The sequence below is a fragment of the Ptychodera flava genome, chromosome 15, assembly GCF_041260155.1.
Source record: "Ptychodera flava strain L36383 chromosome 15, AS_Pfla_20210202, whole genome shotgun sequence".
In the NCBI taxonomy this organism is placed as follows: domain Eukaryota; kingdom Metazoa; phylum Hemichordata; class Enteropneusta; family Ptychoderidae; genus Ptychodera; species Ptychodera flava.
This window is the reverse complement of record NC_091942.1, coordinates 4,829,880-5,118,237: the sequence shown is the minus strand read 5'-3', so window position 1 is coordinate 5,118,237 and position 288,358 is coordinate 4,829,880. Positions and strand designations below refer to the sequence as shown.

At 37.0% G+C, this 288,358-nt stretch overlaps 8 protein-coding genes and 1 long non-coding RNA gene across 16 annotated transcripts; 2 read left to right on the top strand and 7 right to left on the bottom strand.

Annotated features, from left to right (window-relative positions):
* Window positions 1-5,867: 5,867 nt before the first annotated feature.
* On the bottom strand, window positions 5,868-61,725 carry LOC139150977 (polycystin-1-like protein 2). Its single transcript, XM_070723467.1, has 22 exons — window positions 60,176-61,725; window positions 59,461-59,618; window positions 58,600-58,764; window positions 57,762-58,024; window positions 50,826-50,966; window positions 49,743-49,805; window positions 48,775-48,906; window positions 36,182-36,278; window positions 35,479-35,543; window positions 34,660-34,896; window positions 23,048-23,537; window positions 22,724-22,830; window positions 18,523-18,747; window positions 16,349-16,522; window positions 15,744-15,904; window positions 14,793-15,555; window positions 14,122-14,296; window positions 13,567-13,790; window positions 12,250-12,424; window positions 10,364-11,059; window positions 9,489-10,028; window positions 5,868-7,931 (listed from the first exon to the last, which is right to left on the bottom strand). The coding sequence occupies exons 1-22, from the start codon at window positions 61,672-61,674 to the stop codon at window positions 7,636-7,638; spliced, it is 6,846 nt and encodes a 2,281-aa protein (XP_070579568.1). The 5' UTR covers window positions 61,675-61,725; the 3' UTR covers window positions 5,868-7,635.
* Window positions 61,726-61,818: 93 nt separating this feature from the next.
* LOC139152326 (uncharacterized) lies at window positions 61,819-64,716 on the bottom strand. The gene is made up of 3 exons (XR_011556597.1): window positions 64,553-64,716; window positions 63,010-63,204; window positions 61,819-62,324 (listed from the first exon to the last, which is right to left on the bottom strand). It is a non-coding gene; the product is annotated as an uncharacterized lncRNA (long non-coding RNA).
* Window positions 64,717-85,850: 21,134 nt separating this feature from the next.
* Window positions 85,851-133,200, bottom strand: LOC139150976 (polycystin family receptor for egg jelly-like). Of its 2 annotated transcripts, none has more exons than XM_070723465.1 (32): window positions 132,830-133,200; window positions 132,483-132,593; window positions 128,958-129,077; window positions 127,972-128,082; window positions 127,646-127,765; window positions 124,926-125,066; window positions 122,231-122,350; window positions 119,590-120,201; window positions 118,610-118,816; window positions 117,060-117,254; window positions 114,211-116,374; window positions 113,695-113,852; window positions 113,133-113,297; window positions 112,299-112,561; window positions 106,337-106,477; window positions 105,604-105,666; window positions 104,221-104,352; window positions 103,866-103,962; window positions 103,207-103,271; window positions 101,842-102,078; window positions 100,813-101,302; window positions 100,479-100,588; window positions 97,423-97,647; window positions 96,743-96,916; window positions 96,254-96,414; window positions 95,280-96,042; window positions 94,442-94,616; window positions 92,992-93,215; window positions 90,606-90,780; window positions 89,382-90,077; window positions 88,334-88,873; window positions 85,851-87,297 (listed from the first exon to the last, which is right to left on the bottom strand). In XM_070723465.1, the coding sequence occupies exons 1-32, from the start codon at window positions 132,903-132,905 to the stop codon at window positions 87,002-87,004; spliced, it is 9,327 nt and encodes a 3,108-aa protein (XP_070579566.1). In that variant the 5' UTR covers window positions 132,906-133,200; the 3' UTR covers window positions 85,851-87,001. The 2 variants fall into 2 exon arrangements, with proteins under 2 accessions (XP_070579566.1, XP_070579567.1); XM_070723466.1 differs by having other exon boundaries at window positions 100,479-100,585.
* Window positions 133,201-137,758: 4,558 nt separating this feature from the next.
* LOC139150970 (uncharacterized) lies at window positions 137,759-162,394 on the bottom strand. 2 transcript variants are annotated; one of them, XM_070723457.1, is made up of 16 exons: window positions 162,214-162,394; window positions 161,302-161,378; window positions 160,596-160,706; window positions 158,994-159,098; window positions 157,827-157,955; window positions 149,910-150,027; window positions 148,900-149,024; window positions 147,974-148,163; window positions 146,024-146,152; window positions 145,251-145,437; window positions 144,744-144,856; window positions 142,614-142,745; window positions 141,674-141,916; window positions 141,033-141,176; window positions 139,190-139,324; window positions 137,759-138,547 (listed from the first exon to the last, which is right to left on the bottom strand). In XM_070723457.1, the coding sequence occupies exons 1-16, from the start codon at window positions 162,377-162,379 to the stop codon at window positions 138,132-138,134; spliced, it is 2,520 nt and encodes an 839-aa protein (XP_070579558.1). In that variant the 5' UTR covers window positions 162,380-162,394; the 3' UTR covers window positions 137,759-138,131. The 2 variants fall into 2 exon arrangements, with proteins under 2 accessions (XP_070579558.1, XP_070579559.1); XM_070723458.1 differs by lacking the exons at window positions 148,900-149,024; window positions 149,910-150,027 and having other exon boundaries at window positions 162,214-162,392.
* Window positions 162,395-163,658: 1,264 nt separating this feature from the next.
* LOC139150971 (uncharacterized) lies at window positions 163,659-193,558 on the bottom strand. Of its 2 annotated transcripts, XM_070723459.1 has the most exons (16): window positions 193,350-193,558; window positions 192,518-192,594; window positions 192,025-192,135; window positions 191,167-191,277; window positions 187,665-187,793; window positions 186,689-186,806; window positions 186,255-186,376; window positions 177,445-177,634; window positions 175,630-175,758; window positions 174,231-174,420; window positions 172,249-172,361; window positions 170,441-170,572; window positions 167,995-168,237; window positions 166,578-166,724; window positions 165,713-165,847; window positions 163,659-164,894 (listed from the first exon to the last, which is right to left on the bottom strand). In XM_070723459.1, exons 1-16 carry the CDS (start codon window positions 193,435-193,437, stop codon window positions 164,479-164,481), a joined length of 2,451 nt encoding a protein of 816 aa, XP_070579560.1. In that variant the 5' UTR covers window positions 193,438-193,558; the 3' UTR covers window positions 163,659-164,478. The 2 variants fall into 2 exon arrangements, with proteins under 2 accessions (XP_070579560.1, XP_070579561.1); XM_070723460.1 differs by lacking the exon at window positions 192,025-192,135.
* A 4,857-nt stretch (window positions 193,559-198,415) lies between these two features.
* On the top strand, window positions 198,416-215,531 carry LOC139150973 (uncharacterized). 2 transcript variants are annotated; one of them, XM_070723463.1, is made up of 10 exons: window positions 198,416-198,628; window positions 201,969-202,116; window positions 203,724-203,782; window positions 204,959-205,063; window positions 206,579-206,697; window positions 208,907-208,978; window positions 209,406-209,528; window positions 210,482-210,556; window positions 211,018-211,245; window positions 213,781-215,531. In XM_070723463.1, the coding sequence occupies exons 1-10, from the start codon at window positions 198,595-198,597 to the stop codon at window positions 214,042-214,044; spliced, it is 1,227 nt and encodes a 408-aa protein (XP_070579564.1). In that variant the 5' UTR covers window positions 198,416-198,594; the 3' UTR covers window positions 214,045-215,531. The 2 variants fall into 2 exon arrangements, with proteins under 2 accessions (XP_070579564.1, XP_070579563.1); XM_070723462.1 differs by having other exon boundaries at window positions 198,436-198,668.
* On the bottom strand, window positions 215,288-249,136 carry LOC139150969 (uncharacterized). 3 transcript variants are annotated; one of them, XM_070723456.1, is made up of 21 exons: window positions 248,472-249,136; window positions 247,969-248,047; window positions 247,429-247,601; window positions 246,873-246,930; window positions 246,032-246,208; window positions 245,507-245,664; window positions 244,654-244,705; window positions 239,326-239,502; window positions 238,239-238,427; window positions 237,340-237,501; window positions 236,834-237,010; window positions 236,238-236,408; window positions 232,059-232,306; window positions 230,691-230,877; window positions 229,409-229,531; window positions 228,164-228,414; window positions 227,290-227,590; window positions 226,516-226,673; window positions 218,958-219,099; window positions 218,309-218,426; window positions 215,288-216,469 (listed from the first exon to the last, which is right to left on the bottom strand). In XM_070723456.1, exons 2-21 carry the CDS (start codon window positions 248,042-248,044, stop codon window positions 215,734-215,736), a joined length of 3,834 nt encoding a protein of 1,277 aa, XP_070579557.1. In that variant the 5' UTR covers window positions 248,045-248,047; window positions 248,472-249,136; the 3' UTR covers window positions 215,288-215,733. The 3 variants fall into 3 exon arrangements, with proteins under 3 accessions (XP_070579557.1, XP_070579556.1, XP_070579555.1); XM_070723455.1 differs by having other exon boundaries at window positions 248,482-249,136; XM_070723454.1 differs by lacking the exon at window positions 248,472-249,136 and adding an exon at window positions 248,192-248,336.
* A 1,793-nt stretch (window positions 249,137-250,929) lies between these two features.
* Window positions 250,930-269,160, bottom strand: LOC139150974 (uncharacterized). Its single transcript, XM_070723464.1, has 6 exons — window positions 268,478-269,160; window positions 267,394-267,531; window positions 266,037-266,204; window positions 259,939-259,989; window positions 256,377-256,554; window positions 250,930-255,864 (listed from the first exon to the last, which is right to left on the bottom strand). Exons 1-6 carry the CDS (start codon window positions 268,910-268,912, stop codon window positions 255,704-255,706), a joined length of 1,131 nt encoding a protein of 376 aa, XP_070579565.1. The 5' UTR covers window positions 268,913-269,160; the 3' UTR covers window positions 250,930-255,703.
* Window positions 269,161-269,456: 296 nt separating this feature from the next.
* LOC139150972 (intraflagellar transport protein 56-like) lies at window positions 269,457-286,499 on the top strand. Of its 2 annotated transcripts, XR_011556315.1 has the most exons (17): window positions 269,500-269,709; window positions 270,420-270,557; window positions 272,730-272,937; window positions 275,740-275,789; window positions 276,220-276,365; window positions 276,976-277,147; window positions 277,658-277,732; window positions 278,893-278,995; window positions 279,453-279,562; window positions 279,872-279,935; window positions 280,310-280,398; window positions 281,302-281,385; window positions 283,346-283,415; window positions 283,882-283,988; window positions 284,499-284,632; window positions 285,018-286,156; window positions 286,187-286,499. XR_011556315.1 is itself a non-coding variant. In XM_070723461.1 (16 exons), exons 1-16 carry the CDS (start codon window positions 269,707-269,709, stop codon window positions 285,130-285,132), a joined length of 1,668 nt encoding a protein of 555 aa, XP_070579562.1. In that variant the 5' UTR covers window positions 269,457-269,706; the 3' UTR covers window positions 285,133-286,499. The 2 variants fall into 2 exon arrangements, 1 of the variants encoding a protein (XP_070579562.1); XM_070723461.1 differs by having other exon boundaries at window positions 269,457-269,709; window positions 285,018-286,499.
* Window positions 286,500-288,358: the final 1,859 nt, after the last annotated feature.

The window sequence follows — 288,358 nt, the reverse complement described above, 5'->3', positions numbered from 1 at the left end:
GTTTCACTGCGTATCTTAATTATTGCATTGATATTCTGACGATTAAAACAACAACAATGGCAATAATGATAATAATAATTGAATCTGTAGCACTATTCGGCCGATGTAGAGTATGGTTTTACTCGAAATCGGATTGTAAACTGAGAGTAAACCTATGCACGTTACAAAACTAGTGACGAAGGGAAAAGGGTGACGAGCTCACCAGAAGCGAATGTATTGGATGAGAGAAATATCCAATTATTTGATGCCACATTGCAAATGAGACACCCATGACCACCTCCACTTGTTTTTCAACTCTCCAATCAGTCTTTGGTAACTTTCCGATGATAAATTAAGCACAAGCAAAGTAGGTACTAGTATTCGAATGTTCTCAGAGACAGCTAACATGCACGATGTCTTTATAAGTATATTAATAAGAAATGAAATTTCCCGCGATTCGCAGTAAAGCGGGAAATTATTGTGTTGCCAACCACCTTAAGATGTCACGTGCCAGTGCGGGGTCCAATCAAGTGATTGGAATGCGGTTCAGTACATGTGTTGTATTGTTGTTGTGGTTTATTTATAACGTTTTGAGAGCTATGTGATTTCAGTCTAGCAGTGCTTCTCTCCGTGCATGTTTAGTGCAGTTATGAACGACATTGACATTGTAAGGTTTATTTTTTTTCCTACTGTAGTTATGAATTTTCTTATTTTTTTTCGATTTTTTTTCTGCCATGTCAATATTGCCATTAGGATCTTGGTCCGAATTTTCAAGATGATACCCGACATCTGTTGCGAGCATATGTAGCATAGTATTAGGGTACAGGTTTCCAGAGTTTTTCCTAATTTTGTTTAGTATTTTAGGTTTTATCTCTGGTTTTTCCTGGACGGCTATATGCTCTTTTTGTAGTTCAGCGAGTGTTTTTTCGGCATCGTAGTTTGTTATTTAGCGATTTGCATAGTTTCCTTGTTTGGTCTTCTCTTCCTTGTTAGTTCCAGAGACCAGCTCCGGAACTGTTAGTTTTTGCTCACTCTCCTTCTTTCTTTCCTACTCTACTTCCGGTATCACTACCATAGAACGTTCTATACACAAATTTTACCTTCATTACCCAGAATGCATTGCGACACGTTTATGACGTCATCGCTCAGCTCGGATGGGTTTCACGGGCATTTCTTGTTTGTTTATCTATTTATTTTTTATTTTGCATTGCACAACTATCATATTGCGTTGAGCTATTAATAACTCTAGCTTTCTTTCGCTTTGTTTTATGTTGCTTTTTGATTTTTATTGTTCTCTAAATACTTGCCGTACGTGGCGCTATACTGTTACGTCATACGCCTTCCATATGGTTCAGCTCACGCTTCTGGTTTTCGCCCGAGTGCTCATGGGTTGAATGAGATTAACAATTGCGGCGGATACGAACGCTTCCCTCGCATAGAGAGAGAAAAGTAGGCTTTGTGTAAGTTTACAAGCGCGGCTGGGCACATCGTGTACCTAGGCGAGGTGGGTGTGCTAGAAAACGAAGATCAATGCAAGTTTTGCATTCAAAATCGGTTGTTTTCGGCGGAGAAACTGCCTGCCGTATTTCTGAAGAGCCACCAGCGGTTTTTTCTATATCAGTCTGCAGGGCTGTGGTGGGAGGCCGTTTAACGCCGGTAACACACAGCCCTGCCATGCATAGCTAGGCATAGCATAGTGAACTGTCTGTCACCGCACCAGCATGCGTTGGCTGCACGTAAAAGCAACTCAACTTTCCAAGATCAAACGGTCAATATCTTGTGAAAACAGCGACATAGCAATGAAAGTTGTTTTAGTCAGTGGTAAAAACTCTTATCAAATGAAAATGCATGTGGCCTCGGTTTTCAAGTTCAACGGCCTAGGTCCGATGTCTGCTCTCGTTTGATATACATTTCCGTGCGTTGTCGTCCCCGTATGTATCTGTTGCGTTTTTACCGTACATGCAGGCATTTGTAATCTGTGTACTGTAATTCCCTGGACTGCCTTGCTTTTAGTTGTATTCTGTTGTAACCGCTATCAGCTCTCACTATAGGTACGTTCTTGCATATTAAAATCCCAAGCACTCTTTCATTCTGCACCAATCTTCGTCATCTTTTCTTCCGTTGCTCTGGTCTCTGGAAGTTTGCTTTAACTTGCAAATGCTTTCTAGTTTAAGTCCTGTTTTTTCAATAAACGCAGGAGCTTGCAGTCAGTAAGGAAGCACCGCATCACCCATAGTATGTGTGTAGTTTGGTGTTTCTTCTTATTTGCATAAGAGTCGGGATAAGACTAGTGGTTCTTCTATAGCGCACATATTTACAAGTACATGTGATCAAGGTGCTTGACAATTATTATGACCCATGGTCACTGGACCTAATAATGATACCACTCAACTCCATGGGGGAGCAAACAACAGCTCACATGTGCGGCCAATCAGCGCAGCAGAGCTAATCGCACACTTTACAACCACTGTCCTACCAGGTACTATCCACTCCGTGTCGGGGAAGCAATGAGGAAAAAAAGTGCCTTGCTAAAGGACACAAGACCATGGCCATGCCGGGGCTCGAACTCACACATCACTGCGATCGTGCGCCCACTGCTCTAGCCACTGGCCCATGATGCCTCTAGTACACAGTGCCCTCAGAATCCTTTTAGTTTGTCAACAAACCAAAATGACCAATATTCACACAGTTATCTTGTTGTATGGATACAAACCACTCATTTTGCCTCGAGTTGGTTTGCCTTCACATAACCTTAACTTACCTGGATTGGATACAAACCAGTATTTCATGCTCGAAGACACATGTTTGTCCGCAAACCGAATTGGAATGGATACAAGACATGTTCTGAAATTTCAAGCCAGAGGCATGTGCAGTGTATTCATCATTCATGTACTGCGTACACAAGACTGCAACCATCAGACTCTGAAAAGCGCCCCAGGGCAAGCTTAGACGCATCCCTTGCCTGAGGTCCGTGTCCTTCCTGCATTATTGGGGTGGAGATTCTATATTGCACTGATCATACGGGTTTGTACGTCGAGTTAGCATGGCAAACATTTTCTCCATTTGGCCTGGCCACTCTAAGATCTGGAGAATATCTTGGTTCTCAATGTGGTACGGACATCAGATCGAGGCTTGTTTCAGCGCCAGCAAGTGGCGAGTTTTAAAAATCACGGCAAGGATCGAACTTGAGGGCTACTGATTAAATAGCCACCAGAACGTGCATGACAAGAGAAACTCGTTGCGTAAAGGAAGGGGTAGTTAATGAGGTCTATTTTGATCATCATGCGCCATGTAAATCAAGTACATGCATAAGAGTAATAAACAATGGCCACTCAAAAATCGTTTCGCAAGGTTTATTGTTCAAAAAATTGTCAGCAGTTTAACCTCTGGAAGCAATGTATCGCGTTTTCGTAGGGAATGGTAGTAGTCTCGTCGTGAAGTCTTTGCTCTTATAAACTTTCGTGTCCGGAAGGAGGGGAAGAGGGCAGGTCGCACCACAGAGCCGACTTGTGAAGCGTCAATGAAATAAGTGCGGATGCTATGGGAGATATAAACTTCACCTTTGTGTGTCAACGTCAATTCATTGCAGCGAAAACGAAGTTGATTTTGTGGAGGTAGTAAATTAGGTGAGCAATGGGTTGATTTGAATTTTGGCAGCGGCTGTACGTCTACGGGCGCTAAGGGAGCCTGTACTGCAGAATGTGATCTTTCCCTATCCTTGTGTCTAAAATATGACCCTCCCCCTTGTCTGACATTCTAAAACTCACCCCAATCACTGCAGTATCTCCCCAGGAATAACTGAAACAGTATAGGCTAATTTACATAACACTTAGATTAATTGATATGTAAGTTACGGACAGAAAATTACGGGGGACGGAGGGTTACAATTTATCACGCAAGCATTTTTAAGGGTCTTGCATTTGCGAGAGGGTCACCATATTTTGTCCAACTATAAGACGGCATGATGTGGCTGATATAGTGTTTCACAATAAAAATATCAAATTATAATACATGAGAGTCTGTTAGGCAAACTATTGACAATTTTCCGCCACACAACGAGCTACATATGTACATTTATATATGTTTGATAATATATGTAAATGTACTTTGCTTGACGTTGGTGCGTGTGTGTACAAGAAATTGGATTTTTGGATTTCATTGAAAATGTTAATTTACTATACATGGTAGTCTATGATGGGGAAACTATGAATATTTTTTTCCAATACAAAAATAGGTAAATCTGTGTATTTATGTTTGCTTGATTATTGATATTAATTTATTTGATTAGGCAACACTCCAAAAACCATCAAGCCACATTAAATGAATGTTTATTAGCAGACCAAAAAAAGTTAAAAAGTCGAGAAATGGTTTAATAGCCATTTTGACGAATTGAAAATGTTTCAAATTACATTAATTATTGCGTGGGTTTGGTTTACGTCTTTCGATCAGCCATACCATACTGACGGCAATTTCTATCTAGTCTTGCCCAATATATCGAATGCCTGATTGTAGCTAGGGAGCCAGCTCAGAGGAAAAGTTGAATAATTCAGAATTGTTATGAAGATTACAGTGTCTTGATATCCATACATCGAAAACATATGTTACTTGATTTCGTACAATTGAAAAAGTAGGACTTCGCGTTGAAGTCATAAGAAATAATTCATCGAAGCTGAGAATCATTGATAGAAATCACTGTCATAATACTGTAGCGGTATTATAACACGTATTACTTTTTCTAGCACGAATCTTAAAAACTGGGAGGCTGAGCCGTTCAATTATATATATCAAGTTAGGATGTCAAAAGAGGGGTGTCACCGCCTATAGGTACCGTAGAAATGTTACAATGTTTATACTGCTGCTACATTTGTACAACCTCGATGTCTCTGCTCTCTTGTATTTTTTCACAAAAGAGAATGACCTCTCATGCCTCTGACATGTAATACATGAATTGAAAGACCAATTCACGAAGACACAATCACGAGCGATCATTTGAAAACGATCGGCGCTTGAGACAAATGCCACATCGCGCCAAAGGCTGGTGCGGCCGAAGATAAACATCGCAATCTTCGTGAATCCAGAGAAGTAAGTCTAGTTCCGGGCAATGTGCAGTATCAAAAACCGCAATACCTGACATAATGATATAGTAACAATCAAAATAAAGATGACTGAATAACCAGTCAAGGCTGAGGTAGTGCGCCAAAGAGGACGGTGATGCCGAGAAGAAACAACCACCGGTACCACCGTTTCATGGTACATGTATCATTTTGATAAATGCTATTGTTTACCATCCCAATCGAGTTTTTTGGCGAAGAAAGCAATTTCATTATGGATCGTTTGAAACTCTTTTCTGGTCAAGATGTTTTTAATACCCTAAAACTGTAAGGAGAAGAAGACAAGACAATTACTGGAACCGTATATTTAAACATTCTATCGATTACACAGATTAAATTAACTGATTAAATTTTTTTTTACCAACTAATAAATTAGAGATAGCATATGTGACCTCTGAATGTCTCTCTCCCACATCGACCAAAAGTCGTTTTTAAAGTTATCTACATGCTCTGACTTCTATATTGCAGTGCCTCCACCTACGTGGCTCATACCTGAAAGATTTTACTGCTGGCTAGTGTCAAAGAGGTCTCTGGTTGTTTCAAAGCGAATATGCGCAAGTATCATCACAAGGGTAGATAGATGACTTTCACATTTTTAAAACCTTGGAAAGTTGACATATAATCAAGGTACCAATTTGAATAGGGTTGTTATAGGTATGACTACTAGAATGCGACTTCTGAGAATGATAAAATGACTCTCGCCATACAGTTATCAAGAATAGAGAGGTTTGATATCCAAATGTTGGCACCCTTTCCCCAAAAAGACAATGAAGAATGTTTGACAAGGTGTAATGATAATAGTTTAATTAGTTATATAGCTTCTTGATCCATATGAATGATATGATCAGAGATTCTAAACTACATGCCTAAAACAAAAAAAAACATCTTTGTAAAATTTACAAGTGTTAAAACAGTTGAACGAACACAAAATCGCATGATGTGATCAGCTGATGCACGACCCTTTCAACACCATGGTTTCACACCAAATCACTGTTATCAACGGCGAGTGTGGACCGGTTTACATGAAACTAGGCTGAACAGGTTTATCACACTGCGGTATGAACGATAATGCCACACAATTTCTTTATAGCCGTGTTATCTCTTTAGGTCTTAATAAAACTCAATTTGTACTGCAATGTTCATGGATACACACAATAACAACGCGTTGTGCAGTTTTATCCGTCTCTATTGAATTCATTCATGATAAGACAGAATACATTAGAAATTCTGCTAAATATGTGTTACAAAATTGATCATAAGAATGTGCCAATTCGAAACCATTTGAATCTAGTTTTATTGACTAGAAGCTGGTTTTGATATTTTCTTGTTATTAAAATGAGATCTAAACAATGATAAAAACTCTCTATAACTACGCTTTCTCATTGTGATTAGTTCGATTATGCTGGGGAAAGTCTTTCATATTCGCTTATGAACGTAAAACTTACGACACATTACGAAGATAAGTCTTTCTGATAAAATAGAGGAACGGAATGCTTACTGAAAAGATTAATCGACAAGACCGTTATTTAATCTACAAACTAGATTGTTATTATACAACGTTTTAGACACGTTTTACAAACTGAACAACACACGTTTTTGATTCTAAATACTATGAAAATGTATTTACCAGTGAACAGCAATTTGTACTTTATGAATTCTTTGAAAACGGATAAACGTAGAGAATTTATTTTATATGTTGTTTTACGCTATCTAGCTAGCTAGCTATCTATCTATGAAACGCAATATATTACACATGTATTTGATAGGAATTCAGACAAATGATACTGCATACATATACAGAATCCCAATACAAAGCTTCGATACGAATCATTTCTATAAAAAGTGTCTATGTGCATTTCTGCATGCTTTATTGTAGAGGGAAGGTGATCGACAAAAGTTGTTTGGTGATTAAAAATGATTTTGCTTCATCTTTTGGGTCAAAACGATGTTTGTGGCCTAAGTTCAGTCTAATTTCAAAGCATAGAATTTTTCACCTACTGATTGTCTTCGTACAGTGTCATCTCTTCCCATTTACCGTGAAACACTTTACTTATTCTATCAACCCCTTCATCACTATGGTTAAGCCCAAACCCATTGCTAGACGATCGTTGACCTTTTCACGGGCAATTGCAGCTCACCAGGTTACCAACTTGGGAATGCAATTTACACTAACTGGTTGCCAAAAGTATATTATCCTAATTTTCGCTGAAGAAAGTAGGTAATCTAGGATGCATATTACATGGTAACGCCCTACACTACAAGCCGTACTGCGTATTAGATTATGAAATTAATATGTATAAAAATCGCAGGAACGTTGTGACATTATGGTCACATTATGGTCATATACCCATGTAAGGCAAGATGAAGTCTTCTAGTTGGATTTACTGGTACCTAAGCAGGGGAATAAACACACATGTATGTTCTAAATGTAATCAAGATGTCATTGGTGAAATCTATGAACAAAAAGCACACATTTTAAATTTCAATATTGCCAAAAAAGTTAACATTACAGTATGACTCTATGGCATTTTTTTTCAACAAGAACTTAATTAAAGTATATTCCGGAATCTTTACGTTCATTCTCGAAATTCATCATGAATGGTTCACCACCATCTAACGCATCATTTATATCAACGTCATCACCAGGCTGCCAAGAAATCTTGACGGGAAAAACCGTTCGACCCTTTCGTCGTTTCTCCGCAATAATGCGCTTGGTCATCTCGTCTGTAGAAGCGAAAATTTCCAATTGTATCTTTGCTAGTCGTCTAGTTTGGTCTGTAAGTTTCTTTATTGTCTCATCGAGTCGGTCAAGGACATCGAGTTGTTCTGAAGTATCGGAATCTGGATGAGAGAGAAGTCGTTTTACCTTACTTTCTATATTTTAAAAGCAAATTACAACAGTAACCAAAATGTACGCTCACAAATTCGTGTAAACCAGCAGATTTTTTCACAGTTTGTTTCGAAAGATTCGAAATCATTAGCCTCGCAAAGCTAGTCTAATATAAGAGTTAATGTGACTTCGACGCGAAGTTCAATGCCAAATGAACACGTAACATCAACTGACACACACGTTAGAATGTTTACTAAAAGGAGCAACGCACACAATATTAACAGAATACGCAAAAACAAAACAAAACATACCATAACCGACCTCATGAAATAAGGAGATACGACATGCAAAATGCAAAGGACACTGTCTCGGGCATTTTTCTGAAAAAAAAAAATTACCCACAAGCATCATAATCTATTTGATTTCAGTAAAATGCAGTGTGGAAGTATGTACTTCAAAAGCAGATGACAAAGTCGCCCCTCGGCTTTCGCATAAGTTTTTTGTATATTTATAGTATTTCTCATCGTTTGACATCCGCAAAGGCAAGTTGTTTTAATCTAAAAAATGGAATTTGGTTTAGATGATGAGAGGAGTGAGAATGTATATTTGTAATTTTCCCTTTGATATGTGTATAATTTACACATCTTCAATTTCATATGATAAAACGCCCCCCCCCCCCAGTATTGCCAATGGAGCTATATTTTCAGTCTGCTTGCAGATGTCAGATATCATTGCTCCAATGATATTTTTAATCGACCAGAAATTCCTTCCCTTGCGAATTCTCATACTGCACTTGTAAGCAAGACCAATGTTCAGGTAGATAACTAACCAATCACCATACTTAAAGTAGACAAAAGACATTGAACTACCCACGCGCTTCGAAACTGAAAGAGTTCAATCCTTTGGGTAAGAAAAAAATTACTGTCTTAGTTTTTCGAAAATACAAATTTCACGTTTCCATATAATTAACACAGGGATTGCGGGGATTTTAATTTCAAAATATCTTTAAATGCAGGGTAATTTGTTTCTCTCGTATCAATCTTTGCACTGTGATAAGTGAGATTGCTGGGATTTGTGAGAGAATAGTGGAAAGTTTGAGCAAATTTACAGTTTGTCTTTCACTTTCGAGATGCATACTACCTTTAACTTTTTCTCAAATTTTCATAAGGAAAGTTTAAACCATACTCTACCAATATGGAAAATTTGGCACTGGAGAAATAAATTACCAAACATTCACCGATATTTGAAATTCAATGTTTAACTCAATCACGGTCCCTCAACATGACTCAATCGGGGAAAATGGTTTGCCCACAGCTAAAATGGTGAAAACTGTACGTAATCCGAGTACTTCAAAATGAGCCCAAGAAGCCTTTGACTAGAAAAGTATTGTAAAAAAAATGAATCTGTGAATATCTGTCCCAAAAGAAGCAGATAATGTCGATAATTGTGCTGAATGAGAAACATTTTCATCCAGTTACAACCACCTTTCATGATTTCATTTCAGTTTTTTACAATTGGATCCACCGAGTCACTAGAGAGCGAATATATCTCACTTTTTATATACCCACCTTTTGTCTTGAATTTTTGTTTAGTGAGTCTATGGAAGAGATCAATGACGTAATCCACAAAGTCAAATTCATTAGCCATGCTGTCCGTCTCGTCTTTTGCACCAGCAAACGCGTCTGTGACAGCGGCAGTCAATTGGTTACTCAAGCAAACACACATAGAAAACCAACTTGCGAACAATACGACCATTCCAAAAGGGTCGGCGCTTGAAACGAATTCCATATCGTAGCTTCGAAGCCTGATGCTGCCGAGAATAAACAGCGCCATCTTCCTGAAAACTGAAGAGAATGTCCTCGTTCCGGACAGCTCGTAGTATCTAAGATACAGCAGCTGAGAGAACGCCATAGTGAGAATTAAGAAGACGAATGGGAAACCAGTCAGGGCCGAGGCTGTGCGATTAAGGGTTATGCCGAGGATAAACATCCGACGGTTGAACTGCAGCACATGTATGATTTCGATAAATGCCATGAAGGTAACAATCCCGATCAAGTACAGATACATCTCACACCATCGAGTAATCAAGTCGAAATCAGTGAAGTCATCTGTTGATAAGAACAGAAAGGAAGTGTATCAGCTTATATCACAAACAATCAAAACATTTTAAAAGGCAATTTATCTTTCTTCTTTCTGTATATCTTAAGCTCATGCATATGTTCGACAAGTTATGATAACATGTTCATGGCCTGAAAATGGTATGTGTCGCACCATATGCATGTATGTTATATGCTACACAGTATTTCCAAAATGGTTTACTCTATTTTGCCAGGCGCATCTGCCAAGAAGAGGTTCAAATAGGAGCTTGTTAACGAAATAGGCAAAGGAATACCAATACCGTGACTCTATACAGTTCCTGCATATGGAAGATTAGATTAAGTACCTTTACTTTCTCTCATGTCCGGAATAATCATTAGGGTCATGACAAATCTACCGATGTACATAATTATTCCTACGACTGATGCGAGCAACATGGTAAAGTGCCAAGTGTTCCAAAATGACCGGAAGTATTCTCTTTTCAAACGACGTAACTTCCTGTATTCCCATCTAATTCTCCATATAGTGGCTGCAAGGAATATAAGATGGAAGATAACCCCGACAGTTTCCGTGTATTTGTCCTGGCCTTGCCCGTAAAGACTCACTACTGTTACCGCGGCATCCGGTATCACCATCCCCGTGTTAGGAAACTCGGCCAGATATTTTCCGATTGAAAACAGGTGGACGTTTGGAGTAAAGGTATGGAAATCGAGAAATACAGCCCTGGTGTTCTCGTCAATCCACCCAGATCTCAGCTCTTCTACTACTTGACGTGCTTCTCCAGCCGATGATCCAAGATCTTTGACATATCCCCCACCAGCATAGTGTGTACCTGACATTGCCCACGTTGTCAAGCCGCCAATTTCGCTCCACGATCTGTAAACCCAAGCGGAGTCTGCGGTAGAATCTTTTTGCTGTGTATTGGTTGATCTTGTAGACCAACTCCCGTTGTAGGTCCATGTGTCTTCATTTGCAAAGGAATACTTCACTTCACAATCTGCTGTCTTGCCAGCAGCGATTTGTTTTGGTGGTGTACATTGCCCTGAAAAAAAAACCGACAGTTTGAAACTTGGCTGAAAATACTTGGCTGCTGTTTACTTCTTAACGGGATACGATCGTTCTTATCCTGCTTTCAATGTAATTCCACTAGTCTGACAGGAATGCATAATTTTATTAAGCTCATATTTTCATCTTCTTAAATGAATAAGCGACCGATTACAATTACAAGAGATTCTGGGAAAGAGGTTGATGTGTGTCACTGGGGCGTGTGATATTCTGAATGGTTGTGTTATGCCTTACAAACTGAAGAATTTGGAAACGACTGTACGATGGGAATTACACTTAGTCTCTGAAATATGTTTTGAAAGACATATGGTAATATAAATATATTTATTAATCATGAACATGAACCTGTAAAGAAGAGGAAATAGAAAATACCCGTTGTGACTATAAGATAGTTCAGAAGTGAGTATTCATATTTATAGCACCAAATAAGTCGAATATGAAGACTTCGCGCCCCTTTAATGCGTTTCAGACAAACGGAGCAGCATAACTTCGCCTGTAATTATTATAATGCTATGAGCAGACAACACCATAATCAATGGAAAAAAGCAGTTTCATCTCTAGTATTGCCCTTGTACTTTTGGTAGTACGAGTTGAGTTACAAGTCTTTACCAATAATTAATCAAAGGTGTGATGCTATCTCCTATCTCCCCTCATGATCTTAAACCAACCTTCACCTTGGCTACGCGAGGGGCGCTCCGAGATAAAATCTTTACAAGGGGAGCCTTACCAAGCATGAAGTGGTGCTCCTTTGAGACATGCGGACAGTGTGGACATAAAATATATACAATTATAGTCTAACGTGGTTAGCAAAGATATACGTTACGTATACTCCTGTTCTGCTTAGGTATACTACATTATATCAAGACATTGATATGTTCCTCATACGTCCGTATCTGTAAACATACTGAACATATATCAATAATGTTGTCTACATAGTGACCATTAATGAAAACTATTATTTCATAAATTGTGCAGTACATAGCAGTGTGATCTCTTATTTGAATCACTTTATTTTTTCTATTGTGTTTGCTAAAACCTGTATGTTCATCATTGTCTTCTCTATCTTTGTTACTCTTCAGCGGGTTTCGTTGATAATAATTCATGGCAAAATAGCGATTGCTGTGGATAGGGACACTACAAAGTCTACTTTGTGAAAGACCACCCTACCTGCTTGAACGCGTAACTGTCGAAGCCTTGCTGGTCCAAGCCGGTATGACACAACATTGCCAGCGTATCGTTGCTGCATCGTAGAAAGTGATTTTCCACGATAATCTACGTCTGGGAAGTAACCCGGGATAAAGTCTTGGTCTAACCAGTTCCAATAATCTTCTTTTGTTTTTATCTGTCATTTATTCATAAGTAACCAATATTTCATGATATATGCACATCATCGAACCACACCGCACATCAGAAAATTACTATTATGATTCATGCTAACCTTCTATGCATATCTTAAAACTCCAGGTATGCGACCTAAAGATAGTGAACTAATAAATTAAGTATTAATTGTGTGTTGCAGTGGTTGAAATTTGCAGGGCTAGAATGTCACATGTCAAGTACAAATTTACATGATGCGGTTGGTTTGGAATTGCACAAGGGACATCTGCTTATTAATTGATTAATTAATTAATTTATTTATTTATTCATTTACTTTTTCATTCATCCACTCCATTTCTGACTGACTCAGTTACATTATTTATTGCTTGCCTGAGTGCTAAACTTACTAAAGAATGTACGAACGAATCAGCTGTGTCGAAAGTGCGAGTAATGGGCTTGCATACAAAACAAACTTGCTGTTACTAGGTTAGTAAATGGTTATAAATATGACATCAGAACTTCCCTAATGACAATATCCATTACAGATAAAACATACTAGGTGTGTGTGGCTTTGAGACTTTTTTCATAACAATAAGTTGGACCATCCTGAACCACTATTTGTATATTATGGTACTTGGTGTCTGGAATGGGTAAGCGTACGCTGCTACCATGCCACACCAAAGAGAGAAATGGTCGTGAAATTGACACATTTGTGAGTGATGCAATTTAATAATTAGCCTAATGACTCCATTTAGTCATAGTTAGACATGCTGTCAATAAACATTTGAGTCACTGATCATGAAATCTTATATTTACCCGCAATATCTCAATATTTGCCATAGAAAGTTTTGAAAGATATCATCAGTAGATTTCCTGAATATTCCTGTCTCACTGGTGTAGATGCTAATGCACTGTGTCTTATTCGAAAATCCCTACATATATAATATCTGAGAAGCTGGAAGATATACCATAAGGTGACGCTAACCGGTTTTTACCCGACAAGTAAGAATAATTTATGATTTCAAATCAAAATCATCCTCTTGTTATACAGCACAGACTGTTAGTATGAATACCATTGGTATCAATATGGAGCAATAGATCTAGATATGAAGCAGAGTTCATAACTTACTCCATAACAAGACAGACGTCGCGATTAATGTGACTTACCTCGGCAAACTGATCGGCAGCCGATGCACCTCGAATGCTCCTGTACATGTAATAGGATGTCGTGTTAGCTTCAATGCTGCAGATGACGCAAACAGACGTAAGTACAACCAAGTACCCGATAAGTTCGCGCGTCACCCGTTTCATTTTCTGATGTTTGACGAGAACCGTCCGAGAGCGCTGCAGAATGTCTTCGCTTGGCGGCTGGAGGACATCCTCAGGGGAAACTAATACAGCAGAATTTTGAGGAAAATCACTTTCACCAAAGTGGTACATAGTGTGAAAATTGCTGCTGATTAACGAATATTTTGGCAGTATCATTAATGCTTTTATATTTTGAAAAAAAAAAACTATTCTAAAAATATGTTTTAATCCACAAGAATGTATCCATTTAATTACATGTCCACATTGAGGAACAAAGTTGTTTTGCATGCGATTTACCAGAAACGAATATTAGGGAAAAGCACCATAAGCAGCAAGGGGGTTTGGCGAGGGGAGTTCGGAAGAGAAAATATTTGGTAGATATTTTTTCGGATGCAAAATTTTACAATGAATTACCAATGTCTCTGATATCCTTTGTTTCGTCACTCTGACAATGTTGCCTGGTTTGCGCATCATGCAGCACGCAGAGATCATCACATTTGCCTTCTTGGACTTCACCAGTTTCCGTCATGTTGGCTCCCCGTTTTCGAAGTGCCAGCAGATACGAGATTAGAGCAGCGATTAAAAATAACTGATATAAAAAACAATAACAATCGTACATTTATAAAAAATGGTACGTAATGCTTAGCTCCACATGTTACTATGAATTCATCAAAATCTCAACAAATTTGAGTGGTCCGTTGTCTGACTCTTATTCGATCAAACTACAGCTGTATTTGAAATTAATAGATATACGCAGCTGCAAATATAATTCATGGGCCAGACAAAAGGCATACCTGGGCGAAGATGCTTTTAGAGACAATGATTTTTAAAGCCACCATTTATCATCGCATCAATACAGCAAGAGTGCAATCTTTCCCTGGGGCATTGATAAGTTATTGGCTTTTGGCGTACGATGCATTAGTTATGCAGTGATACTGCATTGTCGTCTTTCAGTTGACATTAGAGGTAACTTGATCTTGTAAATTACCTATTTACACATAAACATACACACAAAATGACAGCAATGACATATGCCCTCACATGATCAAATGGACCTACAAAGGATAGCATTCGAGTGTGATTACCTGAAGAGGTTCTAGAACGAACACTGACTCGGCGAATGATGACAGATCAGCTGTAAGCCACTCTGATGATTGCTTTGGTCCCCAGTACAAACTGAACGAAATAATGAAGAAACATGATAGGAAAATCATCGCAAATGTTAAAAACCATCCAATGTAGATGAACCACCATGGTAATCTGTATTCCTCTTTCTTCTCAGATAAAATAATTTTATAGTTCTTATTCCTTTGTCTGCGCCTTTCTGCCTCTTCGAATATCCGGAAGTCAATATAGGCCCAAGTACTCGTTTTCTTCAGTTTCATTCGTCTGTACCGCTTCAGCAAACTATCTACATCGAAGACGCCATCCATACTCCTGGTCTTTCGGAATATTTGAATTATGATAGTTATGACAGGATAGGTCATCAACGCACTCGCAATGCTGACTGAAATCTGATACGATGTGAAAGTCAAAAGACCTATTTCTATCCTTGTGGCGTTGCCCTCGACGTCTCTCGGATTCTTGTAGAACATGGCGTTCACCAACATTGAAAAGAAGAGGTATGCTGCAGCAGATGACAGACGCTGGACTCTTGTGAAGCTACTGTAAGTGGGACGCAAGAATATCGATGACCACATATTTTTGTCTGTCACGTTTACGCTCACTTTTGTGTCGAAATGGAGCTGAAAGGCCTGCAAGGATCTCTCCTTAGCTGGACACAGATGACGAAACACTTTGCCATTGCCTCTCTCTACAGCAAGCCAATTGTTGCACAAAAAAGTGGTACTGGAAAAAGAAAGAGTAGGCTACTTTGCTAAACGGTTTAACTATTTTTCATAAGCATCAGATGTGTAAAGATCTGGATGTTGACTTTGAATTCAAGTATATCTTTTGTCGAATACTTTTCGGTTGTCATCCACCTAATCACAAAGAAAAAGCAGGCAACAAATAGAGCTGGCGAGTTAGAAGCATACCTTTCGTCGCTTTGCATGTCTGTTACTACAACGCATTGGAGATACCATGATGCTTTGAAATCCTGGCCTGAATTGTCATGCCATATATCCAAGTAGATCAGAGGGCCCAGTCCTTTCTTCACAGCCATCAAGAAGGACACCTCAGTGCCTCTTTCAAATTCCTAATCACGGAAACAGGAAGGACACAAGTATATTGACACATTTGCAAGACAAAAGCTACCGCTGTAAATGGTTTAAAATACTTCAAACTTAATTTGGCTGTCACGAACTGCATTCTGTAACACGGTACATGACAGGCACAGTAACCTTTCATTACTTTCACCAAAAAATATCCTGAAACATCCATAAATACAATTTCTAGATGGTAATTGAAAGTGCCATTTGAATCTCAATCTCTCTCTCCCTGTCTGTCTGTCTGTCTGTTTGTCTGTCTGTCTGTCTATGTGTGTGTGTTCTCTCTCTCTCTCTCTTCATTCTCTCTCTCTCTCTCTCTCTCTCTCTCTCTCTCTCTCTCTCTCTCTCTCTCTCTCTCTCTCCATGGACAGGTATTGTATCTGTCGAATATACAGGATACAAGTCATTAAGATGTCAACATAAATTCTTACCCAGGCTTGTTCTGGAGGCTCTAATCGGCGAATGGTAGTTGCCCCAAATTCTCCACCTAGGATGAATCTGACCTTTGACCTAGTTCCGGCCTCCGGGTGCATTCCAGTGAATATGCTAATCTTGTAAATGTAGGTATGATAAACGTCGTTGTCGGTCATTACATGAAGCTTCCACTATAAACAGAGAGTGTGAATGACATGACATCTTCAAGCGTACGGCGTTGGCAAATGCCTGTATAGCAAAACTGAGGCATAATTTATCTAAATCCTAATTTAAGGTAGATCACGCCTTGGGGACAGATATTCCGACAGTCAAAATTTTACAATTCTTTTCTGATCTATATATTATGGGGGTTCATTTTAAAGCTTTTGGTGTAAGATCATAGGGACATGTCACATAAGGTGTACCCCAAGGGTTTATTTCGGGTCCGCTCCTTTTTGTACTTTATATCAATGACATGTCTGAATGCCTGAAGCACGCAAACTTATCTTTGTATACTGACGATTCCAATTTATTTATTGCCATTACTGATATGTCCGATTGCATCAAACTGCAACAAGATATCAACCAGGTTGTGAAGTAGACGAGCAAATAGAAGTTGTCATTAAATGTTTAAAAATGTTCATGTATTTCATTCACTTTGAAAAAAGGTCAAAATATTTCCTTACACATGTGCTAAGCAAACTATCTGGACTCGCACCAACTTTGTACAAGACCTTGATGTATTTTTAACGAGAAAACTTAACTGGAGTATGCACATTAACCATGTTGTTTCAAAGGCTTTTAAATTGCTTGGATTCATCAAGCATTCTTGTAAATATTTTAATAGTATCAAAGTTTTAAAAACATTGTATGTCTCCTACGTCACAAGCCACGTTGAATACTGCTCACTCATCTGGTCCCCTCATCAATTATATTTAATAAAGAATTAGAAAGAGTCCAAATAAAATTTATCAAGTATCTTTGTTTCCGTTCATCGATGGCTTACTCAAAGGCTCTGTATAGTAACCTATGTTATGAATTTCGCCTTCCCACATGGGAGAACAGGCGAAAATTTTTAGACACTCTTTTTCTTTATAAAATCCTTCACTCAGTTTATATTGTACCAGATGTTCTTGCACAGATTTATTTTAACGTTTCTGCTTTTACCTTGCGTCGTGCTGTTCTTTTTAGACCAGTGTCAGCACGTATAAATATCTTATAACACTCATTTTATCACGATCTCAGATATATTTTAATTCTATCTGTAACAAGCAAAATTTAGATATTTTAAATAACTTCAGTAATTTTCGTCATGGATTATGTAAGATCCTTTTTTCTGAATAATTACTTCTATCTTGTTGTATTTCTGTGTATCTTTTGCTGTGTTGCTGTTTTTATGTGAATTCTCCTGTCTGTTTGTTTACGTTGTAACCGTTATATATCTTTCGTTTTTGTATTATGTTTTATTTTCAAACGAACCAGTTATTGGGGCAACCTGTTGGTTCGAGATTATAAAATAAAATAAAAAATAAAAAATAAAAAAAGTAAGATTACTTTTGACCGTCTTAATTTTTCGAAAATCCCTATTTTTAATATTCTCCATACAATTAACATAGGCTCGGCGGCTATTTTGAATTTAAAATATCGGTAAATCTTGAGAAATTTGTTTCTCTAGTACCAAATTTGCACTGTGATATTATTTTTTTATTCATGACTTTGAAATATAATAGTTCAGCTATTCCTTGAGAAAAGTTTAAGGCTTTCGCTTTCTAGGCACATTCTACCTTAATTGAGACAATCATCGTCAATAATGATGTACAAAGGAATGCTCTGTCAAGATGATATAATATTACATCCCATAGAAAGAAAAAGTGTCAGTTTCTCTGATACTAGATAGCTTGTAAAGTTAAAAGATGCTCTTAAAGCCGAATCATTTCTTGTTTGAAGAGTTTTGGCAATGTTTCCCGGTATTTCACTCTTATGTTGACATGAACGATACATTGACCATCTACTTTGCATTACCGAAATATGTAATACCAGACCAATATGTAATATAGCTTAAATAAGTTTGTAACACTTACAACCTAATTCTGTCAGACCAAATGTATATTAAACCGCATGTGTGATGAGTTTAACATGTAATGCTACCAAATATGTAATGTATTATTTGCGTATCCCAGAACAGTCATACCTTAAGCGAGTCTTCTTTGTCCTTCCGTCTCATCCATATCGCCAATGACACGTAAAGCACCAACATCAGGATGATAACGATGAGAACCAAGTGACTCTCCTTGACGTCACTGATACTAATGCTGCTGAAATCGATTGTGTTTATTGGAACGATGAAACTCGATGCAAATGACGTCAAATGGTTGCACAGGCAGCGAGTGAAGTGTGAGTTGGAATCTGGACCAACCTGGCGGTGGAGTGAAGAAATATGATTGTGGACAATTTTACTTAGACATAATTTAATATGATTGTGGACAATTTAACTTAGACATAATTTTATCTAATAACAAGTCATCGTTGATGACACAGTCCCCGCTTGTCCATTTTGTTATAATCGTTGGTGTCTAGGTAGCTGTGGTCTAGGTAGCTGTGGAATGACATAATTGCAACGGGTGCATCAGGCCTGTGACTTGCATAATAAAGTAATCTGAGGAACGTTCAATAAAATTGACCCATCTCTGCCGGTAATGACCATTGAAGGAACTTTTGATTACATCACAAATAACGATGCCCTCACTGCCTCTAGTGTCATGATGGCACATACTATACACATGGTTTGGTGGAATTTTAGAAATGGTATGGGATCGGGTATATTGTTGTAATCAGCCTTTCGGATCATATAATGAAACAAATTAATGTGCACAAGAATGCAGCCATATCACGTTAAAACAAAATCAGTCCATCGAAGGACAGTGACCTATGTTTATGTTTCAAAGACATAAAAAATCACACCAAAATTGAAATCAAATGGCTGTCTATTAACCATATGGATCATAGCACAAAATTAGTAGATATGCATATGTATGCCATAGTACTTTATCTTTGTACCAAGTCTCAAAAATTACCATCTGGCATCGATATTGGGGGAAAATGACAATCTGGCAACCATATTGGAACATGTCACGAAGTACATTGACATGTATATGTATGCCATAGTGCATGATCTTTGTGCCAAGTTTGGACAAAATTGGTGTAATGACCTTTGAATTAAGCGTCAAAGACATGCAAAATTCCAACAAAATGGCAGTTCTGCAGCCATATTGGCTCCTATCGCAAGGTTAATTGATACATGCATATGTATGCCATAGTGCTTTGCCTTTGTGTCATGTTTGAAAAAAATCGATTCAAGGATGTTTGAGTTATGGTTAAAAGACATGAAAAATCGCAAACAAATTGGCCGCCTAACGCCCATATTGGATCGTATCGCAATATAATTTGACATGCATATGTAGGCCATAGTGTTATGCCTTTGTGCTAAGTTTGAACAGAATCGGTTCTAGGATGTTTGTGTTATGGTTCAAAGACATGAAAAATCGCAAAAATATGGCCACCTTGCGGCCATATTAGATCGTATCGCAAAATAAATCAATGTACATCTGTTGGTCATAGTGCTTTGCCTTTGTGACAAGTTTGAACAGAATCGGTTCAAGAATATTTGAGTTATGGTTAAAAGACACGAAAAATCGCAAACAAAATGGCCGCCTCACGCCCATATTGGATTGTATCGCAATATAATGTGACATGCATATGTAGGCCATAGTGTTATGCCTTTGTGCCAAGTTTGAACAGAATCGGTTATAGGATGTTTGAGTTAAAGGTTCAAAGACATGAAGAATCGCAAACAAAATGGCCACCTTGCGGCCATATTGAATCTTATCGCAAAATATATCGATGTGCATCTGTAGGTCATAGTGCTATGCCTTAGTGCCAAGTTTGAACAAAATTGGTTCAGCAGTGTCTGAGAAACGGCTCTGGACGGACGCAGGCACGGACGCACGGACAGACGGACGGACGGACGCACGCACGCACGCACGCACGCACGCACGCATACACGCACGGAACCCAATCTATAAGTCCCCGCCGTATTTCGTCCGCGGGGACTAAAAATGCTGATTTGTCAACTTTAGTATCAGGCGTTAAAGCTCTTTTCTAAAGACGAGTGATAACAGTATAACAACTGATTTAGAAAATTATCTTTCCGCAATCAGTAGTGTATCGCATTACAGAATCATGAGGACAGGCTTTGCTACTTATGTTAAACCCTAAATGTTTAAACACCTTAGTGAAATTCAGAAGTACATGTCTCTGATAGATACAAGATAATAATTTTATTGCTTAAATTGCACAAATATACATCCTGCGAAGACTCTCACGTACTGAAAACTCTCTGGGTTCCAAACTCATCCTTATGGGTCATCGTTTGGGAATCAGAACTCTGATCAACAGAAGAGTCGCATTATACCTTCGGATCCGTACTCTGCTATTAGATTATAGACCGGTCGCCTTGGGCAGTGATGAACAAGTTTCTGAAAATAATCCCCAAAGTTTCGACACTTTTGAACATTGACCCCATTCCCTGACTGGAAACATTTCCGCAGATGACACCCCTTCCCATGCATCAAAAAAGACACTATTTCAGATTGGTCAAGTTTGACAAATTAATAGCACGGTTCGCTATATGAATACATACATGCAATCAGAGTCATCATTAAACTGTCGATATGTAGGTATTGAAGTCATAAAGGACTATCACTCTCCTATGCAACTTGCCCTTCTTAGGAAGCCAAAACAAATTTGTTCCTAAAAGGATGCTTCAATTCCAAAATTGCACAATTCTGCTATAAATGATGTGTGTTGACAATACCGAATCAGTAATCAGAACTACCTGGTGGTTTCAGGATTTCAGTGAACCTGTGAGATTAAACAGGAATGTAACAGGTCACCAGTTTTATTGAACGTATTCCGTGAGAGTATAATGACCATCCACTGACATAGCTGCAGAAATATGGATGTACCACTAATGTTTTTGTGATATACTCAACATTGCGTTTAGTCTACAAAGAATCAAGATTCTGTCTCATGGCTTACAAAACTATTTGTTACAAAGCCATCATTACCGGACCAATTTTTTTCTAGGGAGCCGAAAATTTGGATGACCTCGTATGACGTTTTATCTACTTATGCGTATCTTTGAACCTACAAGAGATATAGATGAATTTCAATGGACATTGACCAGCACTTGACCTTACTTTTTCTCAAACATTTGGGATGATTTTGAAATAGTTTTGACTTACTATCATGTATCTCAACATCTACAAAGGGTAGAACATTTGTTGACCAGTTTGGGACCACATTTAAAATCTTGGATGTCCTTTGACCTGCTTTCATATACCTCAGCATCTACAAGCATAATGGTTCTGTTTTTTGTCGGCTATTGTCCAGGATAACACCGAATTATTTTCTACAAAACTAAGGATGACCGATGATGACCCTTGACCTTCTTTTATGCATCTGAGCAACTGCTAAAGCTTGAAGTTTGGTTTTGTTGGATACTGGCCGTATAGAAACAAGTCAAATTTCCTTCAAATACACTTGAGATTACCTTGGACCTATTTTCATGTATTTTGACAACTATGAGGGATACTACAAAATTAAATTTACCAGTGTACGACGTTTTTTCTGTTTTTTAATGACATCTATGACCCTTGACCTACTTTTAATTTTCTCGGCAATTACAAGCGCTTGAGATTTGGTTTTTGCTGCATACCAACCTCTATGAAACCAATAGGTTTCATGAAAATTTCGGATTACCTCGGATTACTTTCGACCTAATACCCTGTATCCCTAGCTGACCCTAGCAACCACTGCAACTCATTCGACCCCGACAAAGATCCTTGCAGCGGAATTTGTACTTATGTTACCATACTGTACCCATGGATTATCTAAGTATCTGTGTGAGTAATCAGTACTAAAACAGAATGTTTTTAGTGAAGTTTACATCCTATTCCCATTCGTGTTTCTTGTATGTGTACAAACAGTCACTAGAGCTGAATGGCAAAGAAAACCCTTTCCAGTTTTCAAAATTAATTAAATGCATTTATATTGTATACTCGATGCCTTTAAAGACGTTGTTTTAATAGAGGAAAAAGTTGCCATAACAGTGTTTTTAAGATGAACCACCACTTGCAATAATAATTTTTATATTGACCATTTGACTTGCGGTCGAAGGTGGCAAATGATAATACCCAACGCGTGCAGATCTGCAATCACATCCACCGAAAGTTCTTACATATTTTATCTGCTTTCGTTCCTTGCTTTGTAAAGGACTATCAGTAGACAAATGTTGATTGATAACAGTGTCAATCGATGTATTTCGTTATTACCTTACATCCTGTCGAATGCCATTGCTTCAAAGCTTCATCCCAAAATCGGCATGAGGAAGTAAACATCATAATCGAAAAGGTATATGTGGATTCTTGGTTTCCAAACACTGTTGAGACGAAGAGCGACACAAGGAAAATTATGTGTCGTGGGAGGTTTTATTTAATAGATTGTAATTTAATCGATACACTGAAGATGTGCATGTATAAAATGACGGTATATGGTAGTTCCTGATTGAATTTGCGTGTTCTCGGAATTAATAAAAGTATTATAGTTTCTCCCTGAATGCTCAAAATTGATCGTATTAACAAAGGAAGATGCAATACCTGTTTTGCCAGTAGGTTTGACTCCGACGTGGAAAATTCCCATTTCGATTGGGCTTTCTGTGGAGTAGGTATGGCGTAATTCTTGCACTACTTCATTATCAACATTGTCGAATTCAAACGGCAAATCTCTCGGCACTCTCCCGCTGAAATTATGATGTAGTCCGGTAGGACGGTCACCAAATTTACTGTACAGAGTGTACTCGACGCTGTCTTGCTCGGGGATGATAACGACATTGACTCTGCTATCAGGTTCCGTAACTTCGATACTGAAATACATGAGTTCAGTGTCCTTTTCTGCGATGAATGTATGCTCTTTCGGTGAAGGTTTCATGTCACGCGAGATCTCGATGGCAAGTGAGAATGGTTCTTCGTTGTTTCCCACTTTGATTACCTCATTGACGTTGTTCAGTAAGTCCACAGAGATGATCGGACTTGCCAGGTTTTGGGCACCACTTTCCCATACATGGACATTTCTGGTCGCGGAGACTAACTAAAATGCGATTTCGGAGTAAAGTAAATATTAGTGCGACCTACATCGGACAATTCGGAAATGCTGATGGTTATTCGTTTGAACAGACATTGTAGAGGGACAATGTTCACACTGCTGCTCTACCTTTTTTCTTGATATTATTATAAAAAGTGGATCAATATAGATGCAGGAAATCATGACTTTAAGATGCACGGCAAGGCCAGCTGCATCACAGAGTGATTTTATGACAATAGCTCACGTGCATGAACAACTTCGCTAATACGCATTGTGCTATTGTGCATTGTCCTATTGCAGTAGGCAGCATGCAAGTTTACTGAAGACTTTCATACAGATACCAATTCACATTCGACTGAGCTTCCTTCACTAACTACACATGAAAACATGAATCTTATAGTTTTATCTGTTTTCTGATCGTTAAATTTCAATGAGAGTTAACATCATGTTTTTTACCTATCATCTCGAGAGGGCTCTGCCAGAGGAAGGGTATATAGTCGGATCGGTAGGTAGGGTTCCCATGCACCCCATGGATGCATTTTTTTAACGTACATTTTTTGTAATCCTTAGGGTCTATATTTAATGAATTTTGATGTTCCCAAAATCAAATAGTGTCCCATGGGGTTTATTTGGCGCCATCTTGGCCGCCATCTTGGATTTCAACAATGAGGTAGGGGTGACGTATTTACCGCTCGACGGAAACAAAAACAATAAAATAATATAAACGTTACATTTTTAGAAAGCCAAGATCATGGCCTTTTCATTGATATATAACTTGATAGGGATAAATTAATATTCGAACGTCGATTAGACTTTACATCGGCCATTGACCGTAAATCGTAAAATTTGCTAAATTTAACACCCAATAATTAAGTTCCCGTTCCTCCAAACAATTTTTCATAAGGTATTTATATATTTTTTGGAAGAACTCAGTGCAATAAACAAGAAAAACAACATTAAAAGTATGTGTCTTGAGATTTAGTTGGTGCATGAGCTTGTTTTCATATTACGAGGTATGCCATATATCCGTTTGTAACATAAGGGGTAGGGGTAATGTTTTCCTTTCTGTTTCGAATCATGAATGATGAAACCATAAAAATGTTACATTTTTTGAAAGTGCTGCATCAGAACTTTCTCAAAAATATGTAGATTTATTGGGAAAAGTTGCATATTTAAAAGTTACAAAGCTTAAACCTTTCAGTTTGTGTCGATTTTAAGTGATTTTTTAAGAACGAAATTACAACATATTGGGTAGGGGTAATGTTTCCCTTTCTGCCTCGAACCATGAATTATGAAACCATATAAATATTATACTGTTTGAAAGCTCTGAAATAGGCCTTTCCAAACATGTATAGTTTTATTTGGAAAAGTTGCACATTTTAAAGTTACAAAGCTTATGCCTCTCAGTTTGTGTCAATTTTAAGTGATTTTAAACAAAATTATAATATAAGGGGTAGGGGTAATGTTTCCCGTTCTGCCTTGAACCATGACTCATGAAACCATATAAATGTTATACTGTTTGAAAGCTCTGAAATAGGCCTTTCTAAACATGTATAGTTTTATTGGGAAAAGTCGCATATACGAAAGTTACAAAGCTTATGCCTTTCAGTTTGTGTCAATTTTAAGTGATTCTTTTAAACAAAATTATAATATAAGGGGTAGGGGTAATGTTTCCCGTTCTGCCTCGAACCATGAAGTATGAAACCATATAAATGTTATACTTTTTGAAAGCTCTGAAATAGGCCTTTCTAAATATGTATAGTTTTATTGGGAAAAGTCGCATATACGAAAGTTACAAAGCTTAAGCCTTTCAGTTTGTGTCAATTTTAAGTGATTTTTTTTAACATTTATCCACAAAACAGTTAGTCCGTTGGCCAGGTATCGAAATCATCCCCTCTAAGACATTTATCCACTATGATTTTCTGTTAGCTAGTTTTCTCAGCTATCATAATTTGCTTATTTTCCATTTAACTGATGGTGTTTTGTAGGGGGCTGTCAGGCCTTTAGTAGTAAAATAGGAATGGGTTAGGGGTAACATATTTACCCCTAGTCGGAAACAAAAACAACAAAGTACTATAAACAATACATTCTTAGAAAGCCCGGATAATTCCCTTAACATTGGTTTCCAACTTAATGGGGATAAATCAATATTCAAACATCGATTAGGTTGTATATCGTCAATGAAATGTGAATTGTAAAATTTGCTTAATTTCAAACCCAATAATTAAGTTCTTGTTCCTCTAAACAATTTTACAAGGTACTTATGTATTTGGTATGTTGTAATATTGTGTTTGAGATATTTTGTTTGTCATTTTGTGCACTTATTTTTGCTTTTTTAGTTTTATAACTCTTTCTGTTTCTGAGTTTTTAACACAATTTCGTGTGTGATCATGTTTTGCCATTGTGTTTCGGAAGTTCTATTTAAACCGGTGTGTGGGGTATAAAAGGCCCCCAAACTCATTGAAAATTCATAATGACGCTTGAGTGACAACTTGCAATAGCTAGGTAGACCGCTTCAATAAAATCAGTCTTAACGATTCTCAAACAAAAATCATTAGCAAACACCTAGACCATACAGGTATCCGCAAAGTTTCACAAAGTTTTTTAAAACTACGTCGACTTGGAGAGAAGTCGCTTCTGAACAAAGGGAATGGCTCTCAAAAGGCAGTTGTTCCATGATTCAAACAATTGTCAATCATTCGGTGACGCGCAGAGGTGTAAACTGGTCAAACATTTGCTGAGCACGGCATACGAGAACAATTACGATGTAAACAAACCATAAGTATGCTTAGAGTTATATTAGCGGGCAAAAAGGATGAAAACTTTGTGTAAATTGTCATAAACTCTTTTGCTAGCATTTATGGTGCAATGACATCACGAAAGTGAACCATTTTCAGACGTAACTTAGCAAGAGGACTATGCTGGTAGTACGATGCATTCTTGCGAAAAGCGTGTAAACTTTTTAAAACAAAACTGTAGGCAGAGTCAGTTTGCACCGAGAATGACATCAAAAACAACCTTCAAATCATGATGATAGCCTCCATGATCAATTTAATTATAGTCAATCGAAGAGATCCACGTATTTAACAACTTCCAAATCTACAGTCGAACTTGACGGAACCGAACAGTTAGTTTGGATGTATATGCTGGCCACGAAAACGGTCGTTTTTACACGTGGAAGTGACATGTCGTGTTCAAAAAGCTGGTAAGGTTTTGACATACTGATTGCTACGAAAATAAACATAACTCGTGATGAGTTGTCGATGTCACCCGCCAAGCAACCGAGCAGCCGACTGTTATCGCTATAACAGGTATCGTGGTACACGAGATTCAAGGAAGTATCGACCCGTACGTAAAGTTGTGAACTTCCTTTATTTTCTGATTTTAATAGCGATCGGTCATGACGTCGCCGTTTACTTATTTCCTACCATTTTCCTGACATGTTCCTCCTTCCATGCTCAGGTGGATACAGTTTAGTCAACATTCATCGGTAATTCACCATACGAAATTGCCAATTTCGGGTTATTTGTAATTTTTCTATAAGTTTTTTTTACTTTTTTGATAATTATTCGACTTTAGACGGCGACAATATTCCGTATGAACATGACGGTCAGTAGCCGAATCATTCACATAATGAACGTTGATATGGCCTGAAACTTCAGTAAATTCATTCAAGCAAACTCTTGTTTGATTAAGTTGATAGTTTTCCTTTCTTTCTTATTTCGAGTATTTGCCATGGCATAATTGGAACGAACCACGAAATAAAAGCTTTACGTATCTATATATTAGGCCCAGCCTGAGCGTGATCTGAGAGCAAACAGATCCGCAGATAATGCGAATGATCGCAACCGTTACCAACAGACTCATTATGCAGAGCCATGCCCCAAAACGCCCAACCAAACTTGGCACTAATCATGATCCCAGTCCATTTCGAGCCGGGCTTTAAGGGAAGTGCGGTGGCCTTTGAAAGACCCTTTGGTTTGGTTTTGTACAGTAGTATAGGAAGAAAACTCGACCTATCGTCGTTGCTGTGAATGTTTGTGTTGTTTTTAGCCTCTTTTTTGCCTATTTGAAGATTCGTCTTTGCAGCCTTCCACCCTGCGTTCTGTGTAGCGAGTGTCTTCGATCGCTCTTTTAAGTTTGTGATGTACAACTGTCTTGAGTCCCGGTGCCTTATTGGGTGTAGAGGTAAATAGTTAGAGATCAGGGTGATAAATTGGTTGCTGCAGTGTCTTTCCAGGTGTTGCCACTTTTGAAGGAATTCAACACTCGGTATTTTGGCTGGGTGGTAAGTATTCTTTAAGGTGTACCTGTAGGCTACGTGATACTGAATAGGGGCAACTTCGGTTTCAACACATTCGATGCTCTTGGCTTTCGCTTATACCCCGTTGTATGAGTAACTGGGATCGGAAATGGGAAAGGCTCAATTAATATTCATCTTTGCTAATATTAATTGTCGTTTGGCTTACAGATGGCCCCTCTACTTGTTTCGGTTAAAATTTGACTTTCAATCGGACAAAACATTGAGTATGACTTTCTTCTGTGTATTATTTAGGCCTATGAAAAATATGAAAATTGCATACATGTAGTTGTCAAATATCTCAAATCTTAGATTGTAAGAGATAGGCTTAGGCTTCCCTGTAATCATACAAATGAGTTAAGTGGGAATTTATTGGAGTAGATTAAAGTAATCAAAAAGAACGGTTGACACTATAGAAAGTCTTTTCTCGGACTGCGGGGACCTAACTATGAAAGAACAGCACAGAATACTTGCCAAATGTATGAACTGTTCATGTATAGTACAGGCAGTACTGTACAACGTGGAATGTAAAACATACAAGTCAAAGAAGTGGCAAATTTGCTCAACTTTTCACAAAGTTTGTGTAAGAATGTCCTCTCTGTGGAGTATAATGTGTGAAGCCGTTGTCTAGCTCGCTTGACTCTGATAATTATGTTGACTTCTTTTTTCTCAGCTGCTGGTGGCTGATCTAACTCGAAAGTTAGATCAATCAAGTCGCTCTGATTCTATCATGCTATCTAACATTGGTTAAATGTCCTCTATGCTAAGAAACTAATGATATATTCACTCACAAGGCATTTTAAACATTGAGGTGTCAATGGGAATATAAGCCTTTTTAGTCATTTTCTGAGGTTTGTCTCGCCTTCTTATTGCTTGGTGTAGAGAGTGTTTGTTCGCCTTCTGTTTACTATTTAGTTGCGTAATTTGAATGCGTTCTGTGACATTTGGCTTTTCGGGTTTCAGTTCCAGAATTATTTTGCTATTGAATTTTAGTATCTAGTAAAAATGTAATCCTCATTGGGAGTATATAGTGTTCTGCGTTGTAAAATAATTTCGAAAAATTGGTTATGATCTCTTTTATCGGGTAAGGAAGGTAAAGTGTTGTCGATCCATCTTATCTTAGTATAAAGAAGCTATATTGTGGATTAATGGTAATTGGTTTTGGGCGATAAAAGATTCTCTAGTATTCCCGTGTGGTATTAAAAGTAACACTATTAAAAGTGAGCTCTGATTTGCCCGGACGGTCACGTGACTTTGCATATATTTACGATATACTGTAAAGTTGGCCATTCCTATCTCCAAAGTGGGTTTCTTTCACATTGTTTTTATTTTCATCACAAGTTTCAATATACTGATATAATATAGCGATAAACAACCCCTATAAGTTGGGTACACCACTCGAGCTCGGTTTTGACCATTTCACTCCTTATACACACGAGTAAAGTTCGTGCGTATATGTTGTTTACCGGTCGAAACCGTGTGGTATCCTTTCCAAGTGGTGCTTTATTGCTTATATATCTCTCGCGATACAATTAAAGAAAAGGGATTGATTGTTGCTGCTGTCATATCAACTTAGCATGACGACTATGACATCCAATTTAGTGTTTGTGGGTTTGAAATATATAATTTTTGACATACTATAGCTGTTAACTTTCTTTCCCTAATTTGAGTTATTGAAATGAGTAAAACGTCTTTTATTTACCACCATTTTAACTTTTTAGTGCTATTTGATGCCCCATAGAGTATTTTTCTATGTTCCTTTTAACAAGTAAATGTCAGTAAAGTAACACAAACTTTTGAGTTCAGGCATTGTCACTGCATAATTTTTGAGTTTACCCCATATTGCCATATCTTGTTGGAAAAACAACTGCGTTAGTGTTTCAGAGATATGATATTTATGTGGCTTCCTTATTCGCTGCGTTTGGTAGGAGAGGAAACATTACCCATACCCCTATCCCTTAAATGTATATTATAGAGGGATGTACGGCATACCATATATTAGGAAAAGAATAGACGCACCCCATAAATCTCAAGATACACACTTTTACAATATACACTCTTTTGCATTAAATTCTGTCAAATAATATATTACATACCTTGTAAAAATTGTTTTTAGGAACAAGAACTTAATTATTGGGTTTGAAATTAAGCAAATTTTACCATTTTCATGTCCGATATAAAATCTAATCGATGTTTGAATATAGATTTATTCCCATTTAGTTGTATACCAAAGGTAAGGGAATTATCTGGGCTTTCTAAGAATGTATTGTTTATGGTACTTTTTTGTTTTTGTTTCCGACTGGCGGTAAATATGTTACCCCTAACCCATTCCTATTTTACTACTAAGGGCGTGACAGCCCTTCACAAACAAGTCGTTACACTCTTACACACCATCAGTTAAATGGGAAAATAAGCAGATTATGACAGCTGAGAATATTAGCTAACAGAAAATCATAGTGGGTAAAATGCCTTAGAGGGGATGATTTCGATACCTGGCCAACGGACTAACTGTTTTGTGCATATTGTTCAAAAAAATCACTTAAAATTGACACAAACTGAAAGGCTTAAGCTTTGTAACTTTCGTATATGCAACTTTTCCCAATAAAACTATACATATTTAGAAAGGCCTATTTCAGAGCTTTCAAAAAGTATAACATTTATATGGTTTCATAATTCATGGTTCGAGGCAGAACGGGAAACATTACCCCTACCCAATATGTTGTAATTTCGTTCTTAAAAAATCACTTAAAATCGACACAAACTGAAATGTTTAAGCTTTGTAACTTTTAAATATGCAACTTTTCCCCATAAATCTATATATTTTTAGAAAGTTCTGATGCAACACTTTCAAAAAATGTAACATTTTTATTGTTTTATCATTCATGGTTCGAAACAGAAAGGGAAACATTACCCCTACCCCTTATGTTACATACGGATATATGGCATACCACTTAATAAGAAAACAAGCTCATGCACCAACTAAATCTCAAGACATATACTTTTAATGTTGTTTTTCTTGTTTATTGCACTGAGCTCTTCCAAAAAATATATAAATATCTTATGAAAAATTGTTTGGAGGAACGGGAACTTAATTATTGGGTGTGAAATTTAGCAAATTTTACGATTTACGGTCAGTGGCCGATATAAAGTGTGATCGACGTTCGCATATTAATTTATCCCTATCAAGTTATATATCAATGAAAAGGCCATGATCTTGGCTTTCTAAAAATGTAACGTTTATAGTATTTTATTGCTTTTGTTTCCGTCAAGCGGTAAATACGTCACCCCTACCTCATTGTTGAAATCCAAGATGGCGGCCAAGATGGCGGCAAAGATGGTGCCAAATAAACCCCATGGGACACTATTTGATTTTGGGAACATCAAAATTCATTAAATATAGACCCTAAGGATTACAAAAATGTAGGTTAAAAAAATACATCCATGGGGTGCATGGGAACCCTACCTTCAGACTAGACTAATACACATCGTAACACAGTTTCATTTTTCGCTTCGTGTACATTTTAATAAGCATATTACTAGGACATATACATTATATATTTATATATAGATTATATATAGATATAGATTATATACTTTTGACCTTAGTTGCTTACACAAGCTCAACTAGGCACAAATAAGCTCACCTGACCTATTTTTTTGCAGAAAAGGGAGAGTTTTACCAAAGCATTTTGCCAAAAGTGTAGACCTTGACGAACTCCTCTTGCACTTAAACGAAAACTTGTACAGTTTGTTCTGTGCCATTAAATTGTCCGGGGTTCATGCAAACTCTGTTCTCTCATGAGTGGCTTTTGTATCAAGTCTTTAATCTGCGAAAAAGGACCTCTACATTCTACCTGTGCTTCAAACACGAGTCTCAATGTACACAAAGCCTACTGATGAATTAGTGCACGCAACACAATTGGAACTATTTTGTGATTATAAGATGAACAGTAAAAGTCACAGAATGTGCTCTCTAAGAGAGGGTTTACTCAAAGCATTTAGTAATTATCAATTTTTCTAGTGAAAACATCAAAACTGTAATTATTGAATTAAATGTTAAAGTAGTATTAAAAAAATTGTAGTATTTAAAGCCATCTGCTTTTCAAAAATTGTAAATTTATCCTTTTTGACAATTTCTTAAGGATAATTCATCTCATTGATACACATTCTTGAAAATGTCAAGATTAGAGGTCAAAACTTGATGATTGCTATATTGTTTAGAGGACCTGGATGTATTTGAAGGTTTCGGGATCATATCTGATTGGTTCTTTACTATTTCAAAGTGCCTCTCTAGGCCAGTCCTTAAAAATGTTTAGGGGTCATATCTAAATGGTCCCTTGAAAAGATTAAGGGACACATCAGGGTGGTCCCTGAAAGTTTCAAGGACTCATCTGGGTGGTCCCTGAAAGTTTCCAGGTCACATTAGGATAGTCCTTGAAAAATTCAGGGGCACCTCAGGTTGGTCCCTGAAAGTTTCAAGGACTCATGCGGGTGGTCCCTGGAAGTTTCAAGGTCACATCAGAGTGGTCTCTAAAAGATCCAGGGACTCATCTGGGTGGTCCCTGAAAGTTTCAAGGACTCATCCGGGTGGTCCCTGGAAGTTTCAAGATCACATCAGAATGGTCTCTAAAAGATCCAGGGACACATCAGGGTGGTCCCTGAATGTTTCAAGGACTCATAGTCTTAGTCATGTTCACGCTACAATCACAGTTGCTGACATCATTGTCGAGATCGGGAACAGCACTGTCAGTGTCACTCCACAAAGGACCATGGTAACAGACATCAAATTCGTCGGAGATATCCAGTATTCCGTTGCTTTCCATGTAGTCCTGTCATTAAATAATTGGGGTACTGGACGTCCTACATTCAGAATCGGCAACCTTTCCCGACGAAGGAATTAGTGCAGTAGTCAAAATCCATTCGAACATCACGCTGTTTACACACTCGACTTGAAACAATGCAGAGCCTCACAACAATGTGACCCGTGACCTTTACTATGTAAATTAGCAAGGACCATATTAGCTGGTGTACGATTCAGTGTCTCGCTTAATGAGAAAAGTATCACCGACTACATCTCCAAATTAATCATGAAGACTGTAACATACAACCATAGTATTTTAAATGGTGGGAAAACTTTACAGCATAAAAGAGCAACATGTACCTTACCCGGGACCTTACACAATCGCACAATCCTTGATGCCCTGTAGGTTAAAATGGAATGTGCCATCATGAACTGATTGTTTGCGAATAATTAATTGTTTATTGTTCAGACCAGCGGCGCGTCGGCTAGTGGCAGCATACTTCAACCAGCCAGTAAATTACCATTAATCGTCAAGGACTGCTCGTTTAAGTCGACTGAAGGTTCAGCCACTGCCCAGTTTATCACATTTATGCCGGGAAGAACATGCCTTGTAGATCTCGTCGCGTGATAAATATGCAAAGACGTGTTTTGGAGCCGGCCGACAAGTCACACATGGGAGCGATGAGGACGCTGTGTTAAGCCATTACATAATCTTAACTTCGACCGTCATGAATATTGACGCTGTATGTGCAGGAAGTTGGACCAAATCTTTTCAGTGATTCGTCTGCCTGTCAGCTTTACCAAGTAATGCTTGTGAATGCACAAGCTGACGAGCGAAGGTCACATCAGGATAGTCCTTGAAAGGTTCAGGGTCTCATCTGGGTGGTCCCTGAAAGTTTCAAGGACTCATCCGGGTGGTCCCTGAAAGTTTCGAGGTCACACCAGGATAGTCCTTGAACGATTCAGGGTCACATCTGGGTGGTCCCTGAAAGTTTCAAGGACTCATCTGGGTGGTCCCTGAAAGTTTTAAGGACTCATCTGGGTGGCCCCTGAAAGTTTCAATGTCACATCAGGATAGTCCTTGAAAGATTCAGGGTCACATCTGGGTGGTCCCTAAAAGTTTCAAGGACTCATCTGGGTGGTCCCTGAAATTTTCCAGGTCATGTCAGTGTGGTCTCTGAAAGATTTAGGGTCTTCTCGGAGTGGTCCCTGAAAGCTGCAAAGACATCTCTGCACAGTCCCTAAAAATTCCAGACAAATACTGTTGGTTTTTGCCGTTAATATTTTAAGGTTTCAACAGACAGATGATATTGATTACATTTCTTTGCATCTACCAAAAAGAGTTCATTTTTAATAGAAGGGCTGAAATATTTAAGTGATTTTTAAAAATTTTCCAGCATTAATCAGCACACGCACAAGAAAAGGGTAGTTTTATCAAATTTACCAGGTCTCATTTCCTTGTATATGAAATAAATAAATGTACAAGTCATTTTCTTAACATCTACCAAATCATTTGAAAGAGAGATCACCAAAAAAACATACACTACAGCAGGACTGATTTGGGTAGAGGTAGAAGGCCATTTTACCATCGAAAATTTACAATTTTATCATGCATCGTTCGGTGAGAAAAGCAAATGCCTACAAATCAACCTTGGAAAGGGAATTTGTATTTTCACTTAAACCTAAACAAAATTGACAAATCAGTTACATTTACTGGGTTCTCCTTTCCTGAGAGTGCGAAAAGCTAGACAAAAATGTAAAATTTGTTAGAGATGTATTTGATGATTGTGCAATTATCAACAATTTATAGAATTTGCCCTCGTCTTCACACAAAAACACTGTTAGATTGATGATTTTTAAATAGATTACAACAAAATGCTCAAGATCTTATAATCACAAAATAGTTCCAATTGTGAATTAGTGCACGCTATATCTCAGGGAATTTGAATATCATCAGTGATGTTTTTTTGCTCATTAATCCCATTGCAATTAATTTGTAAATGCTTGTCTGAATTACGTTTACTTACGCGAAGAGACAGAAGGTCTGACTGCTTACTGGCTTCCCCTACAATAGGCATGGACACATTTGCTGCTCGAATGTTGAAATCTCTTCCAGCAAGTTTGGCTGCTCTGTATTTTGCCAGCTTTACATCAGTTACTGCATTTGTGTAATTCAGAGATGGTCTGTCCGGCACTGTACATGAAAGTATAGACAGTGTGGTATTTTCAAGAGTTTTCACGGCGTAACTTGAGACTTTTTTAGTCTGTAAATGTGATAAAATTTTTCATTAGTTCTAATCGAAAAGCATTAATGTGATTTCACAACTATCACGTTTGATCTGTGATTTAATGTAGAATGCGGTTTTGGACACATATTCGGTTTCACAAATGTTGAAAATTTAAAGCTACTTAAAAATACATATTTCAAGTTGCCGATGTACATAGTTTTATAATTACGCTTTAAAAGTATAATTGACTGAGGCAGTAATCAAGATTTTTTTCAGATTGTTGATATTGCTCATTAATAAAATCTGGCAACGTTTTGCATTGATTTTTACATACGTATTTTCAATCGGATGACTAACAAAAATTAAATAAACAAATTACAACGACAAATCGACATATATAGACGAACAACCTATTTGCAGCTGTTAATTTGTGATTGTAGCTTTTGAAAATTATTAATATTGTGTATCTCTTCTCTCAAGTGGCCGACAATTGATATATAGCTAACAGCACTACCCATATCGTGCATGAATAGGAATATTACGAGCTGAAAATGGGGTCGCTCCGATCAGGCTTACTGAGCAATTTACTGGCAAACGATTCAAATTATTACTACTCACGTGTTCTGAACCATTACGTCTTGGATTTGCTGACAGAAGAACACTGTTGATACTGCTAAATATATCTGCAGAATAAATTAATGGTATCATGTCTGTCATTTATTGATAGCGACAACTCATTGGCCAAGTTCAGAAAACAAATATTTTGACGTGCAGCGAATTAAGAAGAAAAAATCCATTTCATTAGAACAGTTTTAAGTTTTTTTTGCCATACCTCGGAGTTTCATTGACAAACTTTCAAGGGGGATCCCCAGAAAGTGCATCTTTGCTATACTGTGCGAAAACGTAGCAAATAAGATAGCGTGAATATGTATATCATGGTTACTCATCCGTACTAATATTGCCTATGCAGTCACCTGTTAACCATTATCTAACAGGCAAATGGCATTGCGATCTATACATGATCTTGTATGATGCTGACATGCAAAATGCAGTTTAGCTGTTGCAATAGCGTTTCAGATGAAGTCATATTTTACAACATGTGAGAGTATTACAACATGATTGTACTCATAAAAATACTTTGCTTACCTCAGTAAGTACGCACAAATATCTGGCAAAGTTAGACGTGTTGTTTGTAATTGAACAGAGGAGCAATCGACGATGTCATCAATTCAAAACGAAAATTTTGAGTGAGTACAAACCTACAGATACATGAAAGTTGAGGCTAAGAGGACGAAAGTAACGAAACATGATTTCAACTTACTTTCTGAGACGTTGTAGAGCTCCTGCGGTGGGAAGGAGTTCACACATTTGGAGGGCAATTCATTTACAATCTTGTTAATAACTAGAGCAGCAGACATCTGTTCAACATGGGAATAAAATATAGTATGGATATAGACAGAATGTAACAAACTTCCTAAATGATAAAAACTATGAACGAAAGTTATTCTCAAAAGATGTGTAACTTCAAGGGAAGAGTTATAATTCCAACATCAAGTTCAACATTGTTACTACTACTACTACTACTACTACTACTACTACTACTACTACTACTACTACTACTACTACTACAGTGAAGACGTGTGTATGAGGTGCTCCGTATCAACGCAAGATTTTGGTTGACTGAGAAGACATCCCTCGCCAATCTTCACTGATTTGTGTTGTCATCGAGTTATACTTTCGGTTAGTTGTCATTTTTGTTGTTTTGGGTCGGATTTGTGGTCGATTTTGTTGGATTCTATCTTTGCTGAGGCCGGGCGAGGCCCAGTGAGGCAAGATGGCGTCCGCAAGCCAGGTGTTCAGAGGTCTCACTCGAAAGCATGATTTGAAATGTTCATCTGTTGAGGGTGTGAGAGTTGAGACATATGTAGAAGAAATTGCGAAAATCACGGGACCTGGAAATATTATCGCTGCGTCTCGTGTTAACGGTGCAGTAATTGTGTTTTTAAGTTCAACTAGTTGGGTCGAGACTGTTTGTTTAGACGGATTTGAACTAGATGGCTGTTGGGTTTCGACAGAACCATTAGTGAAGCCCGCAACAAAGGTCATACTTTCGGGAGTACCGCCCTTCATTCCAAATCAAGTTCTCATAAATGAACTAAACAAGTGTGGTAGAGTTGTTGGTGGGGTCAAGACCATTCCTTTAGGTTGCAAGTCGGAAAGATTGAAACATGTCAAATCTTTCCGACGTCAAATGTGTATTCTGCCAACAGTTAGTGACGATGAATATTGGGATGTTACCACTTTACGTTTGAGGACAAAACATATCGTATTTATTTGTCATTTGATGAACTGAGATGTTTTAACTGTCATAAGATTGGTCACATAAAAAGCAATTGTCCTGGGTCTGAGACAATCGTTGAAAAGGAAAATGCTAAAGATAACCAGGAAAAACCGAGCCAGAAAGATGATTACAATATCGAAAACGCCACTGACATGGTTGACGAAAATGAATATGCAATGATGGAAAATATTCAACGCTATGGTACACCTGTTATTGACAATGAAGTAGCCAATAATGACAAAAGCGATGACATAAGAGATAACGTGCACGATGAGAGCTCGGTCACCACCACTGATAAAAATACCGATGGCAAACGAAACAATAAGACACAAAGTGACACAGGTGATAAAGACGTTTCAATATTACCGACCAATGACAGTAGCAAGTCTATTTCAAAAGAAAGTGACACATTACCGAAAATTAACAATGGCGACACTTCAATAGAAAATGCTGATGAGATGGAAACCGACAACAAAGAAAACCCTCGTGCAAACGATAAAAAATCTACTAATGAAAAAGCGCTCCCATCAGAGACTTTGCCTGTCGATAAAGAAAACTTTAGTGTCGAAGAGAGGGTACTAACCCCTCCTTCACCTTTCCCACCATCTCCCACCTTTTCGCCAGCCTCAGATTACACGACTTCGTCTGATTCTCAACAACCAATTTCTGTTCAGCTTTCTGATTCGTCTCTTCCCGGTCCATCAACTCTCTTTAGTGAAGAGGCCAGTTTCTCTCAAGATCTTTTTGCTACTCCTCGTCAAGAAGATGATCACGATGAAACGACGTCCATGACATCAGAACTCTCCGATATTTCCCAGACCTTTGAAAATAACCGTCAGTTGCCGTCCTCTCAATCAATTGAAGAGTTCCTTGAGGATACTCTTCACTCAAAGAAAATAATTACCAGATGTATCGAGTTTTGTCCGGATCTCAAACTTTTAATCACTGCTTTCAATAAATATCGTAAATCCCAACCTTTAACTGGAGCTCAAAAAGCACGTGTTCAAACAATTAGCTCTAAAGTAAAGCAGCACATTAAAACCACTGGTAACGTCCATTATCTTTCTCCGTTATGTTTAGTCTCTTTTTCATTTACTAGCTGCTATGGCAACCATTTCTGGGTTGACATTAAATTTCCGAGGCTGCCGAGATGAACTCAAAAGATATCAAGCTCTCGAATATCTCAAAAATGAGGCTTCTACTGATTTTCAGCTTCTCCAAGAAACACATACGTTGGAAAGTGACGAAAGAATCTGGCAAGTTATTTGGAAAGGAAAAGTCCTTTTTTCTCATAAGAGTACAAATCAAGGAGGAGTGGCGATTCTTTTCTCACCGAAGCAGAAAATTGACATTCTTGACACGAAAGAATTAATGAACGGTCATCTCCTTCACGCACACGTGCTTATCAATGATAAACCAGTGCATATAATCAATGTTTATGCCCCTCGAATTCTACGGATCGTTTCCAGTGTTTTAAAATTCTTAAAACGCATCTTGATTCCCTTAACAGTGACCCGATTTTCTTGGGTGGTGATTTCAATTGCACTATCGATTCTGAGATTGATCGTTCTGGTAGAGAGCCCGACCCTCGTACTTCATAACTCCTCAACAAAATTATTCATCGTTTTGAATTAGTTGATGCGTGGCGTAATCAAAACATTTCCCTTCATATTTTCACTTGGTCCCGCGATCACAGTTATGCAGGCTTGACAGAATTTATATTAAAGAGCATTCTGCAAACCGTATAAACTGCTGCAATATTATTAATTCTTCTCTCTGTTTTACTGATCACTCTGCCGTGAAAATAGTTCTTTCTCAGAAATGCACTAATCACCATAATCCAGTGTGGCATATGAACACAGATATTTTAAATGACAATGATTATGTTGACCTTATTTCCCTGTTTTGGGGAAATTGGCGCCAAAAGAAATCAAATTATCATAAAATTCAACATTGGTGGGATATTGGAAAAAAACAAAGTCAAGCAGCTAACTCAGCAATATTGTTATCACAAAAATACAGAAAGAAATATTTTGAAACGCGACCTTGAAAAAGAAATTCGCCTGCAAGAAAACTCCCTTTTGCAAGACCCGTCCGTCCATGCTATTTATAAAGCTAAGAAAGACCTTCTTAAGGAAATTCTTGACCATGACACTAAAGGGGCGGCCATTCGCGCCAAACATAGACATATCAGTACAAATGATACTCCCAATAATTTTTTTCCGTGAAATCGAAATCAATAATGGGAAAAGAAAGCCTATTATCCATCTACAGAGGGACGAAGGTTCACTTACTGAAGATCAAAAGGAAATAAGAAACATTCTTATGCGTTTCATCAAGATCTGTATTCCCCGGACCCGATTGATAAGAATTCTGAAAAATTCCTTCACGATAGTTTGCCACAACTTAATGAGACAGACAAAGATATTTTAGATAGTCCAATCACTTATGACGAACTCACAAATACAGTTAAAAACCTCTCTCATGGTCGCTCTCCTGGGATTGATGGCTTACCAAACGAATTTTACAAGACTTTCTGGTCAGTAATTGGCAGAGACGTTCATGAAGTTTCCTTAAATCTGTCAGCGATGGGGAACTGCCAATGTCTTGTAGAAGAGCAGTCATAAGTCTTTTGCCGAAATCGGAGACAATGCAAAACTTAAAAACTGGCGGCCAGTTAGTCTTCTTTGCAGCGACTACAAAATTCTCACCAAGACCCTCTCCCTCCGGCTTCGTAATGTTCTCAGTACCATTATTCATAATGATCAAAGCTGCAGTGTCCCTGGTCGACAAATTCACAATAATATTGCTATGCTCAGAGACTGCCTTCAATTTGCTAATGCTGAAAATATTCCCCTTGCAATAATTACACTTGATCAAGAAAAGGCATTCGACAGAGTGCATCATGATTACCTTTTTCACACTTTAGAGGCTTTTGGCTTCGGCCAAAATTTCATCAACTACATCAAACTTTTATACACCAATGCACAGAGTTTAGTCCGGGTCAATAACAACCTCACTGCCCCTATTTCTTTTAACCGAGGGATCCGCCAGGGCTGTTCCCTTTCTGCTCAACTTTACATTATCGCCATAGAACCCTTGCTCAATAAAATCCGGACTAAAAGTGATATCAAAGGTCTTACCATTCCAGAGTCTCATACAACTTGTACTCTCTCAGCGTATGCAGATGATGTTGATTTTATTATAACTCGTAACGATGATTTTAGTAAACTTAACCGCTGGCTTAATACTTACAATAAAGCGTCAAACTCTAAGACAAATTTTGGTAAGACGGGGGGTCTTTGGGTTGGAAGTTGGAGGGGAAGGAAGGATAGCCCTCTCAACATCACCTGGAATAGCAACGGTCTTAAATGCCTCGGGGTATATCTTGGTAACGACCAGCAGTTTGAAAGCAGAAATTGGACTGAGCTGGTTGATAAACTTTCAAACGATATTGAATACTGGAATCAACACGCTCCAAACATATCGTATCGTGGGAGAGTTTTGATTATCAATAACTTACTAGCTAGCAAATTTGTGTACCGTTGTTCCTCACTTTGCCCTCCTGCTTGCACGGTGGCCTACGTTCAGTCTCGCCTCCTTGACTTCTTTTGGCAAGGAAAACATTGGATCCCTGCAGAAAAATTATACCTTCCTATCAATGAAGGAGGACAAGGTCTCGTTCATTTACCATCTCGAATCAAGTCCTTTCGTCTCCAGTTTTTCAAAGATATCTCTATTCCGACTATGACCATCCTATTTTCCGTTTTGTTGATCATTATTTCAGTCAAGTTCAAAGCCTCTGTTACTCTAAAAACCTTCTTGCAGTTGAAATTGATTCCCCTTTCATTTGCATTCCAAACTTTCACAATGACCTGCTGACATGCTGGTATTCACTATCAAAAATTCGTAAAACAAACTTTAAAAACATTGACGAGGTCCTTCAAGAGCCCCTGTTTTACAATAAGGAAATTCTTCACCCAGACACGAGAGAGACGTTAAAAATAGATTATTTTATCAACTCTGGCATCACAAAGATTGGAAATTTAATTGATCACCAGCTAAAAACATGGTTGACTGATACAGACATCTATTCAAAAATTGATATCCATTCTCGTCGCATCGCTAAACTCATTTACAATGACATTTTGAAGGCAATTCCACCACAATGTAAAAATACGATCATCTCCTATCTCAGGGGAGAAAATTCGATAACTGGGACGCCAATACATTACTGTTATGAACTTCACCATTCTAATGAAATCAACTACCCGCTTTACAAAATCCAGAAAGGTGCAATTTACAAATACCTCATCAAGGTTCTCCAAATAGAACGTCTTCCTAATGCGTCCGACACGTGTTGGCGAAGTATTTTACAACTCCCTGACTCTGTGAATCCAAATTTCAAGGCTTGCTATTCTCCTCCACTTTCATCAAAAGAAGGAGACTATTTGTGGAGATTAATTCATGGTGCATACGCAACAGGCATGCTGCTTTTCAAAATGAGCTATTGTCCGACTCCAAATTGTGGCGAGAGCGACACCTTGCTACACACTTTCTTTCAATGCAACTATAATAATGATCTCTTCAACAATCTTACATGTTTATCAAAGCAGCTTTTAAGTGATGAGAATACTACTATCCCACGCCACTGGCTTATTTTAAATCCTCCACATAAATCCGGTAAATTTCTCTCGAAACAAGCAAACCGTCTCTTCGTTTTCATCAATGCTGTCGCAAAAACGTCCATCTACATAAGCCGTAGGAACAAAAGAAACGAAAATGATCTGCCCACTGAACCTCTAGATATCTTCAAAACTCGCGTTAAATCTCGTCTTCAAATTGAATTTTCGTATTTTAAATTTAGTCATCAACTTGAAATCTTCAAAAATACCTGGACAATCAATAATGCCCTTGTTCAGTGAATGCAGATGATACTCTTAACGTTTCGCATCTACTTAAGTAGTGGGTTGTTTCATTCAAGTGATTTATTGTACCGTTGTTCACATACTGACAGTTCCGTGTTTCCTGGTCGTTGTCGTCTTCGAACCCTGGGCACCGTACTCCTCACGGGATCTTCGGATCGGTCGAAGTTCGATGGAGGGTCATACCTACACTTAACGTTTCAAGCCTATTTTTCATTTACAGATCGTGACCTTTGTCAGTCCGTCTGACCATTCAAGAAACTTCAACATGGGATGTTTTCGACGGATACACTATGTCCCTCGTCCAGTTTTCTACCGTGCATACAGCTTCTGGATTCATTGATATTTCACCGTTCATTTTGTAGAAGTCCTGGCTTTTCTATTTTGATTTTCATTGATTTTAAAAGTTTGATGCATCTATGTATATATTTTGATGCAATTTTGTAAATAGCCAATTTTCATATTGAATAAATGATTTGTTTGAAAACTACTACTACTACTACTACTACTACGCATGTGTACACAGCGTGGTAGTGTGCTCTGAGTTTTCTTACAGTTTTTGAGTCCTTCAGTGATTTCCGGACTTAGATCGTTGTCTGATCTGTTTTTGCTCCGGTTGTGGACTGCTGCTGTCAAGTTTTTTGTGTGTTTGAACTTTCGATTGAAGACATTTTTGCGGATTCCCTCATCTACAAGCTATTTCAATGATTACTGGTCCACAGAATATCATCGCTGCTTCCAGAGTTTACGGTTCAGTTATCATTTATTTCAATTCCGTTACTTGGGTGGAAAACGTGTGTGTGAATGGTTTCGAACTGAACGGTTACTCAATTCAAGTTGAACCTGTTGTAAAACCAGCGACAAAAGTCATAGTGTCTGGCGTTCCACCGTTTATTCCGAATCATGTGATTGAAACTGAACTTCTTACATTTGGTAAACTTGTCAGCAAAATCAAAACGATTCCTCTCGGATGCAAGAGTGAACAGTTAAAGCATGTAAGATCTTTCGAAGACAAGCTCTAGTACTGATTGATGCTGACTTTCACGGTACATGGGAAGGACCTTTGACTGTAGAGTACGAAGGTAAAAGGTACAGAATTTATCTTTCAACCAAAGAAATGAAATGTTTCAAGTGCGGTCAAGAGGGACACGTTCAGTGTGATTGTCAACAATAACCCTAAAACAAACCAACTGCTGCATTGCAAAAAAAGGACAATACCACTGTAATTAACGATGGTCAAATTGAAAGAGGTATCAAATTCCGACCAACAACAATGATTCTGCTCAACGTCCGATGGAACCAATCTGTGGTGATTAGTCGACTGTCTCCAATCAGGACAAAGTTGTTCAACAACGTGAAAATGAAAACACAACGATGGATGATAATGTTGATGGTCATAACGTCGCGGACATTTCTGGTGTAAACGTTATCGTACTCACAATAGCTCGCAACAGCACAGTGATGGCCATGGTAATAAAGAACAAGAAAGTATGGTTTAACGAAAGTGACATTGTTCGACGTGAACCGTCTTCAAAAGTTGATCCAGAAACTATCTTGAACACTGACGGAACGAACGACAATGGAATTTCAAAGGTAGATGATGTTGTTACTGATGATGAGAGGGTACGAACCCCTCCATCGCCTTTCCCCCTTCTCCGGACCTTTGTTTTAGGCAAGTTTCGGAATCCTCGGTGTCTTCTCCGGCTTGCACTCCGTCGCTTGTTCTCTCCGGACTTTCTGATTTTGTTCCGGATTCTCAAGACATTGCAGACAAGACCAATGCATCGATGGACATGGATATGTCTGCAGTTGTTTCTCAGAGCATATCATTCTCACCGCTTTCTATTCAACGCATTGCAAGCCAGTCAACAGAAGACAGTTTGAAAGGTTCATCGCAAAGAGAGACTGATGGCAATGAATCTGTGCTATCGGACATTTTAGATTCTTCGTTTTTCCATGATGTATCGACTCAATCAATTGCAGATTTCTTGGAAAATACAAAGCATTCAAAGAAGTTTATTCAGGATTGTTTTGACTTCCATCCAAACTTGAAAGAGCTTGTGAAAATGTTGGTGGGATATCGCTCTTCACAGCCTGTAAACACCGCAATGAGAGCTCGCATCTACAAACTGGTACGTAAAATCAAGGACTATGTCAGCTACTGGTAGGTCAACTGTGATTGAGTCTTCACTTTAATTCATTTTCGTTATGTGGCAGCATCTTCTCTCAATCATATTTACAGGCATGGCTCTGTCCTGTGTAACGCTAAATGTTCGTGGGTGTCGAGACGCGATGAAACGTTTCCAAGTTTTTGATTTTCTCAAGCATTCCAACCCGCCTTCTTGTTACCTTTTACAAGAAACTCACAGTATTCTCAGTGATGAAAAAGCATGGCCTTTGATTTGGAGAGCACGTTGCATTTTGTCACATGGTTCAACAAACAGTGCAGGTGTTTCTATATTGTTTTCACCCTCCTCTACAATTGATATCATTCGTACATCAGAACCAATTCCTGGACATTTACTGCACGTGCAAGCAAACGTTGATGGCAGCCTAGTCAATATTATTAATCTGTATGGACATACTACCTCAATTGAACGTTTGTGGTGTTTTACCAAGCTGAATGATCTGCTATTAAGTTTAGATGTTGACAGTGTTGTTATTCTTGGTGGAGACTTTAATTGTACTCTGAATGAAGAATTGGACAGAATCAATTGTAAGGAATCTAACATGTGTGCAGTTCGCTATTTTAATAATTTAATTCACAAGTATAGACTTGTTGACAGTTGGCGTCACTATCATGGGGACAGCCGTAATTACACCTGGCACAGAAATGACAAAAAGGCCCGTCTTGACAGGATTTACATCAACAAGTGGATGAGATCTCGCATCACGGTGGCTTCAATTCATCATTCTTCGCTCACGTTTTCTGATCATTCATTGGTAAAGTTAAGAGTTACACAGAAAGAAGTCAAACATCGCAACCCAATATGGTGTCTTAATACAAGCATCTTAAAGCATGAACTCTATAAAGATATCATTTCACATTTTTGGTTAAACTGGAGACAGCGACAGAATCAATATTGTGATTTGTTGACATGGTGGGAGATAGGAAAATGGAAAATTAAACTTTTAACTCAGCAGTATTGTGCTTCGAACCAGTACAACCTGAAATGGGATAAATTACGCCTGGAAAGGGAAATTCAAGAACTTGAGAAAAAGTTACATGAAGACAAAGGTCTTTGATGAATACCAGACCTGGAGAGCAAAGGTGCAGCTGTACGATCTCGTCACCAATTACTTACGCACAGTGATGTTTCGAACAGTTTCTTCTTTTCTCTTGAACGAGAGCGGGGAAGGTCAAAGCCCATTATTCACATGAAACGTGATGACGGCTCAACAACGGAAAATCCCGATGAAATTCGTGACATTTTTTACAATTTCTACAAGGAGCTTTATTCTGCTGAAAATGTTGACGTTGATGCCCAGTCTGCAATTCTTGACAATTTGGTGCAATTAAATGAGGAAGATCGTGATTACCTTGATGGTGAAATTACTCTTGATGAACTTACTTTTGCTGTTAAGCAATTAGGCAAACCATCCATACCTGGAGTACGGTCAGTTGAAAGTTGAATTTTATGAAACATTCTGGTCTATTATTGGTCAAGACCTTCATAAAGTTTTCATTGAGTGTTTCCGTAATGATCAGCTTCCTATTTCTTGTCGGACAAAGCTGGAGACAACACTTTAGTTAAGAACTGGAGACCCATTAGCTTGTTATGTAGCGACTATAAAATTGTCACGAAAGCTCTCTCAATTCGTTTACGTAATGTCCTTTCCAAAATAATTCATGTTGATCAGTCCTGCTCTATTCCAAATCGTCACATGTTTGATAATGTGAATGTATTATAAGATAGTATTTTCTATGCCAATGACACAAACTCACCTCTGGGTATTGTTGCTCTAGACCAGGAAATGGCTTTTGACCGTGTCAGTCATGATTACCTTTTTAAAATTCTGAGCTCTTTTGGTTTCGGCCCCCGCTTTATTAATTACATTAAAACACTCTACACAGATATTCAGTCAGTTTTAAAGATAAATAGTTCCATTACCGCTCCAATTCCAATTAATCGTGGGATTCGTCAAGGTTGCTCACTTTCTGGTCAACTTTATGTGATTGCCTTAGAACCATTTTAGATAAGATCAGGAATAACAGTAACATAAGGGGATTGATAATACCAGAAGCTCCTAGTCCTACATGCCTTTCTGCATATGCCGACGATGTTGAAGTTTTTATTACTAGAAATGAAGATTTTAGTAACTTAAAGTCCACTCTTGAGTTATATGAAAATGCGCCATTAAATATCAAATGGAACTCAACAGGGTTAATACTGCTCGGTGTGTATGTTGGTAACTCAAATAATTATTGTCAAAAAATTGGTCTGATTTAGTGAACATCACTGAAAACAAGGTGAAATTCTGGTCATCTTTTGCACCTGGCATGCCTTACAGAGGTCGTGTTTTAGTCATTAATCAGCTGATTGCATCAAAATTACTTCACAGATTGACTTGTACAGCTCCCGATGATCAAACAATTTCTAACCTTCAAACCCTTTATCAGAGATTTTTCTGGCAAGGACGTCATTGGATTCCTTCGGAAACTTTGTATTTACCTCTCATTCAAGGTGGCCAAGGCCTTATTCATCTTAAAACTTGTTGTATCTTTAGTTCTCAGCTATATTCAAAAGTATTTGTATCAGGATGTTCATCATCCGTCGTATTATTTCACAGATTTTTATTTTAGAAGAGTTGGTGGTCTCAATTATGAGAAACAGTTACTTCTCACGATTGACATTGATTTTTGTAATTCTGCTATTCCTGCTTTTCATCGTGATTTATTACATAGTTGGAATTCTGTCGACAAAATTCGTAAATAAATCCCGTAGAGTGTTCCTGACATTCCTAAAGAGCCTCTTTTTCAAAATCCACTCATTATGCATCTTGTTCATAAGTCCCCCTTTACTGTTCCAGCCTTTGTCAATGCTAAAGTTAAAACTATAGGTGATCTTTTCAATACTGTGGAAAATCGTTGGTTAACTTCTTCAGATTTGTGTGATAGAGTTGCGATTCATTCACAGCGCATTATTTCTTTGTCTTTACAATGTATTTACAAGGCCATTCCTGTTCGTTTGAAACCCGACATTGAAAATCATTTTGTAACAATAATCCAAACAATGCGCCAGATACTGTGTATTCTTTTCAGCTGCAACATTCTACAGAGCACAATTATTTTCTGTGTAAAATAGAGAAAGGTGCAATTTACAAGTATTTGATAATAGCTCATCATTATTCATGTTTACCAGACAGATTAGACACCATCTGGAGGGACATTTTGTGTATTCCACATTCCATCAAACCAAAGTTTGTTTCATGTTATTATTATCCCCTCATAAAGAAAGAAGGGGATTTACAATGGCGCATTATGCACGGAGCCTATCAAGCTAGTTCGTTTTTGTTCCGTCCTGGTTTCCTTTCAGATGCCAACTGTTCTCTCTGTAATGACATTGATTCACTTTTAAATACTTTCCTTGAGTGTCCAAACATCCAACCGCTTCTTGGTGTTATTTCCTCTATAACATATCGTTTAGTTTTACCTGGACAAGATGTAAACATTGCATGGTTTTTCATTAATCCTCCTGTTAAAAACTCTGTATTTATTCATACACGTGCAATGTCTCTTTTATATTTACCTTTCTACAATTGCTAAGTTGTGTATTCATTTAGCAAGAACAAATGTGTTTAGAAACCAGGGTCCTGTTGATCCTTTAGACATATTTAAAAGCAAGATCTTCACAAGATTGAAACTTGAATTTGAATATCATCATCTCAATGAAAATTTACATTCTTTTAATATTATTTGGGCTTTTGATGATATTCTTCGTGACACTCATGATGGTCAACTCAATTTTCACATTTAAGAAACTTCCCTGCTGTTGTGCATCGCTAAGTTGTGTCATCTTTGAAACATTATGTGAAAGGTTTAAGATATGTCTTTCTTGCTGATATTTTCTTTTGTCATTCATGACGTTTTCTGTTCAATGACGACCATCACTTTGTAGTGATTTTCTTTTATTTGTATCTTATATTTCCTTTGGTTCCTGGCAATGTAAAAATTTCCTTTTACAGTTTTAGTATGTACGGACCTATGTGAAATAAAAATATTTGAAAAACTACTACTACTACTACTACTACTACTACTACTACTACTACTACTACTACTACTACTACTACTACTACTTCTACTTACATTACTTCAGAGGGATAAATTATAATCTGCATACAAAAAATAACGAGAAGGAACAACTAAATCAAGAACATAAAAAATACGACAATGTTATGTTACTCCTAAGTGATTTGTGTTTGCTTGAAATTGGATGTTACCTGTTGTGTGATTGACTGATTTCACAGACAGATACAACTAGGAAACAAGCAGACATAGTGGATGGACTGGCTGGTCGTGCATGCATGAATACATACGGACGTATGGTGTTACATGGAAAAACACAGATACGTTTAGTTAAAAACACGACAAAGGCATTTTAGCTCATTTATTGCACTTAGGAACACAACGGATGGAGTCATCGATACCTGTGACTCTTTGGAGATTTCGCTCGGTTTGCGAGTTACAGCTCTTATGGCATCTGAAGCTTGTTTGATTGATTCGGTGGTTTTCAGAGCATCCGTTGTCTGTTGTAGAGCGTCTAGTAAACCACTGCGTAACTAAAAGTAACAAGAAATCAGGAGTGAAAGAGACTTACATATAAAATGAAATTGTTCTTGATGACAATTTATATGATATATGAAGTATTTTTGGTTGCGACGAACATGGATTTGAATGCCGCTCCTGAAAGATGGCAAGATCAGCATTGTTGTGCGGATAGAAATAACGATTGGGAATTGATACTACTCCTCGAATTATTTAAAACCTGCAGCGGACTCGAAAAATTCCCCTGCAAACAAATGAATCCCTCCACGCACAATGTGGAATCTATGGTTGAGTACAGTAAAATAGCGTCGTAGTTTGTCAAAATGGCGACTCCTGCTTTATGATCTTTTAGGAAAAGAACCACTTTTAGATCGGAATTTTCTGTCCCATCCAGTGAGAAAATGATTCGAGAATATCCACGTTAAGTTTTCCGCACAAATTATGTTCAGCTGTGAAGAAAATCGAAATTTTAACGTAAGAATTCGATTTCTCCTTATTTCTTCATTTTGTAGATTATTATTATCTTTAGCGCTTGCTTTCCATATGCATAATTTTACATTATCCTATTGTTGAAGAGATTAAAACGCAGACTGGCAAACAGACATTGATAGAGATTGATGAACAAATAGCAAGGCAAACAGACAAGCATTTATATAGTTATATGTTAATTAGATAAATAGATAGACCGATGGGCGGACAGTGAGATAAACATGCAGACAGATATTAGATTATGAGAGAGAGAGAGAGAGAGAGAGAGAGAGAGAGAGAGACAGAGAGAGAGAGAGAGAGAGAGAGAGAGAGAGAGAGAGAGAGAGAGAGAGAGACTTCCCAAGAATGAAAATTCACCTACTTGTGTACGGGATTTCACAGCATCATTCGATGCAGTGTGTTTATCTTCACCGCCTTCTGAGAGCTAGACAAAATATTATTTGTAAAAGACTCATAAATAAACTCATACATTGAATTCACTTGTCTCCTACGTGACCCTCGGAAATGGGAGAGGTCAGTAGACGTTTATAATTCCCCGAAAAAGTGCAAATAAATGTTTTGCTCTCTTGATTAAGCTGTGGCACTAGTTGTCGACCACAAGTTCAAAAGTTTGCCTGTGCGGTCATTTTATGTGAATTTATTCAGGCAAATGATTGTATGGGTATCATGTTACTAAGGTCACGCTTCGTACAAGGTAAGAAAATAATCATTTCTCTTCGCAAGGTGAATATTCCCCGTTCAATATGTTAATTTTTACCCCACACGTCTTACATCCGCAACCAAATATCCGAGCACACCGTTTATAACCCTATTATAATATGCTAACGTTAATCAGTGGACATTGTCGTTATTTAGGATCGAACAAGTTGAAAATGTTGTTGTTACATTGCCGTCGCTGCTTACACAATTTCTTCATGAGCCAACTGAGCTGCACCAGACTAAAATTTAATAATCAAAATAATCTCAAGCCGTAGACTTATTCGACATTATGGCGAGTTGAACTCTCAAGCGTGAGTTAGAAATTTGCGCGAGCTTGCGGCATACAGGTCTTCTTGTTGAGAATATAACCCCGGCTCTAGCCAATCAGATTGCCAGATTCCTGCTAAGCATATTATCATATGAATTTAAGTGCGTTTTGTACTTGTATTTCGGGTCGTTGACCTTCAAGAGATGAGTTAACACAATGTACAGACTGTGCGAGTTTCATGCGATGTATGGTGATATATCAGCAACAAACTCTGGTATATGTACTTTGCTGATTCGGCATGTATGTCAGGGGGTATAAAAATCGATCCGTTGTAACAACACCTACATAGGACATCATGATCAAAACTAAAAGAGACGCTTTAGAAGAGAGAGTGAAATGTAATAAATGTGATGTTGAAATTATATTTACAAGTGGAAAAAAATATTCTATACTGCTAGTTGTTGTATCATTACTCACTTGAGCGTCTTCATTAAGCAAAGACGACAAGAATAGGACAGTCTGAGTAGCCTGAATTCTGTTGTCGACTGCTAAGTAGGTTTCAAGCTCTTCCTCTACACTTTCAATAATTGTATCACAACCAACAGATATCTTTTTTACCTGAGAAAATAGACAAAGTATCCTGGATACATGTGAGTGGGAAGCGATAATGAATAATGGTGAATGAAGTTGCTAAAGGGCATCACAACACTGTCATGTACGGCTATTGAGTTCATTCGATCCATGGTCCGTATTCTGGTTATAATTTGGTCTTGATCATCTTATAAAAGTGGTAATTAAGCAATAACCCCCGCCGTAGGAGGGTATACACGAGATTTTGGTACAATGCGTGACATATAGCACGAGCCAATGCTATATGGAGCGAATTGCACCAAAATCGAGTGGATACCCGACTGCGGAGGGGGTTATTGCTATTATATTATATCAATTTGCGTGTCTTTTGTTGTCTTACTTGGGTATTTCATCCCTCTAAGCCCCAAATGCAGAAAACGGACGACTGAGAGATCGAACGTCGGAAACTCTGCGCCCGAGACCGAGCATTTTTATAAGTTGGGATTACGTACATGCACACAGTATCCTATGATAAATATGAATTGCGTTCATATCGACATTGCATTTTATTCGCATGCAACACGAACACTATACAGTATACTTGTCAAAAATACCTGCTGCAGTCACACAGAAAATAGGGCAAGAGTGTAAATCACAAGAAAAAAGTAACAATTTTTTCGTAAATTTACTCCTGGCTTTTTTTGGCAAACTAAAAATAGATTTGTCTCATTCTGTCCGCACGCGACCGTCGCGACATTCTGTTACAGCCCAAACTTTGGTAAAGAATATCTGACATACCGTTACTGTGAGGAAGTGTCAATTTATTTGTGTATGTGCGAAGAATACTATCTTAATTTTCAAGAGCGGTAGGATATATCGCGTCCTGACTCCCGCAATATCAAGCAAAGCGCACGGTGCGCTGTCGCCCTAATATTTGTGTGCATCACACCCCAAATGTGCTGCTTCAGAGATGTCTTTCATTATCGATCTCAACTTATTTACACCAAGAGGTGAATACAGACCCACACTTTATCTGTGTATCGAAGTTCGGTCTTTGGTCTTTGAAACAAAGGTGACTGTTTCGGTTTTTTCTAGAGGGTCTATGGTTTCTAACAATAGCTACATTCAAATGGACCGACCAGACAATTTTCGAAAATGCTGGTTTAAGGGCCCGTTTTACCACCACAATCAGTGCTAAAAAAGTATTTTAGCATCGGTGGAATGAGCTCTCGTCCAATCAGAATGGCGCATGGTAGCATGATATAATGTAATAATTGAATTTAGCGTACGTTTATCAACAGTCTGTTCGCTTGGTACAGGGTACTATTTTCCGTTCTGTTCCAAAAGCATGTCGAAGTAACATACACTGTTAGTTGTTATAAATTCCGATATACTCTTTGTTTTCAGTTACTTTTGAACCCAGCTGCCAAAAAGTGGACTGCTTGGAAGACATATCGTCTACAGCATCGGTTGGTGCAACTGATTCGACACCGATAACTCAGGGGACACAGGACTATGCATACATTGGACCCAGGTTTTAGACACCATACATGAAATCATCGCGAAAATGAATTAATGGCCATGACCATTAATTCATTTTTTCAATGGTTTCATTTGTCTAAAACCGGGGTTGCATATATGCATGGTCACCCATTCATTCAGTATCTTTCAACATGTTAAACAATATCAGTAGTATCTCATATCAAACAAAATTCATGAAATATGGCCGACTTTAGCCCTTTAATTTTCAAACTACACTAAGTTGTCCTTCCCATAAAATTTACGTAATGAATGCTGTCTCGTTCTGTTTATGATGTATTGACTCGTTCGGTTTTCACCGGTGCTGTTAGAAGCTAAATTCATAATCCTAGAAAGAACACCAGTAGCGTAAAATGAGCGGCACATATTTCCATGGAAAATCATATTAAAGGATATATTATATATTAAATTTAGTTATTTCCATAAAAATATCTTAAACTATCAAGAAAGTTCAACCACTTTTGATCAAATCAGAAATTCATGGTGAAATTATCAAGTACAGCAGAACTGAATTTTATAACCAGTTATTTAAGTGGAAATATTTGAAAAAAGTGTGGTTTTCGTTAATTGGGAAATTGTTTTCGTGCTGTTCTATGTTCAAGCAGTTGAAACTGGGTTTTCTACATTTTTTCAAGCTGCCCTTCAAGGGGTTCAAACCAGCCCTTCATGTCTCGCTTGCCCTTTCAGAAACATTGCACCCCATGGCTGGGGCCCGCTGGCAATTATCTCCATTACTGATTTAATTTCAACGACCACTGGAGTGTGATGAGCTGGTGAAAAATCCAGTGAAATTCAGTGTTGTACCTGCTCATGAATATCAAGTTGATGTGGTGAGCATAAAAAGCAATTGAAAAACTATCCTGTTGCAATTGACCAGTCAGAATGCTCCATTCGAAGTCTTTATCTATTAATGTGTCCCTTGGTGGCGATCATAATGCAAATCGCTATAATTGGCAGGGAACTAAAGCACAGGGATATTATGATGTAAATTCTCAAAAACAGAGAAGAACCGAGTTTATGAAATGCTTCTTACGCAAGAAAATGGGAATTATACGTAATAGAATGAAGGGTCCCCCAGGAAACATCTTTCTGCGAGAACCCATATCTGTCACTGTTACCTTTGGGTTATCTCACTTGCTGCCTTCGAGCACGAGGCAAAAATTTAAATACACGTGATCTCATCCCAGGTGAAAACCGCCGTGAGATTCAATATTTAAACAGTTCTCAACCTCCCTAATAGACTATCACGACAGTGGGGAGGAGGGAGGGAGCGCCGTGAGATTCAATATTTAAACAGTTCTCAACCTCCCTAATAGACTATCACGACAGTGGGGAGGAGGGGGGAGGAATGACAGTTAAGTAGGAGATCCCGCAGAAAGATTTTTCCAAGGAGGAAACTCATTCTGCTTCATCCTCCTACTTACCTGTCACTGATACCATCGGGTTTACACAGAATCCAAAGCTTAAATGGACGAGGAAACGTCAAACAAATTCCCCCAACCTAGGTAGAGCCACATCTCAAAGAAGCTTAAGCAAAACTAGCTTCCATAGGCACATCATTGAGGTAAAGGTTAATAAAGGTATTTGGAGAAGCCCAAAAACCAGCTTTACAAATGTCATCAACTGATACAGCTTTGAACAAAACCCACGATGCAGCCACAGCTTGCATACCTTGTGCTCTCACGAAATGCACAAGTTGAAATAGTTTGGGGTTTTACACCTCAAACCTCAAAAAGAAAAACCAAAAAGTCACCAACAGAACTGAAAGGTGGATGCATGAGATCGACATCATGTTTTTGCACCGACCACTGAATACTCTGAACCTGTAATCATATGATTGATTGGTTGTTGATCGACGAGAGTTCGTTGCATAATGTTCAGCTGAATCCTCTGAGCAACACGTTTCTTGACAGTTTCAAAGCAGTCATTTGGAGAACTGATGGACCTGGGTGAAGAAAATTGACAACAGCTGGCTAAGAATGTCTGGGGTCTCTGGTAGCTTTATTAGAATTTCTATTAGCAACTCCAGCAATCGAGGAAACCACGGTTGTCTCGGCCAATTTGGCGATAACAAAGTAACAACACACTCCTCGTGTCTCATCTTGCTTAGAACTCTGAGATTCAGAGACACTTGAGGAAACGCGTTCACAAACATGTTTGTTCATGGAATGGAAAAGGCATCCACTGCCTCTGCTCCTGATGTTTTAACATCAACTCTGTTGGGAAAGGTCGTCTTCTGGACAGAGCATCTGCTATCAGAATGCACCTGCCTCTTATGTGAGCTGCTCTGATCCAGATATTTCTGATAATGCACCAATTCATTAGATGCCAAGTGAGGATGCAGAGAGATGGGGACCGTATTCCCCCTTGCCTGTTCAAATATGATGCTATCGTTGAATTGTCTGACCTTACAAGAACCAATCTCGCTAAGATATGAGGGACAAAGGCCTTTAAACTTTTCCATACAGCCTGAAGCTAGAGAAGGTTTATTTGCCCTTGTCTCTGGGCTACTAACCAGACTCCTGAAATGGTCAAATCGCCCATATGAGCTCCCCAACCTTGTATTGAAGCATCCGTAATTATAGTAACCTCTGGGGGCTCCAGGGACAGTGAAACTCCCTTTAAAAAGTATTATATTGGTTCACCGATGAAGATGCTGTATTAACAGGCCGTTTACCCTTATAGGATGACTGAGAGAATTCTGATGTGGTCTCCATTGAGACAGAAGGAAAATTTGAACTGGCCTCATGTTCAACCTTGCCAAAGGTATGAGCTGAAGGCAAGATGCTATAAGACCTAGGAGGCGAAGAAAATACCGAGCAGTCTGAAAACTGCCGGGCAAGAGGTGACTTACCAATTGCAAGTAGCTTGAAAACGCTCAAGAATTGGAGTAGCAATCCCTTCCTCCCAACTCTATTTTCAATCCTATATAATGAATGCTCTGACTGGGGCAAAGCGCTGACTTCTTTTCATTTGAAAGCCAGCCTAGATTGACAGCTGTCCTTAAAATACATGCTGTATCCCGCGGCAATAACCTGATCTGCATCAACCTGGCTAGCTAATCGTCCAGATGCATATGGACATAAATTTGTTGCTTTCGAAGAAAAGCACCCAACTTTGACCTTGGTAAACACATGGGGTGCTGACGACAGACCAAAAGGCAGTGTCTGAAATTAAAACACCCTGCCTTGCTCTGCAAACCTGAGAAAATTTCTGAAGTCTGGATGAAGAGGGATATTTTATTAAGCGTCTGTTAGATCGATTGAAACTGCATAATCACGTTTCGACAGATCTGATAAAACAGAGCGTAGAGTTCCCATCTTGAAGTTTTTCTTTTTGAGAAAGTGGTTTAGGCGGAGATTTAAAATTGGTCTCCAGCCCCCTGATCTCTTTGGAATTAGAAACATTGAGCTGTAAAAACCTTTTGATCTGTCCGTGACAGGCTCTAAAGCCCTCACGTGTATTTGAGATCATGAGTATTTAAATTTTGCCTCGTTCTGGAAGGCAGCAAATGAGATATCAAAAAGGTAACAGTTAACCGTAAGTAGGAGGATGAAGCAGAAATCCATTACAAGGCTGTGGCTTTCTATACCAAGAGCTTTTTATACAAAATACCTGGGGCTTTTGTATAGAATAAATAGTTCAAATGAACTTGGATAGCCAAAGTTAAGTCCAACCTTCGCCGTGCAATTTTTACCATACCATAGAGAATTTAACAACTCATGACAAGGCCATGTCTTGTCTTAGAAATTCGAATCCATAACACCTTAAATCGTCTGTTACATGTCGTAACAGCCTACATGCCAGCTGGTAAAGAGTTTGGTATAAAGTTCTCGCCTTCACGATAACTGACTTCTATAAAGAAATATGGCAGCAAAATGTGTAGTTAGGTGGCCCTCACCTTCTAAATATCAATGGGAACTCTGTCATATTGCAAAACTGAAACACCTTGAGAATTTCCGTTTTCAGCCCGATCTCTCAAAACCTGACGAGCCTTATTTTTTTACGACTGCAGTTTTTGGTACTCACTTTTTACGAATATCTAAAAAATCACTTTCATTCGCAATCACCCTGACGACACCCACTGACCATGCGACAGCGACAGAGTGTCGGCAAGATTTGGCAGATTTGAATTGAAAAGGGGTAAAATTATGCATCGCTAGGGAAGAAGAAAAGCTGCAACGATACACTCTGCAGCACATCTGTCACACATTGCCTCAACGTTAAAAAAGTATTAGACCAATCAGAAACACGTTAGTAAGACTTCTGCATATTCACCGTTCAAATATATAGAAGACCTCAATTAACATATACGGACGCACGCAACAGAAAGCCAAATACAAACGATAATGTTGCTAGCTAAGTGTTGTCAAATCAGAAGTATCACGCCATTTTCCCTAGACAGCTGCAATTTTCAATGCATGCTAAACACATTAAGTGCATTGGCATAAACATAGAATAAGATGCCCTGGGACTTATTGCATGTTCCATTTAACTTGGTGATGACCAGGCCCGTATATATGATATGCTAGACTTCACTTCGTATATTATGTAGTGCAAAGTTTGCTTTTGTCTGTTGTTGACCGGAAGGGGTAAATTATTGCTAAAATAGTTAAGAAGGATTATTAAGGACCCCTAAGGGAGAGCTTTAGCAGAAGACTTACCATCTTGTGCAGAATATCTGTGTAACAAGGGTATTCCTGATTTAAGATCTTGAAAAATGAAATTCTACATACTTTATCGACAAGGCTATTTTCTAATGTGTTTGTATTTCATCATTGCTATACGTACGCAATCTTCCAATATTTACATTACAATACTCTATAGCAGATTGGATTTTGTGAGGTTTAAGTTTTGCTAGATTGTTACGATTGACTGAAGACCCCGTTTGGACTCTGCTACTGAACGAGAGGAGCACTGGCAAAGTCGCAATGAGCTAGCTAATGAAAGTAAATTAGTGATTATCTCAGTGGTTTGAAAAGTGTGCAAAAACCAGTTATTCCCTATTACTTAGGATAATTCTCTCAGTTACCAGAAAGAGCAGTTTTTACAAAGTTTGTGACCGAGGAGATGGTGGGCCATGTTCTTCTGAAAATGTTGGTAGGTACAAACATTGTGTAAGATACGATTATTTTGATTAAATAACGAAAAAAGGGAAAGTCCTCCAGCAAACAAAACGACTGCACTGATGACATTTGACCACAGCACTAAAACCACTAATATCAAGCCCTTCGTACTGAACAGCAGGCATTTTTCAACAGTGGGTAGAGAAGACCATGCTTTCAACAAATGTTGGCAGATTACCTGTATTGTAAGAAAAACTTCCGCATATGAAAGATACTGATCGTTTATCCTCACACTGATGTCTACTATGTAGTCATGATCTTCTATTCCTATTGGTAGGTAGCTAGCTGGTGTTCGTGGTTCTATACCAAAATATATTATGTTCCACTGTGCTTGTCGGTCACCTCCTGGTCTAGCCCGAAACTCGTACAACAATGCTTCACTTCCGTCATCCCGCCAACCAGAACAGTCAGTTACATACCTTTTAGGACAACTTACTCCGCCTTGAAATTATAAAATTAAGGCATAGTTTGGTGAAAAGTGATAATTTCATTTCTGTGACTTAATGCCTCACTAATGATTTCTACGATATTTTTTATTCTTACTGTTTAAACACGTGGCTTTTCTACCGAACGAACAAATCTTCTAGAAGTGCAGAATATGGCTTTTTCTTTCAGTGCCTAAGTCAGTAATTGTCCACAATTATCTGAGAATAGCAAGCACATAATATGCGAATAATTTTGCCCATCATTGTAATGTACATTTTAGTAACATCTATGCAATGTGAAGGGTACAACGATTACTCACAAACTGAAATATGCAAAAAAAATGACCGAACTAGACCAAAGTGTGGGTCGTTAAACACCGGTGACCCCTAAAATTCTTGTTGGTGTTAATGTTCACATTAGATTTCAATGTAAATCCAGGAAAAATTCTGGCATAATCGTTTAGTTTACATGGCTTCTTCAAGTTGTCTTATCAATGTAACATATATATTTCATATGACAAATTCAAATTTGTACTGGCTAAACATTCATTTGACAACAACAAAAATTAGTAGAGCACTGACACAGCTTACCTGCTTCAGAAACTTGACAAGAACCTCCAAATGGTTTCTTATTGACAGCAAATTCAATTTCTCTAAATCCAATTAAGTCGGCAACTTGTATGATAACTTTCAGTCTATATAGCAAGCCTTCTTTAAACTTGTTCGGATAGAAGGACAGACTTTCTGAATTGACACCTTAAAATAGATTCATATTTTCCTGTCAGTTCGTGGGAATATACAATACACAGCCAACAGAAAAACATTTGCCCGTGTAACAGACCCTGTAAATCCGACACTTACATACCACTGTTTGCACACCAGAATTTCAGTCATGTGGTCACAGTACTGGATACACTCAGAAATTGCATTACCGTATACATTCTTTTAATACCAGGCCTGATATATACCTGTACATACACCTCGCATATCTTACTAATTTTACAGATTTTGTAACAAAGGTTATTTCTGATGGACTGTTACAGGTACTGATCAGACCTTGTTACAGGTATGTACTGAAATCTGCCTGTACTTTGATTTTCTTGCTGTGTATTTATCAGTTTGTCATCAAAGTTGCGAAACTGTATCTTCGAAATTTAGTTGTGTCCCGAAGAAATCAATTAGACATGGCACAGCCGACCATTGCGAACGACCACCTTGCTTAGCAACAATTTAGGAAAGATGTTACTTTGGTAAATAGCGGTTTTCGGTCAATAACTTATCACTTACATCTTATAATTGAACTTCCTTTCAGAAGTATTTTATATCAATCAAAGGAAATTTATTTCCTATGTGAAAAAATTGACATGCCATAAAAAATCACTTTTTGATACGATCAAGATCTTATTGAGACTCAATCATAAGAGAATAAATTGTGACCCGAGAGATCCTCACCCGTTGATACCATTGACGTAAATTCCGGAACTGGATCGCCGTCAACGTCTGTAAGTTGCCAGGAGATAAGTTCTTCCAGGTGATTGCAGTTGCCACACTCTGCCATCAGCGAAAATTCACTATCTTGGTTTTTTATATTTTGACAGTTGGCAATGCATCTTAAGGAGACAAAATGGCAACATAAAGCTAAATTTAAGAAAATATTGCTGATAGTTATAAAATTCAATGATAATTAATGATAGGTCGCCTGTATGTTGGACCGATATCAATAAATTGAAATGGGAGTAAATTCAAAAGCTGGTAAGTAAACTTCGACCTTCCACGACTTACAACTTACTATTACTGAGATAGTATGTGCCTCGAAAGTTAAAGACCTAAACATTTGCTCAAACTTTCCTCAAAGAATATTGCAATCGTTGTTTTTCAAAATCAAGAATAAAGTCAGGGGTCACCCTGCATTTTTTTGGACAAGAGAAACAAATTACTGCAGATTTACAAAAACTTTAAATTCAAAATAGCCGGAGAAAAAAATAACATTTTTGATTTTCGAAAAACTAAGCCTGTGAAACGTTTTCTTGCACAAAGAGCTTCAAAATGAACCCCCAAAAGTGTAGATCAGAAAAAAATTGAACAGGTTTAAGAGTCAGAGGCGCGTTCTACCTTAAAATTAATAAAGAACCCATAATTCAGACATAAAGTGAAGTTGTTAAATTACCTGATTTCAACATCGGGTGGATCGTCCAAAAGGACTTGAATGGTTTGGTGAAAGCTGCCACTTCTGTTATCTTTTTGCACCTGAACCTTGAACGAATAAGTCGTATTCGGGTATAATGTACCCGGAGGAATATGCAGTATAGGCCCGTCAAAATCGAGTCTCCCTACTCCAGTGCCAAAGCAACCAGGACCATCTGATGGAGGGTGACCTTCAGTAGGTATTTGAATAACGATGTCATTGTCGATTTGATTGTGGTCTTCATTGCTCCTCTTACAATACCAACGAAAGACAATGCCAACTGATCTGTCAAGCACTTCATCAGGGTCATACGTCACACCACTTGTATTGAGATACAGATTCTGATTCATTCCCGATGATCGAGAGCGACCCCCAGATATAGCGACTACTAGATCAGATGGTATGATATCAAGATACACTGAATCCGAGTTTGCTTCGCCTTGAACCCCATTTAAGCTTACCTCCACTGTCACCTTATAGCTCCCGTATGGAAATGTATTTGGCATGAACATTATATCTGAAAGTCCGGATGACGCAATTTGGAATGGTCTTGAAGCTCGTGTGTCGATAGCAGACCACTGTATTGAGACCTCAGATTTGTTGCACTGAAACTCGACCAGAGAACTCAAGTAAATTTTCTTTGACTTCTCAAACTTTCTTGGATATTCTCGTTCGCCGGAGATTCGTACCTCTGCTTGGAGGCACTGTGGCTTCACTCTTACCAATACGTCTTTAGAAACTAACCAGCCATTATTGACTGCGGTTACTTTTATGTTGTAGTTACCTTCCGAGTCGTAAACATGAGCCAATATATCAGTTAAAACCGTTTTTTCACTTATTCTGTTAACATCTATCGTGTCATCACCAAAATTCCAGATGAAAATGACATTGGAACCACCGCTGACTCTCGCTTCATAGTAATACCACGCTCCCGCAACAATGTCAGTATTCATTCTTACTTCGAGGTTTGATATTTCTTCTTCAATTGTCACGTACGATACAATCCAAAAATTCCTCTGAATTTGAGCTTGCGTTGCATCCAAAAGAAACACGTAGGTACCCGAACATTGGTGCTGTAAGTGATTAAATGTTACCACACTACAGTTCATGCATGTTTGTCCTTGTTCTACAGTCTTCTCACCGTTGATTGCATAGTTAAGGGTAGTTTGTGTCCCTGCTATGGAATTAATCTCCCAGGATATGATGTATTGACTTCCATACGTCACTAATGGTGGATAATACATGGAGATATGTGTAAGCGCTGTCAATACGGATACAAATAGAGAATACACGAGGGTACCCTTTCTGTTGGCACACGTGAGATTAGCATGGTAGATTGAACTTTCATTATATTTGTACTGTGCAGTAATCACGGAATCGTTAGAACCAATCGATATATTAAGTCTGTATCCTGCTTCACCGGGGTACAGATAACAAGTTGCATTAGATCCAGATGGCACACGAATAAAAAATGTTGTCATTTCGCCCAGCTCAATGGGAGGAGCAGATACTGTGATGTTTGAAGACTTTAATTCGTTCACAACAGTATAGACCCTCACCTGGATAGATTTATAGAAGCGATCAAATTCATGGACAATAATTACACTAATGTCGTGGGACCCTTTATTCTGAAATCGGTAATAGATGTATGCCGGGAAAGACTCGATTGTTCCTAGCTCGATATGATCGACCAATTGGTGGTGGTAATCCTGAATGGCCAAGAATGATCTAAAGATGCTTATGTTTGCAGTGTTTGCACATGTAATTTCAATGGTCACAAGTTCGCCCACTTCTACTTCCCTCTTGTCGATATCAACTGAAGCGCCTGCTAGTCCTTCTAAGCGTAAATAACTTGGTACGGTACTGAGATTAAACAATGAATAGCCATTGCTGTCACCACACACGTAGCTGGAGCGTTCTATACACAAGGCATCGCAGCCATGAGTGGAAAACTTGTCATCAGAGGGGAAGTCTGCAAGACAGTAACATTCGTCACACACAACCGCAGCTACAGCTCGACCAGGGAGATTCTTGCACATACGTCGACATTGATCTGCAGTATACTGGCCAGATACTTCTTCAAATGAGATGTCGGACAAATCCATTAGAGCACATCCGGCATAATGTATGTCTGTAAGATAAATATATATCTTCAAAACAGGGGACACTGGGTTTCCACTAAGTCTCTTTAATTGTACCAAAAGACGACGTTTTAACCAATGTCTGTCGATCAGTAGATGTCAAGCCATGCACTAGTGTTGACTAATAAATACCTAGAAACTTAAATAGGGATTAAATATTGAATATCTGTTCCATTCTAATGCTTCCGTTACAACGAGTTTTCATGGGTGTAATTATTTATGTCTGAATACACTAAAGTATGTGACTTTGAATATTGTAATATCAATACCCTCATCTAGTTAACAAAACAATCTAGTCTGCCCGATCGATATGATTGGATAAAATTTTTTCTTTCAATAATCCACCATAGTCGTAATTGTAGATTCTCGTCATATTATTACGTATTTTAACTGATTTGTTATTTCATGCCATTGTTCATAAACTGATACATATTGGCAGACCTGCTGAAACCATGTAGGACCGTGTTGAATTTGACTTTGTTGTGTGTATCGATGCTTTACTGTCTGTTCTGTGCTGTTTTTTGTCTATGAAGTGTATTACGAATTTTGACCTAGTGTTATGGATTGTGATTATTTTGCATGGACGTGATTCATGATGTTTCATTGCAATTTAATCCAACCGCTGCTAGAGCGAGCGAAGAAAATTCTCTTACTGGATGAAAAATATTCACTTACTACTCATAACGCCGATTTCACTCAGTGATGTATAGATTGGTAGATTTAAAGATGAGAACGTTACAAAGATATATCGTCCCTTAAGATTTGGGTCACATTTTACGGTTATCACGGTCTGCTCATTAATCTCCACTATTTGTCCACATTGGTTACCACTACCTGGTTGGTAGTCTTCACTGACGGTGATTGCAACATCTTAGGTAAGACAAAAAGATAAAATGTCGTGATGAGTAAATGATAAATGATGATATTGTCAGCATTTTGAGATTGCTCTCACGTGGCGTAAATAGATGTTAAACGTAAGATTTAACATATTATTTCCTAAGTTAGATGTTAATAAATAGCATTTGATGCCAGGGCGATAGAACATAAGAATTGAAAAACTTGTGTGGTAAGACAGTGGGTATTTAATTCAAAAGCGCGATAATTGTAAAACACGTTTTTTGTTAAAATCGATCATGTAATTCTACTTTGATCGAAAAAGTAGTGACAAAACATTAACGATGATAGAAGGTACAATCATAGACTGAAAGATTCAGTCGTGTGCGGGCGCTCCGGCGCAGTACCACCAACTGTAAAGAGTCGTAGGTCGCAGCGCGCGGAGTGCCCGCACACGGCTGAATTTTTCAGTCTAGTACAATCAAAGAAGATAATTTTTAGGTAGAATGTGCTTGTGTTATTGGATTGTCTCTTCATGACCGCAACCCACTCAACTCCCTCTCGTTTATCAATTTGTGTCACTTTTTTCTGAATTATTGACTAAAAAAATTCATTGAACCACAGACAAACATAGACACACTCGCAACGGGTATTTTTCAGGCGTGAAGCGGTTACGTAACTCATCCATGTTCGCCTCAGGTTGCTCTCGCCTCTCTTTTCCGAAGAGTGCCGACCATGCATCCTTCGGTAATTTTCGGACTTTTGCCATTGTTAAGCGAAAGTATGTCGGTAAAGTTTGTGTTGCTGTTGTCGTGTGGTGCTGAGCGGAATTGACGTGCTGACGAAAACGGGAGTGTTTTGAGCTTCAGGAAAGTGAATTTTACCGTTTAAAAAATCCTCTCGTATTTTTATGAATGTATAATGAGTGTGTTTGAACGAAATTTGAAAGTCTTTTATCGACACTGTCTGGTTTTACTCAATGGTTTACGATCAGTCATACCGTCTTTTACACGTGCGTCAAGGAAGGACATGTTTATGAAACTGCTGGCGTGTTATGTTTTGATTGGCGTGAAGCAGTGTTTCTGGCCTGAGAGCTCACAAAGTAACTATGGTTGCTACGCGACTGACAGTACGATGCCATCTCGTCGTATTTTTCGCATAATCTCGAGCAATTATCAACCACAAACAAAGCCTCCAAAAAATTTAACACCTTTGAAGCTCATTTTAATATGAAAAGCCACTAGTCTACCGAGACGACCATGGAACAAAAGCGTTTCCAGTCCGTCTATATTTGTCTGTGATTGAACTGACTATGACTTTAAAGTAATGGACAAATCGTTATTCACTTCCGCAGAGAGGATTCTGCTTAGACAATAAACAATACCTGTTTTGTTTGCTTGCAGCATTACAACCACGTGAGTGATATATACATGAGCTTCCAAGTCGATCATCAACCAAGAGTTGTTATATGCCCATTCCTCCAGCTGATAATAGCTGACGTGTGTGTCTGTTAAGTAACTCAGATCATGGAAGTTGTCTTTGCCAATAACGTCCTTGTTTCGGCTATGTCGAAAAATAGACCTCCGTAACCTATTGTTTGCACAATCAAAATGTGTATTACATTCATACGTGTCTGTTTGAAGTCCACTGCTTAATTCTATTCTATATAGCCTCATTAACTGTATGACTTATGACGCATTAAATTCAATTCAACCTGGACTTTCAAAGATATTTATTTCACATTTCGATTCGAACGCTTGTATTTGTTGGGCACATTTTTGCTAATGTAATACTTCGACATCTTAACTCATGAAACAAATGCATTCTGAGAAGCATGTGTCACTTTAGTACAACCCCTTTTGAAAAGTAGAATTGGTGAACAACACAATGAAGGTCGAGTGCGCCTCGGGGACAGATATTCGGACTCTTTAACATTTAAATATTATTTTTTGCAAACCATTGTACGGGCTCATGTTGAAGCTCTTAGAGTAGATAACAATTTCATTGGGTCAGCTTTGTATAAATCGGGAATTTACTTTCCCAAATAGACAGAACACAGAGATGGCGGGTTTTTTTTGAATTTCAAATATTGGTAAGTATCAGGTCACAGTACCAAAATCTGCACGATGTCCAGTTATCTGTATTATTGATATTGAAAGGGAATGGTTGACAGTTTGTTTTACGAAAGTTTAACGAAAGTTTAAATCTTTCATTTTCTAGGTGCGAGCTACCTCTACGTAAATCATTATAGAGGATATATCAAGGGTGTTTTGATAGCTCATGAACGGTAAGTAAATATGTACCCCTGGTTACAAGTTCGACTCCAATAGACATATTATTGAATCACAAAAGGAAATCTGATCAGAAACTCACCTCGGTAGAATCTGACTTCATCGACATAACCATTGAAAAAGTGACCACCTGTCTTGGCCCTACCGATGAAAACATTCCCATGGTGTGGTTTGTTAATATGGAAGTAGATTCTTCAAACCCTTGTGGATCATAGTCGACAAAATTACCATCAATGTATAAAAGCAGTCCTATATCATACTTCCATAAAAAATAAAAGTGACACCATTCGTCAAACGACTGTCTGAACGTTACTTTCCATACTCTGTTGTCAAAACGTACAGTAAAGATGGAGTACTCAGACGTCAGTGCAAAGTAAAACCCCTCACCATATTTTCCGTATTGGTGATGACGTATTGTGTTTTCTTCGATATCGTGGGGGTTACGCGAATCCACATTGTCAAAGAAAATGAGCCACCACATTTGCTAATATCGCCGATGCATTCCTGAGAGAAATCGCCTAAGTGCACCCATTGGTTGTTTCCATTTAAATGCAAAGCATGACCAAATCCAATGTCGGATTGTACGAGCAGAGCATCACCAAAGATCTGGGACCATGTATTGGGAACACCCAAGATGAATGTGCCATTTAAAAGATCGTCAAAAGACCAGTAGATCGAGTCGTCGTCTAAATCTAGGAAAGGCGGCAAACAGCATGCTCTGAATTAGTATTCATCACTCAGATCATATCGTGGAATTCTTGTGAGTTTAAGGTGATGCAAGCGTTGCACAGACGCAAACTATGCAGAAATAAACGTACTCTCAAATACATTTCAAATTCATGCAGTTGAAGTACGTACAGGCAGGAAGGCAGACTTACACAAGTAACTGGTAATTTCGAAGGTGTTTGGAAAGATCACTTATTACATTTATGGGTCACTCCATGCTGGTAAAATCATTTGTAAACATGCTCATCAAACTTGTTGCAATAGCACTGGATTTCTAACTAAGACATGAAACTCGAAGACTTGTGGAACCACAATACGTCAATACTGCTTTTGGGCATGAGCAGGGGTAAAAGTCTTTGACGGGAAGAGTCAATTGCCAAATATCGGCTTGATAGATCAATCATCAATCATCTGCGTAAAAACTACAATACGTCTGCTTTTAAGGTAGCATGTGCCTCAAAAGTGAAAGACTTAAAAGTGTGCTAAAACTTTCTTCAATGAAACTTTCAACCATTCTCTTACCAAATTAAGAATAAAATAAGGGGTCATATCATTCAAGTTTTAGTTCTAGAAAAACAAATTAGCTAACATTTACCGATATTTGAAATTTGAAATGACCGCAATCCCTATGCTAACTCTGTTGGGGAAATAATGTTTTCGATTTTCGAAAGCGAACACGGCGAAATATTTTCGTACTCAAGAGCTTTAAAATGAGTTCCCTTTAAAGTGGTAGATCTGAAGAGAATTTTAAAAACTTGAGAGTCGAAATATCTGTAACCGAGGCGCGTTCTACCTTAAGGACTTGCTTGTTTGTAATTATAGAATATTAGTTCACGTAACCGGACTGCTATCTCTCTGAGAAACGTATATACGTACGAAAATTAGTAGGCAGCTGTATTCTTTTGTTATTGTGATAGTCACAGGCCCGCCAAAGCAAAACATTTTACCTGTTAATATATCATCAGTTTCGTATTATTAATCTGTATGAAATCGGCCGATTTCGCCGAAGATACAGCTATGCTATGAAAATATATGCATTTTTCTCGACCGAAATTAACTGAAAATAATATACCTATGATGAAGTCAATACCTAGAAAGACTTACAATGATCGAATACTAGTCGTGCGGAATATGCAAAGCGAAAGTAAGAGCTTTTCACATGACAGTAGTATTTTGGATAAATATCACTGAAATAAATGGAAACATTGTCAAAAAAGCTAAAGAATCTCAAACTTCGCAATTACACCTTATCGACAAAACAATGAATGCTGTAATGTTCAGAGTCCCGGTGCAGACACGTGCTCAGTGAAGGGGCTTCCTATCAGTGCATGCACGGAAGCAGAATTACAAGGGAGCAATCACTAAATATCTCTTGCGTGCTATGATCAAATATTCTTGCTTAATGCCAGTTTGGTTGCAAGTTCCGCTAAAACTGATGCAAACATTGCAAATCTGGCTCACTATATGTCTTAAACGGCTTGCTGAGCGTTGATGATGGGAAGTAGCTGTTTGTGTTCATTTGCCAAACATGTAAAAGCACTTTTTTTCGAAATTATGAATAAAGACCAGGGGTTAAAGAGCAAATTTTGGTCCAAATGAAACAGATCTCCTGTAGACAATTCATTACCGATATGTTTAATGCAATCAAAATGATCGTTATTTTGCTTTATCTCTAAGGGAAGAACATTCATTTCAATTTTCACAAAAACATGACTAATTTAAGTGTCATTTACTTAAGCTTCAAATGAGTTAACATATGTAGTAGATCATAAAGGTATTTTGAAAATTTAGAGTTTAAATAGCTGTGCCGAAGCGTGCCGAAGCGCATTCTATTTCAATCACGAAATTGCGACCATAACTTAAGTTTTACAAGGATTACCATTTTGTAATATTGCGCAATCTTCTCCTACGTAATTCCCCGTACAGCGGCATATTGTTTTGTCATCCCCATCCAGTACACATGAGCCACCATTTCGGCAAGTCTTCCCGAGCATACATCTGTTGAAATATGTTGAAACATGTTGGCTTGTCATAGAGTATTATGAACTGAATCATCTAATGTAAGTATTGACAATATATCAATGACAATAAGACAAAGCATTTACTAGCACGATCATCCTTAAAATGCAATTAGCGATGGACTCAGTTTCTCATTTGTCATAAATCATGTGACTATTTATTTGTAAACATTCAAAATATATTACGACCATCTCGATGAGTGCTTTCTAGATTCTGAAACTGTTTTCGTAAATGAAGATATTTTACAGTGACCAGTTTCAACAATCAGCTCCCATGTTCATCCACGGAATAGCGCATATACTTACCATAAATCTGTGTTTTTAAATTTGGCAACCAACAAGAAAACAAACAAAGCTTGATAAAACAGTCTCATTCTGATTAGTTTTATATGACGTTATGGTACACATAAAATAGACCTTCATAACACTTCGAACTTCCTTCTCCTTCGTGTCATTTAGTAGTGCAGTCAAGGTAAGGATGAAAGACTAATCTAGCGGAACAAGTTTTCATCATGTTAAAACGATTACTACTTGAAAAACACTCAATGCTTGATGAGGAATCCGAAAATATTTAGAATCTCAAAGTAACCTTAGCAATATCCTGTACTTCGGAAGAGCATTGCAAAATATTAACGTATTCACGTTTTTCTCTTTGCAACATTATCAGCGAAATTCCTCAGCATTGGCTTTGGGTACTAACAAACAAATCTCTTCGATGAAAACTCCATGCTGTTTAGATACCATGAAACATGTTGAGTAGCTCAACATTGACAGATCGCCGAAGGTGAAAAACAAGGTTTTTTTATGAATTGACTGACCTAATAGTCTTTGAAGTATCGTAATGTTTACTGGGCACATTCAAATAGGTTGAGCAATTCCACATTGAAAGTGGCAGTTTGCCGGAGACAAAAAGGTGCCCTTTAATTGGCCGACATATTCCTACAACAACACGTACAACACTACTTTTACAACATTTCGGAATAGTTGCTCGTTTATGTCGATCGTGAAAGCCCCTTTGGATTACCTGACTAAAATGTACCAAAGTAACTTTACTTTTTTTAACATCTTTTGCTCGTTTTCTTCACAGTTTCTTTTTAAAACTGCTTTTTTAAAAGCCGCTCATGTTTTGTTTGTAGGTTGCAAGGGCAGATGCCATTTTATCTTATTTAAATGATAATAACGGTTCATGTGCAAGTCTTTTGGTCAATTCTCAGATTTGTTTTAAAATGCATTTTCCTTTGATAAGGCATGTCTTATAGCTTTCAAAATTGTCATGCTGTTTTCAAAGGATTCCTTACTCAGATGTTTCAAAGCTTGACAGAAAACTTGCTGAATAGCTTAGGCGAATGTTTTCTGTATTTTCATAAATAATTTTAGACATCCTAGAGATTAGAATTCACATTAGCACGGTTTTCCCTCGACTGCGCTTGCGCATGCATTTCAAGCCATTGTCTGCCCTGAAAAAGTTACCGACAGCGTGGAAATTGCGCAAAAAATACAGCAAAATAATCGCAATCATACCAATCCATCATCCAATAACATTAGGTCAAAGTTTTTAAGACAATAGTTGTAAACATAGACACAAACAGCTCAGAACAGACAGTAAATAGAAGGTACACAACAAAGTCAATTCATGAAAGAAAGATATATGGACCTCTGGCCAAAAGACCAAGAAGTGATGTCAGGTTTTTCGAAAATAGTAAGCGCATCCTGCCCCACATGTGGCACCCGCCATATATCAATCTGTAAGTCAGATAGGTATGGTCACTATAACTAAGGCCCAATGTCACCGATGCCATCAGTGATCATTTGTCGAAGAGAGATATTGTATTTATCTACCAGCTTGCGATACCTGCCAAAAAAGCGTTTGAATGTAGAGACAAGTCTTGCTCTGGTGTAACCTTGATTTAACAGTTTGAAAGAGAGATGGCCATGTCTCTCTACAAAATCACCATATGAACTGCATGCTCTTGCTTATCGAATAAGCTGGGAATGTATACCCCATAAGTAGGTGATAGTGGAATATTACTGATGAGATGTGGAAAATTGATTATACTAAAGTTGAAATCATCTCTCTTGTCATATAGCCTAGTAGAAAGGTGACCATTAGAGACAAGTTCAAGTAAAATGTCCAGATATGAAGCAGAAGAGGCTGTTTCTGTAGTTTCTTTAATCTCCAATTCTGGAGGATAAATCATAGCGAGATATTTACTGAATTCAGAGTTATTCAATGAAATAACATCGTCTATGTATCTAAATATAAAGTTGAAAGTTCGAGCTACAGAGACCTTTTTCTACTTGATAAGGTTCTTGATAAATTCTCTCTCGTATGAGAACAGAAATAAGTCGGCAAGTAAGGGCAAGTAAAGACGTCCCATACATGAGGGTGTTCAAATAGTCCGAGATTTTGGCATCTAACCCACCACAAATTGCAACAGAATTTTTTTCTTCAGAAGGCATTTTAGTGAGGTACCCAGAACAACATATTAAAAGTTTACTCGAATCCACCTTGGGAAATATGACTAATTTGCATAAATCAAATATGGCTGCCAACCATCCGACAAAATAACATATTTGGCCACATATCACATGTTAAACAAGCTATTTCAGTGATTTCAAAGTTTGACACTAGTTATTAGGTCCAGGGAATCATTTTGGAGGTATAATAATTCATATAGGCACTTCATTAATTTGCATTATTCCAATATGGCGGCCAACATTTCTACAAAGACATTTTCAGTCATATACCACGTATTAAATAAGCTCTTTCAGTAATTTTAAAGTTAAAAGTATATTTCTAAGGATGGACAAACGATTTTCGAGATGCAATGATTTGCATAGGTAATTTGTTAATTCCATAAATCCAATATGGTGGCCAACATACCTACAAAAGACATTTTCCGTCATATACCACGTATTAACCCTTTGGGCGCCAAAGTCTATTTTTGTCAATTTTATAAAATGTTACACAGTCAACTTTTCGGCATGTTGCCAAAATTTTGATAAAACAATGGAGCTGATAAAAAATGATATCCATTTGGTCTAAAACTATAAAAAACGTACAGAAAACTTCACAGAAATTGGTAAAATATTGCATTAGAATTTTGGTGTGGAAGAATTACAGCACTCATAGGGTTAAACAAGCCATTTCTGTGATTTCAAAGTTAAAAGTATATTTCTTTGGCATGGACAAACAATTTTCGAAATGCAATGATTTGCATACTTAGGTATTTCGTTAATTTGCATAAATCCAAGAGGGTTGCCAACATACATACAAAAGATATTTTCCTTCGTATACCATGTATTAATCCTTTGGGCGTCAAAGTCTATTGTTGTCAACTATATACAATGTATTACAGTCAATTTTCCTGCTTTTTGCCAAAATTTTGATAAAAAACTGTAGCTGCTGGAAAATGATATCCATTTGGTCCAAAATTATGAAAAAAAACGTACAGAAATTGGTAAATATTGCATTAAAATTTTTGTGTCAAAAATTACGGCAGTCGAAGGGTTAAACAAGCTATTTCTGTGATTTCAGTTGAAAGTATATATTTTTGGCATGGACAAATGAGTTTTGAGGTGCAGTGATTTGCATTGGCACTTCGTTAATTTGCATAAATCCAATAGGGCGGCCAATATACCTACAAAAGACATTTTCTGTCATATCATGTATTAAACAATCTATTTCAGCCATTTTTAAGTTTAAATATATTTCATGAAGAAACACCTTTTGCGGTTCAATGTTTTTAAATGACACTTTGAGAAGTTTCAGAAATTAAATATAGCTGCCAAATTAATGACCAAGTAGCTTCTATAAATAAGGTTCTGTAGCATTTTTAGCAACCAGAATATCAAGAAAAAAATGATAAGAAGGCACTGCACCCAATGCAGCATATTTTGCTCAAAATATTTTTTTGCAAATATTCGTCCAATTTGATTAATTTGTTAACCCAAGATTAAAAATTGGTTAGGTTCACCTTTTAGCTTGGCAAGCAGTCGTAAGTTGCATGATATAGAAGTGTTAATGTATGCAAATGTATGCAAATCACCCGATTTCCTGCTTCCCTTTTATCCCAATTTCAAGATTTCCAAAGAATATAACTCTAGTCTGGCTGGGTCAAATTTTCTGAAATTTTCACATTGTTTTTTAAATGCTATATAACAAAAGAACTATTTTGTTTTGCAATAAAATTCTTTATGCAAACAATTCAGATCCTTAAAAACTTGTCAACACATAAACTCACAAAATATTGAAAATTGCATGCTTAGCAAAGGCTTAAAATTAATTCAAACAACTCATCAGCCTAACAAAATCAACTGTTACACGATACAAACATGTACATCTGGAAAAATGATACTTGGAAAATGATTCAAGATTTACTTGTTTGTATTGTGTAACAGTTGGATTTTGTGTTTGGATTAATTGTAAGCCTTTGCTAAAGCATGCAGTTTTCAGATTTTTTGAGTTTGTGTGTTCATTAAGTTTTTATGAATGTGTCATTGTTTGCAATAGTGCTAAGTTCAATTTGTGTGTATTATGGCATTTTTTTATTTGGTCATATCATTTTTCTGTTTTTTAGCTTTGTCGTGTTTATTGTATTTTTGCTGTTATGTGAGGTGACTTCTTGCCTATCATCTAGGGGATCTTATAAAGATGCACCCATCCATAAGAAGGGGGTTCAGTCTAAATTAAAAACTAAAGATTTTGAACACATCTTTTTTAAACAGCAAACATTACAGATTACATGGTTTGACACTGTACAGTGTTAAACACCCATACAAATTACGAAATTCCATACACAGATGAATCCAATGTTTTATTCAGAAAGAGAATATATTATTCAGAAGACTAACAATCATTAACAGTCGTCATATATAGAAAAATCAAAAATTTAAAAATGAATATCCAAGGACTTACAGTTTCTTCTTGATAGTTTCCTAGTGCTAAACACTATACCAAACCCTTATTAATATTAAATGCTAATAAGCCATTGGGCATTAATATGGCAACCTTATTTAATTTATACAAATTATCAAAGATTCCTTGAAACAATTGAACCACTAGAAGTGTTTCTTCATACCCAAGAAAAATATTAAAAGTTTAAATCACTATAATAGCTTGTGTAATGCGTAATGCGTGGGAATGTTGGCCACCATATTGGATTTATGCAAATTAACAAATTACCAATGCAAATCATTGCATCCCGAAAATCAATTGTCCATGCCAAAGAAATATACTTTTAACTTTAAAATCACTGAAATAGCTAGTATAATACGTGGTATATGACCGAAAATGTCTTTTGTAGGAATGTAGGCCGCCATATTGGAATTATACAAATGAAGTGCCTATATGAAATATTATACCTCCAAAATGATTCCCTGAGCCAAATAACTAGTGTCAGATTTTAATACACTGAAATAGCTTGTTTAACATTTGATATATGGCCAATTATGTTATTTAATCGGATGGTTGGCCGCCATATTTGATTTATGCAAATTAGTCATATTTCCCAAAGGTGGATTCGAGTAAACTTTTAATATGTTGTTCTGGGCACCCCTCTGAAATGCATTCTGAAGAAAAAAAATTTGTTGCAATTTGTGGTGGGTCTAACCCTATTTTGACTGGACTACAAAGCGTACAGTGTAGCCACCTGTGACAGTTATTTTCGAAAAGACATAGTATCGCCTGTCAGACAGCTTCGGTGACGTGCATGATTTGGAGTGTATGCATAAAAAACCAGCCAACGACCGACCTAGTTGCGGTTCAGTCTTCTTGGATACTAATGCAATTTGATGTTCATGTTTTGATAGCGATGATGTTTGAAAGCAGAACTTGAAACACTATATCATTGTGTCCACACGCTGCCGTGCCGATCGATCTCGATCACGATAAAACACAATCGTTTGATCGGCGCCGGAAGGGGTACTCCTGATATTTTCAAACGACGGGTGTGCCGCCCAAGTCGAAAACATCAACCCATTAATATTCGAAAAGTATGACCCATTATTAGGGATTTTTCTTGCAATGCAAATTAGTGGGAATTTGCACCTTTCTTCTGTTGCATGTGAAGGCTTTCCTGAAGCACGAGACACTTGCTTGTTTTCAAACAATGCTCAGGGGGTTTTTTGGATGAAAAATTGACCCATATTTAGGGATTTCTTCGTGAAAAAGTGATCCACTCGGCGGCGAATATTTTCATGACTTTAAATCCCCAAATTTGGACCAAATAGTGTCCCAGGGAACAAATACGTCAAATTCTGAGTCGGAAAAAATATATGAGTGACAAATCGACGGAAGGTGGACAGCAGCCGAGCTCATCACAAGTCGACTGACATCATGATGTCAATGTTAGTACGGATGCTGCATGCGACATATTACAACGCAACTGAACTGGGTGACGATTGAAATGAAATGGAAAATGCTTTCTAGGAAGGCAAAACGAACATCAAAAGTGACTGCCCCCTAAAATATCAAGTCTGTCCCGTAATTTTGATGAATGGGGCAGAAAATGCCTCTTTCAATAAACATGCAGGAAAAAACACTGCATTAGATTCATGTCTATACTGAGGCGATCGACTTTATGTAAATATGGATACTTTATATTTGGACAGCACATATTTAACGTTTTTATGTGTTCTCAAAAATATCAGCGGAGTTCTAACATTCAAAATGTGTGATTACATAACTATATTTGATATTAGGTGATAAGGATTTTCTTGACAACTTTACCTATGTCACTGCAGTTGACACCACCATAAATACCAATGCACTGGCATTCGTAATCAGTGTAAACGTTTGTTCCGGTAACGTAACACGTGCCATCGTTCATGCAGGGACTGAGTCCATTTCTTCTAAGACAGGGAGTTACATCTATGGTACAGAATGCAAAGATTGAATAAAGTTACAACGTTACTATAAAACCCATTAAGTATTAGCAGACTTGGTCCTGTTAGGGAGAGTCTACTAATATTATGATTTTGTAATGTTTATCATGTAATCGCCCGGACCATAATGAACGAAAGCGAACATTCGCACGACGAGGCGACTTCGAAGCAGAGCGGATAATGGAGTGAAAAGTTGCATGAGTCCAGTTTTGGAGATAGGGGGTATTGATGTTATTTTATAGTTTTGAGATGCCATTGAAATAGTAGATGTAAAACAATCTGCGGCCGCAGTACTGGTCAATTCCATACATTATCAGTAATAATCTGGATGATGACGTGGTACTGTACACTTGACAAAGCTATGTAATAATACTAAATGATATTTTAATACTAATAGTAGCAGGTGAAATCATATTAAGAAATATAGACATCAGAGGCCTTATGTTATGTAAACATGCCACGTAGTTTAAGAGAACCACGTATCATCTTGACATCAACCTGGAAGCACACTTTTCTATAAGTTTGAAACTTATGATTAACTTGCTATTGATGATGGACACGGATACATCATTGCCCTTGCTGTTGACAATTGGTATAAAAATGAGACTTTTGCAGAGTAGTGTGTGTAAACAAATTGCATTCACTTGAATATTTCATACCTATCAGCCTAATAATATTTATACGTGTGCTTGATTTCAGTAGCAGTAAGTCTAATTGAAATTCTAATAGGAACTTTCAAATTTGAGCTCTTTTAAGTACACGTCCACTGCATCGAAAAATGTGACTGAATTTTAATTCCATACAAAACATAGTGCATTTTCTCATGTCGAGTCGGAGAGAAAGCGTTTCTCGAATATCTGAAGTACAGCTTAAATATTTGAAGCTGCAGTGGACCAATATAAAAAAGAGTCGCCTGGCAGCCATACTAAATCATGATCTCCTACTTTATGGATAGTCCCCGCCAACAAGTTAAAACAATTGTACAATATGTCACTCATTGAAAAACTGTAATCTCGTCCGCCATAAGGTTAGGGATAACGATTTACCAAAATATTCAGAACAAAAAGGAAGAAAATTACGTAAATTTCGTAATACTTTTCTCATTCAGAATTTTCATTTCGTGAAAACAAATTTGCCTTCGAAAATTATCGAACAAGTGTTAGGAATAATATAATATGTTTTGGCGCAAAATGAGAAAATTGTCTTCAGAAAGTACATATCCAAAGTTTATCATCATTTTGATATATGATAATATATATGTAGACAAAAGAGCCTGTAGAATAAATTTGAGACGATTGACTAGTATCCAGTGACATAATTACATTAATATCAAACCAGTGTGAAATATGCTATTAAGACCAACACATGTACCAAAGGCCAAAATAATAAGTCTATTATCAATGACTGTTTTGAAATATTTTAAACAAAATATGTAATTTTTCTTTTTTGTGAAACAAGCACCTGCATGATTCCACTCACCGAGTCCTAGAAAATCAACCAAATATGAGCAAAGATACTTGTCACAATTAATGCGATGATTTTGAGCTATTTACTCCACAAATTTGGTGTACAGTCAGACCGACGAACAGGCAAACTAACTGAAACACACCGGCTGACAGAGTGATAGCATTGAACACACAGTGTCTTTGGCACACGGGGCACAAAAGTAACAGATTTTTACAACGAGAAATTGCCGTCAAATGGCCGATAGCAATTTCTCGTTGTAAATATATGTTACTTTTGTGCCCCGTGTGCCAAAGACACTGAGTTCCATGAAAGATATAGGTAATGTGTATTTAAAGGAACGCAAAAAAGAGAAGCGAAATGCAACATTTGCTGTAAATTGTGAAAAGTCTACTTAACATAGTCAAGCTGCACGCAACTCACAAGAAAAAGATGATCTTGCCATCTTGAAATTAAAAGATATTCATGTGTTGATTCCAAACAAGGAAAAATGTTTACAACTAGCTCGTAAGATTCATATAAGATTCATAACAAATTGTGCAGACATTTTGGCAATAGCCAATTCATGGAACTGTTTGCCATTGCATGTCAGTAGAGACTGTAAAGACAAAATTTTTAAAAACTACCAACCCGATTTTAAGCGATTCATGAAACTTATTCCAGGTAAAGTTCTCAATTCCAAAAACGTATACCAGACAAACCAGGTAATTATGCGAGTGGCAACAAACCTCAAAATCTAGCCAGCACTAGCCATTCTCTAAGTGCATCTCTTGTTATGTTCATTACGATGAAGGGTTATTGCTGGAAAATTACGGACAAGCAGCACTGTAGCAATATGGTGTTTAATTATTAGCTGGTTTACCAACTGCATATTTTAAAGTAAAGCTAAAAAAAGAGAAGTACAATTTATAACTATGTGAACATTTGCCACAACATGTGAAAGGGCTGATTATTGTAGCTCAGCTGCGTATGTATCAAAGAACAAACTATTCAAAATATTTATAGACAGTAACACGAATTTTTCCTTGATAGTGTTTTCGACTGAGTTTTGTTAAACGTACATGATACTAGCAAGACGTATTTTAAAGCAAACAAAAGCCAGAAGTATAATGTGTTACCACTTGATCATTTGCTGTAAACAATAAAGGACTACTCACCATTTTGCCCATAGTTCAACTGCATACAAATCAAGAGACACAGAACTAAAGCGAAGCACCTTATCATCATGGAATTAATCGACAGTCATTTAAAGAATCATACCGAAAGAGGAAAATGCTTTAAAGTAGTTGAAGTCCAAAAGTAAAGCTCATAAAAATGTCAATATTTCGATGTCCTGTTTACGCCCTTTTTTGCCGATGGTAATTATGAGAATGTTCACAACTACTTCCACTATATAGTCGATCCACTCAACTTATGCCAGGAAAACATGTCAATGTATTGATCGTTTTGAGAAGCTGTAGGGTTTTTATCACAGACTGCTACCTTTGAACCCAAACATTTTAACGGTAATTGATTTTTATATTTACTATTCTTGCCCAAAGACTTATTAGTTTATGAATTATAGATAGGACGTGCAATTTCAATTTTCCGAAGTATTGATAGTGTCCCGTTGCTTGTTATTAAACTTTGTTTATAATAGTTCCTTAATTGTTATTTCAGGTCAGAACCAGGAGCTCTCCCTCTTGAAAACACTTTTGCAATCAATAATTTTTTAGTGCCTGGGAACCATCTATTACCAATAAGCCTACAACTTTGCGCTATTCCTCTGGGGGATCGGTTTGCGATGTGACCAGGTTTTTGGACGGGAGGTCGGCGGCGGTACAAAACCTCTGTTGGCCCACTGTCTCATATTTTATTTATGGATCCCTTTTGTTTAATATTCGCATCTTAACTTGCAGGTCATTTTGTATTTTTCATGCTATCGAAGCCTGACAGTCACTTTGTGACTATATGTCAATATGACACATATCCTGTTACGTTAAGATTCATCTTCGCCTGATAGATATTCATTTTAAAGTGGCAGTATGCTTTATAACGTAATTTTAACAAAAACTATATATACTTGACCTAACACTCATGCGCTGATCTTGCAATATTAATGACTTTGCAGTGTAAGTTGCATGGCCCGCTGAACTCAGGTTATTAAGTTCTGTCAGCACAATCTTAATCTGAGCTAGGAAATACGAACATATTCTGAACATAGTGAGCGTATAGGGTAGTGGCACTCGTCTTGATTCTTACGGGTTCAAAATAGTATCAATCAAATACAACACATGCCTTTGGAGCACGTTTGGGAGAATTTGCATTCTGAAGGTTATGTTTTAATTCATCAATCCTTCTCAACATTGCATGATCTGCCAATAATGTCAGGTTTATACGAACTGGAGCTGTTAACGGAGCTATTAATCTTGCTCGAAGATAGTAACTATTTATGAAACTAACTTCTTGCAAAATTGATGTACTTTGTAAAAATGTATTATGTCAGTGTAAAATTAATTCAAAGGAACCCATTTCTCCTATTTTACGTTCATTATATGACTCACCAAACGTTTAAGATGTTTTTTAAACGGAAGGGACTAAATCGTCGATTATATCATAACATTTGAACATTTTTCGCTTTCAACTTGTAAATCCGCTATAGCATAACTATGTTGTTCTTGACCGACGTGTACTTTGAGGTATGTCGTTGAAGTACTAAACTTTGTGTATGAAAGCTTGGCTTGGCTATACAAAACTCACTCAGTCAAGTGAAATAATTAGCATTATGCTCTAATTTTAAAATTATCAATTCATTTTAAATTTGTGTGACACAAGAATCTAAGATTTCGTAAACTGAAACCTTATAACTTCGCTCGGTTATTAAATTACTCATTTTTTAAATGATGGGGATTTAGCCGAAGGGTTATGATGTCTTCGAGTTCGGTAACTCGATGCCGTATGTTGTGGGTTCGAATCCGATAGAGAAATTAGCGAATGTTATACCTTATGGTGATTTAATTGCTTTCTTTCATTAACTCCATTATCCATTTCAGCACGTACCCATCGCACGCCCATCGAGCAATGAGGAGTAAAGTCCCTTGCTTAAGGGCATAACACAGTGCTCTTGTTCAAATGTTCCATACCTTGTCGACTATAAGGCCATTCCCGGGTCTTGAACTCACCATCCTTTATCGCGAGTCCGGTATCGCTGCATTATTATAAGCTCTGTTATTTTACAAAACTACATTTTATTAATATATTGCACACGCCAAGACGTTCCCTGGGGACATTCAAAGGCCTGACATCTCCCTGACGACGACAATTATTTGGCTAATACCGCGTACCTGACATTATGAAGATTGCTTTCTCGTCAGGGCTATACAACTAGAATTTAAATTATTTAGGATGTAATTTACTTTACGTTCTATCAAAGCAAGTACTTTTATACGGTGGTAATGTAAACATCTATTGTCGATTTAATACCACCTCTGTGCAAGTAATTGATACGGTAAAGTGGAGACACAAGTCGAGAAATTCGCTAGCTGGACGAGACATCATCTATTTGACAGTTTCGATGACTTTCACGTTCCTCCAATGAACTCAACATACTCATACGATCGAAGATATTCCTTACATTTCTAATCGCTCATCTTAAGAAGAACTTACTGAAATCATGTGAGCAATACAATTGTACAAGTTTTTGTATTGTCCACAACTGTTGTTTATTGTGTTGGTATACTTGGATTACATTTAAGAATTGTCCAGTCAAAATCAATTTGCGTTTTTTTTTAAATTGTCGAGTTAGAGTGACAATGAACTCACTGCGGCATGAAAGTGTACTTATCAACCAAATTTACTGAGCTGTACTTTACAAACTTCTTGACATACTATACCACTCTATAATTTTAAATCCATATCCTCCTCTAAACTGTCATATTTTCTGTCATTGAAAATAAAGGATAATTAAATTTCTGATAAAAGGGCATGAAGATGAGTGATTCTGCGAATCTTCTATATGATTCTTTATACAAGCCCAACATGAGGAAATTTAAATATGATAGCCAGTGTTCGAAATAAAAAATCGACCAAGTCAATAGTTCCTGGCAGAGGTGTGCGGCAGATATAATATTATAATTACTTTTTTGCGGTCTCTTTAAATTGCTTATAGATGCAACGACGCATTTCAGGGATGAAGCCATCGATGATGATGGATGAACGCATGTCATGGAAGAACTCGTGACTCAAAACTGAAGTCACATGGCAACGGGTTGTTTTCAAAAATAATATTCCTATGCTGCCATCGTAACACTCAACTCTAGTTTAATCATCACCTAGGTCAAATCCGGATAATTATACTCCATGGCAAGAGCGTAAAAATTGGTCCCTTAATACAAATTCAACGTCATAACTTACTATCCAATTACTCCCCCATAAATACGATTAAATGTTTTGAATATTCCATGTCTTAAATTCTGGCAAGCGATTAATTTTTCTCTGTTTGGTAGTTTACCTGCACAAGAGTTTCACACAAGGTGTATTTATATCGAATATACTAATCGCCATGAAACATAGGCTCCGTGTGTGTAGAGTGATTATTATGATACATAAGGATGATAGGTTGCAATGGCGTCAGTTGACCTCTTCGCCTGGCATTGAGTATAATTTTCACAATGAATTATACCAGAGTAATTAGTCCTCGAGGACGAAGTTCAGGGGACTTATGAATTTGGGTTTCGTGCGTCCGTGTGTCCGTGCGTCCGCCCGTCGATTGCTTCAAACTTAGAACAAAAATAATACACTGTAGCATACATACACGTGGAGCATACACGTAATTAGGGTGAAATGTCCAGAAATACTTCATTAACTTCGATAAAACTGGTAGAGTTATTTATCCCAAAACCTGAATGTTCACAAAGACATTTAGCACTATAATGTCAATTGATTATTAATTTGCATATGTAGTGAACTTTCCTAATCAGTGTGCTTTGTCCAGAAATACCACATTAATTTTGATGAACCTTGGTACAGATGTTGATTTTTCAGTAATGTAATAGTATGTAAACACTTTTAGCAGTATCGAGTCTTTTAATAGCTAATTTAGATATTTGATAAATTTTCTTTATTAGTATGATATATCTAGAACACTAAAGTATAGTCCATGAAATTTCATACAGATGTTAATCTCAGAGTTTTGTATTAGCCAGATTGACATTTAGCAGTATAACGTCAATTAACTGCTGATATGCATATTTAATGATTTTTTTTTATAATTCAGGTGATATGTCCTGAATGTAATTAACAGTAGGACAGATGCTTATTTAACATTGCTTTAACAGTTTTCAAAGATGCTTATCAGTATCATGTCAATTAATTACCCTTGACATTTTTAAATGATATTTTCTAATCAGAGTGACAGGCTCGCTTTCCTAAACGTTTTCAGCACCAAGGTCTGGACCAACTGGGGACTTCCACACTGGCAAAGAATGTATTTACTCAGCGATTTATTTCCTGAATAACTGCACTACATCGACACTTTCTGCACATATTGGTCATACAAATATTTAACAGTTAAGAAGAGCATTAAGTAGTATCAATAGCTAATTATAGTTACTAAGTGTTACGATCAAAATCAAAATCCCATTGTTGGACCATAGAGATTACAAATTCTAGTATTCTTATCAGTGCAGAGTTCGCTCACTTACCCCATGAGTCACTGACCCATTTCCGCAATCCTTGTTTACATTTGTATTGTGCAATACCTTGCATAAAGGAAGATATGTTTGGTTTGCATTCAGTCAGTGGGTAAACGGCCCTTGAGAACCATACTGGCGTTCTCAGGGAAAAACAGATAGTTCTCATCAAAATTGCTTGTAACGTCCCTGATTGAGGAACCACAGGGGAAAGAAATCAGTCCCCTGGGGTGGGGAGGGAGGGGTTTTTTGTGCAACGTTTACCTTTTTTGATTTTATTAATTTTGACTGTGATATTTCAAATAAAGAGTTCAACTCCAAACCGTCTGACTGCTTCCTTTATTACTACAAGTAATTTTATTAACTTTGGCTCTGGTATTTCAAATAAAGAGTTCGACTCCACACCGTCTGACTGCTTTATATATTACCGATAAGTCCTTATCTCCTCTCCAACTTGTGTGTACACCACTGTGGTTGCTCCGAAAACATTCCCAACTTGCTAATCCGCTGTCCGTATCAGCGGATTAATTGATTGAGTTAACACCACAGCTTTCACACATTGGTTTCCTTCTTTTACTGCGTGTGTGACGGCTGTTGACCTATGATCCTATGCTCATCATTATAAAGACAAACTCTTGGATTTGCTTTGAGCTCAAGGTATTTCTTACACAGGATTCCAACACCACCATATAAGGGCTGCCGATTCTTACGCCAGTTGTCATCTTCATGGACGTTGTGCCCGTCGAATAGTCATGGATATTAGAGACTGGAGAAAGGTCATTGCTACACAGCCAATGTTCCTATACAAGGATGATGTCATGAATATATCTCATAAATATTTCGATGAATCAGTAGTAGACTTTACGTCATGACAATTGTATGATGCTACGCGAAGTGTCGTTTAGCTGATCATTTTGAAGGGTAATATTTTCGAACAAAAGCTCCCTTAGGCCAGAGTAGTAACTTAGAGAGATGGTCGTTAGGTACTTCAATAACAAACGGGCGTATGTTTCGTGTTTAGATCTCAGCTGTTCACACTTAGTTTGAATATAAGATTTACGTTTTATACAGGCACAGAAGAAGTTTACTAACAAACATGCGGGCTTTAGCAAACCATCACCGCCGCTTAACTCAGTCTACAGACAGGCCTTGGTCTTCCAGTTCTACATTCTAATCGTCTGTTTACTGTCGTAAGGCTGCCGTCATTGCTAGAGACTGACGTTATTGGCTCTCTTAATTGAATACCTTATCCAATCCCAACGACTTGGATTTGATTCTGATGAACAGCCGTGGCTGCTATATTGGCATATGACGCAATGTGATGTGTGGACTGGTCATCAGCATTCCGTTTCGACTGTGGCGGAGTATTATCATCGACAGAAACAGATGAATGGATATTGGAAAAAGGTAGTAATTCAGATTCGACATAACAATTTCCAAGCATTCATCGCTTTACATTATGTGTCAATGTCACTTGTTTTCCTCGACTTTCAAGATATAATACGCAGAGAGTTGATTTCTTCAGAAAATGCAGATTTACGTTCAGCTGATATAATGGGCGGCAACTTTGAAAGGTCTTTGGCAACGAAACACGGCAAGACTTCCGGTTGTTAATGATTCTTGTTCAAAATATCATTGATAACGTTCGCTTTCTTATGTTGCCCTTGACGTTTAATGAATCTACCAGATTTTCCTTCTCCAACAAGGTCAAACAATTTCCTCGTTACGTTTTCTATCTCGACAGCTTATTTTTTTTTCAACACAGAGTTTCACGATGAGATCGTTAGGCAAGACATCTAACTTGTTAATCTTCATAAAGTATGACAGCTCGCTAATGATTGCATCACTTGGAATTGAAGATGCAGTGTTATTGCTAGATCTCGATGAACGTCTGGTTTCGATCCCTATAAGGTGAGAAGGTTCTGGTCGAGAACAAAGTCGATCTCTTTCGTACGAGAGACATTGTTCGAGATGCCCCGTGCAACGCCTTACGCGACTTGACACTTATTTGCAATCGTTAAAACAAAGCATACTCATCTAATTATGCTAAATAGACACCTGGTAAATGGTCTTGACAGAGTTCTGTCCTTCCTGATGACCGGGTAATGGAAGAAAAACTCCCAAACTCTCTCTCATGTCGCTATCGTACGAAACGTTGTTTGGTCCAGTATAATCTCTAATTGTTTATGAGTGTTCTTGCCTGGAAAGCAGGAAGAGTTGAAGCCCTAAAGACACAAAATCTTACTGAGAAACGGAGCTTCTTCATACAGCGTGTACACGTGCCGACAGTTGACTTATTTATTATCTGTAATGACACTGATATGGGTACTAAACATTCATTTTTAGGTAATTTATGCGCTTTGATTGCTCTATCACTATACATTACGAAAATCGCATTTTGTCGCTATAGCAACGTACATATACAGTGTAATGTTGTAATGTATCGGCACAACTACTAAGCGACAATTTTTAGAGACAATCTTAACAACGTCCCAAAGACATTTCTGTTCAAACCTATGACAAACGCTACCATTGATTTCGGCAAGCTTTGTCAGGAAACACTTCAAAAATATCGATAGGTTTTAATAGAATACAAAAGTGGACTCTTGTACTTCTTAATACTGATATTGATACTAAAACGTATTCTTCCCTTGAAGTTTTCAATGTTTTGTGTACTCGGCACGCATATATTCTACTTTATATACTTTCTGGTTTAAAAATGTTTCAATACTACCCAAAATTATCTTAGCGAAAAAATGTTGTGTTAAATATTGTCCATGTCAATCAGAGGTGTCACGATATACAAATTGTTACTGCCTCTTTGTCACGCCGAAACAGGATAAAAGATTTTTGCTATGCGTGCAGCTAGATTTCAGAGTGCAAAGTGTTTTATGTGAGTCTGTTAAACAGCAGCTGAGAGAATGTCATGATAACAATCAAAATAACGACGATTGAAAACCCGTCAAGGCTGAGAGTGTGCGATCAAGAGTGACGCCTATAAAAACCTTGCCCCATCATGGCGCATATTTCATCTTGATAAATACTATTGTTTACTATCGCAATCAAGTTCTCGATGGAGAAAGCAATTTTGAGAGTAGGCTGTTTCAAACATCATTTCTTCTTTGAATGTATTGAACATTCTCAAAACTGGGAGAAGAAGAAGACAGGACAATTACTAAAACTGTATATTTAACAATCCAAACAATTAAATTACCGATAGTAGCACATAACCTCTGAATGTTTCTCACCTACACATCGACCGAACATCGTTAAATTGCAACTCATCTACAGGCTCTCACATCTCTGTTGCAGTGCCTCCACCTTTGTGTCTCATACTGACAGGTTTTAGTGCTTGCTAACGTCAAAGAGGACTCTGATTGGTTCAAATAGAATATGCATAAGTATCATCACGAGAGGTAGACAAATGACATTCAGATTTTTCCAAATATTAGAAAGTTGACATGTAATCAACGTACCATTTTGACTAAGGTGGGTATAGATATGACTATAAGAATGCGACTTCTGAGAATGTTACAATATGGATACGACTCTCGGCATACACATAGCTATCAACGATAGAGAGGTTTTGATGTCAAACGTTTGGCATGATTCCCGAAAAAGGAAGACTATTTGCATATGTAATGATAATAATTTAATTAGTTATATAGTTACTTGATCCATATATGAATGGAGTGATCAGAGACTCTAAATACATGCTCTAGAAAACACATCTTTTTAAAATTTAAAGTGTTAAAATAGTTGAAGGAACATGAAATCGCATGAAGTGACAAGCTTATGCACGACACTTTCAACGCCGTGGTTTCGCCCAAACCATTGTCATCAATGAGTGTGGACCGGTTTAGATAGATCTGGGGTAATAGGTTTATCACGTTGCGGCATGAACGATTGTGCCATAAACTTTCCTTAATAGCTGTGATATCCCTTCAGGTCTAACTAAAACTAAAGCTGTACTGTAATGCTCATGGATACACACAATAACAATGGCTGTGGAGTTTTTCATCGATATTGAATTCATTCATGATGAGACAAAACATTAAAAATTCTGATAAAAATGTTTGAGAAAATTGATCAAGAGAGAGTGTCAATACGAAACTGTTCGAATCAAGTTTTGTTGAAGCTGGTTTTGACATTACCAAGTTAAGATACGTTCACAAATAACGGTTGGGGGTAAAGGAATCGCGTTTGAAATCTTATTTTTACAGAGCCCCTAAGTACCCTCCAACATTTTCAAGTCCCCGTCATTAATCAAAACTTTTCAATCCCACGTATCTGCATACTTATTAGGGATAAATAAACATATATTGGGCAGTTTTACTCGAAGATGTGCGACACTACCTGTTATTAGTAGCTTGTAAAGCCATATTTTTTTAAGTAAAGTTCTCAAATTGATCTATTTTTAAATGCATAAATGGATTTTTAGGAGTTATCAGTCTTAACTGACCTTAAGTTAATCTATAGCTAACTCTTGCAAACTAAATGCTATCTGCTGACGAGCACACAAAATGGCAATCATTAGAGAGCATGCAAATTGTGAATTCCTTGTACATTTTGCCAAGTTCTGAATCACTGATAACAGTGACCTTGTGCTTTTGTTTAATTTGTGTTGTTAGGTTTACTTTGTACATAAACAAGGAGAAAAATATGTTCTAAATGTAATCACGACGTCATTAGTGAAATATACGAACAAAAAGCACAAGTTTTTTTTTAAGTTTGAATATTGCCAAAGTATGTACACTATGGTATTTTTGACGACAGGGACTTAATTAAAGTATATTCCGGAATCTTTGCGTTCAACCTCGGAATTCATTAAGAATGGTTCATCACCATCTAACGCATCATTTATATCAACGTCATCATCAGACTGCCAAGAAATATTGACGGGAAAAACCGTTCGACCCTTTCGTCGTTTCTCTGCAATAATGCGACTGATCATCTCGTCTGTAGAAGCGAAAATTTCCAATTGTGTCTTTGCTAGTCGTCTAGTTTGGTCTGTCAGTTGCTTTGTTCTTTCATCGAGTTGGTCAACGACATCGGGTTGTTCTGAAGTGCCCGGACCTGGATGAAAGAGAAATCGTTTTGCCTTACTTTCAAAGCAATTCGCATCAGAAACCAAAATGTTGGTTCACATTTGTGTAAACCAGCAGATTTTCACATTTTGGTTTAAAAGATTCGAAGTCTTGCAAAGCCATTTTAAGAGTTAAAATATGAGTTCGACATGAAGTTCAATGTTCAGTGAAAATGGAACATCAACTGACATGCACATGCCATGGTAGAATCTTCACTAAAAGGAGCAACTCACACAATTGACCTGTAAAGTAAACAAGACAAAGAATAATCGAATTTATGAAATAGGGAGATACGGACTTTTTTAGTCAAAAAGTGAAACCTGGTGTTGTGGACGGCGTGAGTGCATCCAGTTCTACTGTTGACAGCCATATAAATCTAAGGTCATAAGAGAAAATGCTAACATACAAATTGATACATGCAAAACACATGGTTAAAACGTAAAAGAAGTTGCTTCGGGCATTTTTCCTCAAAGAATGTTATCCACATCATAATCAATTTTGTTTTCAGTAAAATATAATGCGGAAGTAATTACTTCAAAAGATAAGGTTTACCGTGTCATATGACCAGTTGACCAAATTTCACTTCCGAGGCGCTTACTACCTTAAACGTTTTTGAAACTTTTCAACCATACTTCTGCCAAAATGGAAAATTTGGCACAAGAGAAATAAATTACCCACCATTTACTAATATTTGAAATTTAAAGTGTTAACACAAACACAATTCCTCCACGTGACTCAATCGGGGAAGATATTTTTTTATTCTCGCACAGCTAAAACGGTGAAAACTTTACATACTCCCTGGACTTAAAAATGATCTCCAACAAGCCTTTGACTAGAAAAGTATTGTAAAAATTTGAATGTCTGAATATTTGCCCCAAAGAAATACCACATTATGTCAACAATCGCGCTAATGAGAATCAATTTTATCCAGTTACAACCATTGTCTACGATTTCATTTCAGTTATTTGAAATTGGATCTACCAAGTCCCTATAGAACGAATATATTTTATTTTTCATATACCCACCTTTTGTCTTGAACTTTTCTTTAGTCAGCCTATGGAAGAGATCAATTACGTAATCCACAAAGTCAAATTCATTAGCCATGTTATCTGTCTCGTCTTTTGCTCCAGCAAACGCGTCTGTGACAACGGCGGTCAACTGGTTACTCAAGCAAACACACATAGAGAACCAACTCGCGAACAATACGACCATTCCAAAAGGGTCGGCGTTTGAAACGAATTCCATATCGTAGCTTCGAAGCCTGATGCTGCCGAGAATAAACAGCGCCATCTTCCTGAAAACTGAAGAGAATGTCCTCGTTCCGGACAGCTCGTAGTATCTAAGATACAGCAGCTGAGAGAACGCCATGGTGAGAATTAAGAAGACGATTGGAAAACCAGTCAGGGCAGAGGCTGTGCGATTCAGGGTTATGCCGAGAAGAAACATCCTACGGTTGAACTGCAGCACATGTATGATTTCGATAAATGCCATGAAGGTAACAATCCCGATCAAGTACAGATACATCTCACACCATCGAGTAATCAAGTCAAAATCGGTGAAGTCATCTATCAATCAGAACAGAAAACAAATATGTTAGCTGATGGATTGACACTGCAAACGTTGAAAACATTTCAAAAGGCTATTTATCTTAGAGCACAAGATAACCGTCTCATACAATTCCCTTGTTAGTAAATAATGATGTCTCACATACATCACTGATCATAAGGTTAACGACCGCAAACGAGTCAAACCTTTCAAAGTCAACATAAAAACAGACGTTGCTTTGAGATCGGTTTGACACTCGATACTGTCTAATCAGAAGGAGTACCTTCTCTTCCTGTATAACTTTAAGCTTCTTGGAAAACTTGTGTTCATGTACGATGAAGACTTGAATATTGTGTAAGTCGCATATGCATGTACACTATATGGTACACGGTATTTCCAACTGGGTTGACACTACTTACCCTGACGACCTACCAAGAAGAGGTTCAAATGGGAGCTGGTTATAAAAATCGGCAAAGACATACCAATAATCTATACGGTTCTTGAATATAGGAAGATTAGATAAATTACCTTTACTTTCTCTCATGTCCGGAATAATTCTTAGTGTCATGACAAATCTACCGATATACATAACTATTCCTACGACTGATGCGAGCAACATGGTAAAATGCCAGCTGTTCCAAAATGACCTGAAGTATTCTCTTTTCAAACGACGTAACTTCCTGTATTCCCATCCAATTCTCCATATAGTGGCTGCTAGGAATATAAGATGAGAGATAACCCCGACAGTTTCCGTGTATTTGTCCTGGCCTTGTCCGTACAGACTCACTACTGTTACCGCGGCATCCGGTATCACCATCCCCGTGTTAGGAAACTCGGCCAGATATTTTCCTACTGAAAACAGATAGACGTTTGGAGTAAAGGTATGGAATTCGAGAAATACAGCCCTGGTGTTCTCGTCAATCCATCCAGATCTCAGCTTTTCTACCACTTGACGTGCTTCTCCAGCCGACGATCCAAGCTCTTTGACATATCCCCCAGCGGCATAATGTGTACCTGACATTGCCCAGGTTGTCAAGCCGCCAATTTCGCTCCACGACCTGTAAACCCAAGCGGAGTCTGTGGTAGAATCTTTTTGCGGTGAATTGGTTGATGTTGGAGACCAACTCCCATTGTAAGTCCGTGTGTCTTCATTTGCAAAGGAATACTTCACCTCACAAGCTGCTGTGTTGTTAGCAACAACTTGTTTCGGTGGTGTACATTGCCCTGGGAAAAGATAACAGTTTCAAACTTGGCTGAAAAAAATCTTTCCGAAGTTTACATCTGAATGAGATACGGGCGTTCAGATTCTTGGAAAGAGGTGATGTGTGTCATTGGGGTATAACAAGGTATAACAGAGGATACCTTGCTGGTGCGTACGTTGTTGTCTTTGTCTAAGTTAATCCGGTGATAATCGTGTGACAGCGTCCATAGATTAGTAATTTACAGTTGCTTGCTTTGGCGCGCTAGGAAATAAACGCATCAGATTATATAGACGCGACACAGTACAAAACTTCGGGTCCGATTTTCAAAGGACAAATGCGCGACACAGGGAAGGAAAAAGTAATCGTTACAAAACCAGTGCTAACATATGACTAAGACATCAAAGGTTGGCAGACTATAAATCTTTATTGGCAATATATATCATAGTCAAACGTGTTAAAATAAAGTAAAAAATAGCAAGGAGAAGCCTCTGCTAAGACCAAGACCTGGTCTGGATGGAGACACAGTCAACTTTGTCACTTAGCACAGTACCTGATCGAACGCGTAACTGTCGAAGCCTTGCTGGTCCGAGACGGAATGACACACCATTGCTAGCGTATCGTTGCTGCATCCGGGAGAGTAACATTCCACGATAATCAACGTCTGGGAAGTAGCCCGGGATAAACTCTTTGTCTAACCAGTTCCAATAATCTTCACTTGTTTTTATCTAACATGTAAGCGGAAGTAACCAATAATTCACGGGTTTATCCACATCATTGAGCCACAGAGCAAATCAGAAAATTACTCTCATGTTTCATGCTAACCTTCTGCGCATATCTTAAAGAGGCACTCCAACTTGGTAACATTTTTAAAACACATTTTTAATGCCAACGGTCAATATTTGACGTGGCGACTGTGCGCGGATCACGATATATCGATGAAAACGTCCTCAAAAAGTTAAAGTTTGAATTCCGGTGGCCCACCTAAATTCAGCTTCCGAACATCGAACGTTCGGCACTGGGGCCATTGTCAACTAAGCTATGGAGTACGAGTCTACGCCAACGCTGCTGTACGCCACAGTATCACTCGCGTTGGTGATTGGTCATACCCCATGGGGAAAGCCGAGTCGCACTAACTCGGAGAAAAAAAAGTTTGCTGATTCCATCAGAATTTGCATAAGTGACTAGCACATATACGTGCGGTTGATACATAGCGGCCGCCGCGTGGTATGCACGCATACCACGCGTCGGCCGCTATGTATCGAACCACGCGTAACTGTGTGGCAGACGACAAAATGTAGTCATCAGAGGCGGCTAATATTTTACACGTAAAAACTGATATCTATATGGTATTGGTTAAAAATATAATAGAACTGACTGAGAATAATGAAAACAACAAAAACTAAGGAGAAGTTTTAAAAAAAACTTACCTGAAGTGAAGGCATAATGCTGTATATAAAGTCTTCGCAGTGGGAGGTAAAATTGCGTCGTTCGAACTTATTATGGACTCCCTAGAATATCGTCAATCAGCACAACAACAAACTTTCGGGGGATTTCGGGTCATAATCAGAAACGATCGTAAAACTTCGGAATGTGAAAAATACGCTCTGGAAATGATCGATATCTCGCGATCCGCGCGCAGTTGCCACGTTAAATATCGACCGTTGGCATTAAAAAAAATGTGTTTTAAAAATGCTACCAAGTGGGAGTGCCCGATATACAATCTGGAGATAGTGAACTTAAAACATAATTAAAAATGAAGTGAGCTGTCATTTATATTTGCAGAGCCAGCCTGTTGCCGAGCATGTCAAATACAAATTTACATTTCAATTTCAAATTCAAATTTAACGTTTTCCTTATTTGTTTATTTATTTATTTATTTATTTATTTATTTATTTATTTATTTATTTATTTATTTATTTATTTATTTATTTATTTATTTATTTATTATTATTAATTATTGATTTAATTTTATTTTTTTATTTATTTATTTATTTAATTATTTATTTATTTATTTATTTTTGGTTTTGCTTTTGTTTGTTTTTATTTATTTATTTATTTATTTATTTATTCTCTCTTTCATTAACTTATTCACTCCCTTCCCGACTTAGTTGCTTTTTGATTGCTTGCTGCCTGACTGCTTACATAATACTACTAACTTACGTACTTTCGAACTTGAGAACTCATGAATAATGAAAGAACGACTCAGCTGTGTCAAAGATGTGAATAATGGGCTTGCATACATACGCAAACTTTCTGACACGAGGTTAGTAAAACGGCAAATGTATTTGAAATTACGCAGATGTAAATGGTTATGAATAAGACATCAAAACTGATCCAATATCCAAAATCATTACAGGTAAAACATAACCAGGTCCGTGAGATAATGTTTTTTCGGAGTAGTAATTTTGACCATCCAGAATCGCTTATGGTAAATTGTGATACCAAGTGTCATGTCAATGACAGGTAAGCATGCCCTTCTATCATGCAACACCAATCAGGAATGGTCCAAAATTGACAAATTTTGCACTTATTCAATTTAATAACGAATGAATGAATTAGTTAGGTCAGCTGTCGCTCATTATCTGAGTGACAGAAGACTCACGTTTGTCAACAATATCGCCATATCTGCCATAGATTCTTTTTGAAAGATCTTCTCAGTGTACTATCTCAATATCCAAGTCTCACTGGTTAAGATGCTAATGTAATGTGTCTTATTCAGAAATTGTCATATGAATCGATAGCCCTACACTATCTCAGAAGTTGAGAGACATACACATGATAAGCTGGCGCTGAGGGAATATTACTCCACGAGTAAAAATAATTCGTAATTTTAAAATCGTATTCATCCTCTTGTCATACAGCTCGAGGTATAAAGCTGTCAGTGAGTTCATTACTCATTTCACAACAAGAAAAACGTCGTGTTTGATGTGACTTACCTCGGTAAACTGATCGGCAGCCGATGCACCTCGAATGCTCCTGTACATGTAATAGGATGTCGTGTTCGCTTCAATGCTGCAGATGACGCAAACAGACGTAAGTACAACCAAGTACCCGATAAGTTCACGGGTCACCCGTTTCATTTTCTGATGTTTGACAAGAACCGTCCGAGACTGCTTTAAAATGTCTTTGCTTGGCGGCTGGAGGGCGTCCTCGGGGGTAACTAATATAAACACAAATTTTGGAAAAAATAAATGGTTCATAATGAGGAAATTGCCAATCATAACGAATATTTTGGCAGGTTCCGAAATACTTCTAAATTTTGCAAAAACTACTAATATGTTTTAATGTACAAGAGCGTATCCATTTAGTTACATGTTCAAAGAAAGCGTGGGACAAAGTTGGGAATGCGATTTACTAGAAACTAATACTAGGGAACGAGCGCAATTAACGGCAAGAGGGGGCTGGAAGAGAAAATATAAACGTACGTCAATATGTTTTTCACAGCACCCTCCCCTAACGTAAGCCAAGATTTTCTGATCCCCCTATGTTGGCAAGGAAATGTTTGGAGGCCCCACCCGCCAACATGAAAATTTACAGCTAATTAGCGTCAACTTATCACATAACCTCTTACTGTCATGGTGTGTGTGTGTCAAACAAATAAATCTGTCTATTATCTATCTTTCTGTGTATGATATATACATACATCGAGAGATTGATCAATAGATAAAGCTTTGTATGTATGTATGTATGTATGTATGTATGTATGTATGTATGTATGTATGTATGTATGTATGTATGTATGTATGTATGTATGTATGTATTTATGTATGTATGTATGTATGTAATGTAACTATGAACAATTTGTTTCCCTTAATGCATTCATATACGTTTGACAATTTACATATTTGATCCACTAGAATAAGATGATTGTTACTACTTAGATGTGCAGCTAATATGAAATTGAAGTTTTATTAAAAGATATCAGTGTGACATATTTATGATCCTGCAGGGCATAACTATGAAAAGACATCTAACTATATCTGTTAAATTGATTAGTTTGCCAGTAAGTTTTTCCCAAACCTATTGTCTGTCTTTTTGGCATCCTCTATGACAGTCAACCTTTGCTGTCATTTCTCATCCCCCCCTGCTTTGACTGTCAGCATTATATTATTCACAAGCACATATTGATAATGATTGTCAGTCACTGAAACACAGTGATTGATCTGATAACCTCAGAAAACTCGTTTGTGAAAGAAATGTTTTCTGTCTCGTCGACTGTGATTTATCAGTGTAGGAGTTTTATAAAGTGAAAATATGGAGCCCCATGGTACTCATTTTGAGGCCCCTCAATCATTTTTTTCTTGCCCACCCATCACCATCAGACCTCTTCCGTTAATTGTGCTAGTTTCCTTACAGTCATGGATCTAAACTTTTAAAATGACTTACCAATATCATGGATATCCTTTGTTTCGTCACTCTGACCACGTTGCCTGGTTTGCTCGTCATCCAGCACCTGCAGATCATTACATTTGTCCGTTCGGACTTCATTGGTTTCCGTAAGGTTAGCTCCCCGTTTGCGAAGAGCCAGTAGATACGAGATAAGAGCAGCAATTAAAACTAACTAAAATAAAAAAACAAACACAATCGTGCATTTATAAGGAAACGATGCGTAATACTTTGCTCCAATTGCGATCGGAATTGATCCACCTGTCACTATGATTTCATCATTATTTGAACAAATTTGACTGGCCTGTTGTCTGACTCTTATTCGATCAAACTACAGCTGTATTCTAAATAAGGAACTTTACACAATGACAAATATAGAACACGGGTCAGACGAAAGGTATAACGTGAGCGAAGAAGCATTTGGAGACAATATTTTTTAAGCCATCGCATCATCATAGTTAGTGTACAATCTTTGAACTGTTGCGTTGATAATTTGACTGTTGACGTAAAATGCTTTAGTTATACATATATATACAGGAAAACTCCATTGGACTCATTCAGTCGACATTAGGGGTAACTTGATCTTGTAAATTGCCTGGTTTGTTAATGTGTTCTGATAAATGTGACGTACAACCTCAACAGATTACATGCACAAGCCATAACGCGTTATGCAATTTAAATCAGTGTAAATGAGTCACTACATGAAGAATGCTTATTTCAATAAAAAACCTAGTTTGACATTCACATACACATACACATAACAGAAAAACAGCAATGACATAGGCCATCTATGTGGTCTAAATGGGCCGAAAAAGGATAGTATTCCAGTATGATTTACCTGAAGAGGTTCTAGAACGAACACAGACTCAGCGAACGATGACACATCAGCTGTGAGCCACTCTGATGATTGTTTTGGTCCCCAGTACAAACTGAACGAAATAATGAAGAAACATGACAGGAAAATCAGCGCAAATGTTAAAAACCATCCAATGTAGATGAACCACCATGGTAATCTGTACTCCTCTTTCTTCTCAGATAAAATAATTTGATAATTCTTATTCCTTTGTCTGCGCCTTTCTTCCTCTTCGAATATCTGGAAGTCAATATAGGCCCAGTTACTTGTTTTCTTCAGCTTCATTCGTCTGTACCGCTTCAACAAACTATTCACATCAAAGACACCATCCATACTTCTAGTCTTTCGGAAAATTTGAATTATCAGGGTGATTATAGGGTAAGTCATCAACGCACTCGCAATGCTGACTGAAATCTGATACGATGTGAAAGTCAAAGGACCAATTTCTATCCTTGTGGCGTTGCCCTCGACCTCGCTGGGATTCTTGTAGAACATGGCGTTCACCAACATTGAAAAGAAGAGGTATGCTGCAGCAGATGACAGACGCTGGACTCTTGTGAAGCTACTGTAAGTCGGACGTAAGAATATCGACGACCACATATTTTTGTCAGTCATGTTTACGCTTACTTTGGTGTCGAAATGGAGCTGGAAGGCCTGCAAGGAACTCTCCTGAGCTGTATACAGGTGGCGAAACACTTTGCCATCGCCTCTCTCTACAGCAAGCCAATTTTTGCATAAAAAAGTGGTTCTGGAAAAAGGAAGAGTAGAGTTTAATTTGCTAAACGGTTTCACTATTTTTCATGAACATCAGACGTGTAAAACCCTTGATGTTGACTTTAAATTCCAGTATATCTTTTGTTGAATACTTGTCGGTGACTGATGGTGGGGCTTTGTCCTCTACGTAATGATTAGAAAGAAATTGTAGGCAACTAAATTTAGCTAAAGTCTTATAAGCATACCTTTCATCGCTTTGCATGTCTGTTACTACAACGCACTGGAGAAGCCAAGATGCTTTGAAATCCCCACCTGAATTGTCATGCCATATATCTAAGTAAATCAGAGGGCCAAGTCCTTTCTTCACAGCCATCAAGAAAGATACCTCACTCCCTCGTTCAAATTCCTGATGGAAAGACATAAACGAGTATGTTGACACAATTACCAGATAAAAGCTACAGTTGTTAATGGATTAAAATACAACCAATAAGAAATTGTAGTTATGAACAGTATTATGTTACACTCATATGACAAGCACCGTAACCTTTCATTACTTTACCAATAAAACATTCTTGAAGCATCGATAAATACATAATTTGTAGATGGTTTGAACTCTCTCTCTCTCTCTCTCTCTCTCTCTCTCTCTCTCTCTCTCTCTCTCTCTCTGAACATGGGTATTGTATCTGTCGAATATACGGAGTACACATCGTCGATTTGTCGACATCAACTCTTACCAAGGCTTGTTCTGGAGGCTCCAATCGGCGAATGTTAGTTGCCCCAAATTCTCCGCCTAGGATGAATCTAACCTTTGATCTAGTTCCAGCTTCTGGGTGCATTCCAGTGAATACCGTAATCTTGTAAATGTAGGAATGATATAAGTCGTTGTCGGTCATTACATGAACCTTCCACTGAAAATATAAATTGTGAAAAGACATGACATCTGCTAGCGTGTGCCGTTGGAACAATACAATGTACAAAAAACTGCAGCACCAGTGATCTTAATGACAATGCATGCAACGCATGATAAAATTGAGACAATCCCTGCAAAAGGAATGCACCGTCAAGATGATAACATTACATCCCAAAGAAAGGAAAATAACTTTTCCTGCTACTAAATTACATGCACAGTTAAAAGGATGCTCTGAAAGCCGAATCATTTCTTGTTTGAAATTTTTGGGCAATGTTCCCAGTATTGTACCATTATGTTGACATGAACGGTACCATTGTATGAGCATCTATTTTGCAATACCTAAATATGTAATGCTAGACAAATATGTAATATCACTTAACTGAGTTTCTAACACTAACAGCCTCATATGTAATTCTGCTTGACCCAATTTGTATTAAACCACATGTGTGATGCAATGCTGCTAAATATGTAATGTATTATTTGCGGATCCTAGAACAGTCATACCTTACGCGAGTCTTCTTTGTCCTTCCGTCTCATCCATATCGCCAATGACACGTAGAGCACCAACATTAGGATGATAACAATGAGAACCAAGTGACTCTCCTTGATGTTGCTGATACTAATGCTGCTGAAATCGATTGTGTTGATTTGAACGATGAAACTCGATGCGAAAGACGTCAAATGGTTGCACAGACAGCGAGTGAAGTGTGAGTTGGAATCTGGACCAACCTGGTAAAGGAATGTGATTATGGACCAAGTCACTGGGATATAATTTTATCTAATAAAAGTGTTGATTTGCCAACCTTTAGCTGTGCTTGAAAAGACGAGTAATAATAGAATAACAGCTGATTTAGACAATTCTACTTTCCGCAAACAGTACTGCACTTCATTACAGAATCATGAGGAAAATCTTAGCTACCTAGATAAACCGTACGTGTTTAAACATCATCTGATAGATTCAAGATGATAACTTCCTCGATTAATTTTCATAAATATCAACCTGAAAAAACTCTCATGCTCTGACACTCTGCCTTCTAAACTCATCCTGATGGCTGATCGTATGCAAATCTGAACTCTGATCTACAGAAGACACTAGTACAGAAATTTGCGAGAAATTTGCGAGAAATGGACACTTTCTCGCTTTTTGCGAAAAGTAAGCGAGAATACATAACTTTCTCGCAATAATTAGCGAAAATTTAATTTTCTCGCAATAAGCTGGCGAGAACTGTGTTTTCTCGCTCAGCATCTGCGAGAAACTGAATTCTCGCAATCAATCAGCGAGATATTTGTTTTCTCGCTCTGCATCTGCGAGAAATTGTATTCTTCTGTGTAAGCATTTAACAAAAATTTCACAATTTCTCGCAGATGCAGAGCGAGAAAACATAGTTCTCGCTGATTGATTGCGAGAATTCAATTTCTCGCAGATGCATGCGAGAAAGCACAGTTCTCGCAGCATGATCGCGAGAAAGTATGTATTCTCGCTTACTTCTCGCAATACAGAGAGAAAGTGTCCATTTCTCGCAAATTTCTGTACTAGTGAGAGTCGCATTTACCGAGTACCTTCAGATCCGTACACTGCAATAAGAATATTGACCGGTAATGTTTAAACAACTTGGCAGTTATTTACCAGTTTGAACAAGTTTCTGAAATAGCATCCCTAAGTTCGACTCTTTCGAAAAGTGACTCTCATCCCCGCAGAGGGCACCCCTTCCCATGCACTAGAACGACAGTATTTCTGAGTGGTCAAATTTGACAAATCCTTGGGTCTGTGCTATATGAATACATACATTCAATCAGAGTCATTATCAAAATGATATCATGTAGCACTTGATGTAGAGAAGGACTATCACTCTTCTGTACAACTTTTCCTTCTTCGAAAGGCGAAATCAATTTGTGTTCCTCAAGGGATGCTTCAATTTCAAAATTTCACATTTCAGATAGATGATGAGTTTGGACAAAGCCAAATCAGTGTGCAATAATCAGAAGTACCTGATGGGATTTCAGTAAATTTGTGATGTTAAACTGGAATACAACATGTCACCAGTTTTATTCAGCGTAGTCAGTAAGAGTATAATGACCATCCACTGATATTTAGCAGAAATATTGATGTCTCGTTAATGTTCTGTGATATACTCAAAATTGCTTTAAGTCAACAAAGGATCCAGTTTCTGTGTCATGGATTACAAAACTTTCTTTATTGGTTACAAAGCTATCATTACCGAACCAATTTTTTTTCTAGGGAGCCAAAAATTTGGATGACTCGAATGACCTTTGATCTACTTTCGCGTATCCTCTGCAACTTCAAGGTTTTCTTTGAACATTGATTACTATGGTACCTTACTTTTTCTCCAAATTTGGTACAGCCTTGAAATAGCATGAACCTACATTTATATATCTCAACATCAACGAGGGCCCGGGTAGAACTTTTGTATATTGACCGATTTAGGACCTCATTCTTAGATGACCTTTGACCTCCTTTCATATACTTCAGCATTAACAAGGGAGTTTGGTTTAGTTTTTGTTGGCTATTGACCAGAGTAGCACCAAATTATTTCTCCAAAATTCAGATGCCCTTCAATGATCCTCGACCTTCTTTCATGCATCTTAGCAACTGCGAAAGTTTGAAGTTTGGTTTTGTTAGATATTGGCTGTGCAGCGACACGGTAAATTTTTTCTTTCAACACTTTAGATGACCCTGGACCTACTTTCATGTATTTCGACGACTATCAGGGCTACTACACAAGCTTTGCTTCTTCAATACATTGACCCGTGTACGACTTTTTTTTCTAAAAATTTTCGGTGACATCATATGACCTTTGACCTACTTTGAATTATCTCGGCAATTACAAGCGCTGGAGATTTGGTTTTTGTTGCATACCACCCGCTGTGGGATCCATTGGTTTTATGAAAACTTGTGATGACCTCAGATTACTTTTGCCTACTATCCTGTATCCCTAACTGACCCTAGTAACCACTGAAACTCATTAGGCCCATGCAAAGCTCCTTACAGCTTAATTTTTACTTGTATTACCATACTGTACCCTTGGATTATCTGGGTGTCTAATCGAGATATCAGTACAAAAACGAATGTCTTGAGTGAAGTTGACATCCTATTCCCATTTGTGTTTGATTTATGTGTATAAATAGTCACTAGAACTGAATTTAAATCGTTCAAGCGGTACAGATAGCCTTTTCCACTTTTCAAAAGTAATTCAGTACATTTATATGGTATACTCGATGCCTTTAACAATGTTGTTTCTTTAAATGGAAAAGTTGCCATTATATTCTAGTTTTTATTCAAGGTGAACAACCACTTGCAATAATAATTTTCTTAACGACCCACTTTACTTGCTCTTGACCTGGATGAACCGACCAAAAACACTGCTTCTTCCTTGTCCATGATGGCAAATAATAATACCATATGCGTGCTTAATTGCAATCTATCTACTGATTTCAAGTTCACACAAATTCCATCTGCATGTGTTCCTTGCTCGGTAAGCAACTCTCATCAGACAAATTTCGATTGATAACAGTGTTAGTCGATGTTTTTTTGTTATTACCTTACATCCTGCAGAGTGCCATTGCTTCAAAGCTTCATCCCAAAATCGGCACGACGAAGTAAACATCATTATCGAAAACCTATATGTGGATTTCGTATTTCCAAGCACTGCTAAAGAAGAGTGACGGAGGGAAAATTATGTTTCGTCGGTGGTCTTGCTTAACATGAGATTGTGATTTAATTTATATACCGAAAACGTCTTCTGGAGATGTGTGTGTATAAATGGAATATGGTAATACCTGAGATGAGCTTTTGTGTTCTCAGAATTGATAAAAATACAATAGTTTCTCCCTGAATGCTTTAAAGTGATCGTATTGACAAAGGAAGGTTCATACCTGTTTGGTCGGTAGGTTTGACTCCGATGCGGCAAATTCCCATTTCGATTTTGCTTTCCGTGGAGTAGGAATGGCGTAATTCTTGCTCTACTTCCGAATCGACATTTTCGAATTGGGCCTGCAAATCTCTCGGGACACTCCCGCTGAAATCATGATATAGTCTTGTAGGACGGTCACCAAATTTCCCGTACAAAGTATAACCGATACTATCTTTTTGGGGGATAATAACAACAGTAACTCTGCTATCAGGTTCCGTAACATCGATACTGAAATACATGAGTTCAGAGTCCTTTTCTGGGACGAACGTATACTCTTCTGGTGAAGGTTTCATGTTACGCGAGATCTCGATGCCAATTACGAATGGTTCCTCGTTGTGTCTCACATTGATTACCTCATTGACGTTGTTCAGTAAGTCCACGGAGATGATCGGACTTGCCAGGTTTTGGGCACCACTTTCCCAGACATGGACATTTTTTGTCGCGGAGACTAACTAAAATGCGATTTCGGAGTAAAATAAATATTAGTAGACCTTTATCGGGAAATTATTATGTTGAATTCTTTACAACAGAAATTGTACAGGGACTATAGTCACACAACGTGTAGGATATGTACAATTTTGACCCTGTTTGACTGGCAAATCAGTACAAATAAGCTTAAGCTCTCCTGACCTATAATTTTGCAGAAAAGCGAGTTTTCACCTAAACATGGCAAAACTGTTGTCTTTGACGACTCTTTCGCATTTTAATGAAAACCGAGTTTGTGCTATGTTGTAGAATTGATCGGGTTGCACCTTAACTATGTTCATGGATGAGTGGCCTTGGTATCATGTCATTCATCGGCACAAGGGACACTGAATTCTACCTGTGTTAGAACAACGTGACGTGCATTTCAATGTACGCAAAGCCTATTCATGAACTATTCTCAATACAGCAATTCAGTGAGCTGAAATATCATTAGTGATACGTCTTTTTCGTTCATTAATCCCATAATATTTAAATCTAATTGCTTGTCTGAATTGCATTTACTTACACGGAGAGACAGAAGGTCTGACTGCTGATTTGATGCTCCTACCATTGGCATGGACACGTTTGCTGCTCGAATGTTGAAATCTCTTCCAGCAAGTTTGGCTGCTCTGTATTTTGCCAGCTTTACATCAGTTACTGCATTTGTGTAATTCAGAGATGGTCTGTCCGGCACTGTACATGAAAGTATAGACAGTGTGGTATTTTCAAGAGTTTTCACGGCGTAACTTGAGACATTTTTACTCTGTAAATGTGATAAACAGTTTTGATTAGTTCTTATCGAAAAGTATAAACGCAGTTTCACTACTGTTACGTTGATATATGATTTAAGGTTGAATGCGCTTTGGGAATTTTTATTTGGGTTCTCAAACATTTAAAGTTTAAGCTGTTCAAATAATATATATATATATATATATATATATATATATATATATATATATATATATATATATAAACAGATTACTTAAAGTACAAAGTTATGAAATCTATTACTTAAGTTTCATGCATCTTGCAATCCTCCTCTGTCTGAGGATTGCAAGATGCATGAATCTTAAGTAATAGATTTCATTACTTTGTACTTGAAGTAATCTGTTTATTTATAACGCTCTGCTTTTACATTGAGCACTGTAATTTCCCACGAGGACATCTGTATACTTATATTATATTATATATATATATATATATATATATATATATATATATATATATATATATATATATATATATATATATACATATATATATATATATTTACGCCATATAATTTTATGTTGTACTTTACCTCTTTGACTTAGGCAATAATAAAGACTGTAAACAACAGCTTTTTCTCTTTACTTTGCAGTCTAACACATTTACCTTTTTTCAGATTGTTGGTACTGCTTTCTTAAACCCCAACTCCAAAAGGCCCGGGATCAAAATAATCTGAGGTGTTACGAAGACAATGAGGCGTTTCCGTCTTTTGTCTTCTTTTGAAATTGCAATCATTATATGAATATGTTGCTAGATTTTTGGATTAATTCAGCAGGGGTGTTTAACCACTTAGAAAGTCTTGCATCGTCCCGAATCGGAATTATTTTTTAAATATGTATTTTCAATTTAGCTGACTAACAAACATAAATAAACAAATAGAAAACAACAAACCAATACATAAATGAATAACTAATGTTCACCGTAACTTTTTGACTAAACGCTTTTGAAAGTCATGTTGTGTAGGTTTTTACCTCGCGTCAAATGGTCGGAAAATGTTATCAATGCTATCGGCGCTACCCGTACGGTGCATGAACATGGGAATATTAGGAGCTGAAAAGTAGCCTGCTCTGATCAGGCTTACCGGGTCATTTACTCGCCAAGGATTTGTATTACCACTACTCACGTGTTCTGAACTATCCCGTTTCGGATCTGCAGACAGAAGAACGCTGTTGATACTGCTAAATAAATCTGCAGAAAAATGTACAGTATCATCTCTGTGATTGATTGATAGAGGCAACTCATTGACTAAGTTCAGAAAATATCTTTACGAATATCGGATTTCGAAGAAACGATCTCTTTCATAAGAACAATTCCAGGGATCGTCTGAAAGTGTGCCATTGTTAATTGTGCAAAAACGTAGCATTTTGGGAAAATAAGATTGTATGACTATGTACTTTATCACGGATATTCTAAGTACGTAATATCGCCTATGTAGTCACTTCTTAACTGATATTTAACAGACAAATGGCATAACGATATATGATCCTGTCGTTGTTTTTGTGATGCCCACACGCAAAATGCAGTATAGCTGTTGTAATATCGTTGCAAGCCATACTTTTCCATGAGAATAGTCCTGTATGATTGCACTCATAAAAAAATTTTGTTTACCTAAGAAAGTAAGCAAAAATATATGGCAAAACGCGTGTTATTTGTAATTGAACGGAAGATCAATCGATGATGTCATCAACTCATGGCGAAAATTTTGAGTGAATGCAAGCCTACGGTTTGTATGGAATATTGGGTCCAAGAGTACAAATGTACATGAAACACGATTAAACTTACTTTCTGCGACGGTGTAGAGCTCCTGCGGTGGGAAGGAGTTAACACATTTGTATGGCAATTCATTCACAATCTTGCCGATAACTAGAGCAGCAGACATCTGTTAAACATTGGAATGAAAAAACAAAAACACGATTATAACTCATATGCGGAAATTGGAACTTCCTTTATTTTAAATTTCTCAAAAGTGTTAGGTGCGGTATAGCTTAATGTTGCAAGTGTATACCTTAAAATGAAAAGAGTAATATATCCGCAGGATTTCACATGGCAAAACACAGATTCGCTTAGTTAAAAACACGATTAAGCAATCTAGCTAGTGTGTTGCACGTAGGAACACAATGGATGACGTCACCGATACCTGTGAATCTTCGGAGATTTCGCGGGGTTGACGAGTTACAGCTCTTATAGCATCCGAAGCTTGTTTGATCGATTCAGTAGTTTTCAGAGCATCAGTTGTCTGTCGTAGAGCGTCAAGTAAACCTGTTCGTAACTTAAAGTAATAGAAACCGGAAGTAAAAGTTAGGGAGGACAGAGACTTATTACCTTCAAATTTTATCATATATATTTATTTACCTCCTTGTAATGCTACGGGATCCAGAAAGAAACTTGAGCGACTTTATGACCTTACCGTATTCCTTCCTATCATATCTCGGCCTCCAGAGAAATGCGTCCAACCAAGAAATCTACATGTAGTATTGAAAACAGCTTGCATACTTCACGGTTGTCGCATCCAGTGCTTTAAAATTGTTCTTAGTGACAATTTATAAGGTATATTAAGAATGGGGACGCTTCTCCTGCATGACGGCATTGTTGAGAGGATAGACATAGCGGTAAGGAATGAAACCCTTCCTTGGACCATTATAAGCCTGCAGCGGACTTAAAAAATCCCCTTGTTGACAACTGGATCCCACTGCGCACCATGTAAAATCCATGCTTGAGCACTTAAATAGCGTCAAGCGACCACACGAGGGCGTTTTTTCAAGATGACGACGCCTGCTTTCTTAACAAATTTCTCACGAATAATTACTTTTAAATCGGAATTCTATTCCTCAAATATGCCCGTTCCAGTGAAAAAATGATTAGCGAATATCACCTCAGGTTTCCAGCAAAAATTTTATCTAGCTTCAGAAAATGAAATCTTACACATAAGAATTCGATTTCTTCATATTTCTTCAATTCGTAGATGATTATTGTCTTAGCTTCTGTTCTACTTCTGCAAATTGTACAATATCCTATTGTTGAAGAGACAGATCGAAACTCAAGCGGGCAAACGGACATAGTCAGAGATAGATGTACAAACTGCATGGCAAACAGACAGGCAGATATACATTAAATGGATAGATAAATATATAGATAGATCGACTGACGGATAGAGAGAGATGAAATAGATAGATGATAGATAGATCGCCAGACAGACAGGCAGATAGATAGAAATAGGGAAAGAGAGAAAGAGAGAAAGATAGGTAGATAGGTAGGTGGGTAGACAGACAGATAGATAGATAGATAGATAGATAGATAGATAGATAGATAGATAGATAGATAGATAGATAGATAGATAGATAGATAGATAGATAGATAGATAGATAGATAGATAGATAGATAGATAGATAGATAGATAGATAGATAGATAGATAGATAGATAGATAGATAGACATAGATATAGACAGACCAGACAGGCAGGCAGACAGACAAACAGACAGACAGACAGAAAGACAGTTCGCCAGAATGAAAATTTACCTACCTGTGCGCGAGATTTCTCATCATCATATGATGCAGTGGGATTATCTTCATCGCCTTTTAACAGCTAGATAAAAACATTTTTTGTCAATAATTACCAAATAAATCAATAAATTAAATTCACCTGTCTCTTATGTGCCCCTCGGAAATGGGAGAGGTCAGAAGAAATTCATAGCTCCCTGAAAATAGCAAAAGAAGCTGTTTTGTTTCCTTGATCAAGCTGTGGCACCAGTGCTTCGACCACACGTTCAAGAGTTTGCCTGCGAGGTGATTTGACGGATCGACAATATTCAGGAAGATGATTGTATCGGTATTATGTTACTAAGGTAGCACTTCGGACGAGGTGGGACCATTTGAGTCGCTTGCCTTTAAGAGATCAAGTAACACAATACAAGCTGTGCAATATGACATTAAACTGGTCCAAAATCATTTCAATTCAAGGTGATACATAAACAGGTCCATGGGACATTTGTGAAGTCCATGCGAGATGCGATGAGTCACCAACAATCGATCTATTCAATTTACTTCGCTGATTCGGCTTACATAGGCGCATGTTATTCATGAAATATGATATAAAAATCTTACCGTTGTAACAATAACCTACTGAAGTAAGAGGATATCGTGATAAAAAAGACATTTTAGAAGAGTGAAAGGTAATTAATGTGTTACTGAAATTATTTCTACAAATGGGAAGAAATATTTTCTACACATATTATTTTTGCATCATTTCTACTCACTTGAGCGTCTTCATTAAGCAAAGATGACATGAATAGGACAGTCTGAGTAGCCTGAATTCGGTTGTCGACTGCTAAGTAGTTGTCAAGCTCTTCCTCTACTCTTTCAATAATTGTATCACATCCAACAGATGTCTTTTTCACCTTAGAAAAAAAGAAAAAGCATCGAGTATATCTGCATAGAAAGAAGCAAGGATTAATTTTTAATAGAACTGCTAAGGGACATCACACCACTGTCATGTACCGAAACTGAGTTTCCAATCATTCGAGCTATGATCATTAACCCGGTTATAATTTGGTCTGGAGCAGTCTCTAATAGTGGGAAAACATTACTTTTAGCGTATTTTTATTAACAGTCTGTTCTCTGTGTACAAAGCACTCTTTTCTGTTCTGTTCCCGAAGCTTGTCGGAATAACATATAGTACAAGCTGTTATTCATTTCGAGATATTATTTGTTATCAGTTACTTTTGAAGGCAACTGCCAAAAGGGGATTGCTTAGCAGACATATAGTTTACAGCATTGATTGGTACAACTTGATTGGACATCGGATGCCACAGGGGACAATGGAATTACCGGTTCATTCATTATGATTTTGTTCACAGGGGTCGCAGCATGACCTGACCTCGAGCATCCTCATAGATAATTCAATAGTTACAAATGACAGTTTTTTTATGTTTCTGACCAGATTTCAGCCTTGCTTTAAAATCGAAAATGAATACCGAAAGTAGGCGACTGTAATTTAGAGATACGACATATACTTTGCAGATTATGTACCCCGTCATCAATGAAAATGGGTGCTATGACATCATACTACATTTCATGTAATCGATAAGAGGCAATCAAGTGTGCGATTTGCCTGGCTGTGAGAACCTTTCTCCATGATGAAAATCTGTCTCAGCTGATTACGTTTCCTACCGATAAAGTTAGCAATAATTAATTTTCAAACTACACTAACTTGTCCTTCCCATAAACTTTACGTAATGAATTTTGTATTTCTGTTCAAGATGTTTTGACTCACGTGATTTCCACGTGTGCTATTAGGAGTTAAATTCAGAAACCTAGAAAGAAGAAAATGCGCCAGTAACATAAAGTGAGTGGTTCTACAACATCATTTAAGCAGTTAAATCTGGGTTTTCTCTATTTCTGTCAAACTACCCCTCAAGAGGTTCAAAGCAGTCCTTCAATTTTCTTAGTTCAATTTTACCTAATCAGACTTTTGATATTTTTAATTGTAGCTATGGTAAATTTTGCAGTTTTTTATTTGACTCGATTTATTTGTCTTAATCTTGCAACTTTTCTTCCTCTTGTTTGTCACAAGTTTGTTATTTACTTGTTTCCTGGTTGTAAGCTTATGTTTGTCCAGTATTTTTATTTGTTTATTATATTTTGCTGGAACTGTAATTGGGCGCAAGAACGTTATTCCTAGTCAAATAAAATAAAATAAATAAAATAAAAATCAATAGAAGTTCTTGACTGCTCTTTGTTTTCTTATATAACTATTAGTATAAATACTGGGGCAGCGTGGTTTAAGTCAGACAATCTTTGGCGTCCTAACACAGACGTGTTACTTCAGGACTTTGGAAACTCATGCAGTATTGAACTTTGTCTCACTGCCAAGCTGGCTGTATACTGTTAAACTTTGCACTGCAGTGGACTTTGCTTTCAAGTCTTCAAGCAAGCAAAAGGACTGTTCACTTTTGTCTCACTATCAGGCTGGACGTAGACTTTGCACTGCGGCGGACTTTGCTCTCAAGTCTTCAAGCAAGCAAGAGGACTGTTCACTTTGTCTCACTGCCACGCTGGACGTAGACTTTGCACTACCGTGGACTTTGCATTCAAGTATCAAATAAAGTCAGCAGATTGTACAATTTGTCTCACTGTATGATTCTATTCTGGAGTGTTGTCGACCAAGCTGAGATAAGTAGCTTCTAGACTGTTACCGTTTTTATTGTATCCCTTGACTTAGAGACCAGTTTTTTTTTGGGGGGGAATAAATTTTGTTTTTAAGGATAACTGCTGAGTTCACAGGGTTTGTTTTTTTCACGTAACAAAATTGGGGGCTTGTTCAGGATCTGCACATTTTGAGCCATTAGACAAGTTTGACAATTTTCGCCAAGCTTGACCTGACTACTGTATATTGTGAACTCAGCAAAGTGCCGTCATGATAGAATTCAAGCCAGACAAATTTATGGAGGATGTTGATCAGGGCACATTTAATTCCCTCGAAAAAGACAACCTAAACGCACGAAATTAGATTTTCTAGAAGTAGAAGTCAAAAGATCCATGCGCAAGAAGGAAATTCAGTATACAATTGCGAAACACACAGTTAATTCAGGCCTTATGAAGAATCATTATGAGCCCGAGTCTACATTTGAACTAAGAAAATTCAAATTAGAAATGCAGGCTGATTGGAGCTTAAGAAATTGGCTTTAGAAAAGGTAAAATTACTAATGGAAGAAAGACAGAAAGAGAGAGAATTACAAATGGAAGAAAGACAAATTAAGAGAGAAAGAGAGTGAGGAAACAGAAAGGGATAGAGAATTAGAAGAATATCGAATACAAGTAGAAGAGAAACGTTTAGAGCTTGGATATACAGTAAAATTCTCCACTTCTGACAATTTTGACATCACTAAACTTTTCAGGTGAATTAGCCAGAGAAAATCTTGAGTCATCTCAACAGTCTATGAAAGTCAAATATTATAAAAACACCTCGAAGTTTGAGCACAGTCAAAAAGTTCTTGTTCTTCTTCCGGTTCCTGGCAAACCACTCCATGCTCATTACTTTTGTCCCTATCTAATTGATAAGAAATTAAGTTAATTAAATTATATTATAATAACGCCTGACAGGCGAAAACAAAAACAGTTATGTCACATTAATATGCTTAAGCCATAGTTAGATAGGAAAATAATCGCAATCATACCAATCCATAATCCAATGACACTAGGTCAGAATCCGTAAGACAATAGTTGTAAACATAGACACAAAACAGCACAGAACAGACAGTAAATAGACGGTACACAAACAAGGTCATATTCATGAAAGAAAGATATATGGACCTCTGATCAGAAGACCAAGAAGTGATGTCAGGTGTTTTGAAAATAGTAAGCGCATCCTGCCCCACATGTGGCACCCACCATATATCAATCTGTAAGTCAGATAGGTAGTGGTCACTAACTAAGGCCTAATGTCACTGATGCCATCAGCGATCATTTGTAGAAGAGAGATATTTTATTTATCTACAAGCTTGCAGTACCTGCCAAAAAGCATTTGAATAATCCCTCTGTAACATAACCTGTCAGTGTTGTCAGTTCAAACCACTCTCAAGGTAGCGATACTGAAACTGGCTTGAGTGAAAATACTCTAAATTCAAAGCTGGGCTCGGTCAAGCTCCAGATTTCAGAAATCATGGAAAATCTTGAGTCAAAGTTGGCACACCTCCAGCCGTCACAACAAAAACAGGTTAAAGAACTGATCTGTGAATACAAACACTTGTTCCAAGATGTGCCAACGAGGACAAACATCATTTATCACGATGTTAATGTCGGGGACAGTAAACAAGTGAAACAACATCCTTACAGAGTGAATCCAACAAAAGCGAAAGAGCGGAAGAAGTCAAATATCTACTTGACAATGACTTTATTGAACCCAGTAAAAGTAACTGGAGATCGCCGTGTATTCTTGTGCCAAAGCCAGATCAAAGCTATCGTATGTGCACGGATTACAGGAAAGTGAATACTCTCACAAAGACGGACACTTTTCCAATCCTGAGAATTGATGATTGCATTGATCGAGTGGAAAAAGCAAAGTACGTGACAAAATTTGATCTACTTAATGGATTTTGACAAGTTCCTCTGACGGATCGTGCCCGTGAAATATCCGCCTTTGTTACACCAGACCTTGTTCCAGTACAAGGTAATGCATTTGGAATGAAGAACTCTCCTGCAACAATCCAAACGATGGTAAACGACCTCATATTCGGTTAAGAAGGGTGCAAAGCATACTTCGACAATGTTGTCCTGTACAGCGACACCAGGGAGGAACACACCAAACTCATGCGCAAGTTCTTTGAGAGACTGAGTAAAGCAATGTTGGCTGTCAACCTAGCCAAATCTGAGTTTTGGTTGGACATACTGTGGGACAGGGTGAGGTAAAACCTGTTGATGCCAAAATCAGTGCTATTTCAAGTTTTCTGATACCAAATTGCAAGAGGCAATTGATGTGTTTTGGCTGGTTACTATAGAAAATTCTGTCTAAATTTCTCCACCATTACTGTGCCTTTGACTAACTTACTTAACAAGAAAGTAAAGTTTTTTTGGTCAGAACAATGCAAAGGCATTTGATACACTTAAAGTCATAGTTCAAAGTTCTCCAGTCATGTCTGCACGAGATTTCAGTTTGCCATTTGAATTAGTGATACAGCTGCTGGAGCTGTTTTATTACAAGAGGATACTCATGGGATAGACCGAAGCTTCGTGCTTTTCCGATTACTATATGTGTGTGTACTGTGTCTGTGTCGTCTGCTCCACGCACACCGTGTTGTTCGGTCACGCACAGAATTGCAACATCTAAGTCGGTTACTGTGACCAACTCTTTTTGGGTTGGAAGCAGTGGCCAACTGGTTTTGTGTGAGGCCTAGCAGCTAGGCGATGTTGCTGTGAGTGTGTGGGGCTTCGTATCCCTTTTGGGTTATAGTAAAATTTACATATCATACTGTTTGCTTCTTTTCACGCAAATTTAACAAATCGCAGAAAAACTGCTCTACAATTGAAAAAAAGTCTTTATCTTTGATATTAGCTTACAGCATTTTGAAGTTTATGAAACTGTTTCAAGTCAGCCAATAGTGATTTATATTGTTCAGAATCCTCTTGTTTTTCTGCAGAAATTAAAAGGCAAAACTCAGGGGTTGTCAAGATGGAGCTTAATGTTACAGGAGTTTAACCTTGACATTAGACATGCCAAGGGCAGAGACAATTTAATTGCAGACTGTCTCTCTCGTGTTCAGTTTGTTCACACTTTTAATAACATTTGTAAAAGAAAGATTTTGTTTTGAAAAATTTCTTTCTTTAAAGAAGGGCTGTGTTATGTAGATCATTTTTTCTCACAATCTTGAGTTCAATTAAACCAGAACATACTGTCTTTCAGGACCTTGACATTGAAATTAGTCTAAGGTGAAAATGTTTTAGAGCAGTGATTAGTATATCAAAAGAAGTTCTGGACTGCACTTTGTTTTCTTATATAACTATTAGTATAAATACTGGGGCAGCGTGGTTTTAGTCAGACAATCTTTGAGGTCCTGTCACAGACGTGTTACTTCAGGACTTTAGAAACTCCAGCAGTATAGAACTTTGTCTCACTGCCACACCTGATTTATACTGTTAGGCTTTGCACTGCAGTGGACTTTGCTCTCAAATCTTCAAGCAAGAAAAGAGACTGTTCACTTTGCCTCACTGCCACACTGGATTTATACTGTTAGGCTTTGCACTTTGGTGGACTTTGCTCTCAAGTCTTCAAGCAAGCAAAAGGACTGTTCACTTTGTCTCACTGTATGACTCTATTCTGGAGTGTTGTCGACCCAGCTGAGATAAGTAGCTTATAGACTTTTACAGATTTTATTTTATCTCTTGGCATAGCAACTAGTTTTATTTACTTTTTTTTTGAATAATTTGTCTTTAAGGGAAACTGCTGAGTTCACGAGTTTTTTTGGCTTTTTTTAACGTTACATTTGGAAAGAAGTGACCTAGAAGATGGTATGCCATTTTATCCTGAAAAACTTGGCAGGTACAAACATTGTGTAAGATACAATTATTTTAATCAAAAAGCAAAAAAAAACACGAATGGTCCTCCAGTAAACAAACATCGTCTAAGTACAGCACTAATACCACGAATAACAATCACACTGAGCTGCAGGCATTTCTCAACAGTGGGTAGAGGGGGCATGCTTTGAATAGATGTTGGCTCATTACCTGTATCGTAAGAAAAACTTCTGCATAGGAAAGATACTGATCGTTTATCCGCAGACTGATGTCAACTATGTAGTCATAATCTTCTATTCCCATTGGTAGATAGCTGGCAGGTGTTCTTGGTTCTATACCAAAGTATATGATGTTCCATGGTCCTTGTTGGTTACCTCTTGGTCTAGCCCTAAACTCGTATAACAATGCTTCATTTCCGTCATCCCGCCAACCAGAACAGTCAGTTACATACTTTTTAGGACAGCTGACTCCGCCTTGAAATTAAAATTTAGGTATAATTTTGAAGAAAGTGATAATTTCATATCTGATACTTAATGCCTCACTATTGATTTCTATGAATTTTTGTATTCTAACTTTAAATATTGGGCATTTTTACAAATCGAACAAATCTTAAAGATGTGCTAAATGTGAATTCTTGTTTCAGAGCCTAAGTCATTAATTGTCCACAATTATCTGAGAATAGCACATATATAACATTCGAATAATTTTGTCTGTCATTGTAATGTACATTTTAGTGATATCAGTGTAATGTAAACGATGCAATGAATACTAACAAAATGAAATTTGCAAAAAAAATCTCAACTGGACCAAAACGTTGGTCGTCTGGCCACTGACGACCCCTCGAATTCTTGTTGATGTGAATGTTCGAGTTAGATTTCAATGTAAATCCAGGAAAAGATTCTGGCATAATCGTTTGGTTAACATGGCTTCTTTAAGTTGTCTTATCAATGTAACATATATATTTCATATGACGAATTCGAATTTGTACTGACTAAACATTCATTTGACAACAACAAAAATTAGTAGAGCACTGACACAGCTTACCTGCTTCAGACACTTTACAAGAACCTCCAAATGGTTTCCTATTGACACTAAATTCAATTTCTCTAAATCCACTTAAGTCGGCAACTTGTATGATAACTTTCAGTCTATATCGCAAGCCTTCTTTAAACACGTTCGGATAGAAGGAGAGACTTTCTGAATTGACACCTAAAAACAGATTCATGTTTTCCTGTCAGGTTGTGGGAACATACATTATATATCAGTTTGTCACCATTACAGAACATTATTTACGAAATTTGGCTGTGTCCTGAAGAGCCATAAATCACGCAGACATGCACAGTTGATCATTGCAAACAATGACTTGCTTGGCAACAATTTTAAAAAAAGATGATTGTTTGGAAAAAGGCAGTTTTCAGTCTATAACTTATCACACAAATCTTATAATTGAATGACCTTTCAGACGTTTCTTATATTAATGAAGAGAAATTATTTTCTGCGTGAAAGTTGAAATGCCATCAATAGAAATCAATTAATGTGGATACGATTAAGATCTTATTAAGACTAAATTCTGAAAGAATCAATTGTGACCCAGAGAGATCCTCACCAGTTGACACCATTGACGTGAACTCTGGAACTGGAACGCCCTCAACGTCTGTAAGTTGCCAGGAGATAAGTTCTTCCAGAAAATTGCAGTTAACACATTCTGCCATCAGCGAAAATTCGCTATCTGGGTTTTTTATAAGTTGACAGTTGGCAATGCATCTTAATGACACAAAATAGAAACACGAAGTAACAGGTAAATCAAAGAATATCGCTGACAGTTTTACAAGTAAAAAAAAGATTGTTCGATACACCAAATTTTTTTGTTCGCTACTCGCAGTTCTTTTAAATCTTGCTTCGACAAAGCATGCTTTACCATGGGTATAAAATTGAAGTTATGACCATTAATGATAGATTAAAGGTCGTCTGTATTATGGATTGATATTGGTATACTGAAGTGGGAGTTAATTCAAAAACTGGTAAGTAAATTTCGACCTTACGCGACATACAACTTACTATTACTTTAAAATTATAATACAATAACTCATAATTCGGACATAAAGAGAAGTTGTTAATTTACCGAATTTCAACATCGGGTGGGTCATCTAAAAGGACTTGAATGGTTTGGTTAAAGCTGCCACTTCTGTTATCTTTTTGCGCTTGAACCATGAACGAATAAGCCCTATTGGGGTATAATGTACCCGGAGGAATATGCAGTATAGCCCCGTCAAAATCGAGTCTGCCTGCTCCAGTGCCAAAGCAACCCGGACCATCAGATTGCGGATGGCCCTCAACAGGTATTGGAATAACTATGTCACTGTAAGTTTGTCCTTCTACAATATAGTGGTCTTCATTGCTCCTCTTACAATACCAACGAAAGACGATGCCAACTGATCTCTCAAGCACTTCATCAGGGTCATACGTCACACCACTTGCATTGAGATACAGATTCTGATTCATTCCCGATGATCGAGAACGACCCCCAGATATAGCAACTACTAGCTCAGATGGTATGATATCAAGATGCACTGAATCCGAGTTTGCTTCGTCTTGAACCCCATTTAAGCTTACTTCCACTGTCACCTTATAGCTCCCATATGGAAATGTATTTGGCATGAACATTATATCTGAAAGTCCAGATGACGCAATTTGGAATGGTCTTGAAGCTCGTGTGTCGATAGCAGACCACTGTATTGAGACCTTCTCAGATTTGTTGCACTGAAACTCGACCAGAGAACTCAAGTAAATTTTCTTTGACTTCTCAAACTTTCTTGGATATTCTCGTTCGCCGGAGATTCGTACCTCTGCTTGGAGGCACTGTGGCTTCACTCTTACCAATACGTCTTTAGAAACTAACCAGCCATTATTGACTGCGGTTACTTTTATGTTGTAGTTACCTTCTGAGTCGTAAACATAAGCCAATATATCAGTTAAAACCGTTTTTTTACTTATTCTGATAAAATTTATCGCGTCATCACCAAAATTCCAGATGAAAATGACATTTGAACCACCGCTGACTCTCGCTTCATAGTAATACCACGCTCCCGCAACAATGTCAGTATTCATTCTTACTTCGAGGTTTGATATTTCTTCTTCAATTGTCACGTACGATACAATCCAAAAATTCCTCTGAATTTGAGCTTGCGTTGCATCCAAAAGAAACAAGTAGGTACCCGAACATTGGTACTGTAAGTGATTAAATGTTATCGCACTACAGTTCATGCATGTTTGTCCTCGTTCTACAGTCTTCTCACCGTTGATTGCATAGTTAAGGGTAGTTTGTGTCCCTGCTATGGAATTAATCTCCCAGGATATGATGTATTGACTTCCATACGTCACTAATGGTGGATAATACATGGAGATGTGTGTAAGCGCTGTCAATACGGATACAAACAGAGAATACACGAGGGTACCCTTTCTGTTGGCACACGTGAGATTAGCATTGTAGATTGAACTTTCATTATATTTGTACTGTGCAGTAATCATGGAATCGTTAGAACCAATCGATATATGAAGTCTGGTTCCTGCTTCACCGGGGTACAGATAACAAGTTGCATTAGATCCAGACGGCACACGAATAAAAAATGTTGTCATTTCGCCAAGCTCAATGGGAGGAGCAGATACTGTGATGTTTGAAGACTTTAATTCGTTCACAACAGTATAGACCCTCACTAGGATAGATTTATAGAAGCGATCAAATTCATGGACAATAATAACACTAATGTCGTGGGACCCTTTATTCTGAAATCGGTAATAGATGTATGCCGGGAAAGACTCGATTGTTCCTAGCTCGATAAGATCGACCAATTGGTGGTGGTAATCCTGAATGGCCAATAATGATCTAAAGATGCTTATGTTTGCAGTGTTTGCACATGTAATTTCAATGGTCACAAGTTCGCCCACTTCTACTTCCCTCTTGTTAATATCAACTGAAGCGCCTGCTAGTCCTTCTAAGCGGAAATAACTTGGTACGGTACTGAGATTAAACAATGAATAGCCGTTGCTGTCACCACACACGTAGCCGGAGCGTTCTATACACAAGGCATCGCAGCCATGAGTGGAAAACTTGTCATCAGAGGGGAAGTCTGCAAGACAGTAACATTCGTCACGCACAACCGCAGCTACAGCTCGACCAGGGAGATTCTTGCACATACGTCGACATTGATCTGCAGTATACTGGCCAGATACTTCTTCAAATGAGATGTCAAACAAATCCATTAGAGCACATCCGGCATAATGTATGTCTGTAAGATAAATATATATCTTCAAAACAGGGGACACTGGGTTTCCACTAAGTCTCTTTAATTGTACCAAAAGACGACGTTTTAAATAATGTCTGTCGATCAGTAGATGTCAAGCCATGCACTAGTGTTGAATAATAAATACCTAGAAACTTAAATAGGGGTTAAATATTGAATATTTGTTCCATTCTTACGCTTCCGTTACAACGAGTTTTCATGGGTGTAATTATTTATGTCTGAATACACAAAAGTATGTGACTTTGAATATTGTATTATCAATACCCTCATCTAGTTAACAAAACAATCTAGTCTGCCCGATCGATATGATTGGATAAACATTTTTCTTTCAATAATCCACCATAGTCGTAATTGTAGATTCTCGTCATATTATTACGTATTTTAACTGATTTGTTATTTCATTCCATTGTTCATAAACTGATACATATTGGCAGACCTAATGAAACCATGTAGGACTGTGTTGAATTTGACTTTGTTGTGTGTATCGATGCTTTACTGTCTGTTCTGTGCTGTTTTGTGTCTATGAAGTGTATTACGTATTTTGACCTAGTGTTATGGATTGTGATTATTTTGCATGTACGTGATTCATGATGTTTCATTGCAATTTAATCCCAACGCTGCTAGAGCGAGCGAAGAAAATTCTCTTACTGGACGAAAAATATTCACTTACTACTCATAACGCCGATTTCACTTAGTGATGTATAGATTGGTAGATTTAAAGATGAGAACGTTACAAAGATATATCGTCCCTTAAGATTTGGGCCACATTTTACGGTTATCACGGTCTGCTCATTAATCTCCACTATTTGTCCACATTGGTTACCACTACCTGGTTGGTAGTCTTCACTGACGGTGATTGCAACATCTTAGGTGAGACAAAAAGATAAAATGTCGTGATTAGTAAGTGATAAATGATAATATTGTCAGCATTTTGAGATTGCTCTCACGTGGCGTAAATAGATGTTAAATGTAAGATTTAACATATTATTTCCTAAGTTAGATGTTAATAAATAGCATTTGATGCCAGGGCGATAGAACATAAGAATTGAAAAACTTGTGAAACCTTTGAGTGGTAAGACAGTGGGTATTTAATTCAAAAGCATGATAATTGTAAAACACGTTTTTGTTAAAATCGATCATGTAATTCTTCTTTGATAGAAAAAGTAGTGACAAAACATTAACGATGATAGAAGGTACAATCATAGACTGAAAGATTCAGTCGTGTGCGGGCGCTCCGGCGCACTGCCACCTACTGTAAAGGGTCGTAGGTCGCAGTGCACGGGTGCGCCCGCACACGGCTGAATTTTTCAGTCTAGTACAATCAAAGAAGATAATTTTTTAGGTAGAATGTGCTTGTGTTATTGGATTGTCTCTTCATGACCATGCAACCCACTCAACTCCCTCTTGTTTATCAATTTGTGTCACTTTTACTGAGTTATTGACTGAAATAAATTCATTGAACCACAGACTCGCAACGGGTATTGTTTAAGGCGTGAAGCGGCTACGTAACCCATCCATGTTCGCCTCGCCTCAGGTTGCTCTCGCCTCTCTTTTCCGAAGAGTGCCGACCATGCATCCTTCGATAATTCGCCAATTGTTGAGCGAAAGTATTTTCGGCAAAGTTTGTGTTGTTGTTGTCGTTTGATGCTGAGCGGAATTGACGTGCTGGCGAAAACGGGAGTGTTTTGAGCTTCAGGAAAGTGAGTTTTACCGTTTTAAAAATTCCTCTCATATTTTTATGAATATATAATGAGTCTGTTTGTACGAAATTTGAAAGTCTTTTATCGATACTGTCTGCTTTTACTCAATGGTTTACGGTCGGTCATACCGTTTTTTACACGTGCGTCAAGGAAGGACATGTTTATGAAACTGCCGGCATGTTATGTTTTGATTGGCGTGAAGCAGTGTTTCTGGCCTGAGAGCTCACAAAGTAACTATGGTTGCTACGCGACTGACAGTACGATGCCATCTCGTCGTATTTTTCGCATAATCTCGAGCAATTATCAACCACAAACAAAGCCTTCAAAAATTTTAAACACCTTTGAAGCTCATTTTAATATGAAAAGCCACTAGTCTACCGAGACGACCATGGAACAAAAGGCGTGCCGCGTTCTAGTCTGTCTATATTTGTCTGTGATTGAATTGACTATGACTTTAAAGTAATGGACAAATCGTTATTCACTTCCGCAGAGAGTATTCTGCTTAGACGATAAACAATACCTGTATTGTTTGCTTGCAGCATTACAACCACGTGAGTGATATATACATGAGCTTCCAAGTCGATCATCAACCAAGAGTTGTTATATGCCCATTCCTCCAGCTGATAATAGCTGACGTGTGTGTCTGTTAAGTAACTCAGATCATGGAAGTTGTCTTTGCCAATAACGTCCTTGTTTTCGGCTATGTCGAAAAATAGACCTCCGGAACCTATTGTTTTAAGATCAAAATGTGTGTTACATTAGTACGTGTCTGTTTGAAGTCCACTGCTTAATTCTATTCTGTATAACCTCATTAACTGTATGACTTATAACGCATTAAATTCAATTGAACCTGGACTTTAAAAGATATTTATTTCACATTTAGATTCGAACGCTTGTATTTGTTGGGCACATTTTTCTAATTTAAATACTTCGACATCTTAACTCATGAAACAAATGCATTCTGAGACGCATGTGTCACTTTAGTACAGCCCCTTTTGAAAAGTAGAATGGGTGAACAACAACAATGAAGGTCGAGTGCGCCCCGGGGACAGATATTCGGACTCTTTAACATTGAAATATTATTTTTGGCAAACAACTTGTAAGGGCTCATGTTGAAGCTCTCGGAGTAGATAACTCTTTCATTGGGTCAGCTTTGTATAAATCGGGAATTTTACTTTTCCAAATAGACAGAACACAGAGATGGCGGGGTTTTTTTAATTTCATATATTGGTAAGTATCAGGTCACAGTACCAAAATCTGCACGATGTCCAGTTATCTGTATTATTGATATTGAAAGGGAATGGTTGACAGTTTGTTGTACGAAAGTTTAACGAAAGTTTAAATCTTTCATTTTCTAGGCGCGAGCTACCTCTACGTAAATCATTATAGAGGGTGTTTTGATAGCTCATGAACGGTAAGTAAATATGTACCCCTGGTTACAAGTTCGACTCCAATAGACATATTATTGAATCACAAAAGTAAATCTGATCAGAAACTCACCTCGGTAGAATCTGACTTCATCGACATAACCATTGAAAAAGTGACCACCTGTCTTGGCCCTACCGATGAAAACATTTCCCACGGCGTGGTTTGTTAATATGGAAGTAGATTCTTCAAACCCTTGTGGATCATCGTCGACAAAATTACCATCAATGTGTACAAGCAGTCCTACATCATACTTCCATAAAAAATACAGGTGAAACCATTCGTCAAACGACTGTCTGAACGTTACTTTCCATACTCTGGTGTCAAAACGGACAGTAAAGATGGAGTACTCAGACGTCAGTGCAAAGTAAAACCCCTCACCATATTTTTCCGTATTGGTGATGACGTATTGTGTTTTCTTCGATATCGTGGGGGTTACGCGAATCCACATTGTCAAAGAAAATGAGCCACCACATTTGCTAATATCGCCGATGCATTCCTGAGAGAAATCGCCTAAGTGCACCCATTGGTTGTTTCCATTTAAATGCAAAGCATGACCAAATCCAATGTCGGATTGTACGAGCAGAGCATCACCAAAGATCTGGGACCATGTATTGGGAACACCCAAGATGAATGTGCCATTTAAAATATCGTCGAAAGACCAGTAGATCGAGTCGTCGTCTAAATCTAGGAAAGGCGGCAAACAGCATGCTCTGAATTAGTATTCATCACTCAGATCATATCGTGGAATTCTTGTGTGTTCAAGGTGATGCAAGCGTTGCACAGACGCAAACTATGCAGAAATAAACGTACTCTCAAACACATTTCAAATTCATGCAGTTGAAGTACGTACAGGCAGGAAGGCAGACTTACACAAGTAACTGGTAATTTCAAAGAAGGTGTTTGGAAAGATCACTTTTTTTTTTTTTTTTTTTTTTTTTTTTTTTTTTTTAATTCAGTCCATCATCCAACAGGCATTAGCCCAATTACAGGATGAGGTACCCATAAAACTCACCACCCTCTGACAGTGAATCTGTTACCCTAACCACTGGGCCACGGTGCCTCCTATTACATTTATGGGTCACTCAATGCTGGTAAAATCATTTGTAAACATGCTCATCAAACTTGTTGCAATAGCACTGGATTTCTAACTAAGACATGAAACTCGAAGACATGTGGAACCACAATACGTCAATACTGCTTTTGGGCATGAGCAGGGGTAAAAGTCTTTGACGGGAAAAGTCAATTGCCAAATATCGGCTAGATAGATCAATCATCAATCATCTGCGTAAAACATACAATACGTCTGCTGTTAAGGTAGCATGTGCCTCAAAAGTGAAAGACTTAAAAGTGTGCTAAAACTTTCTTCAATGAAACTTTCAACCATTCTCTTACCAAATTAAGAATAAAATAAGGGGTCATATCGTTCAAGTTTTAGTTCTAGAAAAACAAATTAGCTAACATTTACCGATATTTGAAATTTGAAATGCTAACTCTGTTGGGGAAATAATGTTTTCGATTTTCGAAAAACGGACACGGCGAAATATTTTCGTACTCAAGAGCTTTAAAATGAGTTCCCTTTAAAGTGGTAGATCTGAAGAGAACTTTAAAAACTTGAGAGTCGAAATATCTGTAACCGAGGCGCGTTCTACCTTAAGGACTTGCTTGTTTGTAATAATAGAATATTAGTTCACGTAACCGGACTGCTATCTCTCTGAGAAACGTATATACGTACGAAAATTAGTAGGCAGCTGTATTTTTTTGTTATTGTGATAGTCACAGGCCCGCCAAAGCAAAACATTTTACCTGTTAATTTATCATCATTTTGTATGATTAATCTGTACGAAATCGGCCGATTTCGCCGAAGATACAGCTATGCTATGAAAATATATGCATTTTTCTCCACCGAAATTAATTGAAAATAATATACCTATGATGAAGTCAATACCTAGAAAGACTTACAATGATCGAATACTAGTCGTGCGGAATATGCAAAGCGAAAGTAAGAGCTTTTCACATGACAGTGGTATTTTTGATAAATGTCACTGAAATAAATGGAAACATTTGTCATAAAAGCTAAAGAATCTCAAACTTCGCAATTACACCTTATCGACAAGACAATGAATGCTGTAATGTTCAGAGTCCCGGTGCAGACACGTGCTCAGTGAAGGGGCTTCCTATCAGTGCATGCACGGAAGCAGAATTACAAGGAAGCAATCACTAAATATCGCTGGCGTGCTATGATCAAATATTCTTGCTTAATACCAGTTTGGTTGCAAGTTCCGCTAAAACTGATGCAAACATTGCAAATCTGGCGAACTATATGTCTTAAACGGCTTGCAGAGCTTGTGTTCATTTGCCAAACATGTAAAAGCACTGTTTTTCGAAATTATGAATAAAGACCAGGGGTTAAAGAGCAAATTTTGGTCCAAATGAAACATATCTCTTGTAGACAATTTATTACCGACATGTTTAATGCAATCAAAATGATCGTTATTTTGCTTTATCTCTAAGCGAAGAACATTCATTTCAATTTTCACAAAAACATGACTAATTTAGATGTCATTTACTTAAGCTTCAAATGAGTTAGAATGTGTAGTAGATCATAAAGGTATTGTGAAAATTTAGAGTTTAAATAGCTGTGCCGAAGCGTGCCGAGGCGCATTCTATTTCAATCATGAAATTGCGACCATAACTTAAGTTTTACAAGGATTACCATTTTGTAATATTGTGCAATCTTCTCCTACGTAATTCCCCGTACAGCGGCAAATTGTTTTGTCATCCCCATCCAGTACACATGAGCCACCATTTCGGCAAGTCTTCCCCGAGCATACATCTGTTGAAATATTGTGAAACATGTTGGCTTGTCATAGAGTATTATGAACTGAATCATCTGAATGTAAGTATTGACAATATATCAATGACAATAAGACAAAGCATTTACTAGCACGATCATACTTAAAATGCAATAGGCGATGGACTCAGTTTCTCATTTGTCAGAAATCATGTGACGATTTATTTGTAAACATTAAAAATATATTATGATGATCTCGATGAGCGCTTTGAAGATCCTTGATCTGTGTTCGTAAATGTAGATATTTTACATTGACCAGTTCCAACAGTCAACTCCAATACCTACTGTGCATCAACGGAATTACGCATATACCTGCTATAAATCTGTGTAAATTTGGCGACAAAGTCGAAAACAAACAAAGCTTTGTAAAACAGTCTCGAGAGCCCTTTTTGATTTTCTGATTAGTTTCATATGACGTTATGTACACATACAACATACCACATCACAACACTTCCAACTTCCTTCGCCATCGTGTTATTAGGGAGTGGAGCAGGGTAAGGATGAAAGACTTACTGTAAAACACTGTGAATTACTAAAGCTGAACGGTCTTTTAGCGATGTTGGATTATATAACAATCAACGAGCTTTAAATTTAGGTGAAAATACATCTTGATCACAGTAAATTTTGACATTAATTTATTATAAAATGTTTGAATTAGCGGTAATCCAGCAAATTTTAATCATATTAAATCGATTAATACTTGGAAAACACTCAATGCTTGATGAGGAAACTGAAAATATCTCGCATCGATCTAACAATAACCTAAGCAATTGTCCGTCGCAGTCGGTGACTGTCGTGGCCAAATTCGCACTTGTCCCCTGAAGCCTGTCGTATTTAATTTAAGAGCCCCTTTGGATTACCTGACTCTTTCCAATTTTATTTTTTCAAATTGCTTGTTTCAAAGCTGTCTTTGTTTAGTTCGTGTGTTTCCAGTGACGATCTCATTTTGTCTTTTTCAAATGATGTTAATAGTTACTTGTGCAAGTCTTTTTTGTCATTTCTCAAAGCATTGTCTTTAATTCTGCCATGTCTCATAGCTTTCAAAATTAACACGCTGTTTTCGGGGGATGCCTCACTCAGTTTTTCAAAACCTTGACAGAAAACACCCTGATTCAGATTTACGAGAATATTTTCTGTGTTTTTTAAAAACCTTTTGAACATCACTTGACATTAGAATTCACATTAGATTTCTGTCCATGTTGAGGGATTTGTAACCTCCATAAATGTAATAATCTCCACAAATGTAATATCAACCACAATTGTAATAAAATCAACCACAAATGTAATAAAACAGTCAACCATTAATGTAACAACCTGCAACCACAAATGTAATAAACAAATTAACCATAAATGTAATAAAACTCAACCATAAATGTAATAAACGTGAACTTGTATATGTGATCATTTGTTTATAAATGCCCTTAGTAAATAATAACTTTAATAAGACTAGTGTAATGTTATGGCATACTTTCCTGAAACAAGGTTTCCTTTCCGAAACATAGAATAGAATACATTGAGAACACTATCAGAAAACGGCGAGGTACCGATCAAACCGTTAGATGATGGAAGTGGAACTGCAGTTCTAGACACTGATAATTACAAAATAAGAAAGCGTCAAAATAGTTCGTCAACCAGTGATACCACACAAAATTCACAGATGACTCAGAACACGTAACAGACAAATATACAACCTTATAACAGAAACGTAAGACACAAAACATGTTGAGGAGAACATATGTCTATATTTCAATCTCGTAAAAACAATACGAACACTACCTTGAAAATAGTAGAACAAAATTAGACATCCTAGCAGCCCCAGTGAAGGAACAAACTTCAAGTTGGACAACATAGCAGTACAGACGATCTATCGATTATTCCACACAATTTATCCACTGCAGAGGAATATGAGGCGACTGATTAAGGAAGTACGGCAATTTTCAAAAAAAAAACGGCTTTAAAGTTATACAGTCTCCTCCACTCTGGAGCAGCGACTGCACTGACGTTCAGATTACAGCTGTGTCTCGCCATGGCCAATCAGTTCTGTACACAAAACACGGAAACGTATAATACTCTTTCAAATATGCAAAACACACTAAACGCAAACAAGTAAGATATGAATAATGTGTGGAGTTGCTTTCGTTATCATATAGAAAAATATTTATGGGCTAATTCCTCAATTGCAACGACAAAATAGATGTATTACAATTATGGTTGACAAGTATTATATTTATGGGTGATTTTTTTATTACATTTATGGTTACCATTTATTACAATTGTGTTTGGTGTTTTTATTACATTGATGGTTAATTTTTGTTACATTTATGGGTGATATTACATTTATGGGTACATTTTATTACAATTATGGTTGATGTTAAATTTATGGAGATTATTACATTTATGGAGGTTACAGGATTGACATTATATAACCATGGATACTTTCTATTTGGACACTGAATCTTTACATTTTCAAGTGTTCTTAAAACTATCAATTCTAACATTCAAACTGTGTGATTATATAACTATTGTGAGGTGATAAGGATTTTCTTGACAACTTTACCTATGTCACTGCAGTTGACACCACCATAAATACCAGTGCACTGGCATTCGTAATCAGTGTAAACGTTTGTTCCGGTAACGTAACACGTGCCATCGTTCATACAGGGACTGAGTCCATTTCTTCTAAGACAGGGAGTTTCATCTATGGTACAGAGAGCATAGATTGAATCAAGTTACTATTATAAAAGCCATTGGAAAGTATTAGAAAACTTGGTCCGGATGGGGTAGGTGCACTAGTATAGTGAATGTGTAATGTTTAAACAATCATGTACTGCCCCTGCCCAAATTGTCGGCAACGAACTTTGCGGGACGCGGCGAAGTCGAGTAGCTAATTGAGTCAAACTTTGCCTGAGTCCATTAAGGGCCTGGAGGGGTACATTATGGCAATCATTTTATGGTTTTGGCGATGCAAGTGACTAGATGTGGAAAAACTCCGGGGCCACAATGCTCGATCGCGTACATTATCATTATCATGGGGATGAAGTCACATTATTCACTGGTATCGACAAAGCTTTAGTATAATACTTAGTATGGTAGCAGGTGAAACACATAAAGAAATGTAGACAGTAGTAGCAGCCTCATGTGAACTAAACATGCTACGTCTTCAAGGAGAATCACTTATCACCTTGACATCAACCTGGGAGTACCGTTTTCTATGTTTGAAACTTTGTGATTAACGTGCTATAAAACTGATGACTGACACAAATACACCCTTGCCTTTGTAAATTTGACAATTTGTATAAAAATGGGACTTTGGGAGAGCAGTGTATGTGTGAGTGCAAACAAATTGCATTCACTTAAGGTAATATAAGCCTCAAAAGTGATAGACGTAAACTTTCTTAAATGAAACTTTCGACCATTCTCTTACCGAATCAACAATAAAAATCAGGGGTCACCGTGCAATGTTTGGAACAACCGATAAAAATACTCATTACTGTGTTAACTCTAAAATAAAATTATAGATTTTCGAAAAACTAAGTCAGTGAAAGTTTTTCTTTCTCCAAGAGCTTTCAAATGATACCAGCTTAAACAAATTCAAAGTCATTGCACCTTTTCATGTCAGCTAATTTATAATTTGCATATCTAATGAGCTTTCACAGTTTGGCATATATAGCTTGAAGGACTTGACAATGACAATCGCATTTGCATTATAAAGTGGTGATACAATGACAGCATTTAAAGAAAGTTTGTATTTTTATTTCAGCTAGTTACATATTTGTATACTTAATGACCTTTAGAAATAATCTGTGGTGAATATTGTTCATGATACTGATTATAACACTTTCAATGAAGTTGCTAACAAATAATGAAACACATGAGCATTTTCAGTTCAATACGATTTGAACTAATTTGGGATAATTGAATGGTGAAGTAATGTCAATTTCATCTGCAAATGTTACCTCATCTGCTTTTCTTTTAAATTAATACACTTGTTTTCATGAGTAATTTGTAATATCACAACATTCAGCTATAGGGTATCTAACACTTTTGAGAAATTTGAAAAATATGAAGACCAAATTATCCCAAATTAGTTCCAATCATGTTGTTCATACCTGGTGTTATTTGAACTCGTGTGAAATATAGTATTTTTACCAAAACATAAAGCTAATGTCAAAATAATAATTCCTTTATGAATAGCTGTTTCGAAATTTTTTGAAAAATACAAAGTCTGTGATTTTTTTTTCTTGTGAAACAAGCTCCTTCATGATTTCACACACTGAGTTCTAGAAATCATCCAAACATCAGCAAACATACTGACCACAATAGATGCTTTGACTTCTAAGTTGTTAATTCCACAAATTTGGTCTACTCACAGACCGATGGTCAGACAAACTAACTGACAAACAGGCTGACAAAGTGATAGCATTGACCCATCTGCGTTTATTTGGTACATCAATACAAGAGTAATTGCTTTTAACATGGAAAAATTGCCATTTTATTTATTTATATATTATTTTTATTTTAATTTAACCAATCGTCCAAGAGGCTTTGCCAAATTACAGGATGAGGTATACTATCTGTCCAATGCAGCAATGGAGTCCGCTACTCTTTACTTATCAGGTCTTTAATTCGCAATCCTGTGATTTAGACTGGTACCCTATTCATTGCTCCGAGGTGCCTCCCATTACATGGCCGGCATGACCACCGGGGAATGCATTATATAGTTCTTAGTACTTAGTTCATCATATTCTCTTCAGGGCCATAATGGTCTACGAGTGTAATCCCACATACTACCATTATATTGAAAAGTGTACCTTGGATTGCACTACAATTGTACAAAAGGCATTAAAACCTAAAATGATTAGGGATAGAATACATTGTCTATTGCGGATTCTAAATTCATCCGATTTCGGTTTCCCTTACAGGGAACCTAAGGTAATTACGCAACAGGCATCAAAATCTAATCGGTACTGGCCATTCAGTCAGCGCATCTCTTTTTCGAATGTGACCAATTTTTCTCGATATAACAAACAATCATTATTTGCTGGAACATTCGCTTCTCGTGAATGTCGCCAGCATAGAAGTATATTCATGGCCCTTTTTCATTCACTTGCCTGCGTTACTTTCGGAAACTAAACCAATGGCCGAACATTCAACAAAATATGTGGTTGGGCTTGTCGTGTGTTGCTATTGTACAAGCAAAAATTTGAGTTCTGCAAGCAACCTAATTATAGATGCTCCGAATCATTTTATTATGTATTTGCAGTTTGTTTACTTAACTGTACTGGCATCGGTCGCCGAAGAAAAATTCTTCGCAGTAGCAAATATATGAACAGCTTGCTACGTCGGTTTGACAGGATCCATAGTTCAAACACGGGTCCCCGATACACATGTTGTATTCTGTATAAAATAATCAGAAACGTTTGATGAAGTTATTATTTTTATGTTGTCACAGCGATTTCAGTACCTCTAATCATGCCGTTCATGTCGTTAACACTCTATAGTGGCTCCGATGAGTTCGTACAACAAGTTAAGCGTATATTATTGACAGCTACATTCAGACATATAGGATGCAAACAAATGATAAGATGCAAATTAATACTTACCAATCTCGCACGTTTCACCGGTATAACAGTCAGGACAATGGCAATAGAATGTATTGTCTATTGCTTCGCAAAATCCTCCATTTAGACAAGGGTTCGTGTTACATTCGTTCCCTGTAAAATGGTAGCAATTGATCTTTAAAGTGAATTCACAACCTCCGTAGGCTCTCAGTTCCTTTGTGTCTTTGAAAATATTCTTCCAACTTGAAAGTCCGCCGCATGAAAAATACAGGCAAGACCAGACAGATAAAAATATTGTTCCTCGCATATTTTATGGCAAAGCAATCGGGGATAAGATTGTTTATCCCTGCGTTATAATATAGACATTATTACATTATATATATATATATATATATATATATATATATATATATATATATATATATATATATATATATATATATAATTTTGCATTGTTGACAGAATAGAATCTGAGAATTTCCGCAATTACTCCAAAAGAAAATACAAAACTGTAAAATATTTACAACAATCAGAGGTGGACTGAAATTGCTGACGTGTTTTAGTATACGTTGCTGTTGTCTGTTAATTTAAATTGTTGCCACATGTTTCAACTTCATTTAAAGCATAATGATCAACATCATTAACAATATTTGTCTCAGATGAATTTAAAGGTCATTTAGTATATAAATATCGCTTACCATATATATATATATATATATATATATATATATATATATATATATATATATATATATATATGCTTTTTGCAGTTTCTTTATATATTATATAGATAGATAGATAGATAGATAGATAGATAGATAGATAGATAGATAGATAGATAGATAGATAGATAGATAGATAGATAGATAATATATATATATATATATATATATATATATATATATATATATATATATATATATATATATATATATATATATATATATATATATATATATATATATATATATATATATATATAATATATATATATATATATATGCTTTTTGCAGTTTCTTGTACTTAACTGTACTGGCATTGGTCGCCGAAGAATAATTCTTGGCAGTAGCAAATATATGAACAGCTTGGTAAGTCGGTTTGACAGGTTCCATAGTTCAAACATGGGTCCCCGATACACATGTTGTACTCTGTATAGAATAATGATCAGAGCTTATTTGTTGACGTGATAATCTTGATGATGTCATAACACAGGGGAAAGGAGTCTGTCCCCTGGGGTGGGGTTCTTTGTGCACAGGTTTATTTTATTTTATTAATTTTGACTGTAATATTTCAAGTGAAGATTTCGAATTTAAATCGTCTGACTGCTTTGTTTATTACTAGTAAGCTTAAAGGTAATTTTATTAATTTTAAGTGTGATATTTCAAATAAAGATTTGACTCCAAACCGTCTGACTGATTTCGTTATTACCTACAGGGGGGTTTACACGTGTGAGTTAAGTCCGGAGTTGACACCGGAATAAATTTAAACCTGTGTCAGTTGGACGTGTGAACAGACAACACCGAACTAACAAAGAACTAAATTAATTCGGTGTCGGAGGGCTGGTCCAGGTTCGGTGCTCCTTACTAAACAATGGCTTATTTACACGTGTGACCATAACACCGAACTAAACGCCGAACTCTATCCTGTCTTCGGGCTTGCGGTCATTGCCACAATGAACGGTGTTCAAGTAAGCTCTCGCGATCGCGGCAACAATTGGCCGCAGGAAGAGATCAGGCTACTAATGTCAATCTGGAGAGACGAAAATGTCATCCGTATGATGGACGGCACGTCGAGGGATCGGCAAGTGTATGAAGTCGTCGCTGCCAAGGCCAGGGAGAAGGGACTCGAGAGGACAGCGGAACAATGCCACAACAAAATCAAACGGTTGCGAGCTCAGTTCAAGTCCGTGTCCGACAACAACCGTCGAAGTGGCAGAGCTAGAAAAACGATGCCAATTTACGATGAGTTTTAGGTAGTAAAGGGAAAGCAACTCCACACATTCATATTTGGGTTGTTTGCGTTTTGTGTATGATATTGTGTATAATATAAGTGTATATCATGTTTAACTGTTTTATGCTTACCCATGGCGAGACGTACCCGTAATCTACGTGTCCTGTGTTAATCCGCACTGGAGCGGAGAGACTACTGACACTGTGATCCTTTGGCGCTACGTTTCGAAAACAGAGTTTTCTTTATCAGTCGCTTAAAATTCATTTTGATTGGTGAGACGTGTTGAATGGTTTATTGTTTTTATTTTATAATATGTTGTTCCACTTATGTTTGGTAGGGAAGCTAGAATGTCTACTGTTTGGTCATGTTGTGTTTGTGTAGGTTGGTGTGAACCTGAGTTTGAGCTATGGTAGTTTTTGTAAAGTCGGGCGCTTATAAGTGTGTCGCCTATATTCCGTTCCTTCTATATGCGATTATTGGTTGGTTATGGAACAGTTTTTCTTCGTGTTTCGTCTTTTTCAAGTTCACTCCAGTTTTCTGTCAGGGCTTGCTTGATTTTTGTCGTTTTGATGTACGGGCTATACGTTGTTATGAAGACTACTGTATTGTTGGTGGCGTTATTTCTTTCGCTTGACCCGAACTAAATTTATACCTTGTGTATGACGTGTAAACGTGAGATCGCTTAGATCGCTGATAAGGAATATTTACAGAGCGACTAATCAGATTCCCTAAGGTTTAAAAAATTACACGTGTAAACCCACCTCATAAGTCCTTAATTCCTCTCCAACCTGTGTACATACAACTTTATTGTTCTGCAAATTTTGCCAACTTGCTAATCAGCTGTCTGGATAAGCGGATTAATTGATTAAGTCAACACCACAGCCGAGCCACACGCAGTTAAATAAGAGAACGGGTGACAGACACAGCGTAATGAAACAACGTCAATCTAAGCAAGTAGAGAAATCCATCGAAATTTAACGATTGTCAAAAGCATCACTGTACTCATGAACTGCTCCATGCCAATTTACACCGTCTAAAATGGTCGTCTTGAGCCAGAAAACCAAGCTACACTATGCAGTCGGCCGTGGTCCGATGTCCTCCGTCAGGGCGGAAGTCGGAAGTACAACCTTTTGATCTCAAACCTGTTTATATCCAGTGTAGGCCTATTTCCAGTCAAGTAGTAAACAAGGTAAACACAGATGCTTTGGATGTTCTGTAAGGTCAAAGTCGCGTCGCATGTCTTTGCTTCGATGTACTACAAGTTTCGACATGTTAGTTCTACTTAGACGGAATAGTGAATTTTCATTGACATGACATGCTACTACACATAAATGTGAGAGAACGTTGACTTACAAAGAACTGTCACTTTCGGAGTAGGACGTTTGCGACGACTGAATGCACGCCCCGAATCACATTTTGATTTGCTCTGTAAAGCCACATTTCCATGGTTTAACTTCCATGGCATTTCTACGCAACAATGAAGTTTAAAATGCAATTATCTAATTTTTATATCCTTCTCTACTACGTGCCTTAAGTCTCGGCAAGTCCCGTCAGTGAAATCGCGGATACCAATCTGACCCGGCCCGACCTGACTTCCGTAGTTTGACTTTAACTTTGATACAAGACGATATTAGATTAGTCAAATCGCGGATAAATATCCGAAATATATTTCACCTCATTTATCAATCTAACTTCGATATTGTATGGTCTACAAGCCGTAAATATCCGATATAATAAAGTGCAATGTCATGGTGTTCTCCAATTTTCTCTGTTCTGCCACAGACAAATAGAGATACAGACTGGCAACGGGTATTGTTCAAGGTGTAAAGCGGTTACGCAAGCCCTCCATCTTCGCCTCGTCTCAGGTAGCTCTTGCCTCTCTTTTCCCTAAAACATTTAAGATCTCAAGTAGCGCCAAAGGTGCCTGTCAAATGCACAGCGATGGCAAAGGCAGTCTAGCATTATGCATTCTGACAGTACGCATTGTCACCGACGGGCCCATGGCCCGTTTATTTATACGAATATTAAAACTAGCTTTACGGACGACATCGTGACACTGTGTCTGTGATCTTCACCCCTTCTCTTATTTTACTGCGTGTGTGACAGCTGTAGTGTTGACTTAATCAATTAATCCGCTGATACGGACAGCCGATTAGCAAGTTGGCAACATTTGCAGAACAACTAATGTGGTATGTACACAGGTTGGAGAGGAGATAAGGACTTGTAGGTAATAACGAAAGCAGTCCGAAGGTTTGGTGACAAAATCTTTATTTGAAGTATCACTGTCAAAATTAATAAAATTACTCATAAGCTTACTAGTAATAAACAAACCAGTCAGACGGTTGTAGTCGAATCTTCACTTGAAATATCACAGTCAAAATTGATAAAATAAAATCAACCTGTGCACAAAGAAACCAACCACAGGGGACTGACTCCTTTCCACTGTAGTCATAGCGATTACACTTTTTAGTATCTCTAAGTGTGCTATACACGTCAATAATACTCTAGTCGCTCTCAAAACATTTTGATGACAACTGCGAATTCTTTTGTGATGAGTTGCTTTTCGTTATCGTAGGGTGCACTAGAAATAAATTAGCACCAACCTGTCTCACATGTGTCACCAGTATAGCAGTCAGCACAGTAGCAATGGAAGGACTCATTCCGTGTTTCGCAAGAACCTCCGTGTAAACATGGGTTCGTGCTGCATTCATTCCCTGTAAAAGAGTAGATGATAATCTTAAAAAAGACATTTCAAAACAGTAGCAGACGAAGACAAACAAATATGTTTTTGAAAATGTTTTTCGAATGAATATTTCGAATTATTTCGAATGAATCTGTTGGACGGAACTGTTATAAGCTAAGCTATGCGTTTCTTAACGGAGCCAGAAAACCAGAAGTACAATGTATTACCATTTCAACATTTGCTGTAAACAATGAAAGGGCTACTCACCGTAGCTAAACTGTATACAAATCAAAGGACATAGAATTACAGCAAAGTACCTTATCATCATGGCATTAAATGACATTAAATTTCCAGAATCATATCGACGCAAAAAGAGAAAAAATGTTTTAAAGCAGCTTAAGTTCAATAGTAAAGCTCATAAAAATGTCAATAGTTCAATGTCCTGTTTAAGACATTTTGCCGAATGTAGTAGTCTGAATGTTCACAACTACTGCCAAAATATTGTTGATCCACTACACTTATGCCAGGCAAACATGTCAATATATCGATCATCTAGTGAGGCAGTAGTTTTTTAAGGTGTTGTCTCTGCACCGAAACATTTTAACAATAATTGACTTGATATTCACTATCCTTGTGCGAAGGTTTATTAGTCTATAAATTATTAATAGGACGCAGCATTCCAATTTTCAGAAATATTGATATACCCCTTTGTTTGTTATTGAATTGTGTTTGCAATAGCTCCTTAATTAAAATGTCATTATTTCAGGTCAGTACCTTGGAATCTCCCTCTTGGAAACAAATTAACTCGTGTGCCGAGGGCAATGGTTCACATTTTTCCGTCAATAATTTTTTTCAGTACCAGGGAACTAACGTTTACCTATAAGCTTAAAACTTTGCGCTATTTTGCTCCGGGTATACTTGTAGGTTTGGTTTGCAGTGTGATCGGGTCGGGAGACAGGGATCGGGAAGGGGTAAAGGCTTTGCTGGCCCATAGTCTAATGTTATCCATGGTCGCTTTCCTTAGAAATTCGCAAAACGATAGGTGCATTATAACTTGCAGGTCATTGTTTATTTTTCGTTTTATCTAAGCCAGACAGTTACTTATTAGTGACTACGTACGAATATGACACATATTCCGTTGGTTTAAGTTTCATCTTCGCCGGATAGACATTGACTTTAAAGTCACATTATGTTTTTATGACTTCTTATAAACATGTAGTTTTAACAAAAACAATATTCCGTTGACCTTGCACTTATGTGTAGCTGATCTTGTAAAATTAATGACTTTGTAGAGTGAGTTACATTTTGAAGGCCTACTGAACTCAAGTTTTCAAGAAGGGACATTCTATCGGCACAACAGTAATCTGAGCTAGGACATACCGACATATATTATGAAAACAGTGAGCGTACGGTTTGAAACGTATTAGTGACGCGCTTCTTGATTCTTATGGGCTCTGAATAGTGTCCGTTAAATAAGACACATGTCTTTGGGGCTCGTTAGCAAGAATTCGCATTCTGAAGTTCAATTTTATCATCGATCCTTTTCAACAGCGCATGATCTGCCAATAATTTTAGGGTTTATATAGATTGGAGATATTCACAGAGCTATTGCACGAAGACAGTAACTATTTATGAAATCAGCTTCTTGCAAAATTGATGTACTTTGTAAAAAAAACATTATGTCAGTGTCACATTGATTTAAGGGAATCATTTCTCCTATTTTAGGTTCATTTATATGACTCAACAGATATTTTAGATTGATGTGAAAGGTAAGGACTGAATTCTCGATGACATCACGACATTAGAACATGACGCGCTTTCAACTTGTAAATACTACTATATCAAACAATGTTGTTCTTCAAGTTGGCCGATGTATACTTAGAAGTCTGTCGTTGAAATACTAAACTTGTATGTACTTAGCTTGGCTTTACATGACTCACACAGTCAAAAACACGATTGGAACTAATTTAGGATAATTGAATAGTAAAGTGATGTCGGTTTAATCTGCAAATGTAAGCTCATCTGCTTTTCTTTTTTAGTTATACACTAGTCTTTATGAGTAATTTGTAATATTGCAACATTCAGCCATAGGGCACCTAATACTTTTGAGAAATTTTAAATACATTAAGATCCAATTCTCCCAAATTAGTTCCAATCACGTTAAAGTGAAAAAAACATTCACGTTAGGGTCGAATTTTAGATATATCAAAGCATTTTAAATTCGTCTAACTCAAGGTTCTAAGACTTCCTAAACAAAAACCTTATAACTTTTCTCGTTTTATGAACTACTCTTTTTTAAAGTGGTGGGGATTTAGAAAGTGATGTCTTCGCTGGATAAATTGGTGCCGTATCTTGTGAGTTCGAATCCGATCGAGAAATTACCGAATCTTATACTTTATGGTGATTGAATTTTTCTGTTTTCATTAACTCCATCATCCTATGTGGCACGTGCCCATCGCACGCCCATCCAGCATTGAGTAGTAAAGTACCTTGCTTAAGAGCATAACACCATGCCATAGTTCCGACCTTCCAGCCCTTGTCGATGCGAAGGCTACTCCCGGGTCTTGAACTCACCACCCATTATCGCGAGTCCAGTACTGCTGTATGTTTTGCCGATGTGTACTTCTATAAGCCTTTAAAGTTTATCAAATTACTTTTTATTGATATTGAACACGCCATGACGTTCCCAAGGGACATTTATAAGCCTGGCATCGCCTTGACGACGATAATTATTAGGCTAATGCCGCCTGCCTGACAATATAAAGATGACTCTCTCGTTAGAACTATGCAATTAGAGTTTAAATTATTAAGATTGTAATTTACTGCACGGTCTATCAAAGTAAGTACTTTTGTACGGTGGCACAATAAATGATTAACGTCGATCTGACATCGGCGCTTTAATATAAATTGCAATAAAGGGGAGACAGAAGCCGAGAAATTCGCTAGTTTGACGAAACATGATCAACGGGGCAGGGGCTCAATTACCTTTATATTTTTCCAATTAACTCAACATTCTTGTACGATCAAAGACATTCCTAAAATTTCTGACCGCACCTCTACGGAAGACCTTATTGAAACCGTGTGAACAACAAGATGTGAAAATTAAACAAGTTTGTGTTCAGTCCAAAACTGTTGTTTTTAAGCATGTTTTTACTTGGATAAGTTTAAGGATTTCTCAGCCTAATTACTTTGAATTGTTCAAAAGTGTCGACTTCAGAGTAACCGTGACTCACTGAGGCTTGAAAGTGAACTACTAACGAAGAAAATTTTACAGAGATGTATTTTCCGCATCTTCTTGACATACTAATTGTATTTCCATATATTGTCCTCTAAGTCGTAATATTTTCGGTCATTGAAACGGAAAGGTATGATCATTCTGAAATTTCTGAAAAAAGAGCATACAGATCAGTGATTATGCGAGGCTTCTGTACGATTCTTATAGATGAGCCTAAAATGAGGAAATTTTAATATGAGAGCAGGTGTTTGGTATGAAAAATCGACCACGTCCATAGATTCTCGCAGACGTTTGCGGCAGATATAAAAGTCTAATTTGTTGCAGTCTCTTTAGATTGTTTATAGATGCAACGACGCATGTCATGGATGACAAATCTATTTTATTAAGAACTCATGACTCAAAACCTGAGTCACATGGCAACGGGTTGTTTTCAAAAAACATTCATAGTGACTCCTATGCTGTCATCTTAGCACTCAACTCTAGTTTCATTATCACGGATGTCAAATACGTGATGAAGATACTCTATGGCAATGGCGTAAAAATTGGTCCCTTGGTACAAGTTCAACGTCATACCGTACTATCCAATTACTCCCTAAATACGATCAAATGCTTTTTACTATTCCATGTCTTAAATTCTGGCAAGTTAGTAACTTTTCTCTGTTTGGTGGTTATCTGCTTGAGAGTTTTATACAAGGTGTATTTATATCGAATATACCAATCGTCGTGAGACATACTAAGTAGGCAAAGCTTGTGTTCAGTGATGATGCATATTGATGAGATGTTTCAATGGCGTCAGTGGGCCTGTTCGCCTGGCTCTGAGCATAATGTTCTCAATGATTTAGGCCAGAGTAATTAAACTCTTTTTGTCAAACTGATAATTTTGAAAATCAGGTTGGTAAGCGGTTCAAAAACACATAAATGCAGGTTTTCTTTAGTGTTTCCGAATAATCGGAGTACACATTTAAGATTCAAAGCAGGAACTTTTTTTTTCATTTTTATAATGATTTACACTAAGATGTGAAATCTTGAAAACGTGCCAAAAAACGCCTAAGCAAAATCAAACAAAATAATTATGTCAACCTTACTGCAGATAATAAAATTATGCCATGCACAGGAAAAGTTTTTTTCTCGCTACCAAGGAAATCCCTTTTAAAAACGTATACGCATGTCTTTCGACTTTTCACGATCGATCTTTGCGTCCTGTAAGCATGAATTGTACACGATTTATAAAGTTTACAATTTTATACAATTGCAAGTACACAAACATGTTCACTATCGCTTTACATACGTTTCGCATTTATCTTAGACAAACTTTAAAAATTCCCTCTGTAATGGACAACGGGTATCCGTCAAACCCCATCAGACTCCGTATATGATAGCTCTTTAAATAGAATAAACACATGAATGCTGTCAAGCTTGTGACACTTTTCAGAGAAGTGAAACAACAGCGGAAGTTGTACAAAAGAAATAAAATGCATTTGTACTGCCCAATAGGGTAGTCCCGAGCCTGTGCATTGCAAGAAGGTTGTTCAGTTTTTTCTAACCCTTACCATAACTTTGCCCTGGAGACGCTCTTCAATTGATAAGAGGAGAAGTTAGAAAATACACCAGACACCTGCGTGCGACCCATGTCAAGAAATAGCATTGACGTGTACATGTACTTCGATGAAGCTTGATCCTGATTATCACTGACATTCAAAACATACCTTAACATTTGCGTGTTGTTTTACTATTCTATACTGAAAGCGTTTACAGCAAGCCAATTTGGGCAATGTGTTTTATTGAATACCTCGATGTGAATGCAAATCAGTGTAGTGATATCAATAGGAACATCCGGGGAGTTGGCGGGCCTTGTGAACGATGTACGTACCGGCTTCCATAGTTACCAGTCCGGTGAAGTCCTTCGACGTCAAAATAGACGTTTAACACTCGATGTAAAATATCCATGCGCGCACTAAATATTAGCTTTCGTTAAAATCTGTTTGATGCAGGTCGATAATGGTAAAACTGTTTGAGAACGCCCCGCATGTAACTAAATGTCATATAGCATTAACTGCAAAGGGACATGTAATAAAAGTATGATTGCCTGAATACATGGGTTTATGTGCCCTCGCAGCAGGAGACAATTTGCCCACCTGGCGTCTGGCAAATTGTCACCTGCGCTCGGGCACATAAACCCAAGTATTCAAGCAATCATACATAATCCATACTCAGGCTTTGATTCTTGGAAAGAATTGAATTCAGACATCTTCTCCTAAGGAAAAAAAGCAATCTTGCGTCAGTTGATCAACCGAAACAAATATACTACAACGTAATAAAGGGCTATTGGCCAATTTACACTTCATATTCATGATTATTGAGCTTATTATAACGAAACTTGTCACAGAATAACATCCGTCGACGAAGGGCAATCATTATCCTCCTCGCGTAGCCTCGATCAGGATGTTTTCTTCGTTTTCTAACTGCGCTTTCAAGCTCGTTCCAAAACTTATTTTTTTGTTTTTCTGTTCCATTCTGTGTCCATTTTATGCAAGTTACAGAATCCAGAATCCTCTTCATTAGAGGAGGTAGTTCAAGATGCATAACATCTTCTTTCATGATCGGTATCAGCCTTTGTCCGTTGTCCACTAATTTCCTCATAGCTGCCATTGTCTCAAATTGACACCATTTACTCTCTATGAATGCGGGAGAGAGTACTAAAATTGTACATCTACTGTTGTCCAATGCTTCTTCGATATTGTGAAATATACCTGTAAAACACACGTTTGAACTAAGACGTTTTATCCGGCAAACAGTCTCAATCATTTTTTTAATCTATACAATTGTCGTTATTATCATTACCATTGCGATTTTCCACATTGAAAATTATAATTGCGGTAATGATTTTTTTGATATTGTTGTATTTTTATCATCATCACCATCATCATCATTATTATCATTATTATTATCATCATCATCATCATCATCATCATCATCATCACACACCAGTGTTAATTCTAATCATAATACCATATACTGATTTAGCCCTAGAACTTTCTTAAATGCATTATATTATATATATGCAATTTATCATGGTAGCACAACGACAAGTAATCACCATACTGTATTTAGCAGACTTGCCTTCGTTTGAAGTCGTAGAGTTTATCAGAATATTTTTCGGTGGCAGCAAGATATACCTTACGTTTGCTTGATTTCGAGCACCTCAGCAGGAAAATATCAGACAAGGCACTTTCACTAGCACTGTATACAATTGTCCGCCTTCTTATCTTGATTTTATAATCTATGGTCAAACAGCTATGCTTCACGTACCCACGATAATTAGATAAGCATGTGGATTTAAACTGAAATATCGTAAATACATTCGAAGATAAGGGAATATATTTGGTACCTACTCAGACCGCCTTTGAAATCTCGTTGATGCAGAAAAAGCCTGTATCTGTCATCTCTCTCAAGATCTGTTAAAACATCATCGACAAAATCTTCATCTCTGCTGCTATATGTCACAAAAGCGTCACATTCTTTTTCATCTGTAGAATTGTTATAGGAACGTTATTTTGTTTATTGAGATCTTTGTATGTTTGTTTCGCTCACCTGTGCTTTAGGACTGTATTTAAAAACATCCATGTTTTAGTAGAGGATATCAGAGAGCTTCCAGTGACAATAAGGGGTGATCCGTAAGATTTTCGGGGTATTTTTGACAAACCTGCCGTTTGGGAGGGCACAGTTTGGAAACTTAACCTGAAGAGGTTCGCATTTTTGCGTTTGCTGATTTTATGAGTTACATGAGTATAGGGCAGGAAATTTTGATTTCATCCAAAAATGTCGATTCACAATACCTGACAGTCTATGAGGCAAACTATTAAAATGTTTCCCAATTAAGACCTAGCTAAAAATATGCACTTGTAAATGTTTGACAATTGTATAATAGATATTTAGATGTGTAAAAAGGTACATTTTGGAATTGCACCCAAAATATCAAGTCCATTTGGTAAGGTATTAGCAGTTTATGTCCCACAAAAATGTAGCTACTCTCGTACACTTATGTATGTTGACAATTGAATATATATACTTGTAAATGTTTGACAATGGGATAAGAGATATGTACATGTATAAAAAAGCTAATTTTGAATTGCACCCAAAAAAATTAATTGACTCTACGTTGAACTTTATTTGGTGAGGTATTAGCAATTTATGTCCCATACAAATGTAGCCATATTCGTGCACTTATGTATGCTTACAGTTGAATATATGTACTCGACAATAATTGAATGACATGTAACGTGTACAACAAAGAAACAGATGTAAAAATTGAGTGTACATTGAAGTCTGTTGGCATACTACTAATATTGTTTTCCTTACACGACTAGCAATATCTGCTAGATAAATTTTGTTAGCCCAAGTGTATTTTCTTCACAGCCCATATTATGCCTATACGGTGACCCATTATAGGCAACTGTTGCTGCCATTCTCATGCCCAAACAGTAACGGCCAGGACTTAGTGCTCACAAGGACAAACAGTGGTCAATAGATTTAGCGATCGATGTAGAGCTGAAGTGATGGTCCCTTTTTTGCACAATTATGACTATCAGTCATTCAATTACAGTCTTTCAATTGGATGATATCAGAAGGTTTATAACAGATCCTTTTTCTGTCTTATTTGATATGATGTCAGTATGATTTGCATCATGCATATGTTCCATTATCCAATCTCCCACCACAATTTTTCTCACATTAAATATCATTAAATCGAAACCATTATAATGACGTTTATATATTGAAACAGAGATAGTTACAATGAAGAAAATAAATTGGGAAATGGTTGAGTTGTGAAAATTCATGTTCGGCGATTTTTTTGCAAATAAATAGAATTTTGAAACATAGTATCAACGGCGAAAACAAATATTCTGATATGAGTTAAAATCATGAATTGATGTTAAAGTTATTTATCGGTAAATGTGGAATTGCATTTCTATAAGAGCGTATGACTTTGACGGGTGATATGCAGCAGCAGCAGGTCAAACGTTTTGTTGAAATACATGATATAATATTTGCACACTGAATACGCCTGCAACTTTGCGTTTTACGGTTTGTGATCTGTGAATGACCACTAATTGGCATACAATTTATGGATGTATTGATGCATGAATTATGTTGATATGTTAGTCTGAAATTGCTGTGTTATTATACTCATTGAAAACAGAGCGTCTGACAAAGAAATGAATCGTGAATACGTACTGTCATCATATTCTTCGACGGGAAGAGAAAATGCCAGGTAGATCTTGAGCCTGTACTTATAACCGATGTAAACGAAAACTGGTACAAGAATGATAAATACAAACACCGCCAGTCCTCCAACTTTACGCCCGTCGATTGGTTTTGCTGACAAAATCACAAACGGCGATAAAAGGATAAATATTATGATCGAGGTTTTGGTGAGGAATGGCAATATTGAATAGTAACAAATTCCATAATTTAATCCATATAAGGCATTAAATTACCATCTAGGAAATTCATGAAAAGTCCTTTGAAAAAGTGTAGAACTATCAGCGGGATCGTAGTCTTAATGCAATACTTCAAAGGTTCTTTTTAAATCTCCCAAAACTAAAATTAACTAAAATTAACTATTTCGTCTGCAAGCATCTTGCAGACACTGCAAAGTGACAGGCTAACTTGCGAGTAATGTTACAATGAATTGCTGACAGCTGTTGCCTCTTCACTCTCAGTCATATACCTTCACTATGAGAATCTAAGATCTCCTTTAATCATGATGAACGGGAAATTTCGAAGTTCTTGGATAAACATCGAGCTTGATGATATTAAGTGAATATTAAGTGAAGAATTAAGTGAATAAGCTATTTGTTAAGAATTATTCATACCAAGTACGTGCACATTAAATTCGCAGGAAGCCATGTTGTTACTGCCATCAACTGCTGTGTACGTCACCAAAGTTATTCCGATTCCAAATGTGTCCATTGGTTGGTGTGAACTTGTAATGGTTAGGTTTTCTGAGTTATCAAAAGATTCAGGTTCGATCCAGATGACAGTCGCGAAGTCTGTGTCACGATCTACGTACTGGGTGATGTCTGACGGGCACGAGTTTATTGAAGGTTGTATGTCATCTGTTGTGAAATATGATAATGGCATGCTTGTAGTCAGCATAGATGAAAACAGTTTAACTTATTTTGGATAGAGAATTATAATGACATTTTAGGTCTATGCAATCGTGCAAAGTCTGCAAAAATTAAACTGTTATTAAAATATCAACAATATATCGGGATATTTTTTTCAATGAGTATTCGAAAGAGGAAAACACTTTTGCTAGACGTCCCTGTTCAAGCGTAAAGGGTACCCATTCACTAATGACTGATATCATAATTGGTATTCTGACTTTGAAGAATATCAACAAACAAAAAGTATTTTTATTATCATTTGTTACGGTCCGACGTTAATTTTGAAACTTTTGGTTTTCGAATTAGACTTATTTTAAATGATAGAAAACAGTTATTTTTCTTGCTGTCTAGTTTATACGAAATTGTGTTGTTGTCGTAATCTTCTTGTTTATGTGCATGACATTCTTTAAATATACGGTATTTATTTGTCTCCTGACCATTAAAAGCCTCTGAGATTTATGGAATACTTGTACTCCTCCAGCAAGCGCCACTTTCTTCTTTCCCAAGCTGGAGCTCAGGGCTATACTCTACACACATGATAATAATCAAAAGCGAGCCTATATTTAGTCAGAGAAGCTGATAGCAAAGGACGTTTTACAAAGAATATCTTTCCGCAGGTCGCTATGGCATTCCTGTTATCATTCACCTATTTGACAATGTGTTCCATTCCAGCCGTATTTGCAAATACACCCAAGATATCGATCACATGATATTGATGTCTGAGGATGACAACTGCAGGATGATTGACAAGTACGACCGTAGGTACCATCAAAACATTCTAGGAAAGAGTAAACAAAAATATACCTATTATTTATGTGCTCTCACAAATACTTAATGTGAGTTTCTGAGTTTTCACAATTTCCTTGAGGCAGGACTGTGACGTTGCAGAATAGATCAACAATATTAATAATTAAATCAATCGAGCTTCGTTTCTGACATTCGAGACTCGGTTCCTGAAGTGGTAACAATTCATAAGAGCTAATTAAATAATACAATCAATTGCTAGAGATAGTATCCCAACACAATTCCATTAAAGTTGACTGTTTACCTTTCTGTTGCAGACGTTACTCAGTGAGTATGTATAGTATACAAATGTCCTCATGGGAAATTACAGTGTTCGATGCCAAAAGCAGAATGTAACAAGTCATTGACAATGACATAGTCCCCACTTGTAATAGGAGTATTAGTCTTGAGGGGGCAGGGAAATGAGGTCATTAAGAAGTATCACTAAAGTGTATATGTTCAGATCTATGGACACATAGGTCTATGTCATTGTTCCCAATTTGAAACAAGAGGCATGTCTAAGTTATGGTTCTAAATCGGGAAAAAAGATCAAACCTCTAGCTGTATTGGCCAGCCAAGAAATACATATGTGCATAATAAATGAGGTACAAGATGTGACATCTTAAGGTCTATTATCCTATCAAAATTGAAGCGTAAAGAACTTGTGATTACTGAGTTATGCATATATATGCATATTCAAGGTCAAAGGTCATCAAGGTCACGTGACATTTTGAAAAAAAAAATTGTATTGCTAATTAATCCATATATGCCAAAATTCAGACCTCTAGCTCTATTGGCTTGCCCACAATTATATATGGGCATATATGGGCATATGCCTTATACATGGGAGTCTATGGTCTGCCTTATACATGGGAGTCTATGGTCTGCCTTATACATGGGAGTCTATGGACTGCCTTATACATGGGAGTCTATGGTCTGCCTTATACATGGGAGTCTATGGTCTGCCTTATACATGGGAGTCTATGGTCTGCCTTATACATGGGAGTCTATGGAGGTGAAAACTAAAAAGTCCTCTACCACGGCCAAATTCGATCGCATTGTGAAACAAATCGACGTGCATCTGTATGAGGTATGGTACTATCCTTGTACCAAGTTTGAACGAAATCGCTCCAGGCGTCTCTGAGATATCTGCGTGAACGGACGGACGCACGGACGCACGGACGCACGGACGCACGGACATGACCAAACCTATAAGTCCCCCCGGACGGTGTCCGTGGGGACTAAAATGATAGAGAAAACAGTATGAAAATCTCAGTAATACTTTATGGGTTGCCTGTGCCAGTGTGAAAATCTCAGTAATACTTTATGGGTTGCCTGTGCTTATACATGGGAGTCTATGGACTGCCTATACATGGGGGTCTATGGAGGTGAAAACTAAAAAGTTCTCTAACACGGCCAAATTTGATCGCATTGTAAAACAAATCGAAGTGCATCTGTATGAGGTAGGGTACTATCCTTGAACCAAGTTTGAAAAAAAATCGCTCCAGGCGTCTCTGAGATATCTGGGTGAACGGACGGACGCACGCACGCACGCACGCACACACGGACGGACGCACGGACATGACCAAACCTATAAGTCCCCCCGGACGGTGTCCGTGGGGACTAATAACGTTAAGACGGATTGGTTGAAGATTTTTACTTGCTTGCAACTAATTAAACATATTATTAATTTGACCTTCAAGAAATATTTAATGGTTGATGTAGCCACTGGGCTTCAATGGTACGTCCCAACCATATAAATGAGAGTGAAGACCTCAGGAAAAGTTAGTATGAAGATTGCGAGTTGCATGAAACTTGAGTAACGGACATGATAAATTTTTAGTTCAAGTAGTATGTTTCTATGTTGACATTAACGGTCGAATGATTGCTATATGAGGTCGGTACCTATCGCATTTGATACCATACTAACTTTTTAGTCTAAACATTTTTCGAAGGTATAGCCCTCATCTCTTACATTTTAAATGATACTTACTGACATTCACTTCGGACGAATCAATGTAAACATTGCCGTGTACATCTTGAACTTGACAAGTGTAGTAACCAGCCAAAACATCGACCATAGATTTGATCTGAAGTTGACTATAACTACAAAGAATTTAAATCATCATACACCAAATCTTAGAATGTATAATAACATACAACACTCCGAACATTGTCAACACAAAACTAATGAACTAATGATGGCTACTTGCATAGATAGATACATACATCCACCATCCATGCATCCATCCATGCATCCATCCATGCATCCATCCATCAATCCATCCATCCATCCATCCATCCATGCATCCATCCATACATCAATCCAAACATCCATGCATGCATGCATCCATCCATCCACCCATCCACACACACACACTCACACACTCACACATACACACACACACACACACACACATACATACATACATACATACATACATACATACATACATACATACATACATACATACATATGATTATTATTGTCAAATATCACCTTGTGTATCTCTGTTCTCCAAGAATGATTGTTGAACCATCGCTTTCGTCGACTTTGTGACCATTAAAATACCAGGTAATGGCTGACTTGTTATCCGTCTTAATGTTTTCTATTTCGCAGAGCAGCATCACTATGCTGCCATAATTGGCCACTTCCCTCTTTGGGGACACAACAATTGAAGGTTTTCCTGAAAGTTGAGAAATAATAATAGATGATATTATGATATTGTAACCGCTGTTTGGCAAAGAAGGGCACATCTTTTCATAATCTTAAAAAAAATCAAACAGTGATATGTAGCATCATAGAAGAATGCACTGACTTCAACAAATCTTGGTCTATGAGTACAGGATACTCTTGAAGAGGCATTGTAATGCCACACCAAGCCATTTGTTAGAGATCACCAATTTCACTTACTGCAGACAGTATAAAAAGGCCAGCAGTTATAACGTTTGATAATTTTCCACTATTCGTGTTTTATATGCCAATTGCAAACTTTTGTGCTACTTCCTAAAGTCAAGTAGAAACACCCCTATTTAGCTTGTCCATACAATTTTTTTACGTTTTTGATTACATGAAATTCCAATACTAGCCCGGACCAGGATTCACTTTGCAGCAGTTTGTACAGGCTGGGTGACAAGTTAACTACCTTAATATCAGCAGGCTTAGGAGATTTAATTTAAGAAAGTTTGGTTGACACTGAGAACTAATAGTGAAAAAGATGTACAGTTACTTGGCCTTTCATGAAGCTAACATTTTAAGCACTGAATACTCACGCATATCACATGCTGGTCCAAACCAACCTGTCGGGCATTGGCAAGCCCCGTTAAACACGTGACAGCTGGCACCGTTCTGACAAATGCACATTTTATCGCACTTAAATCCGTACATGCCAGAAGGACAACCTATTGAAAATCCAATTCATTCATGATAAACGACAGTGACTAGTCTTATATACAACAGTGCGAGGAATGAATAAACACAAAAATTGCACTTTAATTTGTGCTTATTTAGCGACCTTTTGAAGCGCGCGTCTAGAAAATTTATACAAAGGGTGTATTCTTCAATTCTGCAGAACTGATAATAAAGCGCCACTTTTTCGCTTTAATTTCCTGGAGAAATTAACAAAACTATCGCAACAGTTTTAGAATTTATACAAAGTAAACATTCCCGATACAAAACAAATTGGAAAAGTGTTACCTTTATATCGGATAGGGTCGTGTCACCATTATAAGTTGAAATTCTTCCAAAGCAGATACAGTGTGTAATCAACTATTTTGTACCAGCATTTATTTCTAAAACATTCGATAGCAACTAGAAATAATGGTTGCACATAATGCTTTCTTCGTTAAAACATCAACATTTCTAAAGTACTGATTTTAGCCGAAAGGTGGCAAGTTTGCTGAGTTTTGCAACACTTTCTCACATTTGCATAGCAGTTTTCAAATCGGATCATGCATTAAAGTGGCACTCCCACTTGGTAATATTTTTAAAACACATTTTTTAGTGCCAACGGTCGATATTTGACGTGGCGACTGCGCGCGGATCGCGAAATATCGATAAAAACATGTCTTCAAAAAAGTAGAAGTTTGAATTCCGGTGGCCCACCTAAATTCAGCTTCCGAACATCGAACGTTCGGCACTGGGGCCAATGTCAACTAAGCTATGGAGTACGAGTCTACACTGACGCTGCTGTACGCCACAGTACCACTTGCGTCGGTGATCGGTCATGCCCGGTGGCAGAAAGCTGAGTCTTACTGACTCGGTGAAAAAACGAAAAACAATTTTTGCTGATTCCACCAGAATTTGCATAGGTGACTAGCCCATTACGTGCGGTTGATACATAGCGACCACCGCGTGGTATGCATAGATGCATACCACGCGCGCGGCGAACCACACGTACTGTGTGGCAGACGACAAAATGTAGTCATCGGAATCAGCTAATATTTTACACGTAAAAACTGATGTTTATGTGGTATTGGTTAAAAATGTAATACAACTGATTTAGAATAATGAAAACGACAAAAGCTAAGTTTTCAAAAACTGACCTGTGGTAAAGGCATAATACTGTATATAAAGTTTTCGCAGTGGGAGGTAAAATTGCGTCATTCGAACTTATTATGGACTCCCTAGAATATCGTCAATCAGCACAACAACAAACCTTCGGGGGATTTCGAGTCATAATCAGAAACGATCGTAAAACTTCGGGATGTGAAAAATACGCTCGGGAAATGACATGTTTTTATCGATATCTCGCGATCCGCGCACAGTCGCCACGCATTACAAAAATATGTTTTAAAAATGTTACCAAGTGGGAGTGCCACTTTAAATCATTAAGGCTAGACAGTACACTCCTTTTCACGTTTTACTCGAACTCGCATTGTAAACTGACAGGAAACTTATGGAAGTTGTGAAACCAGTGACTAAGCGGAAAGGGTACCAAGCTCGCCAAAAGTATTGATTTTCGTTGAGCAACTGGTCGGAAGCAAAATATTAACGGGCAAGCAGATTAGTCTTTTAATGGTTATTTTTCCTCTCCCGCGTTCCATAATTAGACTATTGCGGTAGGTGCGTAGCCCTTTTTCCCGTTATGATACAAACAAACTAAAGAAAATCGTCATTTTAATGGGAACCAGAGACTGGTTTACCCTGAAACATAGTAAAATAATATCAATATTTCTCTGGCCATAATAATTTGTTTAGTAAAATTTCATCAGTAAACTTACCTAAAACACGTATGTCGAGTTCTTTCGCTATTACTTGTTCATTTTGAAAATAGAGTGAGCATGTACTGACAAAGAACTGCTTGCTTGTGTCAATGTTGTCAATATCAGCCTGAAGTAGACTGTAGTGGCCTTTCCTTGCCTTTTGGCGAAACCAGTAGGGACTAACAATGGCATCGGATGGAAAGTTTGCCTGTCAAAATTGCAGGATGTTATCAAATAATTGACATTTTACCTCTATACACGTTTTACTGCGTATATTACTTATTGCATTGATATTGTGACGGTACAAACAACAACAGCAATGATAATAGTAATTAAAGACATTATTAGTAATTCGGCCGATGTAGAGTAGGGGAGAACTATCTGACATGGAATGAACGGCTTTTGTTTTCAAGCGTCAGAATGTTACTTTATAACATTCTGCATGTGTAACTATTTGAGGCAAAGTACTTCCTGTGCAATTATGGTATTACGCCCTGTGTCTTATCCGGTTACCATGATTGATCGACAAGTGTCAAGTGATTGCAGCAAAAGTGAAATTACGTGGTTCAGGAGATTTTTGCCTCTAAGTTTGAAGATTTTGCCCACTGCGGACGTATTTGAATCGGAAGCGCATATTTCGTTCAGCGCACTCAAAAAATTATCGATCACTACTTGTTTAATTTTATTGAAAATACACACCTTCGAAAAGGCACCGTGACTTAACTTAAATTCAATCAAAAGACAGTTCTTACAACAGGACTGCAATTTCACAATATACACAACGAAATAATGGGGAAATTGAGTTGATAAGGGTGCGTATTGTTGACTGACTATGCTCTACTTTCTGGACACACGAAAGTATGTGTCCGGTAAAATAACACGAACAAGTAGGCTAATCGAGAATGATATAGTCCCCTATGAATCAAGGCAAATAAACAACTCACTTTATCGTAATATCGATGGAGATGTACGGGCGGAAAGTTATCATTTGAACAGCGTGTTGATAGAACCGTCTTATCCTCAGGAGGAAACACATGGTCATTCATTTCAAAGAAAACTCGAATGCCACCTATATAAGAGAAACACTATAAATTTAGAAATAGAAAAGGTTTGTTCCCCATTCTTTTTCATGTCAGTCTAGGTTATAGCTTCGTCAGTTGTTTCTTGTTTGATGACACAAATCAATAAAACTGAAATGTTGACAAATGCCTGGCAATGACAATATTAATTTTATTACCTCCAGCATAGGCCGGCAATATTGCTCATGAAACATAGAGACTAAATGATCGAGTCTGAACCTTCATTTACCCAAAGTTAGAACCATGACATATTTATATGTTTTTTTTTCTATCGTATGGTTCTCAAACGCTGTACGTATCGAGATTGACGTTTACAGTCAAAGCATACCTACAAACTAAAACACATTCGCTTCTTTTAAGAATACTTACAGTGTACGAATAAAGCATTTTGATCCGTACCTTGCGCGTATTCAAGTACTGACGTATTGACACTATGAGATATTACCTCTATGGATATATATATATATATATATATATATATATATATATATATATATATATATATATATTCTTCTCTGGCTTTGCATCATTCATAAGATTGATCCTCATTACCAATAACTGATTCCTAAGTTGGTGACTTGTGTGCGAGGCCCTGTAGAATCCCGCGGGATCCTTAGGTTGAAAGGTTAGGTGATGAGTTTAGCCGCCTTACTCACCATCAACGCACAACGAATGAAAAGCCCCATCTAAGAGTCAGGACCGCCCACATTGGACCGACTGATCCATTAGCTCAGTTGGTAGAGCATCCGTAATGTCTACGGGGGGTGTGGGTTCGAGTCCCGCATGGGTCACTTTTCATTCACCACTATATTTTATATATATATATATATATATATATATATATATATATATATATATATATACATTGTACTCACATTGATTATTGTCCGTATCGGCCTCTACATAACTAAGTTTGGGTTCGTCAGGCCTTTTGTACACTAGCTCGTCTGCTGGAATTTTCTCTTTCCCAATATACAATCTCAGAAACGCGGGCTGACATTTAAGTAAATGTTAAAATGTGTATCACAAGTCATGAATGTATTACCGTTGTCTGCACCAGGCAGTTCGTTACAGTAGCCTGACATTGCGAATGATAACATAACTTGTGGCAAACTCATGACATTTCTATTGGTCGATATAATTGACAGATTCCACTGGTTTCATAAAAACTAAATAATAATAAATAATTTTTATTTTTCTATACCGTAAATCCATAAAATGCTCTAAACGGTTCACAAATGTAAAAATATAAACAAACCTTTGACACTAAAAAAACATGCAGACACAGGAAAATGTATAAAATCTTAAAAAGACAATTAATTAAAAGCTTTGCGGAAAAGATGCGTTTTTAGACGTTTCTTAAAACAATCGATGGTATTGCACATTCTAATATCAGCCGGTAAATCGTTCCATAAACGCGGAGCGACATGGCTGAAGGCCCGTTTGTATATGAATGAAGACCTCGTAAACGGAACCTCAAGCAAGCCCGAATCTGAAGAACGTAGACGGCGCGTATTACTCTTGGGTGTTAAAAGGTCAATGATATAGATAGGCGCAAGACCATGAAGTGCCTTAAAAACCAGTAATAAGACTTTGAATTCAATTCTACGCTCGATTGGGAGCCAGTGAAGTGATCTTAAAACAGGAGATATGTGATCATACTTGCGGCAGCCAGACAATAAGCGAGCCACGCTATTTTGAACTAGCTGTAATTTCCGTAGTAAACATAAGGGAAGCCCAAGAAACAATACATTGCAATAGTCCAACTTAGAAAAATGAAAGCATGAATGAGCCTTTCAAGTGACAAACGTGGGAGAAATTTACAGATGCGAGCTATATTCCGTAAATGGAAGTATGCACTCCTGCATGTGGATGTCACATGCCGCTCCATCGTCAATTGGCTATCGAGAAGAACACCAAGATTTTGACAACTGGCGCCGAATTCACGAGGGAGCCGCCTATTGTAACATCCACAGGCCCGAGACGGGAGAGGGAATGCCTCGTTCCAAAGCAGATGACCTCCGTCTTACTGTCATTCATCTTCAAACGGTGACTCAACATCCAATACTGCACACCCCTGATACAATCAGAAATCTGAGCAATGGCGGGTGCCGAGTCATCAACCTCAAACGAGATGTAAATCCCCGTATCATCCGCATACAACTGATGTGAAACACCGCGATCAGTGAGCAATTCAGCTAATGATGATGTGTATAGTGTAAATAAAATGGGACCGAGTACACTTCCCTGGGGAACCCCACATTCCAATTTTTTGGTGGCGGACACAGCACCATTGAGAATTACACATTGATCACGGTTCGAGAGATAGGAAGAAAACCATGATAGCACATTTCCAGTAATGCCAATTGAACGAAGTTTGTGTAACAAAAGATTATGACTAACAGTATCGAAGGCTGCCGATAAATCAAGCATGACAAGCAAAACAACTTTCTGTTGACCAATAGCACAAGCGATATCATTATGTAAGCGGAGTAGAGCGGTCTCAGTACTATGATATTTTCTGTACGCAGATTGACGAGGTACATGTAAATTATTGACATTGAGATGGCTCTGTAATCGGGCAGCTACGACTTTCTCTGTAATCTTTGATATAAATGATAAATTTGACACTGGTCGATAATTGTTTAAAACATCCTGATCCAATGATGCTTTCTTCAGAATTGGAGTGACCATTGCCAGTTTCAGACAATCAGGAAATTTTCCTGTCGACAACGAAAGATTGATAATTTTGAGAAAAACAGGGAGCAGTGAAGAAATACAGGCTTTGACCAATTTAGTTTGCAATGGATCCATAAAACTCGACTTGTTTGGGCAGTTCATCACAATGCGACGCACCTCATCAGCCGTAGTAGGTTCAAAGTCGCCCCATTTAATGTCCAGATCAAAGCCATAGCTCTCGGAGGCAGTGATAACGTCAGTGTCAATAGCCGGGAATCCAAGCTGAATTTTCTTGATTTTATCCGAGAAGAATTTGGCAAAAGCCTCAACCTTCTCAGACGGGGTTGTATCCGATAAGGGATCAACACGAGTGTCCGACCCTAATAAATTCGATACGGCGCGAAACAGACGTCTCGAATCAGAGGTACTGTCCTCAATCATGCCCGTGTAGAAGTTCGTTTTTGCATCATCAATCATCGAATTCACATTATCACGCTGATTCACAAACATCTGTACCATAAGTCCAGAATCTCTCCACAATTTTCATATCGTCTCCGTACTTGCTTCGCAGCCCTGATGTCATCATTATACCATGGCGCCTCACTGGGGCATGTTTGTCAACAATGCACTTCATGGGCGTTGTGTATTCAGACACAAGGTGATTAAGGTCATCAATGGATGCTGTGTCCGAGACAAATTGATCGATGTTGGCTGACAGGTTATCAAGTTTTATTTTCCGAATCTGATGATACGATATTTCTTTGCCACTTACTCTGGTTGGTCTTGATAAATTGATGACAAAAAATACTGGATAGTGATCGGGAAAACACATGTCTATTGGTAAAACATTTGCCAACAGGTCAGCATCAATAGAGCGAGCAATGATCACGTCCGGTGTATGGCCTTTGCGATGTGTTGCGCCATTGACCAGCTGGACGAGGTCGAATGAATTAAGTAAATCCAGGAAACGCTTACCCTCTGAGGACGATGGTCATCCAGGTGAATATTCAAATCACCGCATAGAATGAATCGGTTGAACTGGATTTCATGAAGGAAGGATTCAAATTCCTCCATAAACATCGCAAAAGAGAAACCATTCTTTTTGGATGGAGGTGGACGATAGATTGTATGCACCATAACACAATCCGATATGATACGTAACTCAACAGACAAAGCTTCAAAGGATTTAGCAAGTGTAGCTGTTTGATTTCTCCTTGAAACACCAATACTATCCTTGTAGATAATGGCTGTGCCTCCACCACGACCTTGCCTCGACTTCTCCTGTATTTTATAAGGAGGTAAGATCTCGGCTATGACAGGAGCATCACGGCAATCACCACTTAGCCAGGTCTCAGTTAGCATTAAAATGTCAAGATTGTGAGAGATAATAAAATCATGAACTAGGGTAGTTTCTTGTTGATGGAACACGGATTTAATAAGCAGGCTGTAATGTTAACGTTCTTGTGGCTTTGAGAAGGAAATTTGTTGCACAACTGAACGTTAATCAAGTTCTGATAACATACAGTTCTCTGCGGATATCGACTGATAGATGATCTCGATGTCAAATGAACAGGAATGTAACGATTTGTACCAGCAGTTGTACCACGCCTTGTTGACCGTGATTTACATATGTTTAGATATTTTAGTTTGTGCCATACGGTAGAGTCAAGTCTTCTTTGATGGTAATCAGCATTCACAGCTTTTCTTATGCTAAAGAGTGAAAGTCTTGTGTAAAGTAGGGGACGCATTCTTGCCTTGTAAACAATCCAAAAAAAGTCGACCAGGTGTATACCCGAACCAGAGTCTTCGATAGGAGCTTGCTTGGTGTGGTGGTTTGCAGAACGTAAAAAAAGCACGGAAAACGGATCAAAATTACGACGAAAACACCACAAAACAGAGCCGAGGACAGTCCAGTACTTTAAAAATCCACCAGAGGAAACTGGAGCGACACAACGTTAAAATAGACATAAAAATTCAAACCGTTCGAAGAGCCGAAGTGAAAAACTAAAAGGTAATATTCAATATTCTTTTCATACTATATATGAAGTTCCAAAACTTGTAACCTTTTAAAAACGTTATTTTCCTTGGATGTGAAGTAACACACAACTTTTAAAAATCGACCAAGAGATCTCAGAACTGGTCAGTTTCTTGACAGGGGAAGGGGAATTTCAGCGGATACACACACACACACACACACACACACACACACACACACACACACATATATATATATATATATATATATATATATATATATATATATATATATATATATATATATAATTTACATTATATAATGCGACATTTATGAATTCTCAGTCGCAGGCATAGGAGTTATAACATTGAAAATTTTTAATGTAGTAAAATATGGTATTTTTGAAGAGCCATGAATGTATGTAACACTTTCTTTGCATACCTAGTCCTAAACAGTTGTACATGAATTAATGTAAGTCAGTTATGCAGAGAGAACAGCAGTAAACCAAAGCCTTACGTGGGTAATTAGACTGTTACCAGACATAAGTCGAATGTTGAATGTTGATAAACCCATGCTTTGCTCACTGAAAATCAGTGTTCTCATATGTGGGCAAATCTTTTTGGAAAATGGACATTAGCTTTATCGTTAAACATTTTTCTTGATTTTTATTCTGTATATTACCGACAAAAAATGGTCAGAGTTCAGTTTGTCAACGTCATATATATATATATATATATATATATATATATATATATATATATATATATATATATATATATATATATATATATTTGTGTGTGGGGGGCTATACGTACATGTATGCAGCCTTTTTTCAACAGGCTTTTAACCCATTCATCGTCATTGTGGACCTCTAAAGACAGGAACACTGCGAAACGGTTAAGAGAATACGAAAAGGTGTAGTTCATAATATAGAAAAATAACAAAGATGTATTGTCATAAGTTACAGCTATTCTCCCTTTTGGAACAACCAAAAGAAGACCTGATTAATTATCTGTCTTTTCATGATAATCGAGGAATAAATGAAATGTTTTCTCTCTGTGACTATACATTATTTACATTCTCTGTAACCATTCTTGAAATTACACGTTTATAGCAAACTAGCTTCTAAGGTATCGAATATGAACTTTTCTATCGTGGTTTTCTCTGTTGCCTTTTGAATCACTGTTTAATGACAGGATTAAAATCCTTTTCAAACAAATCATTGCTGTGATTAACAAATAGATTCACGCGCTTATCAAAACCACGGACGGCAACACTGAAAAATGAGCTTGTTTGCTTGATTCCAATTACAACTCCTGACAAACTCTGAAGAGCTAGTTTTAGAAAGAGCTTATAAGAAAGGACATTTTTTCTCGTATTGACCTTGAGAGCCAGATATGACAACAACCTTTGGTTAGCAATTATCATGTTACTCCTGAAAAACACACCTTTTACTTGATAACCTGACACTTGGGGGAAGAATCATCTCAAAACTGATGTGCATCGATGAAATAAAAATGTCTTGATATTTTTACTATGTAATATCAATGTACCATGAAACATGGTTTATGTTACTTTCTCATTCAGATCTCACATGGCGAAAACGGACTCGGATCAAGCTTTACCATGAACATTTCCAAACCGTGGATACCTCATCATCAAAATCATTATAGGATGAACCCTGCACACAGGCACACAGGAATCAACCCTCCTGAGGGACTGGACATAAATTACAGGGGGGGGCCGGTGTTTTTCGAAAAACCGCTGCGTAAAAAATAGTGACCCTTCAAAAGTTCATGCACAAAAATTAGTGACCCTCCCCCTTATCCGTGCATGAAAATAAGTGACCCTCCCCTGTTACTCAATACCCCCCAAAAAAACCCGCAATGTGTTAAAGACCCCCTTCTTACTTGCTATACTTTTTAAGTCGCCCCCGCCCCCCGAAAGGAAGGCAAAATGTGGCCGATATAACGCGTTGTCCAAAAAATATCAAATCATATGTGTGTTATTCATGTAAATGTACTTTGCTTGAAGTGGCAGGTAAAAAGTGCATGCCTGTACAAAAAATGTAATTTTTAGATTTTATCGATAATGTTGATTCACTATACATGTAGTCGACTATAAGAAAACTACGAACGTGTATTTTCCAGTATAAAACTAGCTATATCTGTTCATATACAGATGTTTAATAACTGATATAGATATACTTGATTAGCATGGGTTGTTTACAAGTGCACATGTGAACAAGATATTTGATTTTGGAATTTCTGTCAAAATGTTGATTCACTATACATGGGAGTCAGTATGACAAAACTATACATGGGAGTCTATGACAAAACTGTCGAAAGATTTTCAGAATTAAAAATTTGCACTATTTGTGCATATATGGACCTGAATAATTGACATAATTGTGCTTGATTAGAAGAGGGTGGTAAAATGTGCATCTGTGTACAATAACTTTGTTTTTGGAATTTTGCATAAAATGTTGATCCACTATACATGGGAGTCTATGACAAAACTGTAAAAAAAAATTTTCAGAATTAAAAATATGCACTATTTGTGTATATATGACCCTGAATAATTGACATAATTTGCTTGATTAGAAGAGGGTGGTAACACATGCATCTGTCTACAAAAACTTTGTTTTTGGAATTTCGCTCAGTGAAATGTGGATCCATTATACATTGTAGTCTATGAAGAAACTATGAATAATTTTTTTTAAATACAAAACTTGGCAAATCTGTGTATTTATGTATGCTTGATTATTGATATTTATGTTCTTGATTAGACTAGAGTGGTTACAAGTCCATGTGTGTGCAAGAAATTTGATTTTGGAATTTCACCGAAATGTTGATTCACTATACATGGCAGTCTATGGTGAAACTCTATGAATAATTTTTTTCCAATACAAAAATAGGAAAATCTGTGCATCTATGTACACTCAATTATTGGTACTAATGTTCATGATTAGACTAGAGTGGTTTCAAGTCAATGGTTGTGCAAGAAATTTGATTTTGGCATATCACTTAAATGTCTATTTACTATACATGGCAGTCTATGATGAAACTATGAATAATTTTTTTCCAATACAAAAATAGGAAAATCTGTGCATTTATGTACACTTGATTATTGGTATTAATGTTCATGATTAGACTAGAGTAGTTTCAAGTCAATGGGTGTGCAAGAAACTTGATTTTGGAATTTCACTGAAATGTCCATTCACTATACATGGCAGTCTATGATGAAACTGAATAATTTTTTTCCAATACAAAACTTGGTAAACCTGTGCATTTATGTACACCTAATTATTAGTATTAATATTCATGATTAGACTAGAGTGGTTTCAAGTCAATGGTTGTGCAAGAAATTTGATTTGGAATTTCACCAAAATGTTGATTCACTATACATTGTAGGCTATGAGGAAACCACAAATAACTCATAGGTTATCTGATCCTAAATTGTTATTCAAAAGTTGTTCGACCTGAAGCTTCCAGTTGTTATTGATGACACTATGCACTATTCTGAACAGTTTGTATTCTGTCAATGTCCTCAAAAAATTAAAAAATGTACATACAGCGACATGAACGTTTGACACCGACCTATACCCAATGTATTGTCAATGGGAGAATGATGTCAAATAAGTAATCTCCCACATTGTTATTGAAAGAGTCATTATAGGGGACAGTTATGCACAATAGTGTTGAATAAGTAGAAATCATGACAACTTAAATCAATGTGGCTGCTTGGATCATCAGTACATTGTTTATTATACCTGAAATTTGCGGCTGAAGGGCGCGCCGAAAATGGTAATGGCAGAAAATGAAAGTGCCAGGAGGTATTTTTTCTTTTTTCAGTATTCCATAACGTGCACATGCAATTTCAGCTTTGATGCATGAAAAAAGGTGACCCTCCCCCATAGGCTTGCACAAAATTTTATGACCCTTCAAAAATGCTTGCGCGAAAAATGGCGACCCACCCCCAAAAAAACACCGGCCCACCCCCCCCCCTGTAATTTATGTCCACTCCCTGAGACCTAAGAATCTGACCAGTTCCTTAAAAATATAAGCGAAAGGCAACATTTAACAAAATATGAGAAAAATCAATAATAATCAGAAAACAAAAATGCGGGTTTACATACCCAGTCGGTGTGTTCATGCGGTCTGGTCTCGCACGTTTTGTTGTAGACTGGAGGCCATTTTGCAACGTCAACGACGATGACAACCAACGTGTAAGATGTATTACCTTTGCCTTGGGAAATGTTTACAGTCTGTTACAATCAATAGAAAATGTATGAAAGAAAACTACGGGCAAATTATGAAACATTTCAATATCAGCGAACAATACCAGCAGTATGAATTATTGTTCAAATATGGTGCTCTTTACAAACGAAAGAAATGCTCACTTTAAAATGCATCTTGAAAATAATTCTGTAAATATTGAAAATCCTAGTTGGGGACCATGAACAATTAGATGTCTGATTTGATGGAACCGGAGGAAATTGCAAATTTGCCATAACAGTCATTTTTCCGCTTCTGTGATGTCAAAGTCTAAGTGATGTTTTGGCTGGAAGAGGTTGAGTACATTTTTCAAGTGTCTTGTCGACAATAATGGACACTGCGCCATCGTCGGTTCACTTCTGTAAACTTTGAGCTTCTTCTCGGAACCAAATTAAGTCCGACAATACCAACTGCTTAGTAGAACACTTGTGTAGTTACATTGACATTTTGAAGTAATTTTTGCGGCTATTTTTTATGACGAAAATATACAAAATTAGGGCTGAGACCAGAATTAACAATGGGGAGGGCTAGTGTCAGGATCATTATATATCTTCATTACTTGGTCAGGAATCCAACTGTTTCTTTCAGCGTCAAACATCAACTCCATACTTTACGAGAATGTGTCATAAAGTATATGAGCAGTATAAAAGTAAAATGATATACTGTATTTCTGAAATATGTATCTTAAACGTGCATTGGAATATCTATTTTTCTCGTCATCTTTCTTCCCTATTTACCCAACAACATATATGAAACATAGGGCTGAAAACCCAAAAATATCGGAAACTGAAGCCGCTCTCCACAATTCAGGCCCTTTTTACATAATCACACTAAATTTTATAGACACATTACATATTAGCAAACAGAGACATGCCAAACTTTTTTCCAAACTCCTCCATCTATACCTACAATATCGTGTAGTTTATAGCCTATTATCGATGGTCCTCTCACATCTCTTATTTACATAGCAAATTTACGTTGCTGCTGTTTTATCTACTGTAACACACAAAATATTATTTATGACCTACCGGAAATGACGAAATGTACAGTTCATAAGTATGATCAATGTTGTAGTCAAGGTACCCAGCAAGGATGATGTCACCACTGGTTTGCACTATTCTGAATCGTCCATACTAAGTAACAATAAAACAATGTAATTCATTATTATTCATTATTCATTCATTTCGAAATAGCTCCATGTGAACGACCACATTTAACAAGATTGGAACTAATTCGGGATAGTTGGATGGTGAGGTGATGTTTTTTTACCTTCAAATCTAAGCTCACCTGGTCTTCTTTTTAAGTTATACATTGTTTTATGAATAATTTGCAATATTGCAACATTCAGCTGTAGGGCAACTAACACTTTTGAGAAATTTGAAGAATATGAAGATCCAATTATCCCGAAATGTAGTAGTTCACAAAGGAAAGTAAAGTTTCTTTTTAGCGCTTACTATTGAAATGAGGGCTTTAATTAATGATCTGCTATCCTTGTCATCATTGACAGGACAGTTTTCCAGCAAACATGTTTAAGGTTAAGTACGACCAATTACGTCAAAATTGAAAAGCATTGTCATTTTCGTGGAACTTTGCACAAACACTTTTAGAAGTTGTGCGAGTGTAAAAATTAAACTGTCGTTTCCATGGAAACTGTCATTAAAGTGGCGTCTTTAGAAATAATTAAGAATGACATAGTTCACTTTCACTAATTAAATCAATTATACAACGCTTAGCAAATTAAATAATTTTAAAAAATACCAAGACTTTAGATGCATATCTATTGAAAGTTTAGTTTTTATTTTTGCTAAGATTTTAAAATTAGTATCAACTACAAAATGACGATATCAAAATTTTATCACTACATAATTTTCGAACTGTCTTCCTGTCGCTCTCAATGATGTCATTTTGACCAAACTTGGCCGATCAAATCTTGACATTATAGTGATCAGTTTGCCGTATTCATAAAATAGTGTCACCACGCTACTTTTTGAAATATCTCTAGGTAAGTTTGTAACCTGCGCCACGTAAATGGGAAGGGAATATTAATTTTTCGCTCATATTCGATAAAAATCATCTTCCTAGGGGTCAACATAATACAAGGTCGTAGATCACATTTATTTCTAAGACATCTGGTCTAAAAACTTGGCAAAGCGCAATTTCAACAATGACAGGGGATGTAAAATATGTGCACTACAACATGACCCATTTACGGCAAACCGGGGTTAAATTGGCGCAGAAACCTTCTACAACGCGTGCGTCCGAATTCGTCGTACTTTAACTTAAGCGTTAAATATTATAGAAGTTATTTCGGAAATTTCGCACTGTTTCAATTAAAGGAATATAGTCGTCGGAACTGCGCCTGTGCGAGTTTCTTGTTTACAAACAATGTATTTCGTGCAAGATATCAAGATGCAGCTATTCATCATTGCTGCAACATTTAAATTATACGATGATAGATTATGACAGACATGTTTTAACTGTCATCAATCACCATTGTGCCTTGGATACATTGTTGCCATGGGTCGCATGGGTCCCATACGACCTTTGAGCGCAGTTCCGACGACTATATCCCTTTAAATGAGGAATAAGAAAGTGGAATTAATACCATTGATCAAAAATTGTCTACGTACTTCATTTCCATCCTGAATTTGATATTTTGCGTCGCCAGCATCACTCAGATGTACGTGTTGGTTTTTGACACTGGCTTTTGGTGAAAATACCACAGTGCCTGGTTTTGTATCCTAAGAGAGAGAGAGAGAGAGAGAGAGAGAGAGAGAGAGAGAGAGAGAGAGAGAGAGAGAGAGGAAAACAGACGGATAAAGAGACTTGCAAATGAGTAAATGTGCGATAAAATACCAGAATTATTTAAAAGAAATCAAAATAGTGAAGTTACAAGAGTCAAATAGTCCTTTTATTGATTATTTCCATTGTTATTCACTATGTCACATGTTGTCGATAATAAAATGTGTTCGTCCAAAGGTCACTGTGGTAAATGTCTACTCATGGTAACGGTTTTGACATTAGGTGAAATGATTATCATTAAAGATGTGTTCAGTTACTGATCATTTTGACAAGTAGGACGTCAAATGGCATATTTAATGAGTGTTAAGTGACTAAAGACTTAAGTCGTCAACTTCCCATTTTACCTGTATATGACATGAGTCTGCTTTTGGACGCCGATCTCACTTTAGCAACTGCCCCTTGTTGTGGAATTTGACAGCAAAGCAACACATATCCACGAGCTGCGATAAAAGGCTCAGTACAAGCACGTTCTCAACCACTCCTCATCGTCGTGTAAACCAGCAGCTTGATAGAAGTTTCATAATGTAAACCTACCTCAAAAATCATAATTTTATACTGTCCTTCGTCAAAATTTTCGTCAGTAGACAAACTATCATTCAGTTCACCATGATCTGAAAGAATATGATGTTCTTGAAAACGAAAGAAGATATCCGTTCTGCGAACTGCTAAGTTAATTATCTGTCAGGTTCATTTCTTACAGAACCTCCAAAATTTTGAACGGCTCCCTCTAAACTTGCCTTATGTGATTTTGGGTCCGTGCAAAAACAATTATTGTTGTCTTGATGAACATATATTTGCGTACTAGGCTTATGAAGTCAACGTTCACAATGTATAACGCCGCTTTTTGAATGGCTATTTATAGACATGTGCCATAAATAAAGCCCCAATTCTCCACGCAAACAACATACAAACATACACTGACTATGAGGGAAATATACAGACAAAATCGATGTCTTTGCACATCTGTTTTTCACGATAACCAGATTTAAATGTTATCAAAACCACATTTAATCTTTTGTCATATACACTACTATCCTGTTAACATTCAGTTGAAATGTGGAAATTCAGACGCCGAAAAACATACAGATAAAAACATCAAGACAATTCACATGACAAATGTAACAATCTGAGGTAGGTAAGGGTCAGCAACTAATTTGCTTCCCTATATTTTACTTCTCAAAGTTAAACTGGTGATATTAAGATTGTAATGCGCTTGCTTGAAGCCTTTGTTTTAAGCAATTTCGTGTGGATAGTATGCCATAACTTGAGTGTCAAGTGAAATTAATCGGCTAGTGTTCATGACAAACTTAGTACAAGTCAAACTTGTTGATTCTGAGACTCAATGACATATCAGTATAAGAGACTGCGAGTCAGGCTACAAGACGTTCTATTTAAGATCTATAATGATACACAGCAACAGACTAAACAGGTAGTCCGTTCACTTACCTTGGGATATCACGACTGCCGAGTTTGCCACCAAATACAGGAAACCTAAGACGATCTTTACATTTGTCATCATATTAATGGATACCAAGGTGCACACTTTAAACGTTCCCCTGCCAGTCACCTTTTGAACAATGTCATATGACCAACAATATTTGTTCAGTTCCATGACGTCATTGGGTTGATATGTTTACGACCTGTCAATAGATCCCTAGAAAGATAGGGTGGAATGTATGTTTCCAGAAATGTGTACAATCTTTATCACTGGTTAGAGTACGTTTTGTAACATTGACAACTTCATTATTGATACACCTTTCAGTTTTGATGTTTTTCATTCAACCCGCACTTTTGTCCGGTTGTACGACCCTCCGAGACATGTTGTTTTGTTTATATTAGCCCCTACACATAGATATTCGCAGACTGTCGCTAGTGTCATTTAAACTTATTGATCACCCTTATTCATTCGCAGCGCCTTCTCTTTTCGTAATTCAAATTTCAAGTTCAGAAAACCGTTTGTAGACTTGACAGGTAGGTTTGCATTCCAGGTTACAACATCAATTAAGGCTGACAAGCTTCGCAGGAGCAAACAACTTCCAGAGCAATTAAGAGAGAGGAATAAAGTTTTCATAGAAGGCCATATGGAATTTTGTTTTTGCAGAATATATTGAGCAATAATTAGTAACATCCATTCCAAACTTTGCGAGGGGGTTTTGTACAGAAATATAACATTATAATGAGACGTGAGAAATCTTGTAGCACATTCATGGCAACAGATATTATCGAATTAGTAGTTGCTCAGTATTTATTATTATCTTTACCGTCTCATGATGTAAACAATCTATCTATCTATCTATCTATCTATCTATCTATCTATCTATCTATCTGTCTGTCTGTCTGTCTGTCTATCTGTCTGTGTCTGTCTGGCTGTCTGTCTGTCTGTCTGTCTATCTGTCCAGCTGTCAAGCAGTCAAACTGTAAAGCTGTCTGTCTGTCATGGCCACATATGTTATTGAATTAGTAGTTGCTTAGTATTTATTATTATCTTTACCATCTCATGATCTAAACTATCTATCTATCTATCTATCTATCTATCTATCTATCTATCTATCTATCTATCTATCTATCTATCTGTCTGTCTATCTGTCTGTGTCTGTCTGGCTGTCTGGCTGTCTGTCTATCTGTCCCGCTGTCAAACTATAGAGCTGTCTGTCTGTCATGGTCACATATGTTATTGAATTAGTAGTTGCTTAGTATTTATTATTATCTTTACCATCTCATGATCTACACAATCTATCTATCTATCTATCTATCTATCTATCTACCTATCTATCTATCTATCTATCTATCTATCTATCTATCTATCTATCTATCTATCTATCTATCTATCTATCTGTCTGTCTGTCTGTCTATCTATCTATCTATTTAATGTCACAAACGGGAATGGTCACATTTAGATTACTACTATCACTAATTGCATCAAATATAATTTGCCGGGTGAGGACACCTTAGGCATCAATGCAATGAAGCAATGATACCATCAAAGAATTGTTTGAATGAAGTCACAAGCAGTTCTCTTGAGTAATCTTTATTTAAATGTTTGCTATGGACTATCTCATCAAAACATAGGCGCTAGGCATAAGCGTTGCATGCTCTAGCACAGCAAATAAACTGAGGGATGCGTACATAACAAGCTTGTGATAGTAGAATGATACTGTTGATTAGGGGGAAATTGACGAAAGTGAAATCAAAGTCGTCCCTATTATTTATATTGCCTAGCGCAATGATTCTGTGAATTCCTTAATGCCCAGTAACGGACAATAAACGTTAAGAAAGGTTTCAGCAATGGCTGAAGACATTATAAACACGAATCAACGTGTCAGATTAGGTTGTACACATTAAGGTTGGTTCTTTTAACAATCGATGAAGAAATGAAGACCTATATTCAAGATTGACGGCTACAGACATAAAAATAAAAACATATCATCCCTGATGACCTTGTAGAATGGAACCTATTCACTAATTCATGTATCTTTAATGGCAATGACAGTGCAAATACATGGGAAGTTGACATTTCAATATGCTGATATATTAACCACGGTACTAGTTCCTGTCAAGTGCTTTATTCTGTTGTCATGGCATGTCTACATTGATCAAACCCTATATTTTGAAGTTAGACGTCACATCTTATTGGCAGGTCAGCCAAACATATCGAACAGATAAAGGGGTAATTGTATTTTGCGTACGTTTAGGTCTGGTATGATAGACGAGCTATACAATATCATCGTCGTCATTCAGTTTCTCATAGCGTAGTGCAACACAGTTTGAAATTCGTCGGTGCATGGCAACCAGTATTCTGTGCATGCCTCTTTGTCCCGCCAGTCTTCTTCGTTTTCTCACCGCACTTTCAAGCTCGTCCCAGAACTTATTTTTTTGTTTTTCTGTACCATTCTGTTTCCATTTTATGCAAGTTACAGAATCCAGAATCCTCTTCATTAGAGGGGTGAGTTCAAGATGCAAGACATCTTCTTTCATGATTGGTATCAGTCGTTGTCCGTTGTCCACTAATTTCCTCATAGCTGCCATTGTCTCAAATTGGCACCATCTACTCTGTATGAATGCGGGAGAGAGCACTAAAATGGTACATCTACTCTTGTCCAATGCTTCTTCGATATTGCGAAATATACCTGTAAACCAAACGTTTGAATAGTGACATATTAACCCAGTTGTGATCAAGAATAGACAGCCACGGTAACCTCGGCTACTGCTTACGTATCAACTTATTAGCCTTGTTACCAGTATATTAGCTAAAATAATTTAATTTCTTAATTATTTTCGCAATTATTTATCTCTACACGAAATGATTAGCATTAGGTCGATAGAAATACAAATATCGCTGTTGGTATCATAATAGTTGCGGTTTTTTACACTTAACATTACCATTGCCATATACTAAAGCTTTCTTGAATGCGTACCACACACAGAGACAGAGAAACGGACAGACGCACAGAATGACAGACACGTGTATATATATACATATACTATATATCACGTGTTTGTTTCGAAGTGGAATGTGAAAAATATGAGAACAGCTGCTGAATTAAGATAGAATTGGCAAACCTAGTACAAGAATTATTAATTCTGTTCTATCTTATTATATATAAGAACACATTAAGGATTCAACCCTCTTCCAGCTTGAAAGGAATTTATCATTGTGGCACAATGACAAGTAAACATCATTGTATATTTAGCAGACCCCCCTTCATTTGAAACCGTGGAGTTTATTTTGGTAGCAGCAAGATATACTTTACGTTTGCTTGATTTCGAGAACTGACTTCTCAGCAACATATGAAAATACTTTACATGGAACTTTCACTAGCACTGGATACAATTGTCCGCCATCTTCTTTTGATTTTATAGTCTATGACAAGTTGATAAGTAAGTTTGTTCACAGTGAAATACTTTAAATACGTATTGAATGTAAGGGAATATATATGGTACCTACTTTGACCGCCTTTGAAATCTCGTTGGTGCAGAAAAAGCCTGTACCTGTCATCTCTCTCAAGATCTGTTAAAACATCATCGACAAAATCTTCATCTCTGCTGCTGTATGTCACAAATGCGTCACATTCTTTTTCATCTGTAAAATCGTTATTGCAACGTTATTTTCTGTATGAAATAACTTCTGAGCAGTTTTGCTTTTGGATATGATACTTTCTATTGTCATATATTCGTATAAGAGATTCCCTTGTATGCGTGGTTCACTCGTCTGTGTACAGAACTTAAAAACATCAATGGTTTATAGTACCAGGTATCAGTTAGACAGCTTCAAGTGATCATGGGGGTCAACCGGAGGAATTCGGGGTCATTTTCACACCAGGAGAGATTCGCCTTTCGGTGATTTTTCCTTGCAAGTGGATGAACTTTCAAGGTACGGTTAATGGCACAAACATATCTGATTAAAATTAAAAGCGTGAATTGATGTTACAGTATGGTTTTTGTAAATGTAGAATTACATTTCAATTATAATATATTACTTTGATGGGTGAGGCAGACCTGCAGATCAAATAAAATAAAGGATAAAATATTTGCACACTGAATACACTTGCTTTTATAGCTCAGTGATCTTTGAATGATCACAGTTCAATATTGATGTGTTGATGTATGGGTTATATTGATATGTCAGTCCGACATATGTCGTGCACTCTTACGTTTTGTAGATTAACAATCTATGAACGTTCATTAATATGCAAACAATTTATGAAAGTGTTAACGCATGCGTTGTGTTGCCATGTTATTCTTAAATTACTGTGTTTAGATACTCATTACAAACAGAGCAGCCGGCAAAGAAAGGAATCGTGAATGCATACTGTCATCGTCATATTGTTCGACGGGAAGAGAAAATGCCAGGTAGATCTTGAGCCTGTACTTATAGCCGATGTAAATGAAAACTGGTATAAGAGCGACAAATGCAAGCATGGCTGCTCCTCCGACTTTACGTCCATCGATTGGTTTTACTGAGAAAAAAAACAAACAATAAGAAAGGGTTTAATAAAAAGAGCAACGTTTCAGTATGGACAACATGACTTCGAAAGAATTTCCATGACCAAATCCAACCAAAGTGTTCAATTTCATCCAGGATATTTGGAATGGTATGAAAGGGAGAACAATGTTGAAGTATAACCAGGATCAATAGTGATTGAAGAGAGCCAGAATGGTAAGGTTACGAGGTACATTTTGTGTAGGATAAGAAAAGGTTATGGTTGCAGTCAAAGTTCAAATACGGAAATGATAGGCGAACTTCTGATCGACAGCGACATTAATTGCTAACATTTGTTGTGCTTCAGAGCACCTTCAATCGAATCTACACAATGTAGCCTTAGAGAGCATTCGGTTTTTACGGAGATGGGTGGAACTTGAGCAAAAAATGAAATGCAAAAAAGGACCCCCTCCAAATTAAATTTCTGAAGTTTGACACCCCCAAATTCATCAATTGTAAAATGTGACCCTGAAAAAAATTGCATCAGATTTGATTCATTAACTCTTTGCACCCTATGGCCAAGGAGATAAAAATTGGGCCTTTCAAAAGTGTTCGCGAGAAAAAGAGCGCCCCTCTCCAATTTTCATGCACAAAAAACAGCGACCCTTTCCGGATGTCACAGTTCATATTGATATCATAATTGAAATACAATTTCTCATTTGACCTTTGAACTTTGAAAGAATCCTTTAAAACTTTACAAATAATCACTTGGGTGAAATTCCAGTATCATATTTTTTTTACATCTGCTCTTTCAAACATAACATGTAAAAAAGTCATTCATCGTTTCCCCATAGACCACAATGTATAGTGAATCAACATTTCCGTGAAATTGCAAAATCAAATTTCTTGCTCACACATGGACCTGTAACCACCCTAGTCTAGTCAAGTACACTAATACCAATAATCAAAGTTTGTAAATACACAGATTTAGGTAGTTTTGTATTCAAAAAAATATTCATAGTTTCCTCATAGACTACAATGTATAGCGAATCAACATTTCGGTGAAATTCCAAAGTCATTTTTTGCCATAACTCAATACAAACCTCGTAAAATTTGACCCCTCCCCTCAAATCATGGATTGTAAAATTTGTCTCCCCCCTAAAAACAGTTTCGTGAAAGTCACACCTCCTACCCGTAAAAAAAGAATGCGTCCTTACTGAGGTAATTCATAGTACATCTTTTGTCTATTTGGATAAATGATCATTGATAGCATATTTAAATTCGTAAACTGTAATTGTTGATATTACCGATGACATGGACGTAGAACATGCATGTAGCCATGTTGTTACTACCATCAACAGCTGTGTACGTCACTAAAGTTGTCCCGATTCCAAATGTGTCCTTCGGCCGGTGTGAACTGGTAAAATTCAGGTGATCTGAGTTATCGAAAGATTCAGGCTCGATCCAGATGACAGTGGCGTAGTCTGTCCCACGATCTACGTACTGTGTGATGTCTGACGGGCATGACTGTATTGAAGGTTTTATATAATCTGTAATTACATATATAGGTATTAAACATTCAATTTTTGGACGATTAAGTCTATATGCTTTGATTGCTCTATCATGCACATTACGATAATCGTGTTTTAACGCTATACCAAAAGTGGACTCTTGTGCTTCTTAATACTGATCTTGATACCACAACTTATTTATTCTTTGAAGTTTCCAATGTCTTGTATATATTTGGCAGGCGTATTTTTTAATTTATATGCACTCTGGCTTAGAAATGTTTCAAAAATACTACGCAAAGTTATCTAAGCAAAAATATAGCGTTAAATATTGTCCATTCCTATCAGAGGTGCCACGATGTACAAATTGTTACTGCCCCAATGTCACGCTGAAACAAGATAAAAGACATTTGCCATGCGTACAGCTAGAGTTTAGAGTTCAATACCTGAAATATAGCAACAATAATAATTATTTTAAGTCATAGTGTTTCATGGAAGTCTTTTATTAAAGGTAATGTGAATAACTAGTTTCTTTTACATATTTTGCTGTGGTTTATAGCATTTGTCTCTCTGTTATCACATTTCATGACTTTTCGGTATCCTTTGATTTGTAATGTTTGTTAAAATAAATTATAGTAACTTTAATTTGTCAGTACTTTACAACTTTTTGTGTTTTAGCTCACGTGTTTACACATATGAGATGATGTCTGTCTGTCTGTGCACCCGATATCTCAAAAACTACTCATCAGATCAGAATCAAATCTAGTACATAGATTTAGTTTGCAAATGGCAAGACCTGATTAGTTTTTGTGGGTGTGGCTTGCTTAATTTTTGCTCATTTGCATAATTAATGATTTTAGAAAAAACGGATATACATTGAGAACGACTTCACATAATTTGATGAGATTTGCCACAAATGTTGATAGTACCAAGATATATCACCCATGAAAGTTTTAAGAGGTGACATGAAAGATAATTGTTTATTAGCATAATGAATGGACTTTCTTATTTGGGATATATATCTAAATTACTTGATCAAAATTGACGAACCTTGGTACATGTATTGAAGATACTGGGACACAACATTCTTGAAAGTCATGCATTTTCACTTCGGCAAATTCCTTATTTGCATATTTAATGAACTTTCGATATTAGGGATATATATTTGAATTGACTCGACCAAAATTATGAAACTTGCTATGTACATTAAAAAAAAGATACTATGATAAAATATTATTGAAAGTCATTATGCATTTTTAACTTTAGTCAAATCCTTAATTACATATTTAATGAACTTTCCTAATTAGGGATATATATCTGAATTGACTTCATCAAAGTCGATGAAACTTGCTATGTACATTGAAGATACCATGAAGCAAAATTCTTGATGTCATTAAACATTTTTGCTTCAGCCAATTCCTTATTTGCATATTTAATGAACTTTCCTTATTTGGGGTATTTATCTGAATTGATTTGACCAATGCACATTGAACATACAATGAGACAATATTGTTCAAAGTCATTAAACATTTTTACCTCAGCTAATACCTTATTTGCATATTTATTTAGTTGATATCAGTCAATTTCTAATGGTATGATTCATTAGTGCTGCAAAGAGGCATGCCTTACACATGACCTTATGCGTTAGGTATACGTTTCCCTTGCCATATTTCATTAAAAAAATTGAAAAATTAGATAAAATTATAAGATCCTGTTGTGAACGTGTGCTCATTGTATTCTTCTTTAGGATCAAGCAAGCTTTAATGGATTGCTAAAACCAAGCAGGTGTATAACCAAACACTGGTCGCATCTTTCTACCGATATTTTTTTCAACTATAAAATATAATATATTGCGCTATCGTGACCGCGCGTATAAAAACAGTGGGAAAAATCAAAGATCAAAGGTGAATGTCACATACTTCAAAAAAAAATTATCACGAATATAGCAATTCAACAGAGGCATGGACGGTTCATTTTATGCGTTTAATTTTTAAACACAAACACACACAACCATCCCGCATGACAAACCAAACCTGTTCACCACCACCACCACCCCCATCCCCTTTTCTGTAAGCAGGTCCAGAATCAGCACTGATAATAATTGGTTTTGGCCAAACCATGGTGGTGAAAGGGTTAAAAGGAGACTGTCGTCTCTTGGGAAGCAAAGCCTTTCTCTCACAAGAACAGTAGATGGTCGTATAGTGATGCAGAAGTGTCACCTCATTTATTTCTTTTAATCGTTTACCTATCTGACAGCGCGTTCCATTCCAACCGTGTTTGCAAATACAGCCTCGATATCGATCACATAGTGTTGATGTCTTGGCCTGGCAATCACAGAAGGATTCACAGGTAGGACCATATGTACCATCATTGCATTCTGGTAAATAGAGAACAAAAACTGTAGAATCATTCGTGCGAACTCACCTACGTCATTTGGTAGTCTATTGGGGGCATTGTATAATGAATTTGTGACATAAATAGTGACATACAACAATAATAACAACAACACAACAAAAATAAAAGCAAAATAAATGTAAAAGAGAATAAAACAACAATAATAATAATAATAATAATAATAATAATAATAATGATAATAATAATAAAAATTAAAAATAATAATCACAAGAAGAAGAAGAAGAAGAAGAAGAAGAAGAAGAGTATGATGATGATATTGCCGGCCATAGCACAGATTAACATCAATTAAAAATATGCCATACTTTCGTCGAAAATGTCATTTGAAATCTTTTCACTTTTTTCTGTTTTTTAATACTGAGTCAGTAAGTTGTCATAACAAATTCTTAAAATCCGTGCATCGGTATATGTCTGGATTCGTTGATTTCCTTGGTTTTACTCAAGCAATGACATATAACGAGAAACACACAAGCACTCTCTAGACGTTGATGCTTATAAAGCGGTCGAGGGAGACATTTATTACATTCGAAAGCATTTCACTGAAGCGTTTCTCATTCTTGCTATTGTTACTTAATAATCTAATATTATATAGGGCTCAGCCCTTGGTGTCGCGCCAGGGGTTAAGATTGGCAATGTTATTTGTAATGATTCATGATAAACTGTAATTGTTACTTTATGAAACGTTTATAATTATATGACAACTATGCCCAGCTCCCTCTGATGAAAGCAGTTCACGTACTTACACGACGTCAAACCCTGCAGCAGGGCAGGTATAGATTTTCTGTAGCGTGTAAAAAGTTTGGACAAAAATTGGCAATTTTTACAATGATAACAGCCTATTGCGCTAAACAAGGGACGTATTATGCAATAATTATCATTGCAATGGTAACCGCACTGCCCACCTTCCACTTGCAAGCTGAAAACTATAGCGTTCCGTCTAAAAACTTGCAATTTTTGAATCTAATTATTGACACAGGGGCGCTCTTCTATAATTCAATCCCAGCATTCTTTGCGTATGCCCCCGTTCATATGCACGACAGTTTTCTCCGTTTATCTATATCAACGATACTTTGTATCAGCGACAAGGTGTATAATAACATTTACTGGCTAATAAAAGAGGTATATTTTATAAAAGGCATGTTATATCATGGTAATTTGTTTCGTATTTGTTTATTTACGAGTACTCAAAAAAAAAAAAACATGGCGGCGCCCATGAAAGAAGGGTACACTTCCGGTTACTCGCACAGTATATTATGAATAAGCGCATGCGTAGTCAGTAAGCCGCTGGCGCGACTATAAACATTCCGAATTTTTGCACAATTTGTCTGAGTATGTTACTAAGTTAAAATGTCACAATAATATCAGAGTAACAAAAATCGTGTATGTTTTCCAACCGCTTTGTCCCAATATTACCAGTCTTTTTATTGTATTTTCAAATATTGGAGTTAAAGCTTGAATGAAAAAATAAGGCAGAAATAGAACGAGTCTTTTATTTATCCGGATATCAGCGCTGGTAATGGGGGATAATCAATTTTGCAATTTGAAAGGCTACCCTGGGATAACACGATGCTATGGCTAGAATACATGGATGTTACTACTGTGCAGTGATGCCTCGTTTCACTGAAAATTACCAGCACTTACCGACATTAAGGATGGACGAATCAGTGTATATTTTACCATCGATATCTTGTGCTTGACATGTATAGACTCCAGCCAGTCTATCATCCATATGTTTTATGTCAAGGCTACTAAATCTGTGCAGACAGAGAGAAAGGGGTAAGCAAATGGAACAAACACTTGGCTCTCTAAAATGCTACTTCCTCCGAGTGAAACAGAGACTACAGTTGGTGTACTAATCCTGGCACTTGCATCATTGCTGGCCCCCAAACAAAAACTAGAATGTACAGTAACATTGCAGGCGTAAGTACATAAATGCAACTAAATGTATTAAGTCTTAATTTTTTTTAAAAATCTGCATAGTTTTAAGTTTCATATCAGTAGTTAATCTACACTGAGTCTCATACATATGATATGAGGCTGGATCTTTAAATAAAATTCGATATTGCGCCTCTCGCCAACTATTCTTATAGCTTAAAGTGCGTTCATAAAAATGGTGAAGGGGGCTGGAGGAATTCAGGGGGATCCGAAAATTCTGGGGTTAGTCGGGGGTAAAGTTTTGCTGTGCCTATAGGGGGCCCTGAAAATATTTTGGTTCTCAACATTTTGATGTCGTGCAATGGTCCTAATGTTATTAATAATTGAAAAAAATCTAGAACCGTTTTATAGCATTTTATGACGTTAATCTCGAAAAAGTCTACAAATGTTTGAATGCCATTAAATGTTCGTAAAAACAAGTTGGCCTTGTAACGGGGCAGAAGCTGCAACTGTTAATATTGTTTTCAATATTTCTATGCAATGTATCAAACACAATTTCTTGGTTTCTCTCTACAGCATGCTGAAAAACACAATATTCAGTAAGTCAACGAAGCCAGTTTGTTTGAATATTGGTGATAATTGAATAAGAGTTCAGACTGAAAGTTATTTGTCAATGATACAAATGCAAGGTACACGTAGGCGGTGTTGGCAAGCTGAATACTGGACAGCTCAATATGCTGTGTGGAGTAGAACAAGAATGCACTTGTATAAACTAAACAAAATATTGTCAAAATACAAAGTTAATACGGCAACTGCCCTGCTATTACCTACGGGCAGAGTCACTGTCACTGCATACCGACAGTGACAGTGATGCTCTGACTCTGATGTAGTTTAAGAACAGTTTTGCCATAGGACGCTCGATTGACAGTGAAACATAAATGTACTTGTACAGGAGACTGCAGAGCTAGCAACACATAAAAGACTGGGAGACGTTAATGTTACCATGGATTTTTGAATTCTGTCACATGGAAATAATCCAACATTAGAGATAAAAGGTGGGGTCACCATGCTTGTATACAAATATAAGATGAAAAATCAGTTTTTCTCGAAAATCACTTCATATATAAAACAATTCATTACAAGTTCATATAGTGAATGAAATTTTCACATATCATCGCACAACAACACAAAAATAAAACTTTGAACATTGCAGACTGTAATTTAAGTAAAAACAAAATGTGTGACTAGATGGAATAATTTATATTTTACCAATTTGCCATTATTACACCCAAATTTTCTGAGATTAAAACATTTATTTGATGAAATATTTTAACTTTTGTGTATTGTCCATTTTGTAAAACATTTATGAAGAGCATCTAAGTTGTATGTCTTATACCTAAGAATATTTTTCGGTAGGTCTCTGTGCTCAGTTTCTCCACAATTTTGCAAAATGTAGTCAGGAATGAACAATTTGCATACTCTTTCATTATTGTCATGTTGTGTGCTCTTCAGCTAGTGCCATTGACCTGGCCAGAGTTGGATTAACTCAAGTCGGCTGAGACTGATAAATCTAAAAAGTCCATTGATGCATTTAAAAATGAATCAATTTAAGAACTTGCCCTAGGAATATGTCTACAACCTGCTGATAAGAGGTAGTGTAGAACATCTGCGTGCAGAACTACGTAATACATGATTTGACAAAACAACTAAAACGCTACAATGAAATTGTCATATAAATTATAAGTCACCCGATCAGTCTATTTTCATCCGAAATGACATAGGAGTCGCTTCCTTCATCGTATATTTGTTGGTCGTTAAAATACCAGCTCACAACGGGTACATTTATGGTTTTAATGTTGTTGATTTCACAGAACAAGGTCACAAAGCCACCATAGCTGGCGAAACTGATCTTGGGAGATACAATGATAGACGGCCGCGCTGGAAAATATCAAAAAGAGATTATAATTTATCAATTGTATCCCAGCTTTTATTTAAGGACTCGATTGAATGTCCAGTTTTCGTATCTTGGTAACCAGAAATGATATTAAGTAGATTTTCGATCGAATTCGAACTCACAACGTACGGCAACCAGTAAACCTAGCGAAGACATCACAATCAAAACCGCTCGGCCAAATCCCCACCATTTCAAAAGGGTGGTTCAATAACCGAGCTAACAATATTTGTTAATTTGACACTCCCCCTCGACCCCACACTGAAAAGTTCATGAAGCACTCGCACTCACATACTCGCTATCACACATCGCACACACACTACATGATATTACACTCAGATCCTGTTTGGGAAATTGATAAACATTACTTATACAACACCATTCTTGAATCTTGTTTTTCGTCACGTCGATATTCATGAAATGGTTACATACAAAGAATTTACAATCACAGCATACAGCTCAATGTAAGACAAAGTCTGTAACCAATATCGTGTTTTGAGAGGAGTGAGCACCTCTGCCTAACATTTATCGTGCACCGAATATCTAATATGTAAATTGTAAAGGGGCGTGGTCAAGTTGTATTATTGGCTGAAGGCGATTTACGTAATTGTTTGACTCTTAGCAGTCCAGAATTTATGATTGTGACTGCAGTCTGAATAATTTCTCTGGCCTCTAATTGTCAAAATTTAGTCCTGTAAACTCCGAAAGTCCTATTGGTAGAAATCCGCACCGAGGCTATTCTTATTTTGTTATAATACTGGCTGTTGTCCCCGAGTTGGTTGCTACCTGTTAACTCATTATACTGAATAAGACGCATTCCCTGAATGAGCCTGAAGATGAATGTCAAAGGATATCACGTCGGATTTGTTCACGTGTTTATGATTTGTTTGATTTAAATGCTAAATGTACATTATGAGGTCCATCCGAAATGACAGTAATGGTAATGTGTTGTAAATACGTTTCATTTCCATAATTCCCTTCTTTGATTGAAGAAGAATAGTTTATGCATAATCATAGAATGTAATCTCTCCTTGACAACAAATCCTGAAATTAATTACTTTTTTTCTTTTTTTGCAACAGCAGCCTTTATTTAAAAGCTTCAACAAGAAGGTTGTATAATTTACTTTAAAGATTCAGCATTATTTTACTAAATAGACTATAACGAATGCACGACCATTTTAAGCTGTGGTACTTACGGATATCACATGCTGGTCCATACCAACCTGTCGGGCATTTGCAAGCCCCATTAAACACGTGACAGCTGGCACCATTCTGACAGATGCATTTCTTATCACACTTGAATCCATATGTGCCGGATGGACAACCTATGGGCACAGAAGTAAACAAAGAAATTAAACAAAACATTGGGATAATGTCCTAAGATTCTTATGTAAGAAACGGCCACTTTACAACAAAACTACATTACAATGTTCTCTTCTCGAACATCTTGATAATTTGGAAGAAATCTGCATAATGGAGTGATTATTGTTTACACAAATTTCAATTGACTGTAATTGCTAGAGGCTCAAAAATATTTAGGTGTTCCAATGTTTTTTAAATTTATAAACACAGACTGTTCTGGCGAAAGCAACAATTGCATATTGGAACAAGGGTAACAATTTGAAAGGTTGTTCCTTTAGTATTCTAGTAGGAATGTTTTCGTTTCACAGAAGCTCTCCTCCTCCCGGAGATTCTAAGTAGTAGTAATAATTCATTGGCAAATAGGTGTTAACTTGCATACCTTTACCATGATGCGCAGTGCGGCCAGAAAAGAACTGCTAATCTATAAACTATGGTCCGTCAAGATGGATAAGAGGTTGACACTTGTTTTAAAAAGTCGATTTTAGATTGTCGTTTTATAAGGTAAAATATAGGATAGGTTGAAATGGTCGACGTTTACCTATGCTTAGCCTATAGGTTAACATGTAAAATATATGAAAACATGTTTTAGGGCACACAGCAGAGGACTTTGGGACTACTGGCTAAGTAAAATCGGATAGGGGCCCGCCACTTAGCCTTGTTTGAAATTCAAAAGTTTATAAATGTAGGATAATGTACACATTATGTTCTTGTGCGATACTGAAATAATTCAATATGTTAAGAGTAATGGCTTGGCATGAAAAGGGATTCATTGGCAACCATTTTTGATCTTATGGCGAAACTAATTGACCTACAGGTTATAAGAAATTGTGCATTATCTATTAGGTCTCCATGAATCGGTTAGAGTATGCATGTAGGACATGAAAAATACGAAAAGATTGTCCTTGTGGAGGGTCTGATTGAATGCAGTGAAGATATTTTACTTGATCACATTGGGATTTACATGTATCAATGTTAACAATTAAGAAAGCTGGGTGATGTCGCCACAAGACATACGGTTAAGTTTTGGCACTGTTATGCTGAAAATGTGCTGCTCATATTAAACGATGAATGTGGATCAGGCAACTGACGCAGATTTCTGACCATAGTAATTTTGAATGAACTACATTGCGCATTGCTACAGATGGGGCACTGAACGTCGACGAGCACCTTACAAGTAGTAAGTATGGCTAGTTTTCAATCGGGTTCGAACCCACAGCATATGGCATCAGTCGCCCAGCGGAGAGGCAACAGAGAGAACCGCTCGGCTAAATCCCCACTCTCAAAAAAGAATGGCCCAATAGCCATCCAAGTTGTCACATCTCTCTGACTGCGACCGCTCCACACACTGTAGAGTTCGTGAAGCACCCACCCACATGCGCTCACCATCAAACACCGCACGCACAAACTTCATCGAAGCAAAGCAATGAACACATTGCTTTAACGGGGCGAACGATAAACCTTGGGGACAATTCTGTCCACCAGCAGAGTGCTTATATTGTTTTTAAAAAAATTGTCTTTCACATAAACATGCGGAATCAGAGTATATTTGTGGTGACTACCACAAAGGTTTCTGGCTATAATTGAAATAATAGCAAATTATAAACGAAACAAGAACACAAACATGAAAACAGATATGTTCACCAACTTACCTAACATACGGAGGTCGATTTCCTTTACATGTATTTGTTGATCTTGAAATCCGAAAGAACAATTGCTAACAATAGACGGTGTTGCAGTCGCCATGCTATCAACTCTAACCTCACCAAGGCTAAAGTGATTCTCGGGGGAACTACGTAGAAACCAGTAAGGACTAATGATTGCATCAGATGGGAAGCTTTCCTGTAATAAAAATAGCAGTAACCGGCCTCTTTTAAGTTTTGCTTTAATTGCTATCGCTGTAAGATCACTTCAACCATCATTATTGTCATCATCATCATCACCACAACCACCATGCTGTTCCCGTTTTCTGTATTATCGTTTTCTGTATTATTTCTAAAGAATCCAGAATAGACAGTTGATCAGCCTCTGTGATCACCAAACAGACGTTATGAGAATCTTAACTGTCAATAAAAACAAGTATTATTTCAGACATGTCTGTTCATGAAGAAAAATCCCCATTTAAGCATTATGAGCAGGTCGATTCTACTTTAAAGTAGTGTCTCCTGCCAAGTCAGCCTTTACATTGCACAGTGTACGGCTCGCGAGGGGTTGTGAGAAAGTCTAATCGGTTTGAAATTAGCTTCATGGTCAGGTCTTTCCTTGTAACCTTCTGCATTTCTTTATTGTCCCAGCGTTAGTTTCTAAGTGTTACAGGATGGCATTCTTAGAGAGCCGTCATGGTAACGAGGGTAAAGACCTTTCAAATCTTGGTGAACTATGCTAGATTATCGACGGTTATCTCATGTCGGTTAAAAGAGGTGAAACAAACGATATTTGGGTAAGTATCATGTCAGTGTTTTCAGTAGGATACCTGACTTGGCAGAATTTGAAAGTACAGGGGAGAATGCGCGAGAGGCTGATGGGGAAGTGTCAGGGGGAGCGTCCCCTGTCTTGTGAAATTTTGAGAAATTGAGGTGTGCATGGTGGTGCAATCTGAGAGGCGGTTTTGGTTTGTGGTGCAATCAGAGAGTATTTTTGATTTGTTTTTTTCAACAAATAAAACTGTCAGAACACCCCAAGGGGAGATGTGATGTGATTTGAGAGGGGGTTCCCCTCTCATATTGAAAAAAATGAGAAATTGAGGAGTGGTACAATCTGAGAGGTGTTTTTTATGACGTAGAGTCATGTGATTATTATTCATGAGCTGCAATTACTATTCATGAGGGCATGTATATCTGTCTCAGCCCACGTGTACTCAAGTCAGTCTCCAGGTTAGCATCACTATATGTACGTAGCCTAGTGCTTAGTGTAATAAAGTAGCTTCTTAGATTATACAGTACTCGCTGCCTCAGGTCGTCTTTACATCCCTTCAACATTGGAATACCAGCCTTGCCAGCCCTAACACGCTACCACGAAACCAACGATACTATCATAACCTCAGTTATACGGCATTGGTGGCAGCGGTGGGATGCATTGGTGCCACCTTAATGGGATTCTAACTCACATTCTCAAGCCGGACTTAGAGGTAACCTGGTTTAACAAAGCTTAACCTTTGAGTACTTTAAGATAGTTATAAGCCGTGTGTGAGACACGCTCGGAACTGTGACAAATAACAGTGTGCTACTAAAAGCTGAAAGACTCGGAACGAATGCTTCTATGGTTGTTGTAACCTGATGTTGCTACAAGCAGCAAGTTAAATATCTGCTTGAACTTTGGAAAGTTATCTGCAGTGGAGAGATTGTTGTCCTATGTATTTATTGGTGTGTATGCCGGCATAGCAATCTCTGGTCCCTGAGATAGCCTAGCAGAACTGAATTTGCTGATCAACTTAATACTGGTTTAGACATTGCCGTGTGTACTGAGCTAATAAACCAAAGACAGAAAGTTGGACGGTTAGCACTGTCAAGACAAGACATCGCCAGACGAAGCCCAGTTCACAGTCAACGGTAGACAATTAAGACAATTAAGGAGACAAAAGAACTTTTGTGTGAAGTGAACTTAATTGAACTCTGCTGTGGACACTGTCATTGAAGCAACCGGACTTGCTTTTTATGACTTTTGAATTTCTGGAAAATTTCTGTGTGCAGAGAATTTTCACAATCTTTTTGTTTCAGTGTTTAATTAACCTTTCAGTATACGCGGGAAGATCAGTGTTTAATTAATCTTTCAGTATACGCGGGAAGATACACCCTGTTGACGCAAAAGATTGTAAGTACTGATATAAACACCTATTGAAACGAAATCTTAACAATCTAAAGACAGGTTGTTTTTCTGGGGTGAACGCCCCTTAACTAAGTACCTGTGTAAATCGTACGATAGGAAATTTTCATGTCTGTGATTATGCACTTGTGTATCTTTTCATTGGCAGCGAAAAACAAAGATAAGAAGCCGTGTGAAATATAGCATTCAATTAAGAATTTCGCACTATCTGGGTGGGGTCAACACAACAGGTGGTTTAACCATTGCATTCTAGTGGTGACCAGGTAAGTGTATATCATTTACTACAGCTGTGTGCGAGGGGTGCTATCGAGTGAGTGATATTATGTCCGACGGTGAGACTGAAGTAAGTTTTCCCTGTATGACAGAAAGCCAAGGCCCGACAGTTAAAAAGGAGCCTGTTAATGATTATGGCGCAACAAGTGGTTTAAGTGGAAAAGAATTAACTGAAAACCTCTTGCGTCAAAAAGAAATTCTTCAGCTCAAATCGAATTTGTATACACAAGAGCAGGCAAATCATGAGCAGCGTATAGAATTGGAACGCATGCGAATAAATGCAGAAACAGAAAAACATGATCAAGAAAAAGGAAAGCACAAACAGAAATTGCAGGCGGACAGGGAAAAGCGTGAACACAATTTGAAAATGAAAGAACTTGAGTTAAAAGCAAAGGAAAATTCCCATGATGCGGATCGTGAGTTAAATGATTGGACTGCTGAACTCCTTCAGTTAGAAGATGGTGACAATGTTGACACACATTTGCATACATTTGAGAGGCTAGCTCGAACGTACATTTGGCCAAAGAGGCTTTGGCCAAAGAAATTAGCTCTGACTCTTGTTGGTAAGGCCCAGGAGGCACATTCTAGGTTGAAAGAAGACGATGCCCTGGATTATGATAAGGTCAAAAATGCAATACTTAGGAAATATGAGCTCACCAGGGAGTCATGCAGAGTGAAAATCAGAGCGTACAAATATACAGATGAAGAGACATTCTGTATGTGGGGTGATAATGTTGTCGATACTTTTGACCGCTGGATGAAAACAAGTGGGGTTCCATCCTTAAGTGGTGACGAAAAATATGAACAGGTACGTGAACTATTTATGATGGAGCAATTAGTTGAGGGCGTGCCCAAACAAATGCAAACATGGTTGAAGGAAAGGGATCCTGAAAACTATAAAGAGTTGATAAAACTTGGTGAAACATATATGAAATGGCGTCTGGCATGAGAGCAATACCTGTTGAGGAATTGCCGACTCTCAGTGAAGCGGAACAAAGTGATGATGACTTCAATGAGGAAGTAGAATCATGTGATAAAAGTAACAGTGCTCCAAAACACATTGACAATGTCAATGAAATCCAAGAGGTAATTTGGGTCACGTGTAGAACGCGATGACTCACTGGATATCTCTAGATTGTTCGATGAGGACAATTCAAACAATGGGAAAGCAGATGATGTAAACAGTGGGAGTGAGTGTAATGATACCTCCCATGATGCATAAGCCCTTGACGAGCCATTTAATGAGACTTCATCAGATCTGAGTGACATCAGTCATGACGAGAAAAGTGATGAAGTCACTTCTAAAGTGTCCAAGAATATTTCCACTAGATTAAAATGTCAGCAGGAATATGCTGAAATATTAAAATTAGATCGGGATAAGTTAAGAGAACTTCAATCGGCCGATCCTACTCTTGCAAAGGTGCGAGAGCATGCAGATGCAAATCAATTGTTGGAAAATCGAACAGGATTTTTCTGGCATGCGAAATTATTGTATCGTAAGTGGACTTCTTCACATAAGGTGTGTGAAGTTAGACAAATTGTAGTACCGGTGGAATGTAGCAATGCATTGCTAAGAGTGTCACATGACATACCTCTGTCAGGACACCTTGACATTGAAAAGGCTAAACAAACGTTGCTACAATACTATTACTGGCCCGGTATTTTCAAGGATGTTGCAGAATACTGCAGGAATTGTGGTCCATGTCAAAATCTGCAAGACTGAGAGCATCTGAGAAAGCTCCTCTTGTTTCGATACCTATTATAAATATACCGTTCGAGTTAATCGCAATGGATATTGTGGGTCCCTTTAAAAGAACTCGATGTGGGAATAAGTTTATTTTAGTCATCGTGGATTATGCAACTCAGTATCCCGAGGCTTTGGCTATGCCAGAGCAGGAAGCCGAAACTGTTGCAACAGCATTGATCGAAGTTTTTAGTCGGATGGGACTACCTGGCAAAATTTTGACAGACCAGGGTATAAACTTCATTTTGCGTCTTATGACTGATATGTGTGCTAAGTTGAAGATCTAAAAGATTAAAACGAGCCCATATAACGTACACTTTGTAGCAGAAGACCCGAAGGAGCCGGCTGATATTTACTGTATCTTTTTGTACAGAGAAGTATAACAAGTGAGTACCGGTTTCTCACCTTTCGAGCTAATGTATGGTCAAAGTATAAGGGGACCACTCGCTGTGATCAAGGAACGGTGAACTGAGAAAAGTTCACAGGAGGAAAACCCGGCGCAATACGTAATAATGATGAGATAAAGGTTTGCCGACCTGAGAAAAATTGTCAAGAAGAACATGGAAAAAACATAGGCACGATAAAAGAGGCGGTATGATAGTGGTGCAAGGAAACGTTCTTTTAAGAACGCTGATAAAGTACTTGCACTCTTACCTTCCTCCAGGCATAGGTTGAGTGCTCAGTGGCAAGGACATTCACTATGGTGAGGAAAGTATCGAACGTTGATTACGAAATTAAGCGAGGTGACCGTAGAAGCCGAAGCGGGTTTATCATGTCAACATGCTAAGAGCATTGAAAGAGAGAAATAAACCGCTGTATTTTGTTGACACTGTTGATACTGTGTGCAACAAGGACATAGAAAACTCTATGTACTATACACCGGAGGATCAGAGCAGAGACTTGGAGAGATGTAGTAATTGCGGATTCGGTAACTGCGGATCTGCGTGTGGAACTGTTACGCTTACTGCAGAGTACAGTGATGTTTTAACTGATGTACCCGGTTGTACTGATCAGGTAGAACACGATGTGATAACTATTGACAAAAACGCCATTTTGTCAGAAGCCATATCACCTACCGCAGGCAGCTAAACAGACAGTTAAAGAGGAACTGCAGAAAAATGCTGAAAGCTGGAATTATAACTGAATCAAAGAGTCCCTATGCCTCGCCGATCGTCTTAGTGAGGAAAAAAGATACTGGAGTCAAATTCTGCATGAACTTTAAAAAACTGAATCAGGTTATAGTATCTGATGCATATCCTATGCCTAGACCAGATGAATTGATTGAGGAAAACGGCGGATCGAATTACATATCGACTATCGATCTCACAAAGAGATATTGGCAAATTCCCCTAAGCAAACATGCTCGGGAGAAGTCCGCCTTTATCACTCTTTTTGGACTGTATGAGTTGATTGTTATGTTTTGTCTTAGAACATGTTAAAAAATGGAGAAAGTGATGTGTGAAATGGTGGTCTGGTGCAATCTGAATGGTGTTTTCAATTTGCTTATTACCAGTAAAACTGTTAGAACTCCCCATGGGGATAGCGCGAAAAGGGGGTGTCCTTCTCCCGCATCGAAAATTTTGAGAAACTGATGTGTGCAATGGTGCAATCTGAGATGTGTTTCAATTTATTTCACACCAAAACTTAAGTAACCCCCTTCTTTCTCCCCACATCTTGAGCAGCCCCTCGTAGCATTCAATTTTTTTAGTGACCCCCGAACCCTCCTCCCCTTCCACCAGGCCGTAAGTGATGACAGCTCCCTTATCTATAGAATATTGGATAGTAAACACCTATTGCCTGGTCATGAGGGCTATAGCGCCCATCTATTATTCGAGCGGCCGTAGGCCAAGGGGTATAGCGATGTGTTTCTGGTAACACATGGCCACGAGACCAGGCTATAGGTGTTTTATAACACACCACATGCTCATGTTGTATTGTTATGTATTTTTTAATGTGTTTTGATATTTTGCACCGCAACAATCCATTGTGACAAGTTTACTGGGCTATGTTTCACAGCTGTTTCAGTTGTACGTGGTACCACTTTCTTTCAAAAACTATTCTAAGCATAACTAGCGACATCCCTAATTGCACTTTAATCTTTTCCATCGATGAGCTGTTCAAGTTCCTACGCTGTTGGAATGTTGGAAAATGTTGGAAAATGTTGGAAAATCTGTTTTAGAGAATGTGTCGTCACCTATCCCGGACGTAAATCACGTTCTAGTCACCCGCCATTGTTGCAAAGCTGCAGACGACACCACGGTCACGTTACCGGGCACTGTTCCAAATTTGGTCAGCACTATTTCCCTTGGGAAACAGCTTTTCAAAAAATACCCTCTGACGTCACTTTTGTCGATCCGGTGGAGACTAGACGTATCTGTTTTCTCGTTTCGTGACGTATTCTGACGAATCGCGACACGGAATGAGCATGTGGCGTGTTATAATATAGGATACGACAGTCTAGTTTGAATGGGTTTCCAAGTGATAAGTGTATATGATTCTTCACCGACAACCGTCAGCTTGTCTGACACTCGGTAATTGAGTCTTGATCCTATCCAATGCAAAGCCGTGTTTTATTGAAAACTAACGTTCTTACGTTCTAATACAAACTAGGTGCCCATACGAAGCAATAGCGTGTGGGATCTTGGTTTTATTATTGTAAAGAAGCCAAGTTTAATGTAAACATCACAACTTATTTGTCTTTATTCGCCGAGATTTTGATTCGGCGTACTGATTTGTTTCATGTTCCGTTTAGTAGAGTTCTTGACGGCCTTTTAAGCACCATTCCGAGACCATTCCATTTAATAATGAATGACTACAGTGGCATTGGTCGTTTTTCTGTAACTTAAAGTGTCTTTTAAAATATTTTAAAGCTTTGCATTTCTGAAAATGTTAAAGTTTGTCCGTTTTGTCTGTGTTTTAACCTTCTTTTATAAATGGCCTCGGCTTTGGAAGTCGTTAATTTTAAAACAGTATCATAATTCGCGTTATGATATGATCGTTAGCTTCTTTTCCAGATGAGTAGGTACCGAGGGTTGCAAATTCGAATCGCATCAAAATATCATTGAATTGTTCAAACGGTATTTTGTGTTAGTTACACATTGTTATCTCCTTTGTGACAAGTCGACTTCTTTGTTGAGGCAATACGAAGTGTTTAGCTCGTACGACACATTGGAATTCCCGCTTGATTATACTGAAAACGCTATTAAAATAATAATAATTAAGTTGGAGCTGCATGTTGCCAACACATTTTTTTAAAGGGAGTATTTCTCATCAAAGATGACAAGAAAACTCCCCTAATACTTATATTTTTTTAAAGCAGAGAATCTAAAGTTTAGTATGGTATAAATATTTTCCTCGCAGTCTGAAGGGGGTGTATATTTGGGTTAAAAATCCTCGATTTAGGTATTGATGATAAACATTAATTTAAGTCAAAAACTTTATACTATTTTTTGAAATGTAATGTTTCATTTGAAATAAGAGTATATGTTAAAACGACTATTTTATTTTTCATTATCTATTCTCATTCTAAAATGGCACGAGTTGAAAGACTGACACTCAAAAAAGTGATTAAAACATGATCACAGAATTAAAATGCCTCTTATTCAAAATGTAACAATTTTATGGCCAAACAAAATAGTCGTTTTTATATATAGCATTTAAAGAACATAATGTGAAAATTTCAGAAAATTTCACTCAGACAGAGAGGAGTTACATTCTTTCGAAATCTTGAACTAGGAGAAAAGAGAAGGAAATCGGGTGCTATGCTTACATTTGCATAAATCATCAATTCTTTATTACACAAATAATGACTGCTTGACAAGCTTAAAGGTGAACCCAACCAATATTTTAATCTCGGGTCAACAAATTAATTGAAATTGATTGAATATGAACTTGAATGAATATTTCCAAAAAAAGTGATTTTGAATAATATTGGCTGTGTTGTCTGCAGCGTGCCCTTAAGGATAGTGTTCCCTGTCTGCATACATACATACAACTAGTTTTGTTAATTTTTCTCCGAGTAGTTCTGTAATTACAATGCCTGGTAGGATTTCCCTTTTAGAAATAAAATTTGAAAGAAAGGTATTCAACAAATATACAGAGTGTCATAACACGGAGAAATGTTTTTTGCATGATCCAGCTTGGTACTAAACCCGGCGAATGTCATCGATCAAAGCAAAAAGTGAACTTGTTGGTGTTTGGTGAAGCAAATGCATGTTTTTTCTTATTCTCGGGGTATTGGCATGCAGTGACTTCATATCACCAAAGGACCTTGGATTACATGAAATAGTATGCAAATGAGTGAACAGATTCATTTTAAAGATTGAAGTGACAAATAAGTATATAAATAAATGAATAAAATAATAAATAATAAATAAATATAAATAGGCTACAATTTCAATGATGTCTAAAGCTTTAACAAGGTTTTTTTGGTGTGCAGGAGAGTTTCCGTCCAAAATCAGGCATTTGAATTCAATACTTTTCAAATCATTTTATTCCTAATGGTTGGTGCTCATGTAGATAGATTTAACAGTATATGATCAGGGATAAGAAAATTAGGCCAGGGGTAAGAAAATTAACAGATGACAGGAAGAATCGAAACAAGCTTCGAAATGTACGACTTACCTTATCGTAATAGTAAAAGAACTTTAGATGCGGAAAGTTAGGATTGGAGCAGTGATATGATATATCCAGGTTCTCTAACAATAAATCCTTGTCCCTGAATTCAAAGAACAATCGCATGCGACCTGATGGAAATATAATGTGTTAGTGTACCCGTGCCGTACCGCAGTTAATTAGCAGTACAGAGGACAAGTTATTTTTACATATATGACAACCAAATAATGAGTCAGATATTTAATCTGCCATCTTGTGAATCACCAAGGATTGGATCTTTATGCCCATAAATATGGCATAAGTATTCATTTCAATTGGTATGGACTGGTTCTCGATTTTTATCACGTACCGAAAACAATTTTTAACTATGGCACCAATTCATTAAGAACCAAAGCAACACTAACTAACATTTAGATACTGCATGATAAATAGATTGCACTCACATTTATTGTTGTCCGTATCCGCTTCTATAAAACTCAGCGGGGGCTCGCCTGGATTTTTGTAGTTTAGCTTGTCTGCTGCAATTTTTTCTTTTTCCAAATAAATTCTTAAAAACGCTGGCTACTAGAATATACGGGAACAGCTATAGTTACAAAAAAGCTTAAACTCTGATGCAGGCTGGTGTTTTGACTGCCACAAAAGTCCAAGTGCCAAAAGATTTTAGTATTTGTGGCCCACCTATCACTGCTAACTTTGACGGTCTTCGCTAAGAAATATGTGTGAATGCTTCAATCCAGATCGACATGAAACATTCATGTATTGTCACCTGGTCTAGGCTTTAGATGGTCAAGTGTATTTGCCCTCGTTTGGGGTTTTCAGAGTCATATCACCATTTGTTTTGTTTTTCATTTCCCAGTCCTATTGTGGTTTATAGAATGCTGCTGTGTCATCAAGACAATTACATCGAGAGTGACGGGCAGCAAGATGGCCAGTCTATACGCAGCTTTTCATAAAACTCAGTGGTGTCAAATCAGATGTCAAACATTCTATCACTCTGAGAACTTGTTAGTTCGCAGTTCTTCGGACGAGTTGAAAAAAGAAACTCTGACTGTGTTTACGGTCATTCGCTCCTCGAAAATCTAAGATCTTAAACTTTCTCTCAAACTTCCCTCAGGCAAACTTTCAACCATTCTCTTTCAACTCAAAATTAAAAATTGGGGGTCACTGTGCATATTTGTTACTAGAGAAACAAATTACCCAATATTAAGTATTCAAAATGACCACCATCCTCTAGCAGGTAAATAAAATTCCCGGTTTTCACAAAACTAACTTTGTTTGCTCCATGGGCAAAATACCCCCCCCCCCCCTAAGTGGTAGGCTAAAAACAATATTGTAAACAAGTATCAAGGAGAAAGCCAAATAAAAGAATGAACAAACAAATAATTTGTGATCAGAACACCAAGATGTAAGATAACATACCCAGTCACTTTGTTCACGCGGTTCGGTCTCACATGTTTCGTTGTAGACTGGCGGCCACTTTGCAACGTCAACGACGATGACAACCAACGTGTAGGATGTGTTATCCATGTCATGAGAAACATTGACAGCCTGTAATTAAAGTAGCAAGGATGTGCTGAAGGAAATGTTGACAAAATAAAATCTGATTAAAGGATTTGTAGGTGGCGTTCATCTACAAGGAAAAATGTAGAATGGCCGAAGGGAGCTTTGTAATTATCGTTTAACTGGTCGCGATTGATTCGAGTCAAAACGTGAACATTGTTAAATAATTCTTGCAAAAGTATGATTCAATCAAATCTGAAACTGGTGAACTTCTATATGAAAAGACTAAGCGCAATAGTATGGGAATACAGTAGAGGACCATATGTACTCCGGGAAAAGAAATTGCATATATCTCAAAGGGACAACCCTTGCCATATCTTAACGTTTCAATTTTTGAGTGAACGAATAATATATTGGGAGATTATAAAACAGGGAGGATCACAGTTTAGCTAAACGAATCATTAAGAAGGCAAGGCAGTGACTTGCATAACAGATACCATATTGTATTGGATCAGATTGGATTGGATTGAAATGAATTTTTCCCCTGAGTCACGGCTTCTTCTTTTGCCTTTGTTGTATTTTATGGCCCGTAAAATAGCTACAAATACTGTCGAATTGCTTTCTTTATTTATTTTATTGAAACGAAATTTTATTAAGCCTCTTTCCCAGCATTCATGAATTCTATTTCGTATCTACAAATGTACTTGTTGTACTGCAAGCTTTGACTCGCACAAGTTCAGTAGAGATGACTTTTTACCACAGTGACCAGACTACATCTTTTCTAAGCATGCTGTTAGTGGAGTGAAAGGCAGTCTCCCTGATAATTGATATATTCAATCACTCAGATCACAGTAGAGCGTTATCACATCGCTGTGCAAAGTATTCTAGACACTGTTAAAAACACCAAAACATACAGTCATAGAAAAATTAAACAGTTCAAACATTCAGCCTCAACAATGCGGTGGTTTAGGTGACAACGATTGTATACTTATGCTTTTTGGCACTTTTTATGCCATATTTTATTTGCAATGCCTTGTACCGATCCCGCTAAAAGTATATTCGATTGTTCAGTATCAGCTGTGTAAACACTTTTGCACTATTTATACACACAGACAATACATTGCTGACAATTGTTGACAACCGAATTCAAGTCATTAATACCAATGTGGCTACGTGTACAGGGGGCGTTACCACTAGTGAAACACAAGTCATTTCCAAATAATAATCCTCTTAATCGTTGAATTGCTTTGCCAGAAAATTTTATGCGTAAAGTTGTAGAGTGCAGAATGTCATGGTTTAAATAAGATTCTCTTATGTCTCGGGAATGAACGTGCAACTAGGCCGGCAGTTTGGAGAGAACTTGTTTACCACCAATGTGCTTACTTATCAGCATTGAGATACTTGTTGTCAACGAATTTACGTGTAAAAGGCTTGAACAGATATTTGATGTGTACTACCGCCTTTTTGACTTGCCGCTATCGCATCAATTCTTAAAGCTAGCCCCTAGATATTTATGCCCCGGGAATTTATTCTTTTGTGCTTCTTTCGTGGATTTTGCTTATAGTTGTTTGTGTTGGTTGACTTAAAATAATAGCCAAATGCACACAACCTCAACTCTGCTTGGAATAAGACAAAATTAAGTATTCAGTGAAACATTTTACCGTCTCTACCAAAATTAGCTTTGTCATGAGACCTTGATTGACGGTGCCTTTCATCTATAGCAGTTTTCCCTTACATTGTGGCAATGTTTATTTTGTAATAGGAAAGCAAGTCGCAATGGAAGATGTTCATTTTGTCACAGAGAAAATAATAATAATATAATTTATCATTTGCAATCAGCAAAGGAGACACTATATTTTCAAATTATGTATCGTTATCGTATTTTGAACACTGATGATTTTATGCCACTATTCCATGTATTCTTGATATCGCAAAACGGTTGACGTCAAAAGAGCGACTTTGTTCCTTTCAACCTATCTCTATAACCATAGCCCCAACTGAGTGTGCAATATGTCCGGATGGTAAGGGATAACCGTCCTCATTGGGGTAGGCCGAACAAAAAAAATTGTGCTGTTCCCATAACCCGACCTACCCTACTTTTTACCTGCCGACCCTAAACTTTTTAGAGCTTCGTAAACACGGAAGTAAAAAATATCGTAAAATCATGCGTTCGTTACTTGGAATTTGATTTTGCTTGAACGAGAATGTCTTCTATGGTTTTTTTTCCTTTTATATGTGTGATACATTTTTCTGGAAATGTTGTGGCCAGTGTTTGACAGCCCTGAACCCCTGAAAAATGCATATTTAAAAATAAAAATATTTTGCAAAAAAATTCCTGCCGACCTACCTGCCCTGTTTTTGAAAACCTTGATATCGGAACAGCACAATTTATTTTTTTGGCCTTGGCGAAGTGGTTTTCCAGGACAGTTACATCCCGGACATTTTCCAGGGATATTTGCTTTCGGGACACGTACAATACAACTCTTGCACGTGGTCACATGTTGGATGGCAATCGAAGATAAATGCCCCTTGCGTAACCTTCCTCATTTCCTTTGCACCACCGCGGAACTGAGTCTGAGCTCTTATCAGGGCAAGCCAACCAGCCAATATCCTGTTTTTATCACCGGACGTGTTTTGACATGGACATATACCACTCCAGTATAAGTCACGAGACCACTTTTTTACTTCAAAACGAAAGTTTAAAATATAAACTGAAAGCAAAAGTGCTACGCCTCGGTATACAAGTAGCAATTTTCCAGTGATAGCACAGGGGGCTCTTGCTCCTTGTTTATTTGTGTTTGTTTGTTTGTGTGTATGTGTTTGTTTATTTGTTATGTTTAATAAAATAACAGCGAAAAGCTGTTTTGTTAATATTTGTCAATAAAGAGCAGTTTATTTATTTGTTTGTTTGTTTGTTTGTTTGTTTATATTAATTACCGATGGTTAGGGTTAGGTTAGGGTTAGGGTTAGGGTTAGGTTAGGGTTAGGGTTAGGGTTAGGTTAGGGTTAGGTTAGGGTTAGGGTTAAGGTTAGGGTTGGACGTATTCACTCCCTCTATGAATACGTCCAACCCTAACCCTAACCCTAACCTAACCCTAACCCTAACCTAACCCTAACCCTAACCCTAACCCTAACCCTAACCCTAACCCTAACCTAACCCTAACCATCGGTAATTAATATAAACAAACAAACAAACAAACAAATAAATAAACTGCTCTTTATTGACAAACATTAACAAAACAGCTTTTCGCTGTTATTTTATTAAACATAACAAATAAACAAACACATACACACAAACAAACAAACAAACAAACAAACAAACACAAATAAACAAGGAGCAAGAGCCCCCTGTGGTGATAGGCCTACCTCGGCGATTTTTTTTATCTGATGTCACACACCTAAAAGAGATTTCATAACCTACCTTCACGGACTTCGCAGTTATCTCCATTTGGTAAGTCTGGTCAATGTTGAAGTCAAGGTAACCAGCAAGAATGATGTCACCATTGGTTTCGTTTACTCGGAATCGTTCGTTCTTCAGTGAAATAAGATGATTAAATTCCATTCAATAATTAATGTATGTCTAGAAGTATAATTCTGTTCAAGCACTTCCTTATAGAAACAAGATAAATATTAGGAGGAATTTATCACGTGCAACGCCCAAAGTGCATGACTATTGACTTGTATTATGCGAACAAAGCACACGCTTTCTAAAGTTATATGTCATTTTTATTGGCATGACTTCATGGAATTAACCCTTGACGTAAACTTTTTGTGACTTGCCATGGTTTGTTTATACTGGGAACAAAGTTTATTATAGGCTTGCCATTACCACTATTGTCGAAGACTTTAGAAAGAAACGTTCACGCCGAATTGACTAAAACATTTCAAGAATGTGATTTTGTGACAGAATTGCAAGACAAGCAATAAATGTTTTGCCATTATGCTATTTAAAGAGCATAGTTACAGTACTTTTTCATTTCGTTCACCGAAAGCACAATAGATGCTCCGTTGAACACCATTCAACATTACTTCACCTTTGTCCTCGTCGGTAATATGTTAACACTTAATGACCTGTTGGTCTAGCTCAATAATTTGGAAATAATCTGACGTAGTTTCACATATTTAGGATTTTCAAATTAAATACAAAACGAGTACACCAAAAACTGAAAATGGATGTATAAAAGGAAGTGTTGTAAATTTGCAATTGCCAATTGACCTTTGGCAGTACTTAGTAAACTGTTTGATAAAGTTGAAATAAATACGTGTATTATCCACTAACTTTATTTCCCTGCAGAATTATATGTTTTGCATTGCTATCGTCACTCATATCGACATACTGGTTTAGTACGTAGGCTGGTGGTGAAAACACCACCGTACCTAGTTTTATGTCCTTGAGAGAGAGAGAGAGAGAGAGAGAGAGAGAGAGAGAGAGAGAGAGAGAGAGAGAGAGAGAGAGAGAGAGAGAGAGGTGTAAACTAAATACTCCAGCAGAGTGGTGCATCATACACAAAGCTTTACGACTCAGTAAAATTGCAAATGTTGATGCAATATGCAATTCATAGAGTTACAAACAAAATTTAAAGAGACTGGCAATAGAGTAAACGAGCCACGAAAAATGAAAGACGCGTTTCGGGACTCGTTGAAAAACAACAGACTTGAAGCTTCAATATAACACGACTATAATACACATAATTTTTCTCATAGATTCATCGCAATTGTACTTTGTAAAGAACCCTCATACTGCTGTTACAGATATTGCAACGTAAACCTACTTCAGGAATCTCTACTTCGCATTCTCTCTTCTCCAGATCATCGCCAATACGTAAATTTCCATTTACATCCGTCTGACCTGAAAGTAACCGCTAATACTGATCAGTCTGTGAATTGTTCAGCGAATCTCGCCTAAACTTCTTTCCGATATCTGTACTATATTCTAATTCCAATCTGTGGTTCTATATTTTGGCCTTTTGAACACTTTACAATAATATGTTCCGTGGAAAACTTACAGAAATGGAATATTGACAATGTGACTTTTAGCGTACAGATGACGAGACTCAAAACATTCTGTAAACACGGCACAACTACACACATACACACACATACATATACAGACAGACAGACAGACAGACATACACACACACACACACATACACACACACACACACACAGACACACATACAGATACAGACAGACAGACAGACAGACATACAGACAGACGCCTCTGACTTATCAGTGACTGGTGGTTATCCTACGGCCGGCTGAAGCCCATGTAACCCATTGTTCTTAGCAGGGCCCAGGGGCCTTCCACCCTGTACCACTCAATACGCATGCGACTGTAGTCCTGTTTGTTTTAGTAAAATAGACCACTCGTTTATTATTGTTTGAAATTATTTTGACCTTTGTATTTCAGCAAGTGTTTACGCTGTATTTAGGGTTGCACGACTGTTGTTCCATGGTATAAATGAGCAGGCTTTCACTGGACACTGCGCGTACTTGAACATGCACTCTAAATCAAAAGACCATAATCATACGAAGGTCATTTGAACGCTAGCCGGCACAAACAGAAAGCCATTGTATAGGCCTATAAAAAATTAATTGCCTTACCTATAAGACCTTGGAGCGCCACAGCGTGCAAGTCAACGACGAAACACAGGACACTGAAAATAATTTTACGAATTGTGAATTTTTCCATGTCTGCTCAGCTCTGCATGTTCGTCGCTAGTTATAACATTTGTAATGCTCATATGACTAAAGGTAATTCCCGACTTTCATGACGTCATTTATCTTCATTGTAGCCTACGAGAAGGCATTCGTCAACAGATATTTCGCATGAGCACTTGTGGTCTGAGTTACTGTAGGACCTATAGGTTAAAAGCCCTAAAAAATTGATCCCGGAATAGGTTTTTCGATGAATAGCTCCGTTAGCTGCATCTGAATTTTCTTAAATCTTTGTTAATTTTTTACCCTGCAAGATGTTATGGTCCGTCCCTGACAGCTTGTACATGTACGAGCTCATACTCGATCGAGCTGGCCTGCTGCAGACGCCAACGCTCGTCTTGCGGAAAGTACCATCGCAAATCGAGGGTGATAAGTTGGGCGTTCTGGTGGGTTTTTTTAACAGAATAGGCTGTTTAGTTTATTTGTTAATTTGTAAATATAAATGGCTACGTGAAGGCTGGTCTTCAAATATATTAACAAATACGCTAAATTCATTTTTTTACATTTGGATAAAAGTGTATAAGCTACGTGTAGGCCGTACGTGTTCATTGTTGTATTAGCTAGATATCATGGCCTAGGCCGATACTTGAAGACTATTTGTCAACACGATTTACGTTCAAGTACGTCTTTTCTTACGAACCACATTATTAAAGCGTAACATGTCTGGGAGATTAACCATCAAATGGATAAATCCAAGTAAATTGAAGTTGAAGCATAACTCTAACTGTAAACAGCCATAAGTAGCTACTGGAGGGGAAGCAAACACCAGAATTCCCAATAAATATAGCAAGGTTAATTCTCTGTTCCATAACCTTTTTCATGTTTTGTACTTTTTCTTAAACGCTTAAAGTGATAGGAAAATCTCTTCTACTTTTCTGACACAAAATTAATCTCTCAGAAATATCTGAAATATCTCATAAATATTTTCACCAAACTTGGTCTTGAAAATTCTACTAAGTGCGCAATTTGTTACACTTCCATTCTTCCTTGAATCATTGCAATGGGTTCTTTTCGAATTTTCCAAGTATTCATTTTCATACTCTTTTTAAACTTCTTACGTACCCGAAAATAATATTTTACTCTAAATGCACTGAAAACATGACTGTGATTGTAACTTCCTAAACTTGATGGTTGGAATTTAGCCAAGGGAGAACTAATTTGTATATTTTCTTATTTAAGTAAATTTTGCGAAAATATGGCCTACTGGTAAACGGTCCAATATCTTATCACAAACATACTGAGATTTATTTTACAAGGGAATCTGCCTAGCTCAGATCTAGTGCCCTCAAAAGGGTGCGTATACTTACTCCTATGATAAACCTGAGATATGACATACAAAGACTTACAAGGCAGTTATCAACACTTGAAATTTCAATCCCCCATATTTCTGAACAATATGAAAGAATTGGGACAATCAAACAGTCAAAAAGTTTTAAACACAGCTTTGGATTCAGCATTTTTTTCACGCAATATAGATTTTGAAATACTGAATAAAGCTTTCATTGCCATATTTTTAAGATTAATCTGATTTTGTTTGAAATTCCTATTCGGTGTAAAAACAACGCCAACATATGTGTACTGATTCACTGCTTCAATCACACTTTCCTCAATATAAAATTGCTGATTCCTTATGAAACGGTTACCCATATTGAATATCATTTTTGGGTCTTATTGATAATGATTGAAAGGCCCCACGTTTTACTGTATGCAACTTTTATTGAAACAATTTTGTAGACCATCTGCTGATTTTGATATCAGTATCAAATCATCTGTATGTAAAATATAATTTAACTACTGATCTCCAAGAATCAGAAAAACCACCAAACTCGTCTGGAAGATCATTTAGGAAAATATTAAACAATGTTGGTGCCATATTGCAACCTTGTTTTTAATTCATTTCAAATTACTTTATTTTCCATTAATGAAACACACACGAAATAATGGAAAATTTTCTCTTCACCATAAAGCTCCCGATTTACAATTATTAGAGCACCGTGTACACAATCTGAAAAAATTCAATGAATTACATAATTCCGAGTTTAAAACTGCCACTGCTGAAGGAATGAAAGACTTTTTGTACAAGTTTTTACGAGCAAAGGGTACCTTAAGTCGTCGATCTGACAGGAGGATTTTTAATACTTTGCTGAGTGGATGTGTTTGATCCTGATGGATCTGAATGGCTTTCCTCTTCAAAGGTTGGTAATATACTACTGAAAGTTGCCGTTGTTCATACCAACAATCTTTCCTGCCAGATTAACGACTTGTGTTAATTTCATTTTGTCCTTAACTGAGAGGTCCCCGTACCAAGAGACAATATTGAACATTAAAATACTCTAAACAAACGAACGATACATAGTTACTAAAATATTCTTGTTAACATTAAAGCCTCTCAGTTTCTTCAGGACGAATAATATGAGCGCTGCTGTGCTGTTTACAGTGTTGTCTGTAAAACAACATTTCTAATCTAAAATTGTACCAAGATATTTAAAAATTGACACTCTTTCAATATGTTTTCCATCTATAGTTATCGGTCGAAGTAATGAGTTTGGAACCTGCTTCTGTGTTCCCATGATACACATTTCTTTCGTTTTATCGACATTTAATTCAAGAAAGCTTTGGTCAAACCAAGACTGCAAATAATCTATGAATAGAAAATAACGACTGAGAGAGTATTCGTCTTTGAGTCGTGCAACTGAGGCCATGTGATCAGCAAATTTCATGAGAGTGAGAATGACATTATTAAATCTTAATTCATCTGTATAAACTGAGACCACATGAGGAGAAAACCCGTTTGAAATACCTCTACAGAGTTTCATTTTGTACTGAGTATCACCATACGTGGACTTAACGACATTGTAAAAGCAGTAACCTCCATAAATGTAATAATCTCCATAAATGTAACATCAACCATAATTGTAATAAAAGACCCCCATAAATGTAATATCGCCCATAAATGTAACAAAAATCAACCATAAATGTGATAAAAACACCAACCACAATTATAATAAATTGTAACCATAAATGTAATACTTGTCAACCATAATCTATTTTGTCATTGCAATTGAAGCATTAGCCCTTTAATATTTATCTATGAAATAAGGAAAGCAACTCCACACATTGTTCATATCTTAATTGTTTGTGTTTAGTGTGTTTTGTGTATTTTGAAAGTGTATTTTACGTTTCGTTGTTTTGTGGATAGAACTGATTGGCTACAGTAGTAATCTGCGTGTCAAGTGCAGTCTCTACTCCAGAGTGGAGAGACTGTATAACACTACGATCCTTTAACGCTGTTTTTCGAAGATTTGCCTTACTTTCTTCATTAGTCGCCTCAAAATAATCTTCAGTGGACAAATTGTGTGGAATAATTGATAGATTGTCTGTATTCCTATGGTGTCCCACTTGAAGTTTGTACTTTCACTGGGGATACTAATTTTGTTCGACTGCGTTCAAGGTAGTGTTCGTATCGTGTTTGATTGAAATGTAGAGAGATGTTTTCGCCAACATGTTTGTGTCGTAAGATAAGGTTGTTGTTTGTTCTGAGTCGTCTGTTGTAAACTTTGTGTGGTATCACTGGTTGACGAGCTATTTTGACGCTTCCTAATTATGTCACCGTAATTAGTGTCTTGAGCGGCTGTTCCACTTTCTTTATCGAACGGTTTGGTCGGTACGTCTGGTAGTGTTCTCAGTGCATTCTATTTTGTGTTTCGCAAAGGAAATCTAGTTTCAGGAAAGTGTGCAATAACATGACACTGGTCTCATTGAAGTTTATTATTTACTCAGGGCATTGATAAACAAATGGTCATAGACAAATTAAAGTTTATTATATTTATAGTTGAGTTTTATTACATTTGTGGCTAATTTGTTTATTACATTTGTGGTTCCGGGTTGTTACATTATTGGTTGATCTTTATTTCGGACAATGAGCATGTCCATATATATAAATCATTACAGGATTGGGAGAAAAAAATGATACAAAAATGGTGACATCAAGAAAAATTCATTTATGGGTTGGACCATGAAGATATATTTCTGTACAAAGAAACTCAGATTAGAAGACTGAATTTATCCATCTTCTCCTCAAGCCAGAAGTGAAGTACACAACATCATACACCTTACGTATAATTAAGTTTTCACTCATAGAAATCCTTTTCATCAAACTGTTTATTTGCTTTCTAAGCAAAGCATCAAAAATGTCAATCCCATTACATGCAAACATAGTACTAGCGCTGCTGCGTCTGTCATATCGCAGAAATATGCGACCAGCATAATTGTAAGCAACTTTCAATTGCTTCAGGGCGCTTTTATTATAGCTGACCCATAAGTTACCACCATACAATTGATAACAATATGCTTTAACTAGTTTACACTTTAACACTTTGAGAACACAGAGAAAATTTTCTCAAAAGCATGTTAGCAGAGATATAAAAAGATCTCCTCCGACGCTCGATATCAGAATTGTCACTGAAGATATTTGTCAACAGATAGCCGAGGTGTTTTTAATTTCAACAAATCGCAGTTTAACATCATTGAGATAAACAGCCGGAATATGCACTTACAATTGTGGTTGATATTACATTTGTGGATATTATAAAATTTATGGAGGTTACAAAAGCTACCAGATATACCCAACCTCTGCATTTTTAAAAAGGGGCCTTTTCTCCGAACACAATCAAATGCTTTTCTAAAGTCTACGAATACCACATAAAGATTGCTTGATGCGGAATTTTTTAATCTTTTCGTGGAGAACATTGTATCAATAGCAGTTTTTAACAGAAAAAAAAACATTGTGGCTTACGTTTGTTTTTTTCGGAAATCAAGCTGGAGAGGAGAAATAAGATTATTATCCTCAAGATACTTAATAAGCCTTTTATGCATTAGTGATGTAAAAAGTTTTGAGAAACCACCAGCGAGAACATCAGTATTTGCTTGCATCAACCGTTGAGGGCGTACTCAATCAACGGGTACGATTTCTTCGTTTGAATGACCTTGTGACCCGAAAGGCGGCCTTGTTGTCACTGCCAGGAAATATCACGACCAGGAAGAGACCGCCGTTGTCGTAAGTTTTGCCATAACCGTTCCATCCACCTAACGATAGTGAAGTCAAATAATATGGTCTGATGTTACAACTGCGATGGCGACGATGCCACGCCAAACACAGCGTCAATGTAAGTGTTACACATGTTAGGCTTACATGTATAAAAATCGGTGAGTCCCTCTAGGCTTTATGATGTTACGACAGGTCTGTATTTACACACCCACGTTTCTATCAGGGCTCAGGGTAGCTGCAGTACAGTAGCTCGAGGTTTTGCCTAGGTATTTGGGTCGGACGTTTTGCCGTCCGACCCAAATACCCAGGCAAAACCTCGAGCTACTGTACTGCAGCTAGGCTCAGGGGGTAGCTCTGCATGGCATGGCTGTGTGTTACCGGCGTTATACACGGCCTCCAACCACATCGGTGGCCTGTAATACCATTACATCCATGGTAACACAGAGCCCTGCCACGCAGACCTAGGCTCAGGGCAGGATTGAGTTAAGGGGCTGGTTCGCTCAGAAATGGAGAGAGAAGGCTTCAGACCTACAGTTCCAACTTCTGGCCTGTGGTCTATCTCCAAACTTCAGTGTTCCCTCTATCCAGTGTCTATCAAACATGTATTTCTGGAAAATGCGTCATTTTGAGGAACTCTGGATATGTCTTTGCGTCATGACAACCCTATTATCTTTACATGTCCACTAAAAATTGGCCCCTATTTTGTCGCTGAAGCACAACTGACTTTGATTTGAAGGTGCATTTATGGCGTAAGCGTGACCACAATTTACAACACAGTGATCTGACGCAATTTTAGAGCCAGGCCAATCCAAAAACCTATTCAGTGTCCAAGCACAACCGAATTCCAACCCTTAAAGCCCAGTGGTCGTCGCGCTGCGCGTGCGCGATTCTTTTGTTGATAAACATAAATGTTTGTAAACATAAGTCTTCTCAACTTCAGTTGGAGTGAGATGGGAGCGGTCCCTCACTTTGTTAACGCCGTTGTAAGACTCAACATCATGCAATAGTAAAATATTAAGATCGGAAACGAACTTCAGTGGTGTATTTCTATCTATAAACTCATGTAAGGCTACGAACATTGAGACAATGCACATTATGTCGCTGAGTTTACTGCATGCAGTCACAGTGAACAAATGGGTCAGCAACAAGCACAATGCCTAACGGAACACAAAAATTACACTTAAGACCATGATCTGCAAGCCAGAGCAGGACATGGAGATGTTGTTGCTTCGATAAGGGAGAAGGTCACCGCATTGACGTACATGGATATACATGTATGAGAGAATCCGGTCCCACAACCTGCTGCACAACGTACCGGCCTCGCAACGACTTGGCCCACGACCCACTGTTGATCACCATTTCTTACTTCTTCTAGTAATAAGTGGCAAGAAATAGTCAAATGACAGGACACAATAGACAAAACGAGCGGGTTTTCGCGGCATTCGGCAGGAAAATTGCCCGGCTACACATAGGGAAGTATGAGATCCTGTGCATGGTCATGGCAGAGATCCAACGGCTAGCTAGTATAGGCCTACCAGTGCTACGCAAACTTCGTTGCTGTTCCTCCTGATTGCCGGGTAGGTCTGAATCCTCTTTCAAATGAGATAAACCCCACATAACAAGAAGACTTATGAAAGGTCCTTCGCTTGACTTGATACCTGTACTCGGAATTCTCGTTTGCACACCCCCCCCCCCCCCACACTGGGTAAACTTCTTAGTTGAGTTGGATTCTCCACAGCCGAGTGTAGCGCGCCATATGCCCAGTTCTCTTGACATCGACGTTCATGCAGACCAAGGAACAGATGTTTCTCGCTGTAGAGGGCATTGCTCTGCGAGCTGTAGATTTCTGTAGCTTGCGTTTTTGTCAATTGTACTCCTGTTGGGCCTCTTGAAATGAAAGTTCTCTTCATTGCTAGCGATGTCGTACACCAGAGCCCGGTCATTGACAGTCTGTTGGCATATACACGCGCACGGGTAAGTGTTTAGCTCCACGGCTCGAGCGAGCCCCATTCAACTGATTCAAGAAAATCATGATCAAATGTGATCTCAATCCAGCGTGTAATTACTGTTCAATATTCAGCAGACCTTTTATTGCATATTAGATTTGGTAAGTTGGTATGCTTGTGACAAATCAGCCGCCATATCAGCGGCAATATCGCAAACATAATAATCAACCCGTAACCTCGTGTGGCATTCTTGGATATGTTGTCAACAAGGGGGGGGACCCCTCAGGAGCATGCGCAGCGTGATGACCACTGCGCTTTAAGTTACCAGGTCCATCTGATTTAGTGTCCGGTTTGCAAAGCACATTAACATGAATTATCAAACACATATAAATGTACAGATATAATTTAATTGTTTTTTATGGGAAAAATGTTTGCCCAATAGACTCCAATGTGACTTGATATTTTTGGACAAAGCACTATATTGGCCACATTTTGCCTTCCTTTTGAGGGGGGGATTTGAATGCATTGTGAGTTTGTTAGGGGGCCTTTTAGCATAAATTAAGCGTCCATGCCAGATAACATGGGGTTGCTCGAGTATAAGCCCCTCCCCTAGTTTTACCGCTGTTTAGTGTTGCCGAACCGGGGGCTTATACTCGGACGAGTACGGTAATATAATTATGATAAACCATTGCTTCTATTTCCTTTATGATACTTGTACATTTTTCGATTACAACTTACGCCATCACAAAACTGCATTCTGCATAATATCCAATCCATTGGCATAATATCATCTGAGCAGAGAAGTTTCATGACACTTTCATTTTTCCAAATAGAAATATGGAAATTTTTGAATAATCATTCTGCACCAGATAATTTCTCTCATCCTGAGCATATGCTCAGCTGCCTGTGAACTAATGAATTTTCTTGTCAATTTGTTGTGCACTATGTACATCACTTGTGCACATACTGTGCACAGCTATAGCTATCAGTAAAACTGATTCAAAGCTCGTAATATCATCTTTTGGCACATAAAAAGTGGTGTTCAAGAAATTAAAAAAATGCTGCACACTTTTTGAATTAAATGATTTGGTCTTCTTCTTTTCCAGTGAATTTTAGTAAACTTTGTTCTACATGTATGTACTAGGCAGTGATCGTTGAGTTGTTGAACATATCTGTCTTCCAAGTATAAATACTCACTAAATTTTTGTATTTTAATTTGCAGATACCAGTATAATACAACAGCTGAGCTGCTTAAAGCTCACTAAAACGCAATTCACAGACACATCAGTATATTGCAGTTTCTACGGACTTCCTTAAAGAAAGAGCATTTATTAAAGCTCAAAAATATCCCCTAAATGTGTAGTACTTGCCCTTTGAGATGTGATACATATGCATCAGCCAAATTTCTCAAATCTTACTAAAACCATTTCAGTGTATAGGCTTTCATGTAATTGTACAACTGCTTATTGTTCCTTATATTTTACAAATGCTATGATAATTTTGTTTTCACAGTCAGTGGCAACGGAGGAGTCCTCATTAAACAGGGCTGGTGTGTTAAGGAAAGTGGGACTAAAGTGTTTGGTCGGCACAATTGGAAGAGGCGATGGTTTGTTTTGACTCAGAATGGTGATGTGGTCTCCCTAGCTTACTATGAAAATGAGTAAGTTGACATTCAGCAGTCAGATATGACGTGTGATAGATTTTTGGGTCTGATCATTTCATATCTTCTGCATAGTTTTCCTCATTTAATAGTGATATTGCCCTTTTGTATCTTACTGTTAATGCCAGCTGCTAATATTTGGCCATTCAATTGTGCAGAGATCATGAAATATTGAGAAAAAGTGTTTCCTGATGAGTATTGAGACCCTCAGAATCTGACATTCCAGGATCTATTCAGGTTTGACTGATCTCCTTCTGAAGGTATTTTACTATTCTGATTGATATCTTTGAGTGTTCTAGGGAGTTCACAAGACATTACACATGCACACAAGATTATAGGAAGTTCCCAGTATGGCACATTTTTTGATTTTTTTTTTCTCAGCTTTGACAACATAAAAACTACATTTATATACATTCATATAGTACAGAGTTGGACAAGGAAATAGGAGAGTTTTCACTTGTTTTACATTTGTTGCCATTTTCCAAACACTGGTCATATTACGAAGAAAACCTGATACAACATGCGAGTCATGGGCATTAAAAGCCATGTGTTCCTATTGATAACATGTTATTCTGTCAGGAGTCAAATGTTTATATGCTCCATGCCATGCCACTGAAAGACCACCAATTTGTACATCGATAGGCAGCCATTTTTGAGTATGGCTCCTTTTTAACATTGACTTTCTATGAAGTTGCCACAGTCAATTCCGGTCAGTCATCGGTAACACGACGTCCTGTACTAATCCTACAGAAAGCACATTTGCATGAACTAATTTTAGCTCAGTAGGAAAACATCATCAAAATACATGTAATTCAAAGAGTTTGTTGTCATGGCCCTTTAAAAGCATAATCACATGTGGTCAGACATATCCTGGACAGCCCTCAGAACCAAGAAAACACGAAAGGCCTAAAACCAAGGCCAAAATTATTTAAGAATCAGAATCTTTGTCTCCCGTTCCTTGTCAGATTCATTCCCCGTACTGTCCTTTTATTATCATTAAAATTGACTTGGCTTTGCCTTTTTTTGATGGTAATTTCTGAGTCTGCCTGCACTTCCTACACAAAGAGTTCTGTGTCATATTGTCTCATCCATTAAACTTGAAGGTATTGTTGCTGTGATTATCATGTATTCTGATTGAAATGTTTCAACTGAATGCCAATTCTAAGTAGGTTTTGAACATCACAAAAAGTTTGCTAGGAGAGTGGGGTCTTGAAAGGAACAAGATCACAATTAAGGTAGAATGCGCCTCAGGGACAGATATTCAGACTCAATTTCTTACAACTTTTTGTGATCCACCATTTGTTGAGGCTCATTTTAGGAAAATGTTTTACCACCTTCGGTTTTTCAAAATCAAAAATGTTATTTTTCCCCACCATAGACTTAATTTCTTAGATGATGGCCATTTCCAATTTCAAATATGTCAGGTACATGTAATTTGTTTCTCTATTACCGAACTTTCGCAGTAAGAGAATTATGGTTGAATTTAAGTCTTTGACTTTCAAGGCAAGTACCGTACTACCTTAATCATTAACCGGTAATTGACAATTGCAGTGCCTTATTTGTTAGTTTGGGAGTCATTCACAGAATTGGAAGATGTTTATTTGCAGGACAAAACCTGAAAACAAAGATGTCAGACTGAAGGGGACAGTGCCATTGACAAATAAATGTAAGTTTAGATTTGGTAACTCAGATTGACAGCATCATTCTGCGTCCATCAACTTGTTTGTGCACTGCACTCAATTTTCACAAACATGCTGGTAACAAAGGCTCTACTCTGGAACAATAAGGAGGCATGGTGTTCTGCAGACTTAGCTGGCTTCAGGTGATCTCTTATGTCTAAGAGATCACCTGATGCCAGCAGAAACAAACTCACGTGTACAAACATGTATAGAAATTCAAATATTTCTGTGTTCGTTTGTGCACATGGTTTTGTTTATACAATAATAATCCATTTGAATTCCGCGTTTTAACCCATTGCTGCAGCTTTTTTAGTCTCCATGAACAAAGTCCAAAAGAACTTATACTGGTAGGATGTGCTGTGTCTGCAGGTCTGTGAATGCATCCATGCATCAAAATTACTCCCCATGTCATACATATGCATGTCAATTTACCATGTTTTGTGATACAATCCAATATGACCATCATTTCCGTCGGTGGTTTCCAAATTCATTAACTAAGTGGGGATGTCTTTGACAATAACTTTTTATGTTTATTCATAGGCTCTCCAGTTCAGGTTTCTTAAAATGAGCATAATGGTTTCACGTGTATGTAAATAAGGGAATTTTTGAACATTTTCAATGAAAATTTTTATATGGATGATCCCTCTCAGTTCTAGTCAAAATGGTTCTAAAGTTTCATATCTGTACTTTTTGGGATTTTCCCCACATCTTTGCTCAAAATATCTACTCCTATGGAAGTTATCATTTTAGAGCTTTCAAATGTCAATTTTAGTCTTCTAACAATGGCTTCGCTCAGCTTTGTTCAAACAATGGTAAAATCTGCCAATGTAAATTTTGAAAGCCAATTTCCTGAATTTTGGTCAAAGCGTCATTATATTCTCTGTAACTGCTCAGATATACATGTATAGCTTTTAATTGAATCTTTAGCCTTCTTGGACTAAATGTTTACCTAATTCCTTCATTGTGGTTGTGTTGGAAATTTTACCAATGATTTTCAAATCTGAGAGTTAGAAGTTTCTGAGTCATATAGGAAGTCAAACAGACATATTTTCTTGTTTCTTGATTTAATGGACTTCCCTTTATCCAAATTTAGCATACTTCTATCTATCTCTGTCTATGCAGTACGTGTGTAATAAATAAGGTGTTGTTTACTTTATTGACAGACATCACGACGTATCTGGATGACTCAGTCAAGAAAAAGCCATTCTGTTTTGCGTTGGGTCCAATGGTAGAAGATGGGATTACCAGGACATATTACATAAGCTGTGGTAAATAAAAGAGTGTAGCATTGAGACCAGAGAATGAAGGCATCACCAAGGACCTAGCTAAATGTTTTCTCTTTTTGGCAAAGTTGCACATGCAGCAAGCAAATTTTGAGGCCATATTTGAGGGCATATTTTTTGCAAAGCTATAGAGACATCAAACAATTTTTTTTATTCTTTTTATGAATCAGGAGGATCTCCCACTTGTTGCATTGTCACAGTTGACTTGGAGTCCAGACTTTAAAAACTGTCCACTGTCACAATAATAGAGGCATTGCATACATCATGTATACAGGCAGTGTTGACAACCATGTGCTGAGCATTTCCTCATGCTCCCAGAAGAAAACAAAAAAACTATCACTGGCAGTGATAAAACAATGTGGATGTACATGTATATTTGACGATTTTCAAGAAAAATTCCAAACTGGCTTAAATGGTATCAGTCCATGTCCATGAACAGTATATCTGTATTACTGTCCATTGCAAAATCGTAAAAACTATTCCATGTACAGCCTTAATATTTGCTGTATTATGGTTGTAAATAGGATTTTATTCAAATGAATATCTTGTTCCAATATTCAAATGAGATGAGAAAATGTGAAAATGATAAAAAATAACACAATTTGATGTTTGATTTATATTTTCTTGGGGATGCTCTAACTCATGTTCAAATTAACATGTACCGGTAATTGCATATGTTAATATTTAAGAGTTTTCACATTTGTCCATCGAAAGTATACAGACAGCTTTTAACTTTGTTTTATTCAATTGTTTATTTATTCATTCATTCATAAATCATACATATGTCAACAGGCTTATGTCCAATAACAGACACGGAAGAAATATACATGTTTTCAAGTTGACAGAAAACTACAAAATATATGACACAAACAAAACGTGAAAACACATGATATAATTGAAACATTCGTTTTAGATAAAAACGGCAAATACAATAATGCAAATCATCAGGTAGTGTGCATAACATTTTTACTGTAATGCTTACCGTAAAGTGATTTTCTGAGAGAGAATTTCCAGAATATTAAGCTTCTAAGCTTCAGTTGTTCTCCAGATTTTTAACATGAACTCTGCATTTCAATTGGTTATAAGGAAAAAGTAGCCTATACAGAATATATTGCAGAGTATAAAATCTAGGAAATCGATCGTGAATTTAACGATGCCATGAAAACATATTCAAATTCTTGACCAAGATCATAACCAAGTTAACAGCAATTTGTGTTGACCTTACGACTAAAATATCTGAGAAAACATTTAGCTAGGTCCTTGGTGATGCCTTCATTGAAGTTTGTTCAAATGACAAATTTGCACAAATGATAAAAAATGTTACATTTGTAAATATTTTGCTGATTTTTGTTTATGGTCAAAACACACTCTCCTTCAAAACGCAAGGCATTTATCTTGCAGCTTTTAAATTTCGTTTGTTGATTCTTAAATATGAGCTTATTATTGTTCAAGTGTAACTCAGTGCCATTGATTAAATTTTCTGTTCAATTTGTTTACAAGAGAGTGAAGACGACCGATTAGAGTGGATGGAAGTTTTAAATTCCAGCTTACAGGGTGCCCCACCGTCTCGGACTGAAGAAAGACGAAGAAGTGTGCGGCTCAAGGCTCACAAAAGACAGGTTATTAGTACAGTCATAATTTTACATTTTATCAACTTATTATTATGTTTTGTTGAATTCTTGATGCTGATAGAAATTTTTTGCTCCTATTGATGTAAACATGTCATACCGTAGCATAAGAACTATTTTGATCAGACAGTGCAATTGTTTGAAGATAAGCATGTAGATGTATCCATTCCACACAAAGCACCTCAAAACTGCTATACATATCACCTCAATATTTATTATAATGCATCATGGGTTGCAGATGGGCTTTGCTCAAATGAATATTCTACTTTCATAAATATGCGAATGAGCTTGAAATGTGAAAACGGTCAAATTGGTTCACTTTAAATTTGTTCATTGTTGATGTTGACTGATTAACCCTTTAACCACCATGGTTTGGCCCAAATCCAGGGTCATCCATAGTGATTGTGGACCTGTTTACAGGGAATTAGGGGTGAGCAGGTTAAATAAAGTACAGATGACCCTGAAACTTGCTCAGCCTGTCAGTAAAAGAGTTACATGTCAGTGAAGTGAATGATGAATGAAATAAAGGTTTTTTACCGCACGGTGCAGGAAAAGAGCAAAACCAATCAGTTTTACCGTGCTTGAAGTAGCTTTGATTTCAGTGATTTTTTTGGGCTCCTGTTTTACTGTTCATACATGTATGTACAATGTCTGGAGCTATAAGAAATGGTCAGTGTCTGTCTTTACAGACGGATGAGTATTTGTCTGTCTTGCAGTCCACCTGATACCATTCTATTGCAAAGTCTTCAAATGACTGCATGTATCATTTTACATTTGATTTGAAGATGTCATGCTTGTCCCAAACCATACAAAACAGGATGTCATTTCCTGCTTTCCCTGTCACTCGCCATATAAGTCATGAAAAAGCGGTATTGAGTCAAAATATATCTGTATATGTACCGGTACTTGGCATAGTATGTCAAAGTATGTTAAGTCAGTAAGTCTGTGTTCGGAACCTTTAATATTCAAAATGTTCTTGAAAATACAACATATTGGACACGTTGTGACTGACTATAGTGAGGTATGAACTTAGCAGGATAAAGATTAAAAATGTGATAATAATTAAAAATTGTAAGCTCAAACACTACTGATTCAGTTACTTTGATATTTGCATATATAAATAGCCCTATTAATACATATAAGTAATCAAATTAGCATAAAATGTGCAGGTTTTCAGGAAAAAAAAATGTATTTTTCCTTCATACTTTTTGTTCCTAGAAAACCATTGTCTGGTAGCATTGAAGTTTGGTTTGTAGGTTCATAGAGAAGATGGTAGTTATATTTCACCTAGTGATTACATGTATAAAATTGAATTTGTATGTGTAAATATTTAGGACCAGTTTATTGATAAAACATCTCGTTGACTGAAGCAACTCATCTACAGCAATAGCTTTCGTATTACATGCCTCACATATATTGAATGTCACAATATCTATAGGATTATATGGTAACTTGTTGATGAATTCGCCAGCGGCACAGTTGTCATTTGCCTGAAAGTGAACTGAAACTATTTTAAGCTTGACAACTTTGGGATTTTAAAAATGTTAAAATTAGGGGTTTTGCATAGGAAATCTGGGTTTTTTTTAGAAAATTATGCATTAAACATTGATAAACTGCACAGTTATTTAGACATATCAATGCACCATTTGACAGTGAAAATCATTGTTTCTCGATGGATTTTTGCCTAACATGGAAATAAGCATGTGATTGTCATTTGCAACTAAACCCAAACATTTGGAGTGAAAACTATGTAAAAGAGAAGTGTAATAAAAACATTATAGTCCAAACAAAGGACTGTCAAGGCAGGAGACCATTTGCCCTCTACCCTTGGGCACAAAGTCCCTTGTTTGGGCTATAATGTATAATATTTGGTTTGAAGGTTCCTCTAGATGATATGGTCCAGATCTATTTAGTTGATGAGATTGTTGGGATATTTATATTTTTAGAGTCATTTACTTAATTTGTTGGATCAATTTTTCAATTATACCTCAAGATATGTTACCAATATGTTACATATGTATGTAGATTCTGTTAAAATGGAACATTGCGTCATTGGTGCAACTTTTTTCTAAATGTGTATAAGGAGTCGTCAGGAAATATTTTTATTTATGACCAAATTTTGGACATTAAAAATTTTGTATTTGATCATAGACCCTGTGATCTAACTGTGGACATTAAATGTTCTTTCTTTGATTATCAGCCCAGCTTTACCTCATCATCTGAGATTGGTATTGAAGTGTGCAAGTATATAGATCCTGTCTGGAGAAAACAGGTATGAACCCTGACGCAAAGATAAACTTGAAAATTGAAAACATCACATTTGGTTTTTACATGTGCTATTGTACCACTGCAACCATACGATTGAACTTACTGAAGGGCCATCGCTTGTGGAAAGATTTGCACAAATCGTAGCACCGAGACTTTCAAACTGAATCTAGTTTGTGTCAGACATTTATTTCACAACAAAGCAAGAGACACAGCTACCTCTGTAAGTCATCCAATGATGCAATACACTGAATCAATCAAACTAAGCTGTGAACACGTGAGAAATTGCTTCCAATGGTGCTTGATCGCTGGCATGACATGCTGCAGTAAAACATTACCACTGCTAACCTGATGGTATTTGTTTGTGTCTGTCCAAAATCATTCACTGTTTGAAATAACTTTTTTAAACTTTCTCATGTGATAACTTCCCATAGCAATGGTGTGATCTGGTTGCCATGGCAACAAGAGACAACAAGGAATGGAAGAAAGTAGACACAAAAGACGGCATCACTGTGGCAAGGATGGCCTTTGAGCAAAACAAATGTGCCACTGTCAAGGTATTGATTGAATCAAGCAACGAACCAAATCCATCGATGGGTATACCATGAGATTTTGATCAATGCACAAGCCATAGGGAGTTCATATACCGGTACAATGTGAACTGGTCAAAGCTGAGTGTATAGCTGTTGTAGAAGTGGTTTATTGCTATTGAATGACAACAATTATGAAATTCTCGCATGAAATATTAAAATAAGGATTTTTCTGTAAGGTAGTATGTGCCTTGAAAGTGAAAGATTTAAACTTTTACTCAAACTTTCCTGCATGAAACTTTCAACCATTCTCTTACCAAATCAACAATAAAAATCAGGGGTCACCTAGTAAAGTTTGCAACTAGCGAAACAAATTACCCAACATTTTGCGATATTTGAAATTCAAAATTGCCTCCATCCCTGTGTTAACTCTATGGGGGAAAATAAAATTTTGGAATTTTGAAAAACTAAGACAGTTAAAGTTTTTCTTTCTCCAGGAGCTTTAAAATGAGTCCCCACAAGTGGTAGATCAGAAAAGAATTGTAGAAATTTGAGAGTCCGACTGTCTATCTGCACGGCATGTTCTACCCTAATTGAAAGCTCACACATGTTCTACTGTGCTATATCATGCATGTAGCACTGTTATTTTCACGTCTCAACCAATCAGATTGCTGTATTTGTACCATCAATGTACTGGCATGATATATTACAGTAGTCAATATCAATTTTACGATGTATGGTTCTTGATATAAGAGAGGCTTCATGCTTAAATAAACACGGCCTGGCTGATCACGCGATTATTTAGTGATTAACCATTAAATATTGGGAATGGGTATGGAAAAAACATGGCAAAAGTCAGCAGAATACCGTATGCATTGCTTTAAGCAATGTATGCAATCCATGACCCAAAATCTAATGATCCGTCCCTTAAACGTCGCACATGCAAACATTTACATATGTTTTTCTTGTCTTTACTTCAGATCGATGGTTTTGTCAATGCATCCTGTGACATAGTTTATGAATTTCTCAGCAGATCAACTCAGAAAGGTGGAAAGGTAAGATTAAGGCTGTAAATAAGTCTGGATTAAACCGTTTTGTCCCCAGCACCACTCCCCCTTTTCCTGTACAGGAATGCTGCCACCCCTTTGTACACAATGGTTGTGCCCCAAAGTTCAGTGGCGAAAGAGTTGAAGTATTACCCTAAGGGATTAAAACTGCTGGCTATGATTGCAAGGTTGAACTTTTAATATATTAGGCAGACACTCCATGAAAATCCTTGCAATCCTTGAATTTTAAAGCAACAGGGAAAGTCGTTGAAAAGTCCAGGAAATTTAGTCCAGGAAATTCCTAGAATATTGATAATCTACCCTCAATTTTCAAAAAATGATATTTATCAGTCATAATAATGTAAATATGATCCGTAAAATGATATCTGGAAGAGGTATATAATATACCTAAACATCGTATCACACAATTTATAATAACTTTACAAAGCATTAATTTTTTTCTTCAACAGTTTGATTTTTCATTCCGGGATGAAATGGTATTGCAAGAGCTGAACAAATATCCGTCAGAAGTTGTGACACAGTGTCACTATGATATCCCCCTGCCGCATGTGTCAGCAAGATATTGCTGTATTCTCAAAAGCTGGCTGCCGTATGAATTCACAGGACCAGTGATGAACACCGATACCTGTGGACTCATGTTTGTATCCGTCAAACATGATCAGGCTAAGATTCCCAAGGTAAGGGTCAACTAACACCTGGCACCGTCAATGGTACATCGTATAAGGTATTCAAGTTGTACATTTTAAGGTAGTAGATGCCGAGCTTGAGAGCCATTACTTTCAAAACATAACATCATGAAAATGTGACTTACAAATATTTGTGATACCATTACATGTACAAATTTTGTATGAACAACTGTCAACTATCAATTTGCAGCTTTGCATTTTGTTTTCATCTTTACTATAAACCTCTGCGTTTATGGACCTCTTGTTGTCAGGGGTCTCTCCTAGTAACTTTGGTCACTAAATACAAAGCAAACTACCAGTAGTACAATAAGACTCCAGTCACACTGATACAGACTTTCTAAAATATTCAATCAGATCACTGTACATAAAAACTGCACAATTTGGCTCAACAGTACAACAGGACTGAGGAAGCTTAGAGTTTGTCTAAGCAAACTTGTGTAAACTTTTTGAGTTGACTTCTGTCTGGAAATCGACTTCAAACTCTCCGCAGTTCAAAGCTCCTATAGAATAGTAATGCTGCTGTGTTTGTCGTGCATTGCAGATAATGCAATGAGCTGTTATCAAGAACTATAATAGGTGTACTGAAAAATGTATGCATATTCTGCATCTTATACACACTAACAGACATTAGCCCTTCATGTTCGGGTATGGAGTTGTTAGAGTATATGGTCCAAAAGCAAATACTTTTACCTTTGAGACTGAGCAAATCATTTTTAGCTAATATAGACTATAGTCTATAGAAGCTATTGGGATGGGTATCCGTCCGGCGTCCGTCGTCAGTCTGTATGTATGTATGTATGTATGTATGTATGTATGTATGTATGTATGTATGTATGTCCGTTTGTGAGGCGTCCGTCCACTCAAATATCTTGAGAACCGCAGTACTTGCTGATTTGATATTTGTTGTGTAGATGAAAAATATGATTTTGAGAAACTGTTTTTTTAATTTTTTGATATTGTTGAAAATAGGCAAATTAATGCCAAAACAGGTGTTTTTGGTAAAAAATCTTCTTCTTCATAACCGTTGGTCAGACAGCTTTGTTATTTGGTATACAGGTCCCTAGGGATAACCCAACTTAGATTTGTTCAAATTGTGATGAAATATGCAAATGTGTATTTTTAAGGAATTTTTTTGTCATTTTTGGTCAAAGTTTGACTTACATTGTATGTAATTCTTGTATTGTATAAACCCTATCAATTCACCCAGAAAAAAATAATTAATACGATTTTAAATAATTGAATTTATTAGGAAATCATTAAAGCCAAAATAATTTTAGTGTGGAATTATCAGAAAGTTCAACTTTTTTTTGACAGTTTATAGTGAATTGAGGGTTAAAACATGTAAAGGCAACTTTCCTGAATCCCAACTTTGATATATTCTGAACCACCATTTATGTTATCTAAAAGAAATTGCTCATAATAGTTTGTCATGATAGGGTGGTCAAATAAATAGAGATAGAGAAAGTTCTAATTTCCATTTATGGTTGACTTGGTAAGGATAAAATAAGATTACTTTTTGAGGAAAAAAATAGAGTGGTACATTAAAAGAGTGGTCAAAGTGATAGGGTTTTTATGGTAAAGCTGGGCTGTAAGATTCCTCATGTGCTATTTATAGCAATTATGCAATCTGTGTAAACAGTGCAATGAAAGTGTAACATGATTCCTTATAATGCTTTTGATGACCTTGAACTTCTTAAGTTTCAAACATTTGTCTCTTCAGTGTGCTTTCTCTGAGTAGGTAAAATCTCAACTTATTCATCAGAACTTACTTACAATGTTAATTTGAAAGTTAAAATGTGCTTGGTTAATAGGATGAAAATACTGATATTAAAAGATAACCAGCTCAAGATTCTTTATAACCTGACAGATATGCTGTTTTTTTATGACGTAAATCTTGATTTAAGCAAGTCTTGTTTACTTTCATTAGAATGTAATTAACTCTCGTTTATTTGCTATTATAGACTAATATAGTCTGATGAAATATGCAAATCTGTATTTTTACGGAATTTTTTTCCATTTTTGGTCAGGCCATCCTGAAATGAGCTATCAAAGATATCCACCTTCTTCATCAATACATGAGTCACAAAAGGTTATTCTCTACATAACACAGCAGAGCTCTGTCAACTGTTGAGTTGCTTGTTCTTTCAAAACCGCTGGTCTGACAGCTTTAATATTTGGTTTACAAGTCCCTAGGATGACCTCAGTGAGATAATTTCATACAGTCAGGAAATACTTAATTTTGTATCCATGTCTATAGTAGCTTCAGGGACTTTGGCCCTATGTTTTTCAAGTGTTAGATTTTTTTCGTATTGTTTAGGCAACCAAATTGTTTTTTAGCAAAAGACTGAAAACTGACCGATTCAAAAAAACAAACAAAACAATAACTGTACGAAGGGACTTCATAACTTCATAACTGCTTTTTAATATGCATCTATGTTGCAGAAGGAGCGTTACTGTCATTTACGGCAAAGTTTTTAAATATGTACTCTAGAGACATTCAAAGGACTCTCTCCCTTTGTTATCTAGGACAGCTATCTTTGCCCTGTGGGCTTGTCTGGTGTTGTTCTGCGACCAGCTCCTCCCACTGGCAGACAGAGACAGAGTACTTCCAATTTTGGTTCTGGTGAGAGGACTCAGATGACATGCATTCTTCAAGTTGATGCACAAGGAGCGCTGCACAACATGTTGAAACAATCTTACAAATCTAAACTGCTAGTTTTTGGACTGAGATCAGCGTATCAACACATCTGCAACGAAATTCAACAATTTGTAAAATTATTGGACATTTAAAATTGCATTTTTTTTCAAGTCACAGTTAGCAAGAAATGTCAATGACAAAAGCAAGTACAGCAGATTTCTTTACTTTTCTGGGCCAAAATTCAGTACAAACCACATAATATTTTTAGCAGCATATAGTTGGACAAGCATCAAAAACTTGAAGATAGTGATTAAAAAGAGGCAAGTATCAATGATGTGACTGAAATTTACCTTAGACAAGAAACAGCAATGTATTGTGTGTGTGTGTGTGTGTGGTGTGTGTGTGTGTGTGTGTGTGTGTGGTGATTTAGACTTCCTTTTCTCTACAGAGAAGTCAACTGAAAAAAAGACGATTATGTTAATATAAATTTATAGTCAAAATGTTCATCTTGAGGAAACAATTTGCTTGTTTTTTCTGTTCAAGGACTTGAAACAACAACTACCAGTATGTATACAGTACAGCCTATTTCACTCAACCCGCCCTATGGTCCTGGCATTTCCAAACAGTTCCTAGTTCCACAACAAAAGTAACATATTACGGTAGATTTCACTTGACCCTGGCGATACATTGCCTGGTAAATACACACTGTGTGCATGTGAACCCATGTGTTTTACCTAAACCAATAACTGAAAGTTATAAAGAGATGCCGTTTCAATTATGTATTTAGGCCAACAGCAGGCACACATTGTATGATTAAAGCTGGACACCCCATGTTACAAGAGAAGTAAGTTTCGAATACATGTCCAATACATATTCATTTATACAGCTAAAATACTTTACTTGTATCACACTGTATAAGAAATGAAATTAAGTACAAGTAAATAAAATTTAATGTGAATAAATCTGAACATGTCAGATTTCACATGGCCTGGGAGAACTGTAACACATACTTTTTGAGAGAACAAATCCATGTACATCCTTTTGAGGGAAACATACGGCTGTGTTTCCAGTCTATCTGCCATAATTAGTCTAATGGAAACGGCACATCTCATTTATAAGACTTTTTGTTATTTTTGCTGGTTAAAACATGGCAGGTGTCATGAACATGTACTATACCAGCAGGGTTGAGTGAAACCAGCTGTAAAATGTTACATTTGTCATGGAATCAAGGACATTTTTAATATACCCGCACTCAATCGAGGGTAATCCTATTCTTTCCACAGACCTGTTACATCTGTGAGAATTGGTGGAATATTGTCCCCTGTCCAATCTCAGCTATCAATTTGAAACATGTCAGTCTCAACTATAATAATTAAACATAATTCCAGTCTCATATAACCGGTACTATTTAATTTATTTGGTCAAAGAAGGGCATTTTGAAAGCATGGATAAACCATTCGGAATACAATACTCAGCAGTATGACAGATGACGATATTGTAAAATGCATTTTAATGATTTCTGGCTGAAAGGCTTTTGTAATAATTTGTAGATATCTGTGATAAAGGTTCTGCTATGAGAGAGTCATGTGTTTGAAAATTCTCTTGCCTGAATAAACCTGTTACCTGGTTGTGAAAACAAGTACACTAGTTGTTTAGTTTCATCACACTCACAATTTAATTGTTAACTTTGACAGAAATTAAGTGAAATCTCAAAAGCAGCTGACAAAGTTAGTTTGTCAAAACTGGTCCATTTGTATATTTCTGTTAAAAGGAGATATCCATGACAAGGGTTTTAGTCATTTATTTCAGATAAGTTCATTCATAGTTTGCCTTGTCTACAGTCAATAGTCTTCCTCAACATTCTCAAGATCTGTCTGTGACCTGATGATTGCTGTGGCCAGCATGTTGGCTGCCCCAGATGATGACTTTCGACGTCCAAACATGCGACTTGTGTCCACTGTTGGCCTGGGAGGTATCTTCGCTTTCTTGGTTTTTGTGTCATCCTCGTCACTTGAGCTTGAAGAATTCCCTGTCAACATGGTGTGTGAAAGTCGACGCTCTGCAATTTCTTCCCGGCTCAAAGATTCACTTGGTTTCCTAGCAACATCCACCATCACTTCTTGCTCTCGATGAGACGCAACTGTAGTTGGCGTTGACGCAGGCTGAGGTAAGACATTCCGTGTGACTACTGAAGCAGATGGTGATATCTCTATGGCAACTGATGTCTTGCCAGCTTCACTTTGATCCGTCTTTTTCTTTGCTGACTTTTTACCGTCATCAATGGATACTTTTTTCATTTTAGAAAAGAACTCCTTCGGCCTCTTCAGTATAGAGATCGGATTAAAAATTCTCTTCTTTCCTGATGTCTTTTCACTGCCATGACCTTTCTTTTGTTTTTCTTTCTCACGTTGTTCAGCCCTCTTGCGCTCGACTTTGACCGCTTCGCTAGGTGAGAAGTCTTCTGTGAAAGTTTTATTCACTTGATCGATGATATTCACGTTTGGATGTTTCACATCGTAATTTCCGAAATGAACAAAATGCCCAAGGGAGCTGTATAGTGACTGCAGACAACGTACTCTGGATAAAAATAAACAACAGATGTAAAATTGATAAGAATGTCATAAAAGTTGACCTCTATTATAATCTACATTTTGTTGGTTGGGATGGTCATTTAAGAAATTAACGAAATGAAAGTTTCAAATAAATGACAAACCACAGTCCCTCTATCCACCGGTCTGGAAACGCCTATTGTAAAAGGTGTCAATCACCTAGACCGCAACAGCCGAACCGCGATACGAGGGCCAGTCACGTGATAATGCGTAGCTTGGGTTTGTCCTGCATGCCACAGTCCCGATTGTGTGTACGCTTTTCTCGAATTTTCGCTGTTTTTGCTCTATTAAGTGTTCTCTGCGTCTATCTACGACACGAAGACAGAAATTATCATATCCTGAAACCGGTGTGTGTTTTTCGTGATCCTTATGCCATCGTAAATGATGATAGTGTGCGATAATTTCTGGGGTTGACCGCTGCGATTGTGTTGACGTACGTAGCACAAGCAACGGCTGGAATCACACCGGAAAATTGTGGTCCTCCTTCTCTTGCAATGCTAGTAGTCAGTGTCTCCAAATATGATCTAAATATGTTTTCTGTGTAATATTCTGTGAAATCATGCCTGTTAACTGAACAGAATAGGAAAGATAACTGCAGAAATGCATGTAGATTTTAGTTGTGTGGTCGCACATTTTCCCATGCAGCGTCAATATGGCGAACTCTCGATACGTACGCTCGCTCAGGCACGGCTGGAAACACACCGGAAAATTTGTCGTCCATTTCTCTTGCAATGCTAGTAGTCAGTGCCTCCAAATATGATCTAAATATGTTTTCTGTGTAATATTCTGTGAAATTATGTCTGTTAACTGAGCAGAATAGGAACGACAACTGCAGAAATGCACGTAGATTTTTTTCGCATATATATTTTCCATGTAGCGTCAATATGGCCACAGTCCCTCTATCCACTAGAGGGACTGTGATATGGCGAACTCTCGATACGTACGCTCGCGCTCAGGCACAGTAAACACATTTTACAAAATGCTATCATGTCAACACAATAACAAGTTTGGTAATGAACTACTCAGCTGTCGATGTTATATTCAGCTGACTTTGCCTGTCTTCTTGATTTCGGGCAATAGTCCATGACACTTGCGAACAGTGCATGGCCATTTTGTTTTTCGATCGTGATCATAATGCAACCATAATGTGTGGTCCCTTTCAAGCTTTATCTAGAGGGGCAGTGTTACCCATTTAATGAAAAAATAAATTGTTTAGTGTTTCTAAAGTGAACAAGTTGTAATGTTTTGTGATATTCTGAAAATAACAACCAACAAACGTCATGTTTTGAACGATCACATTGCGGCTGTCATAGGATCGTGGGGTAGCGACATCGATATAGCGGCCAGTTGAACATTGTCAGTGTCCTTTGTTTAAGGTGTGAATCGTGTGTTGGTTCATATCACGGAGTGTCACAAAGAAACCAGCCACGTTTCCAGACCGGTGGATAGAGGGACTGTGGACAAACATACCGGTATACCACTTGATAAGTTTAATGACAGGGCATATCTTTTATGAGATTTTCCTCGTAGAAAACACATCATTGTTTCCATGCACACAATGTGTGTATACCAAAAACTGCATCAGCACAGTCAAGTGAAATTGGCTGTTACTTTATCATTGCCAGTGCTCAGCTCATGTCGTTGAATGTAGTTGAAGTTCTATATTTCCTCTGTATGATCATAGCGTTCTTTGTTGTACTGTGTTGGATTTTTGCCCTTTGAACCCTTGCGGTTATTAAGACCTGCACCAAACAGAACAACACTAAGGAGTAGCACAAATACTAAAATAACCTGAACTAGATTTTACCTGTGTCGAAAGCATGTGATGCAAGACACCACAATGAGGAGTATAGTGGCCAGTGCCACAGTGAGGAATATGCATAAAAGTATCAAACTGCCAAGTGCACTGCCTTCCAGCCAATCACCTGTCAACAAAAAATACAAAATACAGACTGAGTTTGAAACACAGATGAACATGGGGTAAAAAAATGTCATTGTGTTTAGGATTTCATCTTTGACCATATGATCGCCAAACGTCATTCACAGACACTTTAATTTTTATTTGAAACTGTTTGATTCAAATTGAAATGGAGTTTCTAGTTTTACAGTATAAAGAAACCAAGGGTCACTATGGAAAGTCTGCTTCCGGAGAAAGAAATTATGTGACATTTTAATTCAAAACGAATGTAACCCTTTGTTAACTCTAATTGTAAAGATAAAATGTTCAATTTTAGAAAACCCAAGATGGTGTACATTTTTCATACTCCAAAAGCTTCAAAATGAGCCCCCACAAGTGGTACAGGTGAGAAAAGTATTGAAAAATTAGACCCCAAGCACATTCTTTATGAAAGCAACTCTGATGAATCTGAGGAAAAAGAGATTTTTCCTGACAGAAAAGATCAATATTAAGTTAGATGTAGAAATGACTCAGGTACATCACAGATATTACTACTTACTAGAGATTACATGGAGGACAATACCAAAGGCATGTGTGATGATGTCGATACCATTGTAGTGGACAAGACAGGAATACATTCCTTGTTTTTCTTCATCTATATAGTGGAGATGAAGAGTTGAAGTGTACGGTTCCAGAGGTTCCTACAGATCCAGGAAGAGACAAAGGGTTAACCCTTTCACCACCATGGTTTGGCCCAAACCTAATGTTATCAATGATGATCATGGACTTGTTCACTGGGAATTAAGGGTAGGCAGGTTAAAAGAAATATTTCTGCTGATGAGAATAACGGTTTAGGTGGCTGTACTGTACAACATCTCTCTAGTATCAGTCTAGAAGGCTTATCGTGAAAGTTTTTCAATGATTTTTTAAGCCATTCTAGGAGGAACATAAATCAGTTATTCTGTAAACAATTTCAGCAATTCTGAAATTTGATGGCAATCTGGACCAGTGCACAACTCCAGGTGAATGGATGAATCAGTATAAAGCCATAGCAGACCATGAAGAATTGACCTGCAGAATTTTCAAAACACATATTTGGGTATGACAGTGGTAATATAAAATTTTGAGGACTTCTATGTCTCTTGAAACTTGTTGATCAGGGATTTGTAAATACTTGCCAAATTGATCATCAGAAATTTGACTCTTTCCCAGAATGATACAATGTGGAACAGTGTTATGTGCATCTTTCATAAATATTGATGAATCGCAGAAAACTAATTTATAATCCAGATTTCACCAAACTATGACTCTATTTGTTGCTGTCACAAAATTTTGAATCATTACAGCACACCAGGCAATTTTAATTTCAGAGACTAATAAAGGCCGACCAGAAACTTTTGTAGCTTTGGTTGGAAGATGAATGTTATTTTAAGGTAGCTACATACCTTTTAGACACTTTCAGATTTTTTTTTTTTCTCAATTGAACACGTCCCAAACCCCAATAAAGTATACATTTCTGAAAGCCCTGATATAGAGCTATCCGACCAAGCACAGTACACGGTCATTATTTGCATAAGAGTCACGTGACAATAGTCCGGCAGCCAGTGGGGTAAACCTTGCTTTGTGGTCTTAAGTTTTTTTCTTGGTGGATTTCGTTTGTCAAGACCACCAACAAAAAGATTTAATTACTGGCCCTCTGTCAGCATTGAGCAATTTGAGAAAATTAGCATAATCAAAATGGCCGCCAGCTTATTGCACTTTGTATGAGAAAGAAGACTCAAATGGCTTTATACATGTTGTAACTTTGTTTTTCTCGTTTAATCACCAAGCAGTTGCTGACGGAAAACTGGAACATAAATATTTGCATATATTATTTGAATGACATGCTAATTTGCATAATATCAAGATGGCAGCTAGCTGTAAATATGTCCGGCAGCCAGCTGCCAGTGGGGTAAACCTTGCTTTGTGGTCTTAAGATTTTTCTTGGTTGATTTCGTTTGCCAAGACCACAACAAAAAAGAAGAATAACTACTGGCCTTATGTCAGCATTGAGCAATTTGAGAAAATTAGCATAATCAAAATGGCCGCCAGCTTATTGCACTTTGTATGAGAAAGAAGACTCAAATTGCTTTATACATACTGTAACTTTGTTTTTCTCGTTTAATCACCAAGCAGTTGCTAACGGCAAACTGGAACATAAATGTTGGCATATATTATTTGAATGACATGCTAATTTGCATAATTTCAAGATGGCGGCCAGCTGTAAACAATTCGTTGTTAAGCCTTACTCTACATTATTATCATTTACTGTACTTTGTGCAGTTATTTTAACACAGTAGCTTTTACATCAGTTTTAATAGTTGCACGTACATAAACTTCTTTTTCTGTTGCAAATTTTATGTTGATAATCAGACATATAAGCAACCGACTAGTTTAGCCTTCGCCCATTGTCGAGTACTTGTCTGTTTACTGGTAAAAAGATATAAACTGATGCGGACAGTGTTCTGGTAATTGTGTTTCACTCTCCCAAGAGACTCTGTTATGTTTCTAAGTAAGTTAGTGATCGTTATGCCTTGGCTAAAACCAATCTGAGTTGTGATTTTCTAACCGAAACAATGATTAAGTAAGGTGCGAACTTTTCCTAGCTCGACTATCAATGCATTTGATGTACATTTAAGAAGAAAACGTTGTGATTTACACTACTTTCGAGGTTGACATGGAATCTGCTGACATCACATTGAATCCATGATTAGCCACACTTTGTGTATCAGAAAAAGACTATGGGTTGGAGTACAATAACTTATAGAAGATATTTCCAAAGTTACTCGGGTTCTCTAAAGGTAAAAAGGGGAAGGCGGCTCAACACACCATACTATATTTGAGGATGTTCAATTTTTTCGTATGTTACTCTTAACATGTGTATTTGGGGGGGGGGGTGTTAATTATTTTTTGATGTACTATGACGATTCGTCGTTCGGTCTGTGGTGTCAAAAATCATTTGTGATCCATTTAACGTGCATTTCGAAACTCTGAAATGTGAGTTCTTCTTCAGTCTCTTAATATTGTTATCCTTATTTTGTTCGTGTATGACCTCCAGAATTACATTTGTTCATTTAGTAACGAAACTATTACTGATATATTTGGATCTTAATCCCATCCAGTGTGAGATTGTATTGTCTGTGTATGGCCGGTTTTTCTTTGGATGTTGTTGAACTCTCTTGTTCTTTACTTATGTGTTCATTCGGGGTTTTTTTCTCTTTTTCGTTGATCCTTTGCGTTGATTTTGGCTCTTACTACAAGTAATTCATCTTTTAAGTTTTGTTCTCTTGTATGCTATTATTTGTTTTTTCATGGAACAAAAGCTGAAGACGTTCATCGCTTTTAATTATTTTCCGTTTCATCGTTAGTGCTATTATATCGATTGTTCTAATTTGTAGACTGTATTTGGTTGCGTATGTATATTAGTTTTGTTATTATTGATTTTCCCTAGTTTGAGGTACGATTGGCACTTTGTGTGTCCAACTTCCTTTTTCTGATTGTGCGATTTACGTGGTCTTATAACCTTGTTTTTGTTTTATTTTTGTTTTTTGTTGAAAATTCAACTTTCTTGTCAAAGTCTTGGTTATTATTATATGTTGTTACACGGGCATATCTCAGCAATTTACCTTAATTAAACCAGTAAAAATACCTTTTTGGGTCGCACGAGTTTCTGGCTAGATATTGAAATGGTCAGTTATTTTGGTGTGAGTTTTTGTGTCGAGAATTCTCCCTTTATTGTATCGTTGACTTTGTAAATCATAATGACACTTTGAGGAGAATACTCTATTGTAAATTTGAAAGTTCAGTGTAACTTCTTGATGTTAGCCATACATTCACATTCAGCTCAGTTTCTGTTCCCGTATAGATCATGAAAACATCATCTCTGAATCGTTTCCAAAAGGAAAGTCTGCTTTTGTGTAGTTTAATGTCCTCAGTTTCAAGGTTGTAGAATGTTGTATCAGCGATTTCCGGCGAAACTGGTGAACCCAGGCTACAGCCACAAATCTGTTGATAGACGTTTCTGTTAAATTCAACCGTGTTATGTTGCAGAAATATTGTTAGTCATTCTTTAGTGGAAACTTCGATCTTTTCTTTATATTTACAGCTGTAATTGATAGTTGAAACTAAATCAAGTGCGTTTGTGACAGCTTGCTTCAGTTTGTGGAGTATTTGTGTACATCGAGATTACATCCAGAGTGACTAGTAATGCATTATGTTGTATTGTTATCTTGCTTAGTTTGTTGGTAAAGTCCGATGCGTCTTTAATGTACATTGGTGGTTTTGTACAATCAGCTTTAAGAAATAGTCTATCTTATGTATTCCGATATTTTGTGTGTTGGGCTAGAGCAGCCATAAATAATTTGGACCATGACCACAAATGAATTTTGCTGATGCTGGTGACTTTTTTGAATTTTTGGAGTGGATACTGCGTTGGTGTGAATATTATGTGTATTCAAGGGATCATGATATTTGAATGTATCATTTGTCTATTGTTTATTTTAGTACATGTCCGTGTAGTTTTCTGGTTGTGTTGTCGCTGTCATTTACACGCGCTTTTGTATCGTAATCTCTTTTGGCTTAAAAGTCTGTGACTTTCTTCAATGTAATCTGTTTAATTTGATATTTCTATTCCATTTCCCCTGTCTTTATCGAATGGTTTTATGGCAATGTTATGGTTCAATTTGATAGTGTTTTAATGGCATTTTTTCTGCCGATATTAGGTTAGATTTGGTTGTATTGTAATTAATTTCGGAATTTTCCAGAAATAAATTTTAAGCTTCTATTCAATGTTATTTCAGGAGTTATCACAATTGGAACTAATTTGGGATAATTGGATGGTGACGTAATGTCGATTTAATCTTCAAATGTAATCTAATCCGTTTTCTTTAATATTACACACTTGTTTAAATGAGTAATTTGCGATACTACAACATTCAGCTATATGGCACCGAACATGTACACTTTTCAGAAATTCGCAAAATATGAAAATCCAATTATCCCAAATTAGTTTCAATCGTGCTGTTATATTCCGAGAGATATTTTAATACATTTAGTGTTCTTAGGGATTTGTATTTGGTACGCCTGTTTGCGTCTTATTTTTGTTTGCTTCTTTAATTAATTCTTTTCTTTTGCTTCCATTATCAGAGAAGATTTCCTCAATCTGTTAAATTTTCTCTGTGTGTATTTTGAATATGATGGCGGCCTGGCCATCGTATTTCAATGGTTGTTCTTTGGCTGAAAAATTTGGTGGCCCTGAAAAAGAGCCCTTTGGTTTGGTCTGGGGAAGTAGTTTTTTGTACGTAACAACTTATATTTTGAGTTTATGTGTAAGTTGTTATTTGACTTCTTCTTCGAAACGTCCGAGGAGCATCTTTGCTTGTTGTATTTGGTCTCTTTCTGTTAGAGATTGTATTCCTTGTAGACTGTTGTGGTATTTAGACTTGTTGTGGTATTTCGTTTGCCAGTTATTAGACCGATTATATTTGTGTTCGGACACGTGTATAATGTTGAGAGAGCTGCATGAAACACGGAGCCTACTGTTACCTAGTTGTAAAATTTTTGCTTCGCCATAGTGTCCCAACACTGTGTCCAAAATTATAGAAGACGAAAATATAACACATATTACGAGTAACATAGAAAAACACTGAATATCCGCAAAAGAAATATGGTTTCCGCACCAATTCATTTAGCATTCATTGTAGCATTGTTTATAATCTACTTTGGTACAGTTCAAGCTTTCCTATAAAGTTTGGTTTATGTGTTAATTTATGCAAATGAGTATTTAAAAATGAGTATTTAAATTTATTCATCTATGATTACTAACCTTTTTTTTAGTTGAAGCACTAATAGAAATGTGCTTTAACTAGCAGACTTTAACAATATAAAGCCTACTTCTACTGCTTCCAATGGTAATTTGTGATAAATTTGTGTTAATTTATGCAAATTAGTATTTAAATTTATTCATCTCTGATTACTAACCTTTTTTTAGTTGAAGCACTAATAGAAATGTGCTTTAACTAGCAGACTTTAACAATATAAAGCCTACTTCTACTGCTTCCAATGGTAATTTGTGATAAATTTGTGTTAATTTATGCAAATTAGTATTTAAATTTATTCATCTATGATTACTTACCTTTTTTTTAGTTGAAGCACTAATAGAAATGTGCTTTAACTAGCAGACTTTAACAATATAAAGCCTACTTCTACTGCTTCCAATTGTAATTTGCGATAATTTTGTGTTAATTTATGCAAATTAGTATTTAAATTTATTCATCTATGATTACTAACCTTTTTTTTAGTTGAAGCACTAATAGAAATGTGCTTTAACTAGCAGACTTTAACAATATGAAGCCTACTTCTACTGCTTCCAATTGTAATTGCGATAATTTTGTGTTAATTTATGCAAATTAGTATTTAAATTTATTCATCTATGATTACTAACCTTTTTTTAGTTGAAGCACTAATAGAAATGTGCTTTTACTGGCAGACTTTAACAATATAAAGCCTACTTCTACTGCTTCCAATGGTAATTTGTGATAATTTGGCGGCCATTTTGTTTATGCTAATTATCTAAAATTGCTCAATACTGACGGAGATCCAGTAACTATTTTTTTCACTTTGGTTATCTTGACTAGCAAATCCGGTTTAAAAAAACTTAAGACCCTAACACAAGGTTCGGGACAAAAAGTGGATTTGGCTGCCGGACTACAAGCGTTTTGCTGAACCTTCCAACAACCGGTTTTTCCCGCCTTATGCGAACACGCTGCAAGATTTCCGGTTGGAATTTCTTCATTGACAAGCCTTGATAATATCTTCAAAACCGTGTCTGGGATTTTCTTTATATGCCTTTGTTTTTTTTTAATGCGCTCTTAAAGGTGTTAGATGAAGGTGCTTTTCAAGGAATTTTAATTATCACGCCATATAATTTGAATGGAGCCTCCGGGAAAAAATCGCAGACACGGTTTTGAAGGATATTGTCAAGGCTTGTCAATGAAGAAATTCCAACCGGAAATCTTGCAGCGTGTTCGCATAAGGTGGGAAAAACCGGTTTTTGGAAGGTTCAGCAAAACGCTTGTCACGTGACTCTTATGCAAATAATGACCGTGTACTGTGCTTGGTCGGATAGCTCTATATCAGGGCTTTCAGAAAATGTATACTTTATTGGGGTTTGGGACGTGTTCAATTGAGAAAAAAATTAAAATCTGAAAGTGTCTAAAAGGTATGTATGCTATTTTAAAACTACTTACAAGAGATGATTTAATTGAACCATTGTTGATGTCGCTGTTTTGAATTGTCTAAAAGCATGAGTCTCTCCAGTATGCTCAAATGGTGTGTTGACCTATATACCTGAACTTTTCATTTCCTTGTGCATTTGCATGAAAGTCAAACGTCATTTGTTTGTAAATTTGATTAATCACAGAGGATGTTTCAAGTGACAGGTGACAAACAAAGGTTACTGACCCTAACAGGTCAGCTATAAGCAGTATCACTTCAATAACGCTTACATCATTGCCACGTGTTTAACATGATGAAGTCACATGATTTAACACCACAAAGTCACATGAATTTGAGAGAAGGTTCATGACCTCAGAAATCTGGTTGGCTCCTCAAGCCTGGTGCACTACTAAATCTTAGTGTTTTCCTGCATTTCTCAGCTATATTTGTCCAACGCTTTGTGCGTGTGTAAGCTCTTAATTTAGCCGGACAGAAGGAAAAGAAATAGGGAACTTCTGCATGCAACAGATGATTGCCACTCAACCATTTCTGCGTCATTTTGAACTTCGCTCAACATAGGCAACTTATGTCAGCAGTGTTTTGCCAAATCCTGATCTACATGTATAGCTCATTAAAAGTGCTTTATTATTTTGTATGATAAATTATGGATTCCGACCCTATCAGTCTACAACATATTACAGCAGTAATTAATCACCACGTTGACAACCCTGGAAGCTATGGGAGTGTCAAAAGTCTTACGTAAAGTGCCATCTGGTGTATAACGTAAAAACAACTGGAGAAAGGAATCTGCAAGTACAATCCTGATAGTTAGGCTATTTTATTACAAAGGTACTGTAACTTACTTTTTCTACAACTTTGATATGGTCTGATATCTCTAGAACACTGCTCTCTTTCAGCCATTTGATAGTCAGGTTTGCCATGTGCCCACTCAGAAACATTCCATAGTCACATCGTAGCTTTACACTGCTGTGTTTGACAACAAATTTCTCTTCATAATGAGCTATAGAAAGAATATGTGTAATAGGTGATCTTCACTGAGGAAACAATTTATCATTATAAAAAATCAAAACTGATATATTTATTGGTATTACTATGTCAGCCTCATATTTTCATATTTAAAAGTGTTTGAAAATAATTGAAATATGCTATTACTACTATCATATGACATAATTTACACAAGATAAATACAAATTTAAATTCATTACATGCTTCATGCAGTCTTCTAAGGTCTCATGGTAGTACAGCTCGTAATGCACATCAAATTTCTTTTTATTTGCTAAATCATAATTATGATTCCCATAATGTCATTGCTTGTACTAAGGCATAAAATATACTAAATATAACTACCTAACAACATCACTGTTGCACCCTTCATTTTGAAGATAACAATGCTAAATTTGCATTTGCAAATTAACTTTTAGTTAAATATATCACAACACTGGAGGGGGAAAGAAATGTTGTAGTTGTCGGTTGGTAACTGCCTTACAGCAATCACTGTAATCATACTCAGCACTAGGAGTAGTGTAACTGCCAATCATCATGTATATTTATCATTTTTGACCACAAAATCATTATTGTCATAGTCACAACATCCTAGCTCTATCTCTCATAGTTACCTGCTAGTGTTGTGGATGCCGAGTTCAGCATTGCATTCAGATTCAGCAAGGCGGAATCCTTCATCATGTACTCTACACTGTTAAAAGTGACTTTATAGACAACACCAGTCATTCCGACTCCGTTATGAGTCAATAGTTCTGTGACCGTGTTGTCTGGTTTGCTCACGCCACCGATGTGGATTTCTCGAGATGGAATGTATGGTTTTCCCTGTGTGTTGATTTGAGCTGCAGGTCCATAGTTAAGTCGAACTTCACCCTCCTGGCCTTCAAATAAGATTGAAATGATGTACCACTTCCTGATCTAAAAATTAAACAAAAAACATATTGCAATAACATATGTTCAATCCTCTTCTCTGAAGAGCACAGCATTACTTAGCTATTGTTCATTCATGTATTTCTGAAAAAAATTTCAGAACCGTGTGACCTATAATTCTACCCAAAAGCACATATTTTGAAGTATAAACAAAGTGCAAAGCCCTTTGTATTGTTGCCTCAGTTTTTCAGTGAGTGAACAGTTGATCACGTTGTCCAGCTTTGTGAATGGTTACAATAGAACATTCAAATTGCCCAATCAGAATCAACTGTATGTCAACTTCTGCACTGTAACAATTGACCTGTATTTGACACACCTCACTCTATCATTGGGTGAACAGGTGACAACACTGTGAGTGGCTACTGTAAACCATGCAAGACACCTAATCAAAATCAACTTCTATATCAGTCTTTGCACTTTAACCTTTTGACTTATATTTGACAATCTCAGAGTGAACAGGTGACTATGAAGTTGTTTTTGTTCACAGCTATACCATAAACCATTTGAAACACCCAACCAGAATCTACTTCTATGTTGACCTTTGCACTTTAACCCTCTGACCTCCATTTTACCAACTCTGATGGAGTGTACAGTGATCCCATCTCTAATGAAAAGTTCAAGATTTCCGTTCCGCAGACTCATCACGATGAATGATCCTGGAATTTTTCCATTGTTGTGCAGGATAATTCCGTCTAAGTTGTCTGGACGCAGAATGATGGTGACATGCAACACTTTTGGATCACCAGCAGTCGATGGTAAGGAAAGCTTAGTATGTTCATTACCATCAAAATATGGAAGTAAGGCTTCAATATCTGTGTGAATAATGACCAAAAAAAATTGTTTCTGTCGTTAACTATGAGGCTACAGATGCTAACAGGAAGCACTAACTGTTACCTGATACCTAGAGTGTCAACAAGGTCAAGGTTTTGTCCAATATCGGTCTGAGAAAATATTGAGGGACGTGACATTTTAAGACCCTTTTGTTTTTGTTTTTTTTACATTTACCCACCGAAAGGACATGCATCAAAGCAAGTGCATCAACTGACTTAGGTTTCAGTGCTATTCGTTTGACGGTGAAGCAATTACATCTTACGTAACAGATGTGTAACTTCCTGTAGAAAGTTTGAGTCTATTCAGGATGTCCTTCAATTAATCTCGTAGATTTCTGTAATCAACATAAGGTAAAAATCTCTTTAGTAGTAATCATGTAGCCAAGCCATGATGCATTTTATTTTGGATTGTTGATTTTTTTTTCAGTTTTTTGTCTTTATTTTATTAGATAATCCATCAGAAACGGATTTGTCTTAAACTCCATAAGCTGTATATTTTGGCTATTTTTTCAGAACTTTTGATTTGTGGTTTCCCTACACTTTCTGCATTGAATCCCTAAACAGTAATTTAATGCCAAGTATTTAGCATATCAACACATATAATCTCCATTGTTATTGTTGAAAATATTGTATCCAAGTCCGGACTAGAATTCATTTGTAAACAATAAACAATGATCACTACACACATCATACTAATAATAACAAAGTATATTTGTAATGCGCTTAATCTCTGAACAGAGCTCTAGGCACATACAAGCTGTGTTGACAAAAAGAATACTAGAAATTTTCAGCATGACAAACATATTAGGGTCTGACACAGTAGTTGATAGACAGAAGCAGAATACTGAAAAACTTGCCACAACTTACAGCTTATGTCCCTTTAAATATCGATTTTTGTCATCATTTGTGACATAGGAACTCCATTTATATTTCTTTAATGATAGCATGATGGTTTTAATGAATGATAAAATGTCACCTGTTTGTTCTCGTCCAACATTATCAGCTGTCATTGGTGTGCCTGGTCCCAGCCATTCTGTGCTAGCCTCTAAACTGTAATCTTTGTAGTTGACTCTAACATCGGCTACAGTTCCATAAAAACCTATATAAATGTGGAAAATATGTGTATTACCAAAAATAATAGGTTACCCATCCAATAGCTTTCAAATTTGATTTGCAGCAAGCCAAGGATGACATCCACGTTCTTTAAAATGATGAGATTTGCATGTTTATCTTTTAGGATTTTTCTCTTCATTTTTAGTCAAAATATCATCTTCTCTGATACCGCTTATCAAGTTTACTTTAAAGGCAGAGCCTCCTTTTAAAAGGTCGCAAAGTTATGGCGGCGGTCATTGTGTAAGTGGACACCAAACAGGCAACAAGCAGGCACATCACGTTCCAGAAAATGCCACTTTTTACTTTTTTACAGCTGCAAAACGCAGACAGACTGCCAATCGCTCAGCACGAAGCTGCTGCCAATCGAAATCTGTGGTTATATTCAAATTCTAACATGCCTGGAAGACAATTTTTTAGGAAATTTGAGCGTTGGTGGTGGGGAATCAATGACCATTGGCAATTTGAACCGACTGTCAATCAAACGCTGTTTGCAAGATTAGGGACCGTTCAGTTTTTACGGCCTGGGGGGGGCCGGCAAAATCTTGTCGCCGGTGTTCAAAAAAATATAGACCCCCCTGCATTTTTCGCGAAAAAATGTTGACCCCCCTTTGTCAGACGAAAAAATTTGATGATGGCCATGGCATAAAAGTGAACTTTATTGTAGGTATTATGTTGTTGAAAATGTGGTGACCCCCCCTTTCCTACCAGTGAAAAAGTGATGACCCCCCCCTTTGCGGATTCCAAAATTATGATGACCCCCCCCCCCCCTGGATTTTGCCCCCCCCCCCCGCCGTAAAAACTGAACGGTCCCTTAGCAAAAGGTGCCAAAAGGTTAGATCAGTTTGTATAATTAATGCTATAGAAATCAAACATCGTACTGGACAAGTGTTTGACTGGGAGGAGAACTCCACTAATGCCAGAACCTGGGATTGAAAATTGTGGCTTTAACCCCTTCACCCACATTTCCTTATTAATAGGTCCATCTTAACCATAGAAAAGGATTTTTTTAAACCACGGTAACAAAAGGCTTAAAGGTGCCTATGGTGATGCATTGTGTAAACTATTCTCATTTTTGGTTGATACTTCATTTTCTATATAACCATTACTATCATCTGCCATCAAGTATACTAATGTAATTTCCTTACCTTTATTTTGTTTCATTGCCTTGGGAAAGCTGCCAGCTGGAACTCCTCCGACATACATTTCCTGGTCCAAGTTCACATCCCCGGGGTTGTCAATGGCTACTTCTTTATTGACTGGCTGTGCGTCATTCACTCTAACACTTACCCTGTTACTGACAACGGCCACCTCTAGTGTGTTCCATTCTGATGTCTGTCAGTTACAAGTCACCAAAAAAAATTGTTTTAAGGTCCAATAAATCACAGATGCAAGAAAATGATGTAGTCCTTGACATTTGGCAAAAGCGGCTCAGTGCCAAGATTTTTTCCTTATTCCCAATCACATTCGTACAGTAACAATAGTAATTTATTCCTTATAAATAAAGTGTACATTACTTAAACCCTGGGTAGAAAAGGCCCCAGGATCGAGATTAACTATGGTGTTAAGAAGATTATGAGATGTTTCTGTCTTTTGTTCTCCTTTGAAATTGCAATCTGTTATATAAATATATTGCTAAATTTTTGGATTATGTCAGCACCAGGCTTTAATTGAAATGAAGTTGGACAAAAGAACAACTAATTTAGTGCGACTCCTACGCTACAGTAACAAATCATGCAAAAAGGGCTGATTCTCTTTACAAATGAAGAGTTTTCATGTATTCAAATCTTTTCTGTCTATGAATACAATTTGAATTCCCGTTTTAACTGGTTTCTACAAGTGGTTTGTCTGATATTTTGCAGAATGTCATTTCATAACCTTATGATAAAATTGTTTGGGCATCATGTTTTCCTTGGGATATTAAGCCTTAGAAAATTCTTTCTGGTAATGTGTTTGTTACTGATTGGTATCTAAAAATCGTAAAATGAACAAGGCAGATATTTCCTCAACAGTTGCTTTTTTAACTGACAAAAAACCTTACTGCAATTTTATTCGTGTTAAGGGGAGTTAGCTCTAAACATAGTGTATTAATTTTACTGATACGATATTATATATCATTTAGGTGTGTGCTATCTGTGTGTGTGTGTGTGAATGTTACAGTGAAGATTTTTTGAAAATCTCAAATGGAAGACACAATGCAAGGGCAACCACATGATGCCTGGATGGTATTTTTTTCGTCTAATGAAATTAATCAGTCAATTCCATCTGCCAAAACCTATGGTAGATTCAACCAAGTTTTAAAATCTTACATCAAGTTAAAGTAAACTTGAAGATGGGCAGTTGGAGAAAGCAAATGTCATGTTAAGCAATGAAGATTCTTAAAGCAGATGGCACATTCCATTCTGAAATACTAGTGTACTGGTATATACACAATTGAATACAAATCAGATAATTCCTTCACAATATACAAAAGTGATAAACGTAATGATTTACAGGAATTGTATTCTTGGCCTTACCCTTATCTGACTTGCCATCAGTTTCACTGCACTAGATCCAATCTTGAGATACAGCTCTACATACGCATTGATCAATCCTACAGCCAACACAGGCATTCCTCTGCCTGGCCCTTTTCTCATCAGTAGCACCCCATCCAATGCAAAACTTTTGAATCTTACATATATAAACAATAGTCTTGTAGGCGTGGCTGTTGCCGGGTAGAACAGATATGAACTTCCACGGAAAACTCTGCTTTCTGCAGATGACTCTACAGAATAAACATGTATCACCTTATTTAAAGTCAGCCATATTTCATGAATTTTGTTTGATATGAGATACTACTTATTTTGTTTGACATGTTGAAAGATACTGAATGAATGGGTGACCATGCATATATTCCACCATAGTTTTAGATATGATGATAAACAAAACCATCGTGAAAATGAATTAATGGTCATAACCATTAATTTATTTTCGTAATGGTTTCTTTTATCGTGTCTAAAACCGGGGTCGAATATATGCATGGTCACCCATTTATTCAGTATCTTTCAACATGTCAAACAATATAAGTAGTATCTCACATCAAACCAAATTCATGAAATATGGCTGACTTTGTCCCTTTAACCCTTTGAGTGCTGAGTTTTTTGCCACCAAAATTTGAGTGCTACATTTTACCAATTTTTATGAATTTTTCTGTAATATTTTTTGGTAATTTTGGACCAAATCAAAGTAAAATTTCATTGGCTACAGTTTCTTATCAAAATTTTGGCAAAATCTGAAGAAGGTTGACTACGGTACATTTTGTAAAGGTGACAAAAGTTGACTTTGGCACTTAAAGGGTTAACAGAACCTGCTACATACATAAATACATGAATATCTGAAAGATTTACCCTGTACTCAACTTATCCCTATACGCAGGTCCACAATCATCATTGATAACAATGGGTTTGGACCAAGGTTATTCTTTATACTCCATCTTTTAAGTACAAGTGACCAACTACCAGCATAAGTCTTTCCAGTGATTACAATACTGCACCACAAAAATACTTCACAGGGCCTGTAACTATTAGGCTGCGTTCACAAATAACGATGGGGGGGGGGGGGGGGGGGGGGGGGCCAGGAGGAATCACGATTGAAATCTTATTTTTTTTTCAGATCCCCCCCTCAATACCCTAAAAAATGTTCAAATGCCCCCCCCCCTCTATATGATCAAAATTTTTCAAGTCCTCCCCCAACTATCACAAGCCCACATATTTGTAAAGGATGTGTATGCAGAAAAAATCACGTATTGCGGCGTTCCGCTCGCAGATGTTCAACACTACCTGTTATTAGCAGTTTGTAACGTCATATTCGTAAAAGTTCTTAAATTGATTCATTTTAAACGCATCAGTGAACGTTTTGGATTTATCAGTTTAAGCTGACTTGAGTTAATCTTACTCTGGCCAGGTCAATTGCTCCTGCCGAAGAGCACACAAAATGACGATCATGAGAGAGAAGGCAAATTGTGAATTCCTGGCAAATTGCCGTATTGTTAATACTGAGTATAGTGACCTACCAAAAATTTGTTTCAAAAGTACAAGACATATATGAATTAGATGCTACTCAAAATTGACAATATTGGAAGGCTAAAATATTAATGTTGTAATCTTTGAAATTTTGGGTGTACTGATGGCAAATTTGGTTAAAAATAAATAATTCCATTTATTCACATATTTTTTCATTTCATCTTTACTGTTCAAAGTTTTACTTTTGTATTATTTTATGACAAGAATGTGAAAATTTAGAAAATCAAGCATGGTGACCCCATCTGTATTCTTTAATATTTGGTTATTCTCATATGCCAGATTTCAAAAAATTTGGGACAACTTTTCAAGTCTCCTGGTCTTCCATATGTTGCTGCCATATGTATTAATTTAGATAATTTTGACAATATTTTTGTTCAGTTTATACAACTGAGTTCTTGTTCTACTCCCTACAGCATGTTGAACTGTCCAGTATTCAGCTTGCTATCACAGCCTGTGTATGTGTAGCATGCATTTGTATCACTGACAACTGACTGTCAGTCTGGACTCTAATTAAATCATCACCTAATACATATTAATATATACAGGCTTTGTCGACAAACTGAATATTGTGTGTTTGAGCATGCTGTAGGGAGACAGCAAGAAACTGTAGTTGATACATTACATAGAAATATTGCAAAAATCATCAACATTTGCAGCTTCTGCCCTGTTATTTATAGGCTTGTTTGGTTTTTTACAACAAATCACACGTTTAGATTTTTTCGAGATAAAAGTCATAAAATGTAACAAAATGGTTTCTAGATTTTGTTAAACTTTTACAAACATTACAACAATTGGATGACATAAAAATGGTATTCATTTTTTCATTGAATTACCTACAAAAATTTGAATTGGAATATGTAAAACAGTGTTCTCCCCAGATTTTTTGAGAAGAGGGCGAAGATGTGGTGCAAAGCACCACAAGCGACCGCGTCAGCGGTCGCGGGGGGAGGTCAGGAGGGGGTGTCCCCCCTCCTGCCGTTGGAGCTTTTGAAAAACAGCGATTAAAATGGTGTCATTTGGTGGCACTTGGGGAGTATTTTTTTCAGATTTTTTTTCGTATAAAAAACTCAAAGGAAAGGAGATCTGAGACAGTGTACATAACTTTTATTACAGTTCACTGATTTCAATTATGAAGATTTCATTTTTGAAAACGAAAACGTAGCGAGAGACATACATTTATTCATCGATGTCAAAATTATCACCATAACACTCAGGTTTGGGGAGCATTTTTTCAGATTTTTTCGTACAAAAAACTCAAAGGAAAAGAGATCTGAAACAGTGTTCCATAACTTTATTACAAACGAAAACATAGCGAGTCTAGAGACATACATTTATCATCGATGGCAAAATTATCACCATAACACTCACGTGTTCTCATCCTGATACAAGTCCGACCGAGCCTAAAATTAGGTTGTTTTGCTTTTGGAAGGAATACACAAACGAAATTCTAACCTCCTATAAAAACTTCAGTGTACTCTGCTGTCCTTGGTTACCCTCAAGCTCCTTGCCATGTTTACTCAGCTAAGTCGGTTACCTAATGCACGGTCCCTATGGAGGGACCGTGGCTAACGTGACGTTATGGACTGAGCCATGCAAATATGGCTGCCTTCGATGAGTTGCACATGGGCTTATGATCTCGGATGACATCACAAACTCGCGAGATTTGCAAGATCGATGAGAATTACGTTTGCAGTCTGCAGGATCGACGCTCACGCTCGCATTTTGCTTGTAAATCACTGTCAACTTTTTTCCCCGTACATTTTATTGTTTTATTTTTCAAAAAAATAAATCTTTTTCATTTCTGGCAAGGGGGCGCTCGGAATTTACAAGAGGGCGCCACGCCCCTGTTACCTTATTCAGGGAGAACACTGTAAAACATAAAAGGAACCAAAAAATTTCGAGTCCCCCCCCATACAGGTAGAGCAAATTTTCAAGTCCCCCCCCCCTTCTACTACCCCAAAATTTTCGAATCCCCCTGAATTCCTCCAGAGCCCCCACCCCCACCCCCACCATTGTTTTGTGAACGCAGCCTTACTTTTGATAATTTTTTTTCCCACTTTTTTGTTCTGTGTGTCCATGCATGGCATGTTTTTGTCCTACCACAGAAAGTACAATGAAACCCCTACTATTGAGCTTGCCAACACAGTGTCTACATGTGTAGTATGCACTGCTATTTTTCACATTTTAATTTCTAGTACAGACCAGAATTGACTCGTCAACAACTGCAATGAAGTCTATCCAGGTACAGACTGAGTTGACCAGCTAAATTCTGCATATTTCAACATGCTATGGAGAGCGGAATAAAAAAACTCTAGTTTATGTTGATCGACTAAAATAGTGAAAATGGTCATCAAAGGTTACAGCTACTGGCCCTGTAACGTATGGTAGTGTTAAATTGTCCAAGTATTTCTTTTTTTCAAGTATTGGCTGTTGTCATTTGATAATGCATGCATAATGTGTTTGTCCATGACAGAGAAATCACATCAACTTTTGCTTACTACATGTATGTTATTTTATGTGCATGTGTGTATATCATGTGATACATACAACTCAATGAACAAGATATTACAATTTACAGTGGTGACATTTATCAATTGGTCACGTGATTTAAAAAATTTCATTTCACATTCTTACCTGGGCATGGTCGTTGATAGCACTGTCTGAGTTCTGTTCCGATACCATCACACGTAGTGCCGTTGCCGGCTGGTGCAGGATCCGTACAAGTTCTATCCCTGAACTCAACACCTGGATTACAAAACTGACTGCACTCACTCCAACTTGCCCAGTTTGCCCATAAACCATTCACTGAAAATAGTCATAAATCCTACCTTTCTCAAAAGCATGTATGACACTGATAAACAAACAACATACGGACAACAAAGTTATGTATAGAAGAAAAACCTAGTACATACATGTATATTCTGCAAGTACAGAGCTCTGAATATTCAGCTTGCTGATGCAATGTATTCCTGTATTAATGTGTATTCCCATAATTAATTAGGGTGCTTGAAGTACTGATTTATGGTTACTTTGTTTTACCATATTTTGATTCAAAATTACCACTCACTGGCTTCAAAACTGTAATGCACTACTAGTGTGCACTGCTTTGCCACCAATTGAACATAATTCAATGATACTTTACATTAATTTTTAGAATGTTATGACCATGCAGTTTAGTAAAAAAGTACTGCTTAAAGTAGATGTAAGTACCAAAGCATTCACAAACTTACCAGAACAAAGATTTAAATTACATGCGATGGTTTGGACGAATTCCCCCACACAGCCATTTATCATGCTAGTTGTGTGGTCCTTGGTAACACAAGTACGTTCTCTAGACTCTATGCCTCCATTACAGTCAGATGAACAGCCAGTCCATGTACTCCATGTATTCCAGTTTTCCATCAATGCTGAATTTATAAAACAATATCAAGGTGAAAAAATCATGGAATTTAATAAATTATAATACTACCATTAGCAGCACAAACTATTTGCTAACATCGTAAAAATTAGAAAACAGAAATTTTGCTTGAAAAGTAGACAACTCAAAAACCTTACAACCAGTCAATGAATTCACAAAGATATATCCAGCAAGAAAGATACTAACTCACATATTGCCAAACTATAAAAAACAAAATACTTTCCAAATTTCGTCAATAGTTTGTAATGAGCCCACAATTAACACACGATGTCTTTTACTTCATTTTGTAAGATTTTCCAAGATATTACCATCACGTACCAGGACAAGGATTCAGATCACATTCCATTTGTTGTGTTTCTTCCCCTTCGCATTCCTTGCCCCCAGAGAGCTGTATGCATACTCTGTATCTTTCCTTGAAGGCCTGTCCACATGTTGTTGAGCATGGTGACCACTCAGACCAGGGTGTCCAGCCATCGTCACCTTGAATACAAAATTTGAAATAACATTTCTGTATACTAAAGATAATAGATGTGTATATACATAAAGAATACAATTCAAGACAATGGAATGACACCACAGTAATTAAAACAACAATGCTGTTGTGTCTATTACAAATGGGATGATTTTAATATCATGAATTTCCCACTCACTAAACACTTACATTCCGTTTTCACTATAACATAATGCATACATTTCCAAGCTTACTTGCCATGTCAAGGATATTCACTACATATTGCCAAATTTTTGATGAGAGAGAAACTTTTCGATCAATTACGTGACGTAGGTGAGTCCATATTCAAAGGTTATTATGACAGATATCATGAGCTGGTGAATATGTCTGCCAGTCAAACAATCTCATATATATATCATCAGTGACTTCTACATAAAATGATACATGCCCATTACTTAGTTGACCTCAAATTGACATATGGCAGGTACCACATGTGGAGCAGGATGAGCTCACTCTTTTTGAAACATCGAACATCATTTCTTGTTTTCCAAAGACCATGTATCTTTCTTTCACGGCCTTGACAATGTCTTTCTTTTTCGTATGTGTGTTTGCTCTGCTTGTTATTATCTGTCGTATGTGTCAATTGAATTTTGCTGACTAGATTTCTATGAAGAACATTATAATTGAAGATCATAATTGGTTGGTGACTGTTTCACACAAGTTTAATAGTTGGAAGAGGCTATTACATCCAAGAAAGCAACTGTACCTGCGACTTGTGTTTCACATGGTGGAATGTAACATGGCGCTGTCTTTTCCAGTTGCTTGATGTAATTTCCAGAACCATCTGGACATCCAACAATGGTGTTGGTACATCGTCTACCGGACACTTTGACTCCAAGGCCACATTTCACACTGCATTCTGACCATTCAGACCATGGGGTCAACAGAGGTCCAACTGCAATTCAAAGAATGAATAAAAAAGCAGATTACAGATATATCTTATCTTTTTCTGATAATGTATAGAACAAATTATACCATGAATGCGAACTGAATTTCATCTATAGTGGATGGTCAAAGGGATCACTAATTATATCAGATCAAGGAAACCAGAGAACCGGGAAAAAACCTTCAGTAAAGTAGTGTTGTTTACAAAAAGAAATCCTTCAAAATGCAGGTACAAGTTACCGTTCAGTATTTTGTTTTAGAAATGTGTCCAATAGGATAACTTCCACTCACAATAGTTGAAAAAAATGTTGCCAAGTATGACTGCTTGGTGAACAGTATAGCCATGGTGACAAGTAGCACCTCACTACAAACCATTTTGACACATGATTTTGTCAAAACTTTTCATTGCAATGCCATGGAAAACTCTTGTTATGGAAAAGGGAATTAGATTAACAATAGACTCCAATGTAATCCAGGCACTTGTTCAATCAGGGCAGATTTTTCAAACTTCCAATGTGATATTAATCCAATTTCACCCATGCTCCCAAGATTATCCCATAGAAATTATAGATGCACTCCGAGAAGAGAAAAAAGATGGGGTCACTCCATGCTTGTAAAAACATTTTCATTACCTGTTATTCATAGCACTTTCTAACCATTGGTTATCAGTCAACGGTAAAATCATAGCAATGGCTGATAGTATTAACCAATTTGGCATTTAGTTTCGCCAGTTGATGGCATACATAAGGCATCTCGGCAAGTTGAATTGCTTCACATGCATATTTAAGACCATGAGGCCAGATATGGTACAAAGCTTGGAATAAACCAGCTATTTTGTCGCCAATATGTCATATTGAACTCTGAGTCTGTAGAAACTTGAAAAGTTTCTATCAAACATTAAACTGTACCTGTATTGCGACATCTGTCATCAAAACACTTTTTGTCTTCAAGCAGTGGACCTTTGCAAAGAGCGCCCCCATTCATTGGTGTTGGGTTATTGCAGTATCGTCGCCGGTTTGCCCGTCCTTCCCCACATCCAGATGAACAGGTGCTCCATAGTCCCCATTCTGACCAACCACCATCCACTTAGAATACAAAATTGTGAATAAAGTCTGTTAATTGAAGGTCAATATCCACTATATTAGCTTTGTTTCACTCAGATAAAAAAGCAGAGGAATTCAGAAGTGATGGATGGAATGTGCCACAAAATATAAATTATTTGTTTTAGGAAAAGTAATCAAACAAAGCTTGTAGCATATGATCCTAACTCTAGACTGAATTGTATTTTTGTTGTAATTTATTTGTGTCTAAGGCCCGCGGCCCAAATGCAATCGAAGAACCACACTTCCATATACACACAGAGTAATTTTAAATTCTTAATCATACACATTTGCATCTGCGACATACTGGAATAGTAAATATCTATGAGGTTTACATCCTTGTACCCAACTAGATCTTTCAATCTCTAAGTGTAAAAGCGACCTAGCGGCCGATATAGCTCCGCTGTGTTTATGTAGAGAATAACTATTTTTGACACATGTTGATGTAGAAGCGGAAATTTTTGATAGCTCAATGCAGTGGCCAGAAAAAGTGGCTAAAATAGCTGCAAAATACACAATTGAAGATTTCATCATACTTTGAATATATCACATCGGACAATCCCTAAGAACATGTCAACCAAAGCTATCTGATGAGTAGTTTTTTGAGAATAAAATTTTCTGACCAAAAATGGCAACGATTGCCCCAAAAATAAAATCGCAGATTTCATCATAATTTCAAAAGATCAAATTCAGTTCATTAGGCCAAAGTAAGTAAATTCTTTGTTTTGCGTCCGCGCGCGCCTAGGTTTTTGGAGATTTTTCGGAAAAAAAACACAAACTTTCCTTTCAAAATTTCGCCGTTGGTGGCGCCATTTTGTCGCAAAAACAAGTCGTGGTTTTTAACTTTGCGATGAAATACTCTTTTACTGCAGTCAGATTTCACTGTTAGACCATCCGGTGACGTAAAACAGTACTCTACATGTATTTACCCCTGTCGATCCTCTCTGCTGCCTCACGCCGGGGCCTCACGTTCTCGCTGTCTGTTGTGGCTTTGCCTGTTGTGGCTTTGCCGTTAAAAAACAGGAAACCTTTGCACGGCAACTTGAAGGCATGGTCATTGCGAGCAATCGGGTTTTGAACAGAGAGAGATTCAGTCGGCCGATTGGACTTGGGTACCATGACTCAGAGAATATGGCAGACGGAAAAATCGGAAAGTGTTGAAGCCTATCCTAGTTTATCGGTCTTTCAGGTTTGCCAAAAATTTGGTTCATTAGTCCATAACAAAAAACAAACCAGTGATTAGTCCTGTAAACGAAAAGCCTTTACGTACTTTTTTGTTCAGTTTGGGTAAGGGAAAGTATATTAGAATTCCTCTGTGAAAGTTCAAACTTGTAGTAGGCGGTCGGAGCTGCTCTTGAAGGAGGTCACACTGTCTGCATTAATGACACCGCTGGTAATTTATTTCAGGTGTCCACAACTCTTGCTGAAAAAATATCTTCTTTGTGTTAAGTCGAACGGTCAGTTTATGAAGTTTGGGACAGTGTCCTTGAGTTCTCGAGTCGGCTGCTAACTCAAGTGAAAGGTTACAGTGGTCATGGTCTTTGATAACTTTCTAGAGTTGAATCATGTTGCCGCGAATTCTTCTTTGTTCAAGTGTTATTAAACCAAGCTGTTTAAGTCTATTTTGATAATTGTAGTGTTGGGGTTTAGGTATTATTTGCCGTGCTAAGATTTTTATGTCCTTTGTAGCCATGGTGACCAAGCTTGTACTGCATATTCGAGTGTGGTCTCTCAAGTTGCTTGTAAAGACGAAGAATGACATATTTTTGATTTGATCGACAATGATCATTTGATGAGACCAACATTCTGTTTGCTTTATAGCAAACTTATCACATTTGCTTGAAGGTTTTAAGGGAGAATGAAGTGGACGCCCCAGTTATTTCTTCAGCTGTACGTCCCAGTGAAATGTTGTTCATTGAGAATTTATGGAAGGGGTTGTTGTAGCAAATATGCGTCCGCCAGTGTTCACTCATTTTTTGTAGCTTGTCCAAAACAGCTTGTAGAATTTCAGGATCAATACATTGTCGCAAGGGGTGATATGTCTTGGTATTGTCAGTAAATTTTTGAGTTCAGAAATAATTTCACCGCCAGTGTGATTGATGTAGATTAGAAAGAGTACTGGTCAAAGTACTGAACCCTGTGGGACACCACTTGTGACGTATTCTCCATTCAGATGATGCTCCATTTATGACTACTTGCTCTTTTGTATTTGTCAATCAAGCTTCGACCCACAGTAGAATATTTCCATTTATGCCATGAAGCTTCATCTTTTCAATCAATCTGGGGTGTGGTACTTTGAAAGTGCAAGGAATATAGATGTGAAGCGTCCACCTAAATTTGGGTATGATGAGCCTGTGTTTGGAGACTGACAATTACGAAATGATTGCTTTTATTTGATGGAAAGCAAAGGTGCTGGTTTTAAAGATGGTCCCGAGGAAGATACAGGGAATACTTTAGTCATTATATCACCAATGTCTTGTTCTCTCTGATGCCCCATCTTTCTAAAATTGAATGCAGAGGCTGCAAGTTACCCAATCTGTTTAGTGTTTTCTTTCAAAACAGAGGCACCTTTCAGCAAAACTATGACATTCCATCAGCATAAACATCAGCATTACAAGAAACTTGAAAGAGACGTACAAGAACTTGAGGACAAAAGACTGCTATTGTATACTGTTATAGTGTACCCATTCCTCAAACTGTCCATATTTAAGTAATTTGATGAGGCTGTCAAGTTGCTATGCAATGGTATTGACATGTGGACACTTTGAATGCTCAAGAAAGAAATCTAAAACTAATAAAAGAAAAGCAAACGTCAGAGAATGACTGATAATTTTGATCCATTTGTCATGCAAGTGCATACAGTGATCATCATACAGTGTGTCATACTGTGACAGGAGTATTCATGTTGTTTGAGAAAAATTGTCAAATAAAGGCAAACAGATTTTGTGTTAAAGTTTCTGTGTGTGTTTTTTAACCGCTTACCCGCGTACCTTTTAGGATTTTGAGTGGACGCAAAACAAAGAATTTACTTACTTTGGCCTCATCTATAGAGACCTGTATACCAAATTTCAAGGCTGTTAGACCAGTACTTTTTGAGAATCACATTTTTTGTCCCAAAATGGAAAAAAATTGCCCCAAAAATACAAAATTGCAGATTTCATCATAATTTCAACAAATATCACTTAGTTTATCTATAGAAACCTGTATACCAAATTTCAAAGCTATCAGATGAGTAGTTTTGGAAATACATATTTTTTGACCAAAAATGGCAAAAATTGCCCCAAAAATACAAAATTACAGATTTCATCAGAAATTATATATATATTACTTAGCTCATCTGTAGAAACCTTCATACCAATTTTCAAAGCTATCAGACCATACTTTTGAGAAACACATTTTTGACCAAAAATTGCAAAATCGCTCCAAAAATAAAAAATTGCAATTTTCATCATAATTTCAATAAACATCATTAAGATGATCTGTAGGAACCTGTATACCAAATTGCAAAGCTATCAGATGAGTAGTTTTGGAAATACACATTTTTTGACCAAAATTGGCAAAAATTGCCCCCAAAATACAAAATTGCAGATTACATCATAATTTCAATAAATATCATTAAGTTCATCTGTAGGAACCTGTATACCAAATTGCAAAGCTATCAGATGAGTAGTTTTGGAAATACACATTTTTTGACCAAAAATGGCAAAAATTGCCCCAAAAATACAAAATTACAGATTTCATCAGAAATTCAATACGTATTACTTAGTTCATTAATACAAACCTGTATACCAAATTTCAAAACTATCCGTTGAGTACTTTTTGAGAAATACATTTTTTGACCAAAAATGGCAAAAATTGCCTTAAAAATGCAATTTTCAATATTTCTGCACAATTTGAACAAATCTGAAATAGATCATCCCTAGGGACATATGTACCAAATATCAAAGCTATCTGACTGTTAGTTTTGAAGAAGAAGATTTTTAAAGATTTTTTTACCAAAAATGACAAAAATTGCCTTAAAAATACAAATATGCAAATTTCACCACGATTTAAACAAATCTGACTGAAGTCACCCTAAGTAAACTGCATATAAAATTTTAAAGCAATCGGACAAGCGGTTTCAGAGAAGAAGATTTTTTTACCAAAAACACCAAAAAATGCCCCAAAAATACAAATATGCAAATTTCACCACGATTTGAACAAACTTAAGTCAGGTCATCCCAAGTGAACTGCATATAAAATTTCAAAGCAATTGGACTTGCGGTTTCAGAGGAGAAGGCAATTGTTGACGGACGACGACGGACGACGGACGACGACGACGGACGACGGACGACGGACAACGACGGAAAATCAACCTATTTGATAAGCTCCGCGTCGCTGACAGCGGAGCTAAAAATAGACCTGATTTGAAATTTCTGAATTGCTAGATGATTTCTATATAATGTCATTAGTATAGGATAAAGACCGAGTACGAGGGCTCTTCTGGTATATAAAGTCCAACCCAACGATAAAATGTCGAGGCAGCAGGCCGAGACATTTTATCGTAGGGTTGGACTTTATATACCAGAAGAGCCCGAGTATGAGGGTTTTATCCGACTTAAAAACTATCGCCCCAAATGATATATTTTCGTTTTCAATGTGTTTACGTCAACCGTCCCCTTTGTCAATTTAACATGTTTAGGATATGAATTAAAACTTTTATTTGTGAAATAGCCTTCCAATGTAATGGAACATCCTATAAATGCCCTAGGGCACATTATATAAATGCCCAGATTTTGTGTTGCAGCTGGTTTCCGCTGTGTTACCAAATTTGAATATTAAAACGTACCAGATGTCTACAGAATATGACATGTTCACTTTTGATTGGACAGTACTTTACTACGGCGCTGTCATTCGTTTCTGGAATTTGGTGACCAAGGCTTTACGAGTAAATAAAACACCCTGAATTGAGCTCTCTGATTGGTCAATCAACAGTAGATAGTTTTTAATTTTTGTAATATCATATAAAATTTTGTTTACATTAACTTTATGTCTTTCCTGATTGTAAAGATACATAGAGAAGTCATTACAATCACGAAAAGTAAGAAGCTAAAAATGAGTTTCAAAGAACTGGAAGATCAGCAACACATCACTTACATGGACAGCCTGTGGCGTACTTGAAACAGTTCAAATTAGTCCAATATGAAGTCTAAATATATTGATGAAAAGAGAAGTAGGACATGGTAGATTTAATCAGTGCATTCAGTTCAAAGACAAATGACAATGCTAAATACAGGCATATCTGGCAATCTGCAATGATTTATAAGATTTGTCACTCTGAAGAAGATTGGAAGCGTCATCTGTGATTCACATACTGCTTTCATATAATTGTGAAAGGCACACATTTTACCACAAGCAAGTCACTTTTCAATGGCATTCTGATGCTAATAATATGGCCTTTAGGCCAAAGTAATTAAATTCTTTGTTTTGCGTCCCCGCCTGCTTAGGTTTTTAAGGTTTTCATGAAAAACACATACAGTGTATTTGAATAGGAATTTTAGGACATAACCGCTTAGCTTTTCTGAACTAAAATTTTGTTACAATTTTTTTATTCGCTGCAATCAAATTACATTGTTTTAATTTTCTTGTGTGTGTTTTTCAGCCGCTTAGACGCGTACTTTTTTCCGTTTAGAGTGGACGCAAAACAAAGAATTTAATTACTTTGGCCTTATCAGAGTTTGGCAATTGTTAATGTTTGTATTTAAAGTCTTTTAAGAAGTGCTAAAAGGCTTTGTTTTGTGATTTTGTGTCTTGTCCTGGTGATCTCCAGTTTTTTGTCTAGTTTTCGTTACATACTCCTGCTAATGTGGATTTAGATTCAGGGTTCAGTTCTATTGCAATCTGAATTAAACTTAAAAAAATCAATTAATCTATGAACAAATTGTATAGATATGTGAAACCATACACAAACTGACAGATTATAATACTAACAGCCTTTATGTACACTTACTGCTAAATTTTTTGGCGTCACTGCTTCTAGAACATGTCCATAGGTACAGTGACCTATCCAACAATCTTTGATCAGTTCAGGGTCTGCTTCGTGAAACTGCTGAACAGACTTTGCTGCCAGCTTTATTGTGGCTTCTTGATGTGGTGCTATATCACCCCCTGTGGATGGGAAACACAAAACATACAAATATACTGAAGTAGCTACAAACAAACTTTGTGTTCAGATCATAAAATGAGAAATTACCTTGTTTTTGTTTTTTGTTGCTCACATATATGGAAATATGAATAAAAGAATCAATTTTTTTAAATATTGTTTCTGATCTCTAATCATACCTTGTAGGAAGAAATATTTACATGCAACTACATGACCAAATGTGAAAGATTAGCAAGATATATAAAACTTATGAATGCATAATATAACGAAAGGAATATAATGGATGCAGATGGTAAGAAATACAAGTACTCTGTGAGGAAAAAAATATGCATTTCTTTTATCGTTTATTTTACATAAATGTGCAATACCTACCTATTGACATACACTTTTGCAGATGACAGTCAGTGACTTCTGTATCTTCACCAATGCAATAATTTCCACCGTTTTTAGGAAGAGGTTTGTTACACTGTCTATGGCGTACTCTGATGCCAACATCACATGTGACCGTACATGGACCCCATTCCCTCCAACTAGACCAGCCACCATCCACTGCAATACAGCAAACAGACAAATCTGTTACTTTTTAGACTTTCTTTATGGAGATATACCAGTAAAGAATTTCAATCTCAGATCCTGACAATTTCCTACTCTGCAAAAACCTTCTCAATAAAATTGTTCAGAATAACTCCAGTTGAGAAAAAAGTTAAATAAATATTGTAATTCAAATATATATAATTGCGGTTTTCGTTTATAATTTTTGTCAATTTATTCCAAAGGTGAAAACCAAACATGCTGTAAGGCACAGTTATCGTTTTGTAACATTAACTCTGCTGGCAGGCAAGATAGATTTAAATAAAGTCATGACATTGCACGTTTTATGGATCTATCAAGAATGTGTGCCATGTAACAGCGCGCTCACACTGTCACAGACACACACACAGCAAGCTGTTATTCTGGATGAATGTGAAAATAACACTTAATTTTTGCAAGGCATTTATTTCATGATAGAAAAACAGACTATCACAGGAAACCCAATTTTCTTCATTTTATAATTTACTTTGAATTTCAGTGGTTTCAGATTTCAATTTTCATAGTCATAAACAGTTGTGGATGGACTGATACCTTTCAACATGTAAGCTTCCAACAAAAAAAAATTATTAGAAAAAATTCTTGCAGTTCTCAGAACAATATTGTCCTCGTTTTAATATCATACCTGGGCAGGCAGAAGAATCTCCAGAAACTGTACACTTATAGGTATACCAAAATTTATCCTGTAAAAGTTACAAAAGGTTATTTGTATAACAAATACAAAAATCAGTAAAAATACAAATACTATTCTTATGTGGAATCTACAGCTTTAAGTGAAGGTTCTAAAGCACCATACCCTGGCACTTTGAATTTGACTTCATTAGACAAGCTGCACATACTTTAAAAGTCTGTGTTATCGGGCCAAAGAAATACATGTATATCAGCAAAGTTTCCATCCTTTGATATCTCTGCAACTGCTACACATCTACCATTATATTTAGCTTACATTTCCTTTCCTTTTCCTTGAATATGAAATACATCAGGATCATAAATCCATAAAGAGCAGCCCATTGATTGTGAATGCGCCCTAGATTTTTAAAGTCAGTCTCAATGGATAAAGAGTTAATAGTGATCGAGATATTGGTGTATATGAACATTTTCAAAATCAGGATCTTTAATTGAGACCAAGGAAAATTGGCATCGTTGCAACAATCATTATGATATTCTGTATCCTTACTTACATGTCCGCGTTCTTTTAGTGTTTCTGATTTCCAGTATCGTTTGTTAACATCGGTCATGTCAACCAGGTCACAATCGCCCAGGAAACATTCTTTCATGAACTTGTACCGATAACCTTTCTTCAAATTCAACATCTGATTGGCTAGCTCTCCAGGAATCTCAAAAGATGACTTGCCTAGATCAAGAAGCATTCAGACAATTGCAAATAGGTATATTTTTTACAAAGATGTTTTTGAGACATTCTTTCACTTTTCTGAGAAAACATTTCGGGAACTTGCAATGTGCGTACTCTCTCTCTCTCTCTCTCTCTCTCTCTCTCTCTCTCTCCTGATATGAGCATGGTTTTCTTTGATCAAGGATATTTTAGCAGATCTTCAGACAGGTCACCACTTTTAGCATGTAAATAAAACATTTTGATAACACCAATTGTTATACCATATATTTTTGTTTGTTTTATTTGTTTGGGTTTTTTTTATTTTTGAGGGGGATTGGGTCCAATTTGGCCAGGACTATCATCAGCCACCTAGAGGAAGCGTCCTTACCTTTGCATGCCCTTGTTGCTAGACTAGACAGCATAAAACAGAGGACCAGCCATCTATTTATTCTGCGTACGATCATTTCCTACGGGGTGAAAAATATGTAGTGCTAGTGATACTGATGTACTAATTTGGTAGCTGGTCTGGCACTTTCAGGAAACTTCGTATGTGGTTTTCGAAACAACGATACACTTCCATTGTTCCAACATTTTCTCACAGATAAAATCACCTGATTATTAACCGATACCGCAATCCTGATTCTGAAATTCTGGTGTTTCCTCTCAAATAAGTAGTGCCAACAGCTGACAGCTATAGTACTGCAATGTGCTGTTGACAGCATATGCAAGGCTCGATGACAACCAACAACCATCGAACAGTAATCAACCTTGAATGAATTATGCCAAAACTAAATTTACATCTGCGATGTTGTACCCATTAAACTCGCTGTTGTTTTAAATTCTCCTTCTTGACTGAGTGTATATTTGAATGCAGACAGAACAAATTCTTACTTCAACTTACTCGTGGATTCAGTCCGGTCTAACCAAGTCTTGCGCTCGGTGAAGCTTGAAGGTCACCCCTCGTGTTTGACGGTAGAACTTGAAGGAATGTCCCGAAAGTGAGGTCCCATGCGCATGCTGGTACGGTGCACGGTGTTCCTCTCGTCCCTACTCAAGAAGACGAGTTGTTTGCTAGTTATACTGCCTGTGTTGTTAACAATAATACCTTTACAAATATACGATTTTCGTGAACCGAATACACAAGCTGAGGCACAAAGATGCGGCGTTCCAGCTGGTTGTGTGGGTAGGAGTTCGATGTTCTGTTTACGCACTCTGCAGCTGGTGACGTCATCACAGTAGCGGGAACTTCTATCCAATGACGAATGCTCGTGACACATCGTGGAACTCTCGAAAAGCCGTATTCCCTGGAAAGCTGACAAATGGTTGGAATCGGGTAAACAAGCAAATGAATAAATATGAAGTGGAAATGGGATCACTACAGCTACAACGCCAATATAGCATATGACAGGGGACTCCTGTCTTGTAAGACCACAGTCGTTTGGTGGGCTATACAGCTCTGGGACTATTCACCCATAGACGAGTGTACAGAAGCGAGAAACAACCCTCGCTTATGTACACTCGTCTATGGGGCGAATAGTCCCGGAGCTGAATAGCCCACGAGGGACTGTGGTAAGACAATACATGCTCGCATGCTCAGCAAAATACGCATGCGCCGTATGACTTGCGGGTCCCTCCTATGACCCGGCCTGGCCAAGAGCTATATGTAGAAGGTTTATGTTGGTCGGTTGCTAGTTGTTATCAGTAACAAAAGTAATAAATAAATAATTTATTGTTATTTCTCTAGTATTATCAAGAAACATAAAGAAAATGTCATACAGTTATGTCATTTTCCGAAAGAATTCATGGGGAAAGCTAGATGAGCAATTTATATTGTATCTTATATTCATCAAACATTGATTGGTACTTCACACTGTGTCCAATGTATAAGAGATCACATAATCAATGGGTTTTTTCATTCACAGCAAAGTCTAAAATTCTCACATTGGACATCAAAAATTATGAGGGCACCTGAAGTCCTTCAGAATATGGTATAGATATATGATGAGAGATAGCATCATTCTTTGGCCAATTTTTATTATTACAGCAACAGATACCAATATTATTACTTATTAGTTTGTATGCTAGTTTATTATTTGTTATATACCAACACCTCTGGTCAGCTTATAATGGTGTATTTTCCAACATCAATAGTTGGGGTTATGTTTTCTTTTTTGTTCTTTGATGGTAACCTTCCATCAGTGGAAGCTTTACAAAAAATCTTCACATTTAAGAGTTTGATCACAAATGTATGCATGGCCCATGTGCTAATAGAGGGAGAAGGGAGAGTCTGTGAAGTGTTTTCTAACAGTATAGAATGATAAGAATATAAAAATATCATTCAAGTGTCTGTCATGTAACTTAAGTTATGAGCATTAATCAAGGTCACACAATCTATGTGATATTGAATAGTTTGAAAGTCAAATGACAATATTATTGTCTTAGCGATGTAAGGCAAGGTTTTTACCAACTGGACAAATGTGCATTCATGTCTTTCAGGACTATCAAATCACCCTGTGCTAAGTTTTGCACCATATTCTGCAGGGAGCTGGAAAAGTCTGTGAAGTTTTTTTTCTGACCGTAGAGGATGATAAGAATATTCAAATGTTGTCATGTGACCTGTGCGCATTAATCAAGGCCACAATTTGTCATTTTGAACATAGTGTGATCTGAAAGTTAAATGTAATGACCATAGCATTGTGTTAGCCATGAAAGGCAAGCGTTTTTGTTGATGGGTCAAATATGCATTCGTATACACCTTTCAGGACTCTCAAATCACTCAATGCTAGGTTTTGCATCATATTCCTTTCATAAGAATCTCTCTCTCAGAGGATTTCCGTACTTACTGCCCTCAGTTTTATCCATTTTAATTATAGATGCGATTTTTCATAAGTTGTACAACCAGTTTTCTTTCATTAATAAAAGAATGTTTCAGTTCTTCACACAATGCAGTGATTTATAAGAGAACAGGAGATAGCCTTACTGAGAAATTCAGCACTGCCAAAGAATTCAGCCAAATGTTGACAACTTGTCGTCCTCAGCATTGGTTTTACTTTAGAAAACAATCTTGTTCTTTTGGTGAAAGAAAGGGGATATTTTGATGTTTAATCCCCAATCATTGTCCTGATTTTGTGCTATAGTGGTAAACTATGGGTTTTCTAACAAAGTCTCTGCTCAGTTGATTTATAATTGAGAAAACATTCAAGCAAATGTGCACACATTCTTTAACTGAGCACATCGAACCTTCTCCTGACAAAAGGAAAACCAATTTTCTGAAAATGGGCTGATGTTTGTTATGGTCATAAGAAAGATACATCTTGAGACAAGATGACAAACACACAACTGTGGAAAATATTGTTGATTGGACTTTTATTATACAATATTTTACATTTCAATAAAGAATATTTTTTACAATCATCATCAAAATTTTCTAGTAATAAAACGAAATACTGCACAAAGTCATTAAAAAACTTATATTATCAATCACAAAAGATTAGAGTTTGAATCATGTAAATATTACAAAATTTCTAATGCCCAAATTAGTTATCATTGAAGTAATCATAACACTTTCACATAATCTTGCCTTTCATTTTCCTAGAGTTGAAGTTACAAGAATCAACTTTGCTCGAGACAATGATGAGAATGGCTGTAGTGAGAGCTGACATCTGGTAAATAAAACATTATAATACATAAATATCATAAAATCATAATTTGTGATATGTAGAATTTTAACAGATATATAACACTAAAAGCTAGTATTTTACATGCAATGATTTCATATCATGACATATTTCTTTGTGATTTATTAAAATAGTTTAACATCTTGGTATTGGACAAAATAAATTCTTGTAATTAACAGTACAAATTTGTTTGACCTGGACAGATTCTTATGATATTATTGTTCTGAATTCTAAGGCACTATACAAGCAGATAAAACTGTAATGGGAGATCTTGCACAAAGTGTACAGTGTGACACTGAAGATGGCAGTTATCATGTAGTGAAAAGTATATAACAGATACGAAAAACTGTTTATCATTTCCTAACACTGTAAGTTCAATTCCTGAATTTTACATCTGAATACCTTTAGCATGTTTAGTATTCGGGACAAAAGCTAAAAAGAAACACTTGCATATCTAGAAAGCTATAATTGGCAAACATAGATGAAAATACGTAAATGATTTTTGTTTTACCATTATACTTAAATGATCAAAGTTTGATCTGAAGTAAGTGCTGAGGAAAACAAACTTCAACATATTTGATCACTTTTGGCAAATTATCAAAATTAAAGATTTAAAGTTTTATGTCTACTACCGGTAAATGATGCCTTGTAACTACAAAAATATAAATATATTTATTGCATACAACTGGAATTATTCAAATCATCTGAGGAAAAGCTGCTTTACCTCTGTAAGATCAGTAAACAAGGTCTTGTAATATAAAACGAAATAACTTTTATCAGCTCACTTATCGCTTATTTGTGAAGCTTGAGTCAACCTTACAAAACCTTTAATTCTGACGAAAGTGACAACGAAGCACTCTTACACTCTTAAAATGTTCATTTCTAAAGCCTTCACCAAAACTGCAAACAACTTTTCATGCAAAACAGATGAAGAAATTTACAACGGCCATCAAGCATGGCAATAGTACAGATAGTATTGCAACACATATTTTCAAATGAAATAGTTTACATTGGAAGCTATCAAAGTTTGACTAATCAGTGTTGCGGCCAGGAATTTTAGATCAGGGGACACTGTGTCCCACTACCATTTATTTTTGGGGACATTTTGTACATTTTGGGGACAACAAGCACTTGTCAATCAAATTTTGCATTATTTCGTAACACATTAGTTTCACTGAACAAAATTCAAGCTACCGGGACCACGTCGCTATGCTTGAATTTCAAGCAATTGAACCAGTATCCCATATCTGCTGCAAATCAGAGCTCAGACGGACTACAGTCAAGCAAATTATGATATCAAGTGCAGTGTTTTAATTACTTTTAATCATATAGCTAGCTCCGAAAGTACGTTGTGTAAGCCTCAAAATAATTGTGCAAAACAAAGATCATCGTCAGTAACAGATATTACTTGTAGACTACACCGTCACAGTCGACTCATGAGTGTGCCCGTGGTGACCCGCAGCACGCAAGAGTGAAGGACAACAGGTTCCATTTAGGGGACATTGTCGCAAGGGCGCGTCCTGGCGGCAACACTGACTTAATGATATGAGTTTTGTATGCTTTCAGTTTAACTATTTACTTTCATTGCTCCACTTTTTTCTGCACATCTCTGACACTGAATGGTAACAGAAACTGAGAATAAAGTAAACCTATTGATCTTCACTTCTATCTCACCCTAACATCCCAAAGTCTACACCTAATTCTACTTCTGAAGTCTTCTACATATTCAAATATAATTTTGATAAGATTAAAAAGTATCATAAGATCACATTATACCACTCTGTAAAAGCAAAGACTGTAATGATATGGTTCAGTTTACATCTTGAAATATTAAATAGTTTGAAAATTATATCTTGATCAGCCAAAATATCAAAACTGCTCAATATAGATTAACAGTTATGTGGTCTTAAATAGGTACAAGGGATTCAGATGAAGTCTATATGTAGTAAAATACATTTGAAGTACACATGAAATGGTCTGGGGAAACCCTCTAAAAATAACTTTTCATTGTACTGATCTTTGTATGTACAATTTTACAATTTTTTGTGTCCTATAAAATTACAGATTTAATGAAAATGAAATCACAATTGACAAATGCTACACAAAAAAGTGGCTAAAGTTTGGATAGCTGCATTCCACATATGTGGGGAAAACATTAATGTTTTATGCCAGAAACATATTTTTTGAAAATGGCACGTACATACTTCTTTTGTTCAAATAAATAAAAGTGCATGTCAATCAAACAACTCTTTGAGTTTAAGAAAGTTCACCATAGTTAAACTAGGCTGAGACAATTTTACACTGTTCCCTTAAATCATCAGGAGAAAGGTGTATAATGAACATTTATGATTTTTGTAATTACTTTGTCTGACTTGAGTACAACTTTGTTGGTTTAGAATAAATTACAACAAAGGGTCTTTCTGGTACAAAGAATCTGAAGTTTCCCTTGAAGAATATCTTTCTGTATTGAGACAAGTCTGAGTGACTATTTTCGCTCTGACATCATATAAATTGACAGGTCATGACAAGTCAAATGCAAATTTGAGTCATTCACTTAAGTACACACATACTGATCAAGTAACCACCATAACTTTATAACAAAGTTCTTCTTGGTTCCCTGTCGACATGGTTCACAGTAAAATGATATGCTAACTATTTCCAAATACATCAAAATGCAAATATCTACAAAGGTGAATAAACTTTCGCACAGGATTTCAAAGTAAGTACTGATATCAAACAGCCACATATAGCCTTGACAAATGCTTTAATTGGTCCTCTGGTGTATATTGCTGAACATACCTTTCATATACCGTACCTATCGGTATGTTGATATTGCAAATTTATGTTTTCGTTTGATATTGATCAATATTGCTGATCAAACCTTTTGCACATACACCAATGTCAGTATCACGTCATCCTGAGGATATTGACTACAAATTATCCGAGCGGATACTTTGTGGTTATCGATGAGATATACATGCTTAGCATTGTCGGCTTGTAGCTATTCATATAGTGCACTGAATGATGGTGGGTAAATGAAACAGCTAAAACTCTCCATTAAAGAGCCAATTAAGCCATTTTGAAGCATTGTGACCCAAGACAAACCTGCCTGACGCGTCGAAATTACAAATAATCTAACGCATCACTGACACAGCTGTAAAAAGCCTGCCAATGACTAGAAAAACTCAGCAGATTCATAATTTACACAGATAACAGTGTTTTTTGTCAAATAAATATCTGAATATGACATTTCTGTAAGTCTCCGCAGTGATCTACTTGCCGATAGTACACTTATCTTGCCGATCGATCGACTGGGAAGGAGGCAGACAGTGTTGTTTTCATTGTCTTCTCACCGACTCACAAAAGAGTATAAGGAATGAATACGACCATAGAGGGCGCTATACTTACAACTGCTGACGTGCAGTGATATCCTTTTCGTGCATGTGATAATGCATAGAAAGTCAAGTTTTCTTCAATTTGACTAAAAAAAAATTTTGTTCACCTCCCCTTAGAGGGCACACTGCTCTCCATCTATGCAATGTTAATTTAGAGGGATTTGAAGCAATAATATAAGGAATGAATAATGTTGTAATAAACACCACACTTGACAGCAAATAGTTATTCTTTTGCAAGTTCTTTCCTAATCCACCTCAATTTCACTCATATTGAGGACGCAGAGCAGCAAACAATAACAGTAAATGTTTTACAACTTTAAGGAATGATATGTCAGCTTTCACCAGCATTACAAAGAGTAAATGAACATATTGAGATGAAATGAGATCCCTGACATTGACAATCTTCTCCTTCTCTAACCCTTTCACCACCATGGCGTGGCCCAAACCTATTGTTATTAATGCTGAATTTGGACCTGTTTACAGGGAATCAGGGGTGAGTAGGTTAATGGGTACATGATAAGTCAGTTATCAGCCATTATAATGTGTTCCTGTGACATACCATAATGAGTGTCATTTGGCCATGCAACAAACACATGACATTGTCTTGTGTCCAATGTAGTATAACTACTACTCATGTTATCGGTAATATCAATGCAGGAACAGATTGTATTGGGTAACTAATTGTATGCCTGACTTTGTTTCCTGCTATCAAATTTCAACAAAGGATTTGCAATTCACCACATCTCATCCTTCTGTGAGAATGTCATGTGTGCGAGAAAATTATTCAAAAAAAGTATTTCCACTGCCTAAAAAGACAATAATCCTACATAATTGGCATTTAGAAACCTTAAATGGGTTAATAAGCAATAAGGTTGGCTAATTATTATGAACATGAATTCTGCTGTTGGAATAAACACTACTGTTGTTTTAAAGCCATTTGATTGTTAATTGAATAAAAGATGATATTTAAGCACACCAGTGTACTGTGCCATTGTCGACTTGTCTTTGAAGCAACACCCAACTTCCTTAAGTATGGACTGGGTCATGTGACTTACACAAATCCTGACCAATGACGACTCATTCGTCGTTTTCCGCAGCAGACTCGCATCAACATTAGAATTACGAAAACAATACCATAAAGCAGATATCTGTAGAGTTGAGCATACCTTGATGGTAACCATAGTAATGTGTAATTTATGTTACCCGCAGTATCTGCAAAAGAGAGGAAATTTTTTATTACATGAAATTAACATCCTTTCAGACAGATTTTCATGCATAAGGTGGACACTTTATTTATAATTTATATGAGATATTTCCATAGCAACCGTCCTTATAATCTATCCCAAATAGTCTCTATAGTGATTTTATGTTTGTTACTCAATATACAGCAATGTAAGCATGGCATGTTGCAGCTGTCAGGATATTAGTTTTGACCTCTTTGCCTACCCTTTTATTCAACACTGCTTTTGGTCGTATCCTTTCACATATATTTTAGCTAAACATTAGTGGTATCATGATTCCTGTATGATTGATTTCAAAAAGTCTCATCAAAATTGTTTGACAAATGTTTATTTCTGCATGTTCATGATTGACCTCTGACCTCATCCTGAATCAGCCCTATAATACACACAAATACAGAGATCAAAGTCACCAATAATATTTATGATTAAAATCAGTAACAGACAGATTCTGACATGTCACTGATGGTTGAAAATATCACTTGCCTATTACAGCTGCTCCGTATGCCATCTTCTTCTCTCCCATTCTGTAACTGCATGTCGGAACAGAAAATTCCTGAGTTTCCGGCATCATTCCCTGCACTCTACTCTTTGGATGAGCTCCATTGTCTTCTGATTCCAATCTCCTTGCCATTCTTTCCAAATTGTGTGTGATGACTCCCTCCTAGAAACCAAAAATCAAAAAATTCTGATTGGCAAAGTTCAAACACAGGATGTTGTTACCAATGAAATAGGCAAAGTAACTTCTTAAAGGCCCAGTAATATGTATGACAAAGCACAGACCAATCTAATGCCCATATAATGCTTGTTCAAGGGCACAGCATGATTTCTCAAGATATTGCAGGGGTTTACATGTAATATAGCTGCCCCTTTTTTGCACTGCATCTGTACAACAGGAGAGAAAGAACTCAATTAAAGTTGACCATTGAAGCAGTAATTACTTACTTGCTTCTTATCAAAAAGCAAACTCCTTCTCACTGGAAGTTAAAAACAAGGTTGACTGACTACAGGCGTCCGCCTTATCAAAGTTTAATTATCTAATTTTAAAATCAAACTGCAAGGGTAGGCATATTTTAACAAAACGTCTTTTACATTGGGATGATGGGTAAAAACAAAAGACCTGAAACACCAGTAGCCATAATTATAGAGAACTGCTTGGAAAGAGAGGGCTTGAACAATAATACAACATACTATTGTTGAACAAAGATTTCAGATTAAATCACAAAAAGCATATTGAAAGTTTGAATGTCATGAATTTTTTTGAGTTAGAACACCATATTGATGACAGCATTGTGGAACAGCATATTAGGGGAAACCTACAGACTCATGGCCTACCTATCCATGTCAATATTATTCAGTTTCTGATAGTCATTATCTTCAAACACCACAATTTCATTAATTTAAGGCAATACTGAAGGATTCAAGTATCTAGGCAACAGTTGCTAAGAAAATTTGTCAAATCCACGAAAATATGAGTTTTTGTGCATTTATTGACCGGAAGATGCAAAACAATGGCACCAAAATCAAGCAGACGCATGGCTGCCAGTCATGGAATGTCTGACGTCATAAATATGCAGATTAGCACTGCATGTTCTTGAAAAGATTAAGGGGCCGTCGATAATAAAAGCTGACACACAAGAAATGTAATTCCTTCATTTTACTTGAAACCCCTCCCTCTCCCCTCAAAACGAAAGTTCTTATGTGAAATGAATTTCATACTATGATGCTGTTTTTGACAAACCCACACGCACCCCTCCGATCTGCACGGCCATGAAAAAATACTGGAAGGGCACATTAATTAATAAACCTCCACTTTATGCGTTTCACTTTTTAAGACAACATTTTAATGTATTTCGCACGTAGGAAAATGTTTCACGTACATGTTTCACGTTGAAAAAGCATACAAGTTTTTATTTCTCATTCATGTCTTTTTGTTGTCTTTTCTGTCTCCACATTTTGTGGTAATTCTGTTCTTGATGAACACGAAGGTAGTTTTGCGTTCTCGCTGCAAAGTCGCACTTCGAAAACAATAGAAAATCCGTAAGCGATTTTGACACATACAAAACAAAATGAGCTTTTACCCCCTCCCTCTCACCCTAAACAAAAGAATTACGTTTGTCGTGCGTCAGCTTTTATTATCGACGGCCCCTAAGCCACTCAAAATTTTCTCAAAATCCCCTGCAATTTTACACAGTGATACTTGACACACTCCTTCACAGTCCCAGGCATGGATTTGGTCAGCATTGAAACAAACACTATGTTTTGAAATGGCAAATATGTACTTTGCAATTTCATACAGTTTTTAATCCTGTTCCTGTCTGTCCTGAGAATTTTCTAAAACGCATGCTTAGCCTCATTTATCTTAGCCGTATCTACAATTCTACCGAAATTCATTTTAACAGATGGAAAATTGGCCGACTTGAAAGCTTTTAAACATTTGCACAACAGCAGAAGGCAATAGTGCCTAGAAAACTATGTAAATGTTAACAATTTTCACGTGCAATAGCACATATTTGGAACACTGCCAGCCTTACTGATCGCGCACACATTGAATCCTTCGGTATTGCCGTAAGCTGGTTGTAAAGGCCTGCAATGTCTGCTGAGTATCACTATCAGTTCATGGATTAAAACAAGTCATTGTAAATGACATAGTCCCTGTTTGGTTAATAAATTTGGAAACCCAATCTTAATTACCCTGGACTACGTCTGCAGGGATCAACAACCCTCTCAAAGAAATTTATACTAGTGTCATTTACAGTATCAATGAGAAACTATTCCTAGACTGCTGTGATCATATAGAGCCTTGGGGAACTTTTCAGAAATTTTGTTGACACTACTGACTTTTTGTTCCAATCACAATAAAATATTTGACAATGTGCCCATACATGTACTAGAAGCAGTGTACTTGCTAACTGACCAAAGTTTTTGAACTCTTTGAGTATTATTTTGTCATTTCTGGACCTTCTTTTGTAGAAGCTTGAAATGAGACCAAGTATAATAATATGTAAAGTCCTTTCCTGAGAAAATTTCTTGAGTCAGAAGCATATAAATTTTGTTTGAAGTCCCAGTAGCTGTAACTTCTCATGATTTTTTCATTATTTTTCATTTCTATAGATAGTGCATGTACTTACTATGTGGCCATATTGTATGCAGTTGAAATTCTCATGAATATACCAACTTACAACAAGGTTTTAACAATGTGACATGATGATAGAACATGATAAACATAAAAATAAAACAAAAAATATGTTTTGTTTCAGTCTTGTCATGAACATCTTTAGTTTAAACCACACACACATGGGTAAAGGATTGGCTATGATGCAGCCTATATACAATTAGGCATTAAACTTAACTGGATATCTCCAAGCAAGACAGTGTTATTGAATGTAATTGCTAAAACACTCATTAAAGGGACAAAGTCGACCATTTTACATGAATTTTGTTTGATACGAGATACTACTTATATTGTTTGACATGTTGAAAGATACCGAATGAATGGGTGACCATGCGTATATACGACCTGATTTTAAACACGATACATGAAACCATTGTGAAAATGAATTAATGGTTATGACCAATAATTCATTTTCGCGATGGTTTCACTTAATTTATATAAAACTGGGGTCGAAAAAATGGCCAACTTTGTCCCTTTAAACATATCATGGACATGGACCGGAGTTCTCAAGTCTTACAGATTCTGTTCATACACTCAGACTATATTGGATAAATTTCTGTTCCAACCATGGTACATTTCAGGTTTTACTCGGGGCACAGTCATGAATATGTGGATTGAGACTTTGCAGAAACATAAAGTTACCGTGTTCATGCCATAATAAAACGCAATCGCAAAGTCGATGAACTCAATTTTAAAATATACACACGATTTGATCTGCTGCAGTTCTTCTATAATACATTTTTCACTCATGAGTGACAAAAGAGACAGCAATGATGCATCAACAAAACACAATTCAAATGTTCATTGAAAGTTATCAATGGCATAATATGTAATATGTACTTCTATACACAAAATGTAACTGTTCATACTTACATGGTGTAGATGAGCTGTAAATGCATAGTGTGGCTTAAGTCTTGTCAGAAGCTGAAAAGTGGAAAATATGAAGAACTTTTTTCAATTGGAAAATATGTTTGTATTACATCTCAGTAAACTAGTCTCCTTGCTTTATCATATTTATATTGATCAAGCAAAATGTATTTCTGTAAAATGCATTTCCTGTACATGGTGTGTGACATTTCAATCCATGATGATATACCTCACTTACATATACATTGTATCGATTTCAACCTTCATTTTAACACAGTTGTGTGTGCATCCTTGAATATTTAGGTGATATGCAAATATAGCCATGCTTGACTCTACAATGCTTGAACTTGGTAAGTGATGATAACCCAAGTCTTCACAAATGACCACAAGACAGCCTTTGATTTTGATTTTGTGAAAAATTATTTAGATTTTCACAAGTTGCTTCATCATATGGTTAAAGTCGTAAGTAAATAATTACTGTCCTGTTTCCCTACTGCCCGCAATTCTAAAGTTTTTTAGACATTATGCCTACTCATGGTTGTTTTCGTATATGAGAGAACATGTTTCTGATGATGAACCATAGTATGGATTTACACCACAGTAAATCACTTGTGGTACGACCTGTGTTCGCGCTGCCCATTCGCCACGTTCGCAAATGCGAATTCAAATCGGAAGTGGCGAATAAAAATCGATCCTAATTCGCCACAGTGGCGAAAGTGATTTTTGTTTAAAAAATTCCGCAAAAAAAGCAAAATCGTGGGTTTTTGTCAATCTTTTGTTGATCTGCGCTTCTCTTTCGGCGATTCGCGAAAAAACCATATCCACTTCCGTATTGTTCTCTCCGGCGTACGCAATTGCCATCGAGCCAAGTCTCGCAAGAGATTTGACGTTAATATGTATAGTGTACAGCATGCACATAAATGACTATCGCGAGAATTGAAAATATAGGCAGACGCAATTGAGCCCTAGTCTCGCGATAAATTTGACGTCATTTTGTCTAGTGTACAGTAAGCAAAGTGAACACTCGCGAGAATTGAAACTTTTGCTACAGCAGACATACGCATTTAAATCTCGGTCACAACTTTCGGTGTTGAAATTTATTTGCATCGCGGTCTAGACGTTCCGTTTTGAGCATTTTCATCGCGGTCTTATTTTAATGGCGGTCGATTTGCATCGCGGTCCTCATGGTTCCGTATTGATGTTATTTACATGTAAATTGCCATCCCAACGACGCATTCCGTGTTGCTGTCGATTTGCATCGCGGTCTCGACGTTCCGTGTTGTTGTTCATTAGAGGTTTAGTTAAACCTAATTACGTGTACGTCTGAAGGCACACAGTGGCGTACGCGTATCCGTGCTCAGTTGTGATTTTTTTGGTTGATTTTGCAGTATTGTTTTTTTCAGAAACATACGAAATTAGTCTAAGTTTTAAGAAACAATTAATTTCTCTACGCGAAGACTATTCAAGCTTGTATCCTCGCATTAAATTTACCGATTTCTGTAATACAGTTACTTATGTGGTTTAAGGAAATCTTTGTGACAGCTTCAGATAAAAAATAGCGTCAATGACACTGTAGCTCCCATCCTGGACTATTTAATGTTTGTTCTCTGGTCAGATATTTGAACATGTGTGAAAGGGATAAAGTGCATAAATTGAAAATACTTAAATGTAATGTACTAGAGACAGTGAAATATGTTTAATGTATTAATTCAGAATATAAAATGGAAAAAATACAGAATTAGATATATTGAATACTGTGATACAACCATTAACTCAACAAGTCATTTACAATGACATAGTCCCCACTTGTAATAGGAGTATTAGTCTTGATGGGGCAGGAAAATGTGGTCATTAAGAAGTATCACTGGAGTGTATATGTTGAGATCTATGGGCACATAGGTCTATGTCGTTGTTCCCAATTTGAAACACATGAGGCATGTCTAAGTTATGGTTCTAAATCGGGAAAAAAGATCAGACCTCTAGCAGTATTGGCAAGCCAAGAAATACATATGCGCATTATAAATGAGATACAAGATGTGACATCTTAAGGTCTAATATCCTATCAAAATTGGACGGTATAGAACTTGTGGTTACTGAGATATGTATATATATGTATAATCAAGGTCAAAGGTCATCGACGTCACATGACATTTTGAAAAAAAAAATTATATTGCTCATTAATCCCTATATGCCAAAAAATCAGATCTCTAGCTCTATTCGCTTGCCCAGAATTAGATGTGTACATAAAATTAGATATGTGCATAATTAATGAGGTACAATATGTGGCATCATAAGGTGTCCCATCATACCATACATGAAGGCTGTAGCACTTGTGGTTACTGAGTTATGGACAAATATGTATATTTGAGGTCAAAGGTCACCGAGGTCACGTGACATTTCGTCAAAAAAAATTGTTTTGCTAAGTTATCCCTATATACCAAAAATCAGACCTCTAGCTCTATTGGCTCGCTCAAAATTAGATATGTGCATAATTAATGAGGTACAATATGTGGCGTCATAAGGTGTCCCATCATACCATACATGAAAGGTGTAGCACTTGTGGTTACTGAGTTATGGACAAATATGTATATTTGAGGTCAAAGGTCACTGAGGTCATGTGACATTTTTTCAAAAAATTGTATTGCTAAGTTGTCCCTATATACCAAAAATCAGACCTCTAGCTCTATTGGCTCGCTCAAAATTAGATATGCGCATATTAATGACGTAAAATATGTGGCGTCATAAGGTGTCCCATCATACCATACATGAAGGCTGTAGCACTTGTGGTTACTGAGTTATGGACAGATATGTATATTTGAGGTCAAAGGTCACCGAGGTCACGTGACATTTGTCAAAAAAAATTATTTTGCTAAGTTATCCCTATATACCAAAAATCAGACCTCTAGCTCTATTGGCTCGCTCAAAATTAGATATGTGCATAATTAATGAAGTAGAATATGTGGCGTCATAAGGTGTCCCATCATACCATACATGAAGGGTGTAGCACTTGTGGTTACTGAGTTATGGACAAATATGTATATTTGAGGTCAAAGGTCATCGAGGTCATGTGACATTTTTCCAAAAAAATTGTATTGCTAAGTTATCCCTATATACCAAAAATCAGACCTCTAGCTCTATTGGCTCGCTCAAAATTAGATATGCGCATAATTAATGACGTAAAATATGTGGCGTCATAAGGTGTCCCATCATACCATACATGAAGGCTGTAGCACTTGTGGTTACTGAGTTATGGACAAATATGTATATTTGAGATCAAAGGTCATCAAGGTCACATGACATTTTGTCAAAATATCCGAGATATCTGTGTGAACGGATGGACTCACGGATGGACGAACAGACGGATATGACCCACTCTATAAGCCCACTGGACTTCATCCGTGGGGACTAAAATTGTGTCACTGCATCCTTTTTGCAATATGAATACGATGAGAAACTAAATTTTTATTTTTCGTGGCCTTATACATGGGAGTCTATAGAGATCAGCCTTATACATGGGAGTCTATGGACGTGTAAAAATATGCAAATTTCACCACGATTTGCCCAAATTTGGGAAAGGTCACTTCCATACCAAGTTTCAAATCAATCGGACTTGTGGTTTCAGAGAAGAAGATTTTTTGACCAAAAATGGGAGAAAATTACAAAAAAATTCATGAAAAATAGCAAGTCTAAGATACTGACCCAAGATGTGCACAATCATTTCATGTCAGCCCAAAGTACTTACATGCTAATTTTTCATGTAATCTGCTCAGTGGTTATTGAGTTTTTTCAATTTTGACTGTTTTTACATTTTTTCACTTAATTTGCATATTTTTGGCAATGACAACTTCATTTGAACAAAATCTCATCTACAGTCCATCATCCATGTACACACCAAATAGCAAGATGAAATGTACAGCGGTTTTGGAGTTTTTGATGTTGACGGACAGACATACAGACATACAGACATACAGACACACAGACACACAGACATACAGACATACAGACATACATACATACAGACATTTCCCTAGCCTATAAGAATAGCTTCCATTGCCATATATACATATGGCTATGGGAGCTAAAAATTGAATTAGACGACAACATTTCATTTATGTCAGGAAATCATAGCACGTACGTCTTGTACCGGTGAACTCTACAGAATTTTCTGATATCAAAGATGCTTGCTATTTACAATGATACTTATACTTAACGAGATTTCCTGTCAAAATTCCCGGAAACCATCAAGAAAATCTAAGAATTACTTCACGTAATTATGACTACACGTAGAAGTGTCGTTTGATGACGTTCCGAACGTCAGTGCCACATGTACGCGACGTCTTGTATAACGTGACAAAGACGCTACGTGTACTGATTGAACGTAATTACGTGTAACAAACTTCTATTTTAATCGCAGTCCGAACATTCAGTGTTGCTGTCATGCTGTTGATTTGCATCGCGAGCTCAACCTTGCGTGTTGCAGTTCACTTTAATCGTGGTCTCAACGTCCCGCGTTGCTGTTGATTTGCATCGCGGTCCAGAATCATGCAATTCGCAGTGTTACAATGAAGGCAATTGGATACAAGGTTGATGTGTTGATAGTTTATTCTTGTGCATGCAACCGACACTGGAGATAATAGCACTATAGAAAGCTCTGTTTTCGTAAAAATGTGTGGCTAATAAAACTTGTCTGTGGCTGATAAAATTTGAAACTATTCGCCACAGTGGCTAACAGCTTTCCAAACCCAGCGCTAACACAGACGACACATGACAAAGGCCTGGCCCCAGTAACCAATGCATTACAAAGAGAGACTAATGCCTACAGGGGCACTCATCACTGTGTATCTAACCACAAGCTACCGTGACGTACACATCAATTGGCAAACTAAGCGTATATGTGTGTGCACATTAATCATGGCTTCTTAGCCAAAAATAACTAACTAATTATAGATAAAACTGTTATTGAACAATAGTTGAAAGATGTGTCACCACAAAATGAATTGTAAAAGTTTGAGTCTGCGTAGAGCTTACAGCATATCACATATGAAAACCCATGGGTATTAGACTGTTGAATCTTTGGTACAAAGGACTATCAAAATCTGCAGCTGCACAATAATACTCTAGTACTCAAAACTCTAACAATTGCCAGTTGACTTGCAACTTATGGTTCAAAAGCCTAGACAGCTACATTTGCTTCCATCTTTTATATCAACCAATATTTGGGTATTAATCCAATTGCACAATTCTTGAAATATTATCACAGGGAATCGAGTAATCTTGTTGTTGTTGTTGTTGTTGTTGTCGTTGTTATTGTTGTTGTTGATGGTGATGATGATAATATTTTTTATTATCGTCATCATCATCATCATCATCAACAACAACAATAACAACAACAACAACAACAACAACAACAACAACAATAATAAGATTACTCTATTCCCGGTGATATTATAAAGCATTCTAACCAGGGATGTAGAAAATAGCCAGCAGCTGGCAAAAACAACAGGCTGTCAGCTAAAATTTGCCGGCTGTAAAAATTTAGTAAAAATTAGCATATTTTGCACAAACTTTATGTGCACATACACTACTTATAACAACCAGTACTTTTATTTTTGCCACCTATAACCAAAATTTTCTACATCCCTGCTATAGTGTACCTTAAACAGGAACTTCCTTTATAAAACCCGGATGATTATAAATCTATGCAAATGTAAGAAAGCCACACTACTGATCGCTACCATAAGCCATGTTTCAGGCGTTCATCCTCATTAAATCTTGCATATGATGTCTGTGAATATATGGCGACTAAACTTGAGTCGAAATTAAACTGAAAAAATGTTCCGTTTTTTGGTCAGAGAACACACATATTTCAAAATGTGTTTCCTGTACTACCATTTGACCCCTCTTTACATATGTCACGAAACTGCCCGTCATGATTATTCAAATTTATCACACGGTCAAAGCGATGCTGTGAGAATTCAGAAACTCTTGCCCAGTGTATGCAAATAGCTGCATCATCGATAATCCCCCTATAGTTCGCCCACAGTCCTGTAACTTCCCATTTAACACATGAACACAAGGCAAAGTATAAATGCAATCAGTCTTACCTCAGCTGTCCTTGATAGCTTGAGACTTAACAGCTTTGGATGTGATAACAATACTCTAATCTTATTGTCACTTGTCAACACCATCTCTTCCAACTCTTCATCTAATCTCTCCCGGAAAAAATCCTCCTTTGCAACATCACCGTACCTCATCCATGGAACCAAATCAACCTGCATGGCACGGGTAACCAAATTTACTACTACATCATGTACATGCATATTAAGGTAGTATGCACCTTGAAAGTGAAGGACTTAAACTTTTGTCAAAACTTCCCTTTATAAAACTTTCAGCAATTCGTCTGCTATATCAAGAATGAAAATGAGGGGTCACCATGCAAAGTTTGGTACTACAGAAACAAATTACCTAACATTTATCGATATTTGAAAGTCAAAATTGCCGCCATCTCTGTATTAATTATATTGGAGAATATTTAATGTTCGTTTTTTTAAAAAACTAAGATGGTAGAAATTTTTCTTACTCAAAGAGTTAAAATGAGCCCAAATACGTGGTAGATTAGAAAAGAATTGTAAAATTTTGAGCCTGAATATCTGTCTATGAGATGCATTCTACATTTACGAGCTATACACTTTACAAAATGTATGTTTGAAGTAATTTTATGTTCATACATGTATACACCTCTTTTCTTCTAGGTTATATTCAACTTTTTGATATTTGCTCTGCATAAAAAAGACTTCACAAAAATTATTCTTATCCAATTTTTTGAAAGCTTCATACTGAAACCCCTTATCTATGTGCAATTTTTTGATAAGATATGGTTTGAAATTAAAAGCAACTTATATGAAAATTATACTTAAAAAAGTGTGACCACAAAACATTTTTCAAACAATAGCAATAATGGTACAACAATTCCACAACTAGTCCATATCAAACCTTGTCCATGTAGTTTGGGTAATTCATACCATAAACAATGGATGTTTCAAGTTTCAAGACTGATAGTTGAAGAAGTCACTGTGCCACCGTACACTTCTGCTATGTACAGTTAACCTTTTGAGAGTGCTGCAATTTTTCCCACCCAAATTTTAGTGCAACATTCTAACAATTTTTATGGATTTTTCTGTAATTTGTTTGATTATTTTGGACCAAACGAACATCACATTTCATTGGCTACAGATTTTCATCAAAATTTTGGCAAAAATCTGAAAACACTTGACCAGGGTACATTTTATTTAGGTGACAAAAGTTGACTTTGGCACTCAAAGGGTAACAACCAAAACAATCCAGCAAATGTAATGTTACTATTGTTGATCATAAGATAGCATTTGGGAAATTCATAAAATGATCTGATTGTCTAAGACTGTGCGTGATCAACAGGACAGCATGGCACAGTGATTTACAAACCTTTAGGAAATCAACATATTTGAAAGGCACAACTTCATACTGCTTGTCAAAGTGAAGTTCAAATCTTCGAGTTTTGTCCTGAGTGATGAAATCTGAACCTTCACCTCCAATATCATTGTCACCTGGCAACAACAGCAACTGTGGAAGGAAAACAGTTGGATATGGTTTGAAAACAGACTAGATGATAAATAAATTTGTCCAATTTCATTCAAGCAGCAATGTCTGATGTCGCATGCGTGCAGTTACATTTGGTAATGAAACTGAAATCACAATCAGAGCTATTGAAAGCAGTGAATTTAGTGAACACACAATCTAAAATCACCAGTTTTCATCAATGCTTTTCTACATAGTGAAATCATAAATGTTGAGAAATTTTATTTCAAAGTGAAACATTGTGACTTTTAAATTTTATGAGGCTATTTAATTTAATGCATTTTGCTACTCTATTTATAGGCGTACAGTTTCATGAAATGACAAAAGTTGAAATGTGTTTATTTTGAAGTCATTCTGAGTGTAGTTATACAAAAATTGACAAATTCAAGTCTTTCAGTGTATATACATGCTAAACTTAGATCAGACCATAGATTCTGCATTGGTTGAACCATACACCAGAGAAAACTTTGACATCATGTAAACCTGTCTCACTGTGCATATTGATGATCAGTGTCCAGCTGCGATACCTACGTCATTACTAATGTTTTAACCTTTTCAAAGCCATAGATGCAACGTTGTACCGCCACACTGACAAATGGGTAACAAGCTGCAGTTTCCTCCGTGTATTTGCTCATTTTCTCTTCCGTTCGAAAGGTGTGAAAACCTACATGTAACGCCAATGGAAAGCCTTATTCTCGTTTTTGAAATAGTTTTCGTTTGAATGGGTAAAACAGGAGTACTTATTTTAACACATTATTTTCACCTTTAGTATATAATGGCAAAATGCATTGTGTCAGTTATAGAGCAAATGTATTGATCTAATATTTCCCACAAAACAATATTCACTCTCTAAACGACGGTGGATCAATTATTTAACTTTCATCTAGCAAGCTACAGGAAAAATAATATAATGACATAAAAACTTAAATACCTTGACATTCATGTGTTTCGGTATTACAAAAATTTTCTTGAAAAATCTGTTTTTGTATTCCAAATATTCCGATTCTGTGGCAATGCTTCCTTCATCGAGGAGATCGCCTAAAAAGACCACAATGTCAGGTTCGAGAAAATGCAGGGCTAATTCAAAGGTTTTTTGAAGGTACAGATCTGAATCCCATCGAGTTATCGATCCGACAAGATAGCGCTCATTTTTATTGCCCTGAAGTTGAGGGTCACCAACGAAGAGAACCTTGACGTTGTCTGGGTGCGCCATTGACATACCCGGAGGCGGTGTTGGAAATTCCCATTTGCCAGCCTGCCACATATATTCGAAGTATTCCGAGTAGGAAAGCAAGCACGCGAACAGCAGCAAAAATACAATGAAGGCTGATCGCACTACGGTGTTTGCACGTGGAAGCCCCTTCATTTTGGTGACAAGTCGGAACTCGAACTTGTATCACAGGCTTGACGCAAACATGTCGTCCGGTCGCAAAATGCACAAATCTCTACAAAGTGTTTCACTGAGTTGAAATAAGACACCGAAGAATGGCTCGTGGCGAAGACATTTACTATTCTTTTGCTCGAACACCAACGTGTAGTTTCCGGGATGTGATCCAAGCACGAAACGTCTACAGTACCTGACTCCGCTCGGCGATAATGGTCGTTAGGTCATGTTTACAGTGTTTGGGGGTACGGTGCTACCTCCAATACCTATGCATCATCGCATGGCCCAAGTAGCTCGCGTTACGTTCGTTCCAGCTCCCAGTTTTTTGAGCCAAAATAATGGCTTAGCTCAATGAACTAATACTATTATATGAAACCGGGATGTTACAGAGCCAGGTAGCGCATGTCGGCGTAATTCGATTGTACAAGAAGGGGTCGGAACACTTCGTACCAATACCTTGTCCCGATCCCGGTTGTTCTTGGTGGTTCTTAGCTATAGCGTTGCGTTAGCACAGCGCAGCCAGCGGTAGAGAGGGGTCAGGGGAACCAGAAAACAACAACGCTTGCGCACTTGTTTACTTGAAAACGAGGCAAATTCCAGCAAGAAGGTGATCAGCGCTGGCAGCAGTCAGCAGCTACTCTTGAACATAACTGAAACGTTACCCCAACTCATTGCCAATATTTCTCGCTAGGTTTGATGCTGCGCTATTAAGTCCAAAGCCTCGTTACCTAGGTGTCACTCTAATATAAACCCGCATCTTAAAAGTCTCTGCGAAGATGGTAAGTTTTGTCGTCCGTTACTGATTATGTGATGTCTGACTTGGTTTCCATGAATGTGGCGTTCATGGTAACACAACTTTGTAGTTCTGGCTTAGTTGATGTGATGCAGATTGCCAAGTCATCTTGACGGTCATTGTTTGACTGGAAAGTCACCCCAGATGTCCAAATATGAGTTGTTAATGTGGATTGAAGGGGACGAACGTGCTCGTCACGTTGCGAACATGTCATGTCGTCGGTCCAATATACACTGGTGCCAGTGTCAAAAACTCGTAGAAATAGATCAGCACTTCAAGCATTTTCTTCATCGTTTCATCTCACAGAATCCCAGCTAGTCCAGTCAAATTTTACGTTTAATGATGGAAGTGGATATAAAGAAATTCCTAAGAATTCACATAATGTTTCTGCGAAGGCTACGCGAACTTTTACTGTTGGGAACTTTTGCAGGCATCCACTCCAGTATCATCTGCGGTTTATTTCTCAACTCTTGAACTGTACCTCTTTGGTTTTTTTTGGTTTTTTTTTTTTAATGCAGAAAACATTACATCGAAATGTTTTAGCCACCAGTATTTTACAGGAAGTCCTTGATGGTGAAATTTTCAGTAATACTTAAATTAAATGTTGTGCCTTTACAAGTCTCGAACCTCCGTGCCCATTACTGTCCAATATTTCCATGTGGAAACCATACAAAGTTTTATGATTTGCTTTTTCAGATGCTCTCAAGGCAAAAGCCGGCCACAGGGCCTGGCGCACAAGCTCCAACCAAAGAAAAGGCAAAGAAAAAGAAGATACCCAAACTTGATGACTTCTTGGAAGCAAGAGACTATACTGGAGCAATCACGTTGCTAGAGGTAAATGTATAGGTGACGAGAAAGACAGATCATAGTGTGTACCAGTGTGCTCTGTAAGCCAATGTGATTGGGTAGTGATGTACTAATTTGTCAATTTTAGTGGCTGCTTTTATCCCCTGTTCCCTTATCCCCGTGCATGTGTGGACCATTCAACTTGGTTTCTGTTCATCAAACAGCCCAGATATCTACCAGAACCTGAAGCCACTTTCTGTTTTCTTGTGTGGTATATAATTTTTGGGTTGCATCTCATCATACTATAATAGCCTTGGGTGTCCTATAGGCTGTATATCTGTATATATAATTCAAGGCTTTCATATTTGATGTAAAAAATATCATTTTTGTTGCTTGGTAACCAGAATGTGCAACTTTGTAAAGTTAGCATTTAAAACTGTTTGTCATATGGATTTCTTTAGATGTCAATTTGGGTCATGGTTTGAATTGCATGTTTTCCTTGCATTCTTTTTACCCTCAGTCAGAAAAATGCTGACATTTCAGCTAATAAGTATTATATCCAGTCAAACTGTCAACAAATGCCTGCCGCACAAGTACGTCCAATGACTGACAATGTATCAGTCATAATGTAAAGAATCCATAGTCATGGCCCAATGCATGACCAGATTTTCACCTGTTTTAAATATTTTATCACTTCTTAGAGTATAACACATACCATATAGAATAGAAATTAAACATTCCTTTATATATTACTATATGTACTACAGTAAAAATAGTTTTGATTTTCAGACGAGGGTCAAATTCGGCAACAGAACTGAATCAGCAGCTATAGCCACTGATCTAATCCCGGTGAAACATGTGCGGGGATGAGATCAGCTTTGGGATAAAAACAGCACTGCACTGGGCTATTCGGGCTATTTGTTTTTTTGCTGAGACTAAAATAACTAATATAATGTACACTCAGCACATTAAAGCATGGTTTGTTCAAGGCCAAAGAGCTACATCGCTGTTTATTACTTGACATCAAAATATCTTGTGACTTTCTTACATATTCCTTGAAGCCTACCCATTAAATGAGATAGCCTTTTACTACATTGCAACAACATCCATTTGTAATAGAATGGGTAATTATATAAATGTAACAGTCTCACTTCATTTCCTAAAAAGTGGTCATATTACAAAGAAAACAGAGATTAAAACATACCGGGACATGTTGAGAATAATAGAACCTCACACCCCCAAGTACCTGAGATCAGATTTCTCACACGTGTTGGGGATATTTTGTCACACACTCACCTGCGGCTCGTGTGAGACAAAATATCCCCAACGAGTGTGAGAAATATGATCCCAGGTCCTTGAAGTGTGAAATTCTTTTTCTCACATGACCACAAAATGCGTTAAATTCACACTGGAAACATAGAATGTTTACCTGTATCAGCGACTATCCTACTTCATGACAATCTAAGCTTAGTATTCCATGTCACTAACACAAACTCCGTGGCGAGTTCCACTGCCGATACTTCAACTTCTCCTACAGAAGAGATGTCCAACAAAAATTTGCCATATGTTCCAAGTGTTCTATGTCCACCAGTTATTTGGAAAATTCGGCCTTTTTTGTGATTCTGTAACCAATCACGTACAGCATGATCTAAAATTTTGACAATGCTGTCGTCTGCCCCCGTACTCTTAGCTGCTTACTTTGTAGTTCCGGTCCATGTGTTACTCATCGTGCCATTGGATAATATTTTGCGCCTATAACGAAAGGCTGTTTACCATCCGATCACAGCTCGTGTAATATATACTGCAGAGCCTGGGAAGGTTTCTGAGAGTGTGGGATCGACTTTTCCCACACTGTCGATCCCACACTCCCAGCGTCCAGGAATGAGAGAACATCAGAGCCAATGCCCATGTCATCCACAGTGTCCACCTGTAGATTTTCTTTTGGCAGACTTGCATGGAGATGACTACATTTGAATGGAGCACCTGGTTATCCTGTTCAAAATTGCACATGCAGTTCCTACTTGAGATTAGTGATACATAAATAATGTCCTCTTACAGTAAGAAAAGAAAAAGTATGAAAAGAAAGAAAGTTAGAAAGAAAAAAATATGAGCTAAAAGTTGTTGGCCTTCAACTCAAAGGTGTAATTTATATTTGGTAATTGAAGTGGGTGTGTGTCACACTCAGTGATAACAAGATCAATGGATATCTTTCACACACAGTTCACCCGAAGTAGTGGTAAAAGCAATGAAGAGACAGACATGTGGATTGCCTATTGTGCATTTCATCTTGGGGACCATAAGAAAAGCATGGAGGAGTACGAAAGGTTGACAAAGAATGAAGCCTGCCACCCTGACCTCTGGGTCAATCTTGGATGCTGTTATTTCTTCTTAGGAATGTACCCAGAAGCTGATCAAGTCACACAAAAAGGTTTGTGGTCAGCCCTATCTTTATTCCGAACAGTGTTATATGTTATAGCCAAAGCAAGTTACTATATACCTTTGGGCAGGTGACCATTTGCCTGACTTCAAAGGCAAATGGTCTCAGGGGTATATAGTCCCTCTAGGCTATAATGTTTGTACTACATGCAACCCCTAAATTATTTTTATACCAATGTTTTTTGATATGCAAATGACAATCATGCGTGATTGCCATGATAATTATAAACGAAACTCTGTAAGAAAATAAGACAATTTCATCATTGAGTGGAGTAAGAATACATTTCAATCACTTATGCGTTTCATTGATTTTTCTTACACAATTTTGTCAAAATTGGATTGCCTATATAAAACATGCAATTTGATCCATTTTAAATCCTCAAGTTATCAAGTTGAAGGTCGTTCCAGTTTGTTTTGGGTCAAATGATGACTATCAGTGTTCTCCACAAGGGGTTTTTGACGGGCGGTGCGCCCGGCTTCTTTTTGTCGCCGCCCACCTTTAATCTCGCCCGCCCACCTTTAATCTCGCCCGCCCACCTTTGTTTTCTGTCGCCTAAACTGTTTTCACAGTCAGTTGTCCGAACAATATCTGAAAGCCTATTGAATAAAAATGACAGCAACTGACAACGTCGTGTAATAAAGAGGGGCCGTTCACACATCTGTCGGTTTGTTTTGCGACTGCATGCAATCCTCAATGTTCTCCCCAGGCCGTTTAACAGGATTGGCCCCGATCCTTTATTTTTTTCGCTCGATCCTGTTTCATATCCGCCGATACTCTTTAGTAAATGTGGTTGAACACCTATTGTTTCTCAGCGGCGGTTTTGTCACGCTTTTATTTCAGCAAGCTTTTCAAGTGTGAAACGGCCGTAGTGCCGATGAACACTGGCTAAGACTTCAATTCAAAAAGCTTGAAATGTGTTAAGCTGCCGACCGTACCGTACAGACACCGTCCATTTCATACAACGGACACGGTACAAGGCTCGGTGTTGCATTTTTGCCAGCGGACACTCAGTCAAAGCATCTATGCTATAGTCAACTGCCATTGCCGCCAATGTCTCGTACTTGTAAGGATCCGAAGGTCAGGAAAAGTGATTTCGATCAGATCTGGCTAAAATCGTACGATTGGTTGAGACAAATATCAGATGCAAAAAAGTATGGTACTTCGCGTGTTCAGGTCGTTGCGTATCCGAGCCAAGTTAGCCATTTTGAGATCCGTGTACGTCCACATGACATGGAAGCCATGTGTGTCACTTCCTGTCATGCATTCGTAACTTGTATGGATTCATTCGATTGACTTTGAGAAGCAGTTGCGTTTGATCAAGTTTCAAAATCCGTGACCGTTTTAAAATATCAAAGGCACAATGAAATGAAGTAAAAAGGAACTGCACGAGCTAAAATCATCATTCGTGTGATCATCCGAATACAGCAGCTATGTACATACGGTTCTGTACTGTATAGTTCAAAGGTCGCGTGTGATCGAGATCAAGTGCGCCAGCGTGCTACTCAAACATGCATGGCAGCTTACGCCGCGCAGTTCTCGAAGTTTTGTACGTTTGCCGAACTAAGAGTCGATGAAATTTCAAATCTTTCTCTTGGAAATACTTTGTATCATTTTTTTTCGGGCCTCCCTTTGTTATGAATTGAGTTTGAAAGTCAACGTATGTTTCTCTGCAGGCATGCTCCGCGCCGCTGACTCCGCATTGTACTTAGTGCATTATTCAGTCCCGTATCAACTTGTCATGGACGTAAAAAAAAGAAGTTCATGGCTTTACCAATCCGGCTACAGATAAACATATAGTAACAGAGGGTCACATGAAAACGTGCCACCATTTGCCACCGATTATTTCGAACACTGATTACTTCTCATGTAGGCCTACTTTTGAATTTTCATGTTGGTATTGTGCAATATATTTACTAAATTGTGTATTGTATGTATTAGTTCAATGTGGTTTTTTTTCACTTTTGATGTTTTATTATTTATTTAAAGTAAATAAACAGGATTTAAATGTAAAAATAAATTGTATAGCTTGCCATTAATCACTGCTGAATGGAGAAAAATATTGAGAATGTCAGAAGTATATCTCATCACTGGAATGCCTTGTGAATAGCCCTGGTGATATGTAAATTGTATGCAAGTATTATGCAAATAAATATGCTAATTAGCCGTCCGCCTTTAATTTTCATTTGTGGAGAACACTTAGTCTATTCATCATCAACAGGTAACCATTGAATCCTTTAGGGCCTGCGATGTTCTACACATGATGCATACAGTATAATTACTCCTCTGACTTACAGAATCAAGCATGTTTCACTGTTCTCCTGTTGTCACTTGATTTTTTCAAGTATTAGATAACCTTACTGAGTGGCTTTGACAACTTATTGAAGTTCGCGTCATTTTACTTTTGCCGTGGACCTTCTCAAGAATGGAGGGTGTGATCGTTTTCACTTTCATATGAGTGTTTTGATCGTAGTTCATCACTTTTACACTCTTAGAAACAATTGTACTGAAACAACCAACCACAGCAGCTGGTTCAGTTTGAGGTGATCTAATATGTACCTAGTGTTCTTTGTGCACACATTGTTAAGGTTGCACCTTACCTTTACCCGAGTAAATAGAATATTAAAAATAGGTTTTATAATAATACTTTTGTCAATTTTAAATGGTTGGAGTGTTTGCTAGGACCTTGGAAGATCATGCATTGGTTCCAGGACTTTGCAAATCTTACTAATTGATACATCTGTTGGGTGATACAAAGTTCAAATGAAAATATGTTTTGTTTGCTCTTTCCAACAGGTCCAAAGAGTGGTTTACAAAACAGACTGCTATTTCATCTTTCACAAAAGGTAAGCCTATGACTTCTAAGTAGATATCATAGATAGACATGACAAAGCATAGGCGACCTTTTCTGAAAATCAAATATTTTAAAACAAAGGTGTGACTGTAAATGAAAGAGAAATCTCAATTTTATTGAAGGGTATGATCAGCAAACAGTTGAACTTAGAAATACTGATTCATCCTTAATGGAAGACCAGTATTCAAAGCCTTTGAGTGCCACATTCTGTTAGATGTACATGTATGGTACTTGAACTTTAGGAAACGTAAAGTTTCCATACTATTGGTACCTTTTGAACTTTTAATCTAAAGTATATTCTGAAGAAGTAAATTATTTCTTCAGAATATTTGCATAGGAAATATAGAACACATTTGTACACATAGCTGACAAATTGCAGGCGCCATAAATATTACATGTCAACTTCTCTGATCTCATTTCAGTTCAATGATGAGAAAAGACTGATGGGATACCATCAGAGTCTTCAAGACGTTATTGAAGATCAGCTGAGTTTAGCGTCAATACACTACCTTAGAAGTCACTATCAAGAAGCCATAGATATTTACAAGAGAATTTTACTTGACAACAGGTGTGTACATTGCATTTCCACAGTGATTAAAGTTGCTTTCTGTAATTCAACCTTGTAAAAAACTGTGAATGAGGGGTTGCCAAATATTAATTTTTCTGACATACTTTTTCAGTAGAAAATCTTATGATGAAAGTAACGTTTTTTCAGAATGTTTTGATGTATCCAGTATATGCTGGTACTTGTTGACAGGTCGTACTGATATTTATTTATAGTTTGAATTTCTGTATTTGGTATTGGAAATAATATTGCAAAGGGAGGATATAAAACTTTCTTGGTTTTGGTTTTTTAAAGGTACCTATATAAATAGTCCCTATATTACCATCCAAAATTCATTTCTATAAATGTTTTACTTTATACTTTTGTTGTGATGCATTCTAACTGGATTACTGTGTCCACAGTTGGTATACCTACTTGCATACACAATGATGGTGTGTACATGAATTAATTACCACTTCTGTAAAGATCCCAAGAAAGGTTTAACCAATGCCGAATACTGGGCTAGCAGCATACCCAACTACTGTACAGAAACATAATATTTTAACAATATTGATGACAAAGTCACACTTAAATACTACAACAAAAGTAACATATTTCTTCATTTAAATTGCAGGGATTACCTTGCGTTGAATGTGTACGTAGCGTTGTGTTATTACAAGTTAGATTACTATGATGTATCACAGGAGGTTCTAGCGGTGTATCTCCAACACTACCCAGACAGTGCTATAGCCATCAATCTCAAAGCATGCAATCACTTCAGGTTGTATAATGGCAAGGCAGCAGAGGTGAGTTTTGTACAAATCATGTGACATACAGCTGTTAGCAAATCTAATTGTTCATACAGAACAGTGTGCAGAATTATGACTGTAATGTGTGTAAGACCACCAGATCAATTTTATACTGCCACTGAAACTACCAAATACTAAGTAGATTTGTTCATCTCCAAACCTGCAACTCATTTATCATGGAATTCACAAAATGCTTTCTGTAATTTTAAATGGATTCTAATGAAGACTTGCGTTGGATTGAATAACATTCTGACAGGTATATAGATAACATGGATTCTTTATTCTTGCAAAGTCCACCAAAAAATTGCATCATCACGAATATTTGTTGTTTATGAATGCCAAAGAAGTCATATCAAGTTATAACAAGTTCTATATTAGCATCAGAGAATAATGTTTGAATTTTGATCTGACACATGTATGTCTTCACACTGAAGTTGTGCTTGTGTTGTTACTATCCTACGATTGAAGAAGCTGTTGTATTGATTTGTTTTCTCTCTCTCTGCTTAGGCTGAGTTGAAAAGCCTGCAAGAAATGGCCTCGCCATCATTCGACTTTGCAAATGACCTTATCAAACATAATCTGGTAAGTGTCCTACTCTGAGACACACAAAGAAATCATGAAGCAATCAAACCTGAAATAAATGTCAAAGATATCCGACATGAACATGCACTGGTCAGTGGGCTGATTGAAGTGGAATTTTCTGTAAAGTGACAGTGCAGACAAGCCTGTATGATTCCAGTCAATATCTTCTTAAATTTGTACAGTCCAGCTTGATAAGTGCATCTGGAATTGAAGGATTATTGCCAATAGATACAATATTTTTTAGTAATTGTGCCTTGATTAGCTGTCGGACATTGTGAAAATTTAGGGTTGATCTCAAAGGTATAAGTCACATGCATACTTTATCATCATTTCAGCTCATTCAATCAACCAAAGGTAGGGTACTTTAACCCTTTCACCACCATGGTTTGTCCCAAATCCATTGTTTTCTACGGTGAAGTTGGACCTGTATACAGGGAACTGGGGGTGAAAGGGTTAAAGAGATCAGGTGTTTATGTTAATCTAGAGCTAAACATAGCAAACATAAATCCATGATGGTTCTTGTCATCAGCTTGACCAGTCTGATAAGTGCATCTGGAATTGAAGGATTATTGCCAATAGATACAATATTTCTTAGTAATTGTGCCTTGATTAGCTGTCGGACATTGTGAAAATTTAGGGTTGATCTCAAAGGTATAAGTCACATGCATACTTTATCATCATTTCAGCTCATTCAATCAACCAAAGGTAGGGTACTTTAACCCTTTCACCACCATGGTTTGTCCCAAATCCATTGTTTTCTACGGTGAAGTTGGACCTGTATACAGGGAACTGGGGGTGAAAGGGTTAAAGAGATCAGGTGTTTATGTTAATCTAGAGCTAAACATAGCAAACATAAATCCATGATGGTTCTTATCATCAGCTTGACCAGTGTTCTCAGAAGGAGAAAGTCTGCTCACTGGTTTTCATCAGACTTCAATTCTAACCAGTTGATATCAGTTCTTCCTAGAAACACCTGGTAAAGGGCATGTATGTCATCATGAAAATGTTCCGCATGCACACTGCAATATTACCATGTTGAAGACCGTAAAAGTAAGATGTGTAAATGGTAATGTTTGCCACACTAGATGGGTAGTTCAGGAAACCTTTGTAGTGAGTTTTGATATCTGAATGAAATTTTGTCAAACATTGGCATTCTGTAGGTTGTGTTCCGTGGGGGAGAAGGGGCTTTACAAGTTCTGCCACCGCTCATCGATGTCATTCCAGAAGCAAGACTTAATCTTGTTATCTACTATCTTAAACAAGGTCAGTTTTCCACCGTTCACCCGCCGACAGTCTTGATCCCTCAGAAAATTTGACTGAGTAACTTCATTTCTGTTGATCTAACTATCAATTTCCAAGTTCAAAATACATTAAATTTGTAGATAAATTCATCATTTATTTTTTAGAGTATCATTTCCATATTTTTCAAACATGTTACAAAAAGATTTAAGTCCCTGAGAATATTAAAATAAATGTGTTCTTGGGGTTAACAAAGTCATCCAGCATGTAATGTAATTGCTCAAGGATGTAGTTTGAAAATAAAGTTACAAGTCCTGAAATCTTACCCAAGGGTCTTTGATTCATCCTTTACTCTGGTAAAATTCAATTTTCTGTTGTCCACTGGACAAATAAAGGCAAGTTGTTGTCTGCCACGTTCAGCCATGGTCATAGTGTCCCATAATTCCAAATGTTGAATTTTATTTGTTGATTTGATTGACAGATGATGTACAGGAAGCTTACAATTTGATCAAAGACTTGGAACCGACGACGCCTCAGGAATACATTCTAAAAGGTGTTGTCAACGCAGCTTTGGGACAGGAACAAGGATCAGTAAGTTGGAAATAAAACAATTATCTCTGTCAACTTCACTGAGAAGATTACTATAGTTCATCACATAGTTACCAAAAACACTGAATTAAACAGAATAGAAAATTAAATGAAAATGTAAATGTGTGCATCAGAATTTTGTAATTTATCTAATTAATGTTCAAAACGACACATAATTTTATTCATCATCTCAAGTTGAAAGCTTTACTGTAAATGCCATCCTAATTCAGGTAATTGAACAACTCATGGTATGTTATCATTGGATAATTTGCTATATTCTGCATTATGATTTTGATTTTGATCTGTTTCCAGAGGGAACACCTGAAGATTGCTCAGCAATATTTCCAATTGGTCGGTGGCTCAGCAAGCGAATGCGGTAGGTGTTTTGCTTTTGTCTTTTCAAAAGCCACTGAATGTTTGCTTCAAGAAATTTATCATTAACCCTTTCACCACCATGGTTTAGGCCAAACCAATTGTTAGCAATGGTGACTGTGGACCTGTTTACACGAAATTGGGGGTGAACAGGTTAAGATACCCACATCACAGAGTTCCAGTACTCACTCACTCAGAGAACCAAGAAACAATAACAAACATTTGATATCAACCATTCAAAGCATGTTTGAAATACTGAACCACATAAATATCATGGAAAGGACAGTGGTTTAAACTTATTTGTAAATTTATTTATTTGTTTATTTTCTCCTTCCTTTATTTATTCACCTGTTTATTCAATTTTTCATTCATTGTCAGATACAATACCTGGAAGGCAGTGCATGGCATCATGTTTCTTTTTACTGAAACAATTTGAAGATGTTCTGATCTATCTGAATTCTGTCAAGGTACGTAGAACAGAACTCAATGATGAAAGCAATAAATGACTGTAGTATGAAATATTTGAGTTGTACGTATATTGAGAAAGACAATCAAACAATGCTTACAAAATCTGTTTCCCCCAATATGAAATTATCTGGTGTTTATATTTTCTTATTTAATAATTTGATGAGGATAAGTCTTACCAACTTTGGAAAACATGTGTTGGATCATTTATACCCTGCCTTAGTGCTTTGTCCCTCCTGATGTTCATCTGATTGGTTAGTATCTGTCACATGATTTATAAATATTCAGTGATTGGCTAATTTATTAAGACTGATAGTATGTTCAGAGCTTGAATACCGTTTATGTGAGCTTGGGCGATTGATTCCTTATCAAGGAACTATTATTGACCTGGTGATTTGATGAGTTGACTCCTGATCAATGAACTATGATCGACCTTGATTGATTGACCCAGGTGATTTGACTGATTGAGACCTGATCAGTGAACTGTGATTGACCTGGATTGACTTACCCTGGTGATTTGACTGATTGAGACCTGATCAATGAACTGTGATTGACCTGGATTGGTGATTTGACTGATTGAGACCTGATCAATGAACTGTGATTGACCTGGATTGACTGACCCTGGTGATTTGACTGATTGAGACCTGACCAGTGAACTGTGATTGACCTGATGATATGAATGATTAACAACAATGAATGATGCATTATCAACTACAGTAATTTTACAATAATTGATCCCGATGATTTGACCCTGATTGACCTCATTGATTTGACCTTGAATTACATATAATATTCCCTACTATGATTGACCTGATTTTACTTGATTGACCCTGATGAATAAACAATGATTCACCTTCATGTTATGATTAAATATGATCTGATCTATTGACATCTATCTTCCTCAGAGTTATTTTTACAATGATGACCTTTTCAACTTCAATTATGCCCAAGCCAAAGCTAGTGTTGGCAACTACAAAGAAGCAGAGGAGGTAAATAACAAACAAACGGCATTTCAATCACAGTCTCTTATGCTCAGCTCAGCTTCAATGCTGCAACTCTTGCTTTGTTAAAAGTCTGAAATGCCTTTGTACAACTGTTCTCTCTTCTAATGTGTATGGTTTTCTTTTTTCATTCATGCTTTCTATATATGTGTTTTCTGTGATTGTTTTCTGATACATAGAGCTATCTTTACAATGATGATGCATTTAACTTCAACTATGCTCAGGCAAAAGGCTTTACCAGTAACTACAAAGAGGCTGAAGAGGTAAAAGAAACAGGGGGGAATATTTGAATTTTTTCTCTTTCTGAAGTTGTTCAAAGCAGTAAAACCACTGCAGTGGAATCAACAGGTCCTGAAATCTGACCCAGCAGAGGCATATCATTCACGGCTCAGATATCTCCACTTAGTTGATAACTTTGTCGACAACACAAAAATAGATGGATGGTAAAATTGGAAGAAGGATGTGGGTAAACCATATCAAAGGAAGTGAGAATCTTCACTTGACGGACGTGCTATAAGTCGGGTGAAAGATATGCGTGTGGCTCACATTTCAGTTTTAATCATGGAGGGAATAATTCAACTGCACCTTTTCATATGATACAAAAGTTCAAGCGGGAAAAATTGCTGCACCTATTTCGTCAATTCCATACCAAACTTCCTCCCTGGTTTATGAGATTTTTGCACATCTACGTCCATGGTTGTAATTCCATAATTTTAAGATGGTGAAGTGTGGAAGCAACATATATAGATATGAAGACATTATGTACATTTTGAACACGTAATTTACCAAAGTCTATATTTATCTAGTTAGTTAGAGGTCTAGTACCATATATGGTGTAATTTTAGATTGTTAGTATCCCATCCCATATGATTAAGTGGAATGTATCATCATTTTCCAAAAAAATCAAATTTCCATGAAAATTCCCGAATCTGTTCCTTACTCTTTCTTCTCTTGTTGTTAAACCACATTTATGTGTATCCATTTTGTAATTATGTAAATGTGTAATGGTGTAAATTGTTTCAGTGTTGTCACAATGTGGCATGCATAAATATCACTCCATTCAAAATTTCCTTATCTGTAAAGTAAACTAGAGCCGCTGATTGCAGCCTGTGCCTTAGAGGTGTCTAATTTTTGATTTTCTGAAATAGATACTATCATCACAGCTATTAAAAGTAGATACTGCTTTTCAATGGTTGCAATGCCATCAGCACTAAAAGTTGCGGCATGCCAATCTATAGCAACTTGCACCTTGTTCAATTTATCATTGCATACCTGTACACAGCTGTCATTTCATAAAGCAGCAAGACAGCAGTGCAAGCAACTATTGACAAGTTTAGAAACCTGAAACATCGTATTTTCATATTTTTTGCATAACACCACAAAATATAATGTGTATATGTCCATATTGACAGATGATGCCTACTGTGTCAATTTTAGTACTTACAAATCGTTTTTTTTCCACACCAAACTTTGCATCAGTATGTATAGAGTGTGAAGTTTATTATTTTAAATCCTCATTTACAAGATGAGGAAAAAATGTCTCACAACATTAAAATAAATATGTTAATCCTCTAATGTACGGTAGGTTTGAAAAATGCGAAAACCACCTTAACATCCTCATGAGACACTGATTAAATACTTCACATTAAATGAGGTAATAAGTACCAAAATTCACAATATTTTTTCAAGTTTATAGAGTAAAATTCGACGTCCATCATGTCGTTAACATGGTAGATAACTTTTCTGAAAATTAGATTGTCAGGATTCTGTCATAGTTTCCTGTACAGGTACATGTATGTGATACAGTACTGTACAGGTACATGTATGTGATACAGTACTGTACAGGTACATGTATGTGATACAGTACTGTACAGGTACATGTGTGAGATATAATACTGTACACTGCCTTGCAGTTGTTCACACTTTTTGAAACTTGTTTTCATACTAGGTATTCATGTTGATTCAAAACGAGAAGATCAAGAATGACTACACCTATCTCAGTTGGTTGGCTAGATGCTGTGAGTACCGGCAGTTTTTAATCAATTATAAACAAAAAATTTATTGTATCATGTACAAAAGTTGCCACCAAAGTTGATAGAGTTTCACAGAACTTTTTCTTGAAATATGTCAGTTTTGGCTGTGGTCATGGTGAATTTTCACCAACGCCGCACTCAAACTCTCAAGCAAACATTTTAGTTTTACAAACCAGGAAAGCCATGCAAAAACAGAGACTGATAAATTATAAGTTGACAGAGTGATCATTATTTTTCATGACATTCCAAATATATATGACTACCAAATATTACATGCAGATTGAACCAAAGAACGTCAACAGTGAAATGTTGTTGCGGTACACATAATTTTTAATTTTTATACAATAACATGTTGAACCACAACATATGCTAGGACATGTTGAGTAATAACTTGACCAGAAATACAACTGAAAATACATATTACAAAACTGGTAATTATGTGTTTTTTTAGACATAATGAACAGAAAGGCACGTTTGGCCTGGGAACTATACTTGAAGATGGAAACGTCTGGAGAATCATTCAGCTTGCTACAGCTGATAGCAAATGACTGTTATAAGGTGAATTTGATATTACTACGATACTGCTCTTTGTCAGGTTGAAAAAATCACATACAAATTTGGAACTCAAGATAAGCTTAGTCTTTGCTACCACTGTTCAGGTCATCACTGTGTTGGTCAACTATATTCATTGTGAAGTTATACCCTTTAGAGTGGATATTTGTAGTACATGGTAAAGTTCTGCCTACCACTATTCAGGGCAAAGCTTCTAAAGTGGCTAATATGGTTTTAGAAGGATGTATATTTTGAAACTGAAAGAAAACCAACTGAATGCTCAGTGTATTGATCTACATACAGATTGCATGGCGTGCACTCAATAAAAATAGTGTTATGAAAGAGTGTCTTATTCGTGTAAAATTACAACTGGTAGTAATGGGTTAGGTTTATATCAATGTATCGTCATTTTTATGATGAAAAGTAAAAAAGAAAGATTTTAATTTCCTGTCTACTAATTGATAATATCCAGCTGTTATATCCATTACTTTTAACATTGTATTCAACTCTCTGTAGATGGGTCAGTTCTACTATGCTGCCAAGGCCTTTGATGTGTTGGAACGCCTGGATCCCAACCCGGAATACTGGGAAGGAAAAAGGGGAGCATGTGTCGGAATATTCCAACAGATTATTGCTGGACAAGAACCAAGGTAAGGGTTTTTAATTGGTCTTTTACAGAATTTTTGTGTTTGTTGTATTAATGATATCTTCTTGCAAGTGACAGATAAAACGCTGCAAAGATTCTTAGACTGTATTTTAATTCACCCTTTCACCACCATGGTTGAGCCCAATTTCATTGTTTTTCATGGCAAAGTTGGACCTCTATAAAGGGAAATGGGGGTGAGAAGGTTAACATCCACAGTCTTCTCCCTGGTGTTTGTTTATCTGTTTCTTACTTTCATATCTTTGTATACATAACCTTTCATTGCTCCACCCTCACTCTCTTCAATTAATGTGGACAAGGTCTCCTAAACGAATTCTTATATTTTACAACACACTGTTGCTGATTCATGAAATTATTTTTTCAACTCTTAGGGAGACCCTGCGGGATGTGTTACAGATTCTGCGAAATACCAGCAATCCACAGGTGGAATACATCATGAGAACTATGAAGAAATGGGCCAAGGACAATAGAGTACCTATCCAGTAAAACAAAGCATAAAAAGTTAAAATTTGCAGTGCTACAGAGAACAATCCATGGTCAAACTTGCTCAAAGTGATGCAAAGATTCAATGCTTGAAATTCTCTTACTATTGTCAAATATGCTACATTGTTGTACATGCCATCATTGTCCACATGGACGATATCAATGCAAACGTAGTTTTAATATTTTTGTATAATTTATATCTCTACGGACTGCCCATTGTAAATTCTGTGAGTACTATATAGAGATGAATACACTAGTTTGTTTTGTGAAAAAAATGAAACATTTTTAAAGATGACATGTGCTTGTCTCAACATACTTAATCAAGTAGAGATATCCTGATACATGTAGTTTTGCTGTGCAGAAATAATCCAGTGGACACGTAGCTAGTTTCATTTATACCAAAACAAATGTCAAGCACAGTCAAAATTTTATTCATGTCATACTTTGCCAGTGGTAATCTTTCCTGAATAATTCATCAGAACTTGTGGATATGGCCTGTACGTGATTGCTATCAACTGAACAGGAAATGGGTCATTTCTTCTGCACCTGGCTGGTAGCCTTTGTTACAACATACCTCACTAGCAGTTGCTGGTAATCGTCGATTGAATCTTTGCATCATCCATGATGAGTATGCTTCATTTGTTGTCAGCCAATGACGTTTGTGTCCTTATGAAACAAGTTTTCAATCAAGGTCTGTCATCCTACTGCACCAAGTTGTCAACATGAAGAAATGCTATTAGACCAGTCATGTTATGACAGGAGATACATATTTTATAATAATTTTGTCTTGTACTGTGAGATTCATCTTAGGCTACATCATTGGCAGATAGTTTGAACACAGAAAGGTAAAATTTTACATTGCCATCATCAACAGACACCATTTGGTGATCAAGACTTTGCCGTCCAAATACCTTTTTGCAGCACCATATACTTACTCATTGTTGTGTAAATATCAGAAACATTTTCCAAAAAATATATTGTGAGTGATGTAAATAAGTCTGTTTTCGTATTTCTGTTCAAATTTAAGGCATTCATTGGCATTCTTTGCAAATTTAAGGCATTCATCATCAATGATATGTACAGTCTCCAAGCTGTCACAAAGTCAGATGTATTTGATTTTGGAAATCTATAAAAAAGCAAAAAGTGATCTTCAATTTGTTTGTTTGATAAACAATGCTTTTCTCTTCAGTTTATTTTGCAAAACAAAGTATGTACATTTTGTAGTATATCTCATAACAGCACTTATATGTGTTTATGTACAAGTTTTAACAGAAATATTTTTCTGTCTCATGAAGTTTTACATTCTTGCAATACGAGATGTATGAAAAGTTTGTCTTTTGAAATAAATATCTTTTCATTCCTTCACCAAATTGAGTTGTATTCTTTGTAAATCAAGAAGGTAGCTTTGTTGATAGGAATCACTGTTGTTATCAACGTTTGTTATTGAAGCCTTATGATCCGTACACCAGGGGTCAATTAGCCAAGTGAACTCATTTACAATGGATATACATACACTGCTATTCAAAATGCAGGCTGCTCAGGAATGACTTGAAAATGAAGGAAGGAAACAGACAACGGCATTCTTTGCCTCATTGTTAAGTACCTGTAATATCAGTGCAGGTGCAGTTGGTACATTACTGTAACCATGCCAACGCCAATGGTAATCATAGCATTGCTATGTGATTTGTAAATCCATTTACATAGAAGATGTCGGTTCACTGTATTATTGAACATGTTTTGTCATTACTGAGTCTTAACAACCTGTGCATGATATGAAACAAGTCAAGCGACCCATCACTTCTTCCAGTGTCAGCACACTGAAGTCTGATGCAGTCTGTTGTAGATTGAAACGAATGCATTAGATCCCAGCTCACCCTAGATTATACCCTGGTCTCTTGTCTAAATCACACCAATGCATTGGATCCATCGCAGACACTGCTGTCATTGCCACACAGTAGCAGAATTGGTAGGACACAGAAACACCAGTATTTGCAGAATGACTGCGCAAAGTCAGCTGAGCAGATGAAGTACAGTAGACAGAACAGTAATGCACCGAGAGCCAGGTATCCACTCACCAGTCCAACCACAATTGCTACAATGTTAGGCTCTGTCTCCCTGAAATACTCCGGCATTTTTTGACCATCGGTGATCTTTTAATAGAAATGAAAAGATCAGTTGCATCATCTGATTCATAATAGATTCATTCTCTTCAAATTGTTCAGGAAAGAAGCAAAGTTGTCAACCAAGCACCTCTTAATAATGCTTGCTTCACTTGTGTGATCACAATTTGTCAGCCAAAAGCTACTTTTGGCATGAATTAAGTCTTTCAACCAAATGCTGATCACATCTTGTAGCTTTCTTTCGAGAAGTGGCTATTATTTCATAAATTGTCTCCTTTGTTAAACTTGAGACTAGACCCAATACTCCAGGGAACTGGTTTTAAAAAGATATTTCGGTTGACAATTTGACTGTGAAGATAAAAATAAAATGTTTGAAAGAAAATATTCTTACCTTGTATAGTCACGTCTGAGTCAGAGTTTTGCTGTAGTAAATAACGCATACATTGAAATACTCCAAAAGAATTTCAGATTCTGCATCAAATCAGCATGTTGGCATAATCTGCACCCAGTAGCCAAGATGTCCACTACAGTTTACCATTTGCCAAGTGTCCACCTAACCGTGAAGGTAGATACCATTTTACGATAGGAGGAACAGCATTGTTCCCATGAAGTGGCAATAAACTGTATCAATGTTATGCCTTTAATAACATTTCCAGTCATTTCAAGTGAGTTATGTTTATCTTCATGAGGTGTCAGATAATCCATACAGAATAAGCATGAAACAATGATGTTGAAACAAGAATGTTGTGTTTTAAAAAATCGTCCAGTTAACGTCCAATGATTCATTCAATATGATAGCATAGTGAAAGGAATAAACCCTACGATGCCACAGCATCAATATAACTGAAACCAACCTTTGCCATTCGTGTGGCGATTTATTCCATCCTCAGTTTTTAATTTTCTCATAAGGTAGTCTGTTGTTTCAAGTTTTTCAAAACAAGATGAAAGATAATATATGCTTACCAGTGTTTTGAGAACTCATAAACTCTGTTTATTTCTGCATGCTGCAAAAGAGACCTTAAACATTTCATTCAGTTTATCATTTTCTTGTTCAAATATATTTCATATTTTATATTTTCCAAATTCATTGAATAATTTCTATTATGCTC

Coding starts and splice junctions, on each gene's coding strand:
- LOC139150977 (XM_070723467.1), bottom strand. CDS start 61,674: ATGACAACATTTTTTATTCGTGTGCCATCTGGATCTAATGCAACTTGT. Junction 18,748..22,723: donor GGCATTCGACAGGATGTAAG/GTAATAACGAAA, acceptor CTCCACCGCCAG/GTTGGTCCAGATTCCAACTC. Junction 15,556..15,743: donor GACATGCAAAGCGACGAAAG/GTATGCTTCTAA, acceptor TTCTTTTTCCAG/TACCACTTTTTTGTGCAACA.
- LOC139150976 (XM_070723465.1), bottom strand. CDS start 132,905: ATGTCATTTAATGCCATGATGATAAGGTACTTTGCTGTAATTCTATGT. Junction 118,817..119,589: donor TGAAGTCAGATTCTACCGAG/GTGAGTTTCTGA, acceptor TTAAAACAATAG/GTTCCGGAGGTCTATTTTTC. Junction 113,853..114,210: donor CCACCCGATGTTGAAATTCG/GTAAATTAACAA, acceptor TGTGTCATTAAG/ATGCATTGCCAACTGTCAAC.
- LOC139150970 (XM_070723457.1), bottom strand. CDS start 162,379: ATGGAACTGAACAAATATTGTTGGTCATATGACATTGTTCAAAAGGTG. Junction 157,956..158,993: donor TGTACATTTCGTCATTTCCG/GTAGGTCATAAA, acceptor TGATTGTAACAG/ACTGTAAACATTTCCCAAGG. Junction 142,746..144,743: donor TTCGTCCGAAGTGAATGTCA/GTAAGTATCATT, acceptor ACTCTTTCCTAG/AATGTTTTGATGGTACCTAC.
- LOC139150971 (XM_070723459.1), bottom strand. CDS start 193,437: ATGGAAAAATTCACAATTCGTAAAATTATTTTCAGTGTCCTGTGTTTC. Junction 192,595..193,349: donor GGCGCTCCAAGGTCTTATAG/GTAAGGCAATTA, acceptor GGTTACTTTCAG/GTCAGACGGATGTAAATGGA. Junction 170,573..172,248: donor TTCGTCCATCCTTAATGTCG/GTAAGTGCTGGT, acceptor TCTATTTACCAG/AATGCAATGATGGTACATAT.
- LOC139150973 (XM_070723462.1), top strand. CDS start 198,581: ATGTTACAACTGCGATGGCGACGATGCCACGCCAAACACAGCGTCAAT. Junction 209,529..210,481: donor ACAAATGTGCCACTGTCAAG/GTATTGATTGAA, acceptor TCTTTACTTCAG/ATCGATGGTTTTGTCAATGC. Junction 211,246..213,780: donor ATCAGGCTAAGATTCCCAAG/GTAAGGGTCAAC, acceptor TTTGTTATCTAG/GACAGCTATCTTTGCCCTGT.
- LOC139150969 (XM_070723454.1), bottom strand. CDS start 248,332: ATGGTTGTTGGTTGTCATCGAGCCTTGCATATGCTGTCAACAGCACAT. Junction 247,602..247,968: donor AGCAACAAGGGCATGCAAAG/GTAAGGACGCTT, acceptor TTCTTGATCTAG/GCAAGTCATCTTTTGAGATT. Junction 232,307..236,237: donor CTATCAACGACCATGCCCAG/GTAAGAATGTGA, acceptor TTTATTCTGTAG/AGTCATCTGCAGAAAGCAGA.
- LOC139150974 (XM_070723464.1), bottom strand. CDS start 268,912: ATGAAGGGGCTTCCACGTGCAAACACCGTAGTGCGATCAGCCTTCATT. Junction 256,555..259,938: donor TTACAGCTCATCTACACCAT/GTAAGTATGAAC, acceptor TTTGGTTTCTAG/GAGGGAGTCATCACACACAA. Junction 255,865..256,376: donor ATACGGAGCAGCTGTAATAG/GCAAGTGATATT, acceptor TCTCTTTTGCAG/ATACTGCGGGTAACATAAAT.
- LOC139150972 (XM_070723461.1), top strand. Junction 280,399..281,301: donor TCTATCTGAATTCTGTCAAG/GTACGTAGAACA, acceptor TATCTTCCTCAG/AGTTATTTTTACAATGATGA. Junction 281,386..283,345: donor ACTACAAAGAAGCAGAGGAG/GTAAATAACAAA, acceptor TTTTCATACTAG/GTATTCATGTTGATTCAAAA.